The sequence below is a fragment of the Helicoverpa armigera genome, chromosome 1 (genome assembly GCF_030705265.1).
Source record: "Helicoverpa armigera isolate CAAS_96S chromosome 1, ASM3070526v1, whole genome shotgun sequence".
Lineage (NCBI taxonomy): Eukaryota > Metazoa > Arthropoda > Insecta > Lepidoptera > Noctuidae > Helicoverpa > Helicoverpa armigera.
The window spans coordinates 5168366-5436296 of NC_087120.1; the positions used below are offsets into that span (position 1 = coordinate 5168366).

The 267931-nt window shown below is 36.1% G+C and overlaps 5 protein-coding genes and 4 long non-coding RNA genes across 18 annotated transcripts; 6 read left to right on the forward strand and 3 right to left on the reverse strand.

Moving 5' to 3' along the window:
- The first annotated feature begins 18919 nt into the window (after positions 1 to 18919).
- LOC110375773 (epidermal growth factor receptor) lies at positions 18920 to 127388 on the forward strand. Of its 3 annotated transcripts, XM_021334022.3 has the most exons (6): positions 98182 to 98204; positions 98685 to 98717; positions 120690 to 122090; positions 122380 to 122512; positions 122960 to 124799; positions 125042 to 127388. In XM_021334022.3, the coding sequence occupies exons 3-6, from the start codon at positions 120713 to 120715 to the stop codon at positions 125873 to 125875; spliced, it is 4185 nt and encodes a 1394-aa protein (XP_021189697.3). In that variant the 5' UTR covers positions 98182 to 98204; positions 98685 to 98717; positions 120690 to 120712; the 3' UTR covers positions 125876 to 127388. The 3 variants fall into 3 exon arrangements, with proteins under 3 accessions (XP_021189696.3, XP_021189697.3, XP_021189695.3); XM_021334021.3 differs by lacking the exons at positions 98182 to 98204; positions 98685 to 98717 and adding an exon at positions 18920 to 19142; XM_021334020.3 differs by lacking the exons at positions 98182 to 98204; positions 98685 to 98717 and adding an exon at positions 111334 to 111558.
- On the forward strand, positions 69607 to 70582 carry LOC135119302 (uncharacterized). The gene is made up of 3 exons (XR_010278151.1): positions 69607 to 69737; positions 70152 to 70294; positions 70447 to 70582. It is a non-coding gene; the product is annotated as an uncharacterized LOC135119302 (long non-coding RNA).
- Positions 95136 to 96449, reverse strand: LOC110375775 (uncharacterized). The gene has a single exon (XM_021334023.3). The coding sequence runs from the start codon at positions 96416 to 96418 to the stop codon at positions 95183 to 95185; it is 1236 nt and encodes a 411-aa protein (XP_021189698.3). The 5' UTR covers positions 96419 to 96449; the 3' UTR covers positions 95136 to 95182.
- A 3210-nt stretch (positions 127389 to 130598) lies between the features above and the next one.
- Positions 130599 to 131645, forward strand: LOC110375758 (uncharacterized). Its single transcript, XR_002429499.3, has 2 exons — positions 130599 to 130738; positions 131296 to 131645. It is a non-coding gene; the product is annotated as an uncharacterized LOC110375758 (long non-coding RNA).
- A 2343-nt stretch (positions 131646 to 133988) lies between these two features.
- LOC110375761 (uncharacterized) lies at positions 133989 to 134823 on the forward strand. The gene is made up of 2 exons (XR_002429501.3): positions 133989 to 134247; positions 134492 to 134823. It is a non-coding gene; the product is annotated as an uncharacterized LOC110375761 (long non-coding RNA).
- Positions 134824 to 138704: 3881 nt separating this feature from the next.
- Positions 138705 to 169887, forward strand: LOC110375734 (RING finger and SPRY domain-containing protein 1). Of its 5 annotated transcripts, XR_007510362.2 has the most exons (13): positions 138705 to 138898; positions 142387 to 142568; positions 155534 to 155714; positions 156571 to 156741; positions 157119 to 157326; positions 157724 to 157887; positions 158653 to 158748; positions 161771 to 161803; positions 163520 to 163737; positions 164188 to 164356; positions 164915 to 165030; positions 165441 to 165732; positions 168191 to 169887. XR_007510362.2 is itself a non-coding variant. In XM_049835719.2 (12 exons), the coding sequence occupies exons 2-12, from the start codon at positions 142390 to 142392 to the stop codon at positions 165526 to 165528; spliced, it is 1623 nt and encodes a 540-aa protein (XP_049691676.1). In that variant the 5' UTR covers positions 138705 to 138898; positions 142387 to 142389; the 3' UTR covers positions 165529 to 169887. The 5 variants fall into 5 exon arrangements, 4 of the variants coding, with proteins under 4 accessions (XP_049691676.1, XP_049691682.1, XP_021189661.1 ...); XM_049835719.2 differs by having other exon boundaries at positions 165441 to 169887; XM_049835725.2 differs by having other exon boundaries at positions 164212 to 164356; positions 165441 to 169887.
- Positions 169888 to 173424: 3537 nt separating this feature from the next.
- LOC110375772 (uncharacterized) lies at positions 173425 to 205619 on the reverse strand. Its single transcript, XR_002429504.3, has 6 exons — positions 204981 to 205619; positions 199068 to 199166; positions 192283 to 192336; positions 191945 to 192039; positions 190898 to 190962; positions 173425 to 173504 (listed from the first exon to the last, which is right to left on the reverse strand). It is a non-coding gene; the product is annotated as an uncharacterized LOC110375772 (long non-coding RNA).
- A 27464-nt stretch (positions 205620 to 233083) lies between these two features.
- Positions 233084 to 253918, forward strand: LOC110375730 (flotillin-1). 2 transcript variants are annotated; one of them, XM_021333976.3, is made up of 11 exons: positions 233084 to 233280; positions 235907 to 236073; positions 236436 to 236615; positions 237043 to 237126; positions 240374 to 240592; positions 240930 to 241090; positions 242984 to 243092; positions 245325 to 245450; positions 246257 to 246421; positions 250884 to 250987; positions 252702 to 253918. In XM_021333976.3, exons 1-10 carry the CDS (start codon positions 233229 to 233231, stop codon positions 250950 to 250952), a joined length of 1332 nt encoding a protein of 443 aa, XP_021189651.1. In that variant the 5' UTR covers positions 233084 to 233228; the 3' UTR covers positions 250953 to 250987; positions 252702 to 253918. The 2 variants fall into 2 exon arrangements, with proteins under 2 accessions (XP_021189651.1, XP_021189654.1); XM_021333979.3 differs by lacking the exon at positions 250884 to 250987.
- Positions 246524 to 267152, reverse strand: LOC110375729 (sulfhydryl oxidase 1). Of its 3 annotated transcripts, XM_064043574.1 has the most exons (3): positions 265255 to 267152; positions 259593 to 259637; positions 256607 to 256911 (listed from the first exon to the last, which is right to left on the reverse strand). In XM_064043574.1, exons 1-2 carry the CDS (start codon positions 266946 to 266948, stop codon positions 259619 to 259621), a joined length of 1713 nt encoding a protein of 570 aa, XP_063899644.1. In that variant the 5' UTR covers positions 266949 to 267152; the 3' UTR covers positions 256607 to 256911; positions 259593 to 259618. The 3 variants fall into 3 exon arrangements, with proteins under 3 accessions (XP_021189649.3, XP_063899644.1, XP_021189650.3); XM_021333974.3 differs by lacking the exons at positions 256607 to 256911; positions 259593 to 259637 and adding an exon at positions 246524 to 247139; XM_021333975.3 differs by lacking the exon at positions 259593 to 259637 and having other exon boundaries at positions 265255 to 267151.
- Positions 267153 to 267931: the final 779 nt, after the last annotated feature.

The following is a 267931-nucleotide window of genomic DNA, read 5'->3' on the forward strand; positions in this document are numbered from 1 at the left end:
GAAGAAAACAAAATGTATTAAATTTGCTTTGCCTAATGTAAAAAATCTCGGTCCCGGTGTAATTTTGAACAATGAGGAACTTGAAACGGTACATGCTACGACTTTTCTAGGGATAACAGTAGACTCCAAAATTCAATGGGGTGAGCATATAACTGGCATCACGGGTAAATTAAGCTCTGCTGCGTACGCTGTCAGGAAAGTAAGAGCTCTCACCGATGTAGCCACGGCGCGTCTAGTGTACTTTAGCTATTTTCACTGCATCATGTCCTACGGAATTCTTATGTGGGGCAATGCTGCCGATATCGAGAATGTTTTCGTACTACAGAAGCGCGCTGTCCGTGCTATATACAAACTTGGTGCTAGAGTCTCCCTTAGGGAAAGGTTTAAGGACATTGGTATTCTGACTGTGGCGTCTCAATACATTTATGCCAATATAATATACGTAAGGCAAAACCTAGATTCATATAGTAAAAACAGCGACGTACATCATTTTAATACTAGAAATAAACATAAGTTAACCGCACCTAATTATCGTCTACATAAGGTGCACGGTTCATTTGTGGGGCTTTGTGTACGCATTTATAACAGGATTCCGGTTCATCTCTTGGAATTAACGGACAGTTCTTTTAAAAACAAAATCAAAGAAATTCTTGTTAAAAAGGCATATTATAATGTTAATGATTATTTCACAGATAAACGCAGATGGCAGCTCTGAAGTGGAACAAAACTGCTTTATTTTTTGTATTTTTCGGTGTTTTAAATTAATAATTGATAAAATAGAATTGTATAATTGTAAAATAAATTAATAATAATTAAATTGTAATAGACAGCTGTGTTGCTGGGAAGTTTGTTCTTCACCACTTCTTCTTTCCAGCCATAACACTAGGAAGTGGTGAAAGGGGGGCGTTTTGGGGGTGCTGTCCATTGTAAAATTTTGACGTTAAAAAGTGCTAATCGTATTAGCCTATTTTAATAAATGATTTTGACTTTGACTTTGAATAGGAGAATTCAGTTGGGTTGGGCTGCATTTGGGAAGCTACGTCGAGTCCTAACATCGTCGATCCCACAGTGCCTAAAGACAAAAGTCTTCAATCAGTGCGTCCTACCTGTCATGACCTACGGAGCCGAAACGTGGACACTGACGGTACGGCTGGTCCACAAGTTTAAAGTCGCTCAGCGGGCTATGGAAAGAGCTATGCTCGGCGTTTCTCTGAGGGATCGCATCAGAAATGAGGTAATCCGTCAGAGAACCAAGGTCATCGACATAGCCTACCGAATCAGCAAGCTGAAGTGGCAGTGGGCTGGCCATATTAGCCGAAGAACCGATAACCGTTGGGGTAAACGAGTTCTAGAGTGGAGACCACGCCTCGGCAAACGTAGTGTAGGACGTCCTCAGGCACGGTGGAGTGATGACTTGCGCAAGACGGCTGGCAGGAGCTGGATGCGAGAAGCCGAAAATAGATCTCAGTGGCGTGCACTTGGAGAGGCCTATGTCCAGCAGTGGACTGCGATAGGCTGATGATGATGATGATGACATGTCGTCCACGGCTGTCAGTAACTAAACTATTTATACTTCAGTTTCGTTCGTAAAATATACGTGTACAAGATTAATTACAGCTATTTATTTAAATCTCTGTGATATAGTTTATGCTTCAGAATTTTCCGAACTGAAATGTATAAAACTATTCTAGCAGTAGTGGAAATATAGTTATGAATGGAGATAAGGTTTAAAGAACAATTAAATACATTTATTTTTTATAGTATTTACCTTTATCAGCACCAAAACATAATTTCTTATTAAAACGTAAAGTCGCTCTTCAAAATTAAATGACACACAAAACGTTTTTATTTTAACTTCGTCAGAAGTAAAGATCGAATTAAATCGTGCCCAGCAGTTTGGGATTTGTAAGGAATGCAAAGGAAAAGTGTTCGTTATGATTTCTTATGATCGTCAGTTAAATGGAATATATTATGTATTATAATAATTATTTTTTAGGGTTCCGTACCCAAAGGGTAAAACGGGACCCTATTGATTTCGCTCCTCTGTCCGTCCGTCCGTCCGTACGTCTGTCACTAGGCTGTATCTCATGAACCGTGATAGTTTCGCAGATGATGTATTTTTATTGCCGCTATAATAACAAATACTGAGATCTAGTATAAAATAATGTATTCCCATACAACAAACATGATTTTTTTGCTAATTTTCTAAATAATGGTACGGAACCCTTCGTGAGCGATTCCGACTCGCTCTTGGCCGATTTTTTATTCATACTTTTTTATGCAAACAGATACACGTATCGTCAGGTGCCAAACTTTTTGTCGGCACAGAAACTTGCTCAAGTCTTTGCGGAGAAGCCAATTAGCGTCAGAGGTGAGTGAGGTGTAGGGTCTACATTCACGTACTTGTGCTCTGAATTTAGCTGCAAACCGCCTTTAAGTTTAACAAGAACTGCACTATTTATCTTTTAAGTATCCCACGTAATCGCAGTGTCAATAATATGCCGAAATTATTCACGGGAGCAAAAGCGGTGTTGGCGCATAGATGATTCATTCAGAAATAAACATGTATGTGAGTCACCACGCCTGCTTCGTTTCCACTGAAATATGTAGGTAACATAAGAAAGAAAACTTTGAGAAAATCGTCTGTTTAACGTTTAACATGACTTTGACATTCTTGTTGTTATAATTACCATGCTGAGTGCTAACCGCGTAAGTGCTTGTCATTTTGTAATTAGTTTATTTCACTCGAGTATTTTTTTTAATAATAAAGTTAAATCAGACCAAAAAACCTTTCCTATCATAGTTATGCTTTTATTCAGATTTTCGTTTTTCAGCATTTTCAATTTTACTGATCGGATTTCTGAAAAACAGTGTTTGAATAAAACCCCGTAAAGGTTTTCTCATGACTGAATCATTTAATTACTGAAACAGATTTTCACGTAAAGGGTACCGAATGTTTTGTGCAGTTGATAGTTGTCAATTTTCGAGAAAATTGATTTTTTTGAGCTGATTGACAGAACTGTCAACTGTACCAAAAAACGATGAGAATGTACATAAAGACTCTTTCAACATTTTTCCATTAAACAATAATTGAATATTATTTCTTCTTTTACATGGTTTTCGTATGGTTTTTTTAATTATAGTTATTTGGTGGTTATTATGGTTATGGTTATTTCAATTAGTGATTATAATTTTTTATGCCAGGTACCACAAAAATGAAGGATAAAACTATTCTTAGTCGGCCATCACACGGCATAAATAAATGAATGTTGTGTTGAAAAACATAACCAATGTTTTGTTACTATAAGAATTTCTTGGAACTTCCAACGAAAGAATTCGAGTTTTACGAAACTTTCCCGCTGTATTTATAGATACATATAAAATCTAAATAAATATGAACTTTTTTTAACAGCATGCTGTCTCCACATGGCTATCAGATTGTAGTACCTATAGAGTTAGTAGAGACATAGTTATCTCTAAATTATTGATTAGATACAAAAACTATTAGACACTTAGCTATATTATATGTAGAGATATATAGGACCACATATGACGAGGATTCTTATTTATAATCATCACATTTGAAAGTAATTTTAAAATTAACCAAACATTATGTAAATAGCTTTTCCACGTCGTATTTTGACTAAGAACGATAGTTAAACTACGTCAACTGCAGTGCAGCTCAGACGACTAGGAACGTGCCTATTATTCACCGAAATCTGGATCGCTCCAGGTATCCCAAAACGTTTTGTTGTTGCACGAACATGATTAATTTCGAAGCGATGTAACAACTTCATGATGGAAAATACCCAAAACAACGTCTACATTATATCATTTATGAACTCTAACGGCCGGTTCCTATATTCTATCTATGTTTTGTTTTAATTACTAGAGATACTCGTACCTAGATATTAGACATTACTTGTAAGGGGCTGATGTCAAAATTCTATCTCTAGTAATCAAGTCAAAAGATAGATAGAATATTGGGATAGATATGTATAAGAAGATATGATTATTAACAGAGTTTTTACAGAACAGATTGGATTAGATTGCTTCACCTCTCAGCCTCCAAGGTGCGAACATTCCAGAGAAAACAGAAATAGTTGAGCGTAGGTGTGCAATCACCTCCGACGCTGTATTTGAAAACTAAAAACTGATGCTCCGAACAATATTCAGATAATAAAGTTGCTCACGAAGATTTATAATCCAACTACAGCATGGTACGTGCTTCCATTACAAAAAATGCGATAAATGAAGAACCGCTCGACCGATTTTGGGCAACCTTCACATCAACTACATAGTTATTTAACAGTCCGAAACAAAGCTTAAACATTTGTTTTGGATAGGTGTAACCGTTCTTGAGTTATAAAATTATGAAAAGTGGCATTAGTTTTTATATACAGGTACAGATTTATTGAAGAAAACACCTTTTCTGTTACCTTCCTATTTACCAGTTTTCTAGGAAAACTCGTTAGGGCGGGCTGAACGGTTCTCGCTTTGATAACTGAATTTTCAGATTGGAAACGACAGCTGACTGCAGAAAAGTAAGGAAAGATGTTCTGTATTTGTGTAGGATCGAAAATTTTACGTTGAAACAGAATTCTGCCTTCAGGTATTCAGCTAAACAAAAACTACTAGAAATGCATAATTCTTGCATGCAAAGGATTTCTTTGAAAGCCCTCAAACGTCAAAGTCAAAAGTACTGTATTTCACGTAGATCTTTGTTTTATCAAGAAATTCATTCTGTCTGTACCTTTTGCAAAGCTTCCATCCTATTACGGTTTCCATGAAGTTTGTTCCCAACTTTATGATTCGAAGACATACAAATAGTGCAATTTATTCATGCAAAATTGCTCTGTACCATTTACTACGAACTCGACCATATGTGGACTTCATGGAAATATTATTTACGTTTGATATAGACCGTGTAGGTAGCAGTACCTACTGATATTATGACGAAAATAGCAATTACAGGAACTAATTAACATTTAGTTTTTTTTTTTCATAAAATATAACAAAATATACCCTCAATTATTCCCGGCCTAAAGTTATGTTGCTACTACGTCGTAACTTTTAATTGATCTTCGTTTAAAATGTAGGTACTCTTAATTAGTTCAGCCAGAACATAGACACAGTTATACACAGAGTAAGTACCTACATAACTAATAATTGTAATATTTTTTAAGTTACACTCCGAGACAATAGACCGGGATAGCAACCCGTTACAACATTATGCAATTTTATCTATTTTAAACACTCTATATTTATGCCAAAACTAAATGCGGTTGCTGTTAGCGGTTTGGCTATCTCTGCTTACACAGTTAGGGACAAGCGAGTTGTTACGTAACCTCGGCGCCAGATAAGCTTGCCAAGAATGTAAACAAGATATTGTTAGAAAAATTGTATTCTGTTTCACCTCATATTCATATCATCATCATCATATCAGCCCATTGCGGTCCACTGCTGAATGTAAGCCTCTCCACGTGAGCACCAATTATCTCGGTCTTGGGCAGCCCGCATCTATCCACTGCCCACAATTTCTCGAAATCATCAGTCCACGTGTCACTTTGATAAAATACTACACAAACTCCATAAACTCCAGATACAAGTCATAAAAATGAGAGATAATTAATTATGATTGTAAATTATGATAAGTCATTGCATTGCAGCTGCAGCTATCATCCAAAACCATGAATACTTCAAGGATAGATATGAATAGAATTCGATAGAATGAGTCTGACTTCTTCCCACTCCTTTCAAAGTAGGAAAGGTCATTTTGTGTACCTTACGACCAGAAGTTCCTAAAACTCACAAGTATCTACCTGTGTGTTCTATGAGAAATAGCATTATACAGTGGGTTGCCAAATTATTAGGGACACTTACGTTTTTTGTCGATTTCTCACGTTGGATGCACTTGACTGCAGTTTTGAGTGGTGTAGGTGTTACAAAAATGTTTTATTTATGTTTGCCTGTTCTTTACTCTTTATATTATAAGTGGTTTTTGAGATTTCGATGGTTGGATTATTTTCTACAATTTTTTAAATTAAGTGAGTGCTACAGTTTGCTGGAGACGTGTGCTACTGAAAGACGAATTTAAAATTTTAAACAAAAAATATTTCAGTATTAGTGCCTGAAAATTATTTTAAATGTAAGTATTACTATTTAATATTCATGAAATTTCATTTTACGTGCACATATTGCAATATTTTTATTTTTTTCATATTTTTTTTGCCTTTCAGCATGGGTAGAGGTTGTGATTTGACTCCAAAAAAGAAAAGCGAAATTAAAACACTTCTGCAACACACCAAGCACTCTCAAAGACAGATAGCAGATATCGCTGGTGTTTCTAAGTCAGCAGTCAACAAAATAAAAATTTCTTTGGACCTGGATCAGCCAATAACACCTCAAAGAAAAGGTCATTGCGGACGAAAGCGCATCACAACTCCACGTACTGACCGGAAAATACGCGATATCTGTTTAGATAACAGGAAAAAAAGTGCTGGATTATTAACCCAGATGGTTCAGGAGTCTGGAATAATGATATCCAAGAGAACTGTGCAGCGTAGGTTAGCAGAGGAAGGCCTGACAGGACATCGTCCCGCTAAGAAACCCAGGCTGACAGAGGCCATGAAAAAGAAGCGTCTAGCCTGGGCTCGTGAGCACCGGCATAAGACAATCGAGGACTGGAGTAAGGTCAGATAGGGTCCATATTTATAGTTGACTAAATTAAGAACGCATAAATAAAAAATATAAACAACTTAAATTTTTTTTTCAGGTGTGTTTCTCAGATGAGTCATCCTTTGAGATTTTAGCCGACAAGAGCAGCTTTGTGCGACGACGCCCAGGTGAAAAATACCACCCTGACTGCATTGTTGAGAGGGTAGAACACCCAGTTAAGGTAATGGTGTGGTCTGTCATAAGTGCCAAAGGGTTGGGCGCCTCTACATCGTTCAGGGAACCATGAAACAAGACCAGTACAAGCAAGTTTTACAAACTCGCCTGTTGCCCACACTTGAAGAATGGTTTCCAGACGGTGAAGAATTCATGTTTATGCACGATTCAGCACCATGCCATAAAGCCAGGAGCATAACCAAGTTCCTGGCAGACCACAACATCCCAGTACTGCCTTGGCCTGGAAATTCACCTGACATGAACCCCATAGAAAATCTATGGGAGATCACCAAGGCTGAAATAGCCAAGGAGAACATAATCACCAAGGTTAGACTGATCGAAAAGCTTATTAATGTGTGGCACCATAATCCAAAATAAAAGAAAGTGCAAAAAACTGCATAGAAAGTATGCCCAGGCGTATAGCAGCAGTCATTGAGGCGAAAGGCAACGTCACAAAATATTAACTAATTTTTCTGCATGTACATTTATTTATTTATAAATTTTTATTTTTGTTATTTTATTCTTAAATATTTTTTATATCATTCTTAAATAGTTGTGTTATCATATTAAAGCTTTTACTATGTCAAAAAGTGTGTTTTTATAATTAATTTTAACCAAATACTTTACCAATACCGTGTATTTGTAACTGTCCCTAATAATTTGGCAACCCACTGTAAATAGATATTACTATTGACCAATGCTGTAAAGGTAAAAGATAAGTCTTAAATTATAGGTAGCTAACTTAAGCCGTGGTTTAGGTATAAAAATATTTATTATTTTTGGTGTTTGGATAAACACAGTCTTGCACCATATAATAAAAGTTGACATGAAATGAAAACTTTGACCGGATTGAGTAATCAACGTCCAGGAAAATTTTATTCAACTGCCAAGTTTTTGGTATAAATACATTCATTTTCACTTTCGAATTTGTTCTAGAAAGATCCGATGATTCATAAAACGGGATTAATGGCGTAAACCGATGACTTGCATTTGGGTACAAAAGCCATTTTGTTTGTGTTACTGCAGATTTGGCAGAGAGATAGGAATTTGACATTACTAATAAGTAATTTAGTAAATCATTAGACAGTTAGGTTATTGAAATTAACTATTAGGTATATAGAGATTTATTATCTTGGAATTCTGACTAGCCTTCATGTGTGCCCGAAGTAACTTTTTTGAAAGGGCCACAATTTGATACGCCTTCATTACAAAGATGGTCCTCTCGTGGTCCATCCCAATTCATCCCAGAAACTACCGTTGCTTAACCTTTCATAGCTCCACCCATGCGGCTGATATTTAGTATCGAGCTCCTCGTCATTCCTGTGTCACTTCCAGCAAAGTGTAATTCATCAGAATCCATAACATAAACATACTTATTTACGGTCAAATGTTAGTAGTAATGTTTGACTGTTAACCTAAAAACAGCCTTGGTATGCCACACTCACACAGTGACATAAATAGCTCAAACTCAAAATCGAATCACCGCTCGATAATAATTTCCAATCGATATAATATCTAACGAGAAGTGCATAACTTGTTTGAGACAGGACGTAACAGGTCAATATTGTTCTAAGAAAACTACTGAAGGAACATAGTGTATATCTTAGTATATTTCGTGTTCATCGAATGCGGTTTATCGCAATTTCCTGATTGTGTAATAGACAAAGCGCATATCCTGTATACTGATAGACTAGGTACAATCTATACTAATAAAGCTGATGAGTATGTATGTTTCAACCGCTAATTTAAGTTAGAATAGCCCATTTATACTTCTTTTTATCTTTGTGTGTGAAAAAGAGACCTCCAACAACAGGAAATCTGAACTCTGGCAGTGGAAGCTAGTGCACCTAAAAATCTTTGAGAGCAAAAGTATTGAACGCACGACCTATTTGTTTCTCTTCTTGAGTCGATAGTACAAATCTGCACCTGTAACAAAGTAATATGTGCTGAAAGCATACTTATACTTGAAGCACTAAAAAGCCCTCCAATATTACCTTTACAGTCATAGTTATCATATTACGCCTTTACATTTTCTTACTTTATCTACACTTCCATAATTTATTTATTAATGCTTCATTAATATTTCTACAGCTTAAAGTTCTAGGAATACTTATTAAATTCATTTTCTATTTCGGATAATATAACCTTAACCAACTTGCAGTTCAATACTCCTACTTATTTCAATTCCTATAGCATTTTTATGGCTTACACCTGACCCCATATTTAATTATGCCAATGCTATTTATGATTAAAAACTCTGAAGGTTTTTATTGAGTAAATATTGTAATCAGTAGGACCTAAAATAACTTCTCGTGGCAGAATACGACTTCAGGTAAAATGTAAGGAAACTGGTGCTTGTTAATTAACATCTCTTAGTAGGTGCAATTCCATGTTGTTTTGGAACCTCCGCAGAGTTTTTGCTTTATAATTAGCAGAAAGTTACCTTGTTTAATGAACAGATTCTCGTATATTTTTTTTGGAAATTCTTCTAAAACTTTCGTGCAATGAGTTTAATAATGTTTTGGAGAACCAAAAATAAATTAGTGTATTTTATTTGGTGTCGGCGCTGCATGTTTTCTTTTTCTATATTCTTCTATCTGCTGTCATCCCGCAAGTAACATTGTTTCTGAGCATATCGACTTTCACACAATCCATCCATCGTTTCTTTGTTCGTCCTCTTCCACTATTTCCATCCACGTTCATGGTCATAATCTCTCCTTCTAATTATTTAAAGCAATTCAATTATTTTAGAGTAAGCTTGTTGCCATTATTCTTTATGGCTTTCCGCTCTCTAGAGAAGATGATGACCTTTCCACCAAACTTCTTCACAGATCCAACAGTATCTTTATCACCAACAGCTAATTAACATGGATCTGTAAGTCCCTAAAGAGCTTGAGAACCATTAATCACAGGTGATTCTGATCAAGACCTGAAGGTAGGAAACTAGCGAGCGACCGAAGCGCACGAGACTCGGGTATATTTAGATCGCTCCACATCCGAAGCGAGTTTCGCAACGGCACCGCTAGCGCCGAGTCGGCCTTGCATAGATCAACCGACACCTGGTCGAAAAGTTATATTTTTTTGTTGTTAGGAAGGAATCGAAATTAAACACGGTGTGAGCTCGGGTTGTCTGGGTCGAATTTTCCGGGTTGAGTTTTGACGGATTTTCAGTGATAGCCATGATACATATACCATTTGGTCTTATTTTCTTAGTATACCTTCTTCACTTGAAACATATTTGGCTATATGACTAAATTCGATTTGAGTTGCGTTGGCTTGTTACTTTGGCAATAAGACTTATTGCATCTATTGGTCTCCAGAAGTCTCCAGAGATAGGTAAAAGGACCTAGACATGATAGAAGTCTGTAGTAGATTTCCTGCAAAAAGACTAATTAGATTTTAGGCAAACATATTTTAAGACAAAAAATGTTATATCATACTCATCCTCCGTGCCTTTTCCCAACTATGTTGTGGTCGGCTTCCAATCTAACCGGATTCAGCTGAGTACCAGTGCTTTACAAGAAGCGACTGCCTATCTGACCTCCTCGACCCAGTTACCCGGGCAACCCGATACCCCTTGGTTAGACTGGTGTCAGACTTACTGGCTTCTGACTACTTCCATCCATCCATCACAGCCACTAGGTTGTCCGTCTTCGGACGTAGGCCTCCTCCAAATCTTTCCATTTCTGCCTACTTCTTGCCACTTTCATCCAATTTGGTCCGGCTATTCTGACTACTTACTGAGACAAAAAATGTTATATAAAACTAAAAAACCTACTTCCTGGTTGACTCATCTCCTATATATACGTAATCTTTGTCTTAGTTTAGAATCTGGCAATAACGAGAAGATATTTAGTGACGGCATTGTTATTTGTTTATTACTTTACGAGATATTTTCATTAAAGGCCGTTCTTATGGAACACCGGAGTATTTTTGGCGCCCACTATACCCAACGTTTGTATCAATATACATAGAATATTTTCGACATGCATTATAATTATCTGTCTAGTCTTTCCCAAGTATGTTGGGATCGGCTTTCATGCTAAGCAGATGCAGCTGAGTTGGTGCCAAGGGTTTAAAAAGTGACTGCTTATCTGACTTTCTCAACCCAGTAGTTATCTGCGCAAACGGAACCCCTTCTAAAAATGTATCCTTGTAAAGGCTGGTTTTCAGGATTTCTAGCTTCTGACTATCCATAACGACTGCTAAAGATGTACAGCTTTTTTCAGCATGGTATACCTATTCCAGCTTCACAACAATGTTAATCAGTAAAAATTCTTATGGAACGTTGTGTTCAGACTAGATCTTTTATATTTTTACAAGCTGATAACGCGAGACAGGATAAGAAAGAAGCCAACTTCCAGACATGCATTATGAAAAATCTATTATATTATTGGGAGTAGCAAATCACCTTCATTGATCTGCAGTCTTGTAGTCAAACATAATATATACTTTCATCATTCACCCTGTAGGCAAACATGTCCGCAATAATCTTATAAATACATCAAGGGACTTTCGAATAAACTTTTGAATTGCTATAGAAATATCCGTAGATAAACTGAATCTATATTTAATCACTATGGCTGTAACATTAACATAAAAAAGAAACTTAAAACGAGGAAGGCGGCCATCAGAGAGGAGTGGCGGCGGGTTGTAAAGCTTGCCACCAACACCTGAAGTGATGACCACGACCACTCTGTCAAGAGTGATAACGACAAAGAAGAAGAAAGGGCGTCCAAAAATTGCTCCTCATCGCTGTCACCCGGCAGTGTACCCAAAAGGCTGGCTGCATTGCCACGTGGAATTGCTATGGATGTTTAAAGGCTCGAGCAGACCGGATGCGTATGCGTAACCACGCGCGTAGTCACGCGCGTAGTTACGGCGTAACCATGAGTTGTAATGTATGGAAATGTATGAGACAGGCCACACCGCTTGCGTAACGTAGACACGCGCGTCGTTCTTTAATTACAGGTAACATTCAAACTGACAGGTGACTTTTTATTAGTTTTTATCCAACCCGGTCAGGTACATTTATTGGATCGTACCTTTATGAAACCGCAGCAAACATAGTAGGTCAATAAACGAGTACAGAGTTGCTTTGATCGTCAGCCGAAACTGTATGCATAGCTTTAAAAAAATGTTGTTTATGAGTTTTTCAGGAGTTTCATCAGATTTGTTTGCTCGATATAGGTACGGTCAGTGTACAAATTGCAATATTGCAATCGACATGTTCAAGTAATGGAAAACCAATATAACTCCACAGATAGTTTTGGAATGTTTTCATGTGAGAATTTTTATATTTGTTTGCTACAAAATTTAAAAAAGGACTTTGTAGTAAGCAGAGTATACCTTAGCTAAGTTAAGCTGTACCTAGCTTTCGACGTTTGGTGAGATCCTGATATAGGTTCATACGAAATGATAAACTTTGACTTTGACTATATGTGTATGTCGGCTATACATCATAGTCTCCATGATTTGTGAGGACTTTTGACGAGAAATCCATGTACCTATAAGATTAATGACGCGGGTTTCAAGTTTCTTTGATTGACAGTAGGGTAGTGCCCTATGTACTGCAATAACTGTCACCTCGAACACCTGCCCAGGTGTGCAATGAGTGCCAAACATCTGCTGCAATGATTGACGATCGCCCTACAAACCGCGTGTGGATGCATTGATAGCGATAACTACCATGATGACGACTTCATACTTCGACGTTAGTTTGTACATGAAAAACAGGTAAGAAAAATTAAGAGTCAAAGAAACGGCAACTATTCTTGCTGGCAAAAAAGTTATTGAAAGTTGTCTCATCTTTCTAAAAATAAATCTTTTAGTACGGCTCCTTTGAACCAGTTTTTTTTTTCGTGAAGGCTCCTTTATGAAGAAAATTGTGTTTAGGGTATAGGCGATGTCGATGCGAAGTTAAAACCTTGCTTAGGGGTATTACGATTATCGCGTACAGGATAAAAGTTCATACAAGTCTTCACAAAGTTGGTAGCAATGCAACCGTATTAGCTCGCATGTAAATCTCTAAATCGCACGTAGATCCTGCGCGAGATCTTTCCCAGGCTGTGTTGTTTTGCCCTCCCGTTGGACTACACTAGTGAAGAAATTGAGAGTTCACCATATTTACGTTAGTCAATACGAGTATAACATATCCTGCGCAACTGTCTGCTTTTTGCAGAACAGCCGCCGTTGCAAGAAATCGGTCTGGACGTCACTGTTATTAGAAGAACTAACAAAAATGCAGTCTGCCACTTAAAGTCCCTATGTACGACTAAATTCTCTTTCAGAATACAGGTGCACGGTAATCATGCATCTTCCTGATGACGTTGACGATGTAACCGGCCAAGACATCTCACTGATGAATCATTTCAAATAAATATAAACTAAAATAGATTACATTAAAGCGTCTTGCCATTTTTATAGACGATATATTTTTAGCGCACGCATGTCGCATACATTGTTGGACTAGACAACAGAAAAGTAAGTTTGATTATTATCATAATATATGAAGAGGTAAATGGCACTTAATTTAATTTTATGAATAAAGTACTAAGTAAGCACCCACAGACTTTTAAAGTTGACTGAGCTGTAGTAGGTATATACCTATTTTTAATTCGAGATCTGAAAAATCTAAATAAAGTAGGTACATTTCTTATAACCTTTTGATAGATTCAAACAACTTAATCTGGGCAATTCAAATGACTCTTAAAACATTCAAATGAAAGTGTTCCAAAGCTTTTTTCATCGAAATACTTTTACAGCCATTTAATTTTAAACAGATAAATTACATAGTTAATTTCTTCGTAAATGCCGATAGACAGCATAAATGGTTGGTGAGCCAAAAATCTTCGGACACCCGTACTCCGCACTAGATGACGAAATGTCAAAATGTCTTTGGACTCTTCGCAATGCCTAATAGCTGCTCGCAAGAGGTGACATAAATATCTAACGGTCCAATGGAAGAGGAAAGTTTTATGAGGATATAATTGAACGCTCCTGAAATCCTGATTATGCATATTTTCTCTTTTTCAGATGGAGAATAAAGGAAAAAAAAAATGACTCGCTGCCCTGACCCAAATGAAAATTGGTGTGACGGGAGCAAGTTCATGATGCCAGTTCATGCTAGACCAAGCAAAGAACTTGAATAAGTTAATTTTTATTATATTTGAGTATGCTTTTTGATAGGTTCCATCTGATAGGAAATGGCTCCCATTCATCATCATATCACAAGGATACCATTTCTCGATAGTTGTGAGTATGAACGTTTTTTTTAATTATAAGCACAAACATGTTACAAATGCGACAATACAAATCTAGAGAAATAAAAAGAGCCGCGTGTGACTATACAACAGTGAGACTATAACAAAAATGCGCGGCTCTCGTCTCTAACAATCCTGAGGTTAGCCAACCCTTGGTGTTGTCGATCCGCGTTCGGGCGTCTGGTTATCTTACCATAAAGAGTTCCTCCGTATTTAAGAAGATACGGGCGTCGGGCAGTCACAAGCCAGGAAACCTTACAACCAATCTTACTTAAGGGTATCGGGTTGCCCTGGAAACTGGATTGATGAGATCAGATCGGCAATCGCTCCATGTAAAATATCGGATCTCATCTCCATGTAAAAGCCTAGGCAGATAATGTGACACTAAAATAAAAAAATCGAAGACTTAATTATGTGAACGACTAACATCTGATTTTTTAAGCAATGCGCCTGAGCAACAGATTACTGTGACATTTGCTTGACACAGTAGCGACATCTGAAGGCGTTTCCGTTAACTATGTTGTCATAGGGATTTAGCTTCGTGCGCTTAGAATACACTGAATGATCTTGTTTTGTTTTAGTTTTAACAGAGCCCGCAAGGTGGTGCTGGTGGTGAAATTGAATTTTAAAAACAGTAGGTGTAGGTACATACAGAGTATGCTCGTTTTAATAACTGATCGTCATTTGTAAAGCTACTTGGAATAAAGCTTACTTACAATATTTTTTTAATGAGTTTCGCTTCAGCTTTACAAATAAATATTTTGTAAGGCTTGGAGATTTGGTTCTTTGTAATACAATTAAATAATTACGCATACCTATTGTATTCTCTTCTTTAATTGTAAAAGCGGCTTAATATTATAACGGTTTCTTCTTTCAGACAAATGTTAATTAATTAATTATAAATAATTAATGATGTGTTCCGAAAGGACTGTAAATTATTGTCATTATAGTGCCGGTATTGAATAGCGCCTGATAATTTATAAACAGAAAAGCTCGTGTGTGTAACAACATGCAGTGAGATTTGTGTAAAAGTACTTTATTATTCAAGTTCAAGCATCTTACAGGAATTCCATCCAATATGTGATTGTTATTTCAAAGAAAACTGAATCCTTTCTGGGGAACGCAAGTTGGCTTTACATAAAATATTGATGACTTTGAAAAGTTTCTGTCGAATCTAACTTATCTATTAAGACCTTGACTCTGGCGGAGCAGAGAAGTTGTTATAAAAGCAAAAGAATTTTTCACTCGGGAGGTTGAGTGGCGACAAAATGTTTGAATGATGGAATTCTAATGTTTGTTTAAAATCTTCGCCACTGTGCTAAGCTTTAGTGGGATTCAGGGTTAGTGTGTCTTAAATTATACCTAAGAGTAGGTTTAGTCGCGCACTTAAAGCTATCTCCAGACTGAAATTGACACATTACTAACTCACATTATACCTAATATTAGGTACTCTAAAATTGTAGTCAGTACTAATAATCAGTTTATTTTCACTACAATTTCTAGTTATTTATACGATGTATATAAAATCTGGTAGAATTTAGCCCCCAGCACAAAAACAGATGAATAAGATGTTTGGCCGCTATTTGCCTGTTTGTATGTCTGTTGGACCTTAGCTGGGCATGAAACGGATGACCTGATTTGGATGCGGGTTTTTTTTAATGCAGGCTTATTTTCGATTTTCATAGATCAATCAATTGATTAACGCTGTCACAGGCTGCCGCATTCAATTGCGGGTAAAAGCTTTTACGGGTTGAATTAAATCACGACTCGCTTACTACTACTACTACTTACTATACTATACTAGCGACCCTCCTCGGCTTCGCAAGGGTGCAATGCTGACACTAAATATAAACCTAAACTAACTAAATATACGTTGTACATATAAACCTAAACACATTTTTAGGATGGGAATTTTACTTGGGTCGGTTCTTAGTTTATTGATGAATTTATGATTATATGTTGTGTAAAACATTACTGAAAATATAGGTGCATATACGTTATCCTCATTTGAGTGCATAATGCATATTGGTTATTTTATTGCTGCGCAATTATTTTCATCGGAAATAAATCTTCTTGAAAATCTCAAAGAAATTAATATCCTTATTTTGTGTTCCTGTACTTACAATGTTCAGAGTAAAGAATGGCTACTTATTTCGACGCTTCATTATGAAAACATAAGACTGAAAGGATTTTTCAGAATATTATCAATTTTAATCATAAAAAAAATATTTTTGAAAATATTATTTACATTTGAATCACAGTAGTCAGATTTTGTGAGGCGCCACAAAGTCTGACTAGTTACCATCCCACGCTTCACTCGCCTATAAGCGGGCACCTAAAGCGATTTAACAATACCGCTTGAATTGCTTTAGCAGAAACCCGCTATCTATTTCATAAGAGTGATCTCATTGGTAGGCTGTTACAGTATTAGCAGATCTGACAGAACGAGCTTAGTTCAATAGCACTCTAGTACTCTGGTAAGCTTAAATATTTCACCTTTTATTCCTACTGGTCTAAAAGCCTTATTTTTCATGTGCATATCTGAACCATATTAATTTTTATGAATCCCAGGATTTACACTGTCAATCAAATGTCATCACCGAATCACATTTGCATTTTTGCGGCGCAAAAATATAGTACGGTAGACCGCACATCAGTGGTTACTGTCATGCACCTTAATTCAATAGTAATAAGTACGATTTTCCTATAAAACTGTTACCACTGACCTGAAGTTGACTGTACAAAAAGCTCTTGCACGCGCGAATGTGACGTGCACGGTCTATCCTCATTTTCGGAGAATTGAATACACGGGTACTATTAAGGCTTCTAAATATTAAAGCCGCTACTGTTTCCAGGAGCAGTATGTAAGCCGATTTCATGATTATCTCGTGCATTCGCTGCTAGTTGGGACATCCACGTGTAGCCGCCAACGCATTTTGTAGGTATTTGGATTTAGGTATGTAATGAATGAAATAGTAGTTGGTAAAAGCTTTGGTTTAGAATCAAATATGAATATAGTTTTAATGCTGCTGCAGGGATTAGAGTAGCGTTTATATTTATTTCTTTATCCTAGCACTATATTTTTTAAATATAATTCTTAAAAATATAAAAAAACTGACAAAACTGACCAGTACCTATCGAGAGCAGGGTCAGCATGTAAAGAACCTACTGCAAATTGATGAAGACACTTACTTCTATGTGATCTAGTCTTACCAAGGGGTAATGGGTTGCCCGGGTAACTGGGTTGAGGAGGTCAGATGGGCAGTCTCCATATGTAAAACTCTGGTACTCAGCCGTATCCAGTGGGACTGGACGCCGACCCCAACATTGTTGGGAAAAAGCTCGGGATGTTGACTTAAGTACTTCTATGTGACTTCAAAATGAACATAAACTCAGTAGCAATAAACAACGAAGTTTGATTGAAGAACTAAGCAAAGGCGGAACTATTTGCTGATGTTTTTATCAAGTGTTCGAGTTTTAACCATAAGGTCATCGCTTGCGGTTTAGTGGTTATGTTTATATCGCTGTAAACAAAACAACGACTTAGTCACTTCTTTCTAAAATAATGTTTACTTGATGATCTGGATTTTTTAACGGAAATCATTTTAGAGATTTATTTGAATAATCTGCTTCAGATTTTTTCATTTGAAGAGCTATTGCATGAAATGTTTAGTCTGATTTTTTGCTGTCCTCCTGTCTAATTGGCTCGTCGTCGCTCTACTACGTACTTTTCAATTTAATTGCACAATCTGCGGACTTAAATACGCTTTTGAAAAAACATGGATAGCTTTTCGCGTCAAGTGTGATTTTTTTAAACAAAACACAACCCCTATTACATCAATACCTTAATCATATTATAAGCTTAGGTAACTATTAAAGTCATGATATAATTATTAAAAAAAATACAATATAACAAAAATTCAATAACCGATCATAAAACTACAAGCTCCTCTAACATCGTTTTGAATGGGACCTTTGAAATCCTTTAGAACACGTGAGGCCTTTGAGCTCATCCCAGGCGGGACGCAAGTGCATTGAATGCTGCAGCCCTTCCCCCCTCCGCCCCGCGCGTCTCGCCCCGCGCCCCTGTCCCGGCATGCTGCGTGGAGGCTTACCTGCGCAAACGCCGCCACTCAGTGATATAGCCTCAGAGAACCGCTACTACGTTAGCATTGATTGTGAATGTATAGATGCGACAGATGTTTAAATGTTGATGTTGATTGCTCGTTATTTCTCGTGGTTTCATAAAGGCTTTTTAAGATCGATTTAGCAGTTTTTGGCTTATTATCACAAATAATAAAATTGTTCTTTATAATATTAGTACGGCCATACATTAAAGAACAATTTGGTAAGATTAGATTCCGACGTGAATTGGGTGGGAAACGATACAATAATTGGTCACCATGTTTATGCCGCATATTAATAAAAAAAACTGCTGATCTAACTACACCGTTGAAACACGTAAGTTTTGATTAAAAAAAAAGATTTTTAAATAAGATTATTTTTAATTTCAATAAGATTTATTAAATTAAATTAGCTTTATGAGTATTTTTAATTGATCAAAACAAATTGTACAAACATTAATCTGCGGTTATTGTTTTCAACCAAGCCATATTAAAAGGAAAACCAACGTAATTTATATTTGCCCACATTATAAAATAAATTAAACAAAAGAAGAAACCCAGCGGCAATATCAATAAAGTCATAACTGAATAAAGTATCGCATCTGCGTTCGGCGCATAGTGTTTGCGTGTCCACAGCAACATGCTGAGGCTACAGTGCTGCGGCACTCGTCACTTCACATAAGGCTGCGCTTCTGAGCGGCGCGGACGTGGGTACAGCGTCTCGGAGCCCTGACAGTGACTGCTAGCATGTTCGGATCAGTGTATTTGTGCATGTGACTGTGACTTAGTGCTGTGACCATGTGGAACCTCACATTCCTCACACTCATCGCCCTCCTGGGATGCCGCGCCGAATTCCAAGAAAGAGGTAAGTTTTTAACTTAGAAAAAGTTACACGTTTTTCCAAACTTGTACAAAAGTTACACCGAACCAAATGCTGATGTAGAACCAGTAGCAATCTTAAATGGTACACCACAAGCTAATCTTACGGCTTACGGTAACTTAATGAGAGTTAGTTCAATTCGAACACTGTTATGTTTCCGTAATACTTTTCCTCTTACTAGAAGTGAAAACAATTCCACACAGACATCTTTTGTGATTGTTTGACAAGTTCTTAAAGTAAACTTTAACGCCAAACTGTACGAGTTATGCGAAGTTAGTTGAAACTGTTGTGTTGGTCGCGTTTTAACTTTGCTGGCCTGTTGATACGACTTGTTAGCGTCTGATGCAAAGATAACACTGTTTAAAGTTTCATGTTATTAAACGCGCATGTTTTACTCATTTTTGAATGTGTAAAATGTTATCTGCAAAGGTTTAATCCAACTTTTCTGCAAATCAGAGTTGACGTTCTATAAGTATCTGCAATTCGAAGTAGGGAGGGTAAAGCGAGTATGAAAATAAGAATGTGGTACTGACATTCGATATTTTATCACACTTATCAATCTGGGGGCTTGTCCAAGGTTTTCATGTCATTAACACGTTCGCTCTATATTGCACTTCGGTTTTCGTTGACGTTGTTGCAACAGTCTTAATTTTGGGTCGCACAACGGTCGCAGAACTCATTGGGAGCAGTTTCGTCATTCATCAAAACTGCTTTATGACCTCTTCCTCAAGTCCTCAAAAAACGCCGAAACCGGTTTCGACATGTTCCGAAAAAGTCGAAAGAATTTTATTTACCAAGCAAAGAAGACTATTTGAAAATGGAGACCATAGGGACCAACGCATAAAGAAATATTGAAGACGCACGAGTATGCCTTTGTTTGCAAGACAGGCGATAAAAACAGTACTCCGCTATCGTTACCTCATTCAATATAACAGCCATATTCACATAATTGTTTTTAAATAAAATAGCTCTTTTAAATGAGGACTGATTGATTGGAATAATGTTTAAAGTGGGCTTGACTTGTAGTCGAGCACATTTTTGTATCAATATACTCACCAACATTATATTTTTGCGACTATCGCAATTTTCCTTAAAAAACGCTGCAGGGAACCCAAATGGATGCCTAGTGTGGATATTACCATGATAGCAGCCTAGAAGTTGTATAGAAGGGAGACTGAATTTTTGTAAACCATCCAATACAGGAGAAAATCAAAGTATGAGGCAGCTAAAAAAAGAAGATTATAGTTGATCACCCAAATCTAAATAAGATTTGGTGAAGCGCTTTCAATAGCGGAAAGGCATAAAGACTGCACGTTGTTGGGGTGTATTGTGACGTCACCCTTCTAATTCAGCTCCGGGACAAGTGTGCCACCTGTTGAATCTCAGGCTTGCTAGCTTGTTTTGAACTTCTTTATACGATATAAATGGATTTTGCAGATCCAAAACATGGGTCGAATATAAAAGTAGGGTTAGACAATAATAATTCCTTCTTGCTTACATTAACAATTTTGCAGTAGGCACCAGTTGATAACGAATGTGTTTAGTATCACAGCAACATTCCAGAATGCTGATACCCATACTGATTATGGTGAAGAGACATCGCTATGGGAAATACCCGGATTTGACAGAGAGTAACTAACAGACATATAAGTAGAATAAAGGGCTCTATTGATAGAGCTTACATTAAATGTGTTATTCAGTTCATAGAGGAGGCTCATATTTAAAAATAATATTTTGAAATTCTTATACAAACAGTAAAACTAAATTATTTATAAGACAGAGCAGTAAAGCTATGCTTATTCAGTAGATATCATAAAAATACTGAAACCTAATATTTACAAACTAATGGCTCAAAGTTTTGCAATGAAGATTAAATGGCATTTGCTCTTTACGAACTATTGATATTGAGCTGCCCCGTTATGTGGCTTCCGTACAACTTGCAGACAAACTTCCAGACTCTCAACCTAACTACTGTTTGGTCTAGGAAACGAGTAACTGAAGGGAAATGATCAACCAAATTGAAATGAAGCACTTCGTTATATAAAGAGGGAAATTATTTGAAATGGCAATTAGTTATAGAGAAGATGATGAGTTAAAATGTTAAATTAATATATATCTTCATGCTGGACATGTGATGCGGCGGAATGAAAGTCATCCTGTAAGGAAGGTTTTGGGCATGAACGTGGATGGATATATTGGAAGAGGGAGGACGACCGATGACGAAGAAGCGTTGGATCGATTGTGTGAAATTAGATATGGTAAGAAAGAATGTAACTTGTGAGATGACGGCAGATAGAAGAGGATGGATCGGATAGCGGCAGGAGGGTGGTAATTAATAAATCTCTTATTCAGGAATGCCGGGTTTGATGAGTTGATAGACGGTACCCAAATGACGTTAGTACGCATATATCTATATTATGTACTTTATGATTATGAATACAGCTAATTGCGCATTTAATATATGCATTGTATGAATTACACGGTGCCGAGTCTATTATGATATCAATTACGTGGCTATGGTCTGTGCAGCAAGGCTGTCTTGAACTCTAAGGTTCAAAGTACTGTAGCCACTGCAATATTTTCGAATAAAATAAACACTATTCTTTATTCTATGTCTGAATCGTCACATTAATTTTCTCTTTATTCTTCAAAGCTAGAGGTGTCGCAGTTTCAATAAAACTATTTTATCGAGTCTGGTTTTGAAGCCTTATAATTGTTATTTTTTTAAATACTGATGATGCAAAAGTACCTGTAATGGTAAAATGCAATTTCCTGACTATCCTTGAGAGCCGCGAGGAAAAATACAATCTAGCGTACTCTGACAGAGACAAGTAAATTGGAATAAGTTGTTAATATTGGAATATTGCCTGGCTTCTTGGAACTCTTTTTCTTTACCGCGCTATGTATGCTATAGGAATACTATGACGACGGGGAACACTATGCTCCATTTGAGGAGTACTTGAGGTGAACAATCTTGATATAACTTTTTATTTAAAAATCAATAGAAATGCAATAAGACAGTGACTTAATAAATTGAATCGTTGTTTTAAGCAATAGTTTAATGTTTAATATGTATGTACTTATTCGTGTGAAAGGTCCAATCATTTGTTTACCTTTAATTTAGTGCCTTCTCAAATGTATTATATTATATTCGTGTACTTTTGTAATCCTATACTTGTGTAAGTACTGATAAAGCGTTATTTGAGCTTCAAGAAATTTGCAACCACAGCTAAGTAATGACCTTATAGTAACAGGCAACAGTCGGTTTGCAAACTGTTCGTTCAACTAAATGCAACTTGCGGGATGCATGCGACAGTTACGTTTTAGTAACTGAAAATGGGAAAAGCGTAAATGATTTGGATATTTAGTTAACTCTTGTGTATCGCTATAGAGTATTATAATAGTTTTCTCTAATCAGTTCACGAAAACTCTCAAGACTTGACATTTAATTTTGCAAAAGAAGTTTCTATCTTATGATTGCAGCTTCAGATAAACAACAATATTACTCATAGAGGATACAACCAAAATCGTCCAAAACTATGATCGTTAAATTATTTACCCGTACCAAACAAATGATGATTGGCAGTCATTAAAAGAAGGGATTCATTCAATTATTTGACTGTCAAGAGTAATAATTGATATTCGTTGGTCCAACACTTGACAGGCTATACTAAACTCGAAATACTCGAATGTCACTAAGTTATACAATACATTATTTTTGTCGCAGAAATGATGAATATTGAAGCCAAGCCCAATATATGTATGTAGTTGGGAAAAGGCTAGGCATACGATGATGATAATTCTCGCAGAAATGAACTTAAGTCTGCCAAAGCTAGGTTGATATTTGATTTTATAATAAGGTACCGTTTCAGTATTCGATCGATAGACACAAGACCTATGGTTTAACTTAGCTACGGGTTGTAAGTTGCTCGAAATATGCAAACAAACAAACTGGTAATTCTGATGATTTTCTTAAGAAGTGCGAGAAGATAAATATACTTATCATCATCATCGTCATCTTACTAATTCACTTTTGAACTTAAGAAGATAAATAAGTACCTATACCTCTCTTCATCATCATCCGAAAGTAGGCCCCCCCCTAGTGAGCTCCTACCATCCCCGAGGTGCCCAATACCGAGATAAGTACTCTCTACTCGTGCGAAAACCAGCTTGCTTCAAGGAAGAATCTTTAAAGGGCATGTGCAACGAAGTGAACATTCAACGTAGTGCAGAATGTCTTACATCTTGAAGTGTTTCCTCGTGCATAAAAATCGCATCGATTGCTCAAACGATAGGCGACCAATTAGGACTACGCTACACTAACAGTCTTCGTTATAAAGGAGTTTTTTTTTTTTCTTATAAATAACTTAATGTCAACTGCTGCATTATTTTCGGAATAAACAGCGTTCAAGAAGATTAACATTAAACTAGGCCCAATATGTTTAAATTTACTCACAACTGTCAACTTCTTTTGATTCTTATTATGCCACTAGCGGCTTCACACACATCCCTTACCCGGATAAAGTATAGCTTATGTTAGATACTCTGAGGGTAGCTTGTCGATAGTAAAGGATTTTTTCAAATCGGACTTGAAGCTCTTGAGATTAGCGCGCACAAGCAAACCAACCCTTCAGCTCTATACCTAATATCAATAAGTAAAGATTATAATTAAAACTATAAAATGTTCCAATCATGTTTCAATAACTTCCTCAGTATCCAAGGCACCAAGGATAATCTGTTGTAAGACAGTTGCATCAAAACTTCCTTGATAATAACCATAAACAATTATAAAGGAAAAAATCACCTTCCAATCTTTTGCAATTTTTATAGCTGTTGCCATTGACTCTGTTACAAATATTGCTCTTGGAACAATTAATTTGCAATCATCTCTATTGTCGTAACCATTTGCAAAATAGGTTTTTTCTCCGGTTATAAATCGCCAATCGACGTCATTACGTCTATACATTCAATAGTAATAAAGATTAAGTTTTATTTAATGTGCAGTGAAGACGTTAACAATTCACTTAAAGAAAATTTTATTGCTTATGACAGAAGCTCAAAAGATAAACCAGTCATCATTCATTTCTTAGAAAAACAATCCACTAAGCCTAGGATAAGATAATACGACAGTACAAATACGAAATTAGTTCGAAATATCAGAAACAATATGCATTTTCATGCAAGTTGCATTTGATTTGTGTGCGAAACGTATCATTAGGGCTCCTCCCTCTATAGCTTTTAGCTTAAATACAGTAATGAATGGGCTACTGACACCCGTTCTTTACGCATTGGTGAACGGAACACCAATAATATAGGAGAACAAAGCGACATTACCAACAATTGTCTGGTATTAACTTCTAATGTTTAAATTAAACAACTGTGCCATTTTAAAAATTAAGACTACTTTGAATAAGACTTTATTCAGGTTTCTAAGAACACGTACCTTTGCTGATTTTGGTTTTATAGACAAGAGTAGCAGAGACACTGTTAGGTACTCACTGATTTTGCAAATTCCACAAAAAGCCAGAATACTACTCACTTATGCATGGTCCGATACCCCTTTCCTGTAAATGTTTTGGTCTTTTGAATTCTTTCAATTTTAAATGAGCAAAAATCCGATCGATGACTTAGCAAGTAGGTTGCAACTGCATGCTTGTGTATGTGCGTCTTATAATATCATCTTATCCAGTCTAATGTAAAATGTTGTCTCCTGTCTCTCAAGATGTGTATTGTTCTTGCAACAAATAATGCGTATCAGCTTTCCTTTCTTTCAAGTTTACACTTTTATCAAGCTAATGTACTTACAAGAAGCCTTTACGGTATAAGGTTACAAGGCATTGTATTTTTTTCATCTTTTCCATCCCTCTGTGTTCATGTCATTTCGTTGTTGACGTAAAGAACAATGGAAAATGGAAAACATTTTTAACACGTTCACTGCGGCAGTGATTTTTCTATTCTATTTTATTCGCTATTCGTACCAAACTCGGAATTTTGCACCTGGTAATAAAACTATCACTGTACCGAAGGGCTTATTAGAGCAAGTGACATTATGTCTTACATGCCAGTATTAAATATCTTATATTGATGTCGGTACATTTTGTACTACTCGTATATTATAATAACACTTATTATTTTTTTACTACAGTAAATAAATAAAACTAAAGTCATGTTCTCTTCTTAGTGAAAGACAGGTCTTTGGATCTGGTGGCGCATTCAAAGTGTTAAAATGATGTCGGTTTTATCCTGTACTTATTTACGTTTCGTATCTTATTTGTTCAAAGAGCCTTTTCACTTGCAATACTAATTGAATATTCAGATATTGAATTCATTGTTATTCTTGTGACGTCAATTGTTCATGACGTAAAAATCGGTTCGATACTTACATTTCTGCGAGTGAGGTGGAGGTATGTCTATTTTTAATAAGTTTAGATAGAGATATAGGCCTCGGTACTCGATAGGCATTCATTTTATGTACGTCGCACTGGTGCTCAGAGGCATCCTGTTAGACTGGTAGCCGACACCAAAATAGTTGGGAAAAAGCTAGGCAAATGATCCTCATCGTTACTAGCTAAGGTAAGGTTTGTTTTGAGTTAGAGGAAATATTTTTCTGTATGCCAAATATTTAGTAAATACAAAGCCTTTTCGTGGAAAAGTTACACAGTCTTAAAAGCAAGGATTGAATATTTAATTTTCAAACCTTACTTTTTTAATACAACCGCAACGTTAGTATGCACTTTCCGAATATGTTTCGGTTTTCGGAAAACGTGAAAAGTGTGAAAAAGGGCGTGAAGGTAAAGTTCATATGGATTGAATTAAATAATTATTAGGTACTAATCCCTAAGCAATCTTGAACAAAGATGTCTTCATTAAAAACGGCTGCCTGGCCTGTAAAATAGTGCAAATGACAATTAATCGATAACCTTATTCCGATAATTGATTGTACAAGGCTAGAATAAAATAGAATTGTTGTAGCCTATTCGAAGAGCTACTAGATTGAACCGGGAAAAAACTATAGCGGCTTTACATAGAAGGCTAAGATTATATAGCCCTCGATGGTAATGTATATGCTGAGTTAAAGTGACCATCTCCTAGAAAATATAGCAAAAATCTAAAGCCAGTACCATAATAAGAGGGTAAAAGCTAGGCAAGGCGAACTAATCGAACGTTCAACGGAAGAGAAATCTTGAAAAACGTGTGTTTACCAAACAAGTCTTGTCTTTCTAGAAACACTGCAATAGCTATGTTTAATTAAGTAAACCTGTTTAGAGTATAGTACGAGTATAATATGAGTTATGTTTCCTATGTAGTAGTGAAGGGTTTGCCAATGTCTTATTGCATCTCCTTTAATTAGGTAATTTTTGCTTACTTCTAAGATTCTGACAAAATATGCCAGATCAACAATTTTATAGGTATACCAATTTATTAAGTAAGTCAACTTCGCAAAACGCTCAGCTCAACAGACTATGTGTATTTCAGAAACTGAAGATAGCATCAATACTTGTTTAAGATAATCTTACAATGTATCTAACTTCAAAAATAACCCAGTTGACATCTGCGACAATTTTTATCTTTGCAGTTCCAAAAATAGAAGCCGAATAAAGAGCAACATCCTTTATTCCGTTAAGCTACCTGCTAGCTTCCATTTAAAATTAAAAACGGTGTCTCTAAAGTAAGACTGACCATTCTGCAGTAAAATTTATGAACATCCGAGATACACACTTGATCTGACGTGCACAAAAAATCATACCTTAGGTCTTCCGGTATTTCAATGGAAAGGAAGTGTGCGGTAGTAAGTACACATGTTATGTGATAAAAAAGTACACCTTATGCATCCTGGGGCCGCCGTGCACAAGTGTCCCATTTTGGGTTCGATTTTCAAATTCGATATTCGAGGGTTGAAAGGGTTATGCCTATTTTTTAATTTCCTCTTCCGGATGCTCTTGGCTGAATAATGAAGAGGCTAGATAAAGGATAGTGTCGTGGGTAAATGGTTCGGGAGTAGGCAGTTGTTTTGATTCGTATTACATATGGAAGGGGATGATACCTGAGCTTTCGATCTTTTCAAATATAATCAAATATCGGGATTTAAATGCGGTACTAGAGGTACTACGTATAAAGGTAGGATACGATGTTTGCATTCGGCTACATCTTAATCTTATCACCTTTATCAAAACTGTCAGATTTCTTGCAATTTCTTCTTTGCGTAACGCAAGCAAAATGGAATAGATTGTTGTTTTAAAGTTGTATGTTAAACCGCGGTTCTTTATTTTATCAGACATATATGAGCGATAAACTTTAGGATTAAAATGGCATCTGGAAGCTGAATACTTTTTGTGAATCGATTTTTAAACGGCTGCAGAGCTATTTTGATTCATTTAATTGAAAATGCACCTTTTGTTTTTCTGCATTCAAAAAATACTTAGGTACTTATGTTGAAGATTAGTGTTTTTGCACTAGACTTCGTATCAGCACTTTACAACAACGATTTTTTAGAACCATCCTATCTGCATGGTATAACTTACCAAAATTGAACCTTATTGTTCACACATAAGCTCTATATTAGTGGGAATGGTGATGGTGTTGCTCCTTTGTTTAGTGATACAGTATCTGTGCTGATGACTTCACAGTAGACTTCTTATTATTCGTCAGCCTTATCACTGTTCCTTTTAGCAGTTTAACTATGGGAATAACATCCTACTAGATATACTCCTACGTATTGCAAAAACAAAAAACGCTTCAATCTGTGTTACACGTGTCACAAATTATTATTTGGTTCAATATTTTCGTACATGTGCTGAAATGAAAACAAGTGTTGGTATTGTATTTATTCTCGAAATATTTCAATAATAATCGTTGCAATATGGAATTTTTTAATCGGTACGTGGGCAGTTGTATTCAGTTAGTAAAAAAGATGTTTATTCACATTTTTGTGTTATAATTAAAATGCTTTTACTCCCACTCTGTTGCGATTGTCATGTGGAAAATGAAATTATCTTTTCTGAAAATTTATCATTATTAAAAGAGTATCTCTATCGTCCTTAAGCCTTTCAAGTGTATCGAGTAGTTCATATCGATACTTGTGTTGGATTTTTTCAATTTCTTTGTCTCGATTCCCGAGCTATGACGATACTCATTGTTGATTGTTTTACCTTATCGAGGCTTACAACTGTCGATGTCGACGTAAGTGCGATATGATTTATTTCTTGTGAACTATTTTTTCCCTCAATAGTTCCTAAAACAATGCGTAAAAGACGTAGTTTACTCTTACCATTAGTACTAATATGACTAGGCTTTAATCAGTCCCAATATCTCGATCGATTAATATAATGAAAGTGCAGTTGAGCATAGGCATAAGTAGGTATATATAGGTACTCTCACTTCCCTCAATTAGTAGGTAGGTACCAAGGGGCTGTGAACTCAAAGTGTCGGGGAGAGATCAGGCTTAGGTACGACAGCTTAGCACCAGCTACTTACATATTATAAGTGATTGAATATACATAACTTATAATGTAGACACGTATGTAGACATGTAAGGTAGACGACATACGGCCTCTTCTCATTCAGAGAACGCGAACTGATACGCTTAATCATGGCGGAATTGTGATTTCAGGGTTATAAATCACTAAACAAATCTTCATAAGGAACTCAATGAAACTCGTTCCATACAACTCAAGGTACTTATCTATCACCAAGTCAATATGTATTATTAACTTGGTACCTCCAACAATGCCGGTCCAGTGAGTGTTAAAAATTGTTGACAAAATATACGCAATTCTCCATTGTTCTCGACGGACACTGGTGCCAAATCACAGATTTGTGGCCGAAGTTAATGTGGCTGCTCTTTACACTCACTCACTCACTTTGACTCATTTTCAGTAAATAATAATTTACTTTAATTTTTGTAAGGTATCCTGACTAGAAATGTGAATTTTAGTCTGAAATTCGTAATGTAATATTTCAAAAGTCAATACTATTTGTAAAGTAAATCTAAATCTTACAGAATATTTTTTGGTGTGTCGATTTCGATTACACACACGTGTATAACTGAGAATAATATGGTCCTAACACCGCAGAGCTTAATAACATTTTGGTCATTGCATCCGTTTAAAATCCAATTACTCAAAATTTTGAATAATTATGATGGAAATTCGAAGTTCAAACTTCACGAGCCGATGCATGGCATGTTTGAAAAATAATATTGTGTCAATGCGCTTAATCCGATGCGATTGTTTTGAATGCCCCAGTGCGTTACAAATACAACACGCCAGTAATGGATAAAAACAACAATAATAATATTTAAAATTAGCGAAATTTTTACTTCGAACATACAGCAACAAGTTTATTTTATGTTTTTGAAAGAAAGAACTCAAAAACTCATGAAATTCCTGGTTGTATGTATTATGTATACTCTTTAATACAAATCTTATTTCAATCAACGTTAAAAGACGACAGTAACTTAAAACAGACTTGAGCAATCCAACCTTAAAAATAATCCTTGGATTTGTGATCTCAATAAAGTGTTTTATGCCACAAAATACTCATTGTAAAATATACTATTATTATTCGTAGTCTAAAGTGTAGATACATATCTATGAACAGCGGCCTTGTAGCAGGCTGGTTAGTGAACAATGTACGTATTAAATATTATCTATTAAGTCGCACTTCGCTGTTGACTTACTTGAATTAAAATGCATGTAATACTTACAAGAAAAAACTGGTAAAATAGGTTGTTATTTAAAGCTACGTTACGTACTCTAAAACCCAATAACTTTTAGTTATACTCTAATTATTTGTGTAGTTTTGGTCTTTAGCTAGGTTAGGTATATCTAATAAGGTAGGTAGTGTAAGTTACATGTACTCTATCGTCAGTGAACAAAATAAAACAGTGTTGATGATATATGACCAAAAGACCAAAATTGCACAAATAATTAAAGTATTACCTAAAGTTACTGGCTCTTCAGTGACTTTTTTTAGTTAACCTGTCTAATAAACCGTTTTTTTTTTTTGCTTGGGATTTCAGAGTTAAACCAACCTTATCCATATTGCAACCTTTTTCGTCAACATTTGCAATATCTTACAGGAGTGTGCATGACATCATGAATGGAATTTATCGAACCGTGCCGACTTATCTGTCGGTAAACGAAATACAAACGCTCTGTATTGAAATACCCATGTTTTAATTGGAATTTTGACGTGTACATACAAATAAATGATAGCTGTATTCGCTGCCTGTCATGGTTATTTTTATCTTTAGTTTTCCTGAAAATAAATTGTGGAATAAGATTTTTTTTTAAGGACCGTGTTTTCAACTTTTATCTGAAGAATATGTTTGACGTTTTGACAGCTTTTATATAGAAAAAATGTCAAACCGCCATATTTATTTCACACATAAAACTTAACTGATGATTGAAAAATAGGCCCTAAATGTATGTAGAGCTTTTTGCTGAGAATCTTTATGGCCAGTTTCACCGTCTACTGATAAAGACTGATAGCCTATCAGGAAATGTGTCAGAAAAACTGTAACTTTTGGTTTCATATGTATTGAATAGCAAATAGCAATATTAGGAAGAAATGTAGATAGCATTAACCATCAGTTGGTTAAGTGAAACTTTACCTGTCGTTTACCATAAAAGCCGGCTTTAATATCATAAATATAATTACCGACTTATGTTTTATTTACGGCTATATCATAAGTACACTTAAAGCCCTGTTACTGGTACTCCTTGTGCAAAATAAATACGGATTCGCTTCAGGCACAAACACTACACAGCCAATATTATCAATAAGTGCGCTTTATGTACTAATCAATTAAGTATTATATACACCGGATGTCCATAAATATAAATCCTTCTTTATTATCCGAGAAATGCATAATGTTATTGCGATATGATGCACAAACAATATTATCATTATTGGTTGTATTGAGAAATAAGTACACTATCTAGGTACTATAATGGGGATATTGTTTATCAGTAGGTACCTACTCTTTATATGCACAATAGCTAATTGAATAAGACCGAACAGAACATAATACTCCTTTAAAAGAGTGTCCACGGTGTTCCTTGCCGCCTCTTCTCCATGAGACCGACTTTTGGAACCGTGCAATTTGTGTGGCGTTTTATAGGGGCCTGCAAAGGCTTATTTGAAATAATATTTGACTTTGACTTTGAGACCTAATTACGCTATCTATCCTTTTGAAATTATAAATCGTAGAATTTTTGATGATATTTGTATTTAGTACAGTCTACAGAAGTCTATAATATTTATATTGACTACTACCGATAGCATGGCGCATCGAATGACGTTCAAAACCTAGAATAATTGAATGACTAATTCTCAATTATAACATCATTTATAGAAATGACTACTCCATGAAATGCACTCGGGAACATAATCATAAATTCTACTATGCAAAATAAATCATGTTGTGTTTTGTCCTCCTCAAAATAGTTTTCGAACTATGTTGGGGTCGACTTCTTTTTACAAAATTGACTGCGTATATGACCTCCTCAACCCAGCTACCCGAGCACCTTAGGTAAGACTGGTTGTGAAACCTGACTACCCGTAACAAATGCCAAAGACCTGCAGTTTATCGTGCCTTCTGAAACATGGAAGTACTTTTGACAAGATGGTCTCCATCCACGAACCGACCGCACCAAGCGCTTAAATCAAGCTTAACCTTATATTCGCGGCTTTGACTTAGCCATGGATATCGTGGCTTCTGAATGTCTTCCGCAAAAATAAGTGAATAACGTTAAAAACAAACAAACATCACATGTTTCTAACATCACATCCAAGGTATCAGCCGTTGGTTTAAACGACTCTTGCGCAGTTTTCCCATAGTCGATAACATCTACAGCTGTTATTAATTGTGGCACACAATGAGATGCTGCAAGGGCAAAAACAGAACTTAAATGAGTACTATGCAAATGGTAATCATACCGCTTATTAATCAAAAGAACTTTTTGATAAAAATAATAAAAATTCTTAAAATATTAACTATTTATGGCAAATACCTAGTATGTAGGACCTACACTTGCATACACATAATGATATTGTGTATGTATTGAAACAGTTATTACTTTTCTACTGTTCTACCTACTTACATACTTACTTTTTATCTATGTATGACTGGACTTTTTTTATGAAAACTCTTTTAGCGTACTGTCGTATTTAGTTGTGGGGAACCCTAGAACATAGGTGGCCTAATAAACTTAGCATTCCTTTGAGAATATGCAAATGAACATTAATTTATTCATAAATTAATTTAATTGAAGAACAGAATTTCCTCTGAAAATTACCTCAACCTGAAACCATAACAAAATTGACAATACCAGATACTATCTAGGTACTATGTCTAACATTATTGTATCTGTAGCGTGTTCATTGCCATTTCAATTAAATTATTAGTATTGCGAGTATAGTATAGTTTACTCAGCCGTGTAGCACTTGTGAATAGCGTGTGTTTTTGATCCTTTGAGTCCAACTCCTAGCTATTCAATAACCTACTATCTACCGACTTTCCCAACTAGACATAGGAACTTGTCATCTCTTGTGCGAGGTTCATAACAAAATTCTATCTCTAGTCAGCAAATCTACATATATGAAGGTACATTATTGAATACAGACCTAATCTCCGGAATACTAACAGAGATAATTTCAAATTAAATGCGGGTTAACTATCGTATCTGTTACTCAGACATAATGTCGTCAAAGATAGAGTGCGATTGCCTATAATTAACGAGGTAGGAATCCCATCTTAAGTTAAAGACTTGCATGATGTGGCTCACTTAGATTTAAACATTATTTCCTTATTGATTAAGAAGCTTTTACCTTTCGTTCGTATATCAACTTTTTACCATCACCTATGTGTATTCCTCGAGTAGGTAATAGGTTACAGTATAACCAATGTATAAGAAAACGTTAAACATTGACCGAAGGTTATTTAACTCTTTGCTTCCTCAGTATTATGGTATTAAGTTTACATTAAAGAACTATTAGCCTAAACGATGACAGACTGACTAGTAAATTACTTAAACACGTATATTTGCCATCGGCGCAATCAAAAACACTGCTAGTTTAAATTTTTTCTATTGTATTTCGCGCTAACAGTGTATTATTTGTTTATTATGTGAAAATTGAGATTTCTCAGAACTTGTTAGTGTCAGATGAAGAAATAGTAATAACCAACATGGTTGACCTTTGTTGGAATTTATGGAAACTTCGTCTTTTACGGTTTTTAAGATAGTAGTAGAAGACCAAATGTTTCCGAATCTTCGAGAAAACTTAGCTTATCAAATACCGACTACGATGTTTAACTGGTACCAGAGACAGACTGATTTTACATTAATACACACTAGACGTGTTTCTCTCATTAACTAAGCCAAATGATTACAATGACACAGTTTTCATGATGTAGGATAATCTAATTAGTGTTACACACACCGCATGGGAAATGGAACGTTCCAGGATCCCATTTCAAAAGGACCAAGGAGACTTTTAATTTTTTTAATCTAATAGCAAGTTACTTTTTGTGTTGTAGAGGTTGTATTATAAATATCTGACCTTTTTTTTTTGCTGGCTGGCAACAATCATTTGAAATAAGAATGCATAGGCACGAAAGATATAGCTTGTAGATTATTTTAAGTCGCCATTTTCAATATTATTATTATAGCAATAGCAACTTCAATGCAAGTTTAAAAATAAAAGATGTTCGTTATTCTTAGAACTAATCAAAGTAAAAAGAGTATAGTGTACCTATTTAATTTTGTAGAATATAACATTACAGCTAGAGATTTATTTTTAAAATCCTAGGGTCACATTACCTACTTGATCTTTCATTTGGAAATCTCAAATTCAAGTGCACTTGACTGTGACATTTGTGAGCATTTTTCTAGTCACAAAACACATACAGCCACTTCATTTGAATCCTGTCACGGCACGACCTTCTAATATTTATGTAAACAAAATTCGTTCCTGTGCATGAGTGCATAGAGCACGCCCACCGCATACCACGTCTATATGATGGGATCACAGGGCTCCCATTTTTAAAACAATGTCAAGCCTCAAGTTTTGTGTTTATTACGTCACAGTACAATGATCCACACATTGAAACTTTTGTTACATTATTGCCGTAGAGAACAATGCCCACTAAACCTTTAGTAATATGCTGGACAAATGTTTTGAACCAACTGACAGTGTTAGCGAAGCAATGTGACGATAATATAACCACGATACGACAAACGCTCGCCTTCAACTACCAACAAAGTAACGTTAAAAAAGTTAATAGATTTTTTGTTGTAAAAATTGTTCTTGTAGCAAGTCGTTCAAAATGCCTTCTTTAAATGCCATCAACTTCTGAAATAAACAATTTTCGGACCTATAATTAGATGACTAATCACACACTGAGCACAGACCAATTACAACAAAATAAAACAATAAAGACCCCGTGATATCATTACACCCATAGATCTCAATAATTAGTTGAGTCACCCAGCGTGCGCGCACCTAAGGAATTGGGATCTGGGAGCCGAAGACCGCCGAACCCGGCCGAAGATTTCCGAAGGCGGGGAGAAGGGGGAGTTCGGCAGCCCGTGACGACTGGCCAGCTGAGCATGACGTCTCCTACCCGCGAGCCTCGATACCACATGATGCCATCCTGTGATCCCGTATTATATCAATCGTTATGCCAACTGACTGTGTTCGCAGCTCCGCCCGTTTCACTCTTATGATTTCATAAGCTGGAAACATATGGAATTGTAATAATTATTGCTGTTTCTGTGTTTTATCAAGCAAGTCGACTCCTGCAGTTAGGAAAGACAGCGAATTATTAAATGCTATGCAATTTCAGTTAGGTACATATGACAACCTTCAATTTGCAATGCTGAATTGTCATGGTAATATCATTTTTAAATCTATATAAAGTAATTTTTCGATCCATAGAACCTAAGAAGTCTGTACATGATTGGATAGATGAGATAGTTACAAGCTATGGTTTTATAAGAACGCGATCTGACAAGACAAACTTATAAATGAGAGTAAACTCTTGAATATAACTCCTGAACTCCATTTAAAAGCCACTATTGTCGAGATAACCGAAGCTAATCGGCAGAAGAACTGAGCTAGATGAATCCGCGTCGATAAATGTGGGAGGACCCTAATTGGTACAAATTGAAAAAAACGTTCGTTCAACATTCGCGTGTTGTTACAATGCGGCTAATGATTTTAAAGAACAAAAAGTGACGCCTCTCTGCCATGACCAACTTTGACACAATGATGACAACTGTAGATAATGAATTGAAATAATGACTTCTAGATGCAAGGGTAATTACACAAGAAATTCTTTGATAGATCACAAAGAGTCGGCTGTTATGCTTCAGTCATGTTTATTAAGTACGCAGCCAATTAAAGGTCGTCCATCGTGGAATGAATGGAAAATGTTGTATCAGTTACCAGGCAAGTAATTTTGATTTGATTTTATTGAGATTAATAATCTGTCTACTAAATATTTAGACCAGTTTGAGAGTGCTGCACAAGAAGGTTAAAATACTACAATAGTAGGTCATGTGAAAGGTAGAGCAGGTGCACTATTTGATACAAGCCAATTAAAATATCGAAATATAATTTTATTCAAGATTAAATTACGACGTTGACGTGCAACTGTATCGAATTCTTGAGATACTCAAGGGCTTTATCTTAATTAAGTTTATCAAAGAATTTCATCGTCCGAGAGAAAATGTCAGCATTATTTCCTGTATCGCATTTTTACCTATCTACTCCGGAAGATGACGGTGGAAGAACTGCATTGTTTCTATAAAAGTTAAAGAAAGAAAAACCTGATAATATTCCCGAGTCAGAAAAAAACAGTTATAATTCCTCCGATTACCAAAACATCTCTCGAAGACTCGAGCCACTTTATTTAATTATTCTGTTCTGTTATCTCTCATAAACGAAATAAAATTCCGATACAAGTTTACTTTTATAAGTTTCTCACGGAGCTTGATTTTTGAAGAAATTATGCAGTTTGGAGAAATCTTCCAATTGTAAACAAATTGTTGTTTGGAGTTATGGGTTTATATTTCCATAATATAATTCATTGAAACCCTTTAGTGAGTAATTATTTTGGAAAAATTTTCAATTTCTTATCTATTTTAATCCTTTTTTTTATCATTTCAGTCACCTAGACTAAACTGAACTTCATGTCCATCTAAAATGCCTTCAAGAAACAAAAAAGCATCTAGTATGCAAAAAACACCACATTATTCAGTCCCTAAGCAAAGAAAATATATCCTTTGGTCCTATTAAGGAAAGTCAACGCCTTCTAGCACATTTCAACATGTTATGAGTGGAGTCAGATAGCGTAAAGTCGGTACACCCCAACGATACTCACATGTTCGCAGGGACCATTCCAGTGAGCCGTGCCGAATGCAGCCCCGGATCTAGGGGGGGGCAAGCCGGGGCCTGTGCCCCGGGCGGCAAATTCAGGGGGCGGCAAAATCAGGCGGCTGCCAAAGTCACAGACCAATGGATAACTCATCATTTATTTAATTTTGACCACGGAATACCTAAATAAAAATAGCACAAGTACAGCAATTTCATGGCCATATCAACTTGACCGATACCCTGAGCGCGGAATGAGACAAGCTGCACGAACATTTATTATTCACGAGGCGAAGTTTTAGCAAACTAAAATTGATTAAAATTATTTGCGATCATCTATGAGCCAGGAATATCGCATATTTATTTTTATTTTAAATCCTACATTACAGATTACTGTAATAGTTACAGCGCCATCTTAATCATCTATGGTGCAAGGTGTGCGAATAACCCGGGCGCCGCGCCGCGGGACGCCCCACCACCAGGAATTTCGATGAAATTACACCCGTTTGATAAGGAAGTTCCACATTGTATCACGATACTGACAAGCAAAGTTCCTAAAAAAAGTCGCCTTCGCTTTGTTAGATTGATCATTTTGATTATTTTTTACTTTTAACATCCTCCAACTAAGTGAAAAAATTCTCGCTCGCTACGCTCGCGGTTAAATGTCAATGTTTGTACTGTTTTTCTGATTGTTTATTATTTTTATTGACTCGGTCGTCGGTCATTGATTCGGTCTCTAATCACGTTTTCTTTAATTCATAATTCCCAGTTTAATTTGTGAGTCTTCATACAAATCATTTAAAAAAGTTCGCTTTACAGTGTAATTGATCAGATACTTTGTGTCGTAGGCTCAAAAAATTTTGGCGCTCGCTTCGCTCGCGAAATTTTATACATCATCATATTAACTTTTTGTGTCCCAAAATTGAAAAATTTGCGCGCTCGCTTCGCTCGCGCTACTTTTTACAATTACCTTCCTCTGTCTCGCCTTTCATAACTTAAACCTGGCCAACAGTTTGTGCCTACAATGAATAAAATGTTCACTTCATTCGAACGTTCTTATTTGTATTCCTTGTAACTACTGTAAGTACTTCAATACATAGTTGGCGCTTGGGTGATGATTGCACCCAGGCGCTACATGAGCTAGAGACGGCCCTGCCTGCCTACATATTGATAGCTAATATTATATGGATGATAAAGGTGAAAATAACCATAAGTAGGTAGGCGGGGCGGCATTTTTCAGATTTTGCCCCGCCTAATAAAAATTGAAGATCCGGGGCTGGCCGAATGTAACTGTCGCCGTGTACGCACTCCATGACCACCAAACTTGTCAGGATAACACCCGACTAAAAGGACCACATTATAAGCCACCTATGTACAATTTTAGGTCCTTCGAGTCTTATTATGTGACAACTCAGTTGAAGAGTCAGCGTGACACTTATTACCTTAGTGTTTACATCAGAATGACAAATCACTATGTAGCTAGCAAATAGAAAAATGGTACAGCACACCGGTTACGAGTTGTTATAAGTGACAATTTAATTTGACGAGAAAAATGGCATAATAGATAAGTGAGGTCTCATTCAGTGTAGTGCGTTAGCTAATTAGAGATTTTCTCAGCTGAGTTATTTGTGTTTTCCGGCCATTAAGCGTAATGGTCAATTATATTGCCAGGGTCAGTTTTGTTGCATTACATTAAGGAAACTCAAGAAAACCAGCATATTTTCTAAACAAACCCATGTACTAGTAAATTATTGTTAGTTAACTTACTATAAACCACTTTACCGCTTCAGTGGACACAATGCGAAGTTTTATATTCAACAGTTCGGTTCCGCTACACAGGACCGTCTTAGTTGTTCTAAATTTATGTTCACCCTACTCGCGTGTTCCTTGAACTAAATGGTACTTAGATTGCGACTAATGCAAATGAGACATTGCTAACGACAATTATTTGAAAATTATGGTTTAAGTCGACAATTGACAAGACAATTGTATTGTACTGCAGATTGACACAATGTTTACCCTTCACTTTAACTGTATTGTTCGTAACTTGAAACTCTTTCAACAATTTGCGTGCATTTACAGTCATAAGAAGTCCTTTTCAGTTTGCATGAAGTTACAAACCAAAAATTACTTACACCAAATTCAAAGCGTTCAAAGAATCTTCTGATATCAAAATAATTTATAACATCAACACAATAGGATTGTTTGTCGACCTTTCAAGCCTACATAACATAAACTAAACGATGAAATAATATACACGGTACATGTGCGACACATGATGAGAAAACAATGTGCTGTACATGTAAACAATGTTTTTAATAAAAACGTTACGTCATTGTTTAAAAGTTTTGACTTCAGATTTAATACATTCTGATTACTCTGCCTTTGTTAATGGCTGTATCACTTTCATTAGATCTGTCTAACAGGACCGTTTTGAGGCAAAGGACCATAGTTTACATTACCCAGAACATTGAAATGATATCATCAATTTATTCGGAAAATCTTAAATGATTGGAGCAATAAATATGAACAGAAGTTCCCAAACAATTGCCTAACAAATTGTACCACCACATGAGTCAGGAGCCAACAAAATATATAATGTACGTTATGTAGTAGAATTTTTTGATATAGCGGCCGGTTCCACAGTAATCAGCTAGCCGATTCGCACGCGGCCCCATTGCACGGTCACGCTTGCCTGATTCCCTACGAGATGGCCTCACAGCTCTTTTTTTTACTAATCGGGTAACTTGACGTACTTTTACTATGAGACGATTGATTATTTTATTTATTTATTACTAGACTAGTCAATTTTTTTTTTGCGTTTTCTTGATTGAACTAGGTTCTGATTGCTTGGTGAAAAATTCGGGTCCAAAATATTTGCTAAGCGTTCCATTACTCTATTGCTCAATATTTTTCCATAATTTGTAATTCCTTTGGTAGTTATAAGTACAAAAATTTATGTACTGTTACCTAGAGGTAATTAAAATGGGCTCGAAGGTATGTTCAAAGCCATCTTTTTTGTTTTGGCGGCAATCAATCATCTTTCTAACTACACACGTTGGTTTAGATACAGCCTGGCTGAGCCTGGTGACAGATAGTTAAGTCTTAGTAATAGAGTCCCGTTTTACCCTTTGGGTACGGGACCCTAAAGCACGGTAGATACTTCGGTACAATGTAAACGGACACAATAATTGCATATTTTAGCTAATTCTGGGTCTTTTTCTGCGACATCGGTGCAGACTGCAAATTAAAATGATAGGAGTATAATTTATCACTCATCATTCCCATTCACTCTAATTATCTGAAGAATTTAAAAGGCAGTGATTTACCGAGTACCTACTTACATGACATTGTATCCGATGCGTTTTTCCAATAACAGCCAAGATGTAAACTTTTGTTAAAAAACAGATGAATGACAAAAAAATAATAAAAGTAAATCAAATAGGTATTATGTCAAAAACTTTTTGGTTACTGAAAAGACAGATTAATCACATTTTTCTCAACATCTCTATCACATAGGGTCGATGTAAACTGTGGTGAGCGTCCACTCAATTATTCTCTTTGATATAAGCTACTTTTGCAAACAAACAAAATTGCGGTAACCAGTAAAATTACACAGTTCTACCAAGTTATTATATTTAACATAATTAAGAACCTACAGAGTACTCTCTGTAGCGTTACATCCGTGCTTCTGTATCAATATAATATCATGAATCCATGTTCTGACCGCAGTAAACGCAATTCAGTTATTCCAATCAATCAATGTGGCAAATATCATTACACGTGTTTTCAATTTAACATTTGTCGAAATTAAGTAAATGTTTCAAATCATAATTTAATTATTGGCAATTATTGTCCATGCCTACATTTATTGAATTCGGAAATATTTGGAAAGTGGTTTGCTCTTAATTAGACTAGATTTTACAAAGCGAAATAAATCAAAGCTTACTTTGTATAGCTGTCATCATAATCTGCATTTTTGTCGTCCCATTGAAGGGCTTCGGTCTCTGCTTGAACAGAGGACTGAACGTTGGAGCTTGCACAAAGCGAATCGGCGATTTCAGACATAAGTATTTGTACCGAATACAATTATTTGTTCTGAATTCTTTATCGATACAAAGTATTGAACATTTTACAATTCAGTTCATAGATTGTGACACAAAAATTACTTCACAGATACGTTTTAATTGCCATCGTGAGGACCCAAAGACCATGTGAACGCTTTGCATTTACGAAACATGTCCGTTAGTCTAGTCTATGAATTAATTGGGATTGCGGACTAGTTGCGTAATACTAGCGATTACTATTCGATCTCTACACCTCGATTCCGTTTAGGTATCGAATGAATGGTTATTCGAATATTTATGTAGCTGGCTGAATGGATAGTTTCAAATTAAAAGTTCGAATGACATAGAAGCTCTCGCGCAGCAACATTTTCGTCAATTGTTTATATTCGAAATTCGAATCTTTAGGTTCTTTTTTATATAATTTACCAAAGAAAAAGTAAAGAGGTTTGTGTACGTCACAGCTGAGATACACAGTGCAACATGCTGGCGGAAAAGATTGCAAACATCTTCTAAAAAACTTAATGTGTCATAAAATCTGCTAATATTTGCTGCTAATACTATCTGATAATAAAAAATATTTAATTATAATTTTGTATGTACTAGTTTTTATTTTTTATCATTGTGTCTTAATTTTTCACATTATAAAAATCTGGCTAACCTCGATCGTATAACTTACCAAATCAGCACATGTTCTCATAGCTTGTAACTATGGCAAGATCCTTATGTCCATAGCAAAATAAATAAGTACAAGGCCTCATGTTACTGTCAGGAATAAACATTTATGTAATAGTAACTGGAATTTAACCGCAGAACAAATACTCACAACGTTTGTACTATTGTCAATATATAAATATGTATAGTAAAGTAGGTATCTGCAATGTTTTCCTTATGGTTTTTAGCACTTTAGATATCTGCTCAATATAGCTATTATATTTTTAATTTTGGCCTATATGTTTAACTTTTAGAGTGCAGCTTTGCTGGTACTCTTAAATGTAGGTATTTACAACTGACTTAAAAAATAAGTTTTTCAGCTTGACTTGTATGTATGTAGGTAAGTATGTTTGTGCGCGATAATTTCAAGTTTTCACGATAGTATTTGTCAAACATACGAGAAGGTTTTAGATACCTAAGTATATTGTTGTAGTCGGTTTTATTTTTTGAAAAAAGTTTTTACTAATGAATAATAAACCTGCCAGCGCAAGATGGGAGTAAAAAGTTAAAAACATACTGTTATTGACGCTGCACAAAAGGACATCACACTATGAACGATAAAAGAAAACAAAAGAAATATATTTGAAAGATAATCCTCAGATTAGTCAGCTGCTTACAGACAAAGACTGCTAGTGTATTTATTTTAATTTTTTAGTTCTAAGCTTGTTTGAATTGTCTGCAAGGCGAATGATGATAAGGATTGCTAACAAGGCGTAAATGTGTTACGATAAAATAAGTATTTGTCAATTCTACTTAAGCAGTAACTGCTAAGTAGGTAATTTGTGGCTTAACTAGTCACCGGACATTTTTATTTCAGCAACGTTGATTAATTGAAAAACGAACATAAATAAAAATGATTAACATAACGATAATGATAGTAACATGAGAACTCCGAAATTAAAATTTATTTGGAAAAGTTGTTAATGAGTGCATCACGAATGTATCAATACATTATATTCATTAATGTTAATTATTTTCGAATAAATCTGAATATTTGTGAATAAGTCATGAATTTAGTATGCGTTTTTAATTAAAGCTACGCGCGTATTAATTAGTGGTACTTTTTCGGTATTTTGTTGCTCAATGAGTACTTATTACGCTGCTATGCATATTTAATGTGTAGAAAGAAATACATAGCTAGTATACTAAGCATAGTAAACTTAAATATTTATTTTTTTAGACAAATAAGGAGCAAAATGCATTTAAGTTCTTCTTCACATTTTCACTGCGAATGTCTTGCATCAGCTATTCAAGTAATCCATACAATGTTTGTATATAAAACTCATCTTTCATAACATAGACAAAGAAAAAAAATATCTTCTAACTGTCTTTGTTACCATCTTAAAAGTACGGAACAAAACATCTGTGGATAGTGACCCAAAATCGTCCAATGTCAAACCTCATTGGTGATGACGTGTCAGACATCTCTTAAATTACAATTAAGACCAACAAAATGACTCAATTCGGAACAGCTGATAAAGCACCTGCTTGTATATTCACCTATTCTTAATTTTTAGCATATCTAACGGCATCTGCTGTAAGATCTTTTATAAGTTGCATAAAATTCGGCCGCTTTAGTATCCAAGAGTTTCCGAAAAAAACAGGTTTGAAATACACATATCGAAGGTTCTGTACTAGGCAATGTTTTGCTACAAGTGTACTCAATATGTACCATTCTAGAAAAATTGTTTTGCCTAATTCCAGAAACCTAAAAAGTACACTTTTATGAATGTAACTTTTAACAAGTAGAAAACTGCTATGATATTACTATGTATAGAGTGATTAGCAGATCAGTTTGACAGTACCATATTCTTGTATTGTCCTCAGAACTATGTAAAGCTACCAATTTTCGTAACGTTTTTATCCTTAGAAGATGGTTAAATAAGTTACCTTATATTCCATTACATAGTTACAAGTCGACCTAATAAAAGCGTGCAAATAGAAGACGAAATCTAGTAGCAATTCTCTGTTCTATACAAGCAATAATCGTTCGTTCGTGCCGTTCCGCATCAAACAAAGAGGTTGACAATTACGTTCCTTCATTGCATCTTTCATTGCCAACAGAGCATTATGGCATACGTATAAATAAATAGCCGAACGATGTGTCACCCCTCTCATTGATAGACGCCATCAATTGAGCTGATGATTCAAAAACATTGACACATGCTCACGGATCGGTTCATACTAGTTCACCGATCACCAATGAGGTTTGCTAGTGACATAGTTAAAAGGACAATGAAAGCTTCCGTTCCGTTTTCAATTGTTTTCAGTGTCAAACTAATAGTTGTTATTGACATGTTAACAGCTGCGGCTGCGTGGATTCGCTTCGTGATTTTTGTTGAAAGCTCTTGAAGTTCATATTTGGTAGTTGCGGTATGCTGTTCGATATGGAATGATTCGATTTAGATTAAGTTTTCAGAATCCTTTACAAGTTTTTGCTCATTTATTTTTAATCCGAAAATGTACTGAAGACCTGAATTTCATGCGGTTAAACTAATATAATAATTAATCACATAGATTGCTGGTGGTGCCAAAAAGCTAATCAGCTACATATCCCGTAACAAACAGCGCCACTGACTTCCTTCCTATGTCCAAAAGATAAGGTATCATAAAGTATTTCCTCAATCGCATTCAAAATCGAAACAAACACGTTTCAAATAAAATACAAGTATTTACATCGGGACGCATGAAAACGGACCGTTTCCAACGGCAGCTGCATAGGGTCAATTGGTACTGACCCTAACATTACAATCCGACTAATTTAAGACGTTTCGATACTTGACACGAACATACCCAATAAAACACCATTACAAATCGGCGCGGTTGCATCTTGAAACATCTTGAATGCCTCTTGCGGGCGAAGGAATATACGGCCGAATTAGATAGTCATCTGTTACAATCTTCGGGTTCATATTTGCTTGTTTTTGATCATTGTCGAGTAATATTGAGCCAGAAACACAGATGCTCGTTATTAAGCTGGAGGCAACATATGCGGGCTACCACGTGTGCCCAGCTAAATGAGCCCCACTCTAATCGGATCCCTTGAGAAAAAAATACTTTTTTACCAAGAAATCCATGTCGGGGATGATGGTACTTGAAATTTTATGTTTTATGCATTTTTGGGGTTGGTTCTTCTATTTTGTGTTTATGTTTTTTGAATATACTTACTACAGTGCAAAAAAATTAAGTCACTTAAAAAGTAAAGCTGAACTGTGACGTGTCCTTGTGAAATTAAACAACTTTGTTGCTATCTAATAACTAGTTATTTACTTACAGACATAACTAACTGTTGCAAGCGTAAGAAAAAATACTACGTCCTGTTAAAGTTTGTAATACTCATTACAAACAGAAGATAAATTGCAATTACATTGTAAGATGTCCGCAGGGAACTAATGAGAGAGAACAGGTTGCCATAACGGTGCCGGTTCGATGCCCGGCCCGGCTGGCCTCGAGATACTTGGGACATCACGTTAAAAAGTATCTAGATAGTTTTTGAGATACTGGTAGAGTAACATTCTATAGTGGAGATGTTGTACCTAGCTTTAAATGGAAGAGAAGGGCGTTTAAGTGATACTCAAACAAACTATTATATCAATTTAGACCTGTATGAAGGGCGATACTTTTTATTTATCTGCGTGTACATAATTCACGCTCATTACCATTCTGAATAGATAAACAACAAATTGTAATTAACCAAAAACTAAATCATGCCTAATTTTATCAAATCTTTACATAAAACCTATGCAACCTCAAACGTGTTTGTTTACAAATTCATTAATAGCGTGAGCTTGACACAAAGGACGATGGGCGTTTTGGTACCCTGTCCAACAGTGTTGATTCTAGTACCATTGCGTAGGTCTTGGCAAGGCAAAAAATGTTTACTATGACGACTAGTCCCAAATCCTTGTCCATTTCGCGTGACATCGACTAATAGAATGCGTAATGTTCATAAATCATCAACGTAGATGTAGTTCTTAAATACAACTGTATTGAATATAAACTGGTAAAAAAACAAAAAAAAACAGGAATTTGGCCTTCTTAGAATGTTTGCCTACCGACTGCTTTAAAAAAAGACTGTACACACCTTTGCAGTTCACGCAGTACTAGCTTATGTATTTGATGAAAGTCTTTCAGTATTTACAATCAATTAATGTTTAATGATTATCGTGTTTTAATAACAGTTTTTTTTTTTTAATTTCATATAATGTGTAGGTACATGGAAGCCAGAATGTTTAAAGATAGTACCTATGTAAAATGATTAGTTGTGTTTTCAGAAAATATTTAGTTATCATTCGACTTAACAGTCGACAACAATCACTGGCCATAATTTTATGATAAAACGATATAGTCTGGTTTGAACCACATTAAAGCTTCCTATAGAAGGCAAGATCTCAGTTTAGATATTATTTGAAGGAAAAAAGAGGAATGCACTTTCTATAATTCATTACGAAAAACTTACTGTCAATTCTGAAATAGCATGTCCTGATCAAGACAACCACTGTTCCGGTTTTTATTCAGTGTATTTTTTAGACTTTTTATTTTAGGCTGAGAATGTACATATATAGTCCCGGTACGGAATGCTGGAACACCTCAAAATCTCAAAATTCTGCTCGGATATGTGACATTGGTAAAGTAGTACTGGGAGTCTGTAGCCCAGTTAAATACTATTGGGAGGCGTCCGGGTGTCACCACTGTGCGGATAGCCCCGAGGACACGGTGGACCACACAGTCCAGGAGTGCCCTGCGTGGGAAGGGCACCGCCGGGTCCTCGTCGAGGCTTTAGGCGGCGGCGACCTCTCGCGTCCGGCCCTGGTTCAGGCCATGGTCCGGGGCGAGAGAGAATGGGATGCCGTCGCCTCCTTCTATGAAGCGGTCATGCTCGAGAAGGAGGAGGCGGAACGCCAGAGAGTGCGCACCTCTCATCCCGGCCGCCGCGCTGGACCAGGTAGACACCACGGGCGCCGGGTGTCGCATGATGACTCCCGGCCACCGTAGGCGTGGGTCTGTGGGCGGTGAGTTCGGGTGGCTCATCGTCCCTCTGTCTACTTAGACGACAGACCCGTGTCGACGGCGCGCGTTGTTCTACGCGCTCCTCAAAGAGATGTCAGCAACCCCAGAGGGGCCCAGTAGGGCCAAGGCCTATAGACACCGCGCTGGGCAAGCGTGGGTGAGCGTCTTAGACGGAATTTCATTTATTTATGTATTTTTTTCTCCATTATGCTTCGGATATGGATCAGGAACGTGTATGCACTCCTTCAAGTCGTAAAAACGATGTTTTGCCGAACGTTCAAATAAATTGACAAAATAAAGGACTTGAAGTGAAGATTGTCACAAATATTTTGAACACAATGGAAAATCATCACAACTGTGTAATGTTTCGCCGAGGTCTATATCGTATCGTAATTTTTGATAACGATAATATTTAACTATAAAATGATCTTCTGATGGAAAATCCGTGGTAAACTAGTCTTAACCAGTTTTAGGGAGACATATTGTTCTTTAGATATGTTTGTTATAATATGTTTCTTTTTCTTGTCGTGTGTTGTATTATTAACATCCACCATATTAGCAGCTAGCATCAGTCTTATCATTAAGGTTGTAAAGTCAGGAGACGATGTTAACATATGTATGTAGTACATAGGACGACTCAGTATTGCTCCTCAAGAGGTGCTGAGAGAAATGACTTTTGTCAAATCAGATGACGATTGTGTTTCCGTAGTTAGCCTCCACAAACTATTACAATCTTTACATTATAATAAAGTGTATCTCAAACAATGTAAGATGTCTAATAACTGAGTTAAAAATTATTACATTGACGACATAAGTATGCCTCTTAATGATTTTGCATATATGGATGACATACTTGTATGTCGCTTCAATTTTTATCGTTACTCGGATCGGACAGCTAATTGAGGCAAGCCCCATAGTTTTTATTATTCTTCACGTAAATACCTTTCTAATGATATATCATACGTTACTGTTGGAGCGGGTACCAAATCCCATACAAAGTGCCCATTGTCCTTTTATTGAAAAAAAAAAAACACGCGCGATACGCGGCGAGTTTTCCCGCGTAAACGAGCACATGTGCGCGCGCCGGGTTCCCATTGCGCATGCGTGGGAAACAAGCGCGCCATCTTGCGCCGTCTCGCCTTTTTCAGCGTCGCACTGTTTTTGTTCAGTAAAAGTATTATTGAAGAGCCGTTCGGCATTTTGGACAAAAACTTTTAACATTTATACTTAATGCAGCTTTATTAATATGGTATACGTCTAGACATTATTTTCCGTAGCTTTTTTTACCGAAATTGTTTTCTTGAATAATTTACTGACAATGCAATTGGTTCGTTTTTTACTGTAATTACAATATTAACAATGGTGTCCCCGTAGGCTATTGTTGGAACCTAATGCTTATCGTTCAGCACTTTGATTAATTAATCAAACTATAAAAAGTAAAGGTTACATCGATGGGCAAAAAGGGAGAAAGGGACATCGATACCCAATTTGTTATAAAATTACCAATATGACTACAATCTTTAATGTAGTCTTCCTATTCTTAAACCTGCATTTTTGGAACATAAATCTTGGACGTGATGCCTGAACAAGTATTGTCTGAGGTCAAGTATTTAAGCTCACCTAAATTAATAATCCATCCTGTATTAAACACATTGAAATAAAACATTCCTATCAAACGAACATACAAAAGGTAATTTTCGAGACAGTAGCACGGACATCCGTCTGCATCGTGGATCACTTCCGAACTTCGTATCGTCGGACGCATTAATGAACTTGCCTGGAGAGCACTGCACTTTCATTCAAGACTGTCGAACAAATGCCAACGCACTGTAATCTTATGAGACGTTGAGAGCTCACGGCGCGGCCGAAGCGGTCCAAGACACGACCTTATGACACACTTAGTTTTTTATTGCTAATTACTTTTGTTCGCTATTTGGTATTGACGTCGAATGTAAGGCCGTTCCCAATCTATACTATCGTTACCAATCTATACTAATATTATAAAGCTGAAGAGTTTGTTTGTTTACTTGAATGCGCTAATGTCAGGAACTACTGGTCAGATTTGAAAAATTCTTTGAGTGTTAGATAGCCCATTTATCGAGGAACGCTATAGGCTTTTTATCCGGGTTCGTACCAAGGGGATGCGGGTGAAACCGCTGGCAGAAGCTAGTATTCTATATACGAGTATACATATGTTGTGTTTTCTAGTAACCAAATTATTAGTGTTACGGCTAAAGCATAGTTTACTCAGCCGTGTTGTGGCACTAGTGAATAGAGCGGTCCTTTGAGTTGAAATTCTAGCGACATATTAATTTGCTTGGGTACTAGAAATAGGAATTCATATTAATTGTATGAGGCTATTGTCAAAATTCTGGTTAGTAAAACAATAGATATCGAGTCAATATTGGGAAATTCCGTTACTGCCGAGGTGCACGAGTTTCGTGGCTAGTGGTATTTACGTGAGCCATTCTGAGCGTTTCAGATTTAGGCCTGAAATGGTGCTGACAGTTTATTGACAGCGTTTATGCAGCTGTGAAACCAAAATTGATATTCAGCTGGAATATGAAGATGATTTTGTAGTTAATGAAAATAGAATAAGCATGTCTCCTTCCTTTGGCTTCTAGCTCAGGTAGGTACTGTTTACGAAATGAGTTTAAGTGATTAGTTCAGCTAACATAGTGGAATACTTTTGTTATAGAAAAAAAATGCTGATGTTTTTTTTCATGACTAGAACAAAGAACGTCAGCAAGTATTGAATTACTTACTGCAATAATTTTATAAGTGCTTATTAATCAAATGGTTATAGCTTTATTAAAAGTGCCTACCTATATACTTGAAATTATATAAGTTAATAATTTGTCTATTATGAACACTTTATTTCCCATTCTTTCCTGTCGAACATAGCGTAAACACAACGACTTGGACCATCATTCATTGCCCAGAATAATAATATTCAGTTCCTAAATAGTACTATTTTAAAACGTTACGGAATACCTTTAATCATGGACGAGTGGAACCTGAGAAATAAGTAGTGCAATTTATTCCCAGTGCATTCAAAGTTTATTTAAGTATCCTCTGATTAAACGATGAAGGAAAATAACATGAGTAAACTTTGCAGAAAAGTAAATAAATGAGCCACTAAAGAGTAAAAAAATCAGAAGTCTGAATTTATCAATCCGCTTTGAACAAGCGAACAAGCGTGATGATCGATGCACGTGCCGTTTTTGTGTGCAAAGAGCTTTTGCTACGCCGATGTTGTTGACAGTAGATACTATTTAATGCCTGTCGTTTTCCTGCTTTTACCTGATAGAATTTATCTCAGTTTATGTAGTCCTGTGTGGTGTGGATGAATCAAAGCGAATGCAGAGCGATACAAAGCGAATTGAAGGATGTGCGCGCCACGTTGTAGGCCACATCATAAGAAATAGACTTTGTTGGTTGCTTTCGCGTCGCGTTCACATCCAGATTGCTCACATAGGACGCAGGGTTACATAGTGTTATGATAAGCTTTCAAAGCAGTCACATAGTAAAAGGGATGTGCATATCGGCCCACTTTCTTAGCCTGTTCGGCCGAACTGCCTGACCGGATGCAAGACTCGGGCGCTAACATTGTATGAAGTCTGCATCCTCATCGATTATGATTCAAATTAACTTTAACACATTCACTGCGGCAGCGTTAAATCTAAACTTTCTACTAGTGCGATACGAGACAAATGCTGCCCGTATCTATATTTCCTGATATGCGTTACGGCTTCTATTTTGCCGTACCAGAACCTGACTTTCAAAGCCTATACAGACGTGGAAACCACCTATATCAATGGTTTTTATCAACAAATCGATAGACTATATCCTTGTATATACCTAGCTGCAGTCGCCCCGGGTTCTCTGTTATACTTTGAAAGATACAGAGATTTTTCAAAATCTTTCATTCACGGCAATATATATGCCGTACAGCGTAGAAGTGAAAAAATGCTAGGGATGGGGTTTACTTCTGGAATGATAGTCGATAGTTTAAAAATAGTTTTTATTGTAGATAAAATATTCATATTTATCAGTGTTATATTATTATATAAATCAACATAATTATGTAACCTAATTATATAATTTGTATAAATATGTATTTATATTCTACCACAATCATACTATAGCGCCACCTAGTCCCAAATACATATAATGCATAGTATAGTTAGAAAATACACCCAGACCAAGACAACTAGACAAAGAATGTTTGATTTGTGTGGGAATCGAACCCACAACCACTACGCCAACAGACCAATTTAAAAAAAACTAAAAACTATTAAAGGACGTGTATGAAACTTAGTAAGTAGGTAGTTATTCCACTGAATTATTTTCACACTTGACATCTTTGGCATCAAGATGATGATTTCCCCTCTCTCTCTCTACTCAAATCCAGTTTTTTTTATGTGAACGTCTCATTGTAGCAGAACCGCTTAATTTTTCACAAAAAATATTGTTACGTCTTGCTTACGGCCAGCACTAGCGCACACTGAACCGCCGCGCGGACGCATGCAGTGTGGTGCGGGGTTGGGGGGGTACGGCAAGATATTCGCCGTACCGCACTGAATGAAAATAATTATTTTACTGTGCGTTACGGCAACTATTTTGCCGTATATTGTTAGTGTACAATATTATTATATTAAAAGCAACAATATTGAAAATATCACTATCTCATTCCTACGCGCAAGGGAACTTAGATAAATCGCCCCCGCACAGTACGCAAAACAAGGACAACGAGCTACCGCACTGGCTGAGAGTCAAATACGGCCAAATACTTGCCGTAACGCAGTGAATGTGTTAAGAACGGTTGTTTTCTCCTGACAGAAGTAGACACGCTACTACCGGCTGTAGGTGTCCGGTTTATACTCGTTTACAGATCGAATCGATTAACAGTGCGATTTATCGAATGGACATCACTAGTTACGTCTATAAATATTGTTATTAATTAGCAGAAAAAATCTTGTTTGTTGGAAATAAGATTTGTTAGCAATTTTTTTTATTTATGTTTCGTATTAATTGGGACATTGGCGTTTGACATTTGATTTTGTAAGCTGATATAGGTATTGACACGTGAAGGCATGATGATATTGCCTCAATTGCGTAACTGCTGACAAACTATGTAGGTATAACATGTAGCAAAATACATCGTTATTGCTCAAACAGCACTATATTTTTAAAAAAGGTCCTTATGAATTGAGAACCTCCTCCTTTTTGGAGGTTGGTTATAAACTACCAAAGATTCAAAGACACTTCTCAAAACGAATTTGAAATACGAAGCAATTCCGTACTAACCACTTCAAATTGATGAGATAAAATTGATCGCGCATTGAACAATTAGAGGGACTGATTAAGTTTCTCTTCGTTCGGTCCTAGGAGACAATGGCCTAGGGCTATCGTGAGGACTGCCTGTGAGAAAGGTCGTGAGTTTGAACCCGGTCCCGTTGAACTTTCGTGACCAACCAACGCAAGCGCATGAGTGAATAAGTACTTAAGTATAGGACTAATGTCTACCCATATGAGTATGATTGTATCTCAGGGGTGTTTGCTTTTTCATGAATGAAAAAATATTGGACAAATGGTAGTTGTATTCTTTCCGATAAAATCAAAACATCTTACCATTTTAATTAAGATTTTTTTCGAGGATATATTTTAATTTTGTTAGACATTTTGTCTGAATATTAATTTTATTTAAATCAAGCTGTCAGCCTATCGTATATCATCCGAGTGATCGCCTACCACCCCTAAATAGATTATACTTTTTGCTAATCATGAATTATGTAAGTGCACGCATTGCGTTCGTAAATAAATAGCTACCTAAGTGCATACATACTAAGTTATATGGTTATCAAAACTAATTATGTTCCACAAAACAGCATTTAAATAGATTAATAATGTAGACTTAGCGTCCAAAGTACCTGTGTTGGTTTTAATGAGTTGCAACCTACTTTGAATTTTAAATGCAACTCTGCAAGTGGCATGATTTAATTGTGCAACTTTCAATGACTACCTATAAGCTGGTAGGGTTCGTTGACCTTTGTTGTATGTTTGTTTGTGTATGTTTAGGTTTAGTAGAGGGAATTGAACAGATAGAAAAGAGTGTCTTTTGTGAGTTTTCAGGGTATCCTAGGTTTACATTAGCTATGACTTAAATATTCTCAAAAATGATACGTTTATCACTTTAAGCTACCATTTTGTTCGCTAAATAAATTATTGTGAAGTTAAAGACATAAAGTCTTATTTTAAAAGTTTAGCATTCTTATTTACACTCATGATATGTACCTACCTACTGGATATTCTAGAGGTCTTGAGAATGACATTGTGCTCACGATATGCAAATATCGGTATGCAACGAACGGAGACCAAACGTCTCAATAACAGATAGCTAAAACCCATAAAACCCCACTTTCATCATTGGCTGATGATACGACGATACTCCTCCATGATTGGCTAATACATCTCCTATTCTAAAACTTATTGGGTATTCATCTTCCAGCTAGTTAGTTTATCATTTTTTATTCCAGAATAATAGACTTTATTTCTAACCAAATAAGGTGTAATTTGTGTGTCGTACGTTAATTTGTTTGCATTAAAACGTTCGCTGAAATTGGTGTGGTATTCGAGGCACGCGTGCGATCGCTTGTAGAGAATGCGCGCGGAATACTATATGTCAGGCTAAAGTCGTGTATGGTCTGCATTCAGATTGTTTTAGTTATTTTTGGATCAGCTTAAATGGTGCTTATTGAATGTTGTTTGACTTGGCGGGCTTGTTCACTAGTTCTGCAATCTAGGAGACTGTTTAAGGAGAGTAGCTCGCCGTCCGGGGAGATTAATCGCAACGATTTTATATGGCGCGCTTTGGTCAGGATTCAAAGCTATAAACTTATGCAAACTTCGGATAATTTGTTATTGTTCTTATGGTAATGATTCGGATAGTAATAAGGGTTATATTGTGTGCCCTTTATCTCATATGACGTATCAATGTGAGAAGTATTTTTAATAAAAAGCTTTGTAATCCAGTAAACTATATTACATATGGTGCGTATTACGCAATGGTGAGATATCATTATTAATTCTGAGTTCAAAGTACACCCGCATTTAAATCTGAGAACTTTTCCTAGAAGTCTTGTAATAGGTCTTAATGGCTCTCAAAACAGATTATATAATTTGTTATAAACTTTCATTGTAATATCAGTTGTTTGCAAACTCACAATCGGGTCAAGAATTACAATAGGTTGTCACGAAATGTCATTTCAAGGAGTTGCGAAGTAGATTTTATTACTTTACTGAATAAAGTAGCTGGCAAAAATAAAATGCTTTTACTTAATAAAAACTAACCTATAATGATAAAATTTCCTGGTAAACACACAAACAGTATGATATGAAATTTTAAAATCTACATATATTTGTAATTAATAGTGTGGTTTTTCTGCCTCAATACTCAGAAAGAGTGAACAATATACAAAACCAAATATTAAATGATACCATCGCGGTTATCAGCAGAAACGAGATATGGTTTTGATGAAAATTGGTGAACCGTGACCACAGATTCGGGAGAATGAAAACATCGATGTATCTGTGTGTTCATCTTCCATGATTTCAATCGCAAAATTAAATTATTATTTCAAACGTCAAGTTAAATTCTACATTTCCCCCATGAACAGGCCTTAGCTTCGCGTTTATTTTTGAACGTTACAAACAGTTCATTTTCCGTACACCGCACGTTTCTGAGAACCTATGCCTTACATAATAATAGTTTCTCAGTGTCATATTGTTGGTTATTTATAAACAAATACCTTTATTAGCCCATTGTACTGTTTGCAGGATCCTCGGGAAATTACACGTAGTTAGGTGAATTGTTTGGTAAAGCACTTGATTTGATCGACGTGAATGGCTTTTGTGAACAATTTTGCGTTATACGTACCTATTCGTGTGAGTTGTTTTCTTACATATTTCCATGACAATGACATTCGAATTGTAGATGACTATCTGATACTTCCAAAAAAAACCCTTGAAGAATGAGTTGCTTAGATTTTAAAATGATAGTATAAAGTCAGCCTGTAAAAGTTGTTTTGGCCTTAAACTCTATACTTAATTATGCGAGTAATCGAGACGATTTTTTATCACCGACACTTTTTAACATGTTGCGACAACCGGCGATAGCAATCGACTTTTTTGCAAAACTTGGTAGACACTTTATTTGGCATTTTAGTTTTTCACGTCAGTAATATATTCGTGAGTTAATTTGCAGAGGAAGCGCGTTATCTCGGTATTGTCGAATCCATCAGTTACGATGGCAGTAACCTTTCGTAGTAAGCCGATACGGTGCAACTTAGATGCCGTTAGCCACCATAATGTCATACTTCACATGCTCTCGCTCGCTTTTTGTGACGATTTTCAAATCGATTGTCTCTACAAATTATCCCACGCGTTCAGTACCGTTGAAAAATAATACGACATGCCAATCGAATTGATGCATTCGAATGAATTTACTGGACTCGCAATGCGTCACAGTCACATTGGCCGTCAAAAATTTTTAGGGATGTGAAAGTAAAAATAAAAATATCGATAGTTGCTGGTTTTATAACACAAACCTGTAAAACAGATTTCGAAGAAATATGAGATGTTTATGCAAATGGAAACAAAGATTTTGTTATTTAATCAAATTTGCTTCGACCTTTGATATTTGACACAGCGCTATAGAAATCGATGGAATGGCGCCGTGTATGTGAGTCGTCAAAAGTAAATAGTCACGAATTGTGTTGTGTTCTCTGCTATTAACAAGTCGAAGACTGTAAATTCGGTAACAAAGGCATATCGAGAGGTTGCGCAAAGGCCTCTTGTGCCAGTGAAAGTGTCGAAGTCGCTCGGCTTATTCAGCCTTTGACAAATCATGCGATAAATTCTTCAAAAACACGAACTATGACAAATGCAAGAAAGCCTTGACCTTATAAAAAATATAACCATAAAATAAAATTGGATCTTCTCAATACCGAACACAGTTGAAATTGTACAGCTTACTATAGATATGAAGTAAATGGCAATACATATGTCGAAATATGGTTTTAAAGGCCATAAAGTAATAATAAAAAAATCTATTGGGAGACCAAGATAGCTTGTTCGAACTTCGAATCTAGGTTTTAGATAATAATGATAAGATGTCGATACCAGGTACTTCAAGTCGCCCGTTCCCGTCGAAGGAACGTAGATGACGGACCGAATAAGGTTCTAGTAATACCGTTCGTATACACGGACAGGCTCCAGTTTTTTATAGCATAACGGTCCAGCCTCTAGGCTGTATGTAATTGCAATAAATTGAAGCGGCTAATACCGTGCTTTTATCAACAAAAAGCAGTTTATTTACTCTCTCAATGTCTACAACTGAGTAACGGATACCATCGATAATTATTAATTAATTTTATTGCCTTTTAGATAACGTTTTCCTGTTCGATGAATGAAAGTGGATTTTTGCCGAAAAATCCGGTTATTTTACTTGAACATCGGATATCAAAAGGAAGTTCGCTTATGTAAAGTGACATTTGCGTATTACGTTCGCATGTTAATACAGAACATATTTTAATGGCTGTCCTTTGCAATTTTGCTTACAGTAAACGTTACCTTAAAAATTCTACGAATAAAAATTCGCGAAAACTATAAGCGAAATGGCTTTAAAAGAAGGATCGAATAGAACACTGAAAATCAACCAGTACGACATGAATGCTAATTGTCATCCGATACGGACCGCCTCTAACACCGTTGTGTAACATTTCATTTGGTGCCAAGCGAAAACTCCGTTACGTTAATTGCTGGTTATAAACAAATGACTAGTGGAGATTTTAATGGTATGCAAATGGTTTACAGTATCTTAAAGTTACACATCTGTGTCTATACTTAAGCTCTTTTTATACTTAACCACTTTAAAGTTTTGTTATTTAATCATACGAATTATTGCATGTATTATGTTCAATTATACCACTTATATTGAACGGAAGTCACAAATTTCGCGTCAGGTAATCACAGTTAACACTTACAGACTCTAATGCAGTAGTTAAAGCCTATATTTTTGTATAAAAAGTCTTCAACCTTCACGTAAGGAGAGATAAGTTAGAGAATTATAATGTTTTGACGTCTTATAACATTTGTTACGCTTGGTAAAAAGACGAAGTAAAATACGACTATGTGAGAGGAGGACTCATAAAAATAAATATTATCAGCGCGCATTCGTAACATGGCGTTCGAATGCCAAACATGTATAAATAAAGTATCGATAGACAGACGCGAAACGATTTTCAAAACACAAGCTCATTGTTACAACTCTTGTAACAAAGTAAGTATAATGTGTGTCAACATTCACAAAGGAACCATTCGCGCACTGTTCAACGTACATTAGAATTTGAATCAATATTTTTGCTTCATCTACATTGTTTAAAATTTAAATACCTAACTATTTTTTTATCTATTCATTTGTGTTCAGCAACCTAAAAATATTAAACAGAAATGTCGACAAGACTTCCTTGAATAAGTTTCGATTGAAATATTTCTTATGAAATTACTCTCATATTTAATCACCTTCACGTTTTCCAAGAAAAGGATATTACTAGGAAAAGGAACAGGTTACTGGTTTTTGCATATATACGCATGTCGATATGAAGCACAGCACTAATAATGAGATACAGATTACAAGCTCGCCTTTTTACAGGCAAACCGTTAACTCCGTCCTCGGCCTTTTTATTGCTTGTACGTGAAGACATTATTATTTTATCTAGATTTACATCAATCAATAGAGAAATATCGGCATTGATTTCATCGTAAAACAATAAACCGCGAGTGTGGGACCGGAGAGTTATCAGTTTTAGTCCCACAAAATATAATTCAATACATCAAGAGAAGTCTCTTAATTTTAAGTATTGTCATAGATTTGTGGTATATTATTACATTATAATCAAACATTTATTTACACTAGTAGTCTTCTAGTATTTTTCTTCCTGTGCCCACCCAGTGAGCTCCCAAAGCTAGTACATAAGTATCAAGTATATTATAACACATGCCCATCAAATGTATATTATATTGTGCGAATATTCAGGTATGTATACTTAACTCACGTTACTAATAAAGACATAAGCATCCTGTTTATCCCAAACAAAATAATAAATAGCTCGTCATATTTTTCATATTTACAGTCGTAACGTCGTGTATTTAATATACAGTTGAATATGAGTAACGGAAATTAATTTGTAATTTGTATTTTCGACATCGATAACATTATCGATATTTGAGTGCACATCACTACTCTGTAAATATGCGATTATTAAACAAAACTATTTCGGACGCTATTAAATGTAACATGTTGAAAATAAGAAAAAAAATATCTGAAGAGATCTCATCAACATACTTTTTTCTCTGAACTTAGCAACGTTAGATGGTGAAGTGGGTTTTTTGCATTCGCAACCAACAACGCCTGTAAAAAGTAATCATGGTCGCTAGCAACAGATGATATTATTGCGTTTAATTATAAATTGTCGCATGTGTTTGCGATTTTTATTTTTATGTTGTATGTTATTAAACCTAGCTCTTAGCGGGTGGTTAAAAAACAAGTACTTTCTGAAAAAACAATGCTGTAATTTGTTAAAGTATTTCGTAAAGATATGATAACTCGGAAAGCTATCTTAAAAACGAAAACTTTTCATTTACCTATTGTTAACAACATTATACCATGTAACGAATCAGCTATGCAAAGACGTCATAATCAATCAATTGACATTCGATACAATAACATTTTATTAGAATTTAAGTATTTCTATTGAAACTACTTGTTTTGGCTACTATGTCCGTTGTTTATATAACTATTGAATGGCTGAGTCACAATAGAGGGTCATTTGTCAATTTAAACGTACCTAGTTTTTTATATCAAGCATTATAGATTGTTTATCGATAAGATTCTAGAGTACATATTTATTAAACAACACTATTTTTATTTGTTACCTACATTTTACCACATCACCCATACATTAAGAAATCTCAGCTTCTTGGCACACTTCATTCCCGTACTGTCTTTTGAAAGGTTCAGCAAAAAATACTTACTTCTTCTATCTCGCTCACACTTATCAACAATTTGCTATCACCCTCTCTGTCGCTACCGTTACTAAACTCTAGAATGCATATAAAAAATACACGGCTCGTCTGTTCGTTTCCCTTTTGAAAATGGAATATCGGATAGATGATTTAATGGCTTTTTTTCATATAACCACATCGAATTTCGTAATAACAACCTGGGTAAGGAAGGTCAATATTATACATTGGCTTTTGATTATACATTGGCTTTTGACGATGTTGTACCAAAAGTTAATCAAAGCTGAAAGGTAAATATTTCATGTTACGTACCATATTTGAGTAGGCTTTGTCAATGTTGACGTTGTTTGTCAAACTCGTGCTAGTCGGAGCGAATATTCCGAAAATACTTCGGTGTAAAATCACCTAGCTGTCCATACACCAAGTTAATTTCAACTCGAACTCCATTCACACACGTATTTCGTGGAATCATAAAATCCGAGCATCACCTTAAACGATTCCGCAAAACGTCAATACTATTGTTCCTGGGACTTCTTAGAAATGTATAACATTGCAACTTCATTGAACTATCGTAAGTAATGAATACTGTCTGGCTGACCAGAGAATCTCACGAGTGTACTGTGTATCCTACAATTTCTACTCGAACTAAAACAAAAGAACATCTTTGAAAATAATAAAAAAAAAAACACTCCCTATTTTCCATTTGTAAACGTAAACATCTCGACTAATATAAAACAAAGAAAACTTAGCGAGCATGTATTAGTAGGATGAAACACTTAAGTTATAATATCTTATAACCTAGAGTTTAGGCTACCTATTGGTACAAAGGTAAGCGCAACTAGGTAGTTGCTATTTAGGCATAGGAAGAACTTTCAACCGATTACTTACTTGAAAAAGACCCAGCCAGCTAATATGTCTAATTCTTGTTTTTATGTGTCCGGAATCCGTTAGCAGAAATAAAATAATCTGATCTAAGATATGTCACTGGGGTCAGTTTTCAGCATTGTTTTGTTCAGTCTCGAAAGACGAGAAGTAACGATTCTTTGCTGTAAGTGCTGTAAGCGGAGACTTATGGACGAGCACTGAGCGTTTCAGTGTCACAGGGTTAGGAATTTACTCGTGTGAATACGTACTTACAGTTTGCTACTTGCGAACTCAATACTTGTAGAAGACGCATTGAAAAATGTTGTATGTATTTTATGTCTGTAATACTTTAAGATACCTACCTAAGCACAACTTTCACGCAACGCTTGTAGACTGAATTATTGGGATTTGGGGCCATAGAAGGCGGTGAAAGACTTCAGGGGGGCGTTTCAGGCCGGGGGCGTTAGCAACGAGGGTAACATTAGAGGCGGAGCTGAAAATCTCATAAAACACTGAAGACTTAGGGGGCTGAGCCCAATCGTCCCTCGCTATAACACCCCAGTTGCGTAGAACACGCATGGTGACGTAAAAATCCATAATATGCTTCACAGCAATAAAAATAAACTACTTTTTGTTACAAAAGTTATTAGGCCAAGGTTTCAAAGTCTTAAGAAAAGTTTCATAAAACGTGTTATTCGAGTGTAATGATGCAACTGGCCCTTGGAACTGTTGTAGCGTCTGTCATTGATTTAGTGTTAACATGACATATCGGTCAACTAGACAATGACAGCTGTCAAGAAAACGTCAGTTGAAAAAAAAATGTTTAAAAAAATCATTAGGCACAAAAAAGAATGTATTTCATATATACAATAGTAGCAGTTACAATACCGTGCGTAATTTAAAACGTTTACGCATATTATGTCAGTAGCCTTATAAGGGAGACGTTTACAAATTTTACTACGATGTTACGATTCCGTGGGAGTGTGTTAGCCGGCGCGAGCGCGTGTGGGAGGGGTCTTCGCAAATTGTTCAACGAACGTTGCTTTTTGAATTGATTTGCATTGCGGTTGACCTGTAGTCGAAATATTAGCAAGTTTTTTTTTTTTATTTTGTTATTTTATTTTTATGGCTATCAAAATCATGCACATTCAACATTCTACTAATCGAATTTTGTAAAGAATGTTTCAAGATATAGATAGCCAGTCGTGGTCATCCTCCCAAAAGGGATAAACACATTCTTTTAACCGCAAATCCGCCCGCAAACCCTTATCATTGTTGTCCTGACCAATAGAAAGCTCACACTGAAAGAAAACGCCCACCGCTCCATTTTCAGGCGTGAAGAGTTTAATACCTATTGTATAAAAAAACTGATACATACTAATAGCCTTAAATATTCATTACGGTAATAAAATTGTTATATTCTTTTATAATTATAATTGTTTAATGTTTTATTCTAAGCTTATGAAAATATGTTTTATAAAATATGATGTTTATAGAATTTATTAATTATAATAATAACGTTTGTTTTCACAGCATCGTCTTGAATCACCGTACTAAAATTAGCTCGTTTTAAGTACAAGTAGACGCATTTAGATTTGCACAACAGCTTGTTTTTGGCATAGTCAATCAATTATACCTAATTATTAAGTTGCAAAAATTTATATCAAATGCAAACTGAATATCTATGTATCACAGTATAGGTGTTATTCATATTCTATAATCAGTACTATCAATTCCGCTGTGCCTACGACTACGCAATGCTCCTGTATCAGTACTCCCAATAACATCTTACAAAATACCTTCGAAAAACGCTAACAATTCTCGCAAATGCATTTCTCATGATACTGTTTCGCATTCCTACGCACTACGGGGATTCAATGAAACATACGTATCTAAGATCTCATTCATAAAAGCGATAGCTTAGCGAATAGTTGCCACTCCTACACAAACACATTATAAAGGTACCTGTTGCGAACGCACACAGGCGCAACAACAGGTTCAAAATACCTTGGTGGGGGTGACTGTGTGAACCGGAGTTTCATGCACGTTGGTGTACTGTGGATGAACGGTCTTGATACTTGAGAGAAATATTTTTTATATAAAATTAATATTTGTTTACTAATGTTTTTTTTTTGTTTTTGTTTCAGGTAAGAATCATAAATAAGCAAGCAACCGAAGGAATAAACGTCTATGTACTTGCAGAAAATAATGTAAGTAGCTAATGTAAGATTAAGTTCAAAATGACTTTTTGACAAAAACTTTAAAGTTGCGGAAGTACAATATTAAAGGATATAATGAATTTCAAACGAAACATTTAACAAATCATCCTATTTTGCAAGCCACGATCAAAACTACAGAGTCACAGTTCTCATCTTACGTGAGTTGCCGCCGGGTCACCCAATATCCCTGACAGATGCTGTGCCAGGACGAAACTTTAGAAAGAAAAAGCTGCACTTTTTTCTATAGCCATCTCACTCATTTCACAAAATTCGTATCATCGAACACATGTTGCTTACTCCTTAAGGATATCCGAAGTTTTTACGAAACACCCACATCCTGAAATTTAAGCAAAAACTATGAAGTATTACCAAATGTTTGAAATTGACGACTGAAATATAGTGTGGGAAAGTGCATCGTTATCAAAGATATGTCGGCATGAGAACTTTAGAACCATTTGGTTAGACGGAAGGATATCTACTACTTTATTCTGAAAAAGGTCATCTAATACAATATAGTTCTATCGTTCAAGCAGGTTCGATATGTTTCGTTGTATTAAATTCGAATTTGGATGACAAACTTAGGTTATTCGATTGTTTAAATGTATAGGTAAGCTGATTAAAACCTGTTCTTTTTTTTCTATGATTAAAGGTTATCAGATTTTATTAGAAACCTGTGCTAAAAAATGTAGCATCAACTCGAAATAGATTGTAACGGACACATATACATTATACCTATAGGAAAGTAACTGGAACTTGCGTGTTAGAATGCTAGTAGGTACCTACTTGAATTAGTAAATAAAGATGCAATAATTTAAACAGGATCTAAGCAATAAAATTATCTTACACATGAATCCCAGACCTTCCTGATTCTATCTTACAAAATACTGTTATTTTTAAAGTCACTTTGCCGTTTTTATAATTCACGAGATCAGGAACCTCATAACATTTATGCAACCGCATTCAAGAAACACGTTCTAAGACTTTCTATAAGCATACGTATCTTCACGTTTCATCTCACAGAGAGGTAAACAGAAAGCTATATCTCCTGCCAGCATCTTGTAGCGTTGTTAAGATTATTCATGCCTTCCCAAGATGATAATAATATGATGAACTGAATTAGCGGTGTAAACCTCTCCAACATGATAATAATTCATACATGAATGATAAGATTATGAGTTTTTACAATGTCTGGTATTAAAAACGTAATGGAGTAGAGTTTTGGGTCCTGCACATACACTGAATAGGTACTTACACATATAGGTAGGCTCCTAGAAATATGCTTCATAAACAAACATTAGATTAGGGTATCAGGGACTCTGTAACTCTTTCTAACAATCCAGATGCAGCTTTATAAGTATCAAGAGCCGTTATATTAAGATGAGAAGATTAGAAATAGATACTACTAATTTAATCAAATAAATTCACACAAATCAGAAAATATCGATTTAAAATTCTAAAACGAATAAAACATCTATTTTCCTAGTATAGGTTGATGTCAACGCGAACACTATTATAATTCTGCACGCACATTATTTGCATACGATTTATTTATAACTCACGAAATTCCTCGATAAAGGTTGTTGTAATAAATATCTTTCGATGTTTTTTGTCTCCTTCTATGTTAGGACCTTTCGTGTTAATGCATATCTGACATATTTTGCCAAGCTGATTGTAAATTCTAAAAATAGCTTCAGGGAAATTCGACTTTTTTAATTCAAACTAAAATTATAACCAAAAATAACACGATTTTTAATTGGATTAGGTCTCTGATGCTTAAAAGTTTAATGCAACTGTACCTCCTGCAGTGAGCCTTAGCATTATTTTTAATGACTTTTTAATCGACTTCTTTTTCCATCTTACCTGCGAATGTTTCTTTAGTATTATATGTTGAATCCTGTATTAAAACGACTTCCAATTTATGGTTCTCGACGATATCGAACCGCCCCGATTTCATAATGCAAGTCGTAAAGATTGTTTCTTTTTTTTCAAGATATTGGAAAGAAATTAAATTAACTTTTAAAGCTAATGATTCTGTGTAATAAACTGAAGAAAGGCTGTAGTCACAAGTGTTTTAAGTAATATTTTATTAGCATATATATATACAATATACATAAATCCAAAACTAGGGCAACAAAAGTATCAAAACATGTCAAACAGCTTCATTCAACATTCACTGTGTAACCATATCAAAGAGTTTAATTTCTCAAAGTTCCATTATCTTTACCTTTCTCATTCAACTATCATAACAAAATAGATTAACTTATCTACTTTAATTTACTATAGGTAGGCATGCTAAAACAAAAACCAAAATGAGTTACAAAATAATCCTTATGTCCGCGCCCTTCTCATTACTCTCGCTGCATTCCTGATCTTTGCATACAAGCCACAAAATGTAAGAACATTAAAAATACGCGATAAAAAGTGCCGAGGACCGCGGGGGCTTAGTAAACAGGTTTCTTTGCAAATAAAACAAGTGATCATGATGTCCTCATGGAATCATAACCGGCGTCCATTGATGCCGGCTATAGAACGGGTAAAACTTGTACTGGCTTGAACTGAGCACGCAAATTTTAGTGGCGCGAACGTCATTTTTAGTTTATCGGCCATTTTTTTTTGGGTAGGTACTAATTGAATTTTGGGCGGAAATCGTGGGACCTTTTACGTAAAGAATAGCGGCTTTTTAATTAAAAAATAATTTAAATGCATGTAACTTTTTGTGTATTACAAAACCAAAAAAAAATGTGGTGGCTGTTTCCTAGCGACCTTATTTCCAAAAATTCGCGCATACTATTCGGTCATCATTTACCGTCATTTATTTACAAGTAACGTTTATTGTTTTAGAAACCGTATTAATATTAAACACCATTGGATTTTATTAGAATATATTGGAGCCGACATTGAATTTCGTGTCCATGTCCAGACAGTGCGATGCATACTAAACAATAAACATTGACTAACTACGAACGTGACAAACACACATACACTTATGTTTTTGACATACCTAAATAAATAAAACGTGTCCTATTAGATATCCATATGCAAATTGTTTTGTTGTTTTTAATGTTCTCAGAAGGAATAAATACGTATGTAAAGCTATGCGCAAAAAGCTTTGTGGAATTTAGGAATGGACATTACGGAGTTTTAACGTAAAAATTCACTCGTTGATGACTCATACGAGCATGAGAAAATACTTAATATTTAATAATTGTTTACTTAGACAAATCTTACGTCTCTTTCGTCAACCACAAAACTAAAAACAATTGCTTTAGAAAAATATAAACATTTTATTAATTGGTAACGCGTTGAAAGTCCGTCCAACCCTGCTATGTGCTCCTATACAGTCCTACCTCAGTCTTTAACTTGACATGAAGGGGCCGATAATTAAATGAACGCCATCATACGGGCACAAATGGAGTGGCCGGTTAAATGGTCTCAATGTGTTTCGACACCATTAGTACATACTTTGATAAAGTTCTATTAACCCCTGTAAGAATAAGTTATTGATAGCCAAGAGAGCCCATGATGGTTGAATAGCGACCTATATCTACGATAGGTAGATACAGTTCATTCCGATGAAGGTGATCGCCCATTTTTGGAAACCTCGCTACAAATTCGTAAGCTTATTTTAAGAAATTTCCTTTTTTCGAACTTTAAGAAAAATAGGAACAAAATAAGTTTACGGGGAAATAGAAAAGCAAAAAATCGAATCGAAATGGGAGCTGAAGTGTTTATAGCTTGGATATTCCGACCCGCCATTTTACCTAAATAGCTATACATAGCCAATTATACCTACTCGTAAAAAGCTCGATAAACTGCAGTTTTTGTAACAAAGACATTTTGCGGTTACGAATTCTATTTATTGCAACAACTGTTATTTTAATTACTACTGCGGTCGGAACTGTTCTGTTTATATTTTTAAGCATGATTTTACTTTACCTATTTATAAAAGTGAGAAATGTTGTTTGCATAAAAATGATACAGTCGACCGCATGGTCGTACTCAAACCAGCATAAGTTGACCCTTAATTATTGACCCGTGTATGCTCACCGAGATCAGATTTAAAATGGTTTTCAGTACCTAATGTAGGTATACCTACCTACCGCGTTTTTAGGGGCTGATGAAAACAAACCGCAAAAGCCAGAGCAAAACTTAAATAACAACAAGTTCTTGGTGGTTCTTTCCACTTCTCGCCGCGCCGCGCTCTTACATTTGTCCGTGCTCTTACGGCCGCTGCCGGCCGCTGCTCTTTCAGTGGGAATTGACCCTTAGTGAGATATTTTATTCACTATCCTAATTCAGCACTAAAACTGTTTCGCACATGGCTCACTTTTCCATAAAACTTTGATGACTACAGAAACATTGCAAAACATTTAGCACAATAATTAATATAAAGTAATAAATAATAATCCTAATTTACATGACACTAATGCCCGCTATATTTGAAACTAAAAAAAATGCACGGGAGGAATAGACAGACGCACAAAAAGTCTATCGAACCTATTTACTGAAACACCTCAGGGTGTAATGTCACACTTTGATTAAATTACAAAAAAGCTATCAGTATTGGTCCTCGTCTCTTTAATGTGGTCTTTCAGGCCACATTCCTAATCTAAATAATAATTACCAATTTATAAATTAATTAAAAACGTATTTTCTTTAGTGTACAAAAAAATCTAAAATACTATTCTTCCCTGTAACAAAATTATGTATTTGTGATTGGCATTAACGTACTTGAAATTCGCTTATTAGATTTTCTTTTGATTGGAAATACTTAGGTCATCTGTTACTTTTTACTACCTTTGCCAATAATGTCTTACCACTGTAAGATACTCATTTCCAACCAACGTCATAATAAAGTTTCTCGCTGTCGATTGCCGATGAAACTTGCACTGTTGCAGTTTTTTTGCAAACGCAGGCAATCAAAAATTTCCAGCCCTTTTATTCAGGTACGGAATATATATTTTTACTGCAACACAAATACCAATTAGCTCCTCATCAAGCCGAGGCTCACATCGTCGCGGGGCAACGGCCCAGGCTGCCCCGCGCACAATTTCATGCATCACTTCACCGATATTTGATTACAGGCCATCTTACGCCCTACCGCGAAGATTTCGTTGGTTCGGTATGTAGATTCACGGTTCTTTATTTTTCCGTTAAATAATATTTTAGATACCTACCTATATATCATGGTTTTCTGCAAGTCTCAAAGCTGTTGTACCTATCTACCTACTTGTGCTTGATTGCGAATTATTTCTGCGAAATTCTGTGTTAAGACTTACCTATCCACATTTTTTTATAACTTTTGGAAAGATTTACCCCAATGTTATATTAAAAATATTGTATTTGACAATCATGTAAAAACTTAAAAATATTAGGCGAATCGCTCGCCTAATGAGGCAGTGGCGAAATCTAGAACTGAATTTCACTAACGCCATCTATCACACGAGTTGAGTAAATTTATTTCACGTCATGCTAGCGCCATCTATACAAAAGCTTTCGTGGAGCTGAGCCGACGGAGCCGTTAAAGTTTAACAGCGCCATCTACCAGTTGCATACAAAACGAACATGTAACCGTGCGGCTGAGCTGTAGTAGTTCCCTGAGTATGCGATAGGTGGCGCGCTGTAAGAAGTTACACAGCAAAGATACAGATGGCGTTACTATAAATTAGTTCCAGATTTCGCCACTGCCTCATTAGGCGGGCAAATCGCCTAATTATTTCTAATAGTTCGATTTATTAGTTTTTAAGCGTTACTACAAGCCCCAAAAATTGTAATAAACACAAAAAAATATATTCCAGGCGACAATGACCTGATTTGACCTAAAACTTTTTTTATTATTTTTTTTTATATTAGCCTGTGCTGTCCCACGGCTGGGCAAAGGCCTCCCCCAAAGCCTTCCACTTTTCTTTATCCCTCGCTGCTTGACCTAAAACTGGGACGATAAAAAGTTAATACTTCTAGCATGTGGGTACTTATATATCTAACAATTTAGTTTTTTCTGGTCTAGTTAAATCATTATTAATTAAATAGTTATAAAGTAACTAAATAACTACCTTTTTACATCTGCCAGCCTACATAGCGCGCGAAATATCATTGTACCCACTAATTGCCTTATAAGGAATTCTCTCGAACCGTAACGTCGTATTAAGCTGATATTTGTATACAGAAGGTACCTACGTATAAAATAGACACAGATTTTACGTGAAATAAATGTAGATAGGTAGGTAGGTACTATTTATTATGCAACAGAGTGGGAAGAAGGCACTGCTGTTCGGAGAAATAAAATGGCGTCATTTTCGCTTGAAATATATTTTTATTCATTTAATTCCATCTCGGATAGGTAAGTACCTAGTATGGTCTAAAAATACCTACCAGAGTTCTTACCTGCCAGTCATTTTTAAAGAACGAAAAAAAGTGGCGATTGACACTCAATCCTTCTTTGTGTGAGAGGTATGTGCCCAGCAGTGGGACAATAAAAAAGGCTTATGATGATGACGATCTTTTATGTCTTATATCAGCCTAGTATCAACTGCTGAAAAACGCATAAAACTGTCATCGCGGAAGTTTATTTACAAACGTTACCTAAAAGACACAGCCAAATATTTCTATCTAAATTCTATCTTATCTCAATAAACTGGTAGCTGGTTACTTACGAGTACCTAAGCAAATACATGACATACTTAGCAAAAACTAAATGCTAAGTGCCAACACCACTAAAAGCGGATTTTAATACACGTTTCATACCGGTAAGTCTATGACATCACTTTGCATAGTTGCAAGCTACAAACCATTGGCTGATTGCATATTATTCGTTTGCAAACCCAGCTTCACGCGTTAATCTACCTTATGAACCTTATAATAGAGTCTTGTCTAGCCCAGCAATGGTTAAGCTGAGATACAACAGATTCTAACTAAATATGGAATTGATTCTATTCAATATTCATCGAAAGGAAACGAGTGGCCGCGTCATGCGAACGATTGTCCTTATTTGGCGATACGTTCGCCTGTATTTGTATTATATCGATTTGATTGATTTATCGATAAACGAATCGGATGCATCGGTTCGTTTGTGAAGTATTTTGGGAATCGTTATTTATTTGATTAGCGACGCCCCATCACTTCTTGGTATTGAATAATTAAAGGCCGACTCATAGCTTGCGTGCGACATTGGTCCTTAGAACCGAAATATGTATCTGGGCTTTTCCATAGTCCAAGTCTAAAGTCCTTTCTATGTAGCCATGACCGATGAAATGATTTGATTCATGCACATCAAAATCAATCATCTACATCTACAGCTGTCGTTAAATGAAAGGGCCGTGGAAATAGATGAGGGATCGTATAATTTTCACTTAGCTAGACTTTAAATCTCACAATGATACGCGAGACTTCTATCAAAAATCCTTGATTAAACAAAAGTTTCCCTGGGCCTTTCTGTTCTTACATAATAGGTAATCCAAAAGTAAATTAAGTACAAAACTCTGAAAAGTTCCTAAAACAGTTTTAGGTCAAAAGATCTAAACCAGTGTTAACTTTGCAATAAAGCTATAGATTTTAGGATTAAGACTACGATAACGCTTAGAACAATCTAGGTCTATTTACTTTTACTTGTAAACGGTCTGTAAACATGATTAACAGCCGAACAATTATCAGTAATAGCCAGTAAAAGTGATACTTCATAATAAATAGGTTGAAAAATCATCAATTAATTTTCTAATAGCAGAGGGCGTTCACACCTTGTAAGAAACATTGGATATAAGACTAAAATCACATGTAAGTTACTATTACGCGCTGCCCGCACAGCCTCCGTGGTGGTGGTGGTAACATCGGAATGCCATAACTCAGGCATACCACCTTAACGGTACGACAGAGCGAGACGCACATATGCGCTAGAGCAACACGCACCATCGACATGGTTGAACGACCGATCAAATAAGTTTGTACGCCGCTATCGTATACCACGTAGGTTTTATTTCTTCTAAACGTGTCGAGGGCGCATGCGCTATAGTCCGATTTCCAAGATGGCGCGTGCAATTTTCCCTGCGCACCGTTGGATGGCGCGAAACATTTATTGGCAGTTACTTTTGAAAATTAAGCCCTGAATTGCATATCTTTCAGGACACTTATGCCCGTTTTCACCAACAACCTCTTACCGTTTCCCTATCTAAAAGCTACTTTTAATAAGGACCCCTCCCAATTTGACACCTACCTAAATTCATTTTCACCACACTTGTACATGGATCCCTTAAGTAAGTGACAGATTACTAGTTCTACAAACGATAATGCAAAGTCGATATTTTATCGATAAAATGATTTTTCTGTACTTCTTAAGAAATAAACGTCTATCGAGTATATATAACTAAAGCCTGTGAGTTTTTGTTCTTGTGATGTTATTTTAATTTAACTTAAACTACATTACGCTATGTTTTATGCAATAAAACAGTAAAGAGGTTTTCTATAGGTGAAATTTTACCTATGTCATTTGCGCGTTTGTCAAATTGACTGATGTGTATGTGTACAATGTACACATACACATCAAATTAACCTCACTCTATGTACACTGTACATAGAGTGAGGTTAATTTTGGGTTTATTATTATTATTGTTGAATACATAAGTTTATTTTGGCAGAGAAAAGAAAACGAGGATAAACCTTTCTTACAGAAGAAAAAGACAAGCTAGTGAAATTGCTGACGTCTCATAGAGACACAATATTAAACAAAAAACGGATGGGACCACGAACGAAGCCAAAAACAAAGCTTGGATCCAGTCACAAATAGTTTTAATGCGACAGGAACCCTTTACAGGTAAATGTAAATAATATCTGTGTATAATAAAATAGTGTATTAAGATATTGCCGTTCAACTGTGTTCCTTGTTTTACTGTCGGCTTCATTGTATTTTTGTTCTCCATGAGTTGATGGATTTAAGTATGGGGTTATAATTATATATTTATTTAGTTTCAGGTGGTGCGAGAAATTGGAAAGACGTGTAAAAACATGCTGCGCCCAGCCCACCTCAAATTGAATTGGTGCAGGAGGATGATGATAATGTTTGGTACATCATATGAGGACTAATATTAAAATATTTGTTTACTATCTTTGTTTTAATTTATATATTTTATTATGTTCAATATTAGCCTACTTCTTGCCTCCAGAGGGTATCCCCTATCACCTAGGAGATAGGCTCCTCCATATTCACCATTTTCGAATCATTGGTATCTACTGCAGTTTTGGTATTTAAGGCCTATTCAAACCTGAGCGATATTCGCTGCCGCTGTGGGTAGAGGTAGATACCGCGCCGGTTTCGCTCAGGTATTTAGTATCAAGTATAGTTACCGGCCCGGATATTGAGCTCTCGGCGGAAGAGTGGGGATCGCTTTGCGCACTGTACACAAGGCAATAAACCAATAAATGGCTTCTGCGCAGGTGAAGGTCAGGGCTCAATATCCGTGCCGATAACTATACCGTGGCTAGAGCGACCTGAGCGATATCCACTGCAGCTGTGGGTAGAAGTACATACCGCGCGGCAGCAGCGGCATGCATCCCGAACATCAACAGTAATATTAACGCATACCCACTGGGTTTTCTCTGTCGCAGGTGGTAGCGAATACCGCTTAGGTCTGAACAGTCATATTACCGCATACCCACAGGGTTTTCTCTGCCGTAGACGGTAGCGAATACCGATAGTTGTCCCGGCCACCGCGAAACTACATCAGTGATTACCAGATTTGCATCTGTTATGATCTGTATATTTATGGACATGCAGGACTTCCTATTTTTTAATAATTCAGCGTCATCACGACCTAGCAAGTGCATTCATAGCAAGTGATAAACTATAATCTTATAAAAAAGTCATGATCATCGTACTTATTTCTCAGACATCTGCTCTTTCCGTAAGATAGGTACGTGGTCTTCTAATGATTATTATTTTACATATCCACAACCTCCACAGCTTCTAAACTTTCTAAAAGATTACGTTTCATTTTTTTTTTTGCTTTTTAAACATGGTATTTTTGGTGTTACATAACATATAAAGGTACATTTCACTATCCATCGCCAGAAACGGTTCAAAATATGTTTGTATTTTGTAATGATAATGATAGGGGTTGTTTAAGCAGGCATCAATCGGGCTCCCAAGTTTAAGTGAAATTTTTAGGTTAAAATTGACACCTAGGCTTTGGTGAAAATGAAATTCTTATTAAGTGTTCCGTAAATCCTCCCTAAATTTAGGTATTCGTTGGTGAAAACGGGCATTAATGAATTATTTATCGTTTAGAGAGGAATACCTTGAATTTACATGATTTATCATATTGCTGTGATTTTATTAGTGAATGCGTGCGTGACCCTACATAAATTATAGCCAAGTCTAAGATTCGAACACGTTTCCACTATTGCATATTGCTGCATTTCGGTCACGTGACCAGTGTGATTAAAGCTAAAGTATGACAAAATAATATATTGCTTTCTAATGGTTTGAGTACTCGTAGAGTTATTTGAATCACATTATTGCATCTCACGTTTGCAATATATTTATTGCAATTTCCTGCGCCTATACAATGTTTTAGTTAAGCTTGTTAAGCTTGGGTTGATGATAATCACTATTCGGCAATCGATTCTGTAGCTGCCTTACGAAAAGGAGGAAAAGGCAACATATGTACTGTAAAATAAGGAAACTCACAAAACAATGCTACGTGTTTAGATATCGTTAATTAAGTAACTGAAAACCCCGTTCACCTACTTGAAATATCGTCACGGTGGTCTTTGCCCTAAAATTCGTAATAACTCTATTTTGTTTTCCCACAACGCATAATCTAGAAATGTTACACTTAATAACATTTTCCTGTTCTAAACCTATAATTTTGTCAAGTCTCTCAACTATGCATAGCCATCATAACTTGGACTATCTGGGTAAAAGATTTTAGATATAAAATGGTCCAAGACACATTGGTCCTGTCGACCACACAAGATTTTTGTCGTGACAGGCGATGTGTCGTGTACATACACTAAGTAGTTACTTAAGCAGTTATTTTGATTTTAATAACGCATATTTACTTGATAATTTCAAAGTCCGAACACATTGCTTCAAATTATTTTGTTAAACAAATAACTTGCATCCTCTTCTTGATGGCCTTTGAACCAACGGCTCTTATATCATCTAGCTTCTAGAGTTCATCTGTGGTAACTTAACGTACTGTATGAATCTATTGGATACACAACAAGAATTCCTGTTTTTGTCCCAAAAACCCTAAATGCATTGTTTGACGTCTGCAAGCGCCAGTCCTCTTCATACATACGTTAGCAATTTAAAGAACCAATCTTAACGTCTTTACTCATGAAATTCTGGGGGCAAGATATCGTTCCCGTGTTGACTTCGTTTTGATCACCGAAATGCTAAGCAGTGACCGTTGCTTGCATATCAAGGCGATAGACGCAAACAAGACGTGATGCATCATTCAGACATGCGCCCTACGATCATGTAAGCAATTCAAAGGCGAGACAGACGAATGCAATTGTAATATCCGACTGTGTTTTGGAATTGTTATCGATACTTCGATACTATTACAATATAGTAGTATACCTACTATGTATGCTTCTATGCTAATTTGTCGTACGTTTGTACTCAAAATTAGGGCCTGCACCGATTTGAAAAATATCATTGGTCCCGGGTGACAAAGGTTGTATTTTTGGGGAGAGGTTTCCACGGAACGTGCGAGAAAACACCGGTTTAAGCCAGTTTATTTATAAACCCAATTACGTTGAAAAGAATCAAGGTTCAGACATCATCATGCTTAAATTATTTTTGCACATTATTGTGCTAAAGTTGCAATTCCGCAAACGATCAGCTATGTAATCAGATGCCATTTGAGTTCAGACAGTGTTGTTGCGTGTATGTATTCAATTAGGGTTATAATGAAAATGACACTCGCGTCTTGGTGGCCACGGAAACCAAATTCAGAACTTCTCAAGTAATTGAAACAAAAAGGAGTAGAAAAGCTTAATAAATAAACAGAAGCACCTAATTTAATTTTAATGCTAACGACAAAAACTCCAACACACAATCTCAAAGAAAACTCCAACAAACATTCTAACTAAACTAATTACAAGAGAAGTGGTAACCTTACGAATAAAAAACATGGAACTTTCATCACTGCTGTAATAAAATGATTTCTAGCTCCAAAACCAGTGGAACCGATTCAAAAAAGACCAACATCCAATCATGCTTCGACCTTCGAGTTACACCGAGGTCGGTACAAAACGAGTCATATATTAAAAAAGAAAGAAAAAAAGTTATCGTGCGTGAACACGGCTCGTGTCGGTCCCTTACAAATTTGTACCGGGTTGCTCGTAAAAATAAGAGCCTACGACTACACAGCGCCTGGAGCTTTGCTTTCGAAATTGCTAAACTTCACGTCTTCAGTTTAATAGAAGGCTTTTTCTTCAGTTTTATTAGGTATGGCCTGGTAATTTGCTATATTTAGCACATAAGTATTCCGCTTTTTACTTATATCAGTAGTTTATTAGGTATGTTCTAGTTTAAAAGTTATTAAATACATAGATGATCCACGTACCTAAGTGTCATGTGTAAATGGCATAAAACCCATAAGGGTCAAACTGAGCTGATAGACTTTCAAATGCAGGATGTTTTCCAATAAAATTGATATCATTTCAAAGTAAAGGAATGCATGAATTTATTCTCCAGTGTCAGTGATACACCACCAAAATTATACGTCTACGTACTATTCCTCTTCAATCATCTGATTCTTTTCAAAAGCTTCGATTTGTAATTACAAACGCGGCGCGAACAAAGAATGATACCACATCTAAACGCTGTTTTCGTATCAGAAAGAAAGAATTCATCAATATTGAACCTTAACACAGGAGCATAAGGATCAGTCATTCTGACGTAGGCGTAACTTGAGTTTGTAATCCCGAACAAAAGGTATGAAATAAACTCCCATGGTGTGTTATTATCAGATATTTTAAGGACCCTATTATAAAGTTAATAATGGTTTCAATTTTTTACAGGTATGCTTGTAACCTTAGAATATGTATCATGTCCTACGGGCATAGCATTAGGTACTAAATCTAGAGTATCCCACGTCCATAATTATTGAGTAAAGAATTTGGTGCTTATCACATCACCTTAGGCCTTTTTGAGCCTCTAAAGTCGCATATGACGTAAAATTTTGTACCATAGCAACTGCTGAATTCCAACCTTAATATTGGTTGGCTACTAGCAGGGCCTTTTTTATTTCAATTTGTAATTGCTTATTTAAATGACGTATTATATTAAAACGATACTATACATAGGTGCTGACCTACGTATAAAAATCGTTACCCCAACAAAAAATGTAACACTCGGTATTTGTTAAACTCACTACGAAAACTACTAACAAACAACCAAGGCCAGCCCCTTGGTATGGACACAAGAATTTAGCGTGTCAGCCCAAAGTTCGGAACGATAGGAAAATTTTGACACACGAAGTTGATAGTGTCGGTTGTTGGAATACGGGCAAAAGTAACACTGTAATGGCGGGCGGCGCGTGCGTCGACTAACTAACCCAACACGCTCACGTCAAAAGTCTAAGGAATTTCACTTGTATATGAGAAACAAAGATGAGGCTTTTTAGTGTACGTTGCCTAATTGAACAAGTAATGAGCAGGGCGCAGGACGGCTTCAATGCAGGTGCAACACAGAGATTTCTTAATGAAATTCCAAATTAAGAAAACTCTTATGATACAATTGCTATGATCCTTAGACTATTATTACATACATTCATTGCGCATATCATCATCTTGAGTCAAATATTAAGATCAAAACCTAACCGAATCGTTCCATTCCAAATTCATAGTTTTCGTAAACTGCTTCTAGAAGCCGAAAAGCATAAAACTGTGTATCACCTACTTACCATCCTACGCAAGAAGGGTCACCAGTGGGACGGGTTACAAGCCGCATGTTAGTGGACGACACTTAGAAAGTTCAGCTCATCCAGATATTTATGAGTGTCAAACTTAGGCGGAGATTGACACGAAATTTTGAGTGTTATGAGTGGGCCTGACGAAGGTATTGCAACATGACATGTTTGTGTTTTATTTACTGACACTAATTCAAAAAGAAAATGCTCATCTTTGCTGAAATTGAGTCTTCAGACAATGTCTTCAACAGAATAAAATTGCCATTTAATTCGAGTTTCAGCATAAAAACGATCGATCACCACCGATTTCATTTAGATGTCACGGTATCTTAGTTTTCGTCCAACATTTAAAACCCAATGCTTATAGGGGTTCTAAATCTCTTTTACAATTTGCTAAAACACAAAATTGTATGAGACTGACTGAGACCTTTTCAGTTTTGGATCTATTGTTGGCATGAAGTCTCAAAAGTGGTCTAGAAATATATTCAGATTCTATGAGAACTAAGAGTTACCTTTTATTAGAATCTTTAGTCTAGAGCTATTAGCTTAAAAAGCTTTACAATTTACAGATTATTAGTTTAGTACATGCATTGAGTGCTACAGTCTTCATTCACACAATACTCCGAAGATCTTTTATTTCAGGATGTTCATTGTCTTCATATTTATTATTACAAATGCAGCCAAGACATTTGATCTGGCCAATATTTAATTCTACGTACCAACTTGGCCTAACCAGTACTCTGCGTGCCTACACATTTTTTGCTTACCAGCCGTCATTTGAAGAGCTGATCAAACTACAGTCGGCAAGTCGAGCATCGTTTCGAGATGTGGTCTCTAATCTCCAGAATGCTCTGTTTAGTTTTGTTTTGAGTCGTGAGCGGCGAAAGAGCGAGATGCTACGATAGTGAGCGCACGACGACGCTCGCCACGACCGAAGATATCGCATCTATCTGACGTCTTGCTTACTTGTTCTTTTTTAAATTTTGATATACAGCCTTTATTGTGGTCGTTGCGTCGATATTTCGAACAGAGATAGGGTTAGGTTCGCTCGTGAATCTGCCAAGGAATTGTTGGGATGGCCTAAACCTCGTCCGGAATTTTCCAGATGTTGCTAGCGGAATCTGGTTATAGCCTCCAATAGATCTAAATATTTTTATTGTTACACAAATTGGAAACAGTATTATAGTATGGACCTTCTGCTACTGTAATAAGTATGGGTCCATCCATATACATCCTTTTTTTTTTTTCAGCGACGTAAAATCATCAAATGACCCCTCCCGCTGTGGGTTAGCAGCGGTGAGGGAGTGTCAGACTCTTACTGACTAAAATCGTCGTGTTCCGTCATAGGCCTTTTATGTACCAGGGCCGCGGTATCTCTTTCGAACAACCCGCAGCCCCGGCAGGCCTTGGCCCTGCTGGGCCCCGCTGATCCATATACATCCTTCAGTGTCTTTCAGATAAGTAACTTAGATGAGAATTCCATAAAAAAATATATGTAGTTTATAGCTGCAAAATTTTATTTCATGCTAAATACTGCTTGGAAATCTTCTTAAATTTTACACCTACTATGATCGAGTAACCTCTACCAAATACAACATGCGATCATTTCGTACTAAGACTGTTGATAATTTCTTTGATTCGCTCCAACATCGAAGGATAGAAAGTGAAACATCCAACAGGTTTTCATAGTAGGGCTTGTACGACCATGAACTTCCTGTGTGTTATTGTGTATATCCGTCATAAACTCGGACCGCTGTAGGCTACCACCTTCGTAGACTAAAACTATAACAATTAAGGGAATTACAACTGTATGCCCATAGTCATAAGGTTACGTTTTAAAAGGCAGGAGCGTGGAGTATGGGTGATGTTAAACATAAATAGACAAGTAACATTATTGTGGCTATTTTGTTAGTTCAGTGTCTCAGTGACATCGATAGTTGCATTTCCTGCATGAGGTCTAAAAATAAAATGCACAATTTATTCAAATTCCAAATAATTATAATGCTCCCATATTTCCAATGAAAATTGCTTATTTTTTGTCAATTTTAGAGTACCAAGTATCAACCTATAAATTAAAAATATCACCAAAAAATTTACCTACCACCCAAATCCAAAATGCAGTGGAAAACCATTAAAACTCAAAGTCTTGTTACCGATTGCAAGAAATGTAGATTTATAAAACTATATTTATGCAAATCAAGTGGTTACGGAGCCGTGTTCCGCGTACCCGACATTTATAAACACGAGTTTAAATATTCAGCTATCACTTAGTCTATGCAAATACTTAGGACCTCGGCTTATTATGCTCGGCACGTACCAAATGATATAATATTTTGCTGGACGACTGACGCATTCCGTATCGGGTATTTAGAACTGTTCGTTCGTTTCTGCTTAGTTAGCGATTCGAATAGAAACGAGCCTTTTGTGCTCTTTCTTCTGCGCGTGACAATTGTTTGTCTTTTAAATGCCAACTACCAAAATAATAGTTCAATAACACCAGTGTGTCTCAAAAGAGTTGGGTATAGAAAATGTCTCACGATCTAGCAATAATTTATTTAAATTGAAATCGTTAAAATAGAACATTATACAACGTATAAAATTTTAATAAACAACAACCTCTCCTATTTTATCTCTTTTTAAAACACATTAATTAGCCAAGTGATAGTTGAATGTTTGTGTAATTTTCGAACGACCGATTATGTATTTAGATGAGAAGACAATTAGAGAAACAAGAGCAATTTTTTCTATAGCATAGCTTGCAATCCGTTAAGATTTCGCTTGCGATATAGCACGAGCTTTATCGAGTGGCGCCTTTATCGAGCGCCTAAATTATTAGAATCTACTTAAAATATGTTATTCACGATAACGCGCGGTGATCGGTCTTATATCGATACGAACAGATAAGCGACGTTTAAGTCCATCTCTTATCGATACACAAACATTGCTCCCGTCCATGCTTGTATTGCAAACAGAATCGAGAAATAAACATAAGCCAAACCATGGTACTGTGTATACAAAAATCGATTTTATCAGTTAAATATTGAAATCGATGTTTATAACTATGTGCGGTATATCTATTCTTGGAATTCAATCGTAAAAGGGAATGATTGGTCGAGACGGGAATGCGATCCATTATTGTGGGTAAAATGGAGTTCGTATAAACATGTTTGTGTCTTTAATTTTACCTTTAACGACGTGATTAGGTGTATCGAGTAAGTCTTAAAAATCTCGAAATAAATTAACAAGGTTGTAAACTAAAATGTCTTTTTAATTTACACCTTACATGCTAGTTAGCAAGAAAATACCTATGTTATTAATGCTATCAAAGTTGCTATGAATTTTTACAACTGCTCAATATTTTTGTTTAAATCGCCTGCATTACATATCGATTACATCCAACATAAAATATGAATAAAAGTCGAGATTTTCAATCGATATCCCACACCCTAGTTACAGAATACTGACTTAAATCCACGACCTATAGGCTATCTCACATTCTGACTGCAATTACGTTAGTCGTTAGCTAGTTACGCAAAACATTCTTGCGTACAAACTCTAATATGTTATTAATAACACAGATTACCCTAACTGGTTCTAAGTTACACCAGTCATTTATATTAAATTGTAATCAGTGTCAGATGCTATCTGGCAATCCTAAGCTAAGTTCAGTCTAAATTATTTTGTAGGAGAAGTAAATTATGACATGGGTGTAGACTGTAAAGTCGTGTTTATGGCTAGAAGATAAAGGCTTCTATCTGAGTTGATACAACGTAAACTACAAAAATATATGGAGAAGGATGAAACACTATAGTAAAAAAATAATTACGTAAAACTGAGTGATCTTTCACACTAGTTCATAAACCGTTCTTCACGAAACTGCTTTTTAGATTGGCAGTAAGAAGTGCCTTCCAAGTGCCTAAAATCTTACTTAGGGGTCGGAAAGGGAGCTACTTACATAGTATTTAGGTTGATGTATGCTGCTGTCACTTGGCAGCTAAATGGCCCAGCCTTGATGGGTATGCGCTAATCATCTTCGCTTAGCAACTGATGAGATAACGGAATCCGGCATACTTTAGTTGACATACCAGTCAATGGGATTCCAAACTTTTTTGAAGCCATAATGCTCGTCTCTTATCAGAGACCGCAATCAAAAATGGTATTATGTAAAACGCACTGTCATTTCCAAGGCTAAAAGGGCTTCAGGTAAAATACGGCAAATAACAAAATAATGCAAAGCTAGAACCTTGATATTCCACCTACTTGGTTCCAGAGAGGATGTCTTCAACCGTATTTTATACAAATTTATCCATAGCGTGTCATTAGCACATGAATATTAAATAGTTTTAAAACTAACATCGAAACAGTCTCGAAAAACAGACTTAACCGTCTACTTTACATACGAAAGCTATGAGGTAGTGTCATCTTAGCGTCGCATGCGCCGCTCGCACGTTTCATAGAAATACCAGCGCCTAATCACTTCGCGGTACCGGAGAAAACTCAACGGCGTCGTGTTAAAACAATTTTACACGTTCCTAGCATCGGACCGTCCAGAACCCGTTCTATACGGCCACTCTTTATTAGGACCTGTTGCTTCGTTTAGGAACTAGAAAACTCATTTAGTTTTCCGCACGTAATAGTATAATGTACGCACATTTTGCCGTCCGGTTTTAGCACCACGTTAATTTGACCGCTAAATCAGTCGACGTGTTTCTATTAATTAACGACTTTTTATTAACAAATGTGACAAATGCTTCTTTAGTGCTAAACTTTTTTTAATTCACACAAATTACGTATTAACTTGATTTTAGGCACGATTTCCTGTTGATGATGTTTTGACTATATTACCTATTCAATAGACCTTTTTATGCTATGCCTTAGATTTTTTGCTCGTAAATATTTTATTAGCTTAACAAATTATGTGCATATTTAAATAGATATTTTGCATATACCAAGAAGGGTAGATCGACGCCTAAGCATGCAGATAAAATGCCAGGAATCTAAAAAATGTATGCAAAATTCGAAAGTGACGCCTCGAGCTAAGAATCAGTAAGAATGGTCCATCCAAAAACATGTTCCATCGCATGTAGGATCAGTTATAATGCGGATAATGATAGGTGCCCTCAACATTTTGGCACGGGCCTAATTCCAACGGGTTTTATTATAAAAATCAGCAATTTGCCGCACGCGAAATCTGTGTTGCAAATGTGCTGGCCTGATTGACCATGTTCGGCGTCGATGGTGTTAACATGGTGTAGTCCTACGCGAAATGCGATGAAAGTTCCACAATTTGTAGTATTACGACATGGTGATAATTTGCTAGAGTGTTGACCACTCTTCAAATTGCTAGAAATCTTAGAAAACGCGCCTTTGATTTATTATTTATTTGCAACTCAATTGTTCTACGCTTTATTAAGCCGGCCATAATAAGTTTCATTTTATGTACATCAACATCAATGTTGCTTATGTCCTCAGTAAAGAGAATTCAATGCGATTTTATTTGAACTTTCTTAGTTGTAAAAGTCCAGAGAGGAATGTGGCATAACATATAATTACGTAGAAACAATACATTTCCTACGTGAGATCTGTACAGCATACTCAATATTTATTACCTACGTTATTACGTAACATAGGCTAGACTTCACAGAATTGCTTTTGCCAAGAAAACCACGCAACAGCGTTATTTGTATTCAATGATAACCTTTTGCCTATTAATATCATATTAAGCGGTAAATTTCAATAGTGACCTAAATAATGAGAAGATTACGTATGTAACGAGTACAGCACCATATAGGTAAGATTAAAGTATGCATTAAATATAAAAATTATAACCCTTGGGCTTTTGAATTTATGTTTCTGGCCAGACCCATCATTCACAAACCATTCATTCAAATACTTATTAAAAGAAAAAAATACATTATATTTTTAAAATGGAATTTCCCTTGAATGAGCTCATTTAGAAATGCACTTTTACTGACGCTGCATTCCAAGTTAACCTGATGTAGTGAAATATAAGATTCTAGTACTTATTATAGGTTACGTAGAATGATATAATCGCTTGCCATCAGTTCGTAAGTAGACAGATTAGCATTGATTAACGAGTGCTAATATAACAGTCATACTTTGACTACGTAATGAGAGCGGTTTCAAAATATTGTGATCGATATTTCAGTATACCTATGCTATTTTTATTTTAGTCTGAGGCGTTAATGGTTTGGTATTATATCATCATCTGCTGAGCCTTTTCCCAACTACGTCAGAATCGGCTTCTAGTCTTACCAGATACAGCTGAGTACAAGTACAAGGAATGACTGCCTATCTGACCTCCTCAACCCAGTTATCCTGGCAACTCGATACCCCTTAACTGATGGTCAGACTTTTTGGTTTCGGATTACCCGTGACGACTAGATACCAAAGTCGTTCAAGCATTAAATCATATAAAAATATAAGAATTATTCAAAGTTTTGATATTATAAGGAAAATTGTTCATCTCTTTTCTGATAAACTCCTTCGCAAAGTTCCCGCTAAAATTAACCGATTTGATTTCCCGCCATTTTATATGTCAACAAAGATGGCGCGGCGGTTACTTGCAACCAGTGTTTGTGTTTTAAAATTGTACCGTTTATCAGTTTACCCAGTTAGTTATCAGTGTCAACGACACTTAATCTGTGTCCACTATCATTATCTAGTTAAGTCATACATTAAATTATATTTTGGGTCATTACAGATTGTTTGTTTTGGAGTACTCTGCGTGTAGACTGTTTTAATGTTGTCCAAATATTAAACGAGAGAGGAAAATGCAGTGCTCTTGTGAAATTGTTTCATGGCTTAGTTATATGCATATACTTGTGAGAATATGGTGTTAAAAAAGATGCTATATAATGCCAAGTGTGGGTAGAGTAGTACGTAGAACCCATAAGATTTGCAAGTGACATTTAAATAAGGTAAACTCTCGTTAAAGAATTTTCTTTATAACTCTACGCAGAGCATTTCTAGTGCTGAGAGAAATTAAGTATATTTATAAACTTGCTGTTACATAGAAAACTAACTTACTACACACCGATAATCATCTATCTAGGGACCGCAGAGACTTCCAAGAAAAGGTCCCGGCGGAGGCTGCGCCGGCGCAAGAGAGAGACAGCAGCATACATCTCGTGCAAGCAAGAGCGAGACAAAAAGTCAAGTGGATTACCTTCACGACTAGTCTTGTACATTAATGTTATTTAAGCACTGTAAAGTTTTTTGTTTCTGTGTACTATGCACTTTACTAGAGTTTGTGTAATTTGTTGGCTCTCGAACATTCTTAGGTTTTGTTTTATATAGAAGTTTTAAACCTAGTCTGAAGCGACTGCTAACTAGTTCACCTCTGTCACTTCCTCATTAAACATGATTACATTTGAAGGCACTCGATTTACCTCATCAAGTCTGGGTAGAAACTTTTATAGGTACACCTTTTCAGGAATTCAATTACTTACCGAGCTTAATCTAGCAAACTAGTTTAACCTCGTAAGCCAAAGGCTAAAAGCCTTTCAGTTTCCTGGTAGCTTTAGTAGTTTTCTTTTAAGAGTGACAAATTCCGTGTCAAGAAGTCAAAGGCACAATTTAAAAGAAGATTGAAGAACAGTTCCGTCTAAGTAGGTATATTAATTGTTAAGACCCTGCACATTTCAGACTGAAGTCTCGAGTAGGGTTATTTTAAAATCTGCCCTATTAGGAATGCTTCCTGATTCCACCATAAACCATGTCATTCTTATCAAGCAAAGTCTAAAGGTAGTCTTATGGTGCTTGTTTCTTATAATGACGTCAGCGTTCTTCCCACGTGCCAACGAATTTGCCTTTTGCCCCACACTTGCATACACCTCGCTTAGTAAATAACAAAGTACAACCAAATTAGAACTTTAAACTATACCCAATTAAGCATAGAATGCAACAACTTATTCAAATCAGTAGTAAGTTCAAGCAGCAAGGCACGCGTCGATTGCGACACCGTGGGGCGACTGACGACGTAATTCCATTTTCAAAACGGTACATCAACGTGTGTTCAGTGAAAATAGCTTTAGGACAAATATAAATAAGGTCGAAATTGCCATGTGAGTTCGAGACGAAAACTAGACGCAAAGATCGCCCAGCGACACCGTCAGCCTACATGGTATTAGGCAACTGCATCATCAACCGGCCGAATACAAAAGTGTCGTATTGAAGCGAGGCTGTTCGTGACGCTGTGGCTTTTTATCGTGATGTGGTTACATGACATTGCAACGGTGGATGTAGGTGTATTTATTCAATATTTAAAGGCTTTTTGACCGAGCGGGGGCGATGGTTTGATAATGCAACTGTGTCAAAGGCTTCTTCCACGGGCTATAAAGATACATCCGGTCTTAGATTGCCAAACGAGACATTAAAGACTGTTATACAATTTTAAACAGGTGTGGATCGGAAGGTCTGTAGCTATGGTATGTAGGCGGACTGCTTTCCGACACGAAATTAATGTAAACTCGCCTTGTTTTATGGAGATCGTCTGTTTAAGTGTTGGTAAGTAGGGACGCTAGAATATTAACAACTCGAACCATTATACTTATCTGCAGAATTAGTCGAAGTATGTTGACGTTTCTGACACTTTTAATTATAAACGTTTTTCTGAAATAGAGGTGCATTTTGTGCCCATTAATGGCTCTGAATCATGAAAGTCTCTATATCACGTTTGTATAACAATCTTTCTCAATATAGTACAGAATTAAAACCTATAATTTAATCTTTTGCAAGGCTATATCAGGCTAGTTTCCAATAGACGGCGAAATCACCGTCTTAAAAGGATGCAGTAATGAGTAAGGAAGGAAGTGATTACTCAAACCAGAGATAAGTTCCTGCCTGTCTATGTCTAGGCGACTTCTTCCACGGCCTTCGTGAAGGTTTCGAAAATGAGGTTTCAATCTATGGTAGATCTAGTTGGTTGTGGTTGAAAAGCTATCGATATGAAGTGACTTATTAGAGTAGAATTTTGTTTTGGCCACGTTTGAAATGAGCTTTATTAGTTTACACGTTTGAATATTTTCAGTTCTGTTACTTATACTTACCTTTTTAAAGGAACGTATTTAATTGGTCAAATGGCTGCATAACAACACAGTAAACAATATCCTAAAATAATAAAATGTTCAAATTATTTATACAAAACAAAACGCAACAGTTCGAAATTAAAATTCATAAAACAATAAAATACCATCATATAATTACAAGCGTAATTATTGTTAAGTTCTTATAAAATAAATTGATCACTTCCCCGATTATGTGAACAATGTCATATAAAAGGTATTTTTAATGTTTTCTGAAAACTTCGTCATTAACGATCAGTTCTGACTTTTATAAGCAAATCTATCCAGCATTTCATGGCCTCTTAGTCAAACTGCTTAAAACTAACATAATCATGATGTCAGGTGAAACATTATTCTATGATCCTCTTGATCCAAAGACATATCTAGGCATTCAGGAAGTTATATACGGAAAGGTTTTCTTCTTCATCATCATTATCATCTCACCCATAGGACGTCCACTGCTAAACATAGGCCACCCCCTTAGATCTCCACAGATACCTGTTGGATGCGACCTGCATCCAGCGTCTTCCGGCGACCTTAGATTTTCTTATTGAAAGATATTTCTTGGAACTTTCAAGTCACAAACAGATCTCTGCCTTCACACCTCATCACAAGACCTCATAACTTCTTTCATCCCACATCCCTTCTTATAAATCTTAACAAAAATCTGTAGGTACTTAATTCTTTTCGTCGCGTACAAAATCCAGTAGTATTGAAGTGTCAACGGGTCAAATGTATGGGCCAACCTGGGAGGGACACAATGAACCGTGAATGGATATAACTAAGTATAAAGTTTTGAGTTTGAGTGTACCACGCTGGGCACACTTTCGACCTGCGTAGGCGCAGGGCACCGTTCTAAGTTATAAGCGGAGTTGGTTTTTGTTGATGAAGATATTTTGATCAAATGTGAATTGACTGGCCAGACATGCATGAAATAATGTTGGTCTCTTACAATAATGTTAATAATTAGGATACCGAATATTTTGTGCAGTTGACAGCTGTATTTTTTTGTAATGAAACGGACTTTTTTCGGATTGAAAAACATTCGACTGCATCAAGAAACGGTCCGACCATACAGGACTTAAAGACTTGCATCCCATAGAGATGTTATTTTTGATTCTCTTTTCAGCCTTAAAAGCTCTATTTGCCTTTAGAACGCCATACTTTTTACAATGAACTTAAAAACAAGTGAAGTCTCCAATCTCTGTTTTGTACCACACAAAAACATAATCCCTATCGAGAAGGGTCAGGGGGGGACCGGATTATAAATTTTCTAAAGAAAGTATGACGTGGGCCGCGGCGCGTGCCACGTTACGAAATGAACAACAAATGAACCTTCAAATATAAGAAAAAATATTGAATAAAGTGTTGATTTGATATTACATATTATATGTAGAGGTGGAGGTTCTAAATAAGTGAAAAATCATAAATGATGCATAGCTATGTTTCAGGACATCAATACATAGATCTGACACCATTTAAGGTTAGAAAAATCCATTGCCTTATTTACCTTGCCGTGTCTTTAAAGCTGTTTTGGAGCTTTTCAGGTTCTGAAATAGATTTCCTTCTTGAGTTTTTTCATCTAAATTCCAAGAAACCAACACATTATTTTGAACCATAAAAACTACTTGAAAAAACTGGTACCTATAACATACCCAGCCTTGGAAATCCCGGGACTTTTAAATCAAGTTTCAACGGTCCATTTGGACCAATAAGGCGTCTATTGTAAGAGTCATAACATAACATACATACATACAAGTGACGGTTATACTTACACTATATATCATCATGTAGTTCGCAGAAACCGAATTACTTACAATATTCAGTACAAAAACATTCGTTGTAATATGATAACGACTAGTAGTATTTTGCATGTTATGTACTCAGTAAAGATTTTAACAAAACATATTTGTCCTATTCAATAGGCGAAGTAATTACCGGAGTTTCTAGTTTGTCCTATACATATATACCTATAAATTGCTAAAAACATGATTTTATTATCGTCAAACTATATTATTATCGTCATCAGCCACCTTCAGTTAGGTATACCATTTTTTATTTAGGGTCGGTGCAGCATGCCTTCTTCCATGCTATTTTCTAAAACGTCATCTCACAGTAACATTCTGTTCTGTCTTGTCAATAGTCTTTTACACAATCCATCCATCGGTTTTTGATCTTTTCCTTCCATGCTCTGATCATTCCGAACAAAATACTGACTGAATAGAAACTGTATAAAATACTAAATTTAAAAAGAAGTTTGAATTCCACCAAATGTTAGTATTATTATAATCTGTAATCGAATGCAAATAACTGAATGTTTGTTCTCCTTGGCCCGATAAACGTATGTTTCCTAGTGATATCCCGAATATGTTCGATTTATTTACAAAGGCACCCTTGTATGTATCCTTGAAGATACGCACTGATATGACCTTGTAATGATATTTTATTACATAAGGTGGATGGAACATTTAACGGTAGATATGCAATCCAAATAACTTCGAGTGGCCTAAATAAATAAAATAAAAAAACATTTTATACAAACAGCCAGTTTATGCCAGAAATTAAATTTGAAAATCGAATTCACCGCTTGAATAGGCGCGGTTGACAGCTAAATGTTTCGAATAAACAAAAAAATCAATTACAAGCCATGAACAGTGACAAAAAGTTTTCTTGTTTACGCTTTTACTTTGACAAAGGGTAAGTCAAATCATCGTTGAAAAGCATTAGCTATTGGAAAATAAAAAGCGCATGTAATTTCGTTGTTTGAATAATTTTGAGCCTTAAAAAATGCAATCGTTTTCTTTGAACAGAAAATAACAATCTTGGACAATACAAAATATAGGTACAGAAGCGAGGCCGTTAATTAATCAATAATAAAATTCTACAGGTCTAATAAAACACGGCAACAAAATATAAAAACTGATTACTAAAAAATATTTTATACGACCGGTAATTGGTACCGCCACCTCACAGCTATTAAATGGGACACGGGAAACTGTAAGGTCACAAACGGCTTAAGCAAATATTATATTGACACAGAACTGAGAATTTTTGGAAGTGTGGATACAAGTTTCCGATACCAAGTCCTTGTATTGCTGTATTAAGCGAATGTTACGAAAGAAACAAGTTACGTACTGTTAATTAAAGTACGATGCATTTTTTGTTAATTACGCACATTAATAACAAGCTTTTATAATGAAACAAAAGCAAGCCTTTGACATTAACTGCCTACGCAGTGACGTATCTATTGATGAACACTTAATGTGTAATTAAAGTAATCATTATAATTACAAAATGGCTTTCAATTTATAAACAAGATTTTCGGAGAATAATAACAAACCCCTTTATAATAAACCTCGCCATTCTCTGTTGCACACCTGTCTAAAACTTTGACAGGATATTAAAACCTTTTTCGACTCGTTTCTAAATTATCTGTGGTTTTATTTAAATTTCGAATGTTGCGTCAGGGCCAAATTCGCGCCTAGACTAGGTTGTTGTTATTTTTTAATGTTTCATGTAGGCTGCGCCCACTTAGGGTTACCATATCTCAGGATTTGTCCTGAGATTTCAGGATTTTTCGACTCTTCTTAGGATTCCGGCCGGATTTAGCAAATCTAGTGATAGCTCAGGATTTTGAATAAAAACAGGTTACATTTTAAAGATCTCTCTTATTAAACTACTAAAAATAATCTTCTTTCGGTAACAATTGTAGTTAAAATCAATACTTATGTATTAATTTAAACAAACTTAAAATAATCTTCTTTTGGTAACAATTGAATTAAAACGCGTGCGCAAAATCCGCAGTGTATACAACGATAATAATACGTTTTTGAGAGAAACTTCTCATCTGTAGAAAATCTCAGGACTTTTCCATGGAAATCAAGCCTTTTCTCCGGACTTTTGATTTTTTCATCTGGTAACCCTACGCCCACTTGCTTCGCTTCGTGGTGTTGAAAAGAAACGTGGGTTAGTAGTAAATATCATTTAGCAACACAATAGAAGATCAAATAGACCTTCGTCCATTGTTATAAGGTTGAATTTCGTTAATCATGTTTGTAAATAAAATCGACTAGTTTTAAATATGGCAACCCACACACCCCCTCGAAACTTTTTATTTCGCAATTAACACGAAGGATAGCTGCTTTCGCTTCGCTATTCGTGGAATATACTTAACAGATGGCAAATACGTTTTTAATTACTTAATTCTACAGTTCTCACATCGGTTCTTTTATAAGACTGCACGAGTTGAAGTACCAATACTTTTGTTCAATACAAGATTAAACGAGACACAACAGACTATCCACCTATTATTTCATTACGTGGCGTACAATATGTTCTCTTTGCCACAATTGAAACAAAAACAAAAGAACAACTCAATTTAGCCACACATCTGCGCTACCAACCTCTTTAATCCAAAACTTTAACAAATGACAAGCGACCATGGAGCATAAATCCCAAATGGAGCACAAGTACACTATGTAAAGTGTAAAACAACGTGTAGGAACCACCTCCCGATTCGAGAGAATTTTAACGACCAGTTCAACAAGTTCCGCTGCTTAATACATGTGCCCAAAGGCCTAAATGAACCTCACAGCAGATTCGTATCGAATTAATTGGTACTCGTGACTTTGGACAACTTATGTAGAATGTACTTACTTGTTAAATTGGTGGGGTTTTGGATAGAGTTTTGTCTTCATTTTATTGGGAGTGAACTAGAAGTAGAATATTCTAAAATATTTTTTTGCTATGGAAAATTTGGTACCTATATTTTCAGCATTTTGACAGTGGTTTCATCTGCGACTTTAAGTAACTTCTTCCCCAGAGTAAAGTCTCTCGGTTTCTGTCTATCTTCATAAAGTTACACCCTATCTTATTCAGATATTATACTAGAAGCTCAACAAACAAACACACGCATTTATATTAAATCCAGTATTGGATACATGGATCGTGGTTTTTATAATGATTCAGATCATTATGCAAATCTAGGTATGGTGATATAATTAAATTAGAGTTGTATTTTTAAGAAAACCTGTTCCATGAACCTCGTTCGTCCATTGGACTCTATGGTCTCAGTTCTCTAACCGTTTTTCAATGTTAGAAAAACGTGTTCGTTTTTTAAACAAAAATAAAGCTCTTTGCTGTGTAATTAAAAAAAATACTAATGATTTTTTTTTCTTTTGCAGGTAAGCGTCAACGTCAGCCAGTACGTAGGCAGTTAATACATAGTGAGTGCATTAGTGTTACTGCAACAAAACAAACAATAATGGGCAATAACTTTATCATCATATAATATGTTAGGCAACCGCCGTGGGTAGTCATTGGCAACCACCAGTTCTAATGAACACCCACTGGTTAACGATTAGTACGTACCTAAAGAGGTCGTAGAGAAATCAAAATTGACAAATTATGAATGGATCGTATGCTAGGACAGGTATAACTGGCTTCAATTATAATATTTGACGTTGTTTTTATTAGTGAAGTGGTTATTTAATAAGGTCTTCCGCCTTCGAATACAGTAGGTAGTGGTTGAAGAGTGAAGCACACAAACATAAGCGTTTTTAATGTCACACTGTGGTAGAGTACCTATCTATAATCCTCTAGGAATGAGCTTCTATAACAACGCTTGCTTTGGCGGATTGGCCATTTCAGACTTTGAAGCCCAGGTTTTCTTGACTTCACATTAACCTTCTCAGTCATTGGTGTCCAAGATACACTTACAAATTACACAAAACATAGAAAAGGGATATATTGTTCATTAACTTGAAATAATGGTGGTTTAAAGGCCGGACCACCACAACAGACTTTACATTCAAATATTTTCATAAATAAACACCTAATAAAAAACAACAAAATACTTAAATGAATTAAAAACGTAATCTTAATACTTAACTAAGCCCAGTTTATAATTTTACAAGTTCAAAAAGGTTTTTATCGTCACGATCTCGCGTCAAAACCCGGCTGTCGCATTTAATATAAAAATATCAGGTTTTTCGATGAATATCACTGATATGCTTCGAAGGTAGAAGAGATAGTATCTAAACAAAATATTTAAAACACTTAAAAAGCTGAAATAGTTGAAACTTTATACTAACGGTTAGAAGTTATGCTTCGACGCATGCCGTTGATGACATTTCATCCGAGAATTCTTTCTCTATCAAACTGGACTTTTAATATCTGTGAATTCTTGTCAAAGATAACAGTTCTTTTTTTATATAATTAACATGAGACTAATAAAGAATTATGTGCATTAATAAAATCGCTAGGTCTCATGCGTATATGTTTATAGTTGCCACGCAAAATATGCATATCTTTGTAATTAATTCAACCAATTTTAGTGTCGTTGACCATATTTCGATAAGGAATTTGAGAATTTATTTCAATAGCATATTGGTGGACGTATCAAAAACTGATATTGGAAAAGTTTTTTTGATATTTATCATATACGATTTATATGACAGCTTCAACCGTGGTACATGTAATATGATATTTCGGGGCGACTGCCTTAGGAACCGCGGTCAATCATCTTACCACAGACTTAAGTATGCATAATTTTACCACCCATTCATTTGTACATATATCAGGCTACTTCATGTTACAACTAATTTGATACTATGTCAGTTTAAACCTTCCATCTTCGTAGGAAAACTGCCTGAAAAAAGAAGCTACATCGTACTCTAAGTTGAATTTTAAAATGTATTGACTTCAACCGTCATAACAACTTGTAAAGCAATTTCATCAACATTTAAAAGCAAATCACATTCTTCTTACATTAGTTAGCATTAAGTGTTCGATAAACTAAAAGGTTCTAATGTTTTGTTGGCGACTTTTCAACCGAGATTACAAACAAGAGTGGCTTTGCTTTTAGATAAACGTTAAGAGCATCGAGACCTTACTAATGTGACCACAATATTTTATTGCACCTTAAAACCTTTTTTGAGTGATTTGATGAGTCTTATATTTTGAGCCGAAGTAATAAATTACTTTAGTTATCTACCCATTCACAAAACTTCGGTAAATTGTATGTAAAATACTGATTAAATATACGTCTCAGTTTATGTATTTAAGCCTGAATAATTACAATACGAGAAAGCATGTTATTTAGTGATATGAAAAACCATTTTTTAACAAATGTATTCAGCATTTCAAAATTCAATATTTATACACAAAACAATACATAAAGTAGTTCAAAAACATTGTGGAGCAATGAGGAGGCTATAAAAACTGGAACTAATATGACAAAGTTATAACACATAAAATTAATGAAAGCGGTCATACGTTTTGAACGAGACCCATCTCTCATAGCGAACGAATCATGGTCATCCTTCACGAAGGACAGTAAAAAATGCAGCGACCATCCAGTTGATTTACAACGTTCTTTCGCTCTCAGATTTCACGGTCGACTCGTAAAGGTATAGTATTCCTGCTACGTGCACAGGTAGACATAGCCAAACCATTCTAGTACTACGAACCATGGAAATTCGACACAGTGTCCAATGAGCGCCAACTTGGAGCCGCGAACGGTTCCCTATGAACTATTCTAATAAATAATGGACCAAGAAGCTCCGGTATTCGCCTTTGCAGAATGATCTTGCATTTGATTATTATAATATTTGATGATAATTTACATACCTCTGTATATTATTTATTGCAGTTAGAAAATAATAAAATAAGGTGAATCAAAATCCATATTTTGTTACCTTGTCATCAGATAAGACTTTAATATATTTACGATTTTCCCTAAGTTCGTTTTAAGTTATTAATATTTTGGAAGATACTCAAGTTAGGTATATCGTTTAGGTTACAAATGATTCATGTTTAGGCTTAGTGTAGGTGTCCGTATCAATGGAATAACATTAAATACTAATGTAGGTAGAGTTTTTATTGCAATATAAACAAATAAATTATGTTAAGACGTTTCATGTTATTTATAGTGCATTGCTAATTGTTAAGTTAAGTATATGTTTTATATCTGCAACTTAATGGGCGTTTTAAGAAAAGTGATACGAGAGTCCCTCAGCACCGGACATGCGTCAAAATACCTGTTTCACTTCGCACACTTAGAGCGTATAAATTGTGTATTTTTAACTCAACCACATCAAAGCGGTCACGCGTAATTCAAATATGAGACGTTTTAGTGAAACATTTAAGATGTCCTACCATTTTTCGGTTGAACACCGCATACAAGATCGTTTACAACCTGTTTACAAAATGGACTCGACTTTTTTTAATGTTAAAAGCGTTATCTCTTTTTAGAAGTTCCCTCTGACAATTTTAAAAGCCTCGTCGTATGTGAACTCTTGTTTTTTATTTATCCCTCTTTGGGATGTCGCCGCATGGTCACTCTTAATGGGGCATGTAAAATTATTAATAATTGCCATTTTATTTCCAGTTTCGTGTTTTGAATGATTCTCATGTTTTTTTCTTTGGTATGGTTAAATAGTTTTGCGTAACCAGGTTCCATCTGTGACTTGTGTTGGAGAAATTACATGGTCAGGCGCCGCGGCGCACCATACGTGATTTTATTCCGATGTCTCTCATCTTATGAAGATCGTAAAGTGCGGGGTAAACTTATATCTGATTATCGATACCACTTTTACAGTTCCCGTTTCAATTTGCATGCATTGATAATTGTTATTTTAATTCGAGGCGTTGTTAAATTTAATGTCCAGCGTTTACCTCTGTGCGTTGCATTAAAAGAAATTGCCAATCACTGTTTGAAACAAGAGTTTATTGAATAAGTGCTTGTGATTTTACGTTGAACTCAGCACAAACTACATGATGTACCTCTACCATTAAAATTCCCAATTTGCTATAGTTATTTAGAATTGATCAGAAGATCTCACATTCACATGCCGCTTTACATGATCTTGTACATTCTGATTACGGTAAGAAAAGGCTTATTTTAGAGGAAAGCCTATGTTTTTAAAGTAAGTAAAGAGTACAAAGAACCTACTTCTAAAATCAATGACGATCCCATTTATGAGGTACTTATCAAAGAACCAGGTAAGGTACCAAACCACCAAACACAAAATTACTAATTTACAAACAAAAATACTGTTTGAAAATCGAAATCGTTGAAAACCGACTACACAAGCGACATTAGTTTATTTCGTGTGACACCTAACATTTAACCTGTATTGTTTTAAAGAAATTTACATTTTCGTTGGTTCATTACACTCGTTTCCAAGTAAAATAACATTTGGGTAAAATTGCAGAATATGTCTTTGACCTTCTTTGTTTTGTTCTATTAAAATGAGGTTCGTTGTTTAAGTTTTACACATCCTGTCGGTTGAATCGGGGTAAACATGGCATACCTAATTATTAAAAATATGGGAATGTGGGAATGTAATCAGCGTTGGGTAGAGGTTGTTTTCTTGTTAAATGGCTCCTAAGTCCTACGCTGGTGTATTCTTAATTCCATCATTGCCCTGATATTATTAGGTTGGTTAACCCAAAGTTTTATGATATTTTTGCTACTTGTTTGTACGACTTTTTGTTGATATTGTTGGTAATTTATCCAAAATGGAGCGCCCATATAACATAACATATTGTTCTTAATGTATATTTGACCAATCAGATAAACCGGGTATTAATACGTCGTACCATTTAAAATCAAAGTCGCAGTAAGGTGAATGAGTCTACTACAAAAAGTATTTAGTAAAACCTATTTATCACGTCCATTAATCTTGGTAATAATATCTCGATGGACTTTAAGGCTAAAGGATACGCTTCGGCTGAGTTGTATATCTACAGATTCTATTGCTAAAACTATTTGGCCTTCGGACTCCACACATCGTTATTATTTCCTTCCCATATGACTCACGACCAAGACATGTTTATTGGTGTTTGTTAGAACTACGCAACAGCATACACGTGAAAAGATTAAAATGAGATCGAGGACCAAACTCGTGATTGAAACACATTGCGCGCCAATCACCTGTCAGACTCAGCAACATCAGACAAACCCTTCTATGTGAACAAACATTAACTTTGCATATTTAAATTCCACTTCGCTTTGCGTTTTAAGCAATTTTCTTAAAGACGGGTATTGAGTTTTAATATGTATAAAGTACAACGAATTCGTCGCATTTACATTCACAGTGACTGACTATTTGCTACAAATACAAGAACAGCATGAACGTCCAAGTTATTCAGTTTTATTCGCATTTGCACGGTTTTAGGAATCCGATGTGATTCGCATGTGATATTCGGCCGTTTCTCGTGTTTTATGGGAACATAAACCGTCGATCGTTACGTTACAGCACACTAAGCTTGAAGAGCTCGGTTTACCACTTTGTTAGTCGTTAATTAAAGAAGAAGCTAACAAAATTAATTCTCGATTTAGCATTATGTGCTATCAATAGGGCAGAACCGGTACAAAAATCACCAATGTTAATAAGACGGTTTAAAATGTAAGTAGTATGCGAGTCTATTCGATACACACGCGCCTCGTCCGAGCGGCCGGGCACTTCGACATCGCGCGATAATTAGTTTTCGGCTGTCTAGCGGTCACGAATCCGAACATTCCAATGTATTGCCGACTCATCTAAAGGCTTATCTATATAGATACAGGTGTTTTTGTGTACAATCTCTATACAAATCAGTTTGCGAGGCGGTTGGAAATGTGAACGTGATAGACAAGAAACACTGGAATAATAAACTTTTTATTATATCCCTTCAAATCAGTTGAATTTAGATTAAGCCAACGTCTACAGCCACGCGGACGGCATTCACAAGCCGCATCTTGTGTTCCTCGTGTTTAATTGGAGTCAACGGCCACAGCTCCTCTAGTGGTATGCGCTCACACTCGGGGTACTTCTTTTCAAAGGATTGTAGAGTGTCCCAACGTTCGTTCGCCAACAAGGGAAACGATGTTACGGAAGCTAGCAAACCGTATGAACCGTACTTCTTCAATTCCTCTTTTAACATGTGAAATGAAAATACCTTGCTCGCATCCACTCCCATGTCGGCCAGATAATACTCTAAAGAAAGATAGTAAACTTCAACTGCCTCCCAAAATTCTTCCTTGCTACGACACAAGCTGCTGCACATCATTATGAAGTACGACAGATCTGTAGCAGGAGAAGCACATCTTAATATTTGAAAGTCAATAGCTACAGCTTTATCTTTGCAGCAGAGGAAGTTGGAACACCAAGCGTCTCCATGATTAAATACAGGGTGATCGCCTCGACTATTTACGATACGAATCAATTGCCCATAAAGATCATCATTAACAACTGCGTTAAATTTCTTATAGTAAGTACTTTCCGAATCTTCAAACTCTGCGATAACTTTTTTATCTATATTTATACTTTCCTGTAGATAGCTAGCATACCAGTCTCTATTCTTCTCATTGTAATAAACTTCATTTAATCCATTTGCGAATTTTGCAAAAGTGTCAGGTTTTTTAACCCTTAAGGCCATAGACACAGCGTGGAAGTGCGCCAGCGATTTGAGAGTCAAGTTTCTTTCGTATACAGTTGGAAATACAGATATAGCTGAACATTGGCTCTCAGACATGTCTTCCATCAAAATATAATCATCATTACCATCAAGATGACAGTCGAAGCACTTTGGTAGATAATTCTGAATCCTCTCTTTTGCCCCCGCGGCGATTTGGGTCTCACACAAGATGGGTAAAAGAGTTGTGAAAAATAAAGCTTCTCTTTCGAAAAGTGCTTGACAATTGAGCGATTTTCTCAACGTTGCATCACTTATTAGGCCTTTTACTACAAACTTGGCTTCATGGTTCTTGCCAGTCACTTTGATCCTGTACACTGCACTGATCAAGCCCTCTCCTGCGGGAGCAGCTCTCGTTATTTCCACACTTTGGACATCGTCCTCACTATTCGTTCGCAATTTAAATGCTTTATCTACAACATCTTGTGTCAGATGCTTAGAAATTGAAGCTAATGTTAACTGAACCATTATTGTGGTATGAGTGGTATGTGCGTTTGGTGTAACCATCCTTTAAATATTCTTGCAACAGATGTTATTATCATGTCTTGTTTTATCGCCCTTGTTGATATTTGCCTTCTATAAATTATGCAAACGTTGAAAACTCTTAAATAAATTACGTTAGTATTTGAATAAATATCAAGAAACAGCAACGTCGTGATTGTTGATAAGAAATCAGATTGATTTGTTGAATGTATTATGATGCAATCCTTGTCATAGTGTCATCTTATTATCTCAAACAATGAGGACCTTCTTATTGATTAAAGTATACGTTCACGAGGTCAGTTGGGTAGGTTGTCATGCGAGTCTGAAATACCACATTTTGGATACCTTAACGAGCACGTCGCACAGGCGTTCAGTGCGCGTCATTCAATCAAATGTGCCATAATTACAGTGTCTTCTGTTAAGGTAGGGTCGTGCTCCTTTGCTTTAGAGTCCTAATTTGGTGTGTAACATCAGGATGATGGAGGACATAGTGCGAGGCTCGGGGCGAGCTCGTGACGAGGCGTGCAAACGTCTTCACGAACCGCCGCCGGAGACCTGTACCTGCTACCATTTCTCATGCAGACCTTTATTACGCCTCACTCTATTTTATGGATGCCAGTAATGTTGGGTATTTGTAATTGGTAGACGTTCCTACGTGGCTGTTTGTCGATGGAATTCTCCTGTTGTATTTTCTGAACTGGATAATTTTTGGCTTTAAATCAGAAGTAACTGATGCTCGTAGACTTTAGAATCTAAGATCATAAAATCAAGTGTTAGTATGAGTAGCTACTCAAAGCGTCGTGTGTTTTCTAACTTTTTCCATAGCTACATACATTTGATGATGAACATTATATTATTTGATCAGTAGTACAAATAATAAGGAGGAATAATTAAAATAAATATCTTCTGTGAACCCTATAACCATTACGTGTTTCTAACGTAACAAGAGCAGTTATTGACTAATATGCTATAGGTGCACAAATAGTTATGCAAATATGTATATTAAGTCACACGATACAATTCAAACAAGGTTATCTCGAACATATAGACTTTGTCTTATTTGCAACATTTATAATTAGTTTTTTCTACTTATTGTAAATAATGTTACAATGTAGTTTAATTCTTTTTTAAATATAATACAAAATCGCTACTGAATAGTGATGGCCTTGTGATCGTTTTGTTGTAAACAAAATTATCGATGTTTTAAAGTGCCTTAATAATATATGCGAGGTATCGGAATGGATGCTTGGCGCCGGGGTACATTATATTACTGCAACGATTTTATGCCGACAAAAGTCTTTTGATACGTGTACAGTCAACAACTAAAGTTATTAAAAACTTGAAGACTTATTTATATACAGACTTTAAGTACAAAGCAAAAAATCCTATTATTCAAAACTTAGGTCGGCAGTTTGTTGGGAAATTCGCAAACATAATCTTCCCAGGCGTTTTAAGTGATTTATCTATTTTAATTCTTATTTTTATCCAATCAAGATTGTACAAGAATTTTATTAAATCGTTTTAATAAAAAATGTTGACGCAATCAAGTAGGTATGGTGTTGATTGTACTTTTAATTTCTTCATAAGATAGTGATGTCCCTTGGTGACTGGTTGATACTTTACTTTATCGATATACCAAATTTTTATATATTTTTAATTAACCAAGTAATATATTGTGTCTTATTGGTGTTTGCTTGTAATGCCGATTACTAACAATTTATTTTTTCTGCGCACGCGGCTAAAGGACTGCGGTATTTCCATAACCTCAAAGGTAAGTCATACACAAACTAAAGAGAAACACTAATAAAAATAAAATTGAGCAAAACGTATCGATACAAAATTATCGATACTTGCACAACATTAAGCCTTGGCAGCACTTACAGTGATTACTCGATATAAGGGAGCGAGAAGCGAGCAGTGAAAATAATTTGACATTAACCACTATGCACGAACGAAACATATTACCATAAATTCTCCAGACGTGAAGAAATATTCTAGAAAATACTTAAAGAGATATAAATCTTAATTCAAGTAATTTAAATTAAAAAATCTGATTTAGAGCGCATTCCGGTTTTCCGCTCAATTTTTCCGCGGAAAAACAAAATGTGAATGCGCTGATAAGTGCTATCAAGTGCCTATTTTGTTTTTTCTTGTACTATCCTAGCTAACAAATACTAACTACATCTATATCGTTCTTTGTAACTTGCTTATTTCAATCAATACTAACATGGTTTTCCTTTTGCGCAAGCAGAGCATGAAACTGGATTTTTCCGCAATGAAAATGGTAAGTCTATCTAAGCTACCATAATTTTAACTTAATTTCCCATGTCTTGACCCCAATATTAATAGATTCCCTTTTTTGCTCAGTTACTATGCCAGTTTTTAAATCTTGCATTTAGGTAGATTTTTGCCATAATAAGTAATCTAAGGACCCTTGCTTTTCAAATGCAATTTTTTAACATTTTGCACGAACCACATATTAGGGGCGAGTTCCACCATTTAACTATAACGATGAACAAACCATAACCAGCCGTATACTTGCCGCTCATTGATCATTGGCGATTTGACAACTGAAAATCGTTTGGGTATAGTTAAATTGTGCAACTCTTCTCAAGTAAAAAATAAGGTTTTTTCTACAAATTCTTTTTATAAACATTGCCAAGCTTTTCTAGAGCTTTCCGAATTTTTATATAACACAGGCAGGGCAGAACTAAGGGAAATAAATAAAAACCCCATTATGCATCGCATTGGCTTACTTATATGAACTTTGTTTCAAGCATCCACGGAACGCCATCCCTTTATGCAAGAAGGTAAGCATGGCATGGAATAAGCTAACGGCAATTTCTATAACCTATCCAGAGATTTCTTAATGCTTTTGTCATAAAATCCAAACACTAAGAGCTATCGTATGACGCGCACTTCTAACTGCAGATAGTTATAACACCGGTAGCCAGCTCTAAGTGTCAAAACTATACTTCTGGTAAACAAATCCAAGGAAAGAAAGGTTATTGAAGTGCTTGAGTAGTAGCTTATATAAGTGTAAAATACTCCATCGCTTAGAAACTCTAGTGTTTAAGTTATATTTCCATTCAACTAAGCTTGGCTGTAATTTTTCCGCATCTTGTTTTACAACATATTATAGTATACCTAGATCCCACCAAAAACATTGAATGTAAAAAAAAAGCCAATCCTCTACGCAATTCCTCCACCGTAAAAAGTTTTGAGATCGCATAGAAGCCAAGTCCTGTTCAACATTATTTGTAATAATAAATCAATATTTTGTGACTATATCAATAGTTTCGTTCACTTTACAATAATATTGACTTGGCCATGAGCACAATAAACTACAAATATAATACAGCATATCTTGGAGAGGTGAAAGTCAAACATGAAGTTTAAAATCAAATAATTAAATACTTTTAGTTTATTCGATTGTTACTAAATGTCCGACAGTCAGTATCATCCAACATCAATGAACTGCACATGTACTATGGTGCATGTTTAGTCCATGGTGATCTCAAATTCCAATCAGTCCAATCGTAAAATCATGTCCATAATATATATTTATCAATTCAACACATTATTTCAAGGAGCGACTTTTAACTTGTGCTCATGGCCAAGACAATATTATTGTAATGTGAACAAAACTATTGATATAGTCACAAAATATTGATTTATTATTACAAATAATGTTGAACAGGACTTGGCTTCTATGCGATCTCAAAACTTTTTACGGTGGAGGAATTGCGTAGAGGATTGGCTTTTTTTTTACATTCAATGTTTTTGGTGGGATCTAATTTATTTTTTGTAGGTCTCTTTCTTCTCTAAGTATATAACAAATTAAATTAACTTACATGCAAGTAACTAAATATATAACAAACTAAATATTTACACCTAAAGTAGCACGTAAACAACATTTTTTTTAACTAAAACATTTCGAATTCTTGAATCGAATATCTTTTAGAATAAAAGAGATCTATTTCAGAGGTAAATGGCGCTATCACATGAAATTATTCGGTTTTTTTTTAGTACTACTTATACTAAGCTATGTAACGAAACCATAGCGCGATTTAGACCAGAACAACGCCATCTATCGAGCGAGCATGCAGTATTTATTGCACTGCATTAATATGAAAGATTTTATCTGGATTTTATGATTATTCATTTCATTTTAACCTAGCTTTTTTATTCATATGTAAGTATATTTAATACATAATAACAATAGTGGTATATTTTATTACGTAACAATAAAACAAATAGTGACATTTTGTACATAAATAAATAACAAAGTTATCAATGCAGTCAAAATACATACACAATGTTCTTGAAAAACCGCAAATATAAATTTGTTTCCTATTTTTTTTTAAGTTTTAAGGTTTTTATAATTTTTCCTTTATATGTAGCTAATAACCTATCTTGGTGCCAAATTTGAAGGTTCTAAGTTTGCTAGAAGTACCTTAGACTTTTGATGATCGGTCAGTGAGTGAGTCAGTGACAAAATGGTGTAACTTTGATCGCTCATAACTCGTAAACTGTTTATTCAAATGTCTTGTAATTTTGAGACTGAGCTTGTTCTAATACTTACTCTTGGTCATCGAAAACTTAAACTCTTAGCTTTGTTCACATGGAAGATACAGGGGGCTGAAATAGCCGCGAAACGCTTCGAGAAAAGATAGTACGGCCGTGCCCGTTTTGCTCGAGTCTTGGCTGGGGCACTGCCGTGCCCTCAGATTCTATAAATCACTTAAAGTATGGAATGCTGCATGATTGTGCTTTAACATTAATAAATAAAACATACACATAATCAATTTGCCATTAATCAAGACTAGGCTATCATCATCATGGACTTCATTTGTAGCCATGTGAACTATTATTTCCTTCTTTATAGTGACCTCGTCCATGGCTTTAGGCTGACCCTATCTGCAGTGTATAGAATCTTGAGATTCATCATTCAGCCTCAATCTCATTTCAATCATTATCCGTCGTTTTGCGATTTCAGGTTGAATTTTGACTTTAAATTCATATAGATTATGTCAACAATCTCTAATCGAAAAACACTTCATGGATCGGTTATTAATATCCACAGTAAGACATTTCCTTTAAGCTCATTTGATTCTTAATATTGAAAAAATGTTTCAACTTTCTATTGTCAACGTGAATCTGATTTTAAATATCACATTGAATTGATTCAGTTTAATCCATTTTATCCAATGTTTTTATTTATATTTGTTTTCGCGCTATAAGAAACCAAGATAGCAGTATTGCAATATTTTTATCAGACACCACCTCATGCATAAATAAATCGTGTAAACTCCTTTGTATTGTTTAATAGGTAAACCTTCTAGTAATCTAGTTCTACCAGGAGTTCTACATTTCTACTACAAATCATTCTTCCTAGTTCATCATTAAAATAATAACGTAAAGAATATTATTGTTGCATTGCTAGTATACGTATAAGGAATCGTGGAAGTGAATGAAGAATTGTATGATTGTATGTGAGCATCTGTACACTCAAGCTCAAGCCAATATCCGCATTCAAGCGGTAATCAATCAAAGAAAATATTAGATTGACCAATCTGAAGATATCTTGGCACATTGGATTATGATTCCAATCTAAGTGTATTTAGAGTCGACTTTACAATGCTTTAGTAGAGGCTTCTAGATCAAATAAAATATAACAAAGTATGAAAATATATGTCGAGAAAAAACGTGGACTTATGATAGAATACCTAAGTAGCTTAGTGTCAAATTTTGTGAAATAAAAAACAGTTTTGAAAATGTGATTTTAAAGCCGATCGATGGAATTTTCCGTAAAAGAAAATTGTATCTAAAAATTTACAATATCTGAAAATTTTTGTTGCACTTAAACGTTAATTTGAGATCTGTCTTTGGATCTATTTTACCTGAATTAAAAGAGAGTACATTTATGATGATCAAGAATTAAATAGATGTATTTCTTTCTGTTTAATAGAAGTTTTCAGGACAGTTTTATAGTTATAACGCTTTACGTAGTAAAAAATTTTATATATTTTTTTGTAATAAATCGAATAATGACAAATGATATATTGTGTCACAATAAATAACACTATATTCTATTAATGATTTATTCATTACAGTATAATCGTGTATAATCACAGGAAATTGAGCATTACGCATATAATAAAATAAATGAGATTTTTTACATTGCGACTTTAAATTAACATAAAAAATGTCGGTAGGTAAATAATATTATGTTTCCTGTTTGTTACGAGAATGCATTTTTGGTACCTAATGATTAGCTTAGATTATTATCACTAATAGTATGCTGAGGAACCGTTTATCAAGCCACCTTCGAACATACATATTAATTAACGAATAGTCGCTCAATAGCTATCTATTCACAACGCCAATAAAAAGTTGCAGGCCAAAGAATTTATGCTCGGCTTTTGTTTAAAATCTGCTTACTTTAATTTGTGTCTTAGGGTACCAAAAGCTGATTAAAATTGGTTTCAATTTCTCGTCATTTATTTGGACTCGGCTATTTGCGGATTATGATCCTCATTCGCTCTTTTAGCATAAATATATTAAAGCCTAATAATCTTCTATATTTAAAAAGATGATCCTGAATCCAGTAATTGAATTAACGCAATAAACTTTTCCATGATTAAATATTTATTTTAAAACATACCATAGAGAGTAAAAGCTATTCCGTAGTGCCCCGGAGCACGGAACCCCAAGCATCGTTCCGATAATGGATATTTCCTGCTACTGGTGTTTCCCGTTACTTAATTAGTACCCTCCAATCGTAACAAACTACCTAACAAGCTATAAAACATGCGGATTATTGAAAAAGAATAACAATAAAAACTCGAAGCAAAATGGCCGAGTTACCTGCGCGCGCCATCGCTCCTCCAAACTTTTTTTTTTTTTCAAATATAAGGCACGGACACCGGCGTCCAACAGATAAAAGCCTGTTGTAGACACGAGTAAGACAAAAGCACGCCGTGTTGTAGTTTTATTTTTGATTTTAATCGTCCATTTTGGTCGTCGAGTGGTGTGGCATAACGCTCGTTTTTACGTCCCAGATTTATGACCATCCGTCAGTCGGAGCGAATATTTAGCCTTGGTTATGTCACTTTGCACTTTCTTGTCTTGCTTTGTAGCATTACTTAAGGTCCATTTACAGAAGTATGGATTTTGCACAGATTTTAGAATTGTCTTGCTTTGCAAGACTGTCATTTGAGATCTATTATAATCCTAGAAAAATATGTACAAACAATTTTCACACTGTTTATAAGTTGTGCACAGTACATGCTAATTTTAAATTACAAAACACATTCCATAGCTTTTCCGAGAACACAGATAAAATCTTGTACATGTTATCAAAAATTACAACCCAATTTGCTATCAGTTACTTACAGAACTCAGTCGTTCGAGATAAGAGGATAATACTGAGCACACAACTCTAATGGGCTAGCCATTAAAAATCTCGTTAAGAAGTTTACATAACATAAATATGAGTGTTAAGACTGACTGAGTAATATGGGCTAGCTGCATGTTTCTGAGCTGATTCGATAAGATACTGGAATATATAAAATGCAGGCAAATTGGATTGATACGCATTCCTTAAATCAAAAACCAATCAATCTGCTATTAGATTTGTTAAACTTTATTTCTGTAGGAATGCTTCGTATACGTAATTTTTCTAAACAAGTCACCGGTATTAACCACATCACGTACCATAACGGTATACCTAATGACTTAAGTCTAAACTGTTCTCACTGCCAGTCAATTTGTCAAAAAAACTCATTTTAATTTAATCGTTCTCTCAGAAAATTAAGTGTAAGACATTGGCAACATTTCCAAGTAGCCAATGGGGAAAAAAACTAAAATTTGAAATAAGAAGGCAGGATCCCACAATGTGATTCGCGTTTAGATTCCGTTCGGAGGTTTGAACAAAAACTTGGTTTTGTGGTGAGCGTGCGAACGAGCCCTTTGTCTGTCTGTATGTCAAAAGTGCATCTGTCGGGACGATTATAATTTCAGTAGTGTATTTATCAGTGACACGCGATCTGCGTACTGGTGAAGAGTTTGCCTCTGATTTCCAAGTTATAAATATAATGTATGCGGACAGGCTCAAATACAATGAAAAACTTATCACATTGTAACTAAGAGCCTTCTTCAAACTTCAGATTATTTACAAATATGTATGTAAGCAGGTATCTATCTATTGACAAAATTCAGTAGTCATGAATAAAGTTAGAATAAAATAATGTAGCAGATATGGACATTTTGTGTTCTCAAAAGACACACGTGACTGTAAGCTTACATTGTAATTTAGTTGTATTTTATGTACCGCGATGTGAGGAGAACAGGCTTCAGGAACCCAAAACCCGAGCGATCATGCCTCAGATGCCACGCATTACCATGAGAATTGCTCAGAGAACACATGCAAGCGTCTTGATGCATATCTTCTGTACAAATGCATTCTGAACGATCTTTGCATAGCTTTGTGCATCGCTCTTTAGCCTTTGTATATTCCAAAGATAACTAATTTTAAACTACACGAGTTCTTTTGAAAGTTTATCTGGTTATCAGGCCGTGCTATCCACCTTTGCATCGTATTGACTGCTCCGTTGCATCCTCTCGAACAATTCCGAAGATTTCTCATTGAGACGAGTGTGAACCGCCGCAAGCGCCCGCCAGATAGATTTATAATTAAGTACCTTAATTTGTGGTTCGCTCACAAATAACAAATCACTGATAAAGATCAACTTTTTATATAAAACACAAAACTCTATAGTTTGTAATTATAAACACTCGACTTTCGAATGAAAAGGAACGAATCTGATGGTATCGTTAACGCACGACGTTATGATCGATTGATATCGATAAAATAAACTCGCAGCCTAACTTATTGATACCATTACGACGACCAGTCGGGGGTGGCAGATGCCTCGCCCTTTGATTTCTTTACATTTTGAGAACTCTGACTTATTCTTTATTATTAACACCGCATCGTATTTTGTGCAAAGTCAACATGTAGCTTTTGAGTTAGATCTTATTGTGTGGGTCAGACGATTCATTTTCGTTTGTCAGACAATTAAGATCGTACATCATAAACTCGGATCTCCAACCCCGTCGCAGTGGGATACTGGCTGGTATCCAAGAATGCGTTTTTTATTACAACATTTATAATAGGCGGCAATTATTAAGTTTCTACGTTTAGTATTAATGATCAGAAACATAATTTTTAATGTCCCTAGGTGGCGGCAGCGTCTGTTGCCCTTGTCATTGGCTCGTTTATTTTCCACGCCACACAACCTAACATTCCAGAATTGTTGTTGGAACTTTACATTTGATTACGTCAGGCTACTAGTAATCTTAACATTCTCTATAGTGCATCGGGGATATAAACATAAAACGATTTGTTTCTTTTAAATTAATTGATCATTAACGTCTATAAATTGAAGCTTGTGGAATTCGCCAAAGTTCATAAGGTGACATACTTTATAGTTTCTCTACGGTATTTTCGCCAGATTAACACTCTAATTTATATGTAAAAATCTTGTTTGGAATGTTGCTAATTTAATTATTCTTAGGTAGGTTAAGACTTTTTCCACTGCTTAATACTAATGTTTACGACGTCAAGCCAAAGACTCGTTAATGTTAATAACTATTGGCGCCAATTGTAAAATGTTGCATTCATAATTTATTAGCTCGTGAGAATTTAATTTGAATAAAAACTCGAACAAATCGTGATGATCAGACTTGTCAGGACATAAGATAATTATAATTAAATACAACCTATGCTTATTCTTCCGACGACTATTTAAATAGACGCACTAAAAATACATAATTTATTTGAATTATTTGTTAACATTCAAGTAGAAAAAACTTGTTAATCAACAAGAGCCTTGGTTTGTTCTATTCCTGTTAATAATAAATTGGAGACTTATTACGATTAGTTATCAAAGAGTGTATTATACAGTAGTATAATCAATATCCTTGCACATGCTAAAACTCTAATTTATTTAGGACAACAAATTCTTTGATCGTTCGTGTATAGACCACCCGTATAAAAGTGCTTGTCCACGGTCAATTCGGTAAGTCCCCCGTCTCAGACCGACAATGAATACAAACGGCCCATTTGATTCCGTGTCAACGCAGCAATTTGGGCTTTAGTAATAAAAACAATTAATTAATATGAAACTAAGGTACTCGAAGCATTTCTTTTGAATTTTTAATGTGAGAAAATGTTTGGCAATCAACGGTGATTGATTTAGAATGTTTGTGAAGGTTTGACATTTTCTGCTGTGAATTTCACATCCTATAATGCCGAAAAAGGGTTAGGCTATTATACAAGGAAAGGCCTATGAAGAAAACATTATTGTTATGTTTTAACGAGTACTTAAATTAATACTTCAAAATAACTATCGAGACGTGGAAACTAAAATGTTCATTAGGTACTGGAATTGCTTAGTTTATGACTTGTAGCCAGACAAAAGATATTCGCAGTAGTATCGTGGGAAGCTGTCTTAATCTTTGTAACATTTTCCTAGATATGTTAAACAGATATATAGTACATCTAAAATACAAACACGTTAGTAAGTTAAAAAAAATGTCTTTATGAAACACCTAACTTAGTTTTAAGTATAATTCAGCCTCTTTAGAAAAGATTAATGTACTTGGCTACCTTCTTAATCCTAGTTTAGGACCATACGAAACAATTAAAAAAAAACTGGCGCCGATATCATGAAGTCTGCCAAAGAATAGAGATACTCGACCGAAGTTTTGCAACCATCCCACAAATATACAAGGTGTCTCAAAAAAATAGTAGCTAAAAAGTGCACTATCTACCTTTAATTCTTTTCTGTGTGAAGGCACTTGGAGTGGCCGGTGCCAACAAAGCCTGAGCAACCACTTGACTGCATTGTAAAGCCACAATAGAGCTTTGATTTCGCTATTGTATCGCAGGTAGAACCGTCGACCCGTGCTTTACTTACATATAATCCTTAATAATGTTTTGTTTGTCGAGTTCGGAATAAAATGGCGTTAAATCGAAATTTGTGTTTGAGTTTGTTTTGTAAAAGCAGGTCTCGCTTTGCAGGTTTTCTTAGTACAACCTGTCGTGAATCAAACACGTGCTTTATAAGGTTTTCCTTACTCAGAAGGCTAGACCTGTGTGTATTTTCATAATTATTATGCGAGTACTAGTTACTATAGGTGAACCAGTACGTAAGCTACCTCGGTTTACGATTGGCTGAAATAAAAAATAAGTCGTAATATTACATTCTTTAGATGATACGGTGGTTGCAATTTAAACAAAAATATACGCTTCATATGTAGTTAACTGATATTTTATTGACATACTGACGAGGGAACCTAACCTGTAGGCGTAGCATAAGGACTGCATGCTAACGCAGTCACTGCACAGACGAAAATAGTCTTTATATCCTGGTGATAGAGTCTAAGATGTCAGCAAAGATATGTTGGTAATATCGCAATGGGAAGTAGGAACTACAGTTCTATGGTGAGTACTGAGCACACGTTGTAAGTGCTGCTTATTTTATGAGGAATTATGCTAAAGGGCACGCGGAGCTCGTGGCTTAGCAAACAGTCGCATGAATAGAATGATCATAAGGTTCAGCAACGGTTGGCGCGACCGATCCATGGATGGGTGGCCGTATAAAGAAGAAAAGTGTCCAATTACTCAATAATCGAATTACTTCATAATTAAATATTCACTTAAAATAAATATGCAATAAACTAAACAATCAAAATGTAATATCAAAACGAAAAATTCCAGAGCCAAATTAAAAGTATTGATGGCATTACTTTCATTAAACGATTTATATCTATTAAAATTCTTTATCGATTCGTTATATAACAATTACTCGATGTATCGACACGGTAAATAAAACATCGGCGAAATTTGTAAGAGCATTCTAGACCGTGAAGGTTCTATAGTTCAGGAATGTGAGGTGAACCCGCTACGACTTAACGACTGACCAAAGTTTATACCGCGAGTCCGTTATTCTCGACGTCTTTACAGTTTCACATACATTGAACGTTCTTAAGCTATGCTCAAGGAACACGCTTGAATGTGTCCTTCAATGGATAAGTAAGAAAGCGATATTGTCGCTTAGGCCTGTTAGTGAAACTGTCATAGTAAGTGTCGGATCTCGACTTTCGTGAAGAGTTCAACGCGCGCCTGCTATCTGTGTCCACAACATAATCTGACTTAGTAAATAAAGTAATTGATACATAACACTATTTATAGTGTAAATTAATGTCCAGTGCGCGTTTATGATGTTTGTGAAGACATTATACTCATGACATTTGTTCTTTAAATTGATGTTGCTGTTGACACTTTTGTGCTGTGTCATCTTGTTTTGATAGAATTCGGTCTCGCGTGCACTTGGTCAAGGCATTTTAGTTCAAGTTTCTTTTGTACTGTTTTACTTGTTTCACATAAGTTTGGTTACATTTTCAAGGATTTACAGCAAAATGATCTTTCTTTGATGCATTTAAGTAAATGGGGAAATCATTTTTGGCTTGACTTTTTGTCATGCTTTTCTGAAAACGCCTGAAACAAGAACACGAAGGAACTCTATGTCCCCTGCACTTAACAGTCACTTCTACATATTAGGGTAAAGTTAACTCATAACGTTCACATGGTTAAACCACAGTTAGGCAATAAACATGTAAATTACTTGTAACTAAATGGTCACTTGACAAACAATAATAACTAGGCACTTGAATATTTATGTTTCATAATTAAAATACAAGTTATAAATCGGATGATTAAAATTTACATTTTTTGACTGATTTACATATCATACTTGAATTGGGCATAATTTTTAAATACTCCTGATAAGTAAAAAGTATTTATAGTTAGTATCGTCTGGACTCTATTGAAATATACACAAAAAAGCGAATGTCACGTAAAAAAAATATTATAATTAAGTTCTTATTACGCATCGAAGGTTACTTTTATTAATGCGAAAATGGACACAAGTATTAAGTAAATTCGTAAAACAAACTGGTTTGAAAAAATAACAGATAGGCAATATTATTACTATATTTGTATTTTTCGATGTGGAAAATTTGAATAATCGCTTGATCAGGCTTTACAATAATTTTTGGCAGGTACTGAAGTAAAGATACGAACATACTTCTACTCTATAACATTACTGTAATATATTGAGATTAATCATTTCATTACCGATATAAATAAATATTTTCTGAGCGCCACATTACACTTTCCAAGGCTATTGAGTGCGAAATGAGTACGTAAGTTCTAGCCTTCTCTTCATAACGTCGGAGTTGACTTTCAGCTTAATCAATGTGACTTAAGTATTTTATTAATCGCAATTTATTTAAGTATATTATCATCTTATTACGTGCAGAATTATCTAGAATATTATAAGTAACAGAAAGGGTGGTATCGTCATTCTTACATTTTGTAAGTCTTTTACGACTCTTTAACGATAGATTGAATATTGAATTCCATATTGTTTTGATTCTAATCCTTTGTTCTTCAATGTTTGAATCTTTTAGACCATTTTGGTGTATCACCAAGTTATATGTAAGTTAGTTTCGAGTCTGATTAGGTACACAGATACAGGACGTCGGTAATATTAGAGTAGGATGTTGCAAATTAATCAAACGTCCATTTTTAAAACTCGTAACGATTTATTTTATTAAATTCGAAGGTTGCCTTGTTTATGGTCGGTAGTTATTCTGCCTTAGTCTTAAAAGCCTTGCTTTGTGCTTATTTTACTTAGGGTTTAATAATCTTTACATTTAATTTAATGCTCAACTTTCCTGTGTATTTAAAGTAGATAAGATTTTCAAAAAAGTTTCCACATTTTTTTCCATATATTTATGTAATTCCGTTTTAAAACGTCTGTCTATGGTACAATTTTATGTAAAGCTCCAACAAGTAAGCTTAAATATAAATAAATTTCGTTTGGCATCTTAAACTATTTTGCGTAATATGCATAAAAACTAGTTGCCTTAGCCTAACCTATAGAGCGAAGTAAATAGGGATTCGATAGTTAAAGTTGTCGATTTACTTGCGTTGGGCAACACCGATTATAGTGCCACAAGAACCTGCGATATTAGTCACTGACCGACTTCCACTAGCTTTAGGGACGATACTTATAGAAATAAAACTTTGTATATATATTTCATGTAATAAAAAAATAGTTTTAAAATGACAGTTGAAAATTCCTGGATCATAAAAGGTAATTTAATAAAACTCTAATGTAACTACAAATGGAACAAAACTATTTAAATTCAGCGAATACAAAAAAACCATCACATCACAGACTTTAATTACGAAATACAACCGAAAAGGTGCATGATAGTCTAAAAGCTACATTTTCATCCGTCCATCAGTACAATTTGTTCGTATCTTGCTAGTTGAGCACAATGCGTTATTAAGAACTTTTGTTACGTGGCTTTTTTTTCTACGGCGTGTCGAGTGCGCCGCGTACCTGCGTCCTTCTCGGCGTTTACCTGTGCTCGTGAGAGGGCAGACGTAGAGCGCCATAAGTGATAGACGCGGCAAACTGAGCACAGCACAACTCCCGGTCTAGCGTTGTAGTGTTTATATGTAGTGAATTTACGTGGAAAAGTGTGGGAATATGTTCAGGATTTTCAGGTGTTAAATGATTGATTTTTTGGCAATTGTACGAAATATTTTAGTGGTGATTTAGTCCTTCATATAACAGAAAAACGTTTACGTTAGATTTTGGTGCTACAATTATTAAGTGAAATCGTACTTTTATAAAACGTGACATTGTAATCTACACACGAACGGATTGTTGTGAAGTATACATTTTCCCGCCCAAAGGCAAGGCTTCGCGTCTAGTCTGTGGAGGCTTGAGTCTGTGGGTGCGCCCGCGCAGCGCGAGGCTCCACAAACCGGGCGGGCCAGTACACGATGGAAGTTAGTGCCGGCCGGTCGTGTGCGTAGCTTCGCGAGTGATGTCGCAGCATGGTCGCTGCGCGTGCCTTGTTGTGGTGCCTTTGGCTGGTCGCAGTCGGGAGCCCGGTCGCCTCCCGCGGACACCGCGGCCACGGGGACCGACACGTCCCCGCACGACACAAACATTCGGAATTCGTTAAAGGAAAGAGTAAGTGCTGTGCCGCCCACGACGCTTTCAAAGTTTCAAGCCATCACTTGATGCCAATGTGTTCTGTGATATAGTTCTAAACGTGCTACAAACCTGTAACCTAAATGTAAACCACACGCAGTGACCGTAAAATAACTCCATAAAACCGTAGAAATAAAGACGCGATACCAGCTAATCGCTGGAATAAAATAAACAAAGCTTATCTCGAACCAACAAACGTAGCCTTATATAGCGCGGAAAGCTGCTCGGCGGTACACTGAACTGGCCTTAAGAGGCTGCCTGGACGAACAATTAAACTTGGTTCTGTGTGACAAAGTTTTCCGAGAGTCTTGAAAGGGATGCGGGACAATATCGTTCGGGATGAAAGGCAAGGTGCACGTAGTGTGAAACGCTATAACTTTCGACTTGGTGGTTGCAGCTTTTGTGAGGCTGTCGTGCACAGACGGATGGATTGACAAAATTATATATTACCTGGCAGCCGCTCTCGGAAAGGACTGTTTTGTTTAAAGCGTGGACACGGACTCAAAGTAGGATACAACCGGCACTGTTCCGTACGAACAAAAAAAAATTAGCTATACAAAATGCAAAGGAAATATAGGTATCCTGCTTAGATAGTAAACGAGAAATTCATTTTCAGTTGATTTTAAACCTAAATAACCACAGTTTCTTTTGATACGAAAAATATCAAAGTAAATACCTGATTGATCTCTCAAGATTTTCATTTGACATTTAATTTTGTGTTTGCCGTAACTTGATCACAACCATATAAACTGCTACATTATTATCAGAAAACTTTAAGTAATTACTGCTAATTTCCTTTGCAAATATTATTAGAAGTCAAGTCAAATACTAACGATTTGCAGTACACTAAATGGTTGGTAACTTTAGACTTGTTTTGGCCGATTGTTATAGAAATCCGTTGCTTTACCGCGAAGGCTTTCAAAGCTCCATTGTTTTATTTTATTATTATGTTATTATGTACATGCTTTATAAAACCTTGGAGCTAAGCACTCGAGTGCCTCTGGGTTAAGCTTGGCTAAGATTTAGATGACAATTGACGGATTAGCCGCGACGGATTAAGTTACTTCAAATCTTAAGTATTAAATGTCAACTTCGTATAAAAACAATCAGAACAAAATTATCTTAACAAAACAATCAGAACGTCTTATTATGACATAGCTAATAATACTAATGTACTTAAAAATTGCCAACCATAGCTAATTAATCACTAGGAATTTTGTCAAATTAAATGTTGGTAAATCAAATTGTTTTCGCGACACGTTCCGTTCTAATTACAAATAACATTAATGGACACCAAATCCCGTTATAAATGACCCGAGTTTTGTAGAATATAAAGCAAGTACCTAACCAGTACGATTAATTATAAAAATGTCATAATACAAAAACTATTTTCACGCGAAAATGTACTTTGTTCCTTAAACATTTGAATTGACATTCATTTGCAAGGTTCTATGGCGTTTATTGTCAAAATCTGAACAATACTCGATTTTCGAATAGTTTCTGTTGTAATAGTGACTAACGTGTACGCAGTCGCAGTTATTAAAACCCAAATTGGTTAATAACCTATTACCTACTTTCATATTGTTATGTCGAAATACTCGGTTTAAAACCTCGAATATAAAACTCCGCTATGACGTATGTGTACGGTACTCATTTGTTTAATTTGTCAAATGTTATAATGTCTACTAACATCACACAACTTGGAACTAATCTAAAGATTTCTGAACAATTTGTCACTGCTATTTGAGATGTTCAAAATAATTGTTATTGCATTTTAGCCATCTCTAACATAATTCAAAAACCATAGTCACAATAATAAATAGAGCAGTCCATGCACAAACTGATCCATTACAAAACAAGTATCGAATTAAATTATAAAAAAGCTTCATTACAGTTTCATATTCAATATGTTTATAAACACATCATTCCATACCTGGAGTGACTAGAAATAATTCAACGCACTTTCAAAACAGCATTTTTGATTTTTATTATATCTTCAAGTGAATTCAAGCGTCCATAACATTTTTACGGCCAAAGAAAATGGCGGGGTGGTCTCTTCAGATTTTGAATTACAAATATCTGTACCTGATCTCCATATGAAAGAAATGCGTTGAGCCTTTGTTCATATTGAGCGGCAAAATAACTGGAAGTCATTTGTATCTCTATTGCATTTTTGAAAATATACATACGAGAGTAGTTCAACTTAACAAAATAAAAGATAAATTAGATTTTGAACTCTTAGCCTAGCCAATATGGACGTAACCTTATCACGATAGTTCGACAGACCTGATTTAGGTACTGTACTCAAACTCAAAAACGTTTATATTCAGATTAGCCTGCTAAATCAGCACTTTTCGAACTTCAATGACAAATGATAGCCCCCAAAACGCCCACCCTTTAACACTTCCCATGTGTTCTGCTGGGAAGAAGTGGCGCAACAAACTCAGGCATATACCTACTTACCAGTCTTAATGTAGGTGCAAGGATCAGTTAGGTATATAAAAAACGAGTAAAACCACGATAAAATCAAGTAAATACCTATATTTAAATCATACGCAGAAATCCATAAAATTACACGCCTAGCAAATAGATGACGACCTTATAACAGCCAATGCTGACTCTAGCTGTGATTGGCGCCAATATCAAATACCTATCGTGTACGTAGTTCGAAACTGACCATCGTCATCTCTGTCTTTAACAAGCATTTAGAGCAAGACAGAAGTTTAAGAGACGTGAGACATAATACGCGTCACATCCTTCGTATAGCAAAATTGCTAATGTTTTTATAATAAATGTCAATTAGTTTTGTTAGATACAAGTCATTCGCCATGGCTGCAAGAATTATGTGAACTTAATTTCTCTAGGATTTATACTGTGACATGAGATGTTTCTAGAATTTATTAGTTCACATGGAAATACATTTTATAAGTTGTTTACAAGAGATCCTTCTAGATTAAAAGTACCCACACACTGGAAACTTTTAGTCAGCCGTTTGTTTGGGCCCCTAAATCGGTATGTACCTCTAGATGAGCGGTAGTACGCATGTTACAAAGGTAGATCAGGTATTTAGCCGGTATTAGGCCAACTGAAAACTTTCATTGGATTCGCGCTTATAAAAAGAGAAACTAAACCAACTGTCGGGCAACTGTTTAGTCTGCAGTGCGCAACTACTCTACTCATTATTGTTAGAGAAATATTAACTCATTTTATTAAATATTTTTCGCTTCCATAAAGTCCCTTCTGTACTTCATAAGTCTGTGGGAATCACTGACATGCGCAGTGATAACTTACAACTAGCTCTGGAACAGCTAAGAGAATCGTATAAGTTCGGGAATTGTAGACGTGTACTTAACTGTATATAAAAAACAAAGTAACATCAAAATGTGTTCTATCTATAGACAAATACAGAGACAATCACAGGTATGTCATTATACAATGATAGTAAAGTTTGAATCTAGAAGCCGTAAATGAAACCTCCTTTGATTCCAAAAGCTCGAAATTAAAAAAATGACTAACAAGGAAAAGGCAGTAGGTATTGTTTTTAATATAAAGACCTTACAGAAGGAAATAACATGCTCCTACGCGTTTCCATGGAATTATGTTCGTGTGTGGCAAAATACGACAATCTCACCACCTGGTTGTTTGTACAGTTTTGGGCGCCTTAAACCCACGTGTTATTTTTATAACCCTTTTCGCGGCGGCAGTAATCTAGGTCACTTGAAGTTATAATTGTAGCTTTATTTATTTAATAACTTTAAGAATTAATATATGTATGTTTGTTATAACTTGGCAGTCGAGAAATGTTTAAGAATTTTCCCAACGAAAGATCTCAACGCACGCGAAGAAAACTTTGTTGCTCTTTATATTTCGCGTTCTGTTTCGCCTATTAAATAATGTTGTTATAAAACAGTAACTGTAGATTTTAGTCTAGAATGTCTGTAGTCTTTTGCCAATGAAAAATTTTTGGATGGTGCAGTAGCTTTTAAAGGGTAACTTGCAGTTTAAACTTTGGACGATTTACGAGTACCTAAGTGTCGAACCGTAAGTGCCACATATTTTCCTAAAATCATTTGTAAAGTTCACCACCGATGTTATCACTAGGCTCTAAAGAATTAATTTAAAGCGTCTTAAAATGCTTAACGCCATGAATTAATGAGCCTGAATTTGATATTTCGATCCAACTAGATTTGATCAAGTTCTAAATGATATGCGAACAGAGTTTCTTGACCCATCGTATGTTCGAATACTTTGAATCTTGGAAACTAAATGAACTAGAATTTATGACTCAGATATTAATGGGTGATAACAAGTTATAAGTGTGTGAATTCCGAAATTGAGGGATCATTTTTCACGTGGAATTTTTATATTAGATAGATTGCGCTATATTTCTCTGTGAAGCTGTAAGATGATAAATTTCACCTCGAAATACAAGATTGTAAACTATGTATGTAACCTTTATTTAACTTGGTAGAGATTTGATGTAACAAGCTCATTAGAAAATCTTGTATTCATTGCGATTTTTACTTTACCCTATAACGGTGTTTATATTTTCCTAATAAATATTGACCGGGTAGCTAACAAGAAAACTCTGGCGCAATAAAACGCCCAGTCCTTTACATCTGGGTAATTAAAACAACTATACTAACTAACCTTTTACAAAGCTTTCAACTATTTTATAGATAACATTATTAATACAGGCCTTTAGTTAAACATGGCAACCGACATTACCTTTGTAAAATATATTCCATGTATTACAATTAAAACTGTACATTTATGTTTGTTTCCTTGTTAGAGCATTACGCATAAACCACTGGAACAACTTTAATGAAACTTTTTATGTTCATAAACAGCTTATATAAGCATAATTTTACAGGATAGTTTATGTAAAACAAATTAATAAGAATACGAGTTGATTACAACGTTCGCGCCAGGGGGTTACATAAGATTATTTAGCGGCAGTAACGTCACATATTTATTATTCAAAAAAGGGTCAAGGATATCTACATATGTATCTGTCTTATTCTTCACAATGTATGTACATAAAATCACGTAATAAGCCAGACTTTACTCGCAGACTGTTGAGGCCTAATTATTATTATTTCAATACTTCTTAAGTCTTCTGTTTGCTCGGTGCAGAAGGACAAAACAATTTAATATCTCGTTTTGTGAAGAGCCGAGCTTATTCATTGGACATTTTAAGTGCTCCTGAGATAAACCTTATTCATAAAAACTTGTCTTCAATAAACTCTCGGTGAGCCTTTTCAGAATTACTCGTCACTGCCATTTTGTCTTCACCAAAGCGAGAGGGAAATAGTGCATTAGTTGTGTAACGTACAAAGGCTGCTCCTAGATCGAAACTTGGTACAAATTAAACCTCTTATTATTCCCAACTTTGGAACTCCTGTGTAAAAGTTATTTAGTTATTTCACTTTCGTGGAAATTCAGGTTCGGTTTTTGAGCGCCATTCGAATCAGGCATCGGTCAAATCAAAACGCACGGCGTCCAATGCCTCATTTCTTTATAAACATAAAAGGAACTGCAGTCAGGCGCAGCAAGGTACACCGTACGATAATGGATTGTAGTGAAAGGTCGTGTTACAAGAACGAGATGGTGGCGGCACAAAACTGGTTCCAATGCTTCAGAATGCAAGTAACTGGATAAAAACATTGCCTTAAGACAAACCAGTCGAGCCGAGAGCAGCGTTCCTACCCAACTTAGTCGGATTGTGTAGCGCTATACAACCTTACAGTTTCCAGATGTAGGTTCTATTTCGCGTTGAGTTTGGTAAATATTAGGTGCAGTTAATCGCAGTGTATGTAGAACAACTATAGTTCTAGTTATACTTATTTAAGCCTTGTTTATTGAATTTGCACTATTCAAAGAGTAGACCATGGATAAGATTAGTTAAACCATTGAGTTCGTTTCACGCTTTGCTTGAAATCAGCCCATGGTATTTTTAAGTTCTTGGCATCAGAAATTAAAGAATTAAAAAGGTCCTTGTATATTGAATGCAATAAAGTATTTCAGCGCCTACTTAAATATATAAATAATGGCTAGCCACATAATTAAATAAATTAATATTAAAATGTTGCTGTTTACGGCAGACACATCAGCATATCTGCTTAGATCTGATTATCTCGTTAGATCTTTATCAGTGATTACGATTACATGATACGACTGCTGTCAGTTTACAACAGTAAAATAAAATGTTTACTACTTTAGTCGTGTAAACAAAGGTAATTAATCAGTCGCTGTATTTTATTTTAGTTACTGTCTAACTCTACTCAATTCCTGTTGTTTATGTATGCTCATATGCTTGGTAGAGTTTTTCAAAATTCAAAATCACTTGGCTACAAAACAGGCTACTTTTTCAACGTAAAAAAAATACAAAAGACAGCCCTTAGAACGCCCAAAAGATCGCTTTTAAATTCCTTATGAATAGAGGCGTATTTTAGCTTGTTGTACATCGGCAATTGTTTTTTACCAAGTCAATACAAATTATTTATTTATCGAAACTCATAGACAGAATCATGACCGGTCAAACACACTTTCATTTGACAGCTCCAACAGTCCAGTTCGTCCCACGCATTATTGTTTAGACTCAACATTAAATAATGTCATTTTTATATCTGTGAATCTGTGTACACGTTTCAAAACTATCTCGTTTGTCATCAAATGGTCCAACTAGGACAACCGGATACTACAGTGCACATTCCTAACATTAGAATGCTAATGTTCAAAACAATATTTAGCGATACAACGTATTTTTACTCAACTACCCAAAAAAGAGGAGGAGGATCTTTTTTTTAAATTATTTATAATATGAAGCCTAGACCGATCGAAAAATCTCTTTTTGTTTGATAGGGTATACTTACCTTCTAAGTGATTTCATAGTTGTCAGGTCAGGATATGATGATGGAAACCCTGAGAAATACAGCATACAGCGCAATGAGCAGTGAAAAGCGGTCCGTTGTTTTGTAATCACTCGAGGTAGCAAGTTAATACCGCCAAATATGAAAGTAATAAATCACACAGCCTCCTCGAACAGTTGGCTACATCTCAAATCAGGCACAAACGTGGGTGGTAACCCATCCGAATTGTATAGGCGTGCAACTCTGAGCACCTCTGAGGCTCGAGACGATTCATAACTTTGTCGCTTAAGCGGATGGCATTTTAGAAAGTATAAAACGTTTGCCTATATTTTGTGTAAGTAAATTGATTGTATTAAGTATTTTGTCTTGACTTTATGATCAATAAAGCCTAGCCTTTGTTGGTTTGATTATAGTCAAAGAATTCCTTGAATATGTATTCCTGTTCTAAAATTGTTGTTTTTCATACTGCAATTGTAATCGAAGCTATAGAGAAAGTTATTTGTGAGTGAACCTCGTTAGAACTAGTAGCGAGGCGTACACTTACCTTGAGTATGTAGGCAACTTAATCTAACCACACACACTTCGCTGTCTCTCGATAAATAATTTCACAGTGTCCGGCCAAACAAAACGATAGAAACAATATTTGATACACAATTTATTTAAGCTACAAAGAGCCAAAAGTAATCGGTATTATTATTTTAGTTGCATACCTATAGTAAATTCCCCGGGTAACAGAGTTAAGGAGATCAGTTAGACAGGCAGTCGCTCATTGTGAAACACTGGTACCCAGCTGCTGGTTAGACTGGAAGCCGACCCCAACATACTTGGGATAAAGGCTCGAGAGAAGCGACAAGGTATTTAGATCACAGTCCTTCAATTCCAAATAAAGTGTTTCCTCAACACAAGTTATGGCATATCCTAAGATAATTATGTAATTACCGATCGATCATGCGAACATATCTACCTACATGTAATTAAGTTAGTGCGTGTTTCACAACGATATAGTAAACAAGTAATTGGAAATACGTGACGTTTTATATACATGGAAATCACTGATCTATGTCTCGGCACAGTTTCAACATTAATGCAAAGCAACGGAACCAAAAAACTACAAAAAAATAAAATTATGAAAATCTCCATGTTTTAAGTTTTTCTTTCATATCTTACAATCTTGAGTTTAGCCTACAATGTGGTATTTTAACCAAATCAGATGATATTTTATGAAAAAACGAGACCAATACTTTAAATCCCATTAAAACTGATACGGCACAACAAAAGTACTTACTAAGAACTTCGTTCCTTTACTTAAAACTAAACAAAAATCTTGAAAGCCCAAAAAAACGTGCCCCCAACCGTACAAATACCAGAGATGTATCGTATGACAGTAATATTATACTCTTATATACACTGGTGAAAAAAAAAGTCTATTATTCAGAAGAGCAGGTAAAATTTACCTTGCCTCTTGAATACCTTCATATTTCTATACAGTTCTATGACAATAACTATGTTTTGTTGCGAAGATACAGCCTCTCCTAATCTCAAGCGATTTTGAACTCAATCAAAAGGGAATACGGTACTAAACCAAAAGGCGAATGCTTTTGTCTGTCTTACAGGTTCGGTGGTTTAGGTAAGGTTATGCAAGTGTGTGGACATTTGATCCCTGGGAAATCGAGACCTTTATTTAGATTTGCAAAACTATTTCTAAATGAATTCTGTATGCTTTGTTTGTAGAAGAAAACCTAATTATATTGCGCGAATCGAAGTGTTTTGCAATTTTAATTTATTTTTAAACCGAATATTTATTAACATTTATTTTGTAAATCTACATAATATTATGTAGGTAATGAACAGCCGAGTATTGTGTTTGATACAAAAATAAGCTGTTCAACGGTAAACATGATGACTGACACTTTTACATTATCTCACTATTCGCTTTACATACACGGTTTAGTTCCTAACGCTGATTCCGTTCACCGAAGCCAAACGGCATTGTAAACTATTTCCATCGATTAATCACAAATAGCGGTTTTACTTGTAGCGTAGTAGAAGAAACTGGCTTTATAGAGTCCGCCCACGCGGCAACGCCTCTTCGTTAGACGAGCTCGGTTCCTAACTTGTCGAACGTCGACCCAACACAAATACATTGTTTTTATTATTACTACTCGTATAGACAAACGCCTTTTAAACTAACACCTGGTTTTGGACTACTTTTAATTGTATATTTTTCTTTTCTTTCAGTATGCATCGGAACAAATGGAAGAATGTCGGTGCCGTCAAACCGCGACACCCACTATCGGAATCTTCGAGACCGATTCACAAATTGCACGTACGTCGATGGTAACCTGGAACTTACCTGGCTTCAGAACGAGACCATGGACTTATCTTTTCTTAAATACATAAGAGAGGTTACCGGTTACGTGCTCATTTCACACGTCAATGTTCGACACATTGTGCTGCCCCAGCTGCAAATTATTCGTGGACGGACACTGTTCAAGCTGAACGTAAGAGAGGAAGAGTTCGCCCTGATGGTCACCATGTCCTCAGCATTTACATTGGAGCTGCCAGCTTTGCGTGACGTGCTACGTGGCAGCGTTGGCATTTATAATAACTACAACCTATGCCACGTAAAGACTATTAATTGGGACGAGATAATCACTGGAGTCAACGCTACCTATGTTTATGTGTACGACTTTGCTGCTGCCGAGCGAGACTGTCCGAGATGTGACAGCAGCTGTGAAGCCGGTTGTTGGGGCGAAGGACCTGAGAACTGCCAAAAATTCTCTAAGACAATATGCAGCCCACAGTGTGCGCAAGGACGATGTTTTGGTCGGAACCCCAGAGATTGCTGCAACGCGTTCTGCGCTGGTGGCTGCACCGGTCCCCTCCCAAGTCAATGCCTCGCGTGTAGAAACTTCTATGATGAAGGAACGTGCTCTCAAGAATGTCCTCCAATGCAGATTTATAATCCAACTACCTATTCTTGGGAGCCTAATCCAAATGGAAAATATGCTTATGGTGCAACATGTGTACGGAACTGCCCTGAACATCTGTTAAAAGATAATGGAGCATGTGTGAGAAGCTGCCCTCCTAACAAGACAGCCGTCAACGGAGAATGTATTCCGTGCAATGTAACCTGTCCGAAGACTTGCCACGCGGAAAAACCAATTCATTCTGGAAACATCGACAGTTTCAAAGACTGCACCATCATTGATGGTTCGATTGAGATTTTGGAAATGACCTTCACGGGATTTCAGCATGTCAATCCAGATTACTCTTTTGGTGAGCGCTATGCTAAGATGGAGCCTCACAAGCTTGAAGTATTCAGCACAGTCCGCGAGGTGACCGGCTACCTGAACGTGCAGGCGCACCATCCGAACTTCACCAGCCTCTCTTACTTCCGCAACTTGGAAGTGATTGGAGGACGTCAAGTCGTCGAGAATCTTTTCGCTTCACTCTACATCGTCAAAACATCACTCAAGTCTTTGGGATTAAAATCTTTGAAACGAGTCAACTCTGGCGCTATAGCAATAATGGAAAACAAGTATTTGTGCTTCGCTGAAAAGATTGCATGGACCAAACTTGTAAAGTCGAAAGATCACAAACAAATAATACAAAACAATGGCGATCTGCGTACTTGTGGTGAGTAGCTCTGCGACTTAGCTCTTGTTTTGAGGATCCTCATTTAAAGTTAGGTTTCTTTACTTATTAATATTGCCAATGCGATCAAATATGATTTTTTTGTATGTTCCCAAGCGAATTCTTATGATCTTTTTATGTCCTCATACACACTGACTAACCCAATAACAGCAACTGCATCAGACGGCTGTGCGATGCTCTCTAACGCCTGCGTTATTGAGCATTCTCACCATAGCCGTGACTTCATATACTTATAGTTGCGGTTTGTTCCTAACCAATGCATTTTCAACAGAAAAAGCAGATTTGGTCTGCGATCCTCAATGCTCTGCGGATGGTTGCTGGGGCCCAGGACCGGATCAGTGCCTCTCCTGCAAAAATTTCAAATTCGGGGAGACATGCCTACAGAACTGCAGCGTCCTCCCAGGGTGGGTATCAACGAAAAGACATGTTATTCATTTTTGTGCAAAATTATATAAAATATGTTTCAAATTGTATTATCAATGCACAGCGATTGTTTCGTATTATTTATGAAAAATATTTTTGCGTCAACATCTTTATATATTGTAACTGTGACTGACAGCACATTTGTTGGTAGATATATCCAGATAAGGCACATAAATTATCAATTTAGTTAAATTCATCACATCTATCCACTATTTATTTTGAAATGCATTAATCACGTTTCGCGGAAGCCTTTGTCAATATAAGGCTCATTTACGTAACAAAGGTGAAGTTTGCGTGGGAAGAATAGACAGTTCCACCGTCGGAACAACGGTCTTGCTATCTCTTATACATACCAACATGTGCCTTAATATTCACAGAAAAGAAACCTTAAAAATAATATTACTAACTTAAAATTATGCCCATTACAGATTATACAAAGATGGTCCTAAGAGCTGCAAGGAATGCCACCCGGAATGTAAGGATGGATGCACCGGCCCCACCGGCGCCAACTGCACCAGTTGCAGGCACGTGCGAGATGGCCCATACTGCGTCAATAAATGCCCAGACTCTCGCTACCAATCTGACAATGCGACCTGTTTACCCTGCCATAAGAACTGCTTCCCGAACGGCTGTACAGGTCCGAATAATACAGTTGGCGAAGGTGCCTGTAATTTCTGCAAAAAAGCTATCATCAGCGTTGAAGCCACGGTGGAAAGTTGCTTGAATGAATACGAGCCTTGCCCTGATGGATACTATAATGAATGGGTGGGTAATGTGAAGCCACTGGAAGGAAAAGTTAAAGTGGTTTGCCGAAAATGCCATCCAAGATGCAAAAAATGTGTCGGATTTGGTATACACACTCAAGTCTGCCTTCAGTGTAACGGCTATAAAAGAGGAGACCAATGTGAAGACGAATGTCCAGCAGATGACTTCACTGATGAGGTTAGAATGACTTGCACACCTTGCCACCCCGAATGCAAAGGCTGCATGGGATCATCTTCAACGGACTGCGTAAAATGCAAAAATTTGAAAATATTTTTGACCACGGACGAAACCCAGAATCAATCGCTCTTTAACTGTACCGATACTTGTCCGTCGCACATGCCTCACAAGATATATTTTGATGAACAACTGCTAAACCGCATTGACGAACCCTACTGCTCTACACACGCAAACGGTAACCCTAACATGGTTACGGCCAAAATACCAACTGTACTAATCATTATACTCGTCCTTGCATTTTTATTATTAGTGATACTTGGAATAATTGGCTATACTTGTAGACAAAAAGCAAAAGCGAACAAGGAGGCCGTTAAAATGACAATGGTTCTGACCGGCTGTGAAGATAATGAACCTCTTCGTCCTACCAACGTTAAACCAAACTTAGCCAAATTAAGAATTGTAAAAGAGGTAGAGTTACGAAGAGGAGGGATGCTCGGTTACGGAGCATTTGGCAAAGTATACAAAGGTGTGTGGGTACCAGAAGGTGAAAATGTGAAGATCCCCGTGGCTATTAAAGTACTAAAGGATGGAACTGGTGCTAACACTAGCAAGGAATTCTTGGAAGAAGCCTATATCATGGCCAGTGTTGAACACCCCAACTTGCTTCAATTACTCGCCGTTTGCATGACTAACCAAATGATGCTTATAACGCAACTGATGCCTCTGGGATGTCTGCTTGATTACGTCAGAACACACAAGGAGAAAATTGGATCGAAAGCCTTTTTGAATTGGTGTACGCAGATTGCCCGTGGTATGGCGTACTTGGAAGAGAAGCGATTGGTGCATAGAGACTTGGCTGCCCGCAACGTGCTAGTACAAACACCAAACTGTGTAAAGATAACTGACTTTGGATTAGCCAAATTATTAGAAGTTAATACCGATGAATACAAAGCAGCTGGCGGTAAGATGCCCATCAAATGGTTGGCTTTGGAATGCATCCAGCACAGGATTTTTACTCACAAGAGTGATGTGTGGGCTTTTGGAGTAACGATCTGGGAACTGTTGAGCTATGGTGCACGACCTTATGAGACAATATCTGCCCGAACTGTCCCGGAGCTAATCGAAAATGGTCTCAAGCTACCGCAGCCCAGTATTTGCACATTGGATATTTATTGCATTATGGTGTCATGCTGGATGTTGGACGCTGACAGCCGGCCTACATTCAAACAGCTCGCAGATACGTTTGCTGAAATGGCCAGAGACCCAGGCCGATACTTGGTGATACCAGGTGACAAGTTCATGCGGCTGCCGTCCTACTCCACGCAGGTAATTACAATTTTCTATCATTTAATAATCACTGAGTCTAAAATAAAACAACGTTGTGTTGATAGCACAAATGTGTGGACAAAAATATAATTGATCAATAGTGCTTACCAAACACATACTTACTTTTTTCCATTAGTACATGGACTATTATCCTACATATGTGACTAAAGTTAGTAATTGAATTATATATATTTATTTTAACTCAAATATGAGTTTTAACATTCTTTCTTGTTACTTTTCAGGATGAGAAAGAAATGATTCGAAACCTGTCATCTGCGATGGAAGGTCCGGAGTCCCTGGTGGAAGCGGATGAATACTTACAGCCTAAGTTCAAATCTGGGCCAAGCACTAACACGACGATATCCGTCATTGAGGTTCACCAGAACTCAATGAAACCGTCTGCTACGTGGCCCACCGGAGGCCCCGCCAACGAGTGTGGCACTCCTGATGGTGCCAGTAAATCGGAGACTTGGGACCATGAGCTCCTGAGGTACAATCAAGCCAACCCCTGCGGCGATGGCACCGAACTACGGCACTATTACAACAATGGCGTATGCGCCTCTGACAGCTCAAGTTCGAGATATTGCAGCGACCCCATGAAAGGACGCCCAGAAGGATGTGAAAATAATTTCGAAAGTAAAACGAAAGATGCTCAGGTCGGGAATCTGAAGTTGAATCTGCCGCTGGACGAGGACGATTATCTGATGCCCTCGCCGCAGCACACGCAAAACGCTTCAACCTACATGGATTTAATAGGAGAAGGTGGCGAGAATCAGGAGGGAATAAAGGATTTGCGGTTCAGTAGTTTTGTTGGCAAGCGATGTGTGGACAATCCGGAGTACTTGATGTCGGAGGAGAACGTGCTGCCACAGACGCTGGGCATCCCGACGGAGCCGGTGCCGATGGAGTCGCTGTGCATGAGCGAGAGCAGCTTCAGCGAGTCGACGCCGCGGCCCAGCACCAGCAAGTACCTGCCGCAGCGCTCGGTGGAGGAGGAGTCCATGTCGGACCACGAGTACTACAACGACCTGCAGCGCGAGCTGCAGCCGCTGCGCCGCAATGAGACCACGGTGTGAATCGCCACACTACCCCATCCCACTGATCTCGTCTTGTAATTGACTTTTTGTATGTTTACTTAATAGTGCCGCGAGCACGACCCGTGCCATTGATTCGATGGCTAGTGTTAGATCGTTGATACAATTTCTGATATGAATTTTATTGTAGTTATAAAAAAATCCAATTGTTAATTTTTTTACTTAAAATGTAAAGGTACTGTTATTTTTAATGTGTATATTATTATAATTTCTATAGTGTGCACGACTGATGCACTTTTAACAAAAATATAAGTTATTTATTAATTTAGTTTAAGGACGGCTATGTTTTAGGTTTTCGAGCGCTAATGTTATGTTAGTGCGTTTATTTTTATGTTAAAACTGTGATAATTAGTTTAATTTGAATATACAACCAGTGAGGAGTTGGTGTAGTAGAGTAAGATTCGCATGCATTGTCGACACGCGACGAATCATTTGCCATTGATGTCTAGTAGGTCTTTACTCTGTCGCAATTCGCTCATTCTTATCGTGAAAGTAGAACTATCAGCATTTATTTCCGATACATTCCCAAACTTTTTCAACAGCAAACATTAAAAGACATTTTTAACACTAGGTTTATCTCTGTGTATTCCTAGTTAAATATACATTACATATTAGGATATAATATTAAACATACATTTATTAAACTGTGCATGTGAAATGTACAATGCATATTAAAAGTCATATAATAGTAAAATTATTCCCAGATTTAGGATCTTTATTAATTAAATTGATGTTGTGTACAAAGCTCATTTACCATAAGTTATTTCATGTAATCTTGCCATTTTTTGAACGGTAGCTAGGCTTGTCAACATGTTTTCCCCCCTGAGTTTGTTACGTTGACAGCTTGAAATGCCAATGGCCGCTTCTAGAATCGTTTACCTCCAACTCTATGCCTGCTGTATGTACATAAAAATGTTCATACTACAGCGAGGCTTTATAAAAGACATTAATTTAAAAGGGCACTCCTTATTAGCACAAATTAAGCTCAAACTTCAAACTAATGCAAATTCTTATTACTTAGATTGTTTCATATAAGACCAAACTCCTTCGTTTGCCATGTAACATGTAAATAATAACGCTATTGTATATATTTTTATTATTTTACGTAATAATTTCCCTTTTAATGTTTGTATGTAGTAGTAACTACTCACATATGAAATACCATGTAATTATATATATATTTCGTTTTTTTTATCTTGAATGAAGTCTAAATTATTTTGTGCCATTTAAATGAAATAGTTATACAATACATTACTGTAGATGTTTTTTGCAATGTTTATTGATTATATGCAGGCATCGTTCTCATTGTAATTGTAGTGAATGATTTTATTTTGGACGTATGTGTGTAATCAATAGATGTCTACTAAGTAGTTGATCAAATGCATTTTATTATTCATGGCTATATATTGTTCGAGTTCAATGTATGTAGATATTAGTACCGTGACTTGCGGTGCAAATGTAGGTACCTGTACCTTGATAAATGAAATTTAAATAAGGTGTTTGTTTGATTTCTACACTCGAAGACCCATCCTATCAACCCATTCAGAAATCCCTATATAAGTATCAATAAATTACTTTCCTATAACTTGTAATTGCTTACCTACTGAGATCTATAAGTGGCTGACAGTTAGACTTATGCAGGCACATCAACCTTCCTCAATCTGTCAAATTGATTCAATTTGATCAACCTTATCACAATAGTAGGTGTTCGAATGGCAGACCCGGGTAGGTTTACCTGCTGGCTTCTTTATCTATCTCCTACCTATTTGTACAAGATCTATAGTTCCATATCGAAGAGATCTCGGTATTCTTTTTAGGGTTCCGTACCCAAAGGGTTAAACGGAACTAATGTTTTCGGTCCTCTATCCGTCCATCTGTCCGTCTGTCACCAGGCTGTATCTCATGAACCGTGATAGAGTTGAAATTTTCACAGATGATGTATTTCTGTTGCCGCTATAACAACAAATAGTGAAAACTAGAATAAAATAAATGTTTTGGGGGGCTCCCATACAACGGTACGGTTTTTTATTTTATACATTCAAACGAAATAACATTCAGGAACCAAGTTAAAGTTCTAATAAGAATCTCTAAATTGGAATGTCCTCCTGAATAAATAAATAATTTATTACTTCACTATATACAATTGGTTTTTACAATACTTTTGCTTAATTAAAACCAAGTTCTGCTCCCTAGTGGCCCAATTGACGGATTTGCAAGTCTTGGATGCATGACCATACTGGTGAAACTTAAAGCACCGAGTCACAAGAGTGAAATCTCGTACCGAATGCGAAATCCTAATTAGAAGGCGATTTAGAACCTGACTTAAGTTATCAAGTACAAGAAGACCAACAGATATAGATACATAATATGCAGTAAATTCAATTTTCTTTCCAATCAATGTTCCCCTAATTAGGGCAGTTAGGGCTCTATACTATCAAATACAAAAATTAGGGTGTAGACAGGGTAGCCCTTCCCTGACTACCTATATAAATATTTATTTTTGTATCGAGTGATAACTGTACCTATAGTGCTAGGAAGCTTATTGGAAACATACGGAAGAAGAACTGATTGAGCGTTCTTGAAATAAGTTCGTGGATAAGCCTAGAGCCGCAAGAGAAAAGGCTTGGTGCGGCCCATCCATGAATGGGTTACCAACTATGTCAGGACGTGACGCCTCATTGGTCTAGCTGACGCAAGCGCGGCTGCTGAGCACGAGGTCTCGGCTTCGATTCCCGGGCCGGGCCGAAATCGCTTCGAGGGTTTTGGAAACTTTCACAAATCATCCCGGAGCCTGGAGGTCGGTGATTGATACACTCGTGCATAGAGCACGTAAATGTCGGTCCCGCGAATGATCTCTCTCCGGTCGTGTCGGATTACAGTCCCTCGGCTATGAGAATGAAGGAATAGTGAGTGCATCTGTCTGCTCAAATGCTTGTGCACTGTAGGTAATATGCCCTGGGGCACGATTCTCCTAATTTTACTTAAAAACATTCGATTTACGTTCGACTGCGATCCAATCCCGACTCGATTACGATTGAAACGTAAGTGGCATTCCGCTATTTTTTCTTTGAAATAAACGTTTTTATCCTTTTCTGTCATTCAATAATGAATCATTTTCTCTGAAAATGACTAACTATTGCAATATGATTGTAGAGCAAACTACCGTATAGACCAAAATCATCAAAATAGCAGACCAATCGCAAACCAATCAAATGTCAATCGAATACGATTGGTCTTTTATTAGTAGCAGAATGCCCGATATGGTTAAAACTGCTATTACGATCATATGGCGATTCGATTTCTATTAGATTTTGACATTATTAACTTAGGAGAATCGGGCCCCTGCGTAGTTGGCCAATCTCCTGATATGAGAACAGCTGCCAAGGCTGATAATAATCGGCTAGTAGGAAATTATCATGTCATGACGAGTGTCGCCGTGTTTTCGAAGAAGATATAAAAGGTGAAATTGTGAGTCCCAGCTGTTTTTAAACGGTTTTTATTATTAAACGGTTTTATTTAGCTCACCCCGTTTGTTTTATTATTTATTCTTGGGTCAAATTTAGTAATTCAAATTTAAGTACCTTCCTGTTGTCAGATTGATCTGAAATTTGGCACACACCTTTAATTCCGATGACAATACAATATAGTAATATCAATAACATTGTAAATCCAAGATGGCCGCCGGTACAAAATGGCGGATTACATATTTTTTCCACAATCAATATGGGTATCAAATGAAAGGGCTAGTCAAGTAGAATACTGTCAGCAACCCCAGCGGGGCCCAACAGGGCCAAGGCCTGCCTGAGCTGCTGGATTGTCCGAAAGAGTTAGGTACCGTGGTCATGGTACATAAAAGGCCTACGACGAAACACAAAGGTTTTTAGTCAGTAAGAGTCTGGCACTCCCTCACCGCTGCCGACCCATATATAGAATGAAGAATATTCGGTAGGCATTTTCATTAAATACTAAAAACTAGAAAATAAAAAATCGGTAAAAAAAACTTTTAAGTTAAACGGTTTTATATCTTATGTGCACTGAAAACTAGAAAATAAAAAAATTGTTACTTACCTGTCAACCTACGTAGGTGGTCCCGGTCATATTAGACTAAAATAAAAACGTGGGGGCCTACGTTGTAAACAATTTTTAACAACAAACGAGAAGTCTGAGAACAGAAAATATGACAATCATTCTTACCAAGGGTTGGCCTGGTTAACGGGTTTGAGGAGGTCAGATAGACAGTCGCTCCATGTAGAACACTAGTACATACTTGGATGTCGAAGTCAGGAAGCCCCACGTTTTTATTTTAGTCTAATATGACCGGGACCACCTACGTAGGTTGACAGGTAAGTAACAATTTTTTTATTTTCTAGTTTTCAGTGCACATAAGATATAAAACCGTTTAACTTAAAAGTTTTTTTTACCGATTTTTAACAGTCATAACGAGAAGTCTGAGAACAGAAAATATGACAATCATTCTTACCAAGGGTTGGCCTGGTTAACGGGTTTGAGGAGGTCAGATAGACAGTCGCTCCATGTAGAACACTAGTACATACTTGGATGTCGAAGTCAGGAAGCAGTCCCATTGCAGTTGGGAAAAGGCCAGGCAGATGATGATATTCTTAAGGCCTAGATAATTTTCATATCATTGGATAGATTTGCTGGGCCGAAATAAATTACGTATAATTCAGGAGCCTGAACTGCACTTGCGCAATACAAGTGCCTGCATTGATCCTGTGACGCAATACCGTAGTGCCGCATTGGGAGAAGAAACTGCAAGAGGCATAGACGTTCCTACGTCGAACACGTACTCTTAAGTAGCAATGGAGGGGGACTTTCCGGATGAAGGTGAGTACCACATAAATACCTTCTTCATTCTTCATTCATTTTTTAGCAGTTCCATTTTCAAAATGATTGCCTTTGGTGAAAGTTCATCTTATTATCGAATCTCAAAGTTTGCTCTTTCTTAAATGTGACATATGTGTGTCTTTGTTTCTTGGGGTGGGGGTATAGCTTGTTGGATTTCCTTGTATTATATAGGTTTAAATACTCTGTGTCATATATTTAATTTAGTTATTTGAACAGGATATGGGTGGGGGGAAGTGGGTGTGGCCAGCGAGGGGGGGTTGGTCTGTACGTATTGATTTATTGCGCAGTGCGGAAACAATGCAGTGTAGCTATCATTAATTAGGATACCTAAATGATCGTCCTATTAAATTCACTTTAAAAATCGAAACCTTGGACCTGGTTTCAAATTTGGATTCGTCATTTGTTTCTAATGGCACTATCACACTTGACCATTAGCCTGTCGGGTTTACGATGGCCATTACCTACGCAAATACCTGGCGTTCGAAAAACAAGTGTAATTTCAATGTTAAAAATATCCCCTATTTTTTTCTTTATAGATCCGGACGAGCCAGCTGTGGCGCGGACATCGCTGTCACGGGCAGAGACGATGCAGCTCCAAATGACAGCCCCATTTGCTTCTAAGCCGTTGATGGACGCGAGCAGCCGTAAGGCTCTCGGCCACCTCGGCGCTTCGGGTCGCTCCGAAGCCTAACGAATACGTAAACGATAACATATTACCATGGTCGCAAACCCATGGATTTCAAGCTGTACTCACAGCACCCTTTTTGAAGGTTATTTCGATACTACACACATCATATAGTTGTGTAGGTCATGATTGGTCTTCGTTCTGTCACTATCCTTTCTGGTCTATATTGTAATAACTTACAATAAAGGTCGCCTTTGTGTGGTTGATTGTTTTATTTCACAAACCCTTGAACTTGCTGAGCTTGTCACACCTGATGATGAATCATAGATAAAATAATAAAAAGTAAGTATCTAATCAAGGAAATTAGGACTTCCAGTTTTCAAGACACTCAAATGAAGGTAAGCTTTACAATTTCAGTTCAGTCTGAACTAGGTTCAACCTGCTTTGGTAAGGTATTTATGGGTAAGTAATAAATCTAGACAAGTGGTTGATTAAAGTTGTTTGGGAAAGATATCAAGTCATTCAGATCAACTCCCAAACCTCTTTTTCCATTTATGTTGCGTCGGCTTCTAGTCTAACCTGTTATCTGAGTGTTTAACAAGGACGGACTGCCTATCTGACCTCCTCAACTCAATTACCCGGGCAACCCCCTTGGTTAGACTGGTGTCAGGCTTACTGGCTTCTGACTACCTGTAACGACTGCCAAGGATGTTCAATGACAGCCGGGTCTACCGGGCCGGCATACAGTTTAACGTGGTTTGATGTCCAAGATATCAAATAATTCAGAACTCAGTTTAAAAAATCTTTTTGTAGTTTTAAATGAGCATGAGATGTATAATAATCCATCATCATCACATCTGGACTAAAGTTAAAGAAAAAGGAAAAAAATTAACAAATATCTATATGCAATGTGCCCTGCCTGGGAAGAGCACCACCGCGTGGAATGGTATGCCGTCGCTTCCTTCTGCGAAACAGTCATGCTATAGAAATAGAAGGAGGCGGTGGAGAGATTGGAAATTCGCACCTCTCATCTTAGCCTGCATCTCATCTGGCTGCGGTGGATGTGAGTGGCTTAACGACCTATCATTTCTTTAAAGATGACAGGCCCATGTCACACGCTCCTCTGAATGAGTGGGGCACTGGGGTTTGCTGACTCTCTCTGGGGTTTTGGATTGTACGAAAGAGGTACTGGGTACATAAGGTATATCTGGTACATAAAGTGTTGAGAAGAAACAGAGGCGGGTTTTAGTGAGTAAGAGTCTGACAGTGTCATGTAGCCACCAAAACGTCATTTGATTTTAATGATTTCCCACCAAAAAGAGGACCTTTTATAATAATAAGCCTAAGATGGCACAAATGATATGTGTGCTTTCAACTTCAGCTACAGACTTGAACTTTCAAAATAAATGGAGTTGATCATCGTTTAGTCAACGTGACAACTTCATAGCTAAAAATCGGAAATATAACATTTCAGTTTTGTATCTGTGATTGTGTTTAAAATTGCCGCCTTATTCCAGATTTTTGTATCTGTTGTATATAAGGGCCGAAACACATAATCGTACATAACCTCAAGTACTCTAAAACTTGAAACTGTGGCAATAAATGATGGTAATAGACTTTTCACTCAAAAAAATCTTGGAACAACCTCAAAGAACAGAAGCTTATCAAAGATTTCGTACCGCAAAATCAAAACCAAAATTTTTTTTTAATCAAAATTCAATAAAAACTAATCTCTGATACATTCGTCTATATTTGACATGGTCCCGAACGCCTCGTTAGTTCTAGTAACTGATCACGCCTACCGTACTTTAATTGACCCCCAAGAAGGAGCCTGACCTACCTACCTTATGGCATCTCCGTTCATCTTTCCTTTGTCTGTGGGCACAAAATAATCTCAAAAGAAGACATTTCAAAAGTAATCAATTTACAGCCTAACGACAACCGGCCACGTTGTTTCTCGTAAGCTTCGCTTCGGTCTATCAGTACTTACAACAACCTAAATCTGTACAATCTAATAAAATTCAATTCAGACGAAAGAATACGGTAATATTAGTTCATCAGACTGGATGTCGCGATCCTGATGAATACATAATAGCGGTCTGTTTAACCCAAACAAGCAACAAGTAACTCGCTGTTGTAGGCTAGGCGCTATCTGAGCGATACCCGGCGATACTCGCGCGAGAGAGTACTCTCTTGTTAGCGAATTCTTCGGTAGTTAACAAGTACTTCTCTGGTCACTCAAGTCGCGGAACTACATTCAAAGTGCCTTGAGCTTGTTGGATCATGATCCCTATGCAATGTCATGGTTTGCTGCTATTTTATTGTAAATTATTTATTATCTTTTTTTATAGTAGGTATATCTACATGTAAATTAAATGAAATAGGTAGTCAATGGTCAATTTAATCGCGCTCCTTGTAGAGCACTGGTACTCAGCTACATCCGGTTAGACTGGAAGCCGACCCCAACATAGTTTGGGAAAAAGGCTCGGAGGAAGAAGGTCAATTTATTAGCGCATAAAGAGGAGAAGTCATCTCCCATACCTCTCCGTACTTATTAAGTGCTCGATCAAATTGTCGGCCGACAAACAGTGTGCAGCGTGCCGAAGTGTGTCCCCGCAGTGTGGCGCGCACCTTATAAAAGCCAAACCTATAAATCATTTCGTCTGTCGCGAGCCGATGTTGTGTACCTAACCTACGCGTACAGGTGAGTGCTAGATTTAAACTGCACTTGCGCAGACAAGGGCTGCCATCAATCAATAGGAATCGCGATTCGGCCCGGAAGCTGCAAGCTCGCCCGGCCACTGAGTCTCGAGCAGCCGACCTTGCTGTACGGGTTAACCTCTGCTGACGATCTACTCACCAAGTAAGTACCTCACTTAGAGCCTTGCATCTAAATGACAATTAGTGACACTATAGCACGCAATACTGATTTTTGCAACATTTTTTGAGCGATTTGCCCCAAATAATAGATAGCCTAATTAGGATTTTTAATGCTCGGATTTGATCCAATTAATCCACATGACCTGGCTCGGCGCCCTTGCCCTGCATTGCCCTGCACTGAGCTGCTTGTGCGACTTGTAGTAACTTAGCGGTAATATTGTTTCCAGTTGCGATGACTACTCCGAGGGAGGCTGGGACGCGGCTGGTCATCGTCACCGACTCGCCGTACAAGGACATGCAGAACATGCAGCAACCGACGGATGTGACGATGTGGTGCATCTGTGAGGTGTGCGGCCTCCGCATTCACCCCATACATGGCTACCACACCACCTCCAGCGGTTCTGCCCCTGCCAACTAAATGCGCTGCATTTGGCTCAGAGCGATTATTATATTAATTTCGTCTTAGTCTCTCTCTAACCCTTAGATTGTCCTAATATAAAGAATTATTGTATCAACCTACCTTAGAGAACCACTTTCTATTAAACCCTTTTTAGTTTGAGGCGTTGTTTTATTTAATAACCTGAATTGAAAAAGTTCTAGGTACCTACGTATGTAGGTCATGCAACCGTAAGTCATAAATATCATGTCGAAAAACGATATCTATATTCAGTAATTTCTTTGTTCGATAGTGATGAGTTTAGTTCTAGAGCTGATAGGTATGTAGGGAGCCTGAGACTGCCAGCCTTCCATTGTGTAAATATGAAATGGATGATTAATTTTATGTAGTTAGGTAAACAGTTACTTATCTACATCCTTCTTACACCGAGTGGGATTGGGATACATTGATAACAAAGAAGTTTGTTCAACAGTGGCTTTTAGAAATAGATAGGTAAAAGTCGTATAACCAAATAGAACTCAGGGGCCCGATTCTCCTAAGATAGTAATGTCAAAATTGAATAGACATTGAATCGCAGTAGCAGTTTTAACCTTAGCGGGTGTTCTGCTACTAATATATGACCAATCGTATTCCAACGGCATTCGATTGGTTTGCGATTGGTCTGCTATTTTGGTGATTTTGGTCTATACGGTTTGCTCTACAATCATATTGCAATCGTAAATCATTTGCAGACAAAGTGATTCATTATTAAATGACAGAAAAGGATAAAAACGTTTATTTCAAAGAAAAAAAATAGCGGAATGCCACATACGCTTCAATCGTAATTGAGTCGTGATTATATCTCAGTCGAATGTGAATCTTATGTCGCTTAAGTAAAATTAGAAGAATCGGGCCCCAGTAGTCCGTCTGAATAGACGCTTAACTAACAGGTAAATACTAATCAGTCTTGATAGAACTTAATACAAAAATCAATCTAACAAAGAAATAAAGTACTGGCTGAAATCGTTCCATTAGTTATGTAATCAATTTATACGAGACATCTTTAAGTACTAATATTATAAATGCGAAAGTAACTGTCTGTCTGTAACGCTTTCACGTCTAAACCACAGAACTGATTTTAATAAAATTTGGTACACAGATAGAGTTAACCTTAAGAAAGAACAGGATAGTTTTTATCCCGGACTTTTGAAGAGTTCTCTTGGAAACGCGATATAACTGAACTTGATGCGGGCGAAGCCGCGAGCGGAAACTAGTGAAACATAAAATTAAGGTAAAAAGAACTTAAAAAACAAGCTTCTAGCAAAGAACTGCCACTGGAACAGTTCAGCAGGCGGAAAATCGGTGTCCTTTTGGGGTGGCATTATGATTGGAGTTGGAACGCCTTTGATTACGTATCGGGGCTTCATGACAGGAGATATGTACAAAGCAGTTGACGCTATTGATGATATCGTCAGACCATTCCGAGTAAACCATTGGGCACCAATTTGTACTGGTCGATGATAATGCGCCCGCACATCGAGCTCAACGAGTCAATGCTGCTCTTCAAGAATACGATATCACACGATTAGACTGGCCTGCCGGCTCGCCCGACTTAAACCCAGTAGAGCACGCGTGGGATGCTTTAAACGAGCAGTATGGAACCGTGAACCACGTCCCCGGACAGTTCCAGAGCTCAGGGAAGGCGCTATTGAAGAATGGGATAGGTTACTCCAGGAAATGCTGGATAACTTGATGCTCAGCATACCCAGGAGGATCTTCGCATGTGTTCGAGCCAGGGGAGGAGTTATTTTATATTGAATTTACACCTTTTAATAGAAACAGTATTTTTCTTTCTGGACGGTCCTCGCTGGAGAAGTTGCTGGCGTTACTGCAATCTCCGTTGAAGTCCCCGTTGAAACCCCGTGACCCTTAATATGATTGGAAAAGACAAACTTACCGGGGAAAAAGGGGAAGTGGACGGGAAAGGAATCAGCCGACAACGGGGCACTCGATGCCGGCCGGCCAGCGGGAAACTTCCTCCGCACTTGCTTCGTAATGTCTTTCCACGAGTATGGGGGATACAGGCACTAACGGTCAGCACTTCTAGCAAGGTTTCTTCATGTTTTTTTTAATTGGTTTTGATCGCGCCACGAACCGCGGACGAAACCAATATTTTGACTTTTCCAAAGTGAAGAAAAACAAAAGCAAAATATCAAAACATCATGGCAGGAAAAATAAAAAAGAAAGAAATGAAGAGATGACCAAGAAGTCTGAACACTTTCTATGTTTCTATCACAATTACGTTATGATTAATGGCTCAATTTTTTAAAATAAACAATAAAAAATAGTATTATATTTTAATTTCAAACAGGGTATACCTATTCCTATTTAAAGAAACCATACAACATAGACTTTTCTTGATACAGTTAAAAAGAATTATAGGAGCCTATATGCTATAGATCGCAAACTTTATTTGATGTGTGTTCATTGCTTGTAATATTAGTAGGTACGCAGTAGTTTATATTTTATGGAACAAATATACAAAAAACGTTTCCTCTTCATAAAATTATTATTTATTTACTATAGGTACAATGCACTTGGAGAGGCCTATGTCCAGCAGTGGACTGCGATAGGCTGATGATGATGATGATGATGAGGTACCTACAGTACAGGAACAAGATTGTGCTAATTTTACTTAAGCGATATACGAGTCATCGATTCAATCACGACTCAATTACGCTTGAAGCGTATATGGCATTTCGCAATTTTTCTTTTAATAATAATAATCAATTTTTATTCAGATAATACAATCCATTTTGTTAGTAAACACACCAATCAAAAATTTCTATATATTCATGTCATGGCAATACACAAAATACAATTAATAAAATAATAAAAAACGACCCACACAACTCAATCTACTTCTGGGGCCCGATTCTGCTAAGTTAATAATAATGTCGTATTCTTTGCACAGACATAACCAAGTGGCCAAGATCATCCACCAGCAGCTTGCTCTGCAATACAACCTTGTAGACCTTGAGGTACCGTACTACAAGTATGCGCCCGACCCAGTTCTCGAAAAGGACCATATCACGTTGTACTGGGATCGATCTATCATCACTGACAGGACTATTGTAGCCAATAAGCCTGATATTGTGGTGATAGATCGATTAGCGCGCCGCGCGATGATAGTCGATGTCGCCGTTCCGCATGACGAGAACCTTGTGAAAGCTGAGAAAGAGAAACAAATAAAGTATCTCGACTTAGCGCACGAGGTTGTCGCCATGTGGAGTGTCGACACGGCTGTTGTTGTGCCGATTGTCGTTACGGCCAAGGGTTTAATAGCCAAGAGCCTCGACGAACACCTCAGGAGGCTCTCGTTGGGCGGTATAGACCAAAATCACCAAAATGGCAGGCCAATCGCAAACTAATCGAAGGTCATTGGTATACGATTGGTCTTATATTAGTAGCAGACAGAATGCCCGCTAAGGTTAAAACTGCTATTGCGATTCCCTCATGACACAGGCTGTAGCTTAGTTTGAGGGTCATTGGCAAACTTTATTGTAATTGTTTTTTGATGAATAAATAATTTTGAATTTTTTGATTCAATTTCTATTCAATTTTGACATTATAAACTAAGGAGAATCGGGCCCCAGTAACGCAGTTGCTACAATGCCGTCTAACAGGTTTCTTTAAACTATTTTTCTTAAATCTTAGGAACAAAACCTCCCAGTCCATGCTTTCTTAAGGCGATGATCCCCAGACTGTCAGTATAACGACATTCATTGTGCAAAGACCCTCATGTTTAATATCGAACATTCCGCAATGTTTTTTAAGATATATGGATGAGTTTTAGCGACCGAAGATTTCTTATTTTTGTCTAGGGAGCTCGTATTAAGGATTTTAACTCAAAAATCTGAATTCGAAAAGACATTCCAGTTGTATGAGGCCGCCCTCAGTAAAAGTTGGTATTCACTTCAGATTCATTCGCATCCTTCTATATAATCTATGGTCTTAGTTCGATTTCGTTCATTCGTTCTTGTTCTTCCGCCGTCAAAAACTGAAGTTGCGTCAACAACTCACGCTCGCTTGACGTGAACCGACGTTTGCAAGTTCGCTGCGACTAGAATTGTTTACAAAAATAAAGTTTGCTTAAAACATCAATTATTTTAACTTTCGAAGTGTAACTAGTTTATAGCTGGTGAGTCGGCGGTGCTGAAAATTTTTATTCGAGGACACCCGATGGACTAAAGCCGCGGTAAGTTTTTTGTAAAAATTCGAACAGATGGTGAAAACGATTGTTGTTAGCATTGCACAATAAATTGCACTTTGTTTTCTAGTACTTGTTGATGTTTATTGGTCTTTAAAATAATACGAGGGTGAATTTGGACCTTGAGTTGGAGAAATGCTATAAGTACCTACTCATCTTTGACATTACCAAATTCGTATGGTTATGATTTCGTGTGTGAAATAGTTCGTGAGTAGCAAGTTCATAATGAAAACAAGCCATAGATGACAAATGTTTGTGCACCCTACCCACATGTTAAAAAAAATCCTTTACATTACCTTGTAGTTTAATTAAGTTTGTCTTTTATGGATGTTATAAAGAGTTAAAACAGTCTAATAGTTACCAAAACACAACAGGACCACTGAATCGGTACATATTATTAATTGTTATATTTGATTTATTTTAAGCTGCCTGTGAAGATTGTATTTGTTTGGATTGCGAATTATTTATATGCTAGCTGCTTGCACTTCAATTTTATTAACTAACAAAATGCTTGCGTAAGGTAAGGTAAAACTGGCATAAAACTTGAGAGAACTGAACCAAATTTCATCTCTGTTATATTTTCTTATTGAATGCTATGGCTAGCGACTGACTTCCAAATCTTAAGCTAAATGCTATTCCAGTAGTAATAGGTCATGTAGGTAATCAGAAAATACAATTTATAATACTAATATTTTACTGTAAAAGTTTGTTAGGATATACATGTATCCGTGTACCTAAGGTTATTATTCTTTAACATAATAAAATGCTGTGCTGTATACCATGTGTGGGAAATAGTTCCCGAGGGATTAGGGTGACATGGGATGAATGCTAGCGATTACATAATCTTATATTAAAAAGTTAATCGCTGTTTGTTAGTCTCACAAAAACTCGAGAGTGGCTGGATCAAACGGCACGATACATTGCTGGCCTCCGCTGTCATTGTTTAACAAAGACAGTCATTTCAGGCATTCAGAAAGTCTGACAACTAGTCTGGGTTGTGGATAGGGCTGCCATCTCGAATTTCGCCAAACCTGGACAAACATAAAAAAAACCCAGTCATTTGACGTAAATCACATTTTTTCCCTGAAATAGTACGATGTTTTTTAAACAAAATATTACCTAATTTGTAATCCATTTACTATTAACATATACTTAAATTCAATAAGATGCTTCCTTACATTAAAAGTGTCTGGACACTTCTTGAAACCCCGCCCGGACTGCCCCCGGGCGGCCTCCAAACAAGGACAAATCCGGGGAAACCCAGACGGATGGCAGCCCTAGTTGTGGAGGTCAGATAGGCAGTCACCCCATGTAAGATACAGGCTCAGAACGGCATCCAGATAGACTGGAAGCAGTCTCCAATATAGTTGGTAAAAGGCTGGGCGGATAATGATCATCACACTATATTGAAGCTAGCAATTAACATAGGAACTGTGCCTTCAGCGAATTCACACTGCTGCTACAATAAATTGCAATTGTTCTGCATTAAATAAGATAGTAAAAATAATGAGCAATCATCAGCTTTTCAACAAATGTTTCATTAAATGTAGTTTTAAATATCTAACACGGTTTGGCATTGGTACATAATGAAACATTATTGATTTATTGAACTTCATTGAGCCAAAAATACATGATATTGCATCCTCATCCCCCCAGTAATGACGAGGTGGCATTAATAATTTAAGACTTCAATGAGAAAGGAGAATGGGCATTCCTGGGCTGTCAGCGGCCAGTCCTGAAATTGGTTTCAAATGATAGCTCTTGTAATTAGGAATAACCTTAACTATGGGCAAGATCCCGTAGGACATTTGGAAAAATAGATTGAATAGTAACATTCATCATCATCAGAATTGTATGAGCTCAATATTTCGCAGGTTTTGATGTTTACTTTAATCTGAGCTTTTGATAGCCTTTAAACCTCTGTTCAGATACTAACCGTTATTCAATCAAACCTGATGATTTGTTTTATGAAAGATATTTTTTTTGTTTTGAACTTCATTAAATCATGTAAGAAAATTCATGCTTATAAAATCCCACGTGTGTTTGCACATCTTCGATACTTGTTATAAGTAGTTAGAAGCCAAATAAGGCATACCCGGTAGTAACTGGTTTGTGTTACACTAAATGCCAGAAAAGTGCATAAGTTCAGATACAAAAATGCATGCACCACAGATGAGAGCTTCAAAACAGTTTGGTCATACTACATCCGCTAGAACTAAATAGAAAGCCCATTGTCCTTTTCTTGTTCTACTTTATAGACAACCACTTAAGGCTGGTCAACAGACAAATAAAAAATAATAGTGAATCAACAGAACAGAAATGAAAAAGTAACAATCTGGTTCACTATTTCAATTAAAGGAATTTATTCAGAACGAAAGGAAAAGGAATCGGAAGGGAAGGTTGTTTTATTTGTGGTTGTTAAGTGCAACGGCAACATTAAACAAAGAGAAATATTTAAGTGAACAGATTGTACAAGAGGGTATCTAGAATTTTCATTGATCTAAAAAAATGAACGCTTCGCGTCGCTACACTGCAATTATTCAGACAGTCAATCTTAAAGTTCGAATATAATTATTTCTTTTATTTTAATGAAATTTTACAGCTTAATAACAAAATTAAATAAAATGCATAACATAAGGGTCGGTTCATATCTGACGGAAAATGCGTCGAGCGTATCGTAAATTTATGATCGACGCACTAACGCATCATCGGTTAGGTGAGAATGATTGAATGTTTTATAGTATATTTGTCTGTTTTGGCGTTACGCGACCGAAAATACGCGACGTATGTTCCGTCAGATATGAACCTACCCTGAATCCATTGATAACCACTTCTCGGCAATTATTCGAATTCTTACTTATTTTTTGAATTGGTTTTAATTGGTCTGTTTAATTGGTATGTATGTCACTGTTTGTTCTTATTACTTTTTATGTTAACTTTTACACATTATTAATGAGCGTCGTGTGTTGGGTCGAATGGTTCAACACAGATCGATGCATCGTTTGTATTAGTCCGAACAAGGCCGATTACTGTAAATGATGCATTTCATCCAATTCCGTTTCATCAATATTCATCTAGGTTAAGACAGCATAGGCCTTCAAGTACCTTATTGAGGAGGAATCACTCGGAAGTCTTACTTAGAAGACACTTCCATATTATTGAAACTAAGCTAATTAGATTAGCACTTTTTCACGTCCAGATTACAAAATCACAGCACCCCAAAATGCCTCGCTTTCACCACTATACCTACGCGCTACATTCTGCGTTGCGAAAAACTTGAGGCGCTTATACGAGCTTTTTAGGACGTATTCGCTCGGACCGGTCATAACAGCTCGTAAGCCCAACAACGCTTATGCAAAAATATCGCGTACACGCCCATACATAACGGCTCGAACGTCTTCGATCAAACTTGCATCCTCCCCGTACACTCGATAGGATTATTTCTATATCTTGCTACAAAGGTATCCTGATTACAGGTCATGGGGACTTGCTGTAGCAAGGAGATGCCGCGGACGGAGGCGTATGCACCGTCAACGGGGCCCGGCTCGTCCACCGCTCGGGCATCGGAGCCCCGTGTTTCTGTGACCAAGGTGGAGCCCAGGATCGTCGATGAACTGGTTCTAGAGCTGCTGTCGTTGATAGGGACGTTTGTTGACAAGTAAGTGCTCCAAGGCTGCGTTCAAACCAAACTGACTGTCAGCCGCCGAATGTCAGCGTCTATGCATATTACTCATATCGTCGGTTACATGTGAACGAAAAAGTGTATATGTATGTATGGAAATACAATAAACTGCGTAACGTTCGGTCACATTCGGTGGCAAACAATCAGTTTGGTTTCGACAAAACCTAATTCTTATCTAATAATAACAAGTAATTTTCAGTCTGTAATGATACTAGCTTAAACCGGTTAAAATACTGGCTGTTCGTCGCGGTTTCATCCGAGTCCCGAGGCAACTAATTCCTGTACCTTATCACTTGAGAATACCAACCGCCGATTGTCAACACAACTGCTTGCCGAGTACCAGAAGAGCATAATTTACTTGATTTTTCTATCGTATTATTTGACTGTGTTTAATTTACCATTCTACTTTTATGTAAAAAAGTTTTTATTTTATGCGTTTCAGTTTTTATGTCTAAATATTTTTAATACATTACGCCCAAACACAAGGCAGCTGCTAACAACCGTTAAGGATTTCCCTAAACTGCACTTTGTCTTAATTGTCACGTCTGATGTAGTAGTTATGACATATTTCGGTGAAGATATCTCGTCAATAGGAATGAAATGAGCCCAAATACTTGTAGTGCAGTCATTGAAGCATTATTGCTACGATTTTTTTTACTGTGAACCGATTTGCATGAAATTTTGGAATTAGGTTCATCTTACCCTTAACTTCAAAAGTGAATATGATTTGAACTCCGCCACCCCCCCTGGGGGTGGCTGCCACCCCTTCTTTGGGGTGAATATTTTTTTTGCAAAATAACCTCGGATATCGATAGAAGACCTAATTTTAAGCTAAAGTTGTCTTTAAAGTTTAAAAAAAAATCCAATACTTTTCAAGTTATTGGCAATTGAAAATTCGCAATTTTTTCACGTTTTTCATCGGTTTTTTGCAAATATCTCCAAAAATATAGGTTTTATCGAAAATTTATACAGAACAAAATTGTAGCAGGTAAAACAACGAACAATTTGTTTTTTTATAAAAGGTCCTAGGTGCAATATTAAGCTAGATATTAAAGATCAAAGCCGTTTTTTATTTTGTCTGAAATTTAATCGTTGTGGTCAATGCCATGTAGCGGCGAGTAGATGCATTTTATACATTCTAATACAAATGGGTTTTGTAGTGCTTGAAATAAGCTTTAAGATGAGCACTATTAAAAGTCTTTTGCACGTAAAATAAGTGAGCTGTTTTGCAAATAAGGGGAGCATCTTATATTTTTTCTTTTAAATCAATGGGTTTCATAAGTGCCATTTCCACCAAAATTAAAATTAATCGTATTCCGCCTAGGATTAACTTTATTATGAAGAGTTTGATAGATAGTATCAGTTTGGCTGCTTCAGGACAGATATTTTTCAAAAAAGTCACGATTAACGAAAAGAACAAAATTTCAAATTAAAGAAAACCCCACTTGTTTTTCATAATATCTCAAAAATTACGACAGATACGTATAAAAGTGTACTGATAAAAAGTTAGGAATTTTTCTGACAAACAATTTGGTTTATTTGTTTTTTCTGTCGAACAAAAATTGACGGAGATATGATTGTTTAAAGAGCGCGTGGCAGCGCAATCACAGCCTCTCTTAAGCTCTTTAACCCTTCACCGTTTTAGAAAAAAGTTATTTACTATATATTGCAATGATGGATGTTGTAGCTCTCTTAATTACTTTTACAGTGGTTTTTTATAAATTGTGATAGCATGAAAATTGAAGGAGTTACGGTCCAAAAACTTGTCATATTTTTTTTTACTTAGTAACTGAAAACTTCGGAGTGTCAATATTTGGAGCAATGTGAAAGTAGGCAGTATAATAAAGAGTCACAACTATTGTAATGTGTATATATGTCACCGGAAAATAATAAAACTGGTGAATTGATCAACTTACTAAAATAATACATGGCATAAACTACGTCGATTAAATTTCAGACAAAATAAAAAACGGCTTTGATCTTTAATATCTAGCTTAATATTGCACTTAGGACCTTTTATAAAAAAACAAATTGTTCGTTGTTTTACCTGCTACAATTTTGTTCTTTATAAATTTTCGATAAACCCTATATTTTTGGAGATATTTGCAAAAAACCGATGAAAAACGTGAAAAAATTGCGAATTTTCAATTGCCAATAACTTGAAAAGTATTGGATTTTTTTTTAAGCTTTAAAGACAACTTTAGCTTAAAATTAAGTCTTCTATCGATATCCGAGGTTATTTTGCAAAAAAAATATTCACCCCAAAGAAGGGGTGTCAACCACCCCCAGGGGGGGTGGCGGAGTTCAAATCATATTCACTTTTGAAGTTAAGGGTAAGATGAACCTAATTCCAAAATTTCATGCAAATCGGTGCACAGTAAAAAAATTCGGAGGTTAGACCGTATTTTTCGCTTCAATGACTGCACTATTGGTAGTTGCTATATTCCGATGCGGAGTTCCCTTGCTTGTCAGTCTTTAGGCAAGACCTAGACCAAGACCTACCCGGTATATATCCGATATACACACGAATACCGAGTTTTCACTTCTTCTTCGAGAAATCGAGTAGCAAACACAAATAAATAAAAAATATAGGCTAATAAGTATAGTAATAAGCTATAAGTAACCAACCCGCATTGAGCAAACGTGGTGATTTATGCTCAATCCATCTCCGTGTGAGAGGAGGCCGCAGCCCAGCAGTGGGACGATAAAAAGGCTGTAACAGTACTTGAGATACTCCTTTTAAAATCAAAGTCATAAAACGTTTGTAGGATTTTTTTTTAAACTACAAAAGGACAGCACTTTTAATAACCACTTTAAAATAGTACTTTTAATAAGAATGTTCTTAATTTTGATTTTAAATGAACTGTCCGTTCTAACAGATGAACTGGGATTCTATTATAAATGCGTATACAAAGGCCCACAAATGAAACGTGCATTTTATGTAACCGATAGTTTCATGTGGTTAATTTATCTTTGATTCTGGAGTTGAAATTGTGTGTCACTATTTTCATTAAATAAGTACATGTTTTGCCTCACAAATATTTAATTGGCATAAATGTATCATGTAGTCAGAATACCAATATCCTTAAAGCTTTCCCTTAGGTAGACTAGAACCAAGTTTCTATAAAGCATTTTTTTTAAGTTGGTTAAAAACTTCTATAATACAATACAAACCTTTTCGTCGAAGAGCTCGTGGCTAAGTCAAAGCCGCGCGTCAAAGTTAAGCAACGCTTAGCGCGGTCGGTCCTTAGATGGGTGACCATCTATTCGATCCCGGTCGTCATTTGAATATGTTTAGCAGTCGTTACGGGTAGTCGAAGCAAGGAAGTCTGACCAGTCTTACCAAGAGTCTAACTGGGTGTAGGAGTCAATACACTAGTAACATATTTCTGTGTAAAAACCTCGTCAATATAAATGTAAAAGCACAAACACACGGTACCTTTGTCAACGTTACACCGTAGAAAACATGTTGCTCCATTTACTCCTTTCTAGTAAAAACGGAGTTTAACAAAGATGTATTACGATAGAAGCTAGTCTCTATATGACATTATTAAATGCCAGAAATGCATCCGATGAGGCCGAAGTCCGCGGGGACGGTATAGATAGGGTAACAAAAATACAAGTTTGCACTACCGTTCGTGTATCCTTTTATCATAATGACTAAGTATCCAAAAGTAATCAACTTTCCAAATCTTATACATCAACAGCCGTATTACGGCCATTATCAATATTCTATTCATTTCATTTCAATTTGCACACTAGCGATAAAATTTTGACATTAGCCCCATAAAGGTAACGTCAAATTCCTATCTTTAGAAAGCAGAAAAACGGATAAGTTATAGAAATCGTCCATTATTTGGTTACAGTGTAGACATGCCATTATTCAGAGTTGAAGTCGCTGAAATACGCTGACCGTTCTATGGAGCGTGATCTAAGTAAATACATAATTGCTGATTCTGCTGGATATACAAAGTGTGTCAAACCTAATCACGTTAAATTAAGTACTGTGAGATACTGGCTTACGTACATTGATAAACACGAATCGAAAAAATAGAAATGCGCAAAAATAGAAGTAAAAAAATCGGTTTTCTAACAAAGTAAATAGAATAAAAATGTGCGCGAAGAGGAACACCAATTATGAGTCAATAATTGCAAATAATGGTAGTTTCACAAAACATTCCGCACCCTATACTGTATCTCTGCTTTACACGATGTTGTAAATTATGAAACTTTTTTTCTTTAACGACGTCAAAAATCATCAAATGATCCCTCACGCTGTGGGTTAGCAGCGGTGAGGGAGAGTCAGACTCTTACTGACTAAAACCGTCATGTTCCGTCGTAGGCCTTTTATGTACCAGGGCTGCGGTAACTCTTTCGAACAATGCCGCAGCCACCGAATGGACTCGGTTAAAATTTTACAATTAATAATAAATAAATCGTTCATGAACTTAATTTTTATATAATTTCACAATAATGTTCTTAGTTCACAAGTGCTGATATAAGTATAATTTGCCTGAACTAGGTAAAACCTGTGCTTCAGGTGTAAAAGTGCTTACACATGTTTATAGAAGTAAAATTAACAATCAGCTATAGTAACTAAATACTAGGTCACTGTGACATATAGTGTAATAAATAATAATTATTATAATGCTTCTAAGCTATTTTTATTTAATTACAAGTAGCAAATCTTCGGTCTGATTATATGACAAGACTTGCAAAATTATGAAAATACTTTTTACAGCTAAAATAATTGCGATAAAAATATTGACTAGGTACTTTATTACTTAGAAAGTATAGAAATCTCTTTGGTACAAGAATTGGTGGAGGTGCAAACTATATCGTTCCCTCTTTTTTGTTATCAATGTCGCTTGTAAGTAATAGATCGAGAGCCAGCGACTGCCAAAGCTACCTTATTTTATAAAGGCTGAAACTTTGTGTGTGCATCTACCTTACAATGGGTAAGGTAGCGTGCTGTGTAAGCGTAGCATGCTGCAGGCATAATTCGTAACAGAATGCCATGAAGTATGTGTGGTAGGATTTAATGTCATTAGGTTTGACTCACCTGATATACCTATTAAACATACATAATGCCAATATCTGCCAAACTCCCTTAGAACTTCCAATGAGTGAAAAGACTGGTGCTTTTTTACCTCATCCCGAGCGGTGCTCTGTTCAAGAAAATTACCCTGGTTGCACCTTTAATTGGCGTATGGCAAATGTATATGCACTTAATTCCTTCTGACCTCTATGGCATGCAGACAAAAACTCGAAAATCTGTGATCATGAGTTCTGTTTACTAAACTTCTTTATTAAAAACCCCTGGATTATTAAAAGTGTAGATAATTGCAATCAAATTGGATATCCAGTTAACTTACTAAAGAATTTTGTGGTGCAAAAAGGACTCGAATTCTAAATCAAAACTGTCATTTAAACCAACAAAGCCCCACTGTAACAACGTGTAACTTATGTTGGGCAAAGTATCTTTATCGAAACATTTACCTCCCTACTCGATGTTCAACTTTAACGGTAAACATTTATAAACTGATACCGTATCATGAACTTTAAACTACACACAGTTCACTACCAACTTTCGCCATGAATTAAACACAACGTTAACTACGTAAACTACCTCTTCCTCGTTAATTTTATTAATTTCAAAATATCCATATATCAGTTATCCTATCCTAGTCATCAGATAATTAGATTTCAGTATATTTTCTATCGATTAAACTAATTACGTAATAAAAGCAAAAAAAGTTAATTAAATCCCTTTTGCTTAGATGCAGTAATTCTCGACCTCATAATCTGCTTTTACAGTGACACGAGTATATGTAGATTCAGGGTCAGCTATCGACGTATGGTTATTAATTAATTAGAGAGCTGGCGACTGCAGATTGTATCTGTTTTACATATAATGTGTATGTGTGTATGCAGTGGGTGGTGGTCGTGGTTGGACAGTGGGATGGGGGCGCTTCCCTTTGTGCTAAAGCTTTTAGCTCAGCTTTTAACTATAGAGGTCCTATTTCAGATTTGACAGAATTTATTAGCTGCTGGCTGGGAACAAAAGAGTAATAAGAAGCCATTTTTAAACGCTTATATTATTTCAAATTAAGGGTGCGTCTAGACGGTGCATGTAGCACGATGTAGCGGAGCAAGTTAATATGCGCAAGTGACAAAAGCACGCGAATGGGTATTTTGCTTTGGTACATGCGCGAGTCGCTGGACCCTCACGTTTTTTAAATGCATGTTATCGGCGCATGTGCCTCAACATGCGCAAGCTACTTCCACCGTGTAGATCACCCTAATATTACTTGACTACAGTCAAAAGATTTTGAAGCTAATTAACAGTCAGACTATTTGCAATTCGAAACATATGTGAAATTGCATTCTGTAATGGAGTTTTCTTTTAGAGGATTTATACATTTCCCTTACTCCATTTTCCTGGAACTATTTGATTAAAATCTGTGAAGCAGCCGCCGTGTAGAGCTTTTCAGAAATCTGTTAGCTGCTGTAATATAATTTTCTACTGCGAACCGGATCTCTCGGTATTTGCAATAAGCGCAGCGTCTGTAAAGGGATATTTTCGAGAAACATAATATATATTTCACGAGAAAGGCACTGACGTTGGTTTTCATTTGCTAGTAATCTTGTTTGTTTGTGAAGAACTCGAGGCTATGTAACAACCGCACGTGTCGATCGATCACAAGGTTAAGCAAAGTTTAGCTCGGTTGGTCTGTGGATGGGTGTTCCTACATGTTTAGGAAGGCAAGGAAAATTGGTGAGACCCGGTTGTCATCTGAACTTCTTTGGCACTCGGTACGGGTAGTAAGAAATTCTGCCAACCAGATTCACAAAGGGGTGTTTAGCTGCCCAGGTCGCCCGGTTACGCTGAGACCCATCCCAATGTAGTTGGGAAAATGTTAGGCGGATGACTAAATTTGTTTGTTAATTTAGTGGTTCCCTTTGTGAAGTCAAATATACAGGTCGATGTTGCGGTATTTGCTGAAATGTTCGTTCACAAAGGGATTCCTGACATACCTCTCGATAAATCAGGTATGCATTTGACAGTAGTGCATCCGTGAACAATTTAGAACAAAGTCACTATCGCTATTGTTGCGTAACTGTGTTTGTGAAATAACAGAATCGCTTTGATTTTCGTGATTAATTGGCGAGTTTTGGTATTTAGATTGTAACAAGGTTTTATATTATTATTTATGTTGTCAACAAGGATTTACATACAACCTGACCCTTACCACATTGCCAGCAAATAGTAGGACCTATAAAGACTTACCGAATCCTTATCAGTATTCTCATGCCCCTATCCCAAACTCTCGTTTCAGTCTATCCATCATGTATTTTTCTTCTTTGTTTCCATATCTGATGTTATATCTGATGTTTACACGAGTTTTTTTTTCCTTATTTATTATTTGGTCTTTCCACTCATGTTACTATCCACGTTCATGCTGAAAGCGATCTCATAATATTTGCTCTCGTACCACGGCAACCGATATCCACATAGCTCCTCGGTTACATATTCTATTTTGAAACTCACTCTTATATGTGTACCTTCTCAATTCTTATTCGGTCCATCGTTATAAAACTGGGCTGTTGCATAAAAAATGACGCTAAAAGCCGGCCTCTAGCAGCGCAATATTCATCCCCAACTATGTTTCCAAGAATATTCTTGAAAAATCCGATATTGATGCTAGAAAATAAAAAAAGAATACTTCATAGAAAACCGCAGACTTTAGCTCCCTTCTATATGAAAGCTAATCTGTTCACCAAGCTCGATATAACGAAGTATTTTCTTTCACATTTTCTAATGGAAATCTTTCACAGGTACAAAAGATAAATATCCAGTGTCGGCGCAACATAAAGCCACAATTTCAACCCGCCTTTGACGGGTTTGAGTGGCATGTATTGTTTTAGCCTCGATCGCCCTTTCAATACAGTCATGCTCTTATCTTCATTGAAAATCTAGATGCCTTAGAACAATATCTAGATTTTCCAGGATCGTGTCTAAAAGGGGATATAATGCAGTCTCTCGTACTTACAATAGATCGTCTTAGGTTTCAAAGAAGGGATGACATTGACATTTAAAAGTCTATTCTGTACGGCGCAAACTTTAGAGGGAGGTTCCAAGAATACATTAGTTAGAAAGTTTGTACACAAAACAATATGTAGGTGTATGCATATCCACATGTATGTAGTTCTATTTAGTAGGTACCTGTAGGTTTATTTTGGAATAACTTGCGTACTGTTCACGTAAACCGCACGTCATATGCACGCTATCGTCAATTGATGATTGCTCTCCGATTCCGTTAGAACAATCAATATTGTGCACGTAGTGGTCAGAGTCAAGCTAATGGCGATATTCCACCAAAATTATTCGAACAAAAAATGCGTTTCGAGTCCATCTAGGTCGTGTGGGCGCCTAAAGGTTGCATTTTTGCGGGCATTTTAGATTTGTAACTTTTTGCAAGAGTTAGAAGACTAAAGGAAAGTGACCTCACAGTGGAGAGCACAGGTGGAACCTCGCCTTAGTACATCGCTGGACATGTATCAAGTTAGACAGGTCTAAGCTATGTCAAAATGGCATGTTTATATTTCAAGGAGATTCTTTACAGTATGCGTACATATCTCCCACTCAGAAACCAAAAACATTAAACATATCAAGAATTCTGATATGATACAGAAATGTCTCATGGGCTAAGATTTGTTTTGCTACGGGATATTATAAATTGCTTATCAAATAAATAATCGCCTATCAATAAATACTCATCATTTATATTCTTTTTTACATCAAATAACTTACTTCACTACAAATAAACTAAATGTTTAACAAAACTCAAACTGCAGATAATTCGAAATTATACATCAATATGACATTACTTTTTTCCTTATAATGCAATACAGTTAAATTTATTCTTGTACAAAAATACTACATACAAGCATTAAATACTGACTGCACAGCAAATTTTCCATATTTCATAGCAAAATAACTATCCCAGTCGCATATTAATCAGTAAGTACAACAAAACCTGTTCATCATGTTTGCCTTAATTTTCAAGAAGCCATGCTCGGCAAATTTAATGATTATTATAACAAAAAAATCCTGTCACATTGCATTATTTCTAAAAGCGGAACAAATTAACTGAAAAATTGAAGCTAGTAACGAAAACGAATCGCTGCAAAACCGACTCCTCGTAGTCTTGTTTGCCCTACCCCTAGAGTGCAATTCAAAACCGCGTAGGCGCGGAGGGGCGAGGCGGCCTGCGAGCTGAGGCGAAGGTAGTTTTAACGCTCGCCGACGCGGTTGAGGCTGGCCGGCTCTGCCGGCCAGTAAGCCGAAGCTGCGGTGGTGAGCGTGAAAACCATCTGCAACGATAAGCTCGCATGGGACCGCCGGAGCCACGAAGCGCCGGAGCCGTGACAGAAGCCATGCTTGCTGCATGTTACATGCTTACTTCCATATTGCATGCCTGCTTACATGCTGCATGCCTGCTTGCATGCTTCAGGCTTGTTTGCATGCTTCTTACAGGAAAATAAAAATTCCAAAACTATGCCAAAAGATGATTCTGACTATAAACATTCTGAAATATGATAGTTCTGCCTTTTAATGACTACTAATATGAAATGTATGCCAAAAGGAAGTACTGACAATTACTAAAAATGCACCTGCCCCATTTGATCTATATGTGCAAGCATATCATCGGACTTGCGATCCGACTCAAGTACGTGGCGCCACCGGCAGAAGCTAAAAATGTGCCTATTGGGCAAAAAAGGAAGCGTGGACGCTTATTAATAATTCAATAAATCACAATTTTGTATTTAATTTTATATTTTTTTGCTGATCTCATTATGTGGTAATTAATAAATAATAAGATGACTGTGACTAATAAAATGCTGTTTTATTTAGAAAAACTGCTGTAAATAATATAAAAATAGAAGCTATATTTGAAAGAAAAAGAGTTAACATGTATAATGTGCATTAAGATTGTTAGCTGTGCATTGATGAAAAAGCTTTTGCTTTAGGAAAAATCGCTGTACGCTGCGAAAATAAATTGTAGTGTGTTTAGTGATATTTTGATTTGAATATTTTGCTGTGCAATCAGTAATTTTGATGTGAATTCGGAATCTTATTGCATAGAAAAAGGATATTATTTGATTTGCGTTTAAATACTACCCTTTTGCTACTTTCAGTTGACGTCAACGCGCTCGCTTTTCGTTGCATTTGCTCAGAAAATCATCATCAAAAATACATACCTGTTTCCCCCGTCGACGTGTACTTATCGATTACCGATAGCCAGTGCTTAGTTTTAGAACAAGTCTCATGCCCATTGCCATGAACCTAACAAAGTCAAAACTAAATTTTACCATTCAAGTTAGCAAACAAATACCATACCAGGAACCTGGGACAATTCACACACGACTCCGAATTGTCCGACCCGGCGATGCATGTGTAAAGGATTTGAGAGAATTATACAAAAGTTGCACCCACAGCGGCGTACGTGAAAAACCTTCGAACTCATGATGACTAAGCCGCAGCAGCTGCAACCACCAGCCAAACAAAGCAATTACACAGTTTCAATTCCCGAACTCACTTCAACTTTACGTGGACGACGCGCTAACATTATTAATTTACAACTAACAAACTAGTTTCAGTTCAACAAAGTAAGCTTGATTCAAATACAGAAATACATAGTTTTGAATACATTTTCGTAGTAGATATTCCATCTGAAAGCGTAGTTCGCAGTAAGGGTGTCGCGTTGTAATATCAGCTTCATTTGTTTGAGTAGAGGCGTGATGCTGTAGTACTTGTTGCGTGCCTCGCGACTTATGTGTTATTTCATTAATCGCGAAGTACATTGTATTCTCTAGAGGCTTTCGTCGAAATATTAACATTTACTTTATTAATATTTAAATTGATGATGTGTATGATATCGGAGATATGAAGATTTAATTGTTAATAAAATAATTGGCAATTTTCATTGCAAGCTTCTTTTATACTATATACTATAAAATTGAATATGCCAATGAAGAACTGAAACTTCTGCAAAGATCAACTTTGTTTTATGACAGTACCGTAGGATTAAGATAATGCATACAGATAAATCTAGAAGGAACTTGAAGTCAACAGTAAACACTAGATATTCTACGTTGCAACTTGAGGCTGATATAGGCACTATATTAAACTCTCGAACTAGTTGCATATTTTAACTTCTGGTCAATAACCGTTTGTACGACATTTTCATACGGTTGGTCTATATTTGACTACCTCTGTACTGCCTACCAATATGACACAACTTGATGGAAAATATTGGGAAAACGTGACCAGGCGTTGTACCTAAGTCAAACACGGTAGCGATTTATCCGATAGCTATTCCAATTCAAGTTGAGCTTAACATGTTACACTATTATCCAGTAATGTATGCTAATGTGGTACTGTAGTATCTTGGATCACTCATTCGAAAACACTTAATCTGTCATCACCTACGAAAGTATACCTACTTAGGTACTCCTTACCGATTTTAATTACCAAATCTCTCTTGGACGACTGAGTTCTACAATACATTTGATTTATAGATCTTCATCAGCCTTTAAGCTTTCTCAGAGGTTTGCCGCTAATAAGTTGAGACTTGAAAGTTTTATGACTTCGTTCATTTCTGTCTGAGCGCATCTTCGATCGGCATCAGCGATTGGCGGCTCTTGCAAGAGAACTTGTCATTTATGAGATAGATCCTTGACCAAGATGACCTACTTTAGTTAAAGAATGAAATTAGACCTCGTCTGATAGGTAATGTAATGTGCGTAGCCGACGAGATTCATCTTACTTAAATCTATTAGCGCAAACTGCAATATGATTAAAATAAAATGCAGTGGAAGTGTCGCTTGAATATTCATATGTGACCTATATAGTGGGCAGTACATGGTATTGATCGAGGCTGCTCTAGAGCTATTTACCTGAGCCTGCACTGAGCGATCCCGGATTTCAGTGGAATGCGTTGATGAACACTTACCGAGAATTCAACAAGGCTGCGCTGCGCTGTATCGATTGCCTCTGGCCTGTAAACATGATATGTTGTTTATTTGATTTTATTACTAGTTTTTCTAGGAATCAAATAATATCCAGTTTCAGTGTAGGTATTTCATGTGAAACATAATGTTTATTTCATTGTACAAAAAAATAATCACTTCTCAGAAAATCTGGGTAATTGGGATTAACCACCGTTTTGTTACCTACGGACTAAAATTATATTTTAGGATGTGAAGAAATGGCGTCGAATTATCATAAGGCGCTTTGCACAGGTTGCTACAGAGTCAATTTTATGTACTATCAAATGGGATTGCGCATTTCTAGCAAAATTTTCCAATACAGGACCTTATTGAAACCTTTCAAAAAATTGATACTTGTCTACACTAAAGTTGGTCCGTGTACAAAGCGCCTAAGGCTTTACTAGTGTTCATGTCAATGATAAGTCTACCAGAGGCAGGCATCTTCATAGTTAGCCAACGGATGCGTATAAGCATACTTCGCGTGGATAGGGTGTGCCATGAAAATGTTTTAGGTGAAACATTTAAACCACTGCTTCTACAGTTAGGGAATCGATTCGAAGATGGACTTGAAAGATGGCAAATTACAGAATCATCACTTGTCGGGTATCCAAAGCCTCGATTAACAGACTCGCGGAAATGAACGCTACATATTTTTTCTAAAATTTTGTTTTGAAAAATGGTCTTTGAAAAATGAACACCGTAGTATTTCAAATTGAAGGGGATCGAATTGCAGCGCCAGAAATTTTGCTGCCTGTTTTAATTGAGTTGGTATTCGGCATGGATCAGCCGGAAAACTATCTAAAGTAAAAAGAAGAACTGGTTTCAATCCTACTTGTGAATGTTAGTAGTAATATTGCTTGATGCTTGATCCTCATTTGTTTCAGTGAAGAAGAATCGCCCCTTTCGTTAGTCAAGCTTCATGTTATTGCCGATAAAGAAGAAGGATGGTTCCAAGTGGTTTCGTCGTTGATCAAAAAGATTCCACTAGAAAATCCTTTGGGACCTTCTGCCATTACCATTGCATTTGACGATTGCCCACTCCCGTCTAAGGAGCAAGTGATAAAGGTAGGTCACGTCTTCATCAATTTATATCTGCGTGAGCTTTTAGTAACACCCCTAAAAGTTAAAAGACATAATGGTTTATTAGAAGTGTGGTCATTATATGCACGCACATTATAGTGTCAACACTATCCTACGTTTTATACTGATATCGAATCTGGATTTTGCACTGACTGTCAATTATTCCGTTTCCATTAACTCTGCTACAAAATAAAAGATCTCCAAAAATTGAATTTCGCAACAGTCGGAAAGAAAATAAAACCGCGCCTCACCGCGCCCGTTTTCAAAGGCCTTCATGCTGTACTGGAGCTTTTGCTTCGAAAACTTTTCCTTTCCAATTTACAGCATCAGTAGGTCTGACATCCACATTGCAGTAAATACATATCTGAATGAATTCCAACTACGGAAATTTAATTTTGTCTGCGGATTTTAATAGATTTCTGCCGTTGATAGAAGATACATTGTTGATAAGCGAATAGTATTTAAATGCAATTCTGTTGTGTATCTGTTGAAGTTGAAGTTATTCGTCCTACTTTGTAGACGAGATCCGTTTAGGTGTAAATAAATCGACTTATTCTATCGTCGCTGGAATTTCGACCATCTACAAAGTCAAAATAAAACACTTTTATCAAATGCCTTGGAAAAATGTACGAGGCTAATGCTAGGTCTAGGATGTACTTAATGAGAACAAGGTACTCAATACTCAAGTCTTTGTAAGCATTCCATATGTTATACAGGTGGTACATTTTACAGGTAGATGCTATTAAGACTTTTCTTTTTCACCTTCACTGGACGGAAGTCAATTCTTTTGGAAATAGAAAGGTCCTGACTTAGAGATGAGGATTTGTTTTCGTATTTTCAGTTGATGGAGATGCTAGGACTGTCGGCTATGCGGGCACTGTCGGGAGATATCAATGTGCAAGTAGAGCGCAATATATGCGTCATCCTAGGATGCATCGCCGACAAGTTAGCTGGGCCCAACAGCATAGCCGTGCTTACTGAAGAAACCCTTGACTATATGCTGTCTTTCGTGGTAAGTTTTTCGTTGTTGGTCGACCTGTTTATATATCTAAGGTATGGAATCCATCTAATTTAACCATCTTCCAAGGATCCGTAGCGTCAAGAAAATTCCCAGCTGAGAGTATGTACTTTTAATAATACATATACAATAATATGGTACAGTCGAACTGATCTGATGATAGAGACGGAATCTATGTACAGGAATTTCATGATCGAAACATAACTGTGAATATATAATGAATCATAATTAAGAAAAGTGACAAACCCTTCCAGTTCATGAAGATGTATATAATCGAATAGATTTCCATGTCGTAATAAAATGTACTTTACTGCCTTTCACATACAGCTGCAACTGCAACAAGAATAATTATCTGTCTTTGACTTTTCTAGATGTTCCGCCGTGAACCGCGTATAGTGCTGTACGCTTTAATAGCGCTTGAAAAGTTCGCTCACACCACTGAGAACAAGCTGACTATCAAGGCAAGACTTGACGCTGAGGTGGACAATCCGCTGATGAATTTGGAGCAACATGCCGAAAGCGCCGATTTCACTTGGCGCCAGGTCGGCTTCTGCGCCAAGTGGGCGCTTGACAATCTATGTAAGTAAAACTTTAACTTTACATTACCTGTTACTTACAGCATTTTTATCGTCCCACTGCTGGGCAAAGGCCTCCTCTCATACGAAGGATTGAGCAAATCACCACGCTTGCTCAATACGGGTTGGAGATTCCAGACTTTATACTCCAGGTTTCCTCAAGATGTTTTTCCTTCACCTTTTTATCAGCCATTGGAGTCCAAGATATACTTAGAAAGTAGATACAAACTTAGAAAAGTTGCATTGGTATTTCATATCTTGTTTAACAGGTGGAATTTTATATACCAGATTCTACCACTTCATATTATATATTTAAATATCACATAAAAACACAGACATTCTCAAATTTCATTAGGTAAATTTTCCACATGATTCTAGAACCTTCTACCTTTACATTACAGTTACGGTACCCGGCCGTCCTCTGAGTTACGAAACGGCGGACATGTCAGATATTAACGCCATTTTGAATACGCAAGATGTGAGCGAGTACTTGAAGATCTCGTGCGACGGCTTGGAGGCCCGATGTGACTCGTACTCCTTCGAGAGTGTTCGGTGCACCTTCCCGGTAATACCTTTGATTGCAATAAGCTTTTATTTTTCGTATTTATTTATTCCTTTATTTCAGGTAACTAGGGCCCATAAAAATACAAATACACGTATATCATACATAACAATACTTATAATTATGCCTTCTTTTTTATCGTCCCACTGCCGGACCGAAGCCTCCTTTCCTGTGTGTGAGAGACCTCCTGTCACATAGAAAATAATTCAGTGAGAGACTCAATGCGGGTTTGGGATTTCAGATTTTACAGTCCAGCTTTCCTCGAGATGTTTTCCTTCACCTTTTAATAAGTCATTGGTGTCTACTTATAGTAAAAGTTGCATTGATACTGACCTGGAAACCAACCCACGCATTCATACTTGAGGGGTTGGTTCTGTCTAATAACATATTATGTGGATGAATATCATTGTGGCTTGTTATGTAGTTCCACGACTAGCTATCTAAAATTCGGATATTTCGGTCTAACAAAGATATTCTTTAAAATGTGTATTTTCGAATAGAAACAGCTACCATGAAAATATATCAGGCTTTCACTTGCTTGCTTGCTTTGATCGTATAATGAATCACTGGTCTTTTGTTGATTTAGAAAGCTCAGTTATTTATAGGCCGTTCCCAATATTACAATAATTATCGTCATATTCCTATCTCCAGTAACCAAAACAAAACAGACATAATATTGTGAACGACCTCGATAGTTAGTCAAAACATTATTATTGTAGCACAAAATATACTCTTACGAATTGACTGGCAAATAACATTGTTTTTCAGGTGAACTTTGGAGTATGGTATTACGAATGTACCATTATAACTCCGGGCGTTATGCAGATCGGCTGGGCTACTAAAAGCAGTCATTTCCTCAACCATGTAAGTTAACTAATTTAAAACTATTTGTTCGTTTGAAAAAGCTGGGCATCGCGACGCCTCGCTTTTAAAGACACACTTGCATTTTGGCACTGCAATTACCGATAGGTATTAACAACTGGAAACATGAAAAAAAATATATATATGAAAAACTGTGTGTGAATTGCCTTTTTTTATTTCCTTATTTGTAAACATCGGAAAGTTAAACACATTTTGTATGTAATAAACGTTGCTTATTTTATTTTTGGAATATGTCTTTGTCTTATCATGTTTCCACTTGTTAAAAAAAATCACCTTTTATTTTTTAGGATAGAACATTAAGTTTACACTAGATTATTTGAAATTTAGAGATCACAGACACACATTCACAAATATACCTATAGGGCAATCTAGTATTCACTACTCACAAAGTTAAGTGACTGAATTTTACAGCACAAACACTTTCGCCCAATTTCACCAACATTCGTTTCTGTAAGTCGGTTAAAAGAAAGACGACGTCTTTTTCCAGAGAGAATTTTCGTCAAACTTGCTTCTTGTTTTATTAACTTTAGGACAAATCTTGAATAAAATGATTACCTTCGAATGTATATAAACAATTGTTCTCCCTAACCGTTTATCTTGTTGTTGAAATTGGGCTAACTTTTTCAAAATTAAACCAAAGCACGAGCATTCATCCTGATCATCATACTAACACCACATTTCATATTTAGAACTTCAACCATAGACAATTCGATTGGATTAAAACCTCCTGCTAGGGTTTGATTTGTCTAGAAAGTCACCATAGTCCTGTCTAATCTCGTCTTCGCATATATTCATAGATCACTTCTCTGTGATGTGTCGTGCTGCCCAGTTCATAGCAGTCCTATACATTATACGTACATTATAAATAGCTAATAAGCTTAGTCGTAACTTTATCTAAGCTAGTACTTCTATACAGGGTCATATACACTGCTAGTTTTACAATTTGTCCCTAATTGGATAATCAAAACTCCCGTATTGATATTTCTCTCTTCTTCCTGCCCTGTTCTCAAGTTATTTGGAGTCAGCGCAATGTGTTTCTTTCTCCCATTTCTCTCTGTGAGACGTCATACTAATATTGATTTTCCTTTAATATTTTTTTCTTAAAATTTGCCGCACACTAGTAGTACCTATACTATTAAAATTGTTAAATCATCTACACCTTTACTCTAAGTGTCTTATGAGTCTATTTAAGTAATCCACAAATGTTCCTCGGGGCCGCCATCTTGTGAAATTGAATTCGGCGCCATTTTGTTTTAGTACTTCATTTTTTTTCCTCTCAAATTATTCCAAAGCAGTGTATGTGGCCCGTGATAAAATAAGAGCTATACCGCTATCTAGCAACTATCAAATATATTTAGTACTTATATGTACTTAAAAACATAAAGTAGGTACCTCATTAAAATCATGGGATAGGTTTCCTTGAAATTAAATTCAACAATTGGCAGAATTTTCTTGTTTTACATTAAATGGATGCCGGATAGCAAGTTCAGGTGCCTATAAATTTGACCAATATTGTGTCACGGATTTTAATGCATTTTGTCGGTTAATTCATGAAACGCACATTAACTTCAATGTGAGACAAATATAATTGTTTTTATTCTGTGGAAACTCATTATCAGAACATTTGAACTAATTTGAATAAAAAAACGAAAAAAAAAAACAATGAATATCTCCTTGGACAAAATTTTAGGCACTCTTATAGTACAAGTGTTAATGACACGCTTTCAATTTAAAATCTATTATATAACATGTCAGCTTTCATGCTTAAATAAACAAAAGCTTTTTGCAGCTGGTTTAACTACGGATTTCAATAAACAAATCTATCCATAGTTTTGCGATCAGAAATTGACATTTGACGTAATATATAAAACTAGCGTTAAAATTCAATCTCTAATCGCAAAAAAATACAGATTGGTTTTTGAAATCCGCAGTTAGTAACGCTTGCTTACAATATTAAAGATATTATATACGAGTTGAGCTGTACAATGCTTAAGGTTTTGCAATGCGTGTCGTTGGCACTTTTTAGGCTAAGGCGCCGAAGTACCACGCCGAAGCATTGGAGTCAAGTGGCAATACTCCTTTGAGCTTTGAGTCTCGCGTATCATGCTATTGCCTCACATTTTGCGCTTGACATCAATCTGCTTGCGTCGTTCCGCAACACCCAATAGCTTTAGCATAAAAACTTTCGTACAAAAACAACGACTAAGTCTGACAACTGTTCTGAAAACTATGTACATCTAAATCAGTTCTACCAAAATTGAGATAATCGTGCAAAAAAAATGTGCATCCAAACATACAGGTCAAACTGAGAAACATACAGGTCAAACTGAGAAACATACAGGTCAAACTGAGAAACAAATTTTGGAAATCGGTTAATAAATTTCGTTAAAAGGTAGAAAATAATACACTTGGATTAATGTTAATAGGTGTAAGAAGTACCTACATTGAATAAGCTAGGAATGCTCTACATTTAAGGTGTATCTTTATAAAAATAATTTTGTGATCAAATTAAATAACACACATTTCCTGGTTCACAAAACCCCCTCATCTGGCATTATTTCTCTCAGTATTCATTTGTCAGCTCAAATAGTACATTTAGATATGTCAACTAGTCTAGTTTTAGATCTAGTTTGTAATTCACAAAAATAAACTATAGGTATTGGGTATTGTTGGCGCCTAGTTAATTAATTCCAATTTATCATTAACACATATAGGTATCCCGAAATAGAATTTATCTACATGTTCGATTAAAATAAATTCAAGTATCAACATTCTTTGAAAAACGTGTGCCAATCATAATATGTGTTAATGAATATTGTCATTTCAGCAGTGTTTTTTAATTTCAATCATGTATAAATAAACAGCAAAATAACTAGTGTTCAGAAATACAGTTTTTTTTAAATATTTTATTATATTGAAAAACACTGCACAAATAAAATAAGTTCTGCTAGTTTTGTAAATAGTATGAGATACTTACAAACGGATGGCATTTTTCCGATGACAGTTGTCAATGGCACCAGCGAAGTGGCACCCGTCTGTAAGTGTCTTTTTTTAATTAGACCATAAATTTGCTTTCATTAGCTCCCGACGACACTAGTGAGACTCGTTTGTGAATATTTCAATGCATTTCATATCACATACCACCCCCCGCCACCCCCAACTTTCGTAGCTTTCTTCTAGACTACCTTCATCTCCCCTTGTCATCTTTTCATGGTTATCATACTTTCATATCGAGTTTGGCTATGGATTTGCCGTTTTCTAATTATGGCCGGCATTGTAACGGTTAATAGTAATTGAAACGGAAACAATTAGCGCACGATTACTATTCTAAAATTAACTTCAAGAACACTGCGTTCCAGTTTGCTTGAAACTGAAACCTGTAAATGTTAAACACATCGATATTTTTAAAATAAACTTGTGGAACCAGTATTAACTGTGATGTGACAAATCCTATGGAAGACAGACTTAAATTCTATGCTAATATCACTTAAAACTAAAATGCACTATTATCAATCATAATATATGAGAAAATTATTAATAAAAAAATTTCGGATCTTAAAAACGGCATTTTCATGTCAAACTCCAAATATTTCAGCTTCGCTATTTATCTTGCCCGATTCCTATATAAAAAAAAAATAATCGAATTAACTTCATTTTTCCCTATTGTCAAACTTCATTTAAGTGAATCAATCATCATTAATGAAACAATCAGACATCTAATTTCACCAATGAACAATCATATTTTATGTACTCCCCCTTACCAACGATTTTTACGATGACAATCTTAAGTCATCGAACAAAGAAATACCATGCAAAGTACGGTATGGAAGTGCCAACAATTACCTTACCTTTGACATATAGAAACCGGGCAATAAGGTTTTTAAAAGATTTGTATGGGGGCTTCAAATGACACAAACAATTGGCGCCACATTTTAGTGTTACACATATATAAACTATACAAAAAATATATACCTTGATAGAAATATGACGATCCCCATACAAATGAGTGTTCGCCAATTCCCATTTCCCTGTGATGGTGCGTATTGCGTGCATAAACAAAGTGTATAAATATCTCTTGCAAAGTCTGCATAAGTAGTAAACTTAATATGGCACCAGATTTTTTGAAAAACGAAGAGCCATAGCCATAGCCATTTTATATAAGAAACAAATAACATTCACCAAATTACTTACCTATAGGTATATCAATTCATTGAAAATCATTAAAATAATGTTGAGCATCTTACAGAAATCTGTGTTACAGACGATTAATGTCTGTTACCATTCATACAAAATACACTGAACTATGTACCTATATTGTGGTAAAAATAATTTAACACATCACAAATAAAAAGTAAAAGAAACTTCACAATTATAAAAGAAAATGGCGCGCGTTACGCACTGTTTACACAACCCCTTTTTACTGTCTTATATTTGTTTCACATTATACAAATAATGAACCTGATTCTATCAAGAAGTGATGATTATTGAAGATACACTTATATTCGGAACATTGCCTTGTACTGGAGAAGTCATTCAAAGGTAACATTAATTTAAGGTAGTTAGGTAAACTGTGCCCTCCTAACATACCCATCGCATGGTTTCACATACCGTGGGGAGTATACAACGCCTGTTAGCTACAATTCATAACATTCCTCGCACAACATTAAACCAGTAACAAATATTAAATGTTTGTGTAAATGTTTGTCAATTTTAGATTTTGAATATAGTTGTAATGATTATGTTTGATATTCAGGAGGGGTATGGCATCGGGGACGATTTGTATTCGCTATCGTATGACGGTTGCCGTAAGTTGATATGGCACGAGGCCAAGCCTTCGCCCGTCAAGGATGTGGATGTTTGGCAGCCGGGAGATATCATCGGCTGCCTCATAGACATGAATGAGGAAGAAGCGATATTCTCGCTCAATGGACAACGAATTCGTACTTGCACGAATCTGTTTCGAGCTGCGCGGTAATGTTAATCGAATGTTGTTTATTTTATCATCGAGATGCCATCTAGAATTCACGAGAGTAATCATTTTCTCTTAACTTGTTTATACATTGGTAATACTACTTAGCCAATTAAAAAAAAAAAAAACAAATTTTCTCATCCCCATCAAACCTTACATTTTTGAATGATGCTCATATAGCATTGATAAGTATTTTTAAAAACCTGTGATATTAATTTAATATGAATAAAATATAACATCATCAATAGAAGTTCCACGTCAGCACGGTGGTCGTGACGTCACACGACAATGCACGTCGCACGCACACATGCGCGCACTAATCACAACTGTGTGTGTGAGAACGAATCAGCACGAAGCATTAGTACATTTTTCATATTTTTTGTTTCAATTTTTCTTTTATTTTTAAGGCAATGAGCCGGGGTGTTTTCTAATAACTGTTTGATTAATTATAGTGTAAACCAAATTGATTTGACCAGAAACGGGTTCTTTGCGGCGGCTTCGTTTATGGCTTTCCAACAATGCCGATTCAATTTTGGAACTGAGCCGTTCAGGTTTCCGCCGACTGACCGAGCGTTCGGCAACTTCAACGAATTTGGAGTACTCACTAATGATCAAAAACGGGTACGTATTAACAATTTTTCAACACAGCTATAATTTTGTTGATGTTACGAGAACACTGTTCCCAACATAATTCCCATTATAATGAGTTAATAGCAATTAGGTACTGTACTTGTACGGATAAATTTACATCTGAGACTGCTTAAAACACATGAGAGAGAATAGAATAGTTAGCTTGTAATTTTTAAACATCCTATGTACTTAGGTAAGTGAAAGGCTAAACAAAGTTTGGCGCGGTCGGTTCGTGGGACCATCTTGTCATGATGAGTTCTTCCGTGTTTCCGAAGACACGATAAACTGGTGGATCTCTGCTACCATTTGAACATCTTTAGCAGTCTTTACAAAGTCAGAAAGTTTGACAACCGGTATTACCCGGGTAACTGGGTTGAGGAGAGATCAGATAAGCAGTCGCTCCTTGTAAAACACTGGTACTCAGTCGCATCTGGTTAGACTGGAAGCCATTCCTAACATATATTAGATTATTTGATACTAGGCAGATGATAATGTACTCCTACATAAGTCCTTGATTACTTTTTAAATGTAATTTGAATGTATTTGCAGGTGGTGCCTCGTCGCTTAGAACTTGAGAAGCTGCGCAGCACGACTGCGAAGGAGAACTCGTGCACGCTATGCTATGATGCAGACGCGTGCTGCGTGCTCGAACCCTGCAAGCACCGGTATCGACTACAGTTTTTTGTTATTAAGTCTTTTGCAGAACTATCTAATTAGGATAAGAGGTGTCCGATGCGCTATTGTTCGCCTACAAAATATAATTTTGAACTCGGAACCAATGATGTAGAATTGCAAAAGATAATTGACCTACACAAAACACTATTCTTAATGGAAAATCTTTAAAAGCATTCTACGGATTTTAAACCAGTTGTACTCAATTTTTATGATACAAAAATAACAGTGTAGCAAGAGGCTCATCTCGGTATCAGTTATGCTAAGAACAGCCCTTTTTTTGGCAAAAAATGCTGTTACGCATCCCTTTCCCGTCGGGGGACGGGAGAGGGGTGCTAAGCACATCCCCGAAATGTTTTAAATGCTTAGGCAGATTTATAATAAGTTTATTTGCACATTCCAGCGGGTTCTGCTCACTGTGCACATCTCAGCTGAAGGAGTGCCCGATGTGCCGCGCCGCCATCGTGAACGTCACAACAGAGAACACGTGACAAGAGGACTCCTCGCTCTCGACGATCAGCGAGCTCAACAGCCCCAACATCACCTTCGAGGAGTCCCCCTCCCCGCCCTTCAACCGCCGCGTCCCCCATCCCCTCACCCCCAACGGCTCCTCCACGACTACCAGCTCCTCCTCCACCTGGTCCCCAATGAACCCCAACTTCCCCGAAGACGAACCCCGCGATATTATCGCCTATGTAAGATATGAATAATTTCGCTGTTTGCTGTTGACTTCTGGCTGATCCGTGTTATTCCTATAGCAGACATCGAGTACATAACGTTGTTATTTGTTGATTGACGATGGCGCTTCTGTACATATTTGCACGGAGTTTGCGCACTTTTGTTCTTGTGGTTTTTGGAACGCAATGTTTTTTGACCATCTCTACCCTTTAGTTACCCTTTAGATACTACCTTCCCCCCACTCTATATAAAGCCTGCATTTGCAACCAATATTGTATATTATGTCCCAAAAACCAAAAAGAAAGTGATCGAATGATTGTAACATATTGTTTATCTCAAATATTTAATTAAGGTTAAAAATAGAACATAATATTAACAAGATTGATTTGATTGATTGTACGAAATGAAAAGTATCAATCAACATCGGCCAGCTATGACGGAATAACGTCTGATTATCTATAATAATATAGTCTAATAGTTTAAATACGTACATATAATAGTCTTTATCTGGTGCCACTATTGGGGCTCAGAATTTGTCTCTGTGAGACGCAGTTTAAGTTTAGGACTATTTTGCTATAAATCAAAAACTATGCCAGTATATTTTTATATCATAGTTTACTATTTTTCTATATTAGACATGTCCTCCGTAATGTCTACCTCTTTCATTACACTATTCTCCGTCCGTTATCGTATCTCCCACCGTAAGAGTGACTAGAGAGGCACCTGCTTAAAACATCGATAAGAAACATAGATAATACGTTTGTTTATCACTAGTGTTTTTCTAATTCTTATAATCTTGAAAAACACGGGTAAATGAGTCCTCAGGATGAGCCACGGTTTGCCTTACGTACCTTGCAGTATTATAAGAGAAAAACTTAAATATTTTTTACACCCGTATCGGGTTATGTACTCGATGGAAGAAAATGTCTAAAGTGCGCGTCGATTCTGGTGGTCTTGCAAATGCGTCGTGTGAAATAATGGTGCTGTGCAACCCGACTGTGGTCTGTATATACCTATAAAACAAACAGCCTACCAAATATTTGTGAAGGAAAATATATTTAGTTAATTCCAAAACTAGAATAAATGTTGGTGATATGTTTTGTTCATGGTGCTTGTGAGACCACTCGAATGTCGATGTGCAATCATTCACCAATTCATCGTTCACTCACTCTTCCAACTGTCATGGTGGTAGAAACTAAGCTTCACATTCCTGAGCAATGTCGCGTTTGTTGAATAATTATTATTAAACGTGAATAGTAAAGTTTATCACAGATTTAATTAAAATACTGATAGTATAATAAGTGTATTCCATTTGCATTTACTACATAAAGTTGAAAAACACATGACAAGGTAATTATAATCCTGATGAAAATGTACTTGACTTAGTTTTAGACTAAACAAAGTGCTAGTCACACTTGAAACATGTGTCATTGCTAGTTGACATATACTTTATTTAGAAAATAAATACTGATATATGACGGTGCCCAAAAGAGCTTTACTGTCGTAGTATTTGTTAAAATATTTTTACACTAATCTTACTTCTTTAAACCATACTCATTTTGTTTGTAGACACAGTAAATTCAATGTCATTCAACCCTGTAATAACGTCCACTATATCTTGAATAGTATACAATAGTATTTTCTTTAATTAAGAAATTTAGCGCAAACGTATTTGACTTTTGCGCAAAATGTGTTATTTTGCGCAAAGTCAATGTATGACTACAAAAAAAATAATTGTTGTCATGTAACAATTAGATCGCTCCACCTTGCAGTTTATTAGACTGTTTGATAGACCTTCATTTATATTATAATCGTTAAATCATTCAAACTTTGTGTTCAGTTTTCTATGTCGTAGAAATTTTGTATTTTTTAAGTTATCTTGTTGCAAGTTTCATACAGCGTTAATTCTTTCTTAGGTACACGTAGTGTGTGGTTGTTATGTGTTATCCCTGTTATGCAAGTGCGGGTAGATATTACGGAATGCGTCTTTATATCTTTAAGTAATTTATTCTGTATTTTTTTTTAACTTTGACGTTTGGAGACGTTTTGTTTTTTTCTTATTTTTTACTGGACTTTATATTACTATAACGACCAGCATTTTTTCTCCTAATAAACCATTGATTGGTAGAAATCTAATCGATATAGACTTTCCCCTTTACATAGTAGGTAGTATGTAGTTTCAATATCTCTTGTAAATTCATAACTTCTCGTGATGGTCGTTACGCCCAGGCTTAAATGGCGTATGATGTCCCTGACTAACGGAGACTGATTGACTGCTTGGATTTGGCTTGAACCTACTTTAGATAGTTTTTCGTAATATCCCCTCTCTTTTCCACACTACCACTTGGTTTTTTCATTGTTTGTTTATGAATAAATGTGACCCCTGAGTACAATGGAAGCCCAGCTTTACGCATATGTTTGCATGTGTGTGTTTCCAATCCCTGTAACATACTCAAATATTAAATTAATGTTCAGGTAATACACGAATCACGCAAGAATAAGTCTCCGTGAACCGACATCAACTCAAATATAATATTTTTCTTAAATTATGTGTTTAATTATATGTGTAATTTCTTCGTAGGAATACGTACTGTTACCTTCTAGATAAGATTTTCCGAAATCCAGCCAGTAGCAAAAATACTATATCGTCACCGATCCATGTGTGTTGTCGTTTCCATGCTGTCCCAAATATACAGTATATTTCATCCATACATTCCTTAAACAATATAGATGTTGTGAGTTTATGACATTAAACCAATTGGTGTCTATTTAAACTTACTAGATGTTAAGATTACTTGTCGAAAGTGTCAAGTTAAGCGCACAGTTACCATCTAGGGGGTTTGTGAGTAAAGCACGAAGGTAATTAATACTTATTAGTGAAATAAATATATGTATATTCAAATATTGTTATTAGACTAGGAAATATAAAAATAAATTCATCAATTTCGATCCCAGGTGAGGCCTTTCATAGTTTTAAAATGGAACTATGGAGACTGCAAAGCGACCACTTTATGATACTCGGCTTAGGAATGATTCAATGGTGCGATAAAAAATATCGAATTTAGTATGTAAAATGATGTATAAGGATAACCTGTGAATGGTCTTACCATTTAAATTACAATCCATTAAAATTCTACTACCTACTATGTTTTGTTGATAAGACTATTTATTTAGAAGATTTTTTTGTTTGTAATAGAATTAAGAAAATTAGGAACTTTACTCATTGCCAACGGAGAATTAGGTACTTACTCATCAAATATTAAATCATTTTCTTCACTTGTATGTTTGCACCAAAGCTCTATATGATAGCTTCATTTCTTTTTAGTAACTTATTGAGTAGGTAAAGTTAATTGAAAGACGGTATTATTTTCGATGCAAAAATTTATTAATTGTAGGACTAGGATTAAGTATGATTTTTCACTTAACTGTAGATTCGTGCCAAAATTTTGAACTTAGGATTTAACTGCGAAAGATTTATTTATGATCTTAGTGCAACGTTTCTTCTCTTAACTTAAAAAATATCTAAGCGAAGTAATATTTATGCTGCTTTTAAATAAAATTATTATAACAAACACGGCAATGAGAATGCCAGTGAAAAGCTTTGTCGTCCAGAGAAACATCACATCCCACGTTCAAACAATAAAATTAGCTCCTGTGGATGAAATATCGACAAAGAGACAATCTTTCTCTTTGTCGATATTTCATCCACAGAGATAGATTTATTCGTTTAAAATTACTACAACAAACTTTCTGAAAAAAAAAAAGATAGGAACAGAACATAAATTACCTATATCAATTAAAAACAAACGAATTTAAAAACTATTTAGGAACTGTCTCACAGTTGACGTTCAAGTTAGATAAGTAGGCGGTTGATTATTACATATTTACATTTAGAATAAGGTAGATGCCAGTAACCAAAATTCATTAAACACCTACAATATCATAGGGAGCCAAAACTCCTTGAAACCTTTGCAGGGTTATTTATGACGTAATGGCCTATAATATAGTAGATCTTAAGGTGAAACCTAGTCACTTGTACAGTACATAATAAGATGGCCAAATTAATTAGTACCTACAATATTAACATTTAATGGGATACCATCTTCTCAAGAACTTAAATAAATACTTATGGTAACTGCTAATAAAAACCGCTTACTTAGAATATATAAAAATATGCGTCTGTAATTTTGCTAAAAGTTTAACATTTCGAATATAACGTTCAAAATATTTGAGGAATCATGTGAAAAATGCTACAAAACCTAGTCTCGAAATTGCGTTATAATTTAACATATTATAAGTAAAGAAAATGATCTCTCTTAGTAGAATGATTGTGTAATAGGTACTAATCACGACTATACCTGTCTTTATTCTGAGAATATCATACCTTTTTCATTAAATCCACATGACATTAACAATTGGATTAGATCGAATTGTACCGAGACAAGTAAGATTAGTTCATCCAAATTTATATAGGTACCTACTACCTATATTACAAAATTATTGCAGAAATTTACCTAGATGATTATTAAATATACCTACTTAGATCATTTAATATAAGAAGCCGTTATTTACTTATTTCAAAACTGTAGTTGTAGGAGAAAATCACTCAACTATTACGCATTATTTATTATTAAATTCAGCTTTTTGTCAAGGCAAGGCAATGGGGTAGCTTGCTTAACTTTGTATTTTAGAATTTGTTGAATTCTAGATAAATAGATTACCTAGAATTACTGCCGTGGTGGCACCGGCCACCCACTGTGCATTTATTGAAGGATAATTTAACTTTTCTTGCATTGTATGAACGATAAACGTACAACGATAATTTATTCGACATTTTTGTAGCTGTTGCTAATTTAAACCCCAGAGTCTTTCCATCTATACACGATCCATGTTTTACAGCTTTAGATTAATTGTCTAGCTATTAAAAATTAGGCGATTTCGCATAATTCTGATTGTCATTACTGCAGTAGATTGTGATTTCCAACACTCGTTAGTCACAAATAAATGTTCAATGAAAGTATCTGTTTTATTTTGCACGTTGAACCCCTTACCCCCTAAGTTTAATCACCCTTTAAAATACCTTACCTATAAATTTATAGAACAACGTATTTTCACTTCTCCGCCTTTAAGCTCATGAAAGCTTTTCACTACTACCTTGATAGTAGAGCGTGTGTTAGAAATGTCACTGTCACACTAAAAGTTAAGAAACCCCAGGAATTTTGATCCTGGATCTTTTCCGCAAAAATTAGTCGATTTATTAACATGGCTGTTAACGTTATCAAACAGGAGAAGCTCGAATTCATCATGATATCCCGTGGCCTAACCTTCATTGAGATGGATTTCAAATGGGAATACCTAATCTCTTTAACTCGGTTACATGGCAACCTGATACCACGCAGCTATTCCTTCTGATTCAGACAACAAGAAGACTTAAGAAGTGGGTTCATGAAAGCCTTGTCCCACTTACACATTTTGGTGAATCTACGAATCTGCAACTTTCGAGTAGTGTAACAATTAGAGGCATTTTCGCTTCTTATCATTTGAAAGAATACTTATTCTACCCATTGACTAGGTAACAAATTATTTATTTATTGAGTACTTTTTTTGGAATGTGTCACACTCAAAGTATGTTTACTAAGTGTGCGCGAGTACTGCTGCTCTGAGATGCTTTGAGGGTCTAACAACGAAAACTTACTTTTTATCGATACTCATGTTGCAGCTCGTTTAGGTACTTAAAAAAAATCATATTCGTCTATTACTTTAGGATTTACCTACCCATCTGTTTAAAACACAAAACAGGAAGGTCTGCTAAGAATAAACTCTGGTGAAACCAAGTTACTCAGGACGGTAACTGAAGAGTAGGCGGGGTAGATCCCAAACTGCGCAGTTTGTGAAATCGGCCTCCAAACAGCTTTAACGTAGGTACTTACCTATAGAACAATGTATACCTACTCAATCTGACTTGAAATGATCATGGCTTATGACGAATTATCCATTGAGTTTAATAACTCTTATTGTCGTATTAAAAACTTCTGATCAGTATCAGAGGTTTTAATTACCAAATCATTCAAACTTTATCCTAACAGTTATACCTATAAACCAGTGAAGCTTCATCTAGGTCTGCTCCTTCTGAAGGCTAGACTATCTAAAGGGGCCGAACACCACGCTCAGGTTTATTTTTTTCCTAACTGATATTCTTATATTTCATTCGAAAGCATCTAACATCTTACATTTATTTGTTTCATTCCAAAACTGACGTACGGTAGTTGCCGAGTCAGCTTGAGTTCTCCTATCTTTTGCGCCTCATTCAACAACAGGGAGGGGTAACTAATTATCGATTCTTCTAGCTCTAACAAATGGCGTTCGAGTATTCAGTTTATCGATAGCTTACTGGGCTGATGGTTGTTACCTACTGAATGAATAATATAAGACACGTTACAAAAATAAAACGGATCAATAGAAAAAGTCCATGCATAGATAGCACCATCGCTACAGGTTTCCCTATAAGACCTAGGTATTCTATGTAGCTCAATGTCATAATACCAGACTCACAAATTACCAGTGCAGTTGAAACCAAATATTTGTTGACATGAAAGAATAATGTGGCAGGTAGCCACATTATTCTTAAGTAGACAAACTATTAGACTAAAATAATGTAATTACATAAAAAATGAATGTATAAAACTAATAATAATCACCAGATTTGTAATTTGGTTGAATATTTGAATTCTGTCGTAATGCTTGATATGAAAACCAAGCATGGAAAACTTTGGGGAGGCCTTTGTCCAATAGTGGACGTCTTTCAGCTAAGATGACGACGACGATTCGATGGGATTCCAGACTTCACTTCTAGCGGCAAACAACGCGGCGTACGCGCTTCCAATGCTGCTCCCGAATATAGGGCCTAGCCTGTAGGCTCGTGGCAAAACCCGCGAGGGTCGGATGGGTCGTGGCTGTCATTTGAACACCGTTAGCAGTCGTTCCGGGTAGTCAGAAGCTAGAAAGTCTGACCACCAGTCTTACTAAGGAGTAATGGGTTGCTCAGGTAACTAGGTTAGATAGGCAGTGAAAACACTGGTACTCGGCTGCGTCCAGAGTGGAAGCCGACCTCAATATAGTTGGGAAGAGGCTAGGCTGATGATGACCTATTACGATGCAGACTGGCTGAATCTCAATCCTGATCCCTATAGGCAGGGGTACCCATATCTCTGGCATCAGCATACAGGTACTCGAGCAAGCAAGGCAGTGACAATGGACGGGGTAACTCGACTCCGCGTAGGCAGAACGGGCCAGCTCCAGTCACTCTTGACCAATAATGCTTTTAATAAGCTAACTAATATGCCCATATAAGGTGATTAAAAAACCTGCAGCTCATTCGGTAAGAAGACCGTAAACTCGTTAGAAAGTACCTGACTGTACTTTAGATATTTTGTAAATCTGTATTTTAGAGATTGTGGTATCATGAGTCTGAACCTTTTAAGTGTATATTTTCTTAACCCCTTTTGAACAATTACGATTAAAACCATAGGCTTTATTTTAATTGAGCCTCAACACCATCGGTCCATAGCATAAACAACAATTGCATAAACCTACAAGTTTATTTTACGCAGTTGTCTTGTTTCTGCAGAGACTGGGTACTTGAGGAAAATGTAAACAACAAAGTGCGGGTTTACTTTTATTTTAGTATCAAAGCTCTTAAAATCAAAGACTTTATAAGTTTGAATGAATTTATTGATATTTTAAACAGAGTTTTTGTTTGAGATTCACACGACGCCGAAGACTTCGCCATCTGAAAATATGAAACACTAATTAGTATTTATGGTTAAAATAATACAGGATAAACAAAAAAATAGTAAAAAATCATACACAGACAAAAAAGTATGCTACAAAAAATATATAGGATATGCAAGTAAGTACACGATCGGTTCAAAATAGGAAATAGTAAACATAAAACGATGACGAAGACCCTCTCTCCGCGTAGACTGGTCAGCACCAAAGAAGTCAACAAAGCTGGCTGTGATATGCACATGAACATCATAATGCACAGCCACTTTGTTGGCCCCGTGGCACTGCGCTCGCAGGCTCCAACGCGCCACCAGTTGAGTTCCATTCAATGCTCGACGCTCATCAAAGCTGGCTGTGATATGGATTGACAGACACACACAACAGCCACTTTGTGAGCGACGAGACATTCGTCGCTGTAGAATGAAGAGTTATTGCAGTAAATACACGTTCGTCGCAACGTCGCCCAGCCCAACTCGTCAAAAATGGCTGTGATATGAGTCGGCGACATGGCACAACCATTTTTACGAATGGGCCACGGACCCGCTTACCAACCGTGTTGTCAAAGTCGTGGTGCTCTCCGTAAACCGACCACATCAAAGTGGCTGTGATATGATGACGGATACATTTCACCGCCGCTTTGACAGGCTAGGCCCGGGAAACCATTGACTGTTCTATTCCTTAGGAGGTCTGCGAAATGATGTGTGCAATGCAGTCATGCTCATCAAAGCTGGCTGTGATAGCTACGTAATGACCTATAACAAGCCGACTTTGATGGCAAGACCACACTTAATTTTGGCCCAAGTCGAATCCAATTACCTATCTGTGAAAATATTCAGTAAAAAATATGTTACACACAAATTAAGACTATTTAACAATAATCAAGAACCACTAAATTTCGGTAATACGTACATAAAAATCGGTAATACGGGTATAATACATACAAGCATAATATCGGACAAATGTTTAACAGAGTTCAATAACTATACATCTTTTATATTATAGTAATCAAAATAAAAATACTTTTACAATTTCGTGTAGTACTTTTACAAATTCTGTATCTTACAAACGTTAGGGCCGAAACATATAATAACCGGGTTGGGGCGCCGCAACGCTAAAATCGACAATTTGCGCACGTCGCACATAAAAATGTTTTAGTATGGTAACCAGTTCCTCGTAATTTTAAAAAGTAGATATGACCGGCGCGGCGCAGCAACGCGACTGTATTTCGGCCGTTATATAAAAAAAAATACATAATAATAGACAATAATTATTTTCGAGACTAATAATAATTAATACAAATACAACAAATACATAGTTCGATTTAAATCCAAGAACTAAATACCTACATTTATTTTAATTACAAATAAGCAACACAATTTTAATTAGTCCGGCCATAAATAAATAATTTACACAAAGTCAATAACGTTGCAAAGTTAATTATTTCACGATAAAATTACTCATTGACACAATACTGTTTTCGTAAATAAATAAACATTGAAACGAATGTCATTCCAACTGTGTGGGACTACATTTAATTGCGATGGAGAATAAATACAAACTTAAATGTAATTATGAAGATTTGCAAAAGCACGTGTAAAATGCGAACTGTCATCACGATCGCACTTATGGCCAGACTATTCACAATAATAACATTACATACATACATAGAAAAACGAAAGTCCTATCGCAGTAGAATCATGATATTGTTTCAAAAACCTGTTAACAGCGTTGAACCGTCAACGCGTCGAACGTAAACATGAATCGACGCCACAAGCTGACTGGTGACCCCAAACAATATTTTTTGCGTTATGTCTGCAACGTGACTAAAATCAGGTCGAAGATGTTGGATTATCAACAAACCCTAAGAAGGTGGTTTTGAAAATATGGTAAAAAGAATTCCTAGTCCCATTTTAAGTATTATTCTTTGACTTGTTGTCGGGAAATTTATTTATTTTTTATCAAAAGAGGTTGCAAGTAGGTAAATGCAGTCGAAGTTGGATGAAGTTAACTGAATTGGCACAATGCCTTTGCCTATCCTAATCAGTGTTAAAACAACTCAGTCCGTACTTTCTAGAAGTCGGAAGTCTCAAGTTGAGCCAAGACGCTTCAATACTAGTTCGAGATGAATCTAATATTACGAAACAGAATACTCGATTAGGCTTTATTCGGGTTGTCAGAATTATTCATACTTTAAGATGAGTAATATACAATAATCATTGTATTGCGAATTCGTTTTATGTCTCTATTATTGTATGCACTGTAAAAAGCTCGTTTGTTTAGAAGTTGTAAGAGCCTACTTAATTTGGAAAAAGCAGAGAAGAAAAAATGCATCAAGCATGCAATTTATTTAAGAGATTATTTTAATATTAATATTTAGTGATCATTTTTTTTTATTTAAAATTAAATAGCTTTGCCAATTTAAATAATTCGATGAGATGCTAAAACGGGTCAACTTACTAAGTCAGAATCCTGAAGAAACTGCAGTCAACTCACGAAAAAAAGTAATTAAATGAAAAAAGTTTTAGTTTAGCGCGCGGAAATTATTTAGCAACGAGTGAAGTTACTAAAGAGTTTTACTTGAAGTTGAATGATCAAAACATGAAGTCGCGCGTGAGATTCGATTATGAAGTAAGAGAGCGCAATGTTAAAGTTGGACCGGACTGTGGGTTCACGAGTGCTTGCTGAAGGCAGCCTCGGCTGAATGCCTGTAGCACAGTGCCGCGCTTTCCGCCAGGCCGAGGGCCCACGACCGAGGCCCGCGCATGCGCCCCGGCCCCGACGCAACACTGCACCACCCAATACTACACATAAATGTGTAAAACCTGCACACAAAGTTGCATTTCCTATGCTTTTTACAACTTCAATTTCGATATAACTTAAAATCTGTTCGGCGAGTCCCGCAAAGCATGTTCATTTATTTTTTCGTCGGCATGCTCAACAATGTGGTTTTAATTTGTTTGTCACAACTTTTATCTATTATCGCCCGATTCAATGTAACGACTCTTTTAAGGTAAATTAATTTGTGGGGGTTTTCGTTTGAATAGTGTTAGATAAGTTTTTCAGGCCTTCAGGCTCAGTGACAAGTGAAAATAATTAAAAGTTTTAATTGAAAGTTCACTTATAAAGCTCATTATAGCAAACACTCTAGTACAAAGCTAGTGATTAGTAAAAGCTCGTTATTTTACGCTTTAATATGATAAAAACCCATAATGCTGTAAATTGTATTAAGTGTGTACCTAAATGAAAATAAATTAGACGACTATCACAGTGTATCCTGGACCCAAACCTATTATAGTATTCTCAATACAGTAATATATGTTATAAATCTGCACGATAATTAAATAATTACTATATTTATTGTGCCACTTAAGTAATACGTCGAAACCACTCTAAAAACTAGAAACCATACTGAAAACTATTCGTCTTCAACGTTGTAAAATTATATTGCATCGGTTATCCACAACAATCGGGCAATTAAAATTAAGGACCCGAGTTCTCTGTTGAACTATACGCTCTCGAATTCACTCGACTAAGTAATCCATGAATAGGAAACTCGGCAATCGCTAATCAGCTTATAAGCTGCTTTGGATCATAAAAATACTACGTGCATTTCATTCATAGAATAAAATTCATGTTTTTAGTATTTCCTTCCTAATTGGATAAAAGTATTAGTAGGATTTTCTAACGATCATTATACAATATTGAAATGCAAGCTAGACTTCTCTTTTTAATACAACAGATTAATGAAAATCTATTTTATTAAATCCGAAATGTGTATCTAATTTTCTGCCCGTAATAAATGCCAAACTTATCTATCTAAATAAAATTAGCAGTATGCAACAAAACATACCAACGTGATTATTTCGTAGTATACCGACAAATTAATAAATTAGGTTATAGCGCTAGTGACCATACAATCTCACTACGGAAATTAATACACAACAAGGCGTTGATAGACTTGCTATTATTGTTCCTAATCAATTGTCCATTAACGTTGTTTGTCTTAATCACGATGGCTATTGTTGTAAAGTGTGTCATATGTCAAGGATTACAAAGCAAAGTAACTTATTTTGCATTCATATAAAATTTAGAAGCGCTGGTACTCAGCTGAATCCGGTTAGACTGGAAGCCGACCCCAACATAGTTGGGAAAAGGCTCGGAGGATGATGATAAAATTTAGAAGCACCTACATACGTTAATGAAACTGTGGTAAACGAACAAATTGAACAAAGGTTAAATAATAAATCAGTAATTATGTATTAATCAAACTACACGGGTACTTAATTACAAGTACAGTGTCAATGGCAGGTGACAACAGAGAGTTGCGGTCAGTCGACAAGCAACAATGATGATGTAATAGTCATGCATCGAATACCAATTTAGCAACTAATCAAACCGCGGCATAATCGAACTATCCACCAATTTGTGGCCTATCTGGTCAATGTGTAATTGAATACAGATATATGCTATTCGGCTTTAAATTAGCTAATGTTCAAATCGGGTGAAATTGTTGCGGCTACGAAAAAGCTTCTACGCTACGTAGGCCGTAGTTGCCTACGCGAATTCGTAACCGCGTAGCCGCTGAAAAACTAACTCGCGAGCCTTTTAAGTTTCTATTAGAAATAAAATTTTGCTGCACTCAAAGGGTTTATGAAGTGTTGCTCTCCAGGCTTTGTTTGCTTTTTCTTATTTCCTTCTTGTTTATATTGTTTGTCTTGAAAAGCTCTTTGATAGCGTTTATTAAAACATCATTACATTTTCCAGGAAATTTCTCTGTGCACTATCCAGTGTTATTATTTGCCTAGCAATTTTATATAAAGCGTGGTGCAATCATAATATTCTTTTCTTGGTAGTATGAAGCGATGACGGAGAGTTGTTTTGTAAAGTCTTTTACTGACAAACTTGCAATTACGTGCATGCTGTCCAATTGAAGGCATACTGAGAATTCGTAAACATTTCATATTACCTAACTTAAAGTACGCTTAATAACCATATCATAAAGATCACAAAACCTCAGAACATTCATCCCTCAAAACATAAATCTGTAACCCCTTTTTAGTGGCCAGCTTTTTTCATAAAACATCGCGATCACCATAGAGGTCAGTTAACAGACGTACAACTATCATATCTGTCGGTAACACGAATCGCACCATGAAATATTCCAATCACCCAGAGCGACGGCCAATCCATCAAACTTTGTGTTTTTGCAACTATTTTCGCGAGTCTACACGAATTTCCATCATACGGAAAATGACTGCGCTGCTTTGTTTTATTTTGAATTGTTTCCGCGTTTGAGTTGCATTCGATTTTATGATGTCAACGGTTTTTGGTGACGCGAATGGATGAGCCGCCACTCAATTTGGTTTTTATTAGATTTGTTTGCTAGCGTAATAATTTGTCATAATACTTTTCTGTGTACATGATGATGTTTTTTTATACAAGATGATAGTCTCATAGATTAAGTAAGATTAAGTACTTCACTACATTAATTATTTACTGTATTCCAAACTATTATACTCTTGCATTTGCACCCCCGTTGCTGGCAAAGAAGGATTAACAGGTAGTTTGCAGTTGCTAGAACAACATTTAATATTCCTCAACCCTGTTGAATTACTACTGCATTATTATTTAGAACGTCCACATCTTACAGTACTTGGAATTCTCAAATGTGTCTCTCTATACAATGTCAAAATCGCATTAACGACAGGTGCATCTCAGTGCAATTGTGTAGGACACAATGAGTGTTCCGGACACGAAATCTTGTACTAAGTACGTCTTTATAACAAGATACTGTAAATTATTGTTCTTGCAACGTGTGGGAATTAGTTGACATAATTTATAGTTAAATTCTCGCTTCGCAAATTCAAATTTCATAGCGAAGGAATTGTTTATTAGGATAATAGAATTGAGTGATCGTCACAAGAGCATTCACGAATGATTTCATATTAATTAAAACTACGTAATGCCTCGTATATGAAAATACAGTACAAGACGTTGTAAACCCTGAGGCATCAATGCAACTACTTTGTAAAATCGCATATGAAGGCTGTAGATATCGGAAAGTGTTACAAAATAGGGATTGCTTTCAACTACGCAGATATCGCATAGTAGCTACACAACATTGTTGGTATAAAACTAGTCATCCAGATATGGAATTCTCGATTTCCCTTCAATGCGCCTGCCGGACGACGAAAATCCGATTTATCGAGAGGCAGCTTTTTAAGATTAACATTTCATATTGCCTCTGAATTCATATCTATATGCATGTAAACACGAACTTCCATCAGATTTTAGTTTAACACTAATGGAAGCTTTTAGATTAAAACCATAAGCTTTCATACTCCATTTCCAGCTTTGTGGTGGTTTAAAATATTTTTTTATTTTTACTGAAATTTCCAATAGTGATAATTGCATATAGTTTCGTGGAAATTCCGCTTTTGTCGAGAAAAAATGCGCAGCGAATTGAATTGGGGAATAAAAAAGTATGATTTTATTGTGAAAGCTTTTCAAACGGATATCCGATTTTTCATCCGCAAATAAAAAATATGTGTATAGGTATTCAGTCAGAAAGCTTTCACAGAACAATACCTAATACAAAAACAATGGTATACATAGGGCTGCCATCCGTCCGGGTTTCCCCGGATTTGTCCTCGTTTGGAGGCCGTCCGGGGGCCGTCCGGGCGGGGTTTCAAGAAGTGTCCGGGGAAAACCCGGACATTTTTCATAGGGCCATCTTAACCTATGGTGCCTGGGTATGCGAATTACCCGGGCGCCTAAAAATGCAGAAGTCGAAGTGTCCCAAAACTCCAAAATTTTTGCGCTCGCTTCGCTCGCGGCTTCTTTTCTTAACACTTTTTTTTTTACGTTTAGCTACTGTAATATCCCAATATTCAAAAAATTTTGCTCTCGCTTCGCTTGCGGCTTCTTCACTTTGCAGTTGTTTGTATTTTTCAACATTTTTTTGTCTAATCTATCAAGAAGGTAACTCCTACTTTCCATATGAGCTTTCTTAATTATGACCTTCGAAATACATTAAGTCATAATCTTTCAATACTAGGTACTACATGAGCTAGAGAGGCCCTGACTTTTCATGTAAGGAAGGACCTCATTGAATTTAAGTAATATGGTAATATTAAAAATTAGGTCTTGTTTTGTTAAACAAAAAAAATCGGACTCGTCCGGGGAAAAAATGCTATTTACGCCAAATGTCCGGGTTTTTTTAAATATTTGTCCGGGTTTGGCGAAATTCGAAATGGCAGCCCTAGGTATACACAATGCATTTGCTGTGAGCCCCGTATATGCCTTTGTGAACTTAGAACCTAATAAAGAAAAAATTCACTATTCTACGTCCACTGTTTTATGTTCAAATATAAATGAAAGCAAATATTCATCGTCTGATCAAAATCTCCCTCGCAACAAAGCCGGAGGTAAATATGTATTACTTAACAAGATTAGGAATGCACCTAAATGCGCCTAAGTCTACAAGACTAGACAAAATGTCAAGTATTTGGAACTGAAATTGTTAAATAGTTGTCAATATCTAGCCGAAGACGCATTCTTCACCCTCGAGGAAATAGTTTGAATGACAAATACTTGTAAACATCTTACAAAGGAAACAGCTATGGGTTCGGTTATTGATTTAATGAAGTCACGGCATCTTTGCGAAGAGGGAATCTACAGGTAGTTTCATAAATTAAGCATCTAATTGGAAATTAGATTTTATATTGGATTAAATTAAATGAAGTGTATCTTTACATATGTAAGTTATTTTTACAAGTTTAATTGCCGCATTATGATTGAACTGAGTAAAACAGTTAAGATAGTGAGTGAGTAAATAGAATTATTATACTTATTAAGTCATCCAACCAACAGATCTTGGGCTTGTTTACAGGAGGACAAATCGTGCTTTTTTAGGAACAATGCTTTTAATCGTGAAAAAATGGTTTGAATGTTTTATGATTAGGACTGATATCCCACGTTTTATTACAATTCAATGTACACATCCATCCGTAACGACGTATCGTATGTTTTGACGTATCGTCAAAGAAGTACCCCGTGTGAATGAACCCTGACCTGATAACTTTATGCTAAGTATAGACTTAAGTTGCCACAGCATGCATAATTACTTGTGGTCGTATCTTAGCTACTTATAAGTACTTCATTATTACCTGGAAATCAGTCCCTATTCATGTTATTTTTACAGAAGGCTAGCAATTTCAAATAATTGGTTACTTTTCATTTGATTTGGAAAGGTCTTGATTTTAGAAGAAATAGTTGCAAAGGTATATTTTTGTACTTGATTGAATTAACTTGTAACATAAAATAAATAAATAAAGAGCAAACTGTTACTAACCAATAGTAGTAAGTTGAAGTTTCTAAGTAGATAACAAGATTCCGAAATTGGAGCTTCCTTTAACGACGAAATTATGTTTTTTTTTTATTTATGTATTTTGCTTTTGTCCAAATAACAACAGTGGCCGAAAGTAATTAGAAATATAAATTCTTTTTACAGAAGCCTGCATGTGATGAGAACTTATTTGTGAGCGAACAATAATCAATTTGGCTCAATAAGCCTTAAAATAACTCAAGTTGACAGTAGACAATGGTAAAGCATTACGTACGTAGTTCCTACATCGTGTATTACAAGCACGCACTATTGTTCAGAAGCAATTGAATATTATAGCCGCATATGATACAGCGACTTAAAAGGGGCCTGTCGAATGCAGAACGCCATTCAAGTGTGCTTCTTGGATCTATTTAATGAATATTTTATTGTGAATTAAGAGGCTCAGGCTCAAGTTTATCCAAGTATTCGCGCACTCGTATTGAATACAAGAGTAAAGTATTGACGATATTACTCCGGTGTCAAACCCATCCCGATAGTAATGAGATTCTGGAATTGTATCTCCTGAATAAACACTACTTTTAATTAATAGTAAACTAGTGTACCCACTCAATTTCACAGTACTTATTGCATTCGTACTTAATAGCAATATCGAATTTGATTCCACCTCAATGGCTTTTATTAAATTCCCGTTTGACTATTTCACGTAAGCCAAAATCAATAGGATGCGTTTAAATAGACATGTAGTTTTCAATGAAACACAAATATGGAGCCAAATTAAACTTTTCAGGAATGCAATAAATGACAGGAGTATTAAGGGAGCCTGCAATACTAGATCATTCAGTCGGAATTGATTGATATTGCACGGTGTACAGGTACACCTATTCGAAGTGAGATTAAATTATTCATTTGGAATAATTTGATATTGCGTCCAATATAAGTTATCACGGGGGAATATTAATATTTAAATTCAAAAACTAGGTATTTTGCAATCAAAATTATGATTAAATTAAAATATTAAAACTGCTCTTGAAAGCGGCAGATCTTGTGTACATTAAGAGAGTGTCAATTGATACAACGAAGGGAAATATATGATTGATGCTTCCTTTTGGAAGCGATCAAAGGGCTTATAACAAGCCGCTTACAGACCGCATACGTTGCACTCTCTTCTAAAGCCACTTAAATGATAACAACGGACAACAATGAGTACATGAACACATTGAACTAGGAATAAAGTTAGTACAAGTACACAAGATTAGCTTGGTAGAAATTATATGAGCTTCTGAGATTTTCATTAACATGAGTGGAATAATGACAGAATTAGGCGCCAGGATAAGCAAAAGGTGATCTTTTCTATTTTCTATTTAAGTCTGTTTCACAAATATGTTTTATTGAGTTTACATATAAATCATAATTATATTTTGTAAATTATATGTAGTATGTCTATTAGTCATGTTATAAATTAAGAACTTAATATAATTTATTTCGCTATTAATATGACCCAAAAATTACTCTAATAAAAACGGGCTTACCAAATTCGTATTCGTTCTTTCTTTTTGTATAAATAAGTATTAGAACATGCGCTTCATATTTTATAGATCTAAAAATTGGATACGAGATCTTCATACCCCCGCACTCGGAGTTACTTATATACTTATTCTTTAATGAAGGATTTCTTTGTCAATCCGTCTTTATGGAGTGACTTAAGTAATAATTAAATGTCTTTTGAGTGCGGGGGATCGTTTTTTCGTTTATTCTTTACCGAGAGTTTCAATCCAAACATTTTCAGTCTACGTAACATTGCTTTGACGTAACTAATTAATTAGAAGAGCATAACTTCAACTTTCCTTGAACTAAAAAGCTTGAAAAGAGAAACATTTAATAAGTTCCTCAACGGCAGAGAACATATTTTAATTAAATTACTTAAATAACTTCATTTACCAAACTGTCTTACACCAGTGCAACAGCAATTACTACTTTTGCAGTTTGTTTACTCTGAAATTGAAGTTTCAGAATATTAAATTATACTAAAATATTATAATATTATGTACTTTTAGCCACGCCAACATCTTGCAATATCATGGCACTTAGTATTAAATTATGAAAATTGCAAGAAACAGCTTTCCTTATTATATTGTTGAGTATAGATTTTCTTGAAAAGCTAAGCTTCTCTGATAGCCGAGAGTTATTGCGCTACTAATAAGAAAAAAGGAGATTTCTCAGAAAATATTCTAATAAACTCGAGGATCTACGAAAGAGTCTAATAACCTTATTTCTCGGAAGTCTAGCACTCCTTTAGAAGCAGTCTTTACTAAAGAGAACGTACAATTTTATTTTTTTAGTTTGTCTGGTTCATTTGACACTCCTACATCGAGAAGGAAAACTCTTTGATCTGAGCTTTGTTGCGATCAGATTCGTCTAGACGGCCACGCCTACACAACTAGAAGTAGACAAAAACTATACATTTGATAAACACCACCGGTCCCGACTGTTAGTTTGTCCCTCCCTATAGTTTTATTATGAGTAGGTGAAAGTTCACTTTATACATTGTGTTTACGGAATCGATAAAAAAATATTGCTACAAATCAAAAGTGAGTGATCATCAACAGGCATTGAAAATTAAACTAACTAGGTATTCAGGTGAATAGCTGATTATAGTTACGACTTTTACAACAGTAGATAAATGTATGAAATTACTGGATCGATCGGTTCACGAGATACTTGAATAACCACTTAATTCTCTAACATATTTATTAAATACCAATTCAAATTTACCGTTATTCAACGGAACTGAAAAGTTAAAAGGTACCGACATTTCAAACTAGAAATACTATTATTTGTTTAGAATGATGAGGTGAATGACCACGACAATTTGCAACCGTCCGTCGCGCACTCAATGAATACAAGGCGACTTGCAAGTTCAAAGGTTAAGAATATTTTATTCTGACTCACCATTCTATTAAACGGACCTATGTATGCAACTTTTCGTTTCATAACTCAGTACTTTCGAACGTTTATCACAAATATTTTTTAGTTTAGAGACCACGTAATTTATCTAAAAGCAAAGATTTCCATAAAAGGCTATTTCTCAAACCCGCGTTCAAAAGCTGTGGTAAAGTTATGTAGATTCAAGTTTATTTACTTTCACGACGATTCGAAATCGAATGCCGCTTTACGAAAAACTGAAAACGTGCTACGTTCGTCGTGTGGCGGAACGGAATCAAAGGAAATTTATAAGAAATTCAATATGAAATGCATTCGTTTTGTTCCCCTGCAACAAGTTATAGCGCTTAAGTATTAAAAGATCTCTCTCCTATAAAGTGCGTCTTTCTTAGGAAACATCACAATTTGCTTCATATAAAATCACAAAAGCCACTATCATGGACAGGAAGAATATAAAATATCCATTAAACTTCCAACAATATAAAAGGTTCATGACATTTTTAATAACGTTAATAGACGAAGCAGGGATCTTTAGTAAAAATCGACTTAAAAATTTAAATATTATCGAGAAAATTTAATTAGTTCCCGGCAGAGTACCCTTATATTGTGAACGCCCTAGGACGTTCTAGAAAAAAATAAAAAATGTAGGAAGCAAACGACCAATAAGGCAGAATTAATTTTATTATGTTGTCGTCCCTAGGTATAATAGACTTCGCCGTAGTTCAACCCTCGACATCCTTTTTTGTCGTATAATAGCCAACGTTTAATATGTCCCATTATCGTGTGTTTTAAATACGTATAAGAAAAATCTTGCACAACTTAGTTTGCAGAGATTGAAATAAAATGATTTTGTCATAAGTGCAGTGTTTTGAATTTTATTTTAAAAGTCATGATTTGCTTACTTATGATTCAGTAAACCGGAATAAGCCAGTATTTCAGTCAATAAATGCAGAGGTAAACTCTTACAGCAATGTTTTCCTTGAACATCACAGACATTTCCCATCTTATGAGAAATATGAAATGAGGTTCCTGCTAAGCTTAAAGTCCTGGAAATTTGAATCCGATTTAACAAGTTCCGTGTACATAACGGGATTGAAAAGTTGTTCGCCTGAAATGGCGTCGTGTAAATTGCATTTGACTTCCGAGAATAGAGAAAAGCGCACTTAGTTCATTTGTTTGTAGAGTTCCTGCTACACGTTAAATGATAGTGGGATACTATGAAACCATCACATTTTACGTTAGCCATAACATAGTAGTAGTAAGTGGGTGATGCGTAAATTCCACGTACAATACATATGTAGTAAACTGATATGAATTGGTATGTCGCTTTAACTTACTTAAGTAGTAGTTGTCGAACCATAATATTATTATATCCTAACATTTCCGATGACCACTTCAAAGAGAGTAGGTACTATAACCTGTTACAGCCACTATTGTAATCCATCATGAAATTCAGGCATGTATATCGGATTGAGAGACTGTAGCGCCAAATACATATGGAACATATGGATTTATGGATGGATGGGGGAAATTGATTGTAAGCCTAAAAGGTTTTTGAAAGCATCAATTCTGACCACAGACAGCATATCATACGATCTACTTGTACTATTTTGCGCCGAATAAAGCCTACTTCATTATAGATGCACTCGAAATTTGAATTACGTCATGTTGTAAGCTGCATGAAACAATAGCTGGCAGGTGCTTTTACTGTGCAAGCCTTATGAAGGTTTTCAAAAATTCAATTTGTCGTTTATTTTGATAATAGAATAATTTATTCAGAAAATGCCCAGCACAGACAAAACCGGGAGACTTGGCACATTTTGCCCGTTTTGTCTGGCAGCTTTGATAAGTATTGAACACCGTACTGCAACCGAGTTTTCTTCGCATTAATATGTCTTGGTAAGTAATATCCTTACAATTAATAACTACTTATTTACTTGAAAAAGGAACAAAAGGATAATGAAGAGTTTCTTCGTGCACAAAAAATAGATAAAAGTGCAACTTAGACATTAAGAGTCATCTGCAATTACATTTTTTAGGAATAAGCCAGCGTGAAATTTTGTTCTAACAACGTTTGGTTTAAGACAGATCGCAATTTTGCAGGTTTCAGTGTCTTTTGGCAAAGAGCAAAACTTTTGCACAATACTCTGCATATTGTTCTTATGGCCAAAGCTTCAATATCATGTTATGTTTTACCAGCAAAAAGAGATATGATTTTACATGACATATATCGGGGCTCGTACACGAACGTAGTTATAATAATTAATCAGAACATAGACGTGTCCTAATTATTTACTCGTGTTTTTGGGATGGACATTATATACATGTTCTTATTACATCTATCTTATGAAAATGTCCGAGAGGATTTCTTTGGATTATGGTCAACAATAATCATAAAGCTATTTGAGAATAAAGGATAATACGCTCCGTGGATAAAAGCCTTTGTTAGTAGGTAACCAGTACACTTTTATTAATTAATTACTATCATAACAAACGAGAGCTTCTAAGAGATTAATTAGAGTAATAAAGCTAAACAAACATAAGCTACAAAGGTATTACATTTTTAATCGGATAAAACGTGTGAGGAAGACTAATGAAAGTGCACTCGCGTTATGAAATTGCAATAAGTCCAACCAATAATTTCTGTGAGTCTTAACGGTATTGAGATTTGAGCGTGCCATGGGTATTGAGTCACTACCTCTATTATACAAATATGGCGCCAACACGCTGGGCGCGCCACCAGGTGCTGTCTTGGCCACCTCGAAAACAGCGGCGGCTTTTGAAAAGGACATACTTTAACAATGATTCATCGACATTAGGGTAGTAACAATAAATAAATGTTCGTTTTGCTTTAAACATTCTCTCGCCACAATAGTTCTGCGTCGATAGAAACGAAGACATTGTCTTTCGTTGGTATTGTTAGGGCACTATAAAAATTTGATTCCCGGTAATCTATTGAAAACTCAGTTCATTGGTTACCTGCTCTATCTACTAGTAAAAAGACAAAAGAAGTTTAGAAATTGTCATTGAACCGTTAAGCCTTTGAAACTCTTGCTTACATCGAAAATAAAGACTTTTTTTACATTGACTGTCGCAATAATACGTGTCAACCGCTGCCTTTCGCCTCACTATTAATATGTAACTGTTATTCTCGACATGAAATACGTTAGGACAAAGTTTCATCCTATGTAGTGTAAAGATCCTACTAGCGACCATCTTGTCCCTATTGATCTTAATTTTATTATATAAATATAATGACATGCCCAAATTATAGCCTAATGCAGAAAATTGATTTCGGGCCGTATAGGACGTACCTACTATGTGAATATAAACCTGAGTTACCCAATACGTAACAAGTCTTCAAAGGCCGAAATCCGATTCGGGATCTAAAATAAATGCCACGATTAATGTAATTTATTTTTCATAATTTGAAGGTCCTTTAAAAGATACTTCAGTCACTCATAAGACATCTTTTTAATGTGTGGTTTAACATAACTATTGTTAAAAGTAATATTGTTTAGGATTTAATCACCAAATATGTTAAATTAAGCACCTCTTTGAACCTAAAATACGTTTCGAATGTGTAGCCTCAATGACTTTTTATAACTCTCCCTTACGCTAAGTCGTTATTTTTTCCAGCAATAAATACCGAGTTTTACCGATCAAACGCCAAAACAATGTGTACTTTTTTCATTTGCCGAGTTTATGAAGTGAGAAAAGTTAGAACAATAACAGCAAACCCGAACACGAGGTAAAACCGGAGTTAGAGGACTGTTTGTTAAAAAAAAATGACGAACTTTACCGATTCTGTTTTAAGTACGACTAGATTTTTTTGTTTCTTTATTTTACACGAAGTTATTATTTCAGTGTGAAAAGTGTTTTTATGGGGTTTTGTGTGCCTGATCGTTTATGTCAGAAAGAAAAGCTACTGTGTATTTGTATGAACAAATGCTATGTTTTCCAATAAAACGATATGACGATAACCGAGTCGGAAGACTATTGTGTTATTGACGAGTTACGTTCGTTTTCCTAATTATAGATGTCAGAACCAGTTTAATGGCGCATCAACAATTAATAATACTATTATGTCTTCTGATATCAAATTTATTCAATAAATTAATATCTTGTTTTATGTGTCCGTTTATAAATATCGAGGATACGACGAAATTATATAAAGTTTACCATTCGAATGGGTTTTAAAACTAACTGCTCGTTTAGACAGGTAACTTTTACAATTGACTGTAATAAATATTGCCCTAAATGTTCAACCTAAATGGTTCCGAGTTGTTTAATTATTTATAATAAATTCATCCTAATCTTATGATTATACTGCGATAGATTTAATGCAACACTGATCCATCTCAACTTAATTAAACGACACTAACTAATTTTATAATTAATTGTGAAATTAGCTATTGAGGTAAAGATCAGGTTGGCACATTCCGTACGCTATTGAAATATGAGAAATACCTAAAATCGACGTTGATTCAGGGTTTTCTTGCTGTATCTTCAAAGCACGTTGCCATGGCACGATGTTAGGAGATTAGTGCTCAATCCGCATGAAAGACAAGGTAGTGAGAATTAGTGATGTCGAGGACATCTCACTACCCCTGTCTTTCACGCAGCAGAGAGCAAACGCCGAGTGACGATGCGCTGTGCACTGATACACTGACGCGGCAGATATGTAACTCTGCATTTCGATTGATTTTAATTGGCCAAGAGTGCAGTGTCGTCATATTGTAACGAAAGAGAATAGTCCAAGAATAGAATTACAGAAAATAAATAAAACAAAACGAAGGATTTAATTAAGTATTTTGATCGTTTCAGCGAGGAAGATAACAGACGACACGCCACTGCAAACCTAACTGACTGGTGTGAACAAAAATAAAATATTTTTATCAGCATTACACAATCGCTGCTACGCAAAATGCAAAGTTACATTATGACCGCGAGAAAAAATACATACATGATAATAATATGTTATCAAACACGATATTACACCTATGTAAACACATTGATTAAAAATTACATCTTTTTTAGGTAATCAATATTCGTATGTCACTACCAATGCCTGATAACGCGGGTCACCTCGTGAGGCTTAATCATGAACTACTAATTCCAGTCATTTACGAATTTTGCCTCGAAATGAGGCTTACTATTATATAAAATGAGATGCATTTCAAACGTCTGTTGTCATGCAAAAATATCATCGGAAATGAAATGTCGGACAGCGCAGTTAAATATAAATTATAAAGAAGATTTAAATGAACACGGAAATTTAATTTCTAGGAACCATTTTAGCCGGTGGCAAATGATAGAAGATTCTTGTTACGGATATTAAATACGAGTGAGTATAATGTAGAAACGGATTGAAGAAAATTTATCAAGATACTTGAAAGTCTGTTAGGTGCATAATATCTTTGTCCCAAAACAGACATGGCCCGTATACTCCCTCTATAATTAAATTACTATATACAAATATACTGACGTTAATCGAAATTTCAATATTGTATACCGCTATTTATTGAAATTGCAACGGTCAATTAATTTACGTTGAACGGACACTACACAATGTTGCGGTTTAGTCGAAATATTGATATTGCAAATATGTTTCATACAAATTAATTGATACCGCTCCCCACAAATCGAAATTATTACGCGAGACGATTTCAATTGATGAAATTTTCGGAATAATTATTATTTAATTAAACATTCCGATGTAATTTACTTTGAGCTGGTTGATACAAATATGTTCAAATGAATGTAATAGACAAATGATGACAACCGTAGAGATAACGTAAATGATGACCGGAAAGTATGACAGCCAGCTATTTGATACCACAATAAGTGCATGAACAAATCGAGATGTTTGTGACTTAAAATAGTCGAGTAAGTAGCAACTGTTCAGAAACTGCTCTAAATGAACAAAAACGAACATTGCCTTGGTAGTGACATAATAATATTTTTCGCCACTGCTACAATTCGCCAGCATATGATGAATGGACACGAACAAAAAAAATGTACATAAGAACTTAAACAATATGGGTTAAGGTATGCTTAAGAGTATGAGGATGATGTTATTGGTTTCATATTCGTTAAGTTTGACCTACCTGTTGAGAGATCGTCAGCTCCGGGACAGCTAGCTTCCCGCGTTCACCGGCCTCTCCAGTGCAAGCTGTCAAATGTATCATAAAATCGATTCTAATGATTCATTTCACATTACTTTTTTGCGCTAGCTTTATAATTCACACACTCATACACTCTTAATATGGGAAGATTGATCAATCACTTGAAACATGGAACGGTTGATACGGTTTTGAACGCACTATATTTAACGGACGGCGAACGAGCAGTCCAGAGTAGTTTGGTTAGTTAGATAAGATGAAAACATTTGAAAGCATATTATTCACTTTATCTTGTCTTATCTGTCATTGTACTTGGTCGACATGTATTAGGGCGTCCTCGTTCAATTGAATATTTTACAACTTGAACTAGTGACTAGATGCCCTATTCTCCTATTGTACTATAATAACCTACGTATTTTTTTTAAGAAGAGCCTAACTGCTGTCTACTGAAAAGACGAATATTTACAAATAGGGTTTAAGTCATAGGCGGTACAATAAACATTACAATTATATTATTACCCTATTTGAAACTAAAAAACTAGATTTCATAATGATACTCCAGTACAGATTCACCCGAGTGATTTTAATGATCTATGCTTGAGTATAATACCCGAAAAGCCGACCTGAGATCGTACAATGAATTGTAAGTTCTCTCAAAAATGTCTGAATAGTCAATGGACATAGTTACTCTGATTTGTATACAAAACACGAGACTCATCGAGAAATCATGATTGTGACTCAACATGCTATTACAACGCAGGGGGATATCTTGCAAAATAATATAGATAACATAATAGCGCGTAGTAAGAGCGTCGCAAACAATCTCGTATCACAATCTTCCCATGACCGTTCACATGCAACATCATAAACAGCATTCATAACACTTCGCGTTCAAGTCTATAAAAACTTCGCTTTCGCACAGATCCAAGTCGCTGTCAACACAATCGCTCAGCAATATTAACCCTTATTATATACACTTAAAACTAAACATTATCATTAAAGTAAGTAAGAAGAAAGATTTTAGAAATTTACCTTTTATTTGTTTAGGTCAGCCATTTTGTTTTCTTTATCTCGAACGTTCGATCACGGCATTTTCTTCAAAGACAGGGTTCACCTCGGATTAAAATCTGTAACAAAAGAGAAATTGTTTGATCCCAATTCTAAAAAGATACAAAGAAAGACTAGTACATTGATATCGATTAAATATAATTGCATAGCAGCAGCGCAGCACAGTTACACGACAATACACAGATTATAAAACTTCACAGAGATTTATAAAGTACATGATCAGTATAAAAATTCGCATTGAGCAACTACAACACACAACTAACTACAAATAACATTCATAATAGTTTATTATGAAAACTTACCGAGCAATGATGACAGTTCTCCCGCCGAGCCACAGGTCGCCCCATCTGATATACCTGCACAAACAAACATTCATGTTTACTATTGAGTCTATCATCACAGACTGGTGGATATTTCAGGACAAGTTACTAAAACGTTTAAGCAAATTAAAGAATTGTATATAAACAATTCTCGGATGTCGGAAGTGGTATGAAGACCATCTTACACATTAGAACAGTTAATTCCAAAAAGGTGTTCAGAATTATTTATTTTCTATTTAATGCTCTGCCACAGAATCGCTCTGAATGGTCTTCCTGTGGACACTGAGATGTATTCTTATCTTTTTGAGACTTGTCTAATAAATCCTTTGAAGGTTTAAACATTTGGCATTGAATAATTTTGTTAACATGTTTAACATTTGTCTGAAATAACCGAAACGCGTGTATTCGCTATCAATCCTTGATAAATACGGAAGTCGCGGGCATTATTTAAATTTGATGAAAATGTAATCGTCGCCAGGGGTATAAACAGGAGTCGTAAACATTATTCGGAACGTATAGACAAACTACAGATCATTATCACATCCAAACTTTTTTGTATTCCAAGGAATGCTCCACATTTAAAATTACAATTTTAACAAATATGTTAACAGAAGCAGCTCTGCGTATAACACGACAAAATATTTAGATGTGATCCATCCATGCATATAAATGAATTGCACCTCAATAGGGCGGCAATAGGGTGAGCACTTTCGCGGCGCACCTTCTATTTCCTGGTTACTGACTGACTTATGCCTCGGTTTATAAATCGTTGAATTCAATTTTGGCAAAAGGAAGTAGAGGAATGTCGTCGATTGAATTAGGACTGCGCGTTTGAAAATCTTGTTCTAGATAAATTGCCGTTGGAACTACGTTTATCAGCAAAAGGTATCATCATCAGCTTATTATGAAAAAAAGATCAAAGGTGGAATAATAAAAGATGAACATGGCGCTAAGACCTTCCACTATACAGCGCAGGCGCGGCCTTGCGCCCTGTAGCGCTATATCCAAGGACTATCCTCGATCCCTAAATAAATCCAAGGACTATTGCTCGTCCTCTACAAACTGAACTGAAAATTCTTATTAATATGAATATTATTTTATTGTTATTTGTATGACGTAATTCAATTGGTTCAAAATTATAAGTATTTTAGACAATCGATAACTATGTATGAGACTTCGTTTTAAGCTGCTTGGTTGTTGACAATCCATTAAAGAGTGATTTGTGCAAGATAATCAACATAATTTGTAACATTATGAAATTATCGTCGACAATGTGACATGACGACTCGGTAACGATCATTATTAAGTTATCGGCTGGCACCCCTGGCTTTGCAGTGTGAACACTAAGTCGATACAGACCCCGGGTGCCGGCCCCACTGGCTCGCACCCTCGTATGTCATGCGATTCACACGAGCTTCCCTTTACACCTTTTAGTGCGCCTGAAAGGGCCTTCATTGACTTTATTCGTCCAATGTCCTCCCATATAAGCTGACGCAATAATTTAAATGAGCAACATTGTTTTACTACCTACTCCTTTACCTAAATAATACGATAACTGCTTCATCGTTTCAGGACGTGTATGAAACATACGGTGACTTGATACAGTGTAGATTTGGGAATTCCGAAGGTGAAAAGAAAATTCGCTAAAATTGAAAGAGCTAGAGCGTTATTATGAATCGATTGTACAGCGCATGCGTGTTTCTTCCTTTATGTATCCGATGGCGACGCTATCTATCAGTAGTGGTACAAAATATTTCGATTGTTTCAATCTTTTACATTGTGAGATCATATTGATCCAATTACGAAAGGTGACTTACTTAATTAAGAAAGTTTTCAACATAATTTCACATAGATATTAAGTTCTTGACTTAAGCAAGTTTTGGCTTAATTTGTCACCATGTTAAGTCCAGTAGTGCCGGCGATATTCTAAACGAACACTTGGGACAAATGGTTTTATGTGTTTTATGTTCATAAAGTGATTGAATTGAAGTGTCGTCGCAACTATCTTCATCTGGAGTGTGGATGTGGAAATTATAATTGATGGGCAATTACGTTGTTAGTTCATTCAAAGTATTTATGTAGACCTGGTTAAATAAATTGTTTAAAAGAACAATAATAATTGCAGCATGGAGTTGGTTCCAATCATAATTTAAACCTATTGTCTTAATATTAATTTACTTTTCTCAAGCTTAATGGCAACAAGACAATCCCGACTGGGACCGCGTATTCGCTGCGAAGCCGTTTCGTAGTCGTCACTTGAAATCTACCGTGATGGTTCAATGATTCAACTGACTGTTATTGATAATGGCACCACGTGTCTTTAAAAAAATAAATGAGTACATAATGGTTTTTTTTTTATAAATACTTCATCATAAAAGACTCTTTTTAAAATGAACGATTTATTTGGCTAGACCGCCTGCTATGCACGCCTAGTGTAACCGCGCCTCAAGAAACATGAGTAGGTACGCTATATGCAGTGTTTAAAAAAAAGTTAATTCTAATTTCATTCACTAATTAACAAAACATGCTGAATACAAATCAAATATAATATAAAACGATTCGAAATTGCAGTAGACGTCAACAAACACGACGAGACATAACAAACGTCATAAGATAAACAAGTGACATGCAAAGCGACCAAAATTAGCAGTCGTTAACAGTAAAGCAGTCAGCTGAGAACTTATGCATATAGTTGTTAGTCAAGCGCACAATACGCGATACCTGCCTGACCTCGGATAAGGTAACGGCCCGGTGCATTCGCCGTAGCGGGTTCAACGCCACTTACGCCGCGCATTTTTTCGCCAACTTTTACAACCGACGATGCCATTCAAGCTCGCAGCTGGCTTTGTATTGTTATTGCAACGCGATTAAAAGAGGTCGGTTTATCATCTGCTCGGGCCATAGAAACTGATATTGGTGCAAATATAAAAGTTGAACTGCAGTTTAATGGTTTTGTCGCACTTTATTTGCAATTATAAATAATAGGCTAGATATTTTTAAACGATCATACTGCGTATTTCTCTTATTATACATCGATTATTTTTAAGACGTTAGAAACATATTTTAGCCTTTTATCACACTTGTTTGTTAAAGAGTTTTAAACTTTACCGTTTTCAACGGAAAAATGCGATTTGTCCACAAAGTGTTATTTCTGCACGTGACCCCGTGAAACGCCACTGTCATTAGAGCCCACTCGTGAAAGACGGATTAGTATAGTAGCTATGTACAATTGCGAGTGTATAATGAATAATCGGCCAGTCTGCGCACTATTTGTACCGTGTGATAAGAGACGCGCGAGGCGCCATTCTTGGCATCATTCCAAAACCAACATTAAAACTGACTCGTCTGCAGTCCACACAACCAAACAGCAGAATACATTGTCAAAAATTGTCATATTCATTTTACTTACTATTGTTTAAATTAACAGACCTCAAATCTAGTGTTGGCATCGAGAAAACGAGACATCAATATAATTTATTTGACCTAGTCATATATTGCAGGAAAATCAAACACAGTTTGATAAGAATAATGACGTTACAAACATATTTATAGATATTGTTCAGTATACATGCAAATCGATCGGGCTACTACCAATTGGTTCGAATAGTTCCGAAGTATGAATGACCGTTTAGACGCAAGCCGAGCGAACACTCGACAAAATTAAACTGCTGCTCCGCCCAACACTAGTGATCATGACCTTGCTAATTTAGATAATAACCAAATCGACCGATATTACAATCACCCGCCTGACCTTTGCCGATTTATTCTACAATAATAAGCACTTGTTTATATTAATATCAATAAAAATATTTACGTGCGGCTTATAAATATTATCCGTGGCATGTTATCAGAGGGCTTAATACGAGTTAATGCATAATGTAAGTACTCCGATACAATTCAATATTTTCATCAATTATGTTGCATTAAATACATTAGTAGTATTAAATCAGCTCATTAAAATCCAGAACAAATTGAAACAATGATAAATCCGCTTACAGCGCTCGTTTCATAAAGCTAGTAAGCTATAGTAAGTACTGAATGGGATCATCATTATGATAAAACCCACATTAATTAATATGGGCGCGGAAACCCTGATTAATAATCCCTAATTCTGTACAACAATAGTAGCTATGTACAACAAGTTTCAAATAGCGGATTTTATTCGTTCGTCTGGTTCAACAAACGGAAGTGTCATCTCATAGATATTTCAGTAACAATACTAAGACTTTCAGTCTTTGAGAATAGAATATGGACAATTAATTATATGCAGTAACGCACACGACGTTCAAAAAGTCCGACGGACAAAAAATTCGTGATATATTGGCAGATCACGCCGCGCAGCTTGCCACAAAAAATCTGTGGAAAAAATAGAACATTTGCTTTACACGCGCTAACGCAGACATCCAATGTTTGGAAGCTATACTACCCCCGAGAGTATAATAATAGGCTATAATTTATCCCGGTAGAAAAAGAAGGTCGATCGAGAAGCGGGTGAAACCGCTATGTTATCCTGGTACGGGAAGCAGTTCCCTCGGGATGCGGGTGAAGCAGCGTTTAACATGCAACTGTCCTTTTAGTAAGCTTCGGCCTGCAGAATAAATGATTTGCGTCGTGTGCATGGAGTCTGTGGATAATTCGCGACAAACTTTTAGCATGCCACAAAGAGAAGATATTTCGTGTGCCACAAACTTGATCGTACAACAAGTTCGTCGTCTGCGTCGCATCGTAACGCAGGCTAAATATGTTTAGTATTTTTAACATCTTTCGAAAAAACTTTTCACCTTCAAATAACTTGGGATAAAAATAGACAAAAAACACAGGCGGTGAAATGTAAACAACTCTATATGTGCATTGATGACAGTTTTAACCAGGTTCTATTTCCGCTTCAAGTCCGGCAAAGTCAGACATTCAGAATTAACCTTGCCGAAATCGCTGATGAATGACATTTCCATTTCAGCAAGCGTCGACCTGTCTGTTTTAGGAAACAAATATTCATTATGTAATTCTCGGAGGCTTCTGGTATTCCAACGGGACGGAAATTGCACAAATTCATCGTAATTTTAGGTAATTAGTTCATTAACTGCAGATTAAGGTGTTATATTTTCAGGACAAAGGTCAGTTTCATGACAACACCGGCTTTCTTTTCGTAAAAAAGTTTTTACCGTACTTAGTTAATTTATAAATTGTTTAATTTTGCCTCAGTGGCCTATATAAAAAAAAAACCCGTTCTATTTTTACTACGCGTTTTGTCCCGGCACAACAGAAACTAGGTCCCTTTGCTATTAAATACCACGACTTAGGTGCACAAAAGGGGATGCATTCTTTCGCGCTTTCCCCCTACATTTCTAGTCTAAGAATTTCTAATACATATTTTAATATCGTCCGATAACAATCAAGTGGTCGAAGCTCTTGCCTTTTATCGACTCTGAGGCTAGCCGTGAGGAAAATAGTTCTCTTAAACGTATTTGCACATTATTTTGCTACAGTTTGACTCAGATCCCATTATATCACCATACCTACTCCATTACATTATTTCAAATGAAATCAGTCAATTATTACATAAAATATCCTGTTGTTTAAATCATTACTCTAAAGAGCGATAAATAAATGATTGACGGTCACAAAATAATGATTGAAATAAGCGCATTACGTCACTGGGCCGATAAGAAATATAACAATATGTTTGTTATGACAGCGATAGCGCACTTTGAGAACGTCATCCCTACTATGGTCTATCTTTTTTTTAAGTTGTTGCCTTAAAACCTAATATTGTCAAAAGTTGACTTGAAACCCGAGATATTTTATCCAATTCACCCAGTCTCACTATAACCTGTATTGAATACAGCTATCAACATCTATTAGATATCATTCTAAAAATATCTTGATGAAGAGGGTTATACTGGACACGAAATGTCGCAAATTAACACGTTTGGCAAGTCGAGAGAAGTTTGGCAAGTAGAAAATGCGTACTCGTAACATTTGAAATTTAATTCGACTCGTGGAGACATATTTTGTTTCAACGTCATTTCTATGCATTCGAGAAAAAAAATACACTCACCAACGTATTAACCGCATTGCGATGAATTGGGATGAGAATTTGTCGACGTAACACAGTTTTACTCAGACAGGACCACAAATTATCCACTATGGTTTATTGAACTTCAGTGTAACAACTTTGCACGTGTTAAAAATCCTCGTTTGGAAAATATGGTTTTGCGCGACGAATCGCCACAACACAGGTGCTCGGTCCATGAGCATACATCGAGTGCTCAGTTTCACCGGGCCAGCGTAATAGTTCCGTTATAACAGCGATTCTTAAAACGCACGTACAGAACAAAACCCGTATCATAATGCGACTTCTACGTTGTAGTAACTGAGTTGGCAGATGTCCAACGGACGCGAAGCGCTGCCTCGCCTATAATGTTGACTGGGGAATTCGCGAATTTTGTTTGGCCGCTGGGCGGGTGTGTTCTTACGTGTGATAATTATTTCCTTTTTTACGTTTTTTAATGATGATAAGCTAATAATTGTCTTCAATCGATAATTGCATGGATATACGCAGGCTAATGTTTGACTTATTCAATTGTTTATATGCTATTTAGAGTTTTGTGCCACTTGGAATTAATTTGGTCGCAAGGAAATACTTAGAAGTTCATTCATAGTTTACTTCTCTTTTTTATATATATTTTTTTTTTATGAAGAGGGGGGAAACTTCAGAACATTAGTAACTGTAACTTGGGTTAGAAAAATAGTTGGTCGTTGCTTACCTGGGCAATCAGCGCATTTTGTAATTGATCCATTAGGAAATCTTTCACTGCTTCAACCTCCGTTTCTTAAATTAGTCTGGAGTTTGTCGGCCATTGTACCTGTGGACAACCGAAACGATGTTTGTTTTAATCAGAATATTAGAGTAAAAGGCAACATTACGTATCGTTCTAGAAGTTTTAAGAAGGAATCACGGCATTCAAGTGCGGCGACATGTTTTCTGTGCCGTCCGAGTCTGAAACGGCGTCCTTCTACCATAGATAAGGCTAACGTAAACAACGCTTTCTACCTGAATCCATGAAAACACACCCAAACACAAACTTTTAAAAACACTCTGACATCAAATTATACAATTAACGTAAGAAGTTGAAGTTACTAAGTTTATTACAGCTTCCTACAAAAAGTTTCATCAAAACTTTGTAACACTTAGGTGCATTATTAAGAAAGAAGCCATAAACACCTAAAAATGCCGCAGTTCCTTTGCGTGGTAAAATTATTATTAACTAAGTTTGGCATTCAAAAGGGAGTTTGGAATGTATTGCATAACACCGCTTCACTTATGGGATCGCTGTGGGGTCGCTTTTTAAATAAAGGCGTCGACTACCTGCGCCCGAGTTAAAAGTCAGGTCTCACCCCAAAGTGACGCCAAAATCGACAAAGTTATCACTTTGTGTCGAAATACAGAAAAGGTTTAGAATGACTTCTGGTTCTGTTTTTAGAAATACCATGCAGTTTGTATGTTAATAGCAGGCTAAAGATAGGGTTTGAAATAAATGCATGTTCAACTGAATGTAAACTGAAACTGAAGTTGTATTTCTACGTTAGTTAACTTTATCAATCACCGCATCGTTAGGAAATTAACGAAATCTTGAAATCATTGAAATATCATAAGATTTATTAAGAACTTTAAAAGATTTCAAAAATGTCCTACATATGAGATAATGTGTATACCGACGCCCATTCAGGAACGGGCACATGAGGTGTCAAACGTCTACTTTAAGCAATTAATTAATTAACAAAGCGGATGTTGGCGACCTCGACACATTCGTTTCAATTGACAAAATTAGTTCATTAAACCAAACTGGCTATGTATATTAAGTATAGCTCACCAAATTCATTTAGTATGAATCATAGACTGCGTACGTGGTTTTGACGTTACCTAAGTCCGAAAGTAGATTTGAAATCGACGTCTGGACATTGAACATAGCGTATTCACGGTCACGTTAGCTATGTTAATGTTAAATGCGTGCAGCGTCGCTCCACTTGATGTAACGGCACGTCGCGTGACCGACATCGTATTTTTTAGAGACCCCAGATTTCCGAACCGGAGCGAAAACCTGAGTTCTGAACACGCTTGAATCAAATACGATTTCTTTATGTGTCTATAATACTTATAGCTCCTTAAATATCCCCCTATAAAAGATCTTCAAGACCTAATTTTAGTAACATCTTATTTAATATTCAAAATATCGATACCTCCGTCGCATCCTAAGCGGCTGCAAATTAGAAACTACAGTGATCAACCGGATGACCGGTTACGCATTCAAAGTTATTCATTCAAATTCAGTCATACATTTCCAAGTCACGTAACTTGACATTTCAAGTGTTCCAGTCAGTGACAATATTGTCAAGTAAAATCTTCCCTGTTTAATACATGATATGCAACTATGCGCACATTGATATTAAAAACTCTTTCAACTAAATTTCAAAATGGAGACCACAAATCCTTTTTTACCCAATCCTTTTATTTGCAAAAAATACTCACAAAATATTCGGATATCAGTGCTACATTTTAAATAAATACCTATGTATATTTGAGTACACATGTACATACATGTGTATTATCCGACACCAGCCTGAATTTGGTTTAGTTCCATATGTATGCGTGCATTTAAATAAACATTCAAGGATGGACCTTGAATGTGCATATAAATACTAGATTTTTTTAGACTGCTCCACCTTGAAATTTGGGTAAATAAAATACTAAAATAAAATCCAACCAGAATGCATTTTTTACTCGGATAAAGCACAGAAGTCGCAATGTGCGAGCATTGACTCTCACCTAGACAGGTAAGTACTGGTGCCATACCGTAAAGCCATTGCAGTCTTTTGTCGGGTGCGTAATTTCACTTTCGTAACTACAGAGTGCTCTCATTATTTCCAGATTAGAATATAACATGTTATAACGTTTTTTTATGAAAGTAACAAGCTTTGTAAGCGTCACACTGGTGTCAGTTAAAGTTTAAAATGGTCACAATTATCGGAGCGTCGACCGTTGAGTTGATTGAATTGCATGCAACAACGCAGGATGTGACGTCACTTTCAGCGATTAACTACCAACGTAAACGTAGTCTTTGAATGATTGAAAATGAAATCCCGTTTTTACGTTTACTGGATACCGTAATAATGTGAAGGGAGTCAACGTAATTTATTTTTTTGATATATTAGAACTAAACGAGAAGTTTTTTATCCCTTTGTCATGGATTTTAATTCCCACAAAGTGAACTTCTGAATTCGCGGAAAAAGCTGATGTGTATTCCTTAGAAACGTAAGGAGAAAAAAGTTCAAGATAAACCTTTGACTATGTGTGAAAACTACTCGACAGTTGAAACAGACCGGCTTAGCAGTAGTGGCAATTTCTTCGAAAGAAATCTAATAAAACCTTAGTTTGTTGTCAAAGAAGAAGTGCTCGTAGTTGTAACTTCAATCTTCTTCTAGCAAAAATAAAATACATTTTCAGACAGAATTCTTCGAAGGAAAAATAAAGTAAATGGGATTGCAACAGCAGATGAGTAAACACAGGTTCTAGCGAGCGCAGGGCGTGGCTCCCTCGTACCTTGGCTGAAGCGGTACTTCGCAGATAAAATAGACAAGCTACTCTCTAATAAAATGTGGTGACATGAATATGTGACTCTCGAATATACTGGAGTAAAAGAGGATACTGTGAGTCAATGAAGCGTGAATGCGGATAATAGCTTTCCAAACGACACGCGCAGCGCGCAATGTGAAGAGTAAAGTATTGTGCACAAGAATGGACGACAGGCCACTGACTTACCGACCACGCTCACGTGCTGATCATCAATTATATAGTTTGGTACCAGCTGGGAAAAAATAATATAGAGGAAAAGCAGTTTTGTCTACTTTGCTAAATAGGTAGCCTTAATTAGTACCTCAAAAGCAGTTTTACGGTCATTTATATACTTTTTGGTGTTTTCTAAATAACCACCGTGAGTGAGAAGCCCTATTAAATTTTTGTGCCAGCTTATCATGGGCGGGCTCAATACCACATCGCGAAGATGTTCTTATTTCATGTGAAGATGTGATTTCTATCATTTTCTATTATGGTGATAATGATATTCATTACATCAGAACCGAATCATATCAAAGTTATATTTATATTCTAGAATCAAACTAGTAGAATTTTGCTCTACCAAACGCGGCTGTACCAGATATTGTTCTGGAACCCGTTACTAGCTGTTTAATGTGTTTTCCTAGACACGCCTTTCCCCTGTGGACACATCCATGTCCGGTTCACTAACGTCAGATGGAACTTACAAGAATAACCTCACAGACCATTGAGTGCAACCGCTGAATGTTTGGGCTATGTGTCGTTTAATGAGTTGTTTACAATACGTGTTTGCAATTAAAAGAGCATGAATTAAATTGATTATGATTTGTGAATCCTACATTGGGTTACGATGTGTATAGATGAGCTTTCTTCGCATACCGCGCGTTGCGTGTCCCGCCCGTTGCGGCTGCAATGGCTCCGTTGCACTCCACTTCGCACGAGGCCTGCGTTCGCACAACTAATGAGTCCCGCACACAATATTCTACACACCTTACCGCTGCAACTATATTTTGAAGAACAATATACCAATAAATCAGCAGCACAAATGTTCGGGCTTAAACCACAAAATCCGAACTACTTCGTTTCACAAACATGGCGTTTCTAAGCCGAGATTGGCAAGAAACAAAAGTAAATAGGCTCGTCTTAGATTCCTCCTCTCACATTTTATCCCATTTTGCAGTATCTTTCCCTAGTGAAACGAATGAAAGAGACAAACATTCATCTTTCTCAACTCCCGATGCGCGCGCATGTTTTCCCAGTCCCGCAACTTGTTGAAGATCTTTAACGGAACGTACTATCGCCTCTACACGTTTTTGCTTCGGTACACATGGTCTAATAGAAACCAAGCTTGGGATAAAATCATTCAAGATTGCCTAGTAATATAAAATTGCTGGGCTAATATTAATAATATTAGTTTTCTTGAAAACTTGTTAGGATTCTTTTTTGTATTAATCTAATATGCTATTTTATATGATAGCTAGAAATCATACGATTATGAATGTCTGTTTTACGTTGTCTAGACAGAAATTCCAAAAACTACGTCACCGCTTTCCAAAGCAATATTAGCATAAAACCGTAATGAGTAACACGTGGACCTAACGAAGTTAGCCGTTGGATCGAGAGGCCCGGCGAGGCGGGCTGGTCATTGGCACGAGGCCACGGGGGCTTCGGCCGCACCATCTCGTGGTAATAACTGACCTAACTCTAGGCACACCTTGTGAACTGCAAGCGAGGGTAGCATTGCACCTGGCGACGGGTCCGACGCTCCTTATTACGCTCTAGCTATCTATCGCTGGCAGTTTATTTTAATCGTGTGCGTGCAAGCAGATGGCGCAGGCGCAGGGGTCGCACGCTGGTCATCAATCACGGGCGAATGTGTACCCTATGACGAAACACACAGGGTGCAAATAGGATCTCGTCGATGTTCGAGCCTAAGTTGTAAACAAACCAGGCGAGGGCAATGGCTGCCTGCCACTCCCCGCGCTATACCGCGCCGACGACGCCATTCAACCGGGAAGTTCAACATTTATTTTTAGCATTCCACGAAACTTCCAATGCTGATAAAATAACGGAGTCTGTCGGTGATTAAAACTTATAAGGTGCTTTTTGCTTTTATAAAAGACCGCCTTTCATTAATTTTGCGATTTTTGGGAAAGATTAGTGACGCCAACAAACCCAGTTTAATATACTATTAACGAATTACTTAGTTCTGTAGCTTATAGATTTTTGGTAATATGGATTGATACAATTATTTTCGGATTTATTGACAAAGCATGCCAGGGAAACTAAACCCATACACATTTAACATGAATTCCGGGTAGAGCGAGAGAGAGCATCAAGTGCGGCGTGGGCACAACAAAAACAAGGAGGCAGGGCAAGCACTTATCTGAAGAAATGGGATTTTTTTGAATTGTTCGCTAAACGTGACGCGAACAAACAAATCAACTTGACTTGTCCACAGGAAATAAAAAGACCGGTCCTTTTTAATAACCGGTTTTGTGAAAGTAGATTATATTCTGTAAAAATTGAATGGGGTCCGCTAATATTGTCGAGGGGTGACTTGACAAGACTCCAGGTGCAGATACGGGATCAATAACTTTTCAGTAGCGTAAAAATAAGTGATAAAGATGACAAACAAATGTCATGCGAGCCGGCAATCATTTAGCTAGCACGTAGGTGCTACGCCTATCTATCGGCATTGACATTGGAGTTTCCGCGGGCCGGTGAACCACGCTGGGGCCAAGAGCGCGATACCACTTCCAATTCAAATTTGTTGTCTTCGGCAGCGTCGGCGGCGGCGGTAGCGGTGGCGGTCGCGAGTCAATGACCCGAGGGCGAGGAGAGCGCGGGAGGGTGCGCGCGCACGCAGCCGCGCCCCGCCTTTATTTATTACGCTACGCGCGGCGCGTTCGGCGCCGACAACGCGCGGTGGGGCGGAGGCCGCATTCCGGGCGGCCGGCGCCGCGGCCCGTTGTGCGCTGCGAAAATAACGCGCACAGTACCGACTTAGCGGCGAACCGACGTCAGAAATCCAGTCACACTTTAAAATAAACTGTCTCAAACTTACTCAGTTTTAGGAAGAAGACGCGAGCACGTGCGCCAACCGCGTGTACCACTATACTGTCTCTCAGCTCACAGGCACCAAAGTCACTGTCCATAACGGCAAAAGTCATATTGAAGTCGAATTTAAGCTTCCCGAACACGCTGACGCGTCGCATGTCTGTACATAAGTCAACACATAAGTTCACATGGCGCGCGCGAATTGTACTTCCAGAGTGGCGGAAAGCGCGTTAGCTTCGATGGCGATATGACGCATTAGTGAGCGCGCGGCGCGGCTCTACAGAGTGCGCAAGCAGACGGGGTAGAGAAAAGGGCGCGGGGGCCGCGGGAGCGCCCCCCGCGGCGGCTCCGTGCTGCCCTCTGCGTCGGGCTCATCGACCGCGCTCGCCCTAACCGCGACACGATGTTGCTGCCATGCCACTCTCACTGTACCGCAACACGACACGACGCGCTCAGACCCACGTCCAGCGTGACACACTACCGCTCAAATCAACATTGCTCACCTTCATAAACACTCACTACTCATCATGCTGTACATGACTCCTCTCAGAGGCGATAATCGCATGTAACTGGAACAGCCTCATGTCCTCCCACACCTTTTCAAGATTGGTAGAAAACAATGAGTTCGCCTCTGCACAAACCTAGTAAAAAGACCACATGCGATTTTTTGAAAGACACAAAATTTCCAGGCAATTAATGATTTAGATATGACAAGACACGCGACAACCCGGTGTTGCAAATTAACTACTCTACATGTTCATGTTCAGCGCCCGAGAGTGACAGGGTAGGGAGCTACGTGAACACCCACACGTAGGTTACCTACTTACATTCACATTGATGGGAGATCAGAGTTTGCACTCATCAGTTTCAATGACATGGCAGTTTCTTCCTTCCTTTTACAATTCTCTTTTTTATGTAACATGGTGTGATACTGAAGCTTTTAACAACATGACCTAGTTACCAATTTTGGTTTTAAAATAATTATTTCTCTGGTTGTTTTTATCATAACTTTTCGTAATTTATGACGATACCTTGATTCTTCCCTAAATCTGAAGCCACTGCCTAATATCCATATTCGCATCTTACGCACTGCGGTATTACTAATCTCGTACCGTTTTATTATGGCATTAATTTATTCTAGTAAAGTTATAATAAAACAAGAGAAGAAAACAAAATCAATAAGTGGAGGCTTCTTATAGATGCAGAAACTGCCTTATCCAATCATGAAAGTTTTATAGTTCCAACGGCGTTAGCTTTTTCTGCAGTATTCAATGAACAAGTTTTTTTACTCGCAGATGCTTGAGTAAGTACGGCTTGGAATAAGAGCTCGTGCGATTGTGGCCTCTAACGAGTACCTAGTCATTTAGAACGGGCCGCTTGCCGCCGGCCGGTGCAATAGGATTCGTACGAAATCAAAAGTCCACAAGGTGACTAGTGTTTTTCTACATCCAGATTAATAGGTCACAAAGATTACCGTTATTTGTAGATTTTTTAGTTGTTCTATTTAATTCTCATACTATAGTTTTACATATTTAGACAACAATAGACTATAACACCGAAGAACTATAAATATGCGCAAGAGCCGGTGGCCTTTCACCGCTTACCGCTGCGGATCGCGGTACTTTGTCTTGAGGTCCGTTATTACTGTGTTACCTCCGCAAGCAGTGGCAATTGAATTGAATAACTGAATTATGGCTAAAAACATATTGTGTGGGTGGTGTACTTCTGGAATCAGTAGTATTTATCGTAGGGAAAGCAAAAATTTAAAGTTTCAAGAAGCAGAGCGGCAAATCACTGAACTATTGGGATGAAATAATAATTGGAACTAAATAATGCACTTGCGCAGAGCTGAACTGAGATGAAGACCCAGGAAGTACTTCATGAAGTTGTTTAGAAAAAATCAAATGGGATCTGTGCTGGATATAAGAAAAAGGAAACTCCGACCGTTAAACTTGCTAAATGATCGTCATCATCAGTCATTCGATGTATAAAATACTCCTAAATGATGCTACCATAATAGTCTTCTTTCTTCTTTCAACTTTATTCCGAGTTTTTATCATCAAACGGTTAGATGACTCGTTGAGGTTTGATTCTAACCTAATGAATAAGCAGCCAGCCCAATGCATATATCAAATGCAATTGACTAGGACGGAAGCGGAGTTAATTCGAGTATGAAACTTTTATAAGATGTTATTAATAGGTTAGCATTAACGAGTGTCTCTCGGCGGTCTGAGAGGCGACAAAGAGAGCATACTCTGCCTACGCAGTACTGAAATAGCTGCGCGCGCCGCCTATGACTCAGCGCAGACAATGGACCTGGTGTCCTCACCAGTAACGGCTTTCGCCAACATCAACACACCTCGGAAATACGGAAATGCCCAATATGAAATCCGAGTTATGATATTAAACTTCTATTTAGGTCTATGAAATAAAATGGTTTTCTTATTTTGGCACCCACTTCCAGTTTATGACTAAGCCATTGATTTCAGTTTATTCGGATTTTGTTGCAGTCTATCCAATGACATCAACTTAACAATTTTCTAGTAGTAGTGGCTGCTAGGACTGAAGTATTATACATAAGAACACCTTAAAAGCCCTATTGAACCAAAACAGGCTCTACATAAACAGGACGTCAGGCCCGGTACGAGGTTTTACCATTGTGACTCGGTGCTTCAAGTGTCAGCAGTATGGTTATGCATCCAAGATTTCCACTTCGTAAATCCGTCACTTCTACTTGTGGCCACTGTGGACCAGAAGGAGACGCAACTCAAGAGTGCCCTTCTAAGGAACAACCACCGAAATGTGCAACCTGTAAACGCTACAATAAACCCCACAACCATAAGACAGGAGATTTAGATTGCCCTGCTAGGAAAGCCGCTCAATACAGGTACTTTAACTCGGTGGATTATGAAAGCGCCTGAGAGCGCCAGGCATTTAGACTATACCATTTTTACACAGTACATACTTCTATGTTTTATTTGGAGGTAGTTTGTTTATCACTTTTATATTGACTTTTTATGATTATTTTCACTTTTATACACAAAATTAAATATTGTACTCAATAAGTTTTTAATTATTGTAGCTGAAAAAAAAACCTTTATAATTTTTCTCCAAAGATTGTCTTTTGCCGATTGTAGTAAATCCAAATTACCTTGTGATAATCAGAATAAAATAGAAATACGTAAGCATTACAATAAATATTTATAATACCACTTTATTTTGTCAGTGGCCGACAATGAGGTTTTAGTTACTATAGCAATTTATTTTTAATTCGCTATAAATATTATAATAAGCGTAAATAAATATTATAATAAATATACTTTTTACGCCTGAGACACAGGTTTTTTACCTAGTTCAGGTAAATCATACATCAACACTTATTTAGAATTATGCAAAATAATTGTACCAAGGGATGTAATAAACGATTTTATTACAACAGTGGCACAGCTGCAACTGTTACAGACAAAAAAAAATCAAAAACTCCAGTCTGATTAGACAATCAATTGAATCGATCCATTTCATTGTGATCCCGCTAAACAAAGAACGACATTCGGAATAAAAGCCTTCATCAGCTAGCTATCATCCTATTGAGTTGTGTGACTGGATTAAGTAGGGCAGGCAGATCAACCAACAAGATCAATGTAGTACGTTCTCTTCTTTTTATCGAGAGAGCTGCAAGTTTAATCTCCTGACAACCCCTGAAGTCAGTGTTTTCTGACTGTCTATCGGTCTCTGACGTGGAATTGTAAACAAGGACTTCTACTAAGTAGCATTCGGGCCATCTCCAGTTCACGTGACCTCTCTACGGGGGTGTGACTTTCAGGCTCTGGGCTGCTTTGTGACAATTTCTAATACCCACAACGAGATTTTGGCCCGACCCGGGAATAGAATCAGAGACACCATGTGCAACAGTCGCGCTATGTCTAATGGGACACCATTAGCAATTTTGCCTAATTAAATCGTTAAAAGTTATTATTCTAAATGTAATACTTATACATTACACAATATTTTGTACGTATTTCGAATCCTCTTCATGGGGAATTTGTCGCAAGTATTGTTTCATTTATAATTATAACACTTGATTCTCATAAACATATTATTCTCATACCAAAGCTAAAGCATTACAGAACTAATAAACGAAAACCGGTCGTTGACATCTCAAACAACACATTTATATGGAAATGTTGAAGCAGGCTTATGGGAATGTGAAATATTATGGTACTTATTAATTCTAAGAGATATACGTTTGGTCAGTGTGGTACTTTATAGTCTACATCAAAAGCCTTCCAGTATTACTAAGAAAACCTGTAAAATATTTATTTCTGACTATTTTTACCATTCTTATTCAGAACTTTATACATCCTTAACAGCAACTTTGTAGTACAAGCATTATCTTGTTACAAGCAACTCGACTGGCAACACCATTTGGTCACACGTAGAGTGTTAGGCAAATCATTGTACAAGTTATTGACAACTTCACGGATACATAGAAGGCAGTGATCTTCTGTGATGTTTCGCACACCACGCATATGAACCTTAGCGCTAGTTGGATTTGGACTGGACATCTGGAGAGCTCTTTGATCCTACAGATGAGGCGAGCCTCTTTAATATGTTAATACCACTAAAACTGCGCTATGGCGGAAAACCTATTAACAAATTTTCATTAAGGCGCGCAGAAACAATTTGAAATCCAGACGTCTTCAAGATGGCGTACCAAGCTGCCATGTCAGTCCGTCAAAGTGCGGTTAGTCAAATATTTCTCGAGGCAAGTGCTTGGCAAACATGACTAGTGGCACATACTAATGCGATGCTAATCATTACGCGGGACACATATTAATTTAAGTACGGCACTTTAACACGACTCCGCGACTGGACAGACCCACCAATCAGTAGCGGTATAGGTTTTCGCCGAAAGGAAATCAGTGTAGCGGGGCGTCATTGTATGTCCCTCAACAAGAATTTATACTGCGGCATGAAAAACTATGATATTAACAATTACGTAAAAATTAATTTTAGTAATGAGTCCAAGACAAGATGGCTTTGAATTTGATTCATGGTTACGTAGAAGATTACAGCAACTCGAGTCACAGTATCCACAGTTAACAAATTATTATTGAGGCAAAGAAGCAACATCCGCTGTAGGTATCCAAGAGTAAGAAATCTATAAACCTTCATGTACATTACATCCATTAAAGCCTAAATTCACCGACAACGTTAACATCTTCTGAAAACAACCGTTTTCTATGAATTTTCAAGTCCAATTTCCAAAGTTAACGGATGTTTTAAGAAAAACGGCTGTTATGTTGTCGGTGCATATGGGCCTTAAACAGCATGTTAATAGAGCTACGTTAATCATTATCCTCCGAGCATTGTTGGGGTCGGCTTCCAGACGTTAGAAATGATACGTTATTAGTTCCCTAATAAACTACTGACTGAGGGTTAACTTGGTTTCACTTAGTTTTAATATAGACAAAATATTAAAAAAGAGTGTTATTATAATCAGAATAAGATTTTCCGGTACAAATTACGTTAGTTTTGAAGCTGTCATTGTAATCAAGTTTACAAGGTATAAGTACGTATTGATTTCAGTACTCCGCAGCTACCGGTAGTATTTAATTAGTAGCGGTCGTAGGTATCCGTAAGTACATAGTAGATAAATAACCGCGACACGACGTCACATATTGACTGTATCAATTTTATTCGTCATACGAAGTGCCTGTTTTTAATAAAAGAGGCTCGATAACAACAGTAGTACAATTAGTAATCTTTGCTATGGGCTCAGAAATTCCTATACGAGAATCATAATTTCAAATTCGGTCGGTGCAGTAAGTTCCTTTTCACCTCGTCCTTTGAAATCATTTACAATTAAAAACAAACTGCTGTTTTTGTTTGACATTTGTCATCACATGAGAGATTGGGAGACAGAAATTCATTTCAAGCAATAACAAGCTGTAACTAATATTTCTACACGGCTAACTAAGCTACGTAATTGCTTTACATGAGTATGAACACAAACCGGGAGAAATCCTTTGAGTAGACTGTTAATAACATGCAATATAATATGTACGCAAATAAATAACAGCAATAAGTAAGTTGATAACGAGATGGTACGAATGCGGCCAAGCAGTTACAGGAATGGCTTGTGAATATTTTTGCACCGAGCCTCGGCCGGACTCGCCCAACGGCATTCTCGACCACAGTACTATACCAAGTACACTCAGATCTTAACACCAACTATTGTACTGACCACTAAGAATAACAATATTGAATTCAATAATCCACTCGATATTCCGGCTACGTTGTTTACATGGAAATTCGTTTCAAATAAAACCACCTCATTACGAAGTTCTGATTAGAAATTGGAGTCTGAGAAATTGTTCGAAAATTTTCGGTTTCGTTTTTGACAGCATTTTTTTTGGTTTGGACCAAGTTTAAGGAGGATTGTATTTTAAAACTTAGATACGCACTTAGTGTGGTCTCGGACGTATATGGATTTATAGAAGTACGTGATAGACTACTGCTAGCCAAGGCGCCATAGCTATACTTTTTATTGCCTATTGTTTTTTTTTATCAAACCTAAAAGTTTGTATACGGATTTAGGAAAATACTACCTTCTTATGTTAATAAAGAGTAGGTTTGTGACTGTGTAATGTACAACCTAAAAAAAAACAGTATTGTGTAAGTACGTGAAACCCCAGTAAAGAATGCGAGTCATAAATTCTAATCATACCAATCGATATTTAGCATAGAAAATTGCTTTAAACAATATTATCGTACTACTGTGCTTAACTCCTAGATGGCTCACATGTTTACTTCAACGGGAGATATGTGAGAGTGAGCACAGCTCACAGTGAGAAAGGGACAGACAAGTCGAGCGTGGGAACAGTTCTCAACACACGGGGTATGACTGCATTTGAGCCTGAGGCAATTCAGGCAACAAGTTGCTGGAAAAAAGTTGCCCATGTAAGTACCCAGTCATGACTTTCGAAAGCCTCACAAAAGTAACGGACCTCTTTGATGTACCAATGTATAGCGGCAGTTAGCGGCAACAATAAACGCCGCCAGTTATAATTGCATGCGGTTGCTTAAAATATAAAGATACAGGAAAACCAAGTGGATTATATAAAAAGCAACAACAACTTCTGTTGTGACAAATAAGTCACAATTATCCTGTCGTAAAAAGTTAGCACTGCTATTTCTGTGGAAGTTTGTTCCGCCTTTATTGGTCCAAACATACCTCAAGTTGCCACGCTCTGTGCTGTAATGGATCAAAATGTATTCTAGGTACTGGCATAAACTGCCACGCAATATTACCGAACAATTGTTTCCGAGAAAAATATAAAATCTGAATTCAATCCAACAATTTCGAATAGTGTGTTCATTTCACGAATATTTTCATCCAAGAGCTTAAATAAATATTGCATCGGCGAACCATGTTTTTTACTGACCGATGTTTTTATTTTTTGTCAATTTGTTTAAATAAACACTCGTATTTTGTGTATTGTTCCATTTATATGAAAGATAAATAATGGCACATTTACGGGAAAAGAAAATAGTTTTTCATGTTTCGTTTTCAAATAGTATGGATATTTGAATACGAAACTCTTTATATTATTTTACTCACTTTGTATTTGTTTTATGCCCATAAAAATATGGATACTCTATTCAATCTGTGTATGTACATACAACCTCCTTTTTTAACCTAAATACTTTCGAGTTTTATTACGAACGTCCTTTAAAGATATTGGGGGAAGACAACAGGTTGCTTTATAAAATCCCGCTTCCACTAACGAAATGATCCCCTGAAGGAAAATTATGAGAAAAATCGTTAAGTTAGTACGTGGGTGAAAATATAAATCATAATCTGTATTTTACTGGCAATGTTTCATCATATCTTAATAATAATAAAGAGTTAAGTTTGTGAAATTGTAGCTTAAGATAATCTCTTAATCTGCTGAAGGGATTTAGAAAATTATTTAGTACAAAGGAAAGCCGTGTTTTTATCGGCTATATTTTATCCTTGTACGGGAAGTAGTTTCCTGGGGTGAAATTGCGTCTATAAAGCTTTAAATAGGAAATATATATTTTTCGTCGACGTTAAGTAGCTACAGGATGTTATAGTATTAACGCAAGTTAGTACTCTAAAACAACATTGAAAATTCACAGCAGGTACTAATGATTTCGAACTACTAATGATTTCGAAAACATCATTATAAGATGGAAAATAACGGAAAGAAAATCACAGCGGTGTAAAAAGCGCCGGTCTCCTTGAATATGACATCCAAGGTGAGCCTTCACAGGAGTCGTATTATTCACTTATTGCGTCTCATCTATCGACCCACTCCCGGCCGGGCGCCCTTGCCGCCCGCCCTAGTGCTCCGAGGGATGTACCTACGTAGCTACCTATCTGCGTAGGTTGAAAGCTTTCTGATTCCTCTTGATCTAATGATTGTAGATCAATTTGAAGAGTGTCGATAATGATGTAATGTATGTTATTGGTTACCGCGTGCTTTCAGTGAAGATGTAAAATCAAGAAGAAGCTAAAAAAGTCATGTTTTTTTAAACCAATGGATGGTTTTTTAGATTTTTCAGATTAATTTCCATTCTAAAAACATAATTAAAATTGATTTTTAACCTAAAGAATATCTTTGCCTACTAACATAAGTATTTCTAATACATGTAATTAATACATCCGTTTGTCTGATTTCAGAATTGTTTTTTGAGTTCGTTAATTTAAAGCTTACCCAAGCTTGGAATGTCAATGGGGAGTTTGTTGCAAAGCGTTTACATAAACGAGTTGACCGTGAGGGAGTAACTTGCTCTAAGCCCGCGGAGGCGAGTGGCACATTTAGCTAGATTATGTTTATTCCAAGCATCAAAACTTTAAGCACAAGACATTCGGAGAACTTCAGTGCGTTCTTTTGCAGTTAACTTTAGAGACTTGTCAGAATATTTACCACATTAAAAGTTACTAGGAACCATTTACACCCACACAATTTCTAGAAAAGCTTCGTACATTAAAATGGAACGTCACGATTTCCTACAGAACTCCTATGAAGACCTTGAATGCTGCCACACGTTTGCCATTGACATCTATTCTAGTAATAAACCAATAAGTCAGAGGTGAAGAGCCTGTGTCTAAGAACCTAGCGGTACAATTTTGTTAATGAATGTAGCATGATTACCGCAATCAAAGGCCTCATATCAGGAGCGCCTTACGAACTCGACAAAGGATTTAAGATAATAATCCTCTTTTAAGTTCTGCCTTTATATGTAAAGCATTTTAATATCTCTACAGTATATAGTAAGAGCGAGTGCAATCTATCCGACTGTGAAGAGAACTAGAGATAGCAAAGCATAGCTAGGATTCCGTTACTCAAGTTGCCAAACAATATCTATGTTATTATGCCGACAAGTACCAGATACATAGGAGAAGGATCTCGATGTATATATAGTTAATTTGATACTTGATTTTAGACAGATTTCGCATAATTTTGTTTTAAAACATTATGCACCCTTTTAAAAGAAAAATAAATCAACCAATGTCGCCTTGTCATACTCACTATTATCCCTGTCAAATAAGCCCATATAGAAAGTTGAAAGTTTTATGATAACCCTAAAAATATTGTAGATTTCGTTCGAGGTCGATTTTGTAAGATCCCTATTTTTTGAGACAAAACCATTTAAAATCCGCGAATTTATATCGAAGATGATTAGTTAAATCTTTGAAGTGTAACATTTTGTTTTAACATACCTACATTATTTTAAGCTTAATGGAAAGTACTTTCAGAGATGTAACACATTTTATGATAATACTCGTGAATTGGTTTCCATTTGTAAAGCTTTTAGGAACATTGATGGATAAAAATTAATCCTGAAATATTTTTACTTAAATTATTATTTTTAAAAGCTAAAAGCTTAAGCTATTTCCATTATGCATTTTAACCAAAAATGGAAATACCTTTTAGTTATTATTTTAAAAGCTATTAACGAATTATTTGTTGTATTTGAGAATATTATTTCCTTTATTCCATTTTAGCCATTTCTTTTATTCTTCCTCTACAACTTTTCCTTCCAAAGGAACACAGTTCGATATTTCTACTCAAACCTGTTTTTAATGCAATTCGATTTTCTGTGTCTGTCGTTCCGGTAAGTTTTACTTCATAATTAAAGTACATTCATCAGTATTCATAACACAGTAAAAAGTGCATACTGAAACTTTTTCCATCATGTTATTCCCAAGAGAGGAAAGTTTCACAGCCTCGTAATAAACTTATAACTTGACTGGCAAAGTATTTCTTTCATAAATATAGTCACCTTCTGGTAGCCAATTGTGTTTGTTATGCAAATTTTAGAATAGGAAGGCCTCACTTTGCTATTTACTTCTCTTAACGATGCAGGCCCATTTTCAATATTTAACGTGAAAATTCATACTAAACGGTTTTAAGACAAACGGCCGTTTATGTTGCAGGTGAACTTGGGCCTTAAGAGCTTTGCATACTGTGAATGTGTTACGCTAACTCTAAACTTTTGTTTTGTTAGACTACTGAACCTTAGCTCACAACTACAAAGCCGTAACTGCACGGACCGTGAGACTCAACACAACTATTTAACTGAAAACATTGTCTTTGGAGTCAGTGGCAGCTAAGTTTCATTGTGAGCTGATAGGGATGAGTTAAGCTCAATCCCAAGCGAAAACGACAACACGGATCTATCCCCGTTTAATGTTGGAGTAGTATCTCGGGTGAGCTGTGATTTTAAATGGAAGCGGGCGATCTTTAGCTTCAATTGGCCGTAATATAAATAATGCCATTTAAAGCTGGAGGAATATTTTTACGTATTCTTCTTTTAGTTTTATGCTATGACAACAATCCATTAAAGTCTCAGTACATACTAATAAATTAGGTAAAAGCAACTGCGCTTCCTCTTACGGCTTCCTCAATCAATCTTGATTATTCGAAAATTATAAACTCTGTGAAATATTAAAATCGGTAGGTCAAAGGCACTTACTTGGGAGGAATTAAGACTCTTTATTTCACACCTGAAAGCTTTGAATTTAGAAACATTGTTTCCACATGCGCCAGTTTTCAACTCCACTATTTGCGGATTATGGCACAGCGCCAATTCAGCTCTGCGTACATTTAAACAATCAATACATTTTGATAGCTTATGATATTTAATTCATTCTGCGGCATCATTTTGTTGCAATCTCATTCAAAGTATACGAAATGCTATATTCCATTCATTTACAAATTGCATACTATTCAATGAAACATTCATCTTAACTTCTTACTATCCAGAGATTAACAAACAGGCTATTACAGTGGATGAAAGAGAATTCCAACCATCTGGCTAAATGCGTATCAAGTTTACAACTAGAAAGAGCTTCAAGTAGTCACTACTTTTGCTGTTATTCTACTCTTATCCACCATTGACAACGGTATTTTTCCGACTAGAAGCTTAAAGCTCTCTTGAAATTCAGTTCGTACAATAAATACTTGGCTTTATCAAAAACATGCGGTGGGCTACGCGAAACGTGAGCAGAGCGTAGTTGTGTGTTGATGAACTGACGCTGCACTGACGCCCAGTGTAGGTGCGTCATGTAAGTATGGCGGGATACAACGAAGTCGTGAAACCGCCGCCCGAGCAGGTAGCGAAGCTTTGGCCGACGCACGCTCATCTTACAATGTGACGTTAAACTTCCATACAATGCGCGCGCACCCTACAATTTTACGCAAAGCTCACAGCCAATTAGCTCGCATAAATTTAATGTGCAACCCAAATTGCAAATGAAACTTTAAACGTCCATAAGTAAGCATTCTTGTAAATTGTTTGGTGTAATGTACGCCGAATGTCTTTTGTAATTAAGATGCAGTTTCAAGGATCTGCAGAAACATGGCGAGTAAAGAAAGATCTAGAAGAGCGAAAAGTCTGTTCTCTATAAAATTTTCCTACGACACAATATTATTGAAAAGACCTATCTAACTAGGATAAACATGAACCGATTGTGCCCCTTACAGTTTAATCAAATTCCATGCACCCAGAAATTCACGAACCAGTCAATATGTTGGCTATCAATATTTAATTAACTTCAGCGAAGTTAGCCACAATGCATTATGGAATCTAGTTTAAACTCAAAATACTGATTGTATTTTGTTAATTGATACTCGGCTTTAGAGTTATTATATGTACTACATCCATACAAAACTTTAGAAAATCTATCATTTTGAAATATCAGGTAAATTAAACTACCTAACTTTTAACAAATTCAGAGCAAATCGATGCTTCGACAGTTCTAGCAACTGGAATGCTTTTGTCCTTGTTACTCAGATATCTAGATTAATAAGCTCTCTTGAAATGTAGTTTGCATCAAGCCTAAAGCGGTCAGTGAGGAGTATACGTGACTTTTCTCACATTCACGCGCAATTTTTATCTGTGGTAGCCAGGTTAGCAAAATTTTTAAGTTTTTAAGAGGGAGAGAGGTTTTGGGATTGGTTACGTGAAGTGAAAAATGCAATAAACCTAGTAGCTATCCGAAACTCTACATCAGTAACCACGTTTTAGTAAAAGCTCGCTAGATGGATTTATTTCCTGATATTAAATGTAGTATTGACGTAAGCAGTCCGTTTTGTGGACAGAACGCAACAAAGCTGCATTACAATCTCAACGCCTTTCCATGCAAGGCTACGAAGCGTTATCTTGAACATGTGTGCAGTAAGTTTGACAAAAAGTGAATAAAAAGCACGACGATCGCAAGGCAGTTGACCTTGCTGGGTGTTTACATCGGCGCGCATCGGTCGCGGGCGCGTCAGGGCCGCGCGTTGCACCGTGCGCTGGGACACAAACAACCTACATACCCATACCTACACCAATGCTAATGTGGTTCTATCTACATAGTGGTTCGAGTATGCAGGACGCCGCCCGGCCGTGTCCGGTTAGGCGCGTCGCGTTCCGATCCATGGATGGCACTGAACTCCTAGCATGCTCATTGTCAGTCTTGAGACTTATGTTGTTGGAACTTACTTCACTTTGGCACCTTAATTTTACTGTTACCCAAGTCATGAGGCGGCAGGCGACATGTCATGTATTGAAATAGAATAATTAATTGGTATGCTAATGATGGCTGTTTTTTATTGGTAGAACTGAATTGTTATTTAGGTTTATTGAACCACGTAATTTAAAAATAATAAAAATAAGCACACTAGGGACCAGACTTTTCAATTTACTGCATGAGGCAACAATCAAAACATATTGTTAAGCGATAGATCCTCCAAGAAGCAATATGGAAACTGGCTGTGACAAAACTGATGCGGATCAAAGAGGACCATGTTTTCGGGAAGCTCTTGCGCATGATCATGGGCGCTGAAGGGGGTGAGTAAAGAAACGAGATGGATAGATATTACAGAAGCGACATGGCTGGAAGAAAAAGGATACTTTCTTTGAAACTCAGACTAGCCAGAATTATGGAGGAAGACAACAAGCCTGTACATATTGTAATAAAGGCAAAATGTTATTGGTAATTATGATGTCATTAAAATGTAATAAGAATAATCTTGAGTTTCCTAATCCATAGGTGAAATGGAAGAACAAGGTAGTCATTTGTGCTAAATAATGGCTGATGAAACAGACGCACATGCTGGTGCTTGAGGTGTTTGTATTCTGGGAGATGCATTTATGACCTATCCATATCCTTTTTGGTAAACCTGTTGAAATGTAAGGCCTTTAGACAAAGATAGAAAACACACTACTAAGTTTCATCAAAATTTGCGCGTGTAGAAGTAACAAGCTAAACAAACTCGCAAACTTTCGCCTTTACAATATTAGTGTAACTTTCAAGTTTTTATATACTTTTGTAATGAATTAGTGGCAATATATACAATGTGTAGATAATATTGAATGTATGACTGGGTGAATAAACGGGTAATTTTATACCAGCTGCTCACCAGTAAGGATAAACTAGGTAAAACGAGTTCCTTAACGCAGTTTATAAGCGAATAGCACTAACAACTAGCCATTATTTGTTCCATGAAGCAGGCGGTGTCTTCACTGTCCAGTGTACCATTTCTACGCAAGTCATGTAAAATGACTGCCGCTTGAACACTAAACTAAAGCCATACGCTACTGAAATGTCGACGCCAGTCAATTTCCGCATAGTTCAATATAGCGTACAATACCTAGCCACTTGATACTCGCGTACTCTCCTATTTTTAGGATATGAGTTCATTTATAGAATTTTGGATGAGAAAGATAGTCGGTTTAGTAATATTCTAGTTTCTGAAGCTGATCTGTGGGCTCCGTGTAATGACAAAACTTCCATGTTTAAACAGGAGTGATGTTAAGGTGAAGTGATACAGTGAAGACTAGTCTTTTCCACCACATAGGTTAAAAAGAAGTGTATATTATATAGACTACGAAGAATATTCAAAACATTTTTGAAAATAAAACGTTTCAAAGCAAAATATTGTATGTGTACTACGCGCGTGAGGAACAGTAATTAAACTATCGACTTCAAAACAGTGTTCAGCAGGGTCTGTTCTCAATTATCGACACGAAATTGAATTAAACCGGTCAGCCAAAAGCCAATGTCGGCATTATAGTATATCGGCTTTGGGAAAATGGCGTCGAACGACGAGAGATGGTCTTTATTCTCGTCAATATCGATAATTCCCTTGACAATAGTACGTAGTAAGAATATCAGGACAACAGAATTAAAGAGAGCTATTCGCATAATAGCCAATTGAAGGATAATGCTGCTGCATTTCCTATGTCGTCGCCATGTTTGAAAGGCAACGCAAATCGGCTTTTAATAGGAGCGGGTTCGATAAGCTGTCTTATTAGGAATATTAACTGCAAAATTGCAAACGAAATAAGAAATACGTATGTTGGAAGACAAATTCTAAGCTTCAACTTGATTTGACACTGCATGAGTTAACTTTTCATGAGAAATAAGTTCGCTTTTCATGTCTTAGTCTAAACACTCGTCAGAGCTCTTCACTGCTACATACATGTTATAGTCGTGTCAAAATTAGGTATGTTAATAAACGTTATCTGTGATATATCGCTCTTAAGTCAACAGGCTTTACATTTTAAAACGGCACATGGGTAGTAAAATTTGCTCAGGTAATGTAGCATGTTTAAACATAGATAACATAATATGTGATATGTCGATTTTGGGAGGCAACAGGTATACCTGTAAATGGGGCATAACTTAGAGGATAATTATTTTTTAAGATATAATTTTAGTACATTTAAACCGTGCCGAGACACACGATTCGAGTAGACTCTAGACTTGTTTAGACTGCAACTGAGTTTAATAAACACGCCACGCATACCACTGGTCTGTGGACGAGAAATGAGTCTTTCGGCTCGAAAGCAAGCAAACAACACATTAGAGAAAGCTCGGCGAGACGCAAGTCCCTGCGCTTTACTTTGAACACCAAACAACGCATCGAGGAGGAGGCTACCATCCAGGAGAAGAAGAGAAGATGCAACGTAACTTAGGAGTAAAAGAGACAACAAAACGGTCGCGGAATGCGGCGCACTTAATTTTTGTAACGGACTACGGGTCGAAAAGCGCGCGTCGCAACAGTGAGGAGCATGTAGTACGGCCCGTATGGGGCAGGTGGGGGGATCGGCTGTAGTACGACGGCCCGCGCTTCTCGTAAAGGAAGCGACCCTGGCGCGGTCATTGCTCGCCGCGACCGCATTCCTCTCCCCCACCCCCCGCGCCTCTACGGCGCCTGCACATCAATGAACGGCTCGCGCGCAACTGCCGCGTCCACTCGCCCCGTCTCATTCCCGCCACTGTCTGGCTTTGTCCGCTGCTTACTCCCCTACATATAATCTTATCTTGTTGAAACCGTTGTTGTGTGCACAAACTTTATAACAATCAATAAAAAATCCCGGCCTCTCTTGAAAAGTTTCATAAAATGAAATCACTTAATTCGTACTTATAAAATACTTTCAATTTCAATCAATTGCTGGCAGTTTTACTAGCTACAAACAGGTTATTAATAAACACACCTGTTTCGGACTATTAGTATAAGGTAATAAGAAACATTAAGTAAATTAGTAGGTAGGAACTCCAGACATGAAAAACGCAACAGAAGTAATTTTGCCGCTACTTAAATAAATCTCCAAGTAGTTAGGGATCAATGCTACATCATGTGTGTGTTATTAAAGACCTTACTGTTACAGTGTGATTTTGTGGATTCATTTATTTTCAGGACCTTTTATAATAAAGTTATAAGTGGGGTGGATATCATTGCAACATCCGATAAACATACTTGTAACCAAGAAGAGTTCAGCAAGAGCTACAAATATTATTCGTGAAAGCTTTCATACACTTGAATGGGAATGCGACAGAGTGCAATCAATGAGTAGCACTCGCAATCGCTCAAAGACTCTCTCACTCGTTCGCAAAAGAATATTACTTTTTTGAAAAAAATATATTTAATGCTGTTTAGATTATAATGAGGTTTTAAATATACCCGGGACGTTACTGTGAGAGCCAGCATGGAACAGCGCGGTTTGATTTTATATTATGCTATATTTCGCACAACTTACACCTGAATCTTGGCTTATAGGTTGAAGTTACTAGTTTGGAAATACCTTGTTTAAACAAAACAAACATAAGACTTTCTATAAAAGAATTTCAGATCTACTTTTGTGCAGGACTATTCATGCTTTTCTTGGTGGAAAATTCTTTGTAGCACGTAGGTAGCATTATATCTTCTTCCCTCTTTATTCGAGTAAGCCTCTCGTCCTTTCACCTTTATACAGAGGATTAGCAAATAAATACACGAACATAATCGGATTATATACTATACAATATACACGGTGTACTATATGTAATACGTATTGGATATGTAATACATCTACGAATGTGAATTGAGTGGCCGTTGGACGGAATTTCTCCGAAAATCCGGCTGTTATTGTAGACACCTCTAGTATATCTCTTAGATGTAATGCACAGGTTTCGTCGAATCGAATGCAACTGTTTTGTTTAATACCCCTACAGTTACCATACTTGCAGTGCCGAGTGCAGCAGAGGTGACGTGATAATATTTGCAGAAATCTTGTGCAGATATAATCGTCCTTATAGATTTTGAAGCTTGCTTAAAATGAAGGATTAGAATCATCTGTTTTGTTTCTGTGGTTCTCGGAAATCATTTTACTTCAAAATGCTTCAAAATACAGTGGAAATCTCTAAATCCAATCCTTTACATGTAAAGCTTTGCTGTAATGGAACAAATTCCCAGCCATAAAATAGTACATGGAACAGTAGAATCTCCATTCGTGCATTTTTTGTTAATGTAGTGAGTTATTTTCTCTAAACGTTAATCATCAATATTACTTTCTCACCCGTCGATATGAAAATGTTGTACTGACGCAGTTGCAGATTCAGTATGCCTTTTTATAAAATAAAGCAATGGTAAGGTAAGGTGACTAAACGTGAATTACTAAGGATACATTTAAAATTATTAATTAACCACACACCGTCCATGATTACGACAGACATTGTTTGCCAACTCCTCAAAAAGGGGTAAAGATTTTGAAAGAAAGAAAATAACAAACAAGTATATAAGACTTGAAATAAGTTTGGTAGTTTAGTTCAACATCAAAGTAAATGCTCACAAAAGGAAAACCAAAATCCGACAGCAGTTCATATTAATCGCGCCACTTGAAGTGTCCTCAAAACAGTTAGGGGGAAATTACAAGGGATTCAATACGTTCCAAGTTTTATAAGTTTACGGGAGTCATCGAAAGCGTCCACTGTAGGTTGTCCAACGGCTTTGCGCGTCGTAGCAAGGCGCGCGGTCAACGCTCGGCAAACTGCCGGACTTACAGGTTGGACATGGGGCAATGGAATCCGCGGGGGACAAAAAAGAAACGCGCCCGCGCCGCCTGCCGCGCGCGCTTCTCGACTACTAAACAACGGCATATGGCCAACTATGAGCCATGTCCAATATCGACGCCAGCTCCATTTATATACCACTAATCACGCTCCTATGAAATTACAAAAATCGTTAAAGTCGTCTGAATCTCATCAGACCCAGTATTATTAACGATCATTATCTAAACGGGTATTCGATAAGAGACTTCTTGCTAAAAATATCAATCCTTATAGTGATGCGGTATCTGTCTATAATATTGAAACATGTCACAAATAGAAGAAAAAATAATGATGCGGAATGTTCGTGTCATCGGGTAAAACAAAGTACAAATTGAATATTATTTGGAATATTTAATTTTTGGGCAACACATTTTTTGTTTGCGACGGTAAGACGTACATATGAAATTATCAGTTAGGTGCTAGGTATCTTATTAAGTAAAATGTTCATATGCAAATCATAACTCGTTGATTAGTAGTTTGTAAATAAGAAAGCTAACCACCCAAAATGTAATTACGAAATAAAAATAAAGTAAACTTTCACGCACTAATTCAACGACATGGGCCGTTCGACCCTTCTGAGAAGACCTTTCTTGCGGGCCCGTTTCTCGGAACGGTGGCCAACTTTTTACGCGCCAAATTCTTATTACAATGAGGTACGGATGCTACTGCGCATTCCGAGAGCCGGAGCCTTGCGACAGGCGCGCCTTGAGCAATCTGGAATGGTTACATCCCGCTATGGTGGCATTGAACCCATCGAATTCCATGGAACATTTAAATAATTCCATAATCATACAATATTTCTTATGAATACCTCAAAAATAACGCTGATTGAATTTGTCGGAATATATAAATTAACTGAGTGATATTTAGAACTTAACGATTACTTGTGGGCATTCAAAACGTTTAAGACAGATATTAAATGAACCACCATCTTTAAATAATGACTGGTTCGATACCCGGAATCGATCGGCTTCATGTGCGCCGAACGATGCATTTGTTAAAGAACTAAAGATAAGTGCCAATAGTTAAAGGCTGCACCCCACCAAATCGCTCAACTATAGTTCCGGATCGGTGTCATTGACCGACCACCATCGGAAATAGATACTCCTCCCAGAGTTCCGGCGGGGTCCTACGTGAATAAACATAATTGACTTTATAATATGTACTTAATTATAAACCGGGTATTCGATGGTTTTGTACCTTTATGGTGTACCTATCAAGTCTACTGCTAATCTTCTTACTGCATAAAGTATAATCTAAGATATTTTAAACATGTGATACTGTTGGTTTGCGGGAAAGGGTCAAAGTGACTCAAGGTTCACTCCTCTCCTTGGTGTAGCCTTCAATGAACTCGTCTAGGGCATTCCACCTGTTTTAGAATCGCCATCGTCGGCGCGGTATCTTCAGGCGCCCTTTGTATCGCGCCGTTTGGAACTTTCGAGCTCGGAATGAAAAAAAGTACCTACAACTAACTAGTATGAAATCTAATTATTTGAAAGACTTCATATTTTCATAAAATTTTCCTAACTATGTTTTTTTCTATTTCCTAGTTCTATTCTTTGTTTGTTTTTCCCAGTATAGGTATACCGGTGTCCGTATGATGTTTTTAGACAAAATATGATATCCCTTGATTTGTTCTTGGGAAAACAAATGGATACAACTCTATTGTAAACAATAGATAGTATTTCATGAGATAAAGATATACATTGTTTTTCTATAGAATAACAGAATATACCTGAGTACTCAGCTTGTTGTTGTTTTCTGAAGATAAATATCATGTTTTAACTTCCTCGTAAACATCCTTGTAAATAATAAAAGCTTGTAAAAAAATAAGACCTTTAAGAAAGCAGCATCTTTTCTTTTAATCATAATATTGAACTGCAATTAGGTATTTGATATGGCTACCCACATTTTGTTACCTGCGTCCTACAGAGAATCGACATAAAATAGGGTGACGGAGATGATAATGACACATAACGCATATTTTGTGTAAAGAAAAGTTTCCAAGACAATTCTGTGCCTTAAATATCCTGATAACATAAACTTCAGGTTTGGAATGAAAACGATACTTACAATGTACCTACTCTTTGACAGACATAAAATGCACACTTTTGTTAAAGTAGGAAATGAAATCCCAACTGAATAACACGCGCGCCACCAAACGAGTGTTTTTTTCTCGTTAGAACTGAATAAATGGAAACCAACATGAAAATTACTAGCTCTACTTTTGTCATGAATAGGAGCTTGCTTTTTTACGCACGCATGCCGTTTTGATAAACAAAAGCATGTGCTTACTTGGGGTAGCCCCTTGGCGTAGATTTTAACCCTAAACATCACTGTCGGGAGGGTAATCTTAAAAATTAGGTAATCCCTTTCGCGGGATAGGGGGATTAAAAGTGTTAAAAGACCTGTTGACTATCAAATAGATTAGAAAGTAGGGTGATGAAGAAGTTTTTAAAAATAGTCCTAACTTTACACCTGGTGTAAAATTACAAGTAAAGTGTATTTTTATAAACATGCTACTGATTATTGGAGCCTGCTATCTGTGGGATTGCATATTCATTAAAGAGTAGACGCTCAAAACTGGGCGTATGCTACTCCTAACATAAAACGTCAGGTACAATGACATTGAAGACAAATGGCCCACCACGCAGTGCAGCAGTATTGCCTTCAATCGTAAAATCGGAACGGTGTCGTGGTGTTCCGCGAGTAGGTGGGTCGCCTGATCTCTCCGACGGCATTGCAATGCACATCCGGGGCGGTCGATACGAACGGAGACTTGCGCGGTACCGCGGCGTCCCTCGGCACCCCCGCGCCGCAAACGCGGCCCCCTCACGTCTTCGAGCCCCCTCCACGACGATTCACATCGATTCGCACGCTTGATAATTATTAAGAGCTTGCTGCGGAAATTTATCATCATACGCCAGTGAGAAAACGGATCTTGAGCCTAAGAGTGGAGGTTACAAAAAGATTTTTTTTATGCATGACTCCTTGTCAGTCGTATTAGATGTAAGAGATGCCAAGGCTAACAGGACCTAATACCTGTATTGGCCTTAAATTAAGGTACTTTTAATTATCACGAAGTATACCTATCCTTAAAAATGACACATCATTATTTTAATATAATTTCCTTGACAATCTTTAATAACTATTAGAAACATATTGAATCAATTTACGAGCACACAATACGACTAAATAAACTTCAATATTTGTTTACTGAAATACTCTTATTTACTGAAAACCTAACATTTTCAATATTGGCTAGCTTGTACTGCAACACCAATAAATCAAATTGTACAATTCATTTGTCGCTAAACGCGTAAATACTTGCACATATTACTTATTATTGAAACCCAATATTGGATTGTTATAATCTCATATTATATGGATTTCGTGTAACTTTCCTTCGTAAAGCTTCTTTTAAACATCTATATCATAAAATCCTTGCTTTTCTCTCAAAAAACTAAGAAACCAATAAATCTTACTTTGTTTTCCATCAGTGAACATTTTTCAATCACACATTATGTGTGCACACAATAACAAAACCTATCAAACTCCCGCAAGCTAGAAACCAAAACGCAATAACAATGTAACACGTAGGAAGTTTTGTAGCCCGGCTCAGGATATCCACCTGTTGTTGTGGCCCACAAATTGGCATAATCAATATTGTTTTACGGGGTACTATGCTACACTGGGGGGTAGCGCGAATATCGAGGTCAGATGTGTCATCTGAGGTATTAAGCTTTCACCGATACGTTGGACATGAACTTTCAAACAATTTTGTGTATATGACAAAGCAACACATTAACAGATCGGGAAAATACACGTGGACTGTTCGAGTATTTGTATCTAATGGACAAGCTATAACATTACGATTTACGACTATTCCTCGAAAAAGAATGTTTATGTTTTGACATATCGCCAATATTTACTAACGTTTTGATGGGAGTAATATTTTGTTACACAGATAATTAGGAGGAACGAAATATACAGTTTCGGGCAAGGAAAAGACAACTATATTTTTTTAAGATGGATTCCAAGTAGAGCGTGATTCTAGCTACTGTATTAATTATTAAGACTTCTTAGAATTATGAAAACTAAAAACAATTATAAAAACAGCAACACGCTTGACTTTTACGCCTAGGCTTTGCTCATTCCAGAATTTTAATTCGATTTAAATGAAACTAACTTTCGCACGCAGTTCTCCCGTGGCCCGAGGGGACTATTTTGCACACCGGAATATAAAGTATCATATAACCTTTCTCAATACATGGGCTTTCATTCAAAATGAAACAATTTTTTAATTCGGGTTTTGAATTTTATCAAATCTCTTCGGCTTATATTGTTGTTTTTTATAAGTAATTACATAAATTCTATCACCAAATATAGCTATAGCCAGTTAAAAACTTGTACATTTTGCACGTTAATTTCAGCTTTACGTTATCATCCCTCTGTATTGGTACACCTTGATTAACTTGATTTAGGTGAAACAGATCGTCAGCTACGCGAGATGGCATTTGACCTACATTCCAATTGAAAGCGTCAAATCGCTTGATTTTGGGGCTCAGTATTTCCGAATTACGATTATGAGAAAAGTTTGATAGAGATTATACATTACTTTTAAATAATAATGCTAATGAGCATGTTTAGGGTTACGCAGCGTGTCGAAGCAGATTGTGATTCCGGCTCTATGAAAATAGTCTCGCTCGCATTTCCACACGCCATTCACTAATCGGAACGATTATTTCCGGATACAAGAACATGGTAGTAATAAGCACAAACACTACGTGATTCTGCCATTTTATTATTTTATTGCCTTATTGCAAACAATGGCGACATAAATATTTCTTGTCGCTCATAAAAATGATCTTAGATGTAAATGAACTTAATATCAATCATGCTGCTGCTTTGAAATTATCTTGCAACTTTTATTTGTATTTTACTTTTTTTTCATCAAGTCATCTTCGGCCTAATCTTTTCCCAACTATGTTGGGGCCGGCTTCCAGTCTGACCGGATGCATCTGAGTACCAGTCAAGAAGCGACTGCCTATCTGATCTCCTTATCCTAGTTACTCGGGCAACTCAATACCCCTTGGTATGACTGGCTATCAGATGTTCAGCTTCTAACTACCCGTAAGGACTGCCAAAAATGTTCAATTGATTTCCGAAACTATGAATTGACATTTAAAATTCTTATTGCAGCGTTAACTGTGTGATGGGCCATTTTTTATAGAAAGCCATATATCTATGTATTTGGCCTCATTGAAAAAAATATCCGAATTGTTAGAAAATACTTCAGAAACGAAGATTCAAAACGTATAAGGCCAATTACCAGTAACACAATTGTTCCGTAACAAATGCACGGTTGTAAGTGACTTCGATGATAGCTTTAAAAAGTAGAGCGGTGATTATAGTTCGAAACACAGGAATTTCTGCCCAGGGTATACAATCATCGCGAATGCTAAGTGTCGTGTAGAGACATCAACATATTAGTGATAATGAAACACGAGTCGACGGATATGCCCATCGGTTTGCATGGTTCGTGGCTTCGTAGCGTAAAATGTGTATCACGCCCCTATGATACCACCTTACGGACAGCACAGGCTTTACACAACGTTGATCATAACATAAAAGATACTTGCATAATTATGTATTACCGAAAAAGCATCTATTAAGAGCATTCACACTAGCAGATTTTCTGCGCATTAACACGCTTCAACAAGATTTACCTGCGAAAATGTCGCGCTTAGATAAACTTATCCTATATGCACGACAAAATACCCTAATATAAAAGCGCTGTAAAGAACGTACTCTTTGTGGAAATAATAAGGTAGAAAATCAATATTTCTTGTTTTCTGGAATAATTAACTAGTTACTAGGATATTTCTATAAGATTTATATAAATCCACCCTAATCGGTGTGGAAAATTACGAAGTAAGTAGGTAAGAGCGTTTTTATATTCAAAATATTACTTGGAACTACAACCTTCAAGTAGATTTAACAAGTAGGCTTTGAATAATAGGGATAACAAGCTAAGAAATAGTGGGTGTACTTAAAGAGCAAGTACTTATCTATTGAATTTGTGTAGGCGTTACCTACAGGTAGACCATTCATCGAGTAACGAGAATAGGTATAACAAGCACAAAAGCTCTTTCAGGAAAACTGAGAACATATACAAACTCTTCAGCAGAATACATCTGGAAGTGTTAACACAGCCAAAAGTAGGCAAATGATATTTAGTGTAATTAGATACCGTCCAAAGAATGTCTCTTACTCGAACTTTTGATTGCTACGTATTTTCAATTATTTACGATATAAATATGTAATAAGTTTATAATTGTTTGTAGGCTCTAGGCGGTGGCCACCTCTCGCGTCCGGCCCTGGTTCAGGCCATGGTCCGGGGCGAGAGAGAATGGGATGCCGTCGCCTCCTTCTGCGAAGCAGTCATGCTCAAGAAGGAGGCGATGGAACGTCAGAGAGCTCGCACCTCTCATCAGGTAGGCACCACGGGCGACAGGTGTCGCGAGACGACTCCCGGCCACCGTAGGCGTGGGTCTGTGGGCGGTGAGTTCGGGTGGCTCATCGCTCATGTCTAGATAGACAACAGACCCGTGTCGGCGGCGCGCGTTGTTCCACGCGCTCCTAAAAGAGATGTCAGCAACGCCAGCTCTACTGGGCCCCGCAGAGCCAAGGGCTGCCGGGGCTGCGGGGTTGTTCGAGAGTTACCGCGGCCCTGGTACATAAAAGGCCTACGACGGAACATGACTGTTTTTAGTCAGTAAGAGTCTGACACTCCCTCACCGCTGCTAACCCACAGCGGGAGGGGTCATTTGATGATTATTGACGTCGGTAAAAAAAAGTCTGTGCTTGGACCATAATGTATTTAGGGCTCAATTTTATCAAGAAGCCTTTCATATAAAAAAAGTAATGATAGCTGATCCATTTTGCTTCATTCAATATTAAAATAGAAATATCAGAGAAGCAAATTGACTAGACTTATCAATGCCTGATGGAAAATACTATTAAGCTGATTGGTTGCCATTATATTGGTTTAATGAAAATATAATTAGGACTTACATCGTTGAGACCTTTACTTACTGTGATAGGGATTATAGTTCCATTAAGATTTCATTAATTTACTCTCTGCATATTCAGTTCTTGATGTATCTGATTGTCACATAATTATGATGTTGGAAGGAGGTGCAACTTTACATGTATATAGCTCTATGGTCACTTACCTCGAATGTACACAGCCAGGCAGCTGTCAGCACCCGTTTCTTCTTCCTTCTGCCATGTAGAGCCAATGAGTATTGCATGCATCTGTGGAAGAATTAACTGTGAATCTAGCTGGCCTGTTTCAGCAAACTTAAAAGTATGTTAGAGATTTGGTTTGATAACACATATTTTTCCTATGTCGCTAAACAATATTTTTATATTTTAGTGATAGGTCCTTAGTGGTTGTGGTGGCCTAGTCCGAAAAGAACCAGCCTCTCAAGTATGAGGGTCTGGGTTTGATTCCAGGTCAGGCAAGTACCAGTGCAACTTTTCTAAGTTTGTACGTATCAATGGACACCAATGGCTGAAAAAAGGTGAAGGAAAACATCTTGAGGTGACCCGCATTGAGCAGGAGTGGGGATTAATGCTCAATCCTTCTCCGGGTGAGAGGAGGCCTGTGCCTAGCAGTGGGACGATAAAAAGGCAGTAACAGTGATAGGTCCTTACCTGGTAGCAAAAAGAGCATCCGTAAGTAAGGTTATTCTTGAAGCTGTTAGTCTTGAAGTCTTTAATGTCGACTGAGAGCTGCTGATAGAGGCTTTGCTTCAGTGGGTCATCTTGAAGAGATATTCTTTCCCCTGTTCTTGATCACATTGATGACTTTGCTCGCAACACCCTCTGACACCTGCAACAACCAATGCAGATTTTTTAAACCGCTTATAGTAATTGCTTTATTAATCTACTCAAGGATAGAACATTGAGAAGCTACGTAAGATAAATTAATACAGAGATAATAAGAACAGAATTGAAAAGTGAATTATTTTGGAAAATCATTACCAGCATCTCTTAAAATAGCAAATAACATTACGAAACTGCCTTCTAGTATTTTACCAACGGTGTGAGAGGCATGGCGGAATAGTTGATCGGTCTTTAGCAATGGATCTGGTCGAGCTCTAGGCTCCCTACATCCTCTCTACATTATGTGCCAGCATACATGGTTGACTTACTGTCATTTAAATAAAAGGATCTACGACACAGCCCTGCACTGAAGCAGTACAAAATATACAAGAAAAGCTAACGGTTCATTTAAGTATTTAATACCACTTCAATAATTAATACTTTAGTACCGGTTGAATAAATTATAAAATAGGTACCAATAAAATTATTGTTTACAAGACTTACCGCAAACACATGAAGCAAAAGCACAAACATAACATTAAATAACGCGAGCATCAACGCTTGTCGCTTTCGAAAAAAACGTTTTCTGTCTGGTGATAAGAATAACATTGAAATTGTTTTATTGCTCTATTCGTATTGATGTGAGCTGAGAGACACCTAGTGACTAGTGGCGACATCTATCAGCGTGTAGTCTAAAACTAAAATGCTCACAAGCTTTCAAAATGGCGGGCATTTCGCTCCGGTTGGCTTGGCCGACGCTTGACTTGAGGCCAAGGAATTATTAGGAACTTTTAATCACCGGAGTGATTCGTTTACAGATTTTAGTGTGTAAACAATTGGTTGTTTCAGTATAGGGAGAAATAAAAGATTGACTTACTTTATTAATTACTAATAAAAGTTTAAATGAAAGTTTTCAGTTCTAGTTCTAGGCGCTCCCCAGACACCGATTATTTTAGAGTACATTACGATAAAAATTGTGATATTAAAATTTTGGTCAATGAAATCATTGCGTAACCTTCAATATTAACCCTAAAATATCATAATATTGTGCGATTATACTGAGGGTCTAGGGAGCGCTTTATACTATGCTTTTCTTCAATATACTGCAAAAAATATGACAAAAAAAAGTGAATACAACTTATGTGTTCTTGCTTTCGAATGCCACCTGTTTAGATATCCTTGCTATTTCCAGTTAAAGTTTATATAGGTATTCATCAAAATGCATTACGTTATAATTATCGGCACGGATATTGAGCCATGCGCATCATCACATCACCTGCCCAGAAGCAATTTATTGGTTTATTGCCTTATGCGTACAGTGCGAAAAGCGATCCCCACTCTTGCACCGAGATACACTACCTACGTAAATTTTTATAGTCTTGAAATCTGAAATTCTTTTATATTGGCTTCTAAATTGGTGTACAAAAAAAAACATGTCGACGTACCTATATCAAATTCACTCAACTGTCCACTTTTCTGTGCAGTTTAATGTGCATGATTTTCATAAAATAGATTAAAATTTTGATAAATACATAAAATTGGTTGAGTAAAAAGGAAGTGATGTTCTCTGTATAAAGTTCGTGACTCCTTCTCCCACACCACAGCTGACCGAGCTGATCAATTGTCAGGTTTTTGTTAACATAGATATATTTACAAATAAAAAACAAAATGTTAAAACTGTGTATCGAATGACTCCTCCGCATTGCGTTCCGCGGGGATTATGCCCAAAAGGCTGACTGTATTGCCACGCTGAATGGCAATGCATATTTTTTGATCGATGTATAGGCCAGCTCTTGGTCATGAAAATGAATATGAACGGAATAATACATAAAAAAAATATGATATCATATCCAGAGTAAAAACTTACAATTTTCAATATTTTGATACAGATAACGGACATAATATTCTTTACATCTGACTCCACTTATTTGCAAACGTTCTTGATATCAAAGAGCACAACAGAACTTCTGGATATTCAAATAGTCCAGAGAAACAAGATAACCAACACGTTTTTATGTAGTAAACTTGCAGTAAATCATAATAATTCAAGTTATAAAATCTTGTATCGATTGGCACTGTATTTAATTTTGTAAAATTAATAGTATTTGAATAAATATGTTGATGTCTTCGCGTTGCGACTATTTCAGTGGGTATTATATTTATGACTACGAATTTTGGTCCTCATAAAAAATCATAAATGTATCTACGCATGCTATTAACCAATTAAAATATGTTTTTGTAAAAATTGCGTATTTCAGTATGATTTTTTATTTAGCTTGTGACTACATTTTTTCTCATGGCAACACTCAACTATTCAGTGTCGTCGCCCTGTCGCCCACCCATCCATTTCCGTATGAAGCCGATTTGTGTTTTGACATTATTATTCAATATTCTATGGTTTTATGTAGTTAATTGATTTACTAAGTTTATTTTGTTAAAAGTTAGTTTTCTTTCAAGCCAATCAACATGACTTGGGGTTTCGTAACATGCGGGCCTAACGAGGCGCTTGTTGTCTCCGGTGAGTATTTACATTTTTGTCTTTTTTGTTGTTTTGTGATCTCGTACATAATTCATGTAATTTACAGGGCTCTGCCGCCAGTATTTCTACTTAGATTCTATATTGATTTTCATGTGCCGAAAATAGTTGAAAAGATGACATCATTCAATCAATTTGATGAGTGTAGCTATGCGAATTGTAATTACGAGGACCTACATAACTACATAAGTGCGCACTAAGTATGCATGTCGCCTCTATTCATTCACATAATCACTAGCTGTGTGTAGAGCAAACACTTGTAAATAAACAACAGTTACACTACAGTACTGAAAATGTGTATAAAATTTTACATATCATATCATTTTAGTTGTCACATTAGATTACATTTCTAAGTAAATACACAAATCAAAACTTTTAAAACATATCTCATGTTTTTGACATGTTATGTTACTGTAGTCACCAAAACAGGTTATATTATATCTCTCAACAAAACCATTTTATTAAGTTTAATGAGTCATTGCTGCAGAGGGAAAAGTCCCTTTTTATACAACATACTTCTTTAATGTATGTCCAATATTACAAATTAATAAATAACATCAAATTAAAAATAAAACATGCATAGGACATCATATCAATTGTTTGTGAATACATTGCTTTATTAAATATGTAGTACCTATCAGATTGTTGATGTACTGTCAATTGACAATAATAAAAATATTATATAAAATATAATAACTACGTAGATAAACTATGAAAACTACAAATCATCGAAAAGGAATTCTTCTCATAACTTTTAATGACTACATCTGTTTTTCAGATGTAAACAGTATGCCTGAAAAAATAGATATTACTAATGGATATTATATTGATCCACAAGATATGCTTCATTATAAATAGAATACGCTTTTTAATTAGTACCAAAAGCCATTCAATCAATACTGGTGACAAGCGACACACCTCTGACCTTTAACTAAACTAAGTTCATCATAATGTCTGCCGCTACTTTTAGGTCAGAACTATAAGAAACAAAGTACTGAAATAACCTTCACAACTTGAGCGGCAACTAATTTATTGCCCCAAAAGTTGGCTGTATATTTTGTATATTTTTGAAAGAAATCATCTCCCGAGGCTTTTCCCAACTATGTTAGGGTTGGCTTCTAGTATAACCAGATGTGGTTGAGTACATGTGTTTTACAAGGAGCGACTGCCTATCTGACCTCAATCCAGCTACCCGGGCAACCCCTTATACTGGTGTCAGATTTACTGATCTTTTTAAAAGGAATGTAGAGATTTAATTATCAAGATGGCAAGCATAAAATAAATATACTAAGTAGATTGATTATAAACATTAATGGGATTTTCTTACTGAGTGCCAGATAGTAACATCAATTTGATATAACTACCAGTAATCTCAAGCCCAATAAAATAAAAATAAAACATGCAGCCTATATTCTTTGACATTATGCTGACCCCTATTGTTTTGCAGTTTTTCCTTATTGCTTGGTTCTATTTTTATCTTTTATAATTGCTTGTATTATTATTGCACCTGCTGTGTATTATATAGTAAAACTGAGCGTTTTTTTTAATTGCATTTTTTTTGTGTTGTTTATGTTACTAGCTGTTTTCTGCAGTTTCACCCTTATCTAAGGGGAAATACAAACCTGAAAAATTTTTAGCTTATGACAATGACAAATAAAGTAGGTATCAAGATAAAATATAGCTAGCCTACGTCACCTTTCTTTCTTTCTTTCTAAATCGGTTCAGTAGGGGCACAAATGAAAAATGTTTCGTATTTATTTAGTTATATTAGTTCCTATTCATAGACTGCTGGTCAGAATATAGTATTTTTTTTTAAGTCCTTGCTTTGCGGAATATTTGAGTATCATCTGGCTTTCAATCCATCCTACTGGCACTTAAAAAAGTCATTAGACATCAGACCTTCCTTTAGATTCTTCCATAGATAGAAAACCCTGAATACACTCGTAGATAATGCATTGTATTTTTAGCTATGGTACTACTCAGCCTGCTAAAACCTATCTTCAAAATTAAGGCATTTTCCTGTTTCGTTAATACAAATTTGAAGCAATGCGAAAGATACTTTTATCTGTTATCTGCGAATATGACAAAAATAAGATGATTTTTTATCAGTTTATTCTGATTCGCCTGATGCAAAGATAAAAAACATCCTTGAGTTTAAATTATGCTGCGCTACTGAATTGGTAAATCAAAGGGGAATGCTAAATTTTATTTTGTTCCTTGTGTATTTACAACATGATATCGAAATTTAGTACGCAAAAGTACAAGTTACACATTTGGTTTTATAAAAATAGATAATGTAACTAGCTGTTCTTCGCGGTATCGCCCGCGTGTTGGGGAATTACTTGATGAAAGTACAGCCCTTGAAAATCACAAATAACTTAACTATCTATTGGGGAAACAAAAAACAAAATCGATTCAGTATGTAGACTTACAAGCTGGTCACTTGTACACTTGACTTTATTATCAACATGTAAGTATGCTAGATATGAAGTTCTTGTAACACAATTAAAACGAAGTATACTCTTTGGGCGTCCTGTACTTCACATAAGTTCACAACTATCTTTTTTCTAATAAAGAATCTATTTTAAAATATTTTTTTGATTGCCAGGATGCTGTTACTCAAAGCCGCTGCTGGTACCGGGCGGTCGAGCGTTCGTTTGGCCAGCCATTCAGAATGTGCAACGTATTTCCTTGAACACAATGACCTTGCAAGTGGAGTCGCCTACCGTTTATACCAGCCAAGGAGTACCGATATCCGTTACCGGTATAGCACAGGTGAGAATCTACCTAATACTAACTAATCCCGCAAAATTCATATCGTTTAAACCTTCCCTGTACCTGTACAAACATTTTAAAACCAAAATAAGCTAAATTGGTCCAGCCGTTCTCGAGTTTTAGTCAGACTAACAAACAAAATGAGATTTATCAGCATGACGGGTAAGAAAGTAGGCTTCTCGCTAGTTGGGCTATCTTATACAGATTTTATTCTATATCGGGTCAGAATATTCCTCAATTAATTAAACATACCTATTATTATAGCTGGGTCTATAATTTGGTCATCAGTCACATTACATAATATACCCGTAAACAATGTCAAGCGACCGCTGAACTAATCAGACATTTTCATCACATTCCAGGTGAAGATTCAAGGTCAAAACGCCGAGATGCTGCTCTCTGCGTGCGAGCAGTTCCTTGGCAAGAGTGAACAGGAGATACAGCATATAGCCCTGGTGACCCTTGAAGGTCACCAGCGTGCTATTATGGGCTCCATGACCGTTGAAGAGATATACAAGGACAGAAAGATATTCTCTAAGAAGGTTGGTTGAGTCATAACACGATAACTTATCTCAATACTTTCTGATTAAATTACATGCGTAAATATGTAAATGTAGGCATGAGTATGTTTGTGTAAAATTCTATTATCTGCTTGTTCATTTTGGTTGCATACTCTGCATGTGATCTGGGCCTCGGGATCCTAAATCCTGTATTATCTTCTTTACTACGCGTGAAGCTTAAAGAACTCCTTTATTTCACAATGGAGCTCTAAAGTCAATAATACTTCTGTTGTTTGCAGTGAAACGAATATTTAAATGAAATTAAATCATAAAACATGTGTATAGTATATCGATTTATCTGGATGTGGAATGAGCTCCCAAAATAAGCTACTAAAAGTAGAGTCAGCTTGAAAATTATACTCCGTTCAATTACTTTATCTAATGCAATCAATTTGTTTAACATTTTCAGGTGTTCGAGGTGGCTTCTAGCGATCTCATCAACATGGGGATTACCGTCGTGTCGTACACACTAAAAGACATCAGAGATGAAGAGGTAACAACAATTTTCTTCTGTAAAACTTTGAATTTTTAAGTATTAATGCAGAATATTTTTTCTCTATGTTTTACTGAAATAATACTAAGACTAGGGCTGTCACTTGGAAGTCACTAATTATATCACATTACTCACTTTACACCTAACGGAGAGATAATTTTAATACCTAATAACTGTGCTACATCTACTTACCCGTAACATTCAGTAGAATATTTTTTTCTTTCGACACGGCTACAGGAAGCTAAGGTATGTAGGTTTGCAATGGTGTTGATGTTTTTGTTAAATGTTATGTTCAATTATTTTACGAGTTTTGATTGATAGATGCCAATAAAAATGGGCTTTATTGAAATATGTCTGTAATAACCAGACTATATTCTTCATCCTTCGATTGGGTACTTTTATTGACCTGAGTTTGGATGGCTTAACTCTTGAGCAAGTGTGCGGTTTATGGCATGACTATCAATTCTTCCTGAAAAGCAATGGATGGCGTGTTCGCGGCGCACGCTTTCAGCTTCCACGCTATCCTGGCCAACCATCATCATTCGTCTTATAAAAACAATTGATGTAGCCTCCTCCAAAGAACTAAGAAAATAACAAGACAAGAAATTGATATTTCTCAGTTCTTTGGAACACTTTCCTGCACCTCTTCATTCACACTTTTCACACAAAGCGCACCGTTTTTGCAAAATAAAACAGTTTGACATACACCTGCTGACTGAAATGATAATTTTCTACGAAGTAACAGTTCAAATAATGCATTTTAAACAGTTCTCGCTTAACGAAAGAATGCAAAACGAAACGACGGTACGGTCGTGTTTTTTTTTCATATTAATGCAGCAGTTTATTTCTGAAATAACTCTGCATTTGAAAATGATAATCATGCTTTTTTAAATAAATAAAAAATCGGAATCGCTCATTATCGTCATTTTTATGCTGAAAATGCTTCAGTGTTTACATGCTTACCAGCAAAGCTTTAGATCTTTTTGTCCACTTACTACTTAACTGGGGAGGCATATAATTAATTCTGTTACAGCGTAATAAATCTGCTAGAGTGCTTTTCCGAAAATACCACCAAACTACGCTTAATGTTTGTCTGAAATTATTGTCGACGAATGTCTGTCGATGATATTACAAAGCACCAGGTCTGTTCCTAGAATATTGGCAGCGGTGGAACTGCATCTGACGCCATGCATAACCTGACCGACGAGCGTTTTAGCGGCTCTCGGTAAAATTTCGCCCATGGTTTGCTTTTTGACCTGACGTCCATGCATTTGTAGACGTGTGGTCATGAGAAGCGACATTGTCTTGTATTAAGAAGTGATTAGTCGGTTTTGTTTGTGGAATTATGATACGCCTTACGTACATTGAAGGCTCCAACGATAAAGGACTCCAGAGATTAGTATCATTAAGACTTTTTGAAACAATTTTATAAGATACTGACTTTCATATAACTAAGCATCATCCAGCGAGGCTTCAATATTTCATTCTGCAAAAATATGCAATGAACTCAATCACCACATGAGACTCATTAGTGCAAGTAAAACGGTATTTCATACTATCTAGACACCTATTCCCTATATTTTATGGATTCTTGACCGCAGTCTGCATCATCTACTAAGGAAACTTACTTGAAGTGTAAATACACGTAAATCATAATTGCTACACCAGCTTTGCGTTTGCGCACTCTACTTTTACTTACCTAGTGAAAACGTCAGAAATCAGCGAAATCAATAAATTATACAGCGCCTGTCGAGTTATTTTTTCTTAAACTAATTTCTTCCAATACACTCCTAATCAAAAAATAATAATATGCTTCTTGAACAGAATATGCAAGTGATCGTTTATCGGACATTCTGACCCATCAGTTTTTTATATTTTAGACGACAATACGATTTCTTTAGACATCAATTACTCCCATTTAAGTGCGATTGCGCACAGTCTTAATTTGCATCTCTCATTCAGCTCCTTTTTAACACGCTTTCCATTCCACATCACAGTTGCTTGCGTCTAAACGCGCTGAGCATAAACTGTCATGTTTAGATAATTATAATATGAATGACAAATATGCACCGATTCAAGATAAAGAGATTCCTTTAAAATTCAACTATCAATAATTAAAAACACAAATCTTATCGCTAACATTGACCACAATTATGATAAGTTTTAAACAATAATCCCTTTGAAATGTATGTTTATTTGAGATTAGATACGTTTGTCATGCGTTTCGAGTACTTGGATTAAAATATGGGTTAACCCAGTGAGACACATTGTTGCTTCTATCGTAGTTTTGCTTCACGAAACTATTATCAGTTTTTTTTTTGGAGTTTTCTATAATAAAGATTCCCAAATTTTACGCTGAAGGACTTGTCTTTGTAAGACTTTTGTTACAAATGTAGAAAAAAATTAATGTGAAACAATTATAAAAATATAATATGATAATTAAATTACAATGATAAGGTTAATTCCCAAAAATAAAATGTAAAAGATCTAGATTTTATCGCAACTCGACGGTGTTCTTTATAATTGATTAATTAGATACATGTCTTATCTATTTGTGCATCAAAATCCATGTAATCTAGCGATCAATTTTTATTATATGCAGTACAGTAGCATTACAAATTTAATGATAAGAATTCACGAAATTCTTGCCTGATTATATTTTCCCTTCGAAAAGTTTTACAATGGCATCAAGATGTGTTTATAATTGTTCTGAGATAGAAGTGAGGATAATCGGCTGCCCAATTACTACGTTGATATATCGTATAACTTAATGTAAAATTAATGTCTACCGGTTACATGTTAAATGTTATACAGGTGTTATCAGGAACAGAAAGTAATCCTAGCAGGTAATTTTACAAGCCAAGGATAAGTCACAAATTGTGAACGTATAACATGTAGAAACAAGACGAAATATGCCAACATTCTTACTGCGCTTTTCCATTGATCTTCGCTTCCTCTCTTTCAATCGGTATTTCATATTTTTAATTAAAACCAGCCTCTTAAAGTCATTAAATCATAGTAGTATCAAACCACACTGCATTCTAAATAACAATTAATGAACTGTTTCTAATCAATATGTGGTACGTACTTACTACGCTTATTACCATAATCATATAGAAATCATTCGAAATTGCAATATGTTCCGCTCTAATAAGGCCATTTACAAATTATACGCCAATAAAAAAAATATAAGTATACTTACGTTTAATAAAAGAATGTCATTATTTTTCAACTGTTTTAAAAACAGGGTTACCTGAAAGCTCTCGGTATGGCTCGCACGGCGGAGGTGAAACGAGACGCACGTATAGGCGAGGCAGAGGCCCAAGCCGAGGCAAAGATAAAAGAGGCGATGGCCGAAGAACAACGAATGGCCGCCAGGTTCCTCAACGACACTGAAATTGCGAAGGCCCAACGAGATTTCGAATTGAAAAAAGCCGCTTATGATGTTGAAGTACAAACGAAGAAGGTAGGATATCTTTGTATCTTGTCTTGTCTATGAGATTACTATAAAGCGTGTATCAATTTTGATCATGTCTAAGACCCAAGTCCTCTCACAGCACGGCTTCAGTTTTCTTAAAACACTTGTTTATTTTATTACCAATTTTCACGTTTAACTTTAAAAGTACCTAAACAGTTATTAAATGGAAAACTGACATATATTTTGTCGGTGAAAATGGTTTCTATTAGTTTATCACATGACCTAAAGAGACACTTTCGTTTTGAATTGATTTTTCATTGATACAACATGTATCTTTGGATATTGTAGATATTTTGTGATTAAATACGTTTCATGAATTATTTAGGCTGAAGCTGAAATGGCTTACGAACTACAAGCGGCGAAAACTAAGCAACGCATCAAGGAAGAACAAATGCAGATTTCTGTTGTCGAGCGTACTCAAGAAATCGCCGTACAGAAATGGGAAGTACAAAGAAGGGAAAAAGAATTGGAGGCCACAATACGCAGGTATGAAAACACTATTTATCTTATCTATACTAATATTATAAAGCTGAAGAGTTTGTTTGTTTGAACGCGCTAATCTCAGGAACTACTGGTCCGATTTGACAATTTCTTACAATGTTAGATAGCCCATATATCGAGGAAGGCTATATGCTACTTTTTATCCCGGTAAGGGAAGTAGTTCCCACGGGATGCGGGCGAAACCGCTGGCAGAAGCTAGTTTTGGTAATAATAACAGACTTCGTTAACACTATCTAATCTTTTGATTTACAATATGTATATTGTATGTCATTATTCTATTCCTAGAAAGCAAATCAACGGGTAGGTTTTTGAAATCAATCTTTACCTGGTACTTAGTGGTTTTCTGAAAGCCATTTTTGAGTCATATTGTAAGTACTTGATTGCAATTCAATTTTCCTCTAAGGGTTTTTCATAATGCAATATTTTTAAGGAAACTGGCGTGCAATTTATCCTTCCTCATATAATTGCCTTTTCACACCTTTGGTTCATAAATTACTCTCAAGATTACGCAATGTCTTTAAAAAATATCTGTTGTATTTCTATGTCGGTATTAAATGTCCATAATACTCCAATACCTATAAAAAACATTAGAAAACAACTTTTTGTTTGATTACTTTATTTTGGGCATAAAAATGCAATCAGCTAGTCTATCATTGATTGAGCGATAACAGACTATCGCATGCACTTCATGTGATTATTAAATAAAGGAAAAACCAGATAAAAATGTACCACGCTATCCTTTCTGTTTATTTATGTATTCCTACAAAATAGAATCCAAATCATGTGTTAGTTTTTTCGCAACTATGTTAGGGTCGGTCGACTTCCAGTCTAACCATATGCAGCTGAGTATAGATAGTTCAACTCAGATTTGCGCGCGGCCCTATGTGTGCGTCGGCTTGTAAATATACAACTTTCATTCGTGTGACAGTGACGTCGTCCGAGCATGACGTGTTCTTATCGCTTTTTGTTATGGGTACAGTCGTTTACGAATATGTCTAGTTCTTCACGGAGAAAATGTTCAAGGAGTCAGGTAGCGTTTCAAAAAATGAAACATTCAAAGCTTTTTATTATTACATTTTACAGTTTTTCATTATTTTCTCATACGTTTTTTCAAATTGACATTGACAGTATCTAAGAAATAAATGAGGTGAAATATCTAAGATGAATTAAATACTTCTTACATATTTTCTAGCTCGGGGTACGCGGACAATAAATAAAAGTGTGGACTAAGAATGTAAAAAGACGTATAATCTAGTATAATAATGTAAAGAAAATGTGTGGGGTTTTAAAAAATTATATTGCTTCGCATAATGTCGACAAAATAACGACGGAAATAATGAAACTCATAAATGAACGTTTAAGTCAAATTGATGAAGGGGCGTTGGGTAATACTTGTCGACATGTACAAAAGAAAAAAGAAGAATACTATAGACATTTTGACAGGTAGTCAAAATTTATAATTGACCTTGGTGAGAGTAGCGATTTTGAAAATTCATCATTTATTTTCAAGTAGTGATTCAGAATCATTATAAATAAATAAATATTAAATTACGTAATAACTGTTTTTCTTTAAACAGCCGTGTACAACCCCTAAATAACTTTATTTGTACCCGACTGTACCTCTTGTCACGCACACAAAGTCACTGTATAAACACAAGGGTTACCCACACATAAGGCCGCGCGCAAGACTGAGTTGAACTTACTATACCAGTGCTTTACATGGAGCGCATATCTGCCTTCCTCCACCCAGTTACCCGGGCAAACCATGATATCTATTTTTTTTTCTGCTCTTATACCAATTTTATTTGGGATCGGCGCAGCATGTTGATTCCTTTTGCTAAATACTTGCAGTAGTACATTGTTTATTCCAATCCGCAGGCCTGCAGAAGCCGAGAAGTTCAGACTAGAGAAGTTGGCTGAAGCTCATAAACTAAAAACCGTTCTCGAGGCAGAGGCCGAGGCTGAGGCCGTCAAAGTTCGTGGAGAGGCGAGTATTGATTTGATTTGTTTTTAATAATAACATGTTTCGTAAATTTTTAAATATTGACTATAAATAATAAAAAAAAAAACATTAAAAAATAGGTGGCCACCGATATCAAGCACAGGGTCCAAGGTACCGGTGGTTAGGGTCCCAGAGACAGAAACCTCCTCACAATGTGCCGTATCAAGGAGTACTATCTTCTGAAGCAGTCCCTTGATCCAGCCTAAATACTGTCATTATTATTTTTGTGATATAAGGCCCAGACTCGAAAGGTTTTCAAACAAACAATAGAAATTTATTAGTCAGATGTCTTGTTACCGCCCACTTAATACAGTATCCCTACGGAAAAACAATTGTTTGTTTAAAAACTTTTCCTTTCGGCCCCGTTCTGACGGAGTTTGATCCTGACGAGATTTTCATACGCAAAAGTCTGTTATCATAAAACTATTTTTCCTCGGTATCTATATTACAAATTGATAAGATAATGTGTTATCTCAAATCGATTCTGTGTGTAATAAAAAACTCTAAGAAAAATCATCATAACATTGTGCGGTGTTCGGTTATCGATGATGCAAATCTAATCAATTTGGCTACTTTCGTATTAGCTTAAACCGTCGCTAATGCGCTTAATTGGCATTTTATCAAACGAACGGGAGAAAATTAATCTCTAACAATACCGCGAAGAAGATATATTTTTTTCGGATCACGAAACAACATTAGTTTTACATTTTTCCAGCCCCGGATCTAGGGGGGGGCAAGCCGGGGCCCATGCCCCGGGCGGCAAATTCAGGGGGCGGCAAAATCAGGCGGCTGCCTGATTTTAAATCCTAATAATACCATAATAGTTACCTACAGGGCCGTCTTAACCTATGGTGCAGGATGTGCGAATAACCCGGGCGCCTCGGTCTCAGGGGCGCCGCGGGACGCCCCACCACCAGGAAATTTCGATGAAATTACACCCGTTTGACAAGGAAGTTCCATTGTATCATGATACTGACAAGCAAAGTTTCTAAAAAAGTCGCCTTCGCTTTGTTTAATTGATCATTTTGATTATTTTTCAGTTTTAACATCGTCCAACTAAGTGAAAAAATTCTCGCTCGCTACGCTCGCGGCTAAAAGACAATGTTGTCTTTCTGATGGTCTATCATTTTTATTGACGCACCGAATCAACGAACACAAATGGCACTCGCTCTAATCACGGTTTCTTTTTATTTGTACATAATTCCCAGTTTAATTTGTGACTCATCAAACAAATAAGTTTAAAAAGTTCGTGGCTTCACAATGTACTTAGTCACTTATTATTGTGTCGTAAGCTCAAAAAATTTCGCGCTCGCTTCGCTCGCGCTATATTATACATACGTTACTTTCATAACTTCATGACTCAAATCCACGCTGTATTACCTTTTATAAGTCAAATGTAGCAAAGAATATTATTTATGGAGTCCTCAAAAACAAAAAAAGTTTGCGCTACCGACTGCTTGTTACTTTACAGCGCTTTTTAAAATGTATTAACTTTTTGTGTCCCAAAATTAAAAAATTTGCGCGAACGAAAGTAGCGCGCAAATTTTTACAATACTTAATTGCATTATTCTGTCTCGACTTTCATAACTTAAACCTGGCCAACAGTTTGAGCCTACAATGATTTGGACACTTTTTTAAGTCATTTACCTACCAAAAAAGTGTCTTTCGTTGGTGAAAATAAACATAAGTAGCTGGGTAGGCGGGGCGGCATTTTTCAGTTTTTGCCCCGCCTAAAAAAAATTGAAGATCCGGGGCTGCATTTTTCTATGTAACTAAGTAAAAATTCGAACTGATTCAATGCCCCACATGATTACGTCACGATAACATTGTATAATATACAGGACCGTATTTATCTTACTGGGGTCCCCTATGCACTAGCAAAAAAGCGGCCCCAGCTAAAAAGCGGTCAATAATATGACCAGCGCGGGGCCAAATAATGTTAGTTTGCAGACCCTTAAGTTTTTCTCATTTTCTAAAATTGAAGAGTTACTATTTAATTAAAAGATTTTTATTGCAATATATCTATATTGTAATGGACTGACACACGAAATGGTCGTCATCACGTAAACATATATTTATGCGACAAGCTTATTGTATCAGTGAAAACTAAATTTACCTATGGGTCGGAAAACCACACCAATAGCACAAAATAATGCTCGGTGTTTATATTTTAATCTATACCTAAAACAAATAAGTAATAATATACTCATATTGTAGGCCGAAGCTTACGCTATCAAGGCAAAGGCAGTCGCTGATGCGGAACAGATGGCTAAGAAGGCAGAGGCATGGAAGGAGTATGGATCAGCTGCTATGGTCGACATGATGCTTGAGACTTTACCTAAGGTAAGACCCCTAATATTGATATGTTTCAGTTTTCCCTCCAAGAAGGCCTTTAGATACAGCCTTTATGCAGGTAGGTAGGCTATATAGAGAAGAACCAAAAAGAAACTCTTTCAAATATATTATGCCAAACTTGTCAGAACTACATTTTAGGATGTGTGATACATTTAGAAAATAAAACACCCATCTTGCAAATAACATTAAAAAAATACGTATATTTTAATATGGCCAATTTATCCTACAGTTACATTAGTATAAGTTAATTAAATTGAAATCTTTCACCATACTTAATCTGTACTACTTTACAAAAAGTAGATATCAGTTAAACCATTGAAATCTTTCACCATACAACATCTATATGTACTACTTTACAAAAATGGACTCTAAAATCTTAGTAACAATGATCATTATTGTTTGAATAAAGGTTGCTGCCGAAGTAGCGGCGCCATACCCTCGTACTTTACAAAAATAGATTTTAAAATGTTAACTTTACAAAAATACACTCTAAATTCTTAGTAACAATGATCATAATTGTTTGAACAAAGATTACTGCCGAAGTCGCGGCGCCACTCTCTTTTACTTTACAAAAATAGGCTCTAAAATGTTAGTAACAATGATCATAATTCTTTGAACAAAGGTCGCTGCCGGAGTCGCGGCGCCACTCTCTTTTACTTTACAAAAAGAAGCTCTTTAATGTTAGTAACAATAAAGATCATAATTGTTTAAACAAACGTCGCTGCACCCTCTTTTACTTTACAAAAATACACTCTAAATTCTTAGTAACAATGACCATAATTGTTTGAACACAGGTCGCTGCCGAAGTCGCGGCACCACTGTCTCAAGCCCGCAAGGTGACGATGGTGTCTTGCGGCGGTGGTGAAGTAGGCGCAGCCAAACTCACCGGCGAAGTACTCAACATCGTTCAATGCATCCCCGAACTGGTCAAAGGCGTTACAGGAGTCGACATTTCTAAGGTAAGTCGCACTAAGTAATTAGTCATTAATACACTTATTAACTTTTAAACAACACGCTGCTAATATGACTCACATTGACAGCCGTTTCATACTAGCGGATTTTCCGTATAAAGCTGCCTGTACTATCTAAAACAACTGATTACTGATTCGGGAAAATACGCTAGTGTGAAACCGCTCTGACTAGCGGTTATACCTTGCAATTTTGTCTGGCACTTAATAAATACATACAGTAGAATCTCGATCATAAAACTGTCGGAATAAAATTAAACTGAAGGAATTCCTTACTAACGAAAAACCGTAAAATCGATTTCAAAGTGAAATTATACAATATTAACGCTAAGATTGGCTTTTTAAATAAATGAGTAGCTACGTCATTAAACAACAAGAGGCGACCGTGACTTAGCCTTTAATGTACTACAACGTCATTGTTTTACGGCCTTTCAATTATCGGCAGTACTACTGGTATAACATCGATCAAATGTACAGATATGTATCGTGATTCTACTGCAGTAATTACGGCACTTCAATTACGTCATTATTGTAAAGGAAAGCAAGCTGTAACGCTAGTGTGGTGCTGGTCTTGTTTGTGACAACTCACTATTGTTTTTGTTATCATATCATGTTGCTAGACTGTTACGTGCACTGGAACTAAATCTATAACAAATGTATTATGCAACCGTCTCACTAATCTCAGTAGCAAACAACCGTCAATATGTACCTGAAACAAATATGCACTATATTAATCTTTCATTCGTGCTATATTTAAATATCAATTGCATTAATGCGTACAAAATATCGACATCGTGTTTTCAGGTTATTGTTCATGAACGATGCAATTTATTTGATAAAGTTCTCGTTACTTGTATAATATTTTCCTTATTTTGGTTAATGAAAAGAATAACAATTATGCAACATTTTAACAGTGGGTACCTAAGTATACTGACACCACGATAAATATTTAAGGTCATATTTGGAGACCTGCGTATCTCTATCTCTGTCACCTATGACATTTTCTTAGTCAAACAATTTCTTGACTAATCAACAGTCAGATCTATTATTAAAACGGACGATTTTAACAAATTGTCTGCTGTACTATATTTAAGTAGGGAAACGAGTTATACATTATATTTGTTCTATGCCATATTTTGCATATGTATTTATTTAATATCATTTAACCAAAGCGAATTCTATATATTAAAATGAAACAGTGATTTACACGGGTAGAAGTTTCTTCATAATATAAACAACTGAGATTTTCTACGTGAAGTAATTTATACATAGGACGTCTGTAGTTTAACAGCCTTACTTATAAAATAATAAGTTATACTTAAGAGATGTTTAAGAAAAAATCTTACTTATAAACGTGGCTGAAATAAATCATTTTCTTAGCAATGTCTTAATATGAGCTGTCAAATTAAGTATCCTCACACCCTTGTTTAACCCGCTAATTATCAAAATGGCTGGATTCTTACCAGCTGATTTTTCATTTCCGGTTTATTGACAGCTCAACTTTTTAATTTTATATTTTACGGATGCCATTGTTGCCATTACACAACGTTTTGATGACAAATATTTTTTTAAGCTACCAACATTCCGGTAGTGTTGAGAAATTAGTATGTTTTTATGTCATTATCTGTTCATTACTTAAGACATGCTTAATCAACGTTTATAGGTCAAAATAATTTAATCACTACTTAAGGCTTTAAGTAGTAATTACTTAAAACAATGCTTAGAAGATGATTTGTTGATTTTTATAAGTAAGGCTGTAAATGTTCTAGCGGTATTCACCATGTTTCAATAAGGGTACAATGATCAAATCAACTTAATAATGTGCTCATAAACTTAATCTAATTTTCAAAGTATTCAGAGTGTAGTAACAAAGATACATTTATCTCAAATAGTTTACTTAGAGTGTGACACAGTATTATTTCACTCATTATATAAGCAATGTTTCCTTTCAACAGTGGCATCACTGTGTTTATTTTTTCAGCATTATTATGACCGACATACAAATGAGTTCATATACCTATGTAGTCATTAACAGTTACGTGTATACGTGACATAAAAGCATGTTCTGGTAAATAGTTCCTTATATTTTAAAGTTAAAAAATATGATCATTGTCCGGGCTAATTACTGCTGTTTGGGTTTTCATATTGACTTGTTGACCTTTCAAAAATTCTGGGTACTCTGTTTATCTAAAATTATCTTTATGAACAAATTTTAATGTGCAAATACGTGACTTTAAAATATAATTGTTACCTAAGTTTTTGAAAGAACTTCACAATCCATTGGTTAGGTGTGCGTTCGCGCAGCGGAATGTTGTTGAATTTAAAGATTTTAATTATGCAGACAATTAGTGTAAGACGTCCTATAATTGTGTATGGTAAATAAAAATTTGTGTATGCAGCCATTGTGGAGAAATTCACCAAAAACAGATTCCGCTGGGCGAACGTTGGCGAACGTTGTCCTGGCGGAACTTTTTTTAATCCATAGACTTTAGAAGAAAAGAGATTAGTGTGTATTTGTGTATAATTGATTATGTATGAATGAAATCAGTGCATGCACAAACTTCGGAGAAATTCAAGTTTCCGCTACGCGAACGTTTGGCCATTAGCTAGTTTTCATATAAAGCGCTTACATAGAGAGCTGTAGATTTTTACATACGTTGTTTTGAATTTGTTTATATTTGTTTAAAAAACAGATTTAGAAAAAGTCGTAGGGTTTAAAAGATAAAAATATAAACGTAAAATACACTTATTAGGTCTTAGTTCTTAAAGTATGCAGTTTGGGGTCTAGATTTTCACGTTTACACAAACCTTGTAAGTGTCTCCAACATGTTGCCAAGTATCAATGATGTTCCGTTAGTAATTAAAAAGTTATAGGATATTTTACCATGAACAGATCACTGTTTACAAAGCAGTCGAATATCACGACGTTCTAAAGGAATTGCATGGTAAAATGTATGCCAATAATTAGTTTAATCGTTCAACTATTCACTTGCAAAATTTCATGTCATTAAATTCAGTAATTAAAGAAAGACAATTATAATACTGACGGAGCATCGAAACCCTACATAATCCGACCAAGTTCGGATAGCTACAAAAAAGCGGCCGTGCAATATGTCTGAGCAACGTTCTTAACTTGGTAGGTTAGTATTTATTAATATGGTACAGTTGAGTACACAAGCGTTAGGAAAAAATAAAACAATAGTATTTCTTGATTGAAACATATTTTTTTAATAATAATGCCACTATCTACGATAAAAATAAATCTTCAATTAACAAGAACTTCTCTATTTAAATATCCGAGTACAAAAATATTTTTATTGTTATTACTTACATAAATTACTTGACTACGTGATTAAAAATAACGTTAATAAACGTTACGTATTTTAACTAAAATGTCATAGATAGTGGCATTATCATTAAAAAATATTTTTCATTCAAGAAATGCAATTGTTTTATTTTTTCCTAACGCTTGTGTACGAAACTGTACCATATTAATAAATATTCTAACCTTCCAAGTTAAGAACGTTGCTTAGACATATGGCACGGCCGCTTTTTTGTAGCTATCCGAACTTGGTCGGATTATGTAGGGTTTCGATGCTCCGTCAGTATTATAATTGTCTTTCTTTAATTACTGAATTTAATGACATGAAATTTTGCAAGTGAATAGTTGAACGATTAAACTAATTATTGGCATACATTTTACCATGCAATTCCTTTAGAACGTCGTGATATTCGACTGCTTTGTTAAACAGTGATCTGTTCATGGTAAAATATCCTATAACTTTTAAATTACTAACGGAACATCATTGATACTTGGCAACATGTTGGAGACACTTACAAGGTTTGTGTAAACGTGAAAATCTAGACCCCAAACTGCATACTTTAAGAACTAAGACCTAATAAGTGTATTTTACGTTTATATTTTTATCTTTTAAATCCTACGACTTTTTCTAAATCTGTTTTTTAAACAAATATAAACAAATTCAAAACAACGTATGTAAAAATCTACAGCTCTCTATGTAAGCGCTTTATATGAAAACTAGCTAATGGCCAAACGTTCGCGTAGCGGAAACTTGAATTTCTCCGAAGTTTATGCATGCACTGATTTCATTCATACATAATCAATTATACACAAATACACACTAATTTTCGGACACATCTCTTTTCTTCTAAAGACTATGGATTAAAAAAAGTTCCGCCAGGACAACGTTCGCCAACGTTCGCCCAGCGGAATCTGTTTTTGGTGAATTTCTCCACAATGGCTGCATACACAAATTTTTATTTACCATACACAATTATAGGACGTCTTACACTAATTATCTGCATAATTAAAATCTTTAAATTCAACAACATTCCGCTGCGCGAACGCACACATTGGTTAGTTAGTCTAGTGACATGATATATGCTACATAACGCTTTGCTTGACTAACTTGTGTATCGATGTGGGGGTCAGGCGGTGGTCGAACCGCCAACATTACCCACGCCAACTGCCCGCGGCGACTCGGCGAGAAAGCAGCGATAACCGAACTCTTTCTAGTCAACTTAATGCTCATAAAGGTAAGACTATATTATATTATATATATTATGTATTGTAGGGTGCGTCTACACGGTACATGTAGCTGGAACATGTTAACATATTATGCAAGTGACAATAGCACGCGGGTGGGTGGGTATTCTGCTTTGGTACATGCGCGGTCCCTGGACCGGCACGTTTTTTAAATGCATGTATCCTGCGCAAGTGTCTCAACATGCGCAGCTACTTATACCGTGTAGATGCACCCTTATGTTATTGCAGCATTGTCGTTGTCGTACGTGCCGAGTGACGCTTTGGCTTTTCGTATGTGTATAGTAAGTTCTGGAGCCTTTTTATTTTCCTAACATGATTTAACATATTTCTACATTAAAACAAAAGTAGTCTGGCATTAATTCACAGAAAGCTAAAAATGGTATAAATAATAGACGCCATTTATTAAATGGATTGAGAGTATTCTATTTAATTTTCAAAATATTTCCAACATTTTCAGGTTTTTGGGACTTTATGCTAAAGTCGATATATTTTGACTGAGATATTGCAATTAAGATTTTTGAAAACAGATTTGTAGCTGACATGGTATGTAGTGGGCATGTAATATTAAATTATAATTCGTGAATATCGTCAAAACTATTCGCGAACATAAACATGTTTTATCACCGCTTGTCTTCATTTTAAAATATCGTATCGCGGCCGCTTTCTATAGTCCTATAAAATTAATTAGGTTGCCTGTTGACTGCAAATATCTAAATTCTGCTTCTATTTTGTAGATTAAGTAATTGCTTACAAGCGAAGAATTTCTCCAGTTTTTCCATAAAAGGTAATGGAAAAGACAAAACGAGAAGGATAATTGTAATTTCACAGTCGATTCCGTATCGGTTCAGTATCAGCTGATTGCCTGTCGGACCGTGAAAAAACAGCCTGGTTTTAGTGCAATAGTAAGATTTACTAAGACGTATTATTTTTGTAAACATTTATGGTCTTTCTACAAAAAAGTTTAACAGGCGTTCGTCACGTGTTTAAGAAAAAAATGTATGGAGAATTTCCCTTAGACATTGTGACGAACGCCCTATCTAACTTTTTGTAGTAAGATTTTTACCATTTTAAATAAATAGAGCCTAGATACGCTTAATGCCATATTATAATTTATGAGGTAGTAAGTCAGAGCAGCTTTCAATAGTATTGTTCATATTTCACAGAAAAACACTATAGTTATTGTCAAATCGAGAATAAACGTAAAAGGAAATAGAGCACACGCATCAAAAAAATAAATTCGTATTGGAGAATATTAAAAAAAAGTTTAATTTGTTAAGCCAATGTACTTCGTAATGTGAACAATAAATTGTGATTTTGTTCTAACTATTCAATAATTGATTATACCATTAAAGCAATTTATCGTTAACATTTTCTTTTTGTTTAAATTCAAAGAAAGTTAATAAATAAATCAAGCAAAACAGTTTGCATGCCCGTGTATCAACAAGCGGTGATTAATTATGTTTGCTATAGTATTTTTTGCAAAAGCATGAAGAATGATAGAGTCGATACCTACTTTGTTTCATAATTCCTTAGAATTCAATTAGTTTAATGAATTTTGGTTATTGATTTTTACTAAGGCTTGATTGCTCCACTGTTCACTAAACAGTTATCGAGAAATAAGTATTATCTAAATGTTCATTTAGTGAGCTGTGGAGCATGAAGCCAAGTAGGTCAGCTTTACTAACTCTCTTTGATTGTTTACAGGGTGTTCGCGCACTTTAAAAGCTGCTTACTACATATACCTCCCTACCTGCGTTTATTTTTATTGGAAATGTAACTACATATTTAAGATAGTTAAGCGATTAATTTTATTCGACCTAAGTGCCACTTTTGGAATATCCTCCTAAAAGATACCAAAGCAAAATTAATGAATTCTTACGTCATTTAACTTTCACTGTGATTATGTTTTATTTTATCTTCGAGGCGATTTGAAATTAAGTAGTACAAGGTGATATCAATAGCAAATCAATCAACATATACTATACAGTACTTGATCGTATTTTATTTTAAGCTTAAGATAAACTTTCTTTCAAGACTGTACAAGATCACGAACGTTTATGAAGCTCACATTTGAGTTAGCATTTCTCCCAAGAATTAGGGAGGTTTGCATTTGTAATTATATTTTTAAAATTTACATAAATAACGGTGTGATTAATGAAATACTAAATGCCCTCCGATTTCAACGAAAACTGTTCAGGCTTACTTTTTTTAAAGCAGGAAAGTGATCGTGCCAGATTTGTCTGCTATTGATATTTCTTTGTGAAGTAGCAATAAATGATGTAACGCTATCAGTACCTGTGACATACTTTACCAGCGTCTACGTCACCTCGACTTGTTAGCTTGTTACGTCTCGTTCGTTTCAATGGCAGTTTTGCTCAGGTCAATTTGGTTTGTCATTCTCGCCACTATGTTTATCTATGCGATCGGCTGTTCACCGGTGGTCAGAAGCATTGAATTGGTCTAGTGACTTGTTTCTAAACCATCGTCGTTGGCCCGCGTACCCAAAGTATAAACCAGCCATACTCAAACTGCAGCCCGTCGGGCCTTTGTGATTGACCCACCTGGATCAACCAAGCATCAAGAGGTGACTACCGAACCCTAACAAGGTTGAGTATGGCTGGTATAAACCTTAGATCTGTACGCAGTATTTTTATGAAATCACTATATTGAAGAAAATAATTATCTCAAGTAGGTACGTGACAATATAGCACAACTCGCCAGAATATAAAATTATTTTAATCCCTTAGTAGGGCAATTAATAACAACAAAGTTATTGGAGTGAGCGTACATTAAAGAAATTAACAATTTATGACCAAAACGCCTACTTAATCTCAAGGTAGAAAATTACAAATGACTGTTATACAAAAATGATACCTATATTTTTTTAATTAGCTAAACTGTCGTTAGGGTATATGAAAATATTTGGTGTTCAAAAAGTGCAGTTTAGAAATTCTAATAGTTATTGTAATTAACGACGTTCGTAGACATTATTGATGTCTTTTTCTAAAAGTTTACTGCCTACAGCGGTAGTTTAGCACTTATTTGTATGAAAGTTAATATTTATATTCAATATGTCTTACCCTCCGTTTCGTAACTAGCATTTTGTTTAGATCCATAAATGTTGAATTAATGTAAATTGCGTGTACATACTGTTTGATTTATTATTTAATAACGACCGTGTAACCTTCTATATATTTAGAGCTATGATAAGATTATAGTTCTTTCGTATTTAACTCGTAAATAAATTGATAGTCAAAAACTTGCATTTGGTTCTGATAGCTTCAAGTTTGAAATCATCGTTGAATGATTAAAATTTAGCCAGTTTTGATACACTGAAAATTATAATGTATTTGCCTTCTCGCTGTTGGAATACGTGTGTGTGTGACAAGGGCGTAGCCAGGATTCTATACAGGGGGGGGCAGATTAGCAAAATCCCATACTACATTGTTTTAATCGTGATTTTTAATTATCATATGAGTATCTAACATGAAAAGTCAACTTATAAGATAGACACATGGGATACGTAAGGAAGCGCGAGCGGAGCGAGCGCGAAAATTTTTTTAGTCTAAGGACACAAAACAAATAAAAAGGACTGTAAATTAACAAAGCAAAGTCAAAAAGTAAGATATGCACAGAAGTGAAGTGCAAAAGCCGCGAGCGAAGCGAGCGCGATTTTTTCCTTAGAGTTTTCATGAAGTAAACATATCATAAAAAGCCATAACGGACGTGCGCGAAAAATGTTTTTCCGGAATTGAATGCCTCAACAATTAAACAAAGATAAATTGCGATATCTCTCATGGAGCCGCGAGCGCAGCGAGCGCGAATTTTTTTGGGGATGCAAAGGGTGAAACAGTCAAAATTAATAGAAGACGACCAAAGCTAGGGCGGCTTTTTCTGAAATTTTAGTGGTTTAATGTTGCCGCCCCCTTAATAGCATTTGCTCCACGCTACGCCATTGGTTGATCTTAAATCGTTTTTAAGAATCTTTAATTTTGAAAATGTCCTTTCAACATATGTACCTAACTGGAACCGGCAGTGTAAGTAATATTCTTAGCGCTATTGCTGTGTTCGGAAATACTGAAATCAAATCATTAGTAAAAAGATATTGTATTTTTTAAATATTACGTGATAACTCGCTAGATTTGCCGCCCCCCAGGACGTGCCGCCCGCGTGCTGTGCACGCGCTGCACGCCCGCTTACGGCGGGCCTGGTCTCAGGGTAGAAAAAGACCTTTCTATATTACTTGTTGTACACGGTTGTGCCAACAAAATAAGTATGGCTTTTTTGGTTGTCGGGAAGAAAGTGTCCGCCTCCTTTAATACATCAATAAGATCTAATTTTTCTAGAGCGTCTTTTTCCATACCTTTATCCTTCCAAAGTTTATACCATAATTCCGCTTCAAAACAAGTGAAAAAATTAGAAATTGTCAATTTCTGAGAGATTGAATGCATTGCCTCGCCTCTCGCGGCTCTCGCTCGCTCGACCCGCATCCCGCTCAGGGGGGGGCAGCTGCCCCTCCCTGCCCGTACCTCGCTACGCCCATGGTGTGTGATGTGTTTACGCAATTTTGAATCTCTTTTTCCTATTCCGAATGAATATGCTGTATTTTTCTTATCATTTTTGTTTTATACTAAAGTCACAATGCTTCAAAATATCTTTGTTTTTTCGACAGTAATAATGGTTTCTATGTAATTTACAAAATATTTTTACCTCAACCGTCTTGGCGTCGAGTGCCATACTAGATTATTTCAAGGTTAATTTTATATTTTATATCAAAGTTTATTTAGATTTAAGAGGATTAAGAAGGGGAGTTTTTGTTTACTAATAAATAAAGCATTTATGATAGGTTTAACAGCACAAATACTTATTATTTTTGTATTAAACGTTATGTCAGCCCCCACATTAATATATTTTGGTTATATTCATTTATATTTATTACCCATTTGTGATTATTGTTGTATTAAGATCTAGTCTTTATAAAGTGATCTAAAATGAACTGTCAATTGTGAATTCTTTTGGCTGAGATATTATGTAAAGTACAAGTCACTGCTTTATTTTTGTTAAGTTATGCTACTTACGTAACTTTGTATTTCGATAGCATCAGAAATTTTGTGCTGTAGGTATCGGTTCTAGTTTGCATGAATATCGCTTTCATTTACATAAGTTGGCAATAAGTATATCATTTAGCTGGATAAGCGTAACACTTCTTAAGAAGCTTGTGTCCGTCATTTAATTGATGCACTGAGTGGCACAAATAATTAATTTCTGTGTGGATCACATTTTTAACATGTATGTATGTGTATTGACGTGGTTTTTATTAATGTATATTCATTAAAAAATGCATACAACATCGATTTTTATTCAATATTAACTCCTAATTCCTAACAAATACCTATGTACTTATCATTTGGCTAAATTGACGCTGTTTTCCTTTAGTAACCTACTTAATTGACCTATAGCGTACCCCCGCCATTTGTCGGCTGTGATTATCAGACGATGACATTTGAATCACGATCACAGAGTTGAGCTAGGTAAGAAACGGAATAGATAAATGTTCAAGTAAGGAAACGCTTTTCGAGAAATGGTCAAGTCAAATAAAATATCAAAAAAACATTTTCAGTTCTGTATTGCAGTCCAGTAATAATGTGACAAAATACTTAATTGATGTGTGAAATCAATGAAAATTCAAATGAGATCCATCCATATTATCTCCACAGCTAAACAACAAGTATTGCAGGTTCGAAGACAAAAATGCATCACCTCTTTACGCGTTATAAAAAATGTAGTCATGTAAAAATTCAACTAACAATATTTCTAGCTTAGAACTAGCTTGTTTAGGTACGGCAGGACTCAAGTATAAAAATAATTGAAGCGATGATTTCTCGATACGTCAACTTATCATGCCGACATGTACCTGCAATCAAAATAAAAGAATATAGTAACATCTATTGTTTTTACGGTAAAGCCATGGGAAGTTTCCTGAATAGGTATTGTGATAACTTGGCAGGTATATGAATAAACAAAAACAGGCCGAAATTTATTTGTTTACATCATTTTTGTTTATGATGCAGCAAAGGAAAATGTGTAAGTACGTTCTTGTACCTATTTTATTTGTTGGTAAAATGACATGAAAGCAAGGTTATGTGCTTGTCTATTAATTAAGATTTTTATCTGATGAGATTTTATGAGTGCGAAATATTATGCAGGTTGAGACACCACCAAAGCGAGCACCCAGCGAGTTGACAAGTTAGACAGGGTATTTACCTATTGAAATTATTGATAAAGCATGAGCTAATAATGAACACTGATAACATGTAGGTAACATATAATCCATACAGAGTAGTTAGTGTAATAAGTAATTTATGCGGAGCAACAGAAAACTGTTTTTGATCCCTGAGACTAAATGTGCAATAACATCTTTTTTTATTAAATCTTCCTTTTCAATTAAACTTTGAATTTTCTGTAAGTACAGTAAACCTGACTCCGGGATAAAAAACAATAGTCCTGTAACTGCAAAATAAAAGCCAAGTATTAAATACGTGTCTAAAATAGGGTTTAATGGAAGGTACGGATTACACATAAATAATGAGTGGTAATTAAGAAGTAGTGCTTTAGGTGCAGAATCCAGGACAACAACAAGATATACGATACAAATGGAAAAGAAGACCTATTATTTTCTAAAGAAGATATATTAATATACCTATTCTGTAAAAGAGGCACTTTAAGTTGAAGAAATTGGCCAGATACCTACAGAACTCATGCAAAATGTATTGCACTGGCTAGTCAGGATTTGTAGTTTAAAATAAACAATGAAGCCAGTATTATTGTAAACGAGCAGGCTATCATTAGACGTATCTTAACATTTCCTGCTTGAGGACAAACAGTTTATCACCCTATTATCCTCCACTAAGCTTCATGATAATATTCATATAAGGGACTTTTTGTAATTTATAAAACGAGCGCGAAAACGAAAGAACTTCGTACGTTGACCTATGCACACCTGTCTCTATTACACTCTGCTAATAATATTGCCATTACTTTTGCACGATGGCAGTAGTTGACCTGTGTGCGAGCGTGACGGTAACATAATTACGTAAGTGTAACAGAGGTCAATGTACGAAATTCTCTCGTTTCCGAACGCATAGAAGTCACTAGTTGTTTCACGTGGGTACACCCGCGTTCCGAGGGAACTACTTCGTGTTACTAATGTAACATATTATAATACTTTATTGTAAGAAAACTGACCTAATGATTTTATAACAAAGTAGGTCCAGACAAAATATTTATATCATCCACTATTATAAATATGGATAGTAGATGAAGTCATTATGGCGAGCCGCGATGCCCTGACATCATATTAAAAACAGACTTCCTATTATGACTATCATATTCTTCATCTATCAGGTTGGTATAAATCGTCCACATTATTATATCTTAATTATAATATTAACACGCGGGAACAAAAACTACGCAAATTAACGAATCAAGGAAAACCGATTTTAATGAAATCTAGAAGATGATAGTCCGGCAAGAGCCTGAGAAAGTATATAATGTTGGTGGAACCGCAGGGGACAACTAGTATGTCATAACTATCGTAGCTATAAAAGTCAGAACCAACGATTTTTTCTAACTTTAACGATTACCTATGCATTGTTATGGGGCCATCTTCACGTCACTAACATTACAGATTGAAATTCTTCGTGAAATTAATTTTTTATACCATAATATACTTAACGAGTGTCCTCTTATATTAATTGCCAGTATTAGAATGACTAGCTTCGATTCAAACCTAGGTATTTTAAACAATAGTGGCCTTGTCTAATATCGATGAGTCATTATTATGACATAACGAAAATATGATGCAGTCCTACAAATTAGGCAAAGTTGACACCAACCAACTCAGGCGCAAGTGACACTCTGTTTATCAATACCGAGTCTGACGTCATGTATTTTTGAATTCGATTGATCTGTATTATCAATCTTAACGCACCTGAACTATGTTTGCCCGCTTATTCAAGACAAATCTTTGTTTTTGAAAAAACATCCAACTGTTCATAGATTTTTTTCCCACAGGATTCTAATTCTCGCTAGGTAAAGTAAAATCTATTATTCATGATTGATTTCCACACATCTTTAGGCATATAAATTGTACCTATAAACAAAGATCACATGATTTAAGTATTCTACTCTAGGACATAGACTTAAGGTGAAAAAGATTGCCAACAGGTGCGAAACAGATATCATTGCAAGTTTAGCAAAACTAAACCCACAGAAAACTAATAGTATCAACTGAAGGGCATAATAAATAACTGTTTACACCTTTACGTCAAAAACCCTTGGCAAAGTACCTGCTGTCGTTGAATTGGTACCTTGGTATCCTACTGAAACCGTATAAAGTTCTAAAATTGAAAATACATAGCAAAAATACGCTACTTTAGTACTGAAATATGGTTCTCTATCTAATGTCCGTCTAAAAACCCGCTAATGAAACATATACCGAACGAAACCTTAAAAATACAATCACCAACTTAAATGCTTCAAGGCAACCCATCCACCACCACAAAAATACTAAAGTTAGGTACATGACCTACTGACCTTAACCAATAGTCCAAGATTTCCACTCAGTTGCGATGAAACGTACTGTATGGATGTAAAAATATTATTTATCAGTACAATAAACAGTGAGTATAATGGTAAGAAATTAAAACAACTATTTCATCCATACTTTGCACTTTGTCTTGTATTTCTGAATAAATGGTTCCTAAGTTGTTCTTCCACTTTACTGAAAATCTTCACGCGTAAATAATGCACTATGTATAACGAAAATTACTTCATGAATATTTTCGCGACATTTGTTTTTGTAAGTAAAATATTTAATGGCAAGCGGTGCTCATACTCATGGGTTAACACGGAATTTCTCAATCAAAATCCAAGTTTAATTTTGACCAAACCTACTTTTTGGCACAGTATGATAATATCATGATGGTTTCTAATTTAAAAACAGATGTTTAGGAAAATCTTAATGTTCATGAACGCGCATAACTTCCGAACGACTGCGCTATAAAAGAATTATCAACAAAGTTGATAACTTTTTTAAAATTATTAAAAATTGCACTGTTGGTCGACTAATAATACGTATTAGTCGATTGCACTTCAAATGCGAAGTCGGATTGAATTATTTATTGTTTCAGTACCTAAAACCCACATTCATTTGTTTTCATTATGAACAAAATATTTTGATTTATTTTTTAACGATTGAAAATGGGTGGGAAAGTTTCGAAACCTATAAGTATAAAATCTATTGTTTATGTAGGTACATGTATAATCTACCAGAGTCTACCCAGAGAATATAATTAATATTAGTAAGAAGTGCGCGAAAATATCCATAAAATAGTTTCTCATTAATCGATATAGATCAAAGTTGTATATCAAATCAATTGAACAATATAACTAGATATTAAATAACAGCTTTTATATTACGAAGCTACTATTACAAAATCCCGGCTTTCTGTGACGTCATTAAACAGGCAGTTTTAATATTGTTTTGATATGTAACAATTTTGTATCGTCCGATATTTAGTTAACATCTTATTAATTAATAACAAATATTTTTAATATACTTATTATACATATACATTCTATCAAATAGGCACTTGTTGCTATTAAAATAATTGCATTAGGTATAGTAGGTTTTTTTTTAAAGTTTTCTATGTATATTTTTTAAATATTTTTATCTAGAAGCCATAATTATTAATAATATGGTAGGTACATGCTTCATATTAATTTTAAATATTACTTCATCATTTTCATTACAGGAGTACTACTAAGAAGATTTTTTAACCTATTATATAAGCATACATACAGGTAGTGTAACGTATTTTATCATTGACTATAGAAAATTATCTAACTAGGTGAAACTATCAACTAAAATTGTCATTGCGGTTAAATACCTTTAAACCTGTCCCGTACCTATTATCACTTAACTGCATTGAGGTATCATACATAATCTACACTGCTTTGTGACATAAATATTATTGTTAGAGTGTTTCCAACTATTACATATTTAACGATTAACTTCGTGTCAAGTTATTAATACAAGTTATTTTAAATTCTGCGAAACGAGCCAAACTTCATCATTCATCTACGTATTTTTCTGGATTTTAATCAGTAATAAATATTCGAATGTTTTAAAAACAAATGTGTAGTAAATCATCAAAAAAATATTTTGTTTAAATAAATTGTCTAATGAAGCTTATGAAGAACGAAAGAAAACAAAGCAATCACTCTGCAGCCGGGTTCAAAACGTAATGAACGATTTTCATAATTGTAGGTAAAGGTTTTCATGAAAATGCAGTGTGACTCGTTTGATAAATCCGCGGAATGAATTAGCCGTGGCCTATAAAATATAAACGTTAAATATAAGGCATTCGTTAAGGCGTAAGATTGTATTCGATACTGACGACAGGTTCAGCAATGCAATAGTAAAACAATAGCCCGTTAATTTGTTTGCTTATTTATCGCGACCGTGCGCACATCTTTAGAACAATACCTATAATAAAGTGAGCATTATTATCGACAGAAACATCCTAAAAAATACTTTACGTTATAAACACCTGGTTGGTCCCCAATTCTGCTAGTTTATACGTCGTTTATTGTCCATCGTATTTTATAAGTGAAATTATTTTCATTGAGGATCGGAAAAGTTAGTGGGTTATATTTTTCGTTTGATTCGCCTTTGTACTTTAACTGGAATACAATGGAACGCTTTATTCGACTAATTTGTAGTTGCACGTAGTCTGCCCAGATGCACATCTCAATAAGATTACATTTACCGTGAGTCCCACGATCATCACGCGATGGAAATTACATAGAAATTCGTTTAATACCCAAACCATCACATGACGAGGTAGTATAATTGATATTCCAGTTAATTAGAAGGTCCTCGAAGTGGCAGTTGTATGTCATCGCATTAAATTAGCAGAATTAGGGCCCTGTACGGTGGCTTGGCACACAGTTTTACGCACCAAATATTACAATAAACAAAGATATACATATATGTCTAAATTGATTTACCTAGTTTATCAAAAAACCGAAGGCTTATTTCACAAATAGGTATTTAAACTGTGATATTTAGCTATAGGTACGTATCATAGGTACTTATAAAATTTTGTTGAACGATATTGTCTATCGCAATCATTCAATATTATATTTATTTTCTTTTATAAGAAATCCTTAGCACCATTTTGGATAAATACATTATTATTTGTAGGTATATAATTACAAGTAATTTTGTTTTCAAAATAAAATTATCTACGTGCCATATTTTTCAAATAAAATAAAAAGCTCTAACTACTTACATGAAATTATAACCAACATAGAAAAATCGAATGTCGCTATTACGAATACGTGAAAAATTCTAATCCCAGTTTAGGCAGATTACGTCTAGAAGAAGCTATTTTAAGACCACTACAATACATACGAACGGTAATTGAATAATGGTGTATTTGCTGCGAAAATAGCTCCCCACGAGTCGTCTATCAATGCAGCATAGCGCTCTTATCATAAAATAGCCACTGAATCAAATTGGACACGAGGATATTCTAGTTGTAGGTTCTATTATTTCGTACATGTGTACATATGTAGAGCCCAAAACAACTGCTACGAAAATGATGACGAATCGGTTATACTATTCCATAAATAAAAACTGTTGTTTCTTATTTGGCACTAACTATAGCATATCCATACTCTAAAAGGTTTGAAACAAATCAAAACAAATAAAAAGTTCGAGTAATTGCGTTGAAGTACTTACCTACCAATGTAATTTTTGACTATACCGACACAAAAACGTGCATTTAGAACCACCAAAGGGCTATAAAATAATTGTCTATTTATTTATGTCAGTAATAAAATAAATTATAGCCATAGCCTAGACAGCTATCAGTAACTTATAGGTTTATTCAAATATACTTGATCAAAACCGAAATAAATTGTAATTCGATAACGGTAACTACAAATGTATTTAGTATTTAAAATAATCTTTTGAAATTACATAGCGACACTTATTGCACCGTGGTTAATAGTTTGCCCCGAGGGCAAAAATTGCAGGCATTCATTTAATAAAATAATCACTCGCTATTGGTCTAGAAATAGTTTCAGTCTAACTGGAAGTCAGTATATCTTGGCACCACGAGAAAATAAAAATGTATGAGCATTTATTTAAAGTATTTTCTCAGTTTTTATCACCGTCCTAAAGTGGTAAATTAGCTAATTATTTATGAGTCTAATGGTAATCATCAACCGCAAAGAAGTCGTGCTGGGCTGAAATATGTTTGTCTGTTCTAGATACCAATCGTTTCTGACGAGTTTCTTTTTCATGACGTTTCTGGTGAATGTAAAAGAAACATTTGACGTCTTTGTATTTCACAGAAGGCCACGTACTTGCATAGTTCAATCTGGCGTTTAACAATAGCATGTCGCACTACAGATGCTACATCCTGTTTGTCTCGTTTGTATTCATATTTATCTCATTCAGATCTGCCCTCTCAGTTCCGAATTAGACCGAACGCTGCGCACCGTCTACCTATTGCGTTTTATTTTATGATTTAGTATTGATTCGAAACGCAAAAATATCCTAAACTCTGTGTTCATATTTTGATAAATATCGCCACCCTTTGAAGTACAATAACTTTTGTACGATCTATCTGCGTCTACATGCACGACTTAACTACAGAAATAAGAATAGAAGGTATAACCCCCCGGTTAATTAAACACACAGTTAAATAGAATAACAAGAAATAGTTAATCATGTCAAGATCCACAATTTCAATGCATTAATGAAACAAAACAAAAAAAAACTGCAAATTAAAACTAAGTTCAATGATATTAATGGAAATTGCTGTCTATTTCCGACAGTGCATAGCAATCAAAATATAGATAGAGTTATTTACCCAGTAATTGAGTATTGTAAAAACCCAATAACAATTATGTAATGTGGAACCAATTACTACTAGAAACGAATAAATAAGATATAAATATCTAAATAAGATATCAAATAAAACAATATTATGCAAATACTTAAGGGCCATCACGCACAACCAAGATGCTATAATATTAATTTGAAAATATTCTACATAATATTAAGCTAAGTTACGGTAAATATATTGCACTCACTGTTCTGTCCAAGGCATAGTATCAATTGTATTTGAATGAATAATACAACCGCATTTCCCGACTTTTATATGAAAATTAAGCTATAGAAGTGAAAAGCGACGCGAATTGTGTATGCATGTAATGTGTGTACAAAACTGAACACGTTGTTTTTTATGCCATTATTGTACATATATCAACAGAAAAAACTCGAGAAATATTTGTCGTTAAAGTCATATTACCAGTTTTTGATGCTATGGTGAAGGTCGTTTTGTCTTAAAATATTATAGCATTTTCGTAATGAGTTACGCTTTCAATTGTTGTCTTTACAATCGCAATGCTGTTTATAAATTAGCATAGACTTGGCGAAAAGCGAATTCTAGTCGAATTGCGAGCATATATGTATCTTATATTGGAATTTAAATAGCAGCGCGCCAGCCCCCGAAAGAGAATATAGTTTCATGCAAAAGATGATAAAACTAATAGAAAAATATTGTGTAACCTTACACAAGGGAACTGCCAAGTCTCATTTTGTTCCCTTGAGTAAAATACATACATATTTATCAAATCATATATCAATATTATATATCAATGCTTGGTCCCTTCAAATCACTATGAATTTTTTCATGTTTTTCATCATCGCTCAGTGGACAGTGATTTTAATCAGTAACTAATCATATTTTCTCAATACTTGTAAATTAAAAACATGTAAAAAACACTCTATTACTGTATTATAATACAATACAAACTTGAGTCCACTATAGAAGACAGATCAATAATATCATGCACAGGTCTCTCATGCCACATTCTAATAATTATGAACGGAATCCCCCAAATGCATCAGTTCGCCCAAAAATTGCAATAATTGATTCCACATAAAGACAGTCTTTTGCAATATGAAATAAATAATCCAACATAACAATGAAGAAGAAAACCCAACAAACAAAAATAACCAACCAGCAGACAATTTGTTGTTACTAATTAAAACCTATTTTACTGAAAAATTGTGTGTTATACTTTACCCCGGCCATGTTTGTAAAACCTCTTTTTGTAACGTTTAGATAGAAAATATTTTATGACTAGAATAAGAATAATGAAAGATAATATGTACAGGAGACTTAGCATTCCGATGTCCAAATTGGAGAATGGACTTGTTGGTGCCACAGAAGACCTTGCCCGACGCGTGGATTGGATGCTTGAACCTCCATAAACATTTTGGAGATACTGGTACACAGCTGGTAAGTTCCAGGCACCTCGGGTGAGCCTGCACTCGGGGCACCTGCCGGCACTCGGGAACTGGATCTTTGGATGCTCGGGATCTTCAGTGACATCACCGGCCAGTCTTAGATTAACTTCATTATGTGCTATCCATAGCCAAAGCACAGCTTTATCATTTTCTTTAACATCAAATATTCTGTTCCTTGATGCCATTGCTTGGAAATGTCCAGCACATTCTGTGCAGCCAAAGAAATTCTTAACGTATCCATGCATTGCTTTCAGAACTTTAGGACTTTCTGTGCCAGGTTTCTGTGCTGCATTTACTGTAAGAGTATGGAACAGTGTCCAAAGTCCACATGTGTATCCTCGGAACTTAGGTTGGCTGCCTTTGCATCTCACATATTCCAAATTCGTAGTGTACACTGGGGCATGAACGGTTTCTAAACGTTTAACTAGATCAAAAACTTCACTACCAGCCCAAGAATCTTTTGTGCTTAGAGTAGAATGTAACTCAGTCATGTATTCTTTTAGATTACCTCTAAAAGGGAATGAGGTGATTATAACTTCCAGATAGTTTAATAGTGCTTGTAGGGGTTCACCAGTCAAGGTTTTCATTCGTGTAATTTCTGTGTGCAAACTAGTTTTAATAGTTTTTTCCAAGTCACTGTAGAAGACGAGATCAGTATCAAGAGTCGCTTGTTTTTCATCAGAATGCTCATTAGTGAGTATTTCTTGGCTTCCTTCATTCCGCACTGGGAATACATAGTTTTTAGATTTTAGGTATGAATTAACTGCTTTGAGTAGGCCTAGCTTCTTATTGTCTCTAGGGATGAGTGTTGTAGGCTCAAGTGAAGAACTCAAAGCAACAAGTCCTGGAAACTGGTTCATATTCGCCAGACTAGCAATTTCACTAGTGTCATATACCCTTTTTACTTTAACATGTGGATAACCATTTAAATCTAAGGCAAGCTCTGAACCCACTGTTGAGTTTGCATTTTCTAATACTAAAAATGTGTAGTTAATATCACTGGGCACATCTCGGACAGCAGCTCTGTAGTCCATGTAAGATTCAATACTAAGGGATGGTGCAGATTTCAAGTGGCCTGCTGTTTGATCAGTTTGCATCTTTGTTATTATTTGAGCTTTAAGCTTTTCATGTGTGTCAGTTATCTGTATCTTTTCTCCAACATTACCATTTCCTTTAACGTAATATTCGTGTAAATAGCGTAGAGATGGGTATGCCATTACTTCAAACTCTCTACAAATTTCATTGTTTTCTTCAACAGAACAGTCAATAACGGCTAACCTTAGGATATTTTTCCAATTAATAATTTCGCCGGCCAGGGCTTTAAATTTTGGTGCAAATGCTCTACAGTGACCGCAGTAGCTATTGTAAAATTGGGCCACAACAGCATGGCTCTGTCCATAAATTTTCTTTTCAAAGTTACGGTTTGTTAATATTTCAACATGGTCCGACTTACTGTAGAGTCCTTGTTGATCTATATCACCATCTTCCACAATAACTGCACTATTCACTATTGCGAAAAATACAGTAATAAATAAGAGTGCTGCTTGCCCCAGGTTCATAGTGAATGACTCCCGATAACGGGGAAGCACGTCACAATTAATATTATCAAATAAATCGTAAGTAAACACGACTTTAGCCGGTGACTACGGACGCTTTACTAAAGTTGCGCTGACTTATAACAACTTTTCATTTTATTTCAAACGATAAAAAGTGAGCACGTCATTTCTTCTAAATTGCTCACCTTACAATTCAAATCAAATCAAGACAGAGACAGACAGACAGAATTTGACACTGTCATACATGTGTCATACACAAAACAGATGTCATTCCTGTCAAACAAAAATAGTGAAGTGTATGCGAACTAATATTTTTTGTACTAGAATTTAGTAGTATTATTAGTCGAATTCACATATTTTTCCTAACATTTATATTAATTGATTATTCAAGATTATAGTTGCTTGGTACATAGTTCAATAATATAATTATTGAAGATTAGGAATCTACATATCTATACATTTTATAAAACAAAGTGCTCGCCGCGTCTGTCTGTCTGTGTGTGATAAACTCAAAACAACTGTAGGTACTGATTTTCAAGCGGTTTTCACCACTCAATAACGTGATTCTCGAGGAAGATACATAATTTGTAATTAGATTGTGTGTTGATTGACGTTGCTTGCTGAAGATATCGGGAAAAATAAGCTATTTGGGAGGTTTAAACGCAAACGCTACAGTCATAAATCCTTTAAAATATAACTGAAACGAATCGCGAGTCACGAATATCGAGAAGAGAAAACCATTTGAAAATCGATACAGTAGTTTTTGAATTTACTACGAACAGACAGACGCGGCGGGGGTGTCTTTTAAAATGATAAGATATGGATGGAAATGTGATCATTTATTTTATTTTCATTATTCATACAATTTAATTTTATTTCATTCACTAATCACTTGACATTTGCTTAAGCTGTGGCAGGACCACACGTCATACGTCTCCTTAGATTATTATTACCATTATATCTAATCAAAACATAAGATTTTGGAG

Coding starts and splice junctions, on each gene's coding strand:
- LOC110375775 (XM_021334023.3), bottom strand. CDS start 96,418: ATGGTTCAGTTAACATTAGCTTCAATTTCTAAGCATCTGACACAAGAT.
- LOC110375773 (XM_021334020.3), top strand. CDS start 111,420: ATGGTCGCTGCGCGTGCCTTGTTGTGGTGCCTTTGGCTGGTCGCAGTC. Junction 111,559..120,689: donor GGAATTCGTTAAAGGAAAGA/GTAAGTGCTGTG, acceptor CTTTTCTTTCAG/TATGCATCGGAACAAATGGA. Junction 122,091..122,379: donor TGGCGATCTGCGTACTTGTG/GTGAGTAGCTCT, acceptor CATTTTCAACAG/AAAAAGCAGATTTGGTCTGC.
- LOC110375734 (XM_049835719.2), top strand. CDS start 142,390: ATGGGGACTTGCTGTAGCAAGGAGATGCCGCGGACGGAGGCGTATGCA. Junction 161,804..163,519: donor CAGCGAAGTGGCACCCGTCT/GTAAGTGTCTTT, acceptor TTTGATATTCAG/GAGGGGTATGGCATCGGGGA. Junction 165,031..165,440: donor CTCGAACCCTGCAAGCACCG/GTATCGACTACA, acceptor TGCACATTCCAG/CGGGTTCTGCTCACTGTGCA.
- LOC110375730 (XM_021333976.3), top strand. CDS start 233,229: ATGACTTGGGGTTTCGTAACATGCGGGCCTAACGAGGCGCTTGTTGTC. Junction 233,281..235,906: donor CGAGGCGCTTGTTGTCTCCG/GTGAGTATTTAC, acceptor TTTGATTGCCAG/GATGCTGTTACTCAAAGCCG. Junction 243,093..245,324: donor CCGTCAAAGTTCGTGGAGAG/GCGAGTATTGAT, acceptor CTCATATTGTAG/GCCGAAGCTTACGCTATCAA.
- LOC110375729 (XM_021333974.3), bottom strand. CDS start 266,948: ATGAACCTGGGGCAAGCAGCACTCTTATTTATTACTGTATTTTTCGCA. Junction 247,140..265,254: donor ATCGGAATGCTAAGTCTCCT/GTACATATTATC, acceptor TATTTGTTTCAG/GTACATATTGACGGTTGTTT.